Below are 288,358 nucleotides of genomic sequence, written 5' to 3' on the forward strand. Positions count from 1 at the left end.
AATAGCAGGTGTATCTGAACCCTATTATTTCTGCTCAATAATTTCAGTAAGAAAGAACATTTTGTTTTGCTCAATCTTCAGCTCAATTATTGAGGTTGGAATATGTGTGGAACGGGACATTTCAGAAATCTGCATTTTTTTTTTGTTTTTTGTTTATTTAATTTTTTTTTTAGACCAACAAACAGATGAGAACTTAACAATTCAATCCCTTTAAAAAAATTACAGTTTGAGAGATGAAAGGGTCCTTAGGGATCGTCCAGTGCACGTATCTGTCCGGTACATTTTATTAGTTTTAGAGGCTATTCCTGTCTTCATTACCTTGATTCTTGCCACAACTCTGGAAGGTAGATATGACAGGCGATATCAATGACCTAGATTTTATAGAGGAAATGGAAGCACAGAGAAACTGATGGAGTTGAGATCATGTGAGAGACTTCTTAGGGCAGAGATGAAGACCAGAATCTACGTCTGTTTGGCACAAGGTCACTAATACAAGGATGTCCGATCCAGATGACTAAAAATTTTCTTTCCCTAAAAGGTGTCCCACTCAGCCACCTGAATGATGGAGGTATTACCTCTCTGTGGAGGGATGGCCTCTCCAAGAGCCATTATTATTATTATTGTTATTATCTATTTCCCTTCACTCCAGTCCTCTGCCAAGACTTCTGGGGGGTGTGAAGGCCCTCTGTGCTCATGAACGCTGTGCCAGCGAAGCACGACTTCTGGACTTTTGAGGATGGGACAGCGGCCAACAGCAGTCTATCAAGTGGGGACAAATGCGATCAATTTCGGAGAAGCTCCACGCCAGCTCGACCACTGTGGAAATGAATGTTTTGACCATGGCAACTCCTGAAAAGCATCTACTCTCAGTTACAGAGTGTATTCCAAGGAGGTGGAGGGAGTGCTCACATCGACTAAATTACAAAATAGGAAAAGATTATTTTAATTTAAATACACAGTCCATTAGCTCTTTGGTCTCCACTCACAGTTATTTATTTCGGTAGCTGCCAATGTCGTTTCAAGAATTGTCACTGAAACAAACGTTCTCATTGCATTAAACAACTTCCTCAGCCTTGTGCTTGTCTATCCACCTGTTTCTGTCTCTCTGATTCTGTTTCTTTTTCTGTGTCTGTGTCTGTCTCTGTGTCTGTCTCTTTGTCTCTGTTTCTCTCTCTCTTTTCCTGTATCTTTCTGTTCCTGTCTGTTTGTCTCCATGTTTGTCTGCCTCTGTCTTTTTCTGTGTTTGTGTCTGTCTGCCTATATGTGTCTCTCTCCCCTTACTCCCTCACACTAGAACAAAAGTAAGGCATTGCCTACCTGAGCCTAGTCTGCTCCTACCCTGAGTTAATGCCCTCTCTATTTAATTTAGATTGCGAGTCCAGGAGGGGACTGTGACTAATTCTATGTTGGAATAGCCCCTAGCACATTGTTGGCACTTGAATGTAATTATTCAACATGGAATCATTTAATTAGATAGGAAAAGAAATGGCAGACAATGTTGCGTCGGTGATACACCAGAAAGCAAATAAGCGGACGGCCGGAAAGCCAGCAACAGCCAGAGAGCACCTGAGCTCCCCCGGCTCCTCTCTCTCCTTGCTTTGGATGGCTCACGGGGAGCTCGGCCCCAGCGACCGATACTGACGGTCTGCAGAGGGGGAAGAACTGTGAGGTCCCACGTCCTTGAATGTCTCCTCTCCCTGGGTGAGTCTAAGGACGGGAAAAGTAGAGACAGGGGATAGGGTGAGGGAGCAAGAGAGAGCCCACAGGCCAAGGATGAAGAGCTGGAATCGAAGACAAGGAGCGCATCCATCCAGACGGGAGAGGTCATCTTCCACCGAGGGGATCTGCTCAGTGGGCAGCTGCGGAGCGGGATGGTCCAAAGTCGTTCACTTCCCAGCTGAGGGGAAGACAGGCCCCGGGCCTGGGCACGAGATCTCTGCTTCGAACCAATCCGAACGCCACCCGGCCCTCTCCTCGGGACCACAGGAGAGCCCCCCTCTTCAGAGAGTTCTATACCGTGAAAAACATCAGTGACAAGGACGGTGACTCCAACCGCCTCCACCCCAGAGCGGTCTAATTAATGAAATCCTAGTCCTTGCCAGGAGGCGTCCGAGGAGTTCCCAACAAGCCCTGGAAAGCAAGGGCCAAGACGTTAGCATTCGGGCAGATGGGCCCCTCGAGGTCACCTGCTGGTTCTGGAGGTCACCTTACTAAGCACAGACTTGTCTCAGAGGGGCCCGTCTCCAAAGGGGCGCACACCTGTCGGCGCCGCTCAGGTATCCCAGCACAGAGACCGCATGAGATCAGCCCGAGCACCGGAAGGAATCTGCTTCCTAACGGAGAGGTTGGAGAGTTTGCAATGTCTGGTCTCCCACTTAATGGGACCCTCAGCTGAAAGTCTCTTTTGCTCAGCAATGACTCAATGCTGCTGCCGGCTCATAACTGTCCAATGCCCAACACCAGGAAGGAGCTCGTGCTCCCCGCACTTGGACTTCCCAGGCTCTGGCTGTTCAGTGGCTTAAAACTTCAGCCTGGGAAGCGTGGAATTAGGAAAGCAGAAGACCGGGGGACTGGGGGAGAGGCCGTGGCTCCTCGCGGCATCTTCTGAAGCCAGCCTAGTGATACGTGACCCTCCCATGCACACTCTGGGTTCAGCCAAAGTGGCTTCCGGCTAATCCTGCCTCACACTTTCTGTACCTTTGCCCAGGCTGTTCCCTCGGGCCTGGCAAGTGTTCCCTCCTCCCCTCAGCATCTTAAGTCTCCTATACAAAGCTCTCTCTCTGCCCCCCTCCCAAATTACCTTGTATTTGTTTTGGAATTTGCGTATATCTATGGGCTGGGTTTCTCTGGGTAGAATGGAAGCTCCTTGAGGGTACAGAATCTTTTGGAGGTTTTTTGTTTTGATTTTTTCTATCCTAAGGGCCTAGTACAGTGGCTGGAACCTCGTAGGTGCCTAATGTTTGTGGACTGATTGACAGCAGGGCTATTAGAGGTTCCTCATTCGCCTAGCCTGCAAGATCAGAGGCAGGGATGGGTCTGACTCAGGAGGAAATGTCTCCCATGGGTAAGATTCCAGCTGCTCAGGGGACAGCGTGGCCACCACGGCCCTTCTGTGAGTGACGTTTCAATGAACCAAGATCTCTGACCAGCTGGCAAGTCAACTGAGCGCCTGCCGCCAGGGGAGGATTAACTAGGCGCTTAGTCTGCCTGCTGCCTCCTGGAAAATTAAAGCTACAGACTGACCTCAGAGCTGCAGCTAAATGGGCCTGCAGGGAGCACAGTGGGGCGAAGCTGGACTTGGAGTCACAAAGTCTCAGGTTCAAGACCACCTGCTGTGGCCTGCATGAGCCTGAGCAAGCTTCTGTGCCTCAGTTTTCTTATTTGTAAAGTATCCCCTGGGGTTGTTGGGAGCATACAAAGAGATATTCATGAAGATTTTATGTGTGTGTGTGTGTGTGTGTGTGTGTGTTAGATGTTAGGTGTGTGGGACAAAAGAAGCATTTGTCAAGTGCTTTCCCTTGTACCAGGAACTGTGTGCTAAGCAGTGGGGATACAAGCAAGTTACAATCTCAGAAGGGAAGAAAATACTGGAAAGGGAGTGGAAGAGGAGGGGAGGCCATGATAGCCGAGTCTGGAGCACCAGAAGGCAAGCTTCTGGTCTGGAGCCTTCCTCAAAATGGGCATTTGGAGGTTCTGGGGCTGAGGGCAGGAAGGAGGAGAAGGCTGTGGGTGAGAAGGCAGGAGGAAGGAGTTCGGCTCTAGAGTTCCGCAGTGCTGGGAAAGAAATCCGGCACAGACCCCTTTGTCCGTCAGGGGAAGGACCACTTCTGGAAATGTTTTCATACAAATACAACAGAACACGTGGGATGGCAGAAGAAACCAGTTATCCTGAAATATAGTCATCCCAATATTTAAAACCGAATTCACAGACCCCGTGAAGAACCTCTGACCTAGGCCATCCTTCCTAACCTGCAGATCAAGGGCTGAGATCAATACAGGTCATGCAGGAATTAAGTGAAGCTGAGATTCAGACCCAGTCATCTAGTCTACAGCCAGCACTCATCACGTGGGACGGGCTGGCGGCCCTGCGTAGGCAGGAGGAGGGCTATCTCATTGGTTGGAACTCCTTTTCTTCCGGAGCAGTCATCTTTAACCAGTGAACACTGGCTCCATTTATTATTTTTTTTCTGTTCTCTGAAAGTACCTGTGGGGCAATTTCCACAAAAGAGGTGAATTGTGGCTCAAGCTCCAAAACGGGACCATTTATGCGCATGGATTACACGTGCATAAATTCCTCTTGTCGACTCAAGGCCAATAAATAGAGGCCAGACAAGAACACTTCCCATCTGGCTGGAACCAAATGATGAACAGTACCAGCAGAGAGGATGAGGAGAGAACTGGAGGGATTCCTCTTCTGGGCTCCACTGGGGGTTACCCACTCGACATCCTGGCCAACCCTTCCGACTATGAAGGCCAAGAGACCTCTGACTGCTGCTTCATGCTGGAAGAATGCTCTAGACCCTCCAAGCTCTCACAGAATTAGCAGAACCCAAAGTTCCAAAGAATTATTGATTTTTAAAACATCCTCCCCCCCCTCACCGATGAAAGGTCAACCTAAACCAAAGAGAAGGTGCATGTTACAACAAAATCAATTTGTCATTGGATTTGGACACTTTGGAACCGCTCGCCTCCAACATTTCCTTTCCTAGCCAATGAAGAATCAGTTCTTGGACTCAGGAATTAGAATGGGTCCTTGGGTTGTCTTGGACACAATCGGATAGATGCTGGCTGGGCCCTTGGGACCCAAGACAGCCTGGAAAGTAGGAGTGGGCAAAGGCGTCAGAAATCTTTGGTGCTTTCTCTGTGGTCTTTGAAGAAAAAGACTCAAAAAGGAATTTTTTGGTGGAAAAATAACCATTTTGAGGAAGGAGTTCAGTAACTGTTTTGACATTTTCCTTTTTCCTCCTCCATTTTGGTCCTCCCTAACATTAAAATCAATTCTGGTTGTTATTCTTTAAAATATTATTTTTAAGAGTAGAAAAATGTTGATTTTAGACATTCAGGCGAAAAGGCAAAAAACTGACTAGACCTAGAATCCATGAAGTTTTAAAATATATTTCAGTAACGGTAATTTCAATATAACGGTATTTCTTTGTTATCATCTATTTTACTGAGTGCATTTAATAATCTGATTCTGAGAGGGGGCCCCAGGCTTCACCAGACTGACTACCAAGGGATAAGGTTACATGAAAAAAAAAAAAAAAAAAAAAAAAAAAAGACTCTGTCTTGGAGAAAGGGATTTTGCTCACCCTTTCAGTCTCAAGGTTGGGGAGCCCAACATCGGCTAGAAAGTGTTTGCCGAGTGCCTGCTTCATACTCCCAACTATCCAAGGTCCCACACCTTTAGTAGATGTGCTACTTTTAAGACAGCCAACCTTGTTGGCAAAAATGAAAAAATAAAAATAACCAGATTCCACCTGACACTTCCATGAGTTGACAAATGTCGGGATGAATGCTCTAGATCTGCCCCTTGGTGGGGTTTACAACAGCTCTGCAGGGGCAGATCGCCTCTGACGGCCCTGGCTGGAGCAGAGGAGGCCGGACATTGCCGGTTCCCCCTCCTGCCAGCCAAAGGCTTAAGTTAGATGCCGACGGCAGATTAAAAACCCAGGACACTATTTTAAGAATGTGCTCCACTTATTTGCGTCTCTTAGAAGGGCACAAAAGTCGGGACTCAGCTGTTCCGCTCTCGTTCGGGTGTCCTGGATATCCAAGCAAAGCCGTGGGTTCTCAACGGCTCGAATCCCCCTAATGTTGGTGACCCCACAGAATGGCTTCTCTGAGTCTGCTTGAGGGAGGGAGGAGTGAGCAGAAAGCCCTTCTCTGTGAGGGGGGCAGAAGACTGGACCTGGAGAACTCTGGCAGAGGCTTCCCCAAACTGGGCAGGCCCCATGGGTCACGGTGGAGCCAAAATGTCCATCCCTATCCAGCCTCCCCGGGGGACCGCCATCCCAAAGGGCGGGAGGCCCAGGCTGGAGCTCAGAGCTTTCTGGAGCGACATGGGCCAGTTCGGTCACTGGCTCGGGCCAAGGAAGACTCAAGAGCAAAGGGAAAGTTGGTGGCGGAGTCTGATTAGAACTCAACTCTCCTGATGCTAGAGAGGCCAGTCAGTCAATCAACATAGATAGGCACTTACTGTATGCCAAGCCCCGTGATGACTGGCTCACGGTCTCAAGGAAGGGCCCTAAATGATGGAAAAGAACCCAGAGAAGCTGTAACTTAACAGCAGAGCCACGGAGGTCCGCAGGCAGCATCAGACTGACCGCCACACTGGGCCCACTCTGGCCTAGAAGGCCGCCCTTGGTTGTTCCAGGGGAAGTTGGGTCCTCCCAGCAGTGGTGCAGCGCGGTGACCAGAGCGGACCGTGAGTCTCCCAGTGAGTGCAGGACTTTTCAGCCCCACCAGACCCGCCGCCGCCCACTGAAACCAGGCAAAAGGAGCGACTGTGTGCGCCCGAAGGACACGGGCCCGGCCGAGCCTTTGGAGCCACCGAAAACGTTCCACGGACAAAAGCGGCAGCCAGAGCGCAGAGCGAGCTGCGCCGAAGCCTCGGTCCCTCAGCAATAACCGACATTTGTGCCATCCTTACTATTTTGAATAAATTCCGATGACAGCCCTATTTCATTTCTTCATTCAGTTTGGAGGCCAGATGGCATTAGAATCACTCACTGCACCTTGTTGTGCTTAATTACTACAATCAACACACTATTTTCCAAATTAATCATAACAAAGTAATTTCATTAGTAACACAGCAGGCTGTTGAATTATTAGCATCATAACAGTTTGCAAACAATTAAACTTTATTTGAACCTTAAAAATTTGCAGAGTGGAACATTATTGTAAGATCTAATGGCAACAGCGTACAAATTCAGTACAGAGCAAATAATCAAGCAAAATGCTATATAAAATATGACTTACAATCACCTTTGGAAAAAAACTGGTTCTCTAACTGTTCATAGAAAAACAAATAAAAGCGAAGCAAATGCAATGAAAACATCTTTCCTGATCCACGTTGTTTAAAATCACATTGAGGATACGATGCTGGACGTGGGCGTGTGATATTGTCTGGGGAGCCAGGGAAACTTTTCCCGCTGATACCCAAATGGTTTCATCCAGTGCGCGCATGCCGCTTAGACCCGGATCTAAGGAAACGGGCACCTGGACGTGATTTCCCCAGTAAATAAGGGCACCCCCTTTCTTCACCCTCCCCAGAGGCCCCAGAAAAATGGCAATATTCGCTTAGTGGGAGAATGTCCGGGCAGACATTGTTATTCATCGGTTGGCAAAGGACTCCCTCTCCTGGATTAACAGTTTAAAAAAAAAAAGAAAGAAAGAAAAGAAAGGGAAAAAAAAAAAAAAAAAAAGGAATTCTCCAAATGTTCTAAATTAGAGATGACTGTAGCCCAGGTGGAGGAAGGGTTTCAAAATGGTTCCCCATGTGATGAAAATCTGCTGCCATCTACTGGCCCAACGTGGCAAAGCGAAAAGCTCCCCAGAAGCCGGGCCCAGAAGCCAGGCCCATTGGCCTTGCCCTACTTGGGTATTTCTCTCCCCTAACCAACTTAACTCGGAAAATCAACTTTGCTCTGCTCGGGACATGAGAAGTTTGTCTCCAGACCAAAGTCACTTATTTTTGCTGCCTTGGTTTAGATGTTCAAATGTAACTGATTTTGTTTTTTAGACTAAGATGTCAATTTTTTTTTCTAAGTTACAGTGAAAGAACAATTTTTTTAAATGTGTGGAATTCAGGAAGAGGCTGATCACAAACATAAGTTTGCCAGCTTCACAGTGATGAGAGGAGGAGGATCAACTCCTCCCTGTAGCTTTGATATTGCTAAGTTTTGTCATGTTGTAAATTTTTTATATTATTTAAAGAAAGGAGTCCGTGGGAAGGCTACTTCATGCCCACAGCTTCCTGGGCGCCCGGGAATGGAAGCCCGGGGAGGTGTCACATCTAACTCAATGACTTGCTCACAAAGAGCCAAAATCGGCCATAAAGCATCAGAGTTTGGGGTTATTTCAGACGCCTGTCTGCCACAGAGCGTGCACTGCCCATGGGCACAGGGACACGACTGCCTGGCGAAGCTCCTGTCAACACAAAGCTTACCTGCCCGAGACTGAATGCTCCACAGGCCCCACCTTTTCTCATCTATAAAGTGCAGGGACTGGACACCAGAGGTCCTGTCTAGCTCTAAGCAATTTTGCCTTTCATCATCCAGCAAGGAGCTCACAGGCCAAGTTTAAGATAACAAACTTCTTTCACAAATACAAAGTTAGCTGCTTTCCCATGATGCTCCAGTGACTGGAGCAGAGTAAACCCCACAGTCCCAATGTCCTCACAGTCCAGTTGCCAACAACCTAAATGGTTAATGAGAAAAGGCTTCGGCTGTTCATTTGACGGCACACTCCTGGATGCTGACAGTTGTGCTTTTCTTCCTTCTTGAAGTCACATTTCGCATGATGTGAATTTGCCAAATTAGACAAATTCTTTGATGATTAAAAACTCACTATGTGAAACACTAAAATAAGCCACCCTCGGTGCTTTAAGGCATTTTCTGAGTGCCAACTTTCAAACTTTCCTCATTAAGACAGATTAAATGGAAACGTCAGTGGAATTAGACACTGTGGCCACAAACCTTCCCTTATTATGAGTAATGGGTATCACAAGACCCCTGATAGGAACAGTCACCTGACATGTGAGAAACCGTGCAGGGGTTCCTCCAAACCAAATGATGGGATTCACACAAAGCAGCTGAATCAATAAAAAGTCTGATGGCTTCCCATGCAAAGTAGCAACAAGTATAATAATTTTACTGCTTGTACCAGATTGCTCTACATAACTTTCACTTAATTTATGGTCATTAAAACATTGTAAAGGAGGAGTTAGAACATTACAGGCAAAAATGAATAGAAAGAGGATTATGGATGACTTTTTGAAATGCGGGGGAAGAAGATAAGCCATCACTCAAAGCTTGGAGGATCAATCCATGGCCTCTCGGAAAGTTCCAACGTCTTTCTTCGCTTCTAAATGTTAGAATTTGCTGATTAGAAAAAAAAAAAAGTCATATTTTTAGATATGATTCAGAAGCTCATCAACAGGCCCACAAGTAGGACTTTTACCAAGAAGAGGTAGATGAGACAAATAGCTAGTTACCTCCAAGAGAAATTTCACAAAACTTTTTTAATTTAACTTTTTTTTTTCAAGGGTGGGAAGAAAGCAATCTTTGACAGACCCACTCCACCAGTTTCAGAAAAGGGAAAGACATGTTAAAACAAAATCACCACCACCACCACCACCAACCCAGAACAAGAGAACATATGAGCCATTACAGAAGATTGGATTAAAATGTACTTACCCAGGACTCTCAAATATCATACATCTCCATTATGTAGGCTGTAGGCACCAAGCCAATGGTTCCTTTCATTTCTCCTACCCACCAGCCAAATCTATTGTAGTCCTAATTGAAAACAATATGCATTATTAACCTTTAGTCGGGGAGAGATGCAATGCACTTGGTATGCAACTTCTTACAAACATTTTCTTTCTTTATAAAGTTAGAAGGACCTGAACTGAAAATGGAAACATTATCATCTTTCTGTTTCTGGGCACTTTTAAAAATCCTCTTAGGTAAAGATTTAAATGAACTTACAAGCAATGTGTGTTTATCACTCAGTGTAGAAAAAAAAAAAATGGATGCATCCAATATACTTTGGCCACTTCAGGTGGATTAGCTCTTCTGGCTTTTCTTCAATATTTAAATTCCAGTTTTATGGGATTCTTAAAGAACTCCAAAATAACTCAATCTGAGACCCTTGACCCCAAGGTGCAATCATAGGCTGTGAAAGAGGTTGAAATGTGCAGGTGAGGGCTTCCAGGAAAGCGCAAGGCTGCAGAGATTATTCTTGGAGCCAGAGAAAAACAACAACAACAAAAAAGACCACACAGACTCACAAAAAACCCCCACACACACACAAAAGCACAAAACTTCCACAAGAGTCGTGGGCAGAAAGGGCTACAATCGATGTATAATTAGTGTAGGTGATGGGGCATGAACCATGAGAGAAACGTAAAAGTGAAATTTTAAGAACTGTTGCCACTTTAAGAGCAGAAAAAAAAATAATAAGAGTACCTCTAAAAATTCTGATGGGAAAGTAGGATTCTACTGAGAAAGAAAAATGTGATTTTTATGAAGAGTTTCTGAAATCTATCAAGTATGTGAGGTGAGGCAAATCTGTACCCGCCCCTCCCACCGGGCAAGCGCCTCTTCTGCATGTTAGTGTCAGGATGGACTCTGAGACACAATTTATTTAATTTTACTGAGATACATAAAAAATAAAACGAATTACAAGTTTCAAGAAATATATCTTCCAAAAGCAATCCTCTTGCAGGAGCATTAAGGGACCTCAATTTAATTCTTTTCTATAAGATAAATATTTTAAAATCAATGCCAACTGCAATCCAATTGATTATGACCGTTCCAACTTCCCAGATTCAGGGATAAACATGTACACACACTGCTTAAGTGAAGGGGAGGGGGACAAAGGGAACAAAGAAATTAAATTTGCAGCGGAATGATTATTAAACCGATACATATTAAGGAAAACCCGATTTAACTGCCCCAGTTCGAGTATGTGACCTAATAACATGGGGAGATGAGAGGGCAGAGCAGTGTCTCCAGCTTCCCCATCACATCAGGGGGCTCGGAGTAGACCATTGGAGGAAAAAAGGGAAAAGACAAATATTTTCCCTAAACACAGGCAAGTTATCAGAACAAGGTCTTCTTGAAGCTCTGCTTTTCAGAATATCCTTTTTATAAGTAGAAATGGATGGAAGCAGAGGCTTTTCTAAGATGAAGAATATTCTGCAGATTCTAGTGTGGCCTGGACATGAGTTAGAGATGAGAGAATGAAATAAATGGTTTGAATGAGCAAGAGAAGGCTGGTAGTGTGAGCACAGCGGATAAAAGGGAGGCTAAAGTTCTTCCCTGTAAGGCCCCAAAAGGTGATACTCAGTGCCAAATGGTTATTATTACTATGACTCTCGAGCACTGAACACAGTCAAAAGACCCAGGTTCGAGTCTCACTGACACTAGTTAGCTGTGTGACTGAGGGCAAATAACACCTTATTTGAATCTCCATTTTCTATCTGTGAAATGGGTGTGCTAAGACTCACAGTATTCACTTCACAAGATTGTTGTGAGGGTCAAATGTGAGCCAATCCAATCCAACAAGTGTTTATCATTGGAATTGCCCAATTAAGCACCTGCTGTGTGCAAAGGTAATGCCTGTGAAAGCTGATATCATCAAGTCCTTGAGAAATGCAAACTCTTATTAATATCAACAAACATTTACTAAGTGCCTACTGTGTGTGCCAGGCACTGTGCTAAGGGCTGGGGATATAAGAAAAGCAAAAGGCAGACCCTGCCCGCCAGGGGCTGACGAGCCAGTGGAGGGGCGTCAGCTACTTGGTCACTAATTTACTACAGACATCGGACTGGGGTCTCTTCCACTTCAGCTATGTGGCCGTGCTGCGCAGAGCAGTCGGGAGGGTGAGGGGCATGGCGCCATAAAGAGATTACAGGACCCCCAGTTAGGACAAAAGCTAAATTTGGGTAATGAAATAATCCTCCTTTCCTCGTTCTCTTTGGAGCAACAAACCTGATTCCTTCCCTATACAGAATGCCAGAGTTTTCTCTCTCTTCTACACCACATGATGCTCTTTGAGAGAGTCCCACTAAAAATCTGAAAGGGCCAGGGAACAGGCTACTCTCCATTCATGTCCACTTGTCACTCAGGCGCCAATTCAGAGCCACCTCCACGCCTAGTGTCCATGTGCTACCCAACAGGTGGCAGGATCCGAGGCTTTGTACCTCGACCCCCAACGTGGTGATGTCATCCTGGTGCTCTGAGATGAAGGATAACAACCAAAGAGATCTCCTAAACCCCATCTTCTCAGAGCTGTAAGTCACCAAACTAATCATTTTATAAGGGCAGAGGGGAGTGGAGATGAGTTGGGCACTTTGTGGCTTGAACATAATTCTGGGAAACTACTTAAAAATCGGTTTATATTAAAATTAAAACAGGACAAAACACTCATTTTCTTCGTCTCTCCTTTCTTCCCTTCACGAATTTGACTTGATTAAAAACATAATTCCTCTTTCAAAAAACCAAGTTACATTCATTATGCTCGGTTTAAAGAAATCTACTGCCAAATTGCCAAACTCTTCCCCAAAGAAGCAATGACATGTTTCCCATCATGTAGGATCCCATGCCACGGGCCAACCAATGAGATTCACCAAGCAGAGAGCCACAGGAAGAAACGGTAGGCTGAGCTGCTTCTGCTGTAAACAGATGATTTAAAATTCACATGAAAAGGGGAAAAAAAGTTTTATACTAAAATGTGTCCTGGGCGTTCTATGTAAATAAGTTAAACAAATCCAGAAACTATGAAATAATGCTTCCCCAAATATACACTAAAATCTCAGAGAATTTACATCAGAAAAGTTCATTAAAAAACACCAAATTTTCATATCTTTCCATTTGGAAATAATTTTGTTTTATGTTCCTGTGTGAAGTTAAGAGATTCAATAAAATGAAAGCATGTAAAAATCCCGTAAGCTAATTTATGGATTTGTGGCAGCCACCGGAGTGTGGAGACAAGTCTACTAACATCAATGCTTTTACTTTGATCATTACTACCCTTTGTATAAGCCTCCAGAGCCACATGAATCCCAATCAAACCATTTGCAGTCTGTAAATTGGAATGACTGTTTCATAGACTTCCCGGTTCTGGGAGAACGGGATTCCCAACTTTGGCCGGAAGATTCTTTCGCTATCCAGTCCCATGAATATGTTCTCCACCTGGGCTTCCCTCTTCACCCTAAAACAAATCTGATTTATTATTAATTATAACCTACTTACAGTGGAGAAAACACTGCAATCAATTCAATGTTATCTTTTTGTCCACACGCCAATGACAGTATTGTTGGATAATGTCACACTTGGGCCATTTTTTAAAAGACCCAACCCTATATACTGGCAATAAAAAGGAGAAATAATAGGCCAACAAACCTGCCCACCTCCTCCACTGCGTTATCTAAATCTCCATGTACTCTTAAAGGTCAGAGAGCCTCGCCCCGCACGGAGCAGATCCCAACAAGGCCGGCTTTCCCGGATTCCTCCCTCAGGTCGGTCTTTGCAGCCACCAAAATGCTAACCTAGGCAAGTGACGAGGCTTCAGGAGGACTGATAAAATAATGAAGAGTCCTTTAATCTACAGGAAACCATTCTAGTCAATTTATAAGAAATATTGCATCCCTTTGTAAGACGTGTAATTATTTTCTATTAATCATGTGCTATAAAGCTACATTATGCGGTTATTCTGTTATCACTAGAAAGAGGCCTGCAGTCACTTCTGACAATGTTAGGTAATTACTAGCACAAAGCTTCTTTCTACTCCCTGGTAACGCGATCAAGGCCAGAGGTGTGGGGATGCTCACCGTAGGAAAATAACACTCCAAAGAAACTCAATATCTGCAAAATGAATGGCTCCCAGGCAGAGAGCAATGTGGCAGTAAAAGCCAAAAAAAAATTTTAAATTAAGAAAATGCTCCTAATTGTGCCGAAGAGTGACTGCTTCCTCCCCTGGACGCTTTTCTGATTTCAGATTAGGAAATTATTTTTAACCTCTGTTTTGTTTCATGGTTAAAGCACAAGGTGACAATTAATAGTCATTAAAGCTGCAAAATCAAGTGATTGTGTCATTTTGAGAATGTTTATGTGAAAGGGAAAAAGCTAGTTTTGGCAAAGTGAACTACAGACTTTGGCCAAGGAGTCAGGAGTCATATTTACTCATTAACTGAACCCTCTCTGCTGGTGGCGTATTATTTTACATTTAAGTGGGGCCGTGCCGGTGACTTCAGCCCTTTGCAGAGCGAGGACATCCATTTCTCCGGGGTCATCTTCCACTTTCCAGAAACCATCTGGTCCAAAGCTTCCTTCTTACCCTAAGTCTCAACATTAAGGAGGCTTGGAGGGCTGGGGGGTGGGGGAGAAGGGCTACTCTTCCAGGCATTGGTTCTCACTGCTTGAAAGCAACAGGTGTGGGACAGGTTAAAAGACCGGACGGGGTGGCTGAAGTCTATTTCCCAAACACACACATGAGCCCTCCGGCAAAACAGGGGATTTTCTCTACAGACGTTAGCAATTTGCCCATTAGGAGCCAGCTAGTTTCGATATTATTTGTCAGAATATATGGTATCAACTCACAAAAAGAGCTTTTTGGTCACTGATGGAAAAGAAATGGGGCCCAGAGCCGAGGGCACGCGCCTTTTGAATACTATAACCTACTCAAAATATTTCAGTATTTGCCTCAGCGCCTCTCAACACGACCACTATTAAAGAAGTCCCGCCCCCCCCCCCGGAAGCCCCTGCAAAGTTCCTGCCGACTGTCCCTCCTTTATGTGACCCCACAAAAGCAAATGAGAAACGGACAAATCTGAGGGGGAAAAGTCAAGGGGAGGCGGCTTCCATGTGACTGCTGAAAAGAGTCTGATGGTTTAATACTTGCCCCTCGCACAGAAAGCTCAGATTGCTTTGGAACACAAGCAGCTGGGAAGTCCAGTTTTGTTGCTTTGTTGGCAGGGGAGGAGTGAAAGGATGAGAACAGAGAAATGCAGGAAGAGGAAACTAAGTAAGCCCCCAAGGGCAGCGTGGCAACAGGGGCACACACACACTTCTGAGGGAGACACCTGGAGCTGTGGCGAGGATACCAGGTGGGGAGTCAGGAAGATCCCTGTTCAAATTCCCTCATGACCTTCTTCTCACGGAGCCTCAGTTTCCCCAAGTGTAAAACCGAGATCTTGCAAACATTCCACACCTGGGTTAGTCTGGCGATCTGATTTAACTGGGCAGCGGGGGGAGAGACAAATCATGGGGTATTAAACTTTTCAATGCCTTTGTGTGTGTGTGTACATATTTATACAGCCGGAGGGGGCCACAGCGCATAGAGTCATGGAGACTCACTTCCCTGAGTTCAAATCCAGCCTCAGACACTTCCTCAGACACCTGGACCAGTCACTTCATGCTGCCTCAGTTTCTTCATCTGTAAAATAAGCTGATGAAGGAAATGGCAAACCGCTCCAGTGCCTTTGTCAAGAACGACCCAAACGAGGCCACGGAGAGTCACGAGGGAGCTGGAACGTGTGTGCCCATGTGGGCACAAGCACCGCGCCATGTTGGGGGTGTGAACGGCCGGCTCCTTCCCAGCCCGCCCTGGACAGGAGGAGAGGCCTTTCCCAGGGCCCCCAGGTGGGGCCTCCCCGCCTTATGCTGCGCTCTCTTTGATGCAATAAGGGGCAGAGCTCTGCTTTTCATGCCCACGCCTGGCACCCCAAAGCACCTGGACAAAGGCCTACTGCAGCCTCCTTCCTCCAAATGGACAGCTTCCACAGGCCTGCCATGAGCGTCTGGACACAATGCGGGCGCTCCCCCCCTTTTCTCTGGGGTGCTTGCCTTCCTGAGGAGTGTGTGGCGGTGGTCAGGACGAAGGAGCCAAAGCTGCTCTTCACGCACTGCACTAAGGGACCTCGATCCCTTTCTGAATATACCTCAGACAAAAACATGGTGACTCAGCCTTTCCATCCTCATAATGTGAATCCAATGTTCGAGAGTGAATGTGATGAACTGACCATTAGCAACAGGGAACCACGTGACCCAAGCAAGCCAACGGATGGACAAGTTCTCACTTTGCTTTGTGTCCAGGACCAGAACTGCTCCCCCTTCCCTTGGTCTTTTTTTTTAATTTTAAAACCTCATAAAAGCTACCACCCGGCAGCCCCATCTGCATTGGCTGAGTGCGTGCTTCGGGGTGAGTCTGTCCTGCCAATCCCCTTCTTTTCTCTCGCACCAAAGGCCAGCCCCTCTGGAGCCCCCTCGGCCACTCCTGCAGGGTGAGAAGGAAGATAAGCCTCAGGGGGGCACCCACGATTCCCAGAGAACATGTGACCTGAGAAGAGGGCAGGGGTGTCCGGCGCCTCCTGAGCCCCGCCAGGCTCTTCCCGCCCTCTCGAAGAAGGATTTCAAAGAGACTTTGGGCTTGCTTTTCTGTCTCTCTCTTCACCCCATGATTTCCCTGACGGCTGAAACTACTTCCTAGTTTTAGTCCCCGGTTCCTCACTCTAGTCAGGGAATAATGAAGTTCTCTAAATCAACCTGAACTTCGGGCCAAATGCCCCCCTCAGATCCCGAGGCAGAAATGCTCACATTTCGTACCGTCTAGGTTCATGAATACGACGCTCTCCTGTTTTAGGCTCAAAGGGCAATAACAGCAGAGGCGGTAAACAAGTTTAAAGGGAGCTCTGGCTGTTGGTCTCAATCCCTGAGAATCCCTGAAAAGCTTCGTTTGTCTCAGAAGGACTCGGCTGTCTGGCCTGTTCAGGGCCCAGACCCTCACTCTGTGGTGACGCAGCCTCCACTTAAAACACATATAAACTTGGTGCTGTTTATACTCGAGAATGCGGTGAGTTGTGTGAAAAAAATCCTCAAAAACAACTTAAATTCAAGTGTTAGTGAAAATATTTTACTGAGGGGAGGAGGGAAGGTACTGCTGGTTTAGGCGAACCTCCAATGTCCCTATCAAAGCTCTCGGCCCCGGCTCTGGTTCACTAAGCAGCCAGTAGAGGAAGCCCCGGACAAGTCGTAGGCTCTCCTTGCGAGGCGAATGGCGCTTGGGTTGATTATTGGTAAAGTGCAAAGGTTAAAATTCTGAGAAGGCCGCAGACACTTTGAAGAAGGGAATGAGCCAGGCCGGGAGTCCCGACACTGCTAATTGGGGAGAGGGAGAAAGGGAAGGGGGAGGGCTCCAGCTCGGCCGACGCTTCCTAGTGACGCACGGACAATGTTTACTTCGGGATCAAACGCTGCCGTCAGCCAAGGGTCTCCCGCAAGTTACACGTGCGGCTCGCCTTCTCCCGCCAACTCCATCTTGTAGTAACCGCCTTACGGAAGCTTTCTCAAGAAATAAAAGCCACAAAATTTAAAAAAGAACCAAGACCAAAACAGCTCAATAAAACGGGCTCTGATGTCGAAGGCGGTGGGAGGCCTTCTCCCCGACACCACAAATGCGGACTCGGCCGGCTCGTCCACAGGGAGAGCCCGGCCTTTGTGGGAACTCGGCGCTGCGTCAGGAGACGGGGGAGACCAAGACGAGGTTCCAAGCGCGGCGGCCGTTCCTGTTCTGGATCACGTGCCACGGTGCAAACACAAACGCACCTACGTCCAAAGCTTCTTTCCCGGCTGCATCCGGTCACGAAGATCCTGAAGCTGGAATTCTGGAGAGCGTTTCTGCCAGGCCGGAGGGGGTGGGGGGGCATCCTTCTGAAGGAGGCCACATTTCGGTTAAACTCGGATCCTCGTCAAGTGTTCCTCTTTATGGTTAGCGCCGATTTCCGGCTGGCAGAGACTTGTAAAGCCTACCTGCCTTCCACTTTCCAGCACCATTTTGGGTGGGCAAGGGCTGATGATCCCCTGCACCGCTCCCCTGGAGCCACTAGATGGCGTGAGAACGGTAAAGGCAGACTTAGGCCAGCCGGGGTGGGAGCCTTCATCAGGGGCCGCCCATGGCCCAGCGGCGTCGGGATCTGTGCAGAGGCCCCTGGGGCCACCCCGGCCAGCCTGGCCTCCCCCCACCCCCGCCAGCCTGGCCTCCCCCCCCCCCCCCCCCCCCCCCCCCCAGCCAGCCTGGCCTCCCCCCACCCCCGCCAGCCTGGGGCTGTGGGTCCAAGGGGCGGCCTTGTTAACCGTGTGGGGGCCCAGGAAGGCCCAGAGAGCCAGGCTGGGAAGGCCGAGGCCATTTCTTTCCAGGGAACACAAGTCTCTGGCTCCTTTCCGCATTCCCCAGGTGCCTGTGGCTGGCTCGGCCCCGGTTACGGGAGAGGCCCCGAACAGCCAGGACGTCCCTGGCTCGGCTCGTGCCCCTCTCGGGCCTGGCTCCCGTGCCTTCCTCCTGGCCCAGAGCGGCCGGCGTGGTCCCCGCTCATGCCCCGCTTCCCTTCCCTTTTCTCCCTCTTCCCCTCGTGCCTTCAGGCCGCTCCGGGCGGCAGAGGGGCCCCTGCGTGGCCTGGGACTGGGACCCTCCAGCAGCGCCCACAGGGAGCCGACCCTCAGCCTTCGGGGCCGGCAGTCGGGCTTCCTTTTACAGATGAGGAAACAGGGCAGAAGACTCAAGGCTGAGCTGAGGCCGCCCACAGCCGGGAACTCCCACGGGGAGGGGGGCCTGATTCTGCCCCCCAACTTTCCGATCATCCCCTTGGTCAGACTCTTCTCACATCAAGGGGAAAGCCCCCACTTTTATCCTGCCATTTAAACACCCCAGGGGCTCACTCCTTCTCGGCCCTTTGACGCCTGGGTGGCTGTGGAGGGTCTCGAGGGAACGGAGGCAGCCAGTGGCCCCCCAGGGCAGCTGCCAGAGCGGCCTCCTCCCTCTGCCTCGGCCTCCCGCCTCATCCCCTCCCCTCCGGAAGGACGCCACACCTCCGCAATTATGCTTTAATGACAGTTCATGTTAATACAAAGTCATCTTCGGGGCTTAATTTCAATTATGGCCCGAGATGCCATTAGCGGGCTGCAGGCGATCGGGCCAGCGGAGGGCACCCGCGGCGCTCGCCTGTGGCACCTGAGCGGTAATGAAACGCCCAACCCTTCCCCAAAGGACCGGCCCGCGCATCACCTCAGAAAAACAACAAGGAAAAGGAAGCCGTCTGATTTTAAAAGCAGAAAAACCGTCCCCTGGGTCCACAGGCTTTCACCTGGCAAGGACGTCCAGGGCAGCAGGGAGTGATGTGGGGGCTAGAGAGAGCAGGCAAGTCCCGGGCCCGCTTGGAGCCCCAGCCACTCTCTGAGGCTCAGGGAGCAGCCCCCACGCTGGGAAGCCCCGAGTCCAGCCCCAGGTCTTTTCTCTCTCCCTCAGTTTAGCTTCACAGCAGGCCTGGGACAAGAAGCCCGGAGCCCGGAGTCTGGGGCCAGAGTAGACCCTCGCCCTTCTGCCTGTCCTGGCTAGCCAGCCGACCTTGGCCAAGCCTTTCCTTCCAAACTGTACGACGGACTTATGGAGGGCACGGTTCCAGTCCTGGGCCTGACGTGTCCTTAACTAGGTGGCAGCTGGCTGACGTCATGGTGCAAAGGGCTGAATCTGGACTCGGGAAGATGTGAGTTCAAATTCCGTCTCAGACACTGACTAGCCATGAACCTCTGTGTCCGTTGCAGTCGCCTCAAATGGAAAATGGCAGCCTCTGTCTCCTGGAGTGGACGCCAGGATCACGAGACAATAGTGGCAGAGTGCTCAGCACACGGCCCGGCACACAGTAGGTGCTTCATCAATGGTCATTTCCCTCCCTGCTCCCGGGTACCAGATGTGGAGTTGGCCCCTTCCAGCTCTAGGATCTTATGTAGCTAAGTCATTGTGAGGTCATTCTTCAAGGGCCCTAAAAATGCTCCCAAAAGGAGACTGACAGCTAAACTCCCATCCAAAGGAGCCAAATCAGAGATTCACATCTCTGAATGAGACATGGAGCTGATAAAAAAAACAAAAAACAAACAAACAAAAAAACTACTTCCCCATAAGCTAAATCTGAGAGAGGCCGGAGGGGAACCTCCCCGAGGGCAGGGCCTGGACAGTATTGCCCCCCCCCCCCCCCCCCCGAACTCCCATGCTCAGTAAGTGGTTGCTGAATGAAATTGGATTGGCGTGTCCCACGGGCTCTGTCCCAAAGTCTGGCTCCTTTTCAAATCGTTTCCTAAACCTTTGCGTTATGATGGATAGAACACTTTCTCTGCTAAGAGCTTGAAGTGTTTTCATATATATCATCACATTTATTTCTATAACGTCCCTATAAAGCAGAAGGAGAAAGATATTGTCTATGTATTACCGTTGGAGAAATTGGGTCGTGGAGATGTAGCCAATGCAAGGTCAGAGAGTTAATCAGTGCCAGACTCAGAACTCTTTGCCAAGACACGGTTCAAGACATTATATATTTAAGAAGAGGAAGCTTCTGCACAGCCCCGCAGCTTAAGAAAGAAAGTCCGGTACGACAGATCAGCACAGAGCCATTATCGTACTTCTGTTTGCATGCGCGCGTGAGTGTGTCTGCATGTACATACGTGTATGTGTGTGTGTGTGTGTGTATCCCCAATTAAACAAAGTCGCACAACTAAAAATATCCCCCAATCTGCTGGAATTAAAAACAAATCCCTTAACTTCAAATGGTCGAAACATTCATTGTGTTTACACAGAGATGAAAAATTTCTTCTATAAACAATACTTCCAGGAGTGAATGGCGTATCAAATCAGAATCCACATAGAAGAATGAAAAAGGAAGAGGAAATAAAAACATAATAAATAACAGAATGCTTCACAATGCTAACTTTCACCTAAGTACATTGTTTCTGGGTAAGCCAGTTAATGGATGTGCGCCAAGATTCAGAGTGATGGGTAAACACACTTTTAAGTCGAATCCTGTTATCTGATTGTGTTTAAATTTTGATTACATTTCACTTGACAAAATAATTAATTATTGTGAACTTCTAATTGTTAACAAGGACCTTGGAAAATGCCAGTGGGTATATTTGTTCCCATATTGTATAACCAAACATTTAAACCTGATTTTTTTCCTTCCCCCTCTTATGGTCATCAATTTTCATTGCCTACCTTGCTGAGAATGTAGATAACGTCACCACGTTTAAATGACAACTCATCGGGAACAGTTCCTGTGCAGTCCCACAGACCTTGGTAAAAATTAGCATAATCAGTGCTTTTATCTACTGGAAAAAAGGAAGAGAAAACATGAGTTATTATCTCTCCTGTAACAAGACCTCGTTTTTTATTAACCAATTAGCAATTAATGCTCCAAAGGTAAACTACTAACATTTTTTAAAAGACAAGAATCTTGACCTAATTCAAAGATTTTACATATAAGAATTCTGCTCACATGACATGATTTTTCCAAATCTTACACTTTTCAGCATCTAAATTTTATTTTATTTTTTCATTTCCACCTAAGACATGAAGCCAGAGCAGATTCTGAAGAAACCGGGCTCAAAAACTCACTTCCAGGACACTTGAAGCCACAAGCCAGGTTTGTTTGCCTCTGACTCAGAAGATAAACATGTTATACCATGTAATGAGCAATATCTGCAGAAGGGCCTAATGATAATTTATGAACCATCTTGCAAGACTTGGGACACTGGATAAAAAACAATAAATCCAAGTCACATTAACAACAGCCTGTTACAGGAGAGTTAAGGAGGAACCGCCAACCCCCCAAACTCTTTGTTTCTCACTGTATTTGCTGAAATGTCATCGCAACTTTGAAAGTGCCAATGGGGAAGGTGCATCCGTTGACCCCGATTTTTGGCCGCCTTTGATGGGAGGTTGAGCTCTGAATAAACACGCAGCCAGCGCGCACTGGCGTTCGAAACACATCCTTCTAGCAACATAAGCACAATGGATGTGCTGTGTTCAAACTGCCATACAGACCATTAACTGATTGATTATTTAGCACTCTTTGCTCTGTAATACCACAATCACGGAGTAATAAATGCTTTGTCAGACACTCCCGACGCCACGCACATCCCCCGAAAGCCACAGGACAGAGCGAAATGCAACGGGGCCTCTGCAATGCTGAAAATGCCTTCCTGTTCTTAATTCCACGATAATTGAGTTTTGATGAGTTAACTCAGGGAGAATGGAAGGCCTAGCGGGGAGACGCCCACATATCCAGGAGCCAGACAGAACATCCATGTGCCCACGACCACCATCACAGGACGTCATCTCGTAATGCGAGAGGATAAAGAGAGGGACGGAGGCCGAGTCCAGACTGTCACTCGTTCTGGCTCGCCGGCAATCCGGCACGGACTCCGGCATCCACGTGCCATTAGGCCCATGATCTATTACAGCCTTTTGAACAAAGGGTTAAAATTATAAGAAATTAATGAAATCTTCAGTAACTGAAACCAGAATATTAAACCTGAAAGGGGCAAGTCGCCCCACAGTTCTTTTAACTCCCATCATCCTTCTGAGAAAACATCCACACCAGGCCATTGGCTCTCCCTGCCCTCTCTCACCAAACGGGTCTTTTCTGACGTTTTTGAGAAGAAGCAATAAAGGCCCCTGACCTCCCTGCCTTAGCCTCCAGAGGCTCATCCCGGCAGCAGCAGGAGAAGGCTATGGAGCCTGGAGCCCAGGCCAGCCCAGGGAGCCCTGCCCCTCTAATTCTCTGCCCTGCCTGCACTGCTGTCCTTCCCTGCAAGAACACTAGAGGGCACTCGGGCTGGCCACATGATCCCAAACAGGGGATTTTTTAAAAACTACTTAACAACAAAATAGCTGATTTCTGTAAAAAGAAAATATTTATTTAGACAAAACAGTGACCTGGAAGCTGCCACATTGCAGGAGCATCAGATGAGATCGAGGAGGTCCTGCCCAGCTGGCTGGGGTCAATTTAAAAGTCAAGGTTCTGGACTGAAGAGAAGTGTTGCCCTTCTCCCCCCCAGTTAGCTGAGGGCCCCAAGGTGCATTTTGCTCACTCCTCCCCTTGGCCCCTTAGCCACATTCTGTGTCTCCCCCTCCTCCAGCTGCCCCCAGTTAGCTGACAAAGAGCGGCGTTTGCGCAGGGGTGTCCCTCTCTGCCCTCCACACTGCCCAAGCTTTAGTCCAAGAACGCTGAAAACACATGCTCTGGCTGAGAACTCGGGGAAAGCTGTTCTTTCATGGCGGGGCTTTCCCAGATGTCCCTGGGGCAGCTTCCTTTTATACTTGCAACCACAAGTCGCTTTCCCCAGACAGATTTGCAAAAAGAAGGGGAGGTTTGAAAAGAAAAGCCCGTGGTGATTTCTAACACATAATCCCTATCACATTGGGGTCTCTTTTCCCATGGATGCACTTGGTGAAACTCCCATTAAGACTAATGGAGTTCCACGAGCACATCGAGAGACCCCCGCCGGGTGCAAGACGCCTCGGTCTCGATGTGCGCCCCGAGTGCTTCACGGAGCTGTCAGGAGGAGGCCGAGCCGGGACCCGGGCCTGCTGGAGAAGCGGCCTTCCTGTCTTCTGTCCCTCCCATGGGAGCGCCAGGCTTGGGGGCAAGTCAGGTTTGATGGAAACATGAACAGTCACGATACCGAGGGTCACAAGCACCGAGGAACGATGTCCACAAACCCACAGCCGTAAAGAGACTGTACCGAGGGAGACGGTGCTAGGGAAAGCGGAGCACAGTTACCTCCGTCTTCCTGGGACGGCAGTGAGTAAATACCGGACGTGGGCTGGGAATCGTTCTAATCCCGGGGGCCGGACGCATCTCTGATTATTAAAGAAAAAAATGTTGCTATACCCCTGCATTACACTAAGGCTAGACACATCCTCAGGAGCGATCTTTCTTAAGCAAAGACCTTCACTGTGCTCGGGACACACGAGATGGATGGGCCGAGAGAATCCCCGAGCCCAGCCTGAGGACCCGGCCCGGGCAGCTGAGCGCTCCCACGTACCAGCAGGTCTGCTCAGAGCTTCTCGTCCTGGGCCCAGATGACTGCGCCCGGCTGGCAGACCCAGAGTCACGAGCAGCACCGTCTCTGTCTTACAGTGGTGAGAATAAAGAGCAGCAAAAGAAACTGAGGCAGCCACACCCTGGAGCGGCCTTTCCCTCTCTCCTTTAAGTCCAGGACAGCAGGAAGGTCACCAGAGTCTGAATTCACGAATTCTGAACAACTAACACATTCAACCTAGACAATAATGCAATGGATCTGAAAGTTTTAATGCTTCCAAGATCACGCCCACAGGCCGTGCAGGATGATAGCATCGTGTTTACAGGAAAAGAACAAGGCAGAGGCAGCCGGCTCCAGACCATTGTTCAGGCCCAGGGCCCCGCAAGTCGGAGGCAGACATCGAGGCGGCCTCTGCCAACTGCTCCAAAAGGCCAATAAAAATGGGAGCGAGAACTGGAAAAGTAACATTTGTGGGGGACGAAAGCCCAGCTTTTCTTGTGTTTAAATATCTTTAAAATCCTGCAATTGTGTGTGTGTGTGTGTGTGTGTGTGTGTGTGTGTGTGTGTGTGGTGTGTGTGATATATGTATGATGGGGGTGTATGTGTGTGAGAGAGTGTAAGTGTGTGTGTGTCTATGTGGTGTGTGAAAGTGTGTGTATGTATGGGGGTATATGTGCTGTGTGTGTGTATGAGTGTGAATGTGTATTGTGAGTGTGTGTGTATGTGGTGTGTGTGTGTGTGAGTGTGAGTGTGTGTGTATGTGGTGTGTGTGTATGTGTTGTGTGTGTGTTGTGTGTGTGTGTGTATGTGGTGTGTGTGTGTGAGTATGTGGTGTGTGTGTGTATGGTGTGAGTGTGTGTGTGTATGTGTGTGTGTGTATGATGGGGGTGTATGTGCTGTGAGTGTGTATGAGTGTGAATGTGTGTGTATGTGGTGTGTGTGTGTTGTGTGTGTGTGAGTGTGTGTGTATGTGGTATGTGTGTGAGTATGTGGTGTGTGTGTGTGTGAGTGTGTGTGTATGTGGTGTGTGTGTGAGTATGTGGTGTGTGTGTGAGTATGTGGTGTGTGTGTGTATGGTGTGAGTGTGTGTGTGTATGTGATGTGTATGTGGTGTGTGTGTGTGTGTGTGTGTGTATGATGGGGGTGTATGTGCTGTGAGTGTGTATGAGTGTGAATGTGTGTGTATGTGTTGTGTGTGTGTTGTGTGTGTGTGAGTGTGTGTGTATGTGGTATGTGTGTGAGTATGTGGTGTGTGTGTGTGTGTGAGTGTGTGTGTATGTGGTATGTGTGTGAGTATGTGGTGTGTGTGTGTGAGTGTGTGTATGTGGTGTGTGTGTGAGTATGTGGTGTGTGTGTGTATGGTGTGAGTGTGTGTGTGTATGTGATGTGTATGTGGTGTGTGTGTGTGTGTGTGTGTATGATGGGGGTGTATGTGCTGTGAGTGTGTATGAGTGTGAATGTGTGTGTATGTGTTGTGTGTGTGTTGTGTGTGTGTGAGTGTGTGTGTATGTGGTATGTGTGTGAGTATGTGGTGTGTGTGTGTGAGTGTGTGTGTATGTGGTGTGTGTGTGAGTATGTGGTGTGTGTGTGTATGGTGTGAGTGTGTGTGTGTATGTGATGTGTATGTGGTGTGTGTGTGTGTGTGTGTGTGTATGATGGGGGTGTATGTGCTGTGAGTGTGTATGAGTGTGAATGTGTGAGTATGTGGTGTGTGTGTGTATGGTGTGAGTGTGTGTGTGTATGTGGTGTGTGTGAGTGTATGTGTGTATGTGAGTGTGTGTGTGAGTGTGTGTGTGGTGTATGTGTATCTGTGCTGTGTGTGAGTGTGAGTGTGAGTGTGTGTGTGTGTGTATGTGGTGTGTGTGTGAGTGTATCTGGTGTGTGTGTGTATGTGGTGTGTGTGTGAGTGTATCTGGTGTGTGTGTGTATGTGGTGTGTATGGTGTGAGTGTGTGTGTATGTGGTGTGTGTGTGTGTGTATCTGGTGTGTGTGTGTGTGTGAGTGTGTATGGTGTGAGTGTGTGTGTATGTGGTGTGTATCTGGTGTGTGTGTGTGTGTGTGTGTGAGTGTGTATGGTGTGAGTGTGTGTGTGTGTGTATGTGGTGTGTGTGTGTGTGTGTGTGAGTGTGTGTGTGTGAGTGTGTGTGTATGATGGGGGTGTATGTGCTGTGAGTGTGTATGGTGTGAGTGTGTGTGTGTATGTGGTGTGTGTGAGTGTATGTGTGTATGTGAGTGTGTGTGTGAGTGTGTGTGTGGTGTATGTGTATCTGTGCTGTGTGTGAGTGTGAGTGTGAGTGTGTGTGTATGGTGTGAGTGTGTATGGTGTGAGTGTGTGTGTGTGTATGTGGTGTGTGTGTGTGTGAGTGTGTGTGTATGATGGGGGTGTATGTGCTGTGAGTGTGTATGAGTGTGAATGTGTGTGTATGTGGTGTGTGTGTGTGAGTGTAGAGAATTATTCAATGTGGAAAACACATAACATTCTTGGGCAAGGTTAGAAGTTCACGTCATGAGATGCTCAGCAAGATGGGAATCCCCTTGTCAATGTGCTGCCCGGCCTGGCAAACAAACTTCTCGGGTTACCTACTGGCGGCCCAGAGGAGGTCAAAGGTCACTGCTGTGCGAAAGCATCTGGGCTGTGCTTGATGGAGAAGGGCCCGGGCCCTGCTCTGGCTCGGTTTCCTGAGCTCCCCTGTCGGGCCGAGCGTGGCCCCGTGGGCCGCACTGCCCAGAGACTGACAAATAAGGTTTCCCTGAGCCGATTACGTGCGACCGTGCCGAATGTCTCTCCGGTGAGCGCACGCCTCCACATCTGGACGCGGGCTGACCGCCAGACCCTGCGCTCCTGCCCGGGGTTTCCTGAACCCTCTTACTACCGGGGGAATGCAAGCACGGGAATGAGCCGGGCAGGCCCGGGCCTGGCCAGCAGGGCGAGGGCCGGGGGGGACGCTTCCTTTCTGAGAAAAGCCAGCCCCGAGCCTGTCCAGCGGCCTGCTCCTGCTTTCCTGTGTCGGGCCGGAAGCCGGGCCTCTGCTTCCTTCCCACATGTCACAGGAGGAAGGGCTCTGGAAAGCAGCTTCCTGAACACACACTGCTTGTCCCCTCCGAGACAGCCCCGGGAGAGTGATGGATGAGACTGTGACCGAGGGGAAGGTGACCAGGCTACGATCCTCTGTGGGACGCGCCAGGGCAGGGCCGACCCGGCCACGGCTGACGGTGGCCGGCGAGAGGTGCAAAGTCCTGATAAGAAGCCGCTCTCCCCTCCCTCCTTGGGCTGGAGAGGGGGTCTGCCCTCGGCCGGGCCGGCCTCCCCGGACCAGGTGCTGCAGGCCCCAGGGCGCCGGGCCAAGAGGAAGCCGGTACAGAGGCCGGTCCTTCCCGGCCCCAGCCCCGGCCCCCGTTCCTGCTGCTGTCACTGGACGCTGGCATTTCTGACCCAGTCCGTTGGCCTCCCGTGCTAATCATATGCAATGAAGATATGCAGGGCCAACATTTAAACCGGCTGCGGATCAATTAGCGGTCTTAGGTTTATCTGATTTTTATCAAAGAAGACAGAGCTGTGGGTCGATCGTCAGAGCCTGTGTCAAGTTGACCTTTTCAGAGCCGTCTACGTCGCCAGTCCCCCGGGCAACTTGTTGTCCCCTGCTCCTCTCTGAATGGCAGAAGTCTGTTCTGCTCAAGCACAAAGTATACACAGATGTCTATATTACATTCTTATAGGTTTGACAGGGACTGCATGTTGTATCTATAAACTGTCCTTTAGCCGTGACACTTCCTCAATGATGATAAGCTAATTTATGCAACTAAATCTCCTTTGTGCAGAAATGAAAGCTAATTGAGTCATTACAGAGTAATTCAGGAAGGAATACCTTGTATAAATTGGCTTACTTTATAAATCCTTCTCAAGCGGTTTTCATGCATCCTAAGTGGCGCTAAGCAGCCTGCTGCTGTCTGGAGACCCCCAGGCCAGAGAAGGCCCCTGAGGTCCTTCAAAACCATTCCAAAAAGGGGCTAAGCAGCCCGCTACAGCCTTGAGACCCCCAGGTCAGAGGAGGCCCCTGAGGACCTTCAAAGCCATTGCAAAAAGGGGCTAAATGGCTTGCTGCTGTTGAGACCCCCAGGCCAGAAGAGGCCAGTGGGGGAGACTTCAAATCCATTCCATAAAGGGGCTAAGCGGCTGCTGCCTCGAGACCCCCAGACCTGAGGAGACAACCAGACTCACTCCTTGTGGGGAGAACAAGGGCCCCAAACCCAAATGTGTCAGAGAGGTGACCGCCCATGCATTACCTGCAGCGGGTGTGGCCTCGGAAGCTGTGGGCTTGTCCTCCACCGTTTTCTTATAAGCAACATCTTCTTCATCCTCTGCAAACAAATAAAAAGAGGGGACACTGAGTCTTCTCTAGTGATGGGCGGCCCAGCCCCAGCCCAGCAGCCCGGACACCCGGGGACCAAGAACCTGACTTTTCAGTCTCCCCGTCCCTTCTCAAGGTGGAGCGCGCTCCAGTGACGCGTGGCCGTATCTTCTGTAATAAAAGGTCAACTGAACCAGCTACACCCAGCAAAAGAACTTTAGAAGATGACTATGGACCACTACACAGAATTCCCAATCCCTCCATTTTTGTCCGCCTGCATTTCTGATTCCTTTCACAGGCTAATTGTACACTGTTTCAAAGTCCGATTCTTTTTGTACAGCAAAATAACTGTTTGGACATGTGTACGTATATTGTATTTGGCTTATACTTTAACATATGTAACATGTATTGGTCAATCTGCCATCTGGGGGGGAAAGGAGGGGAAAAATTAGAACAAAAGGTTTGGCAATTGTCAATGTTGTAAAATTACCCATGCAGATATCTGGTAAATAAAAACTATTTTAATAAACAAACAAACAAACAAACAAATAAAAGGTCAAGCAGCTGCCTTTGATTCCACACAAAATTAAATCCCAGCTGCATATCCTTGAAGGAAGGACTTGTTCTCCGTTTACAATATGGCAGAAAGCATCTCGCTGGGCAGTTTTCAACAACAAAAAACTCCCTGCATGTGAATGGGCCCTGATGAAGCTATTCCACAATCAATTCTCTTCATCTACAAAGTGCTTAGACGTAGGTTGTTCATGTACTATTATCATCCCCACTTTAAAGACAGAGAAACTGAGACCTGGGGCGTCTGTATGATCAGCCCCAGGTCGCCCAGCGTCAGAGCGTGAATCGTGACCCAGGCCTGCAGACCCCGGGTCTCACCACCTTCGCCTTATACTTCGCCGCTCCTCCAGCATTAACACACTGGCCACACGTAGCCACAAAGAGACCCACGGCCTGGCATCTGTCTGTCCCTCCACCCAGCCTCAGCGTGAGATCCAAGTGAGGTTCTGGCTACTCTTGGAAAGCACAGTCCAAGTCACTCAAGCCAACCATAACACAAAAGAGCAGCGCTAAAACGTTGCCACATCCCGGCAGTCTCTCTGTGGGAGACATTCTTAAGGCAATGGAGGGGTCGTGGGGACGCCATACTTTTATGAAGCCCCGATTTGCAAATGGGCGTATATATTAACCCAAATGATTATAATAAGCCACGGTGAATATTCTATATGGAGAAAAAAATCAGTACTTAATGAGTCAATTACCTAAGCCTCATTATAGTTATACCACCTCGATAACACGAGCTACCTACAATTAGAATTTCTGAATCCAGCTGGTTATCTTAACCATGTGACTTAATAACTTCCCTGTGCTCCCTTCCTCACTCTCCCTCCACATTCCTTTCTCCAGTTATTAAGTTTGAATGGCTATAATGGGATCAAATCGGCATAATTTTAAACAGAGAATGAATAGAACACCTGATTCTATAATACTGTTACATCAAAGAAACATTATGTTCATTACATTTTAACTTTTCTCCTATTTAAGGGCCCATTTACATTTTGGGGGAGAAATCGACGGTGGGTGCAGAATGCAGAGAACAAACACGCGTTATCAAACAGTATCAGAATTCTGAAATGCAAACACTTCTCCACCCCAGTACCGGTGAACGGCGGCAGTGGATCAGGACTTGGAAACAGTGAAGGCGGGCCGTGGGAACGATAGGAAATGCGTCTGCCCACCGGCCAGGTGACAGCGGCTGGTTCCTGAGTGTTTGTGACTAAGCGACTCGGTGGATATTAGTGACCATCGATATAACATGTAAAATGGCAGCAAGTGAAAGGCTGTGAGGGATACCCACGGAGAGAACGGCCCGGTTTCAAGGAGGGAAATAACAGGCGGAAGAATGTACAGGTTCCATAAAAGAGCCAGGAAGAGTGCAGTCGGGGAAGACCTGAATTCTAGTCCCACCTCTGACAGTGACTAATGGGCAATTCTTCATAGATAAGATGGGATAGAACCACACAGGGGTGCTTCCTTCCCAGGGTTATTGCAAGGAAGATAATGGGGAGGAATGGGGAGCCACAGAAGGTGTCTTGTTTTGTTGGGAGTGCCATGATCAGAACTGTGTTTAACAAGATTTCCACAGAAGGGGCCCATAGAGTGGATCAGATCAGGGAGAAGCAAGAGGCAGAGAAGGGGGACAAGGGTCTAGGAAACAGTTCAGCTGCAGCGGTCATCTACAGAATGAGACAAGACATTAGCGGTAGAACTGAGAGAACTTGGAAAGTGGTGGCTTGTGAAGGGGGAGGGGAAGGTTTCAGACCTTGGTGCCGTCAGGTACTGGCTGGTTCCATCATAGAGCAACTCAATCTGTCTGCATCTTCAAATGCTATGTGATCCGCTCCCACATCCTTCCAGAAACATTCTACAAGTATCTGCCCCACTTGCCCAAAGCAGGGGGCCCAGTCCAACACCAAGCTGCACACCGTCTCACTCTAAGAAAAATCCCCTTCGCTTTCCAGGCACACACAGGCCCAGAGCAGGCTTTTCTGCAGTGTCAAGTCTTCAAATCATCCCTGGCCCCTGGGACCTACTGTGCGTCTTTCTCTGCCTTACGGATTATCAGGACTTCTAGTTCTCCCCAGACTCTGACGCGCCACTGGGAGAATCCTGGGGAAGGGATGGACTTTCATAGAAATATCCTATACCGGATTAAATGGCGTCCAGCTCCAAAGTCCTCATCTCCTGGGCCTGGCTCACTGAGCACTTCACTGAGAGCAGTGTGTGTGTGTGCGTGTGTGTGTGTGTGTGTGTGTGTGTGTGTGTGTGTGTGTGTGTGGTTTTCTTATGAATGTGCATCCTTGGGAGGCTTGTGTCAAGTTGTTTGTCATAAAATATACATCTCCAGTGTATATTCTTGGGCCCGCCATCTTGGATAAGGGAGGAACTCGGTAGGATCCTTCTTGATTTAATTAGTGAAATGTCCTTTATGAACAGCATATTGCCAGCCACAGGGAATCTATGTTTTGTTTGGACTGTGACAGAGTCGCAAAAATACTGAAATGAATGTATTTCCCCTTTTTTTCATGCCTTTTTGATATCAATGCTTAATAATAGATGGCTGACCAAAATTATCCCTGAGATAAGAACTGTCCTGCACTTGGTACATAGTAAGTCCTTAACCAATACTTGTTGATTCATTGATTGATTGTTTAGCACTAGAGATTGGTACTCTAAAAGCTCAGTTTTTCCTTAACTATTTTATGGTTTTCTGGAGGCAAGTGTCCACAATCTCCATGACTATTTTACAAGTGAGCCCATACCCTAAACTTATCCTGCTCTTGGGTGCTTTCTTTATTCACTTGGCAAAAGGATTTAATAACTGTTGGATAAGATTCTTCTGAAATGAGTATCTTCTAAGCGTTAAATTGCTCTATGAAGTGGCGCTTCAGCTGACATCTTTATTTCTGCTCCGTTCTCATTTTTAATCAATGACTTGTTTAAGCACGTTGGGTTAGAAATATGTAACTCTATGCAGTATCTTTTCTACTAACACATTTCTCAAACGTGCTAGTAGCTACAGAGCCGATTCCGAAACATCTGCCATGTCAATGGCCAAGTTTCTTGTCTTGAGGTAGAGCTCTAATCCTTTCATAAGGTATTTGTGATGGATGCTGAAAGACTTTTTAGTCATCTGTGAGGCTCTGGTCTCTTTCTTTACTGGATCCCAAACCATAAAATCCAGCTTATTTTTGGTTTTGTTTTATTTTTTCCTCCTTCCCATTTCTACACTGAAAGCACCGAGAGTTTATAAAGAAACATTGACATAAAATTCAAGTTCTTCATGGAATTTCTTCACTTTATTTTCTCTAAGGAGTGATCTGTTTGTCCATACTAATCATGAGTACTGTCAGACAAGATGACCAAGTGTTCCAAAAAATATCACTTGTTGCCTTGGGCTACACAATGAAACCAACTCTATGAACTCTTGTCTCTCCCAGGAAAACTTATGAAATATTATTCCATTTATCTGCCATTTCTTTATGTCTTCTGGATTCCTTTGTAAAATAAATACTTAATAGTTAAGATTTATATTCAGCTTTAAGGTTGACAAAGTGCTTTACAAATACTATCTTATTGGGTCATCACAACAACTCTGGAAGGTGGGGGCTATTATCACCCCCTGAAGCTGAGTATGGTGAAGTAACCTGCCCAGGGTGACAAAACTAGTGAGGGAGGCTCACTGTGGCCTTCCTCACATCCAGGCTTGCACTCTACCCCTTGTTCCACCTGGCTGGATAAGGACTGGATCCCTACTCCTCAGGAGTTTATTAATATTTGAGATGTTCTATAAATGGTATTTTGGCCCCCTTTGCGCCCCCTTTTCTACTTTTGTGTTGAAATTAAGGAAGGCTGCCTGCAGGAGGTAACGTCTTGTATTTTTGTCCATTTCCCGACCCATTATGACCACACCCCAGGCAGTGGGATCTACAAAGGTTTGGAATCAAGCTTGGGACAGCACCGATATGAGGAGGCATCCAAGCAAGATTTGTGTGTGCCATTAACACGCCTGATTTATCCACAGAACGTGGCAGAGGAGAAGTCTCATTTAAGGCAGGAGAATAATCATAAAGGTAAAATCTATGCAGTTTCCACATCTGCGTATTTCCACAGCCTAGGACACTTCATGAAGGTTCTCTCGCTACTTCTGCTCGTGTGGTGACTTTGCTGCCCACCCCATTTTCCAGATTTGAATTGGCTTCCCTAGGCCCATTTTTCCAGGAAAGCTACAGCCATCAGCCATGCTTTGCTGTACATGATACCTTCCCTGGAGCCATTTCCTCTTCTGGTTCTGGAACTAGGATTGAATAAAATCTGCCACTGTACCTGGATGGGCTGTGTCAGTCTACTTTTTTACTTTTCAGGTCCAAAGTGCCTCTTTCTGGCTACACCACGTAGGGGCCTTAGGAAGACTATGCAAGTGGGGCAGTCTTCCCTAATTAGAATGTAAGCTCTCTGGGGGCAGGGACTATCTTTGCCATCATATTTATCTCCCCAGCACTGAGCTCACTGTTGATCACATGGTAAATATTTAATCAATAGCTTTTTGTTCATGTTTAAAGGTACATTAATAATTAATCTACACAGAGACATTAAGAAAAAATGTTGAGTTGGGGTTTAAATAATTAAAAGATTATTCTGTCAACTTAAGACTTGCAAAAAATCTATAAGATCAGGAGTGAAACAAGGTTGCCCACTATCACCATTACTATTCAATATAGTACTAGAAACTCTAGCCTCGGCAATAAGAGCCGAGAAAGAGATTCAAGGAATTAGAGTAGGAAATGAGGAAATCAAACTATCACTCTTTGCAGATGACATGATGGTATACTTAGAGAATCCCAAAGACTCTGCTAAAAAGCTATTAGAAATAATTCAGAATTTTAGCAAAGTGGCAGGATACAAAATAAATCCACATAAATCCTCAGCATTTTTATGCATTACCAACACAATCCAACAGCAAGAGATACAAAGAGAAATTCCATTCAAAATAACGGTTAATAGTATAAAATGTTTGGGAATATGTCTACCAAAGGAAAGTCAGGAATTATATGAGCAAAATTACAAAACACTTGCCACAAAAATAAAGTCAGATTTAAATAATTGGAAAGACATTCAGTGCTCTTGGATAGGCCGAGCGAATATAATTAAGATGACAATACTCCCCAAACTAATCTATTTATTTAGTGCTATACCAATCAGACTCCCAAGAAACTATTTTAATGACCTAGAAAAAATAACAACAAAATTCATATGGAAGAATAAAAGGTCGAGAATTGCAAGGGAACTAATGAAAAAAAAGTCAGAGGAAGGTGGTCTAAGTGTAACTGATCTAAAGCTATATTATAAAGCAACAGTCACCAAAACCATTTGGTATTGGCTAAGAAATAGACTAGTTGATCAGTGGCATAGGTTAGGTTCACAGGGCAAGATAGTGAATAAAAATAGCAATCTAGTGTTTGACAAACCCAAAGATCCCAAATTTTGGGATAAGAATTCATTATTTGACAAAAACTGCTGGGAAAACTGGAAATTAGTATGGCAGAAACTAGGCATGGACCCACATTTAACACCACATACTAAGATTAGATCAAAATGGGTCCAAGATTTAGGCATAAAGAACGAGATCATAAATAAATGGGAGGAACATGGGATGGTTTACCTCTCAGACTTGTGGAAGAGGAAGGAATTTGTGTCCAAAGGAGAACTAGAGACCATTATTGATCACAAAATAGAACATTTTGATTACACCAAAATAAAAAGTTTCTGCACAAACAAAATTAATACAAACAAGATTAGAAGGGAAGTAACAAATTGGGAAAACATTTTTACAGTTAAAAGTTCATCTCCAAAATATACAAAGAATTGACTTTAATTTATAAGAAATCAAGCCATTCTCCAATTGATAAATGGTCAAAGGATATGAACAGACAATTTTCAGATGATGAAACTGAAACTATTTCCACTCATATGAAAGAGTGTTCCAAATCACTACTGATCAGAGAAATGCAAATTAAGACAACTCTGAGGTATCATTACACACCTGTCAGATTGGCTAAGATGACAGGAACAAATAACGATGAATGTTGGAGGGGCTGTGGGAAAACTGGGACACTGATACATTGTTGGTGGAGTTGTGAAAGATCCGGCCCTTCTGGAGAGCAATCTGGAATTATGCCCAAAAAGTTATCAAAATGTGCATACCCTTTGACCCAGCCATACTACTACTGGGCTCACATCCCAAAGAAATACTAAAAAAGGGAAAGGGACCTGTATGTGCCCAAATGTTTGTGGCAGCTCTTTTCATAGTGGCTAGAAACTGGAAGATGAATGGATGCCCATCAGTTGAAGAATGGTTGGGTAAATTACGGTATATGAAGGTTATGGAACATTATTGTTCTTTAAGAAATGACCAACAGGAGGAATACAGAGAGGCTTGGAGAGACTTACATCAAACTGATGCTGAGTGAAATGAGCAGAACTAGGGGATCATTATACACTTCAACAACAATACTGTATGAGGATGTATTTTGATGGAAGTGGATATCTTCAACATAGAGAAGAGCTAATCCAATTCCAATTGATCAATGATGGACAGAATCAGCTACAGCCAGAAAAGGAACACTGGGAAATGAGTGTGGACTGTGAGCATTTTTTTTTTTTGTTTTTCTTCTCAGATTATTTTTAGCTTCCGAATACAATTCTTCCTTTGCAACAACAACAACAAAATTCGGTTCTGTACATATATATTGTACCTAGGATATACTGTAGGATATTTAATATGTATGGGAATGCCTAACATCTAGGGGAGGGGGTGGAGGGAAGGAGGGGAAAAATTCGGAACAGAAGGGAGTACAAAGAATAATGTAAAAAAAATTATCTATGCATATGTACTGTCAAAAATGTTATAATTATAAAAATTAATAAAAAAACTTGCAAAAATCTAGTTGCTTATATTCAATATGTGATCCCTGGTTACCTAGGATTAAACTCTTATTAAAGCACTATTTATAAGACTAATTTGAACTTTGAGAAATGAAAAGTTTTAATCCTTAAAATGCACATGCCACACAAAGAAGATATAATGAGCCCCAATTAATTTTTTTTTATTAGAGCACATCTTTCAGGTTCACAGACTAAATAGGGATTAATTAAATTCATCATAACATAGATAGTTTACATTTTCCCACTTAAGAATTCATCCTTTTCTCTGCATCAAATATATGCTAGATTGGATTAGGAGACAGAAACAATATTTCTTTATTGTTAAATTTAATAATATTGCTATTTAATTGGTCAGTCAATAAACATTTATTAAGCTCCTACTGTGTGCCAGGCACCCTGCTAAGTGACATTTGATAATGTGTCCAATAATAAGGCAAATGGAGAAGATAAAAACAGAGGCAGAACAGACTGACTCAGTGAGGTTCTCAGTCAGCTGGATAACAGACTCACAGTAGCAACCACAAAAATGAGGATCTGGGAGTAAATCAAGCAGAAGCTAGAACAGGAGCCCACCAGCATCCCATTGAGCACTTGCAACCTACCAAGGTTGTTTTGAGAATAAAATAGATCATTTTTGGAAAGCACATACAGTATTCTATAAATGTTAGCTATCATCATCACAGTCATTAACCTCAGGGATCAGGTGCCACAAGTTTTAATTTTTTTTTTGGTCTACAAAGGAAAAAGAAAGCTTCCTTCCTTTCCTATACTTTCCTTTTCCTCTTGGACTTTTCTTGAGTATTTTGTTTATAAAATTTCACAGTGGAGAAGTGGGCTATTACTTTGTGGTTCTGAAATTATCCTATAAGTACATAGCTAACCCCAGGCACTGCATTTCACACCTGAGGAAACACTAGAAAATTCAGATCATCTGCATCCAGAGTCAGCCCAAGGAAGAAGTGGTCCTGGACCTAACAGTGCTAACAAAGTGACCCAAGCTTTAGTCTTTTTCAAGCGTCTATAAGTCACACAATTTAAAGGGATTTCAATAGAGTACATCTATCTTTATCTTTATAATTTAGCATTTATTAAGAGCATATAGCATGAGTGAAAACCCCTCCTCCCTCTGACAGCTGTGATTCTTTGTTCTCCAGGAAAGCACATTTTATTAAAATGTGCACGTAAATCGCCAGATTCTTCTGAAATCACTTGGAGTTCCAGGAGAGACATTTAACACATATCTATCTAATGGGGATTCTTGCTGAAGGCCTCTTTATACCCTTCCCCCCACAAAACCAAAACAAATCTCAGGAAAAAAAAAAAAAAAACCTTTCCTTGACTCATATTCTCAGAAAGATCCAGAGATCATTTCATGCCAGGCTGTGAAGGCAACTGTTCCCCAAAGAGAAAGGAGGCAAAGATCAGACCTGGATCTGTAGACTTGGGGTCTTCTCTCTGCTGTCATTTATGTATTAATTTGGGGACCAGAGAAGCAAACGGGCTTGGAGAAACACGATGAGATATCAGAAAGACATCTCATCCACCGTGTTCCCGCACCAAAAGTGCCAATCCTCAGGAAGGAATGGTTTCCAGGCTGCTCTCCCAAATCTGGGCAACAGCCACCTCCCGTTACCTTGTACACGGTGGTTCTATTTGGGGTTTGCTATTCATCAATATTTTATTTGCCATGTTACCATTATCCAGTATTAATTAATACCTCAGAAAGTCACTGTTTGTGGGTTAATCTATTCTATTCAACATTTTAATAACAGTAAACAAAAACAGCTCAGCTATGCAGCAAAAATCCATCAGTGCACACAGATGGTGAGAAGGTTTTCATTAGGTGGTTTCCATAGCAATCCTATTGCAAATCTGGAAGCTTCTCGCACATAGGCAGCTTGTATTTACAAGCCTCTCTGCTGCGGCGTGAGGCTCTTCAGCATGGGAAGTTATTATTCCAATCACATATTGTTAGAAGAATCATCAGGAGATGTTTTGATCAGTCAAGATAAAAAAAATACCGCAGTGAACTAATTTTAAAAGATTATTCAAGCATAGTTGCCCGTTCGCTTGCATACTAATTTTTGAGTTTTTGAAATTTCCTGATACTGTTGAAAGGTTAGAGGCTTCTGGGAAATCCTGCCACCTACAAAGGTACTTATGTGATCACTGAAAAATATCTGAGATCTCCATTGTCGCACTCTAAGTAATGACGAGAAATGCTGCAGCCAACAGCCAGCAGCAGTCCTTAACTGAAGGCAAAAACGTATCTGTCACCCACTCATCCTGGCGATCCAAGAGCTGCCCGTTATTCTCTCTGCTACAGAGGTCTTGTTTAAGATGCTTAGAGTTGGCTTAAATTTGTAAACTCCAAAAATTAAAGAAATGCTTACTTGGGAGAAAAATCAAGGCCTCTTACCCCTCCCCAGTTTATCAATTTAATTTACAAATTGATCCAGCTCGGTAACAGATGGATTATTACCCTAATAAGAAGCATAAATCTGCCCAGCTAGGCAGTTTTCACAAAATGGCTATTTCTATTTTACAAATGTTATTTTTAGGATAAATTAAATAACTAAAAAGGACAGTGATAAGCAAATGAAACTTTTAGCTGACATAGCTTTAAAAAGCTAAAGACATTTAGTTGGCACAAGAGAAGACTTCAAGATGCTTGGATCAAGTCCTACGATTGATTTTGTCATTTCTTTAAAATGATTAAACTCCTCCCTCCCCAGGAAATAGAAGGAAGGAAAGGTGGGAAATTCCTACTTATAGCGCAATTTCTATCCCCAGTAAAACACCTTTAGAAAATGACTTTGATGAATTCTCAGAGATGGAAGTCGTAAAACTCAAACCCACTATGGTCATTCTGACCTGAAATTTACATGATGATCAAGACACCGGTCTACCTACCCTATGACAACCTAACAGGCACAAATGGGGAATATGATTGGTCAAGCATCTATTATTTGCTGCCTCTCTTTTGGGAAACATTTTAAAAATATGATTCTTCTAGAGAATTGACTGGCCTGATTTTTGTAGAAGTAAAAGTCTAGCGGAAAGAAACAATATTCTAGGAATCAAGCAACGTGGAGAATTAGCTATATTATTGTGACCTTGATAATCCTGAAACTTTCCTGGTTCTTGGTTTTATTTCCACAAGGGAAAAAGGCTAATTTCAACCTTTAGAAACAGAAATTTAAAATGAGTTTATGAGGTATTTTTAGCTATGTAGAAGAGACACTATTGTTACATGGGCCCTGGGTCCACATTAGCATCTGTTCAAGTATTTATCAGTTAATGTACATTACCAAAAATATGTAGAAATGGAGTATAAGCAAAAATAATCTACAAATGTTCCTTAATTACATGACCTGAATCATAACTTAATCTTCTCAAACTTGTAGTTTTAATATTAAAATGTTGTAATAACTTTTCAAATCAAAGAATAAAATGGTTTTTTAATTGCCATAATTCTGAGGCTCACAATTTACACGTAATCATTAAATGCAAAAATAGTCAATTAACTCGTCAAGATCACAAATACATGTATAGAAAACAAAGGAAAAAAAAATCGAGATCCAGACTTTAAGGACCTATGATATTGTCAACAAAAAGTCAGAGAGTTATATATGGCAGGGGGGGCCCAGACCCTAGCTTCCTGCCTTCCGCCAGCCGTCTGCCATCTGTGTGATGCTGGGTGAGTCCTTGACCTTCTCTGAGCCTCAGTTTGTTCATGTGTAAAGTGAAGGGATGGGTCTAGACCAGTGCTTCTCAAACTTTTTGGTGACCCTTCAAACTCTTAAAAAAATTTTTGAGGACCCTCAAAGAGCTTTTACTCATGTAGGCTATATCTATCAATATTTACCACATTAGAAATGAAAACTGATGAAATTTAAAAATACTTAATTCATTTAATAATAACTCGATAACAGCTTGACAAAATTAACATTTTTAAAAAGTATATTTTACAACAAAAAATTTAGTGAAAAGAACAGCATTGTTTTTATAGATTTTTACAAATCTCTTTAATGTTTGGTTTCATTGAAGATGGCAAGTTTTTTTTTTTTTTTCCTTTCTATTTCTTCCTTCAATCGGTTTTGAAATGTTCTGGTTGGAATTCCAAAGAAAATCCAGTCTCACATAGATATGATACTGGGAAAAGGAGAAGCTTTTAAAATTTTTTAAAAAAAATTTTTATATATTTTATTTCATTTTAATAGGTAAATAATGTCTTAGTGCTTATATAAAATCATTTTGACTTCAAAGACCCCAAAAGGCTTTCGAGGCCTCCCAGATGTCAGCAGACCACACTTTGAGACTTGCTGGATGAGGCAACCTCTAAGTTTTCTTCCAGTCTTTGATGCTATGATGCTTTCTGTGGGGTGGATAACTGGGGGAGAGGGAAATCAAGACCACCATGTTTTACCATGTTAGCCCCTGAGCTGACCTGAGAGTAGATAAGGAGAAGAGGCGAGTATGAGGAGGAAGACTACAGAAGAGGATGAAAGGCCCATGCTAATTCATGGGCCTGGGAATCTCAAATGTGGGGAACAGCTAAGAGTCAAATTTGGCTGGAATGAGCAGAATGGGGTGCTGAAAAGGCAGAGAGAAGTCAGGAAAATGGAACTAGTGATTTGGTCAGTTGCAAATGTCATCATCCTTCCCCCACGTCCAGGTCTTTATCCAAGTGTGCGCTGGTACAGACAGATTGACGAAGACAGACAGACAGATGCTGTCTCCCCTGACAGAGACTCTTCCATTTCTGTCATTCCCAGGATGGTAGGTGCCAAATAAATGCTTATTGATTGATTGATTGATAGATTGAGAGTCTGCTGGCAGATGGATTAGTGAAAGGAAAAAAACAGAAGGAATCCCAATCCGAGGCTATGAAAACAAGCTGGGTGTGAGAGATGGTTTGAAGTGGAAGAGATGGCAGTGAAGGGGCAAACAGGAGAGCCACAGAGGGAAAAGCGATAAGGCTCAGAAACCGACTGGAAACAGGGGGTGAGGGGAAGGTGTCCAACACAGCCGTGAGACCATGAAGTGGGAAGATGGGATTGGAGGAGGGGCAAGTTCAGGGAGAAGTATGCTGCTCTATGTTGGATGTGCTGCACTAAGGCCAACGGAGCATCCAAATGGATTTGCCTAACAGCCAGTTGGGGCGTATGGGCTGTAACTCCAGAGAGAAATCAGGGCCGGCCCCATGGATCTGAGGACCATCTGTGGAGAGCAGCAAATGAATTCCCAAGAGCTGATGAGATCAGTGAGGGAGAGAATGGAAAGAGAGAAGAGGGCAGAGCTGGGGACACCTGCAGAGGGGCAGGCGGGGGGCTGAGGAGCAGGCAGCCTCACTGAGATCACAGGAGGAGGGGCCCACTTAGCAGGGCCAAAGGCATGGAGGGAGCAAAGCAGCTTTGGGCCCCGCACCGCGGGGAGCACCCAAGGCACCCGCCAGCATCCACCTGCGCCCTTCTTTGACTTATGGCTTCACCTCCAAACTGGGAACAGGGCAAACTGCGGATCTTTGTCTTCAACTCTTATCTCTCAGATCATCTGTTCAAGTTTGCAAATGCTCATATTCCTTTGAGCCACTTAAATGTAAATCAAATGGCAATGTGCTGCTGTCAAGTGGTAGTTCCCTTTTCTGCCCCAAACACAAATGTCCCTCCAGTAACTAATGAGTTTCTATAGTGATACTGACCATAACAGAATAAACTCTTTAAATACTCCTGAAATAATCGGTGAAATATTTTTTTAAGAATACAAATAAAATTCTGCCCAGCACAGGTAGGGAACAGAGAAAGCCTTTGTGAACCAGCGAGTTCATATTTATATAGCTTACTGTGTCGGGCACTGGGCTGAGCAGTAGACAATTACGATTTCATTGGATCTTCACAAGGTGGATGCTGTTATTACTCCCAATTTATAGAAGAGGAAACCGAAGCAAGAAGACATGAAATGACCTGCCCAGGGTCAAATAGCTAACTAGTGTCGGAGGCTGGATCTGACTCAGCTCTTCCTAACTCCAGGTCTGGCCCTTTCCCCACTTGGCTCCCTGGCAGCGTCCACTGCACCTGCAGAAATGGCTCAACTAGTAAGAGACAACGAAGCTACAGAGAACCAGCAGTCTCCACAACCTGTGCTGCTAGCAAGGGCAAATGTGTAAGAAGGGCGAGACCCAGAGTGTCACCATCGGCTGCCATGACCCAGAGTCCCTCCACTGGCTACCCTGACCCAGAGTCCCTCCACTGGCTACCCTGACCCAGAGTCCCACCATCAGTTACCCCAACCCAGAGTCCCATTATTGGTTACCCTGATCCAGAGTGCCCTCATGAGCTATGGCTCCAGACATTCCGGCCACTTGAATGTACACTCTCTGATTACCTTTCTCTGTCTTTATGCATTCACTCAGGGGTATACCAACACATGAGCACCTGTACATGCCAGGAAGGAAAAGGGAGAATGCCAGGCCATTTTTATAACGGACGGTTCAAGTCTTGATGGCATGATTTTGTCTCTTTTTACTACTGGGAAATTTCGGGAGAGAAATGAATTTCAACATCTATGAACAATGTATAGACGACACTTATAATTAGTCCCCTTAAATTCTAAGATTAAGCAAAATTATTGTGAATTAAAGATTTATCCTTCCTATCAGTAAGAGAGTTATCTTAGGTCAGAGTTACGGCTTTCATGGGCTTGCATATACTTTATGGTAGATATGGGACCCTTGTATAATTAATTTATGTAGTAAATTTATTCTCTACTTTAAATGACTAATTATCTTATAATATATATATATATATATATATATATATATATATATATATATATATATATATATATATATATTTTTTTTTTTTTTTTTACAGCTTTGGACTTGATCTAACCTGGTCTTTAAATATTTTATTTAACATGATTTAGCCCAGCCTAACATTTATTTGGTACCAAGTCCCTGGTATTTGTGTATTGTTTCTCTGTGGAAATGGCAACCTCTTCATGACAACAGGCTTCAGGTTATGTTCTCTCCATGACTTAAGAAGTTAATCCTGAAAAGAGAGGTCTCCCTGTAACGAATGAACTTTTGAGACAACCAGGAGTCCGGAAGGAGCTCCAAGCCAGCAACTCTTCTTGTTTGGTTGGAAGATAGAATGATGGAGGAAAGGGAATAAGGTGGAAAATAATGTTGGACCCAGATTCGGAAAGTCTCTAAGACCAGATCTGAGCTAAGTGCAGGAGAGGAGAGAGCTCTGGGCTTGGCGTCAGGAAGATTCAAAATTCAAATCCAGATTCAGACACTTACTAAATGTGTAACTGTGGGCAAGTCACTTAACCTTGAGTTGTCTCAGTTTCCTCATCTGTAAAATGGGGATAATAACACTTCTCTGTTGTGAAGCTGGAATGAGATAATATTTGTAAAGCACCATGTCTAGCACATAGTAGGTAGTATATAAATGTTGATTCTCATCAGCATCATCTTCAATATGGAACATCCATGATATATGATATGTGAGCCAAGAGGGCAGACACACATGCAGAAAGGTCCAGTTTTCTTCTCTATCGCGTATATAATGAAGGAAGCACCCTGAGAGTCTTGCTTCTGGATCCTCAGAGCGCGGAGCCTGCCCCTCAGAGGCTCACAGTGAGCACTGGAGGATGGAGAGATGGAGGCTGTGGCCAAGTGAGGAGGATTTGGTTTATTTACTTTGCTCTTGAATCGACTGCATTTCTTGCTGACTTGACTAGTTGGGTTACTTTGGAAGACAAACTTAACACTCTATTAAACACAACTTAGCATCTATTAAATAAATTTTTTTCACAAGATTTCAGCCTCAGTATACTGATTTTGGAGAACATATAAAACATGCTGCTTTCAGCCTAGGCCCACAGGCTTAGAGTGACCCCCGTCCTCTCCTGTAAAGAAGAGCCTGCCAACCCATAGCTGCCCAGAGGCAGGAGATGCTGGGGGAGGAAGAGGAAGCGGCATGTGTCCAGCAAGTCCAGTCGCCACCATTCCTCCTCTTTAGCCCCAAGGGCGACAGTGCAGAGCCCGGAGCCCAAACATAGCAGGGAGGGCAATGCCCCTTCATCCAACCACAGGCTCTGCCTCTAGTGACCGCCCAGGCAGCTGAAGACCCAGAATTACAGTTTTTGCCACCAGTCCTTGGCCACATCAGATGGCTCAGCAGCAGAGAGAGAGATGTCTGGTCATCTGCTCTACAACTGCTCCCTGAAGACATGGGGGCTTTCCATCCTGCTTACAGCAAAAGCCTCCCCAGGTGTTGTCTCCCCAGCTGAATGTGGAGTCTGGTGACATTTTGATCTTGACATAATAAGCACTTCTTAATTCATTCATTTATTGGTAATTTGTTATTTAAAATTTAAATGTATTTTAATTTTACATTTATTTAAATTAATTTTAAAATTAAAAAATTTAAAAATATCAAATAATACTTAGGTCAATCATGTGCCAGGGATTATACACCACATTTTTGTGCCCAACTAGTTTTTGATATTATAGCAAGTGTCCTTAAGTATCTGGAAATAATGGCATCACACACTTTATAGTGTCCAAAGTATCTTTGATGGGTCACAATCAGCTGCACTTTTTAAAGGACTTGTGCCCTTGTGGGACCATGCCCACCCTTTACCAAGGTGGGTCCCACCCCATCTTCTAGAAGCAGGTTACCCAAAGTTTTCTCCTCCTCCTCCAGTCAGCCTAGGGCAAAGGGCCTCTATGACCATAGTTACTCTGGGGCCTCCCTCATTCAAAGGACCAATAGATAGCCTGGCCCTGGGCCACATGAGAACAGAGCAACATCTCGGGGAAGGAAAACCTTCCTGATGGTCAGAAATGGCCCAACGGGGAGGGAGCTGCCTCTCTTCCTTCTCCTCTTGGCCTTTAAGCAGAAGTCAGTGGCTGCTCCTCAGCAGTGCTCAAAGAGGCAACTGTTTGGGGATAATGGGCTAGACCAGATGGCCACCGAGGCTCCTTCTAACTTCTGCTGTCTTTCCTGCAAAGTCTAACTGCTTTGTGACAGAGAAGCTGAGACTTTGGGGACCATTCCACATCACAATGAAGCACCCTAACTGGGCTTTATGGCTTGTGGTCATTAAAGACCAACTAACCAAATAAACAAACAAAAACTCCAGATCAACAGTAGCATAGACTCTATGGATATTTTAGTGAATGGATTTTTAAAAAATCCCACCTATCAAAAATTCACCATCCTTTTAAAATCCCACTGAATCTTCATTAATTTCTATAACTACAGAGCAGAACAATCAATATATAGATCTTGAGCAGATGTCACAAGTGCACAGTGAACTGAGCTAGAATGTAGCCTGTAAGGGCCCTTTAAATGGGCGGACACAGTGCAACGGGAGATTTGAGTCCCCCAGGAAGTAATCTCTGTGGATATTAGGACTGCCTTGTAGGTGGGATCTTGGCCACATTGAGATAGCTTTGTAATGGGTGACTCTCTCGCTGGTTGGCTGTGTGTGACCTCACAGGCCTTTTATAAGCCCACTGCAGACAGCAGTCACTCTCTTTAACCTGGCTCCCTAACCTGGGTGGCCAAGCCAAGATGGGTAGCTGAAAGAGGTAAGGAGTTTGGTAGTGAACACGTGGGTCTTCAGACCAGGTGTTCACTCGGGAACCAACAAGTCAGGGCATCAGTCAGGGCATTATGGGAGTAGGTATAATAAAGGCTTTTAAGATTACACGTGGCTGTTCTTGAGTGCGCTACCGGTTATTAAGCTATAGATTCAAGAGATCATGGCCAGAGACCTTTGAAGGCCTCAGAGGAGGCGAGCCGGGTAGAGTTCGCACTGCAAAGGTCAGTGGTCAAAGGTACTCTGGTGGGCCTAGGACAGACAGTAATTGTAACTGCCAGGAGGGCATGTTACAGTAGCCATGAGGAAGGATAGGAGCTGGACTGGCTCTGGGAAATAAGGAAGCTTGGGAACCCCAAGCTTCTCCCTGAAACAAAGGACTATCATTTTAATATCAAAATTCATCTGGGGTTATCCAAGGGCTGTGTTGAGTCATAGAATACAGTAGTTTCCTCAGAACTGAGGGAGGATAATCCAAGAGACAATGGAGAAACCCATGGTGGGTGTAAGCATGTAATAGAATAGCACATTACAAATGAGGAATTATGAAAAAAGAGGGTAAAGAATGCCAGCAAGGACATGGGTCCAGGGTAAAGCAGGTGGGTGGGTCATGGGGCGTCAAGACCTATGGTATAGCCCAGTCTGTCTGCCTTACTGAGAAAAGTGAGGGAGGTGCCCATCACACTAGGCCGACCACACTTTACTGAGCAAATTTATGGACAAGAGCAGCACAAATCATACAGGTATGGATGGCACCTGGTGTCTGCATGGTGGCAGGGAACGCCCACATCACAGGTATGACATCACAGAGTACTAGAGCATCAGTATTTTTGGTTCTGTTCCTTCATTAATGTCAAAATGTCTCCCTGCAGATGATATTCAACTCAGAAACAATGTAGCTCCCTTAAAGCCAAAATGTTGTCTCTTGGATATGTGTTAAAAAAACAAACAAAAAAAAAAAAACAAAAAAAAAAAACCAAAAGGGATTCTTGGATGACAAAATAACTTTGCTAAGTCTGTGATTCTGGAAAGAAAGCTAAACTGAAAAATGATAAGCACTTTGTAAAACAAAAGCCCTATTTGTATTGGCCAGCAAAGGTGAAAGACTCGGCCTCTCCGCTCCAGTTTCTGTTTTAGTTGGAAGGCAATGCACAGATGCAAAAATCATTCACCGACACCCTCTGCCACAGCTCGGATGCTGTGGAAAAATGTAACAAGGCCAAGTCCTGAAGCAAACACAAGGGAAAACTGTTTGGATCCTTTCCAGTTTTGTGGAAGACTCACTAGGTCTTTGCTGCCTCCTCACCTCAGGCCTTGCCTGGGCTCCCCCTGATTCCCAGGGGTTCTGGGAGAAGAGTTTTACCACCATCTCCCCAGCCCACCCAGGGGCACCGATCTTTCTCTTCTCCCCCATCCCTCATCCTTCCTCCAGCTCCCTTTAATGTGCTGTCTCTCCTCTCTCCCCTTAGACTGTAAGCTCTTTGAAGGTAGGAACCATACTTCTCAGTGAGAACTTAATAAAGGCTCTAGCTATCTACATATGAACACTAAATCGGACGGCTGTCACACATGAGAAATCCAGCATATTAAATGTGAAACAAAACATTACTTTTACGAGAACTAGCGATGCATCTGTTTTGGGTACTAGATACCCCCCTGCCTTTTATCCATTTGTCAAGCCCAACTCCAGTGGGCGAAGTTTTTCTTACTCTGCACCTGTGTACACATGCAAGTTGCCCAGCCAAGTCTCCATTCTTTACCAATAAACAGTTTGGCTTGGATTTGATTCCATGGAACCATAGTAACCCTCCCTCCCCCTTGGGGGACCCCATCAGTTTCCTTTTGGGTACTGTCTTCCCCATTAAACTGTAAGCTCTTTGAGAGCAGGGACCGCCTTTTTCTTATTTGTATTCCCAGCACAGTGCCTGGCACATAATAGGTATTTAATATATCTTTACTAAACTGAATTTTAAAATTCAGAAAAAAAAAACAGAAAAAAATGGGCCTTCTAGTTATTTAATTTATTTTTTTGGATAAATTTGTTTTTTAAAGCACATTTCTAGAGAGAGGGATCTTGGGGAATGGTAGGTATTTTCTTTGGGATCCAAATAATTTTTGGATGCTGCAAATATATGAAGGCTTAAAAAATTCCCCCAGCTTTAGCTCTTCTACAGGGATAAAGAAGTAAGCTTCTGCCACCTAGATTCCAGAAATGTGGCTAACAAAAGTAAAGGGGAAAAAAATCTCTTCTTAGGAAAGAAGGCCAGAGTATATTTTTTGGTTGTTGTTGATAATGCACATACTGGGTAAAGAAGACTTTAGTTTATAAAGTTTTACCCAACAGACTCCCACGGCAACAAACTGTAAAGTCATCCCTTCTGGAAAAAGGGCTCCCTGTTAACCTTTGCAATCCAGGACTCTAGAAATAGGTGCAGGCTCCAAAAAACTAAAAGCTTATGCCCTTTGTCTATACGTGAAAGCACTTCCTGTCCCCTCACCATTAAACCTTATTGTCCAGATATTCAATTGAAGGGAAAATAGCAAAGAAACAAGTTTATATGTTATAAACTTCTACATAATTTTTTGATTAAAAATAAATGTTATATTGTGCTTAAGGATATTTCAAATGCTATTTAAGAGCTCCTCTCCACATAATTAAATAAAGCAATCAAACATGCAAATTTAATGACATTCTCTACCCATTAAAGGGACAATCAACAGATAATAAGCTGTTTCATGGGTCTAACTTATGGGTGTGCATTTATTTAAAGAGTAGAGAGTGTTGAAATTAGATGCAAACTTTCATGGGTAGTTGAGGTAAGAGAAAAATGTTAACTATTTAAAAGCGAGCTGAAAGAAAGCAGACCTCGTTGCCACAGATGTAGTTTGATTATATGGCTTACACATGCACACTGAAGGTTTTTAGAAAGCAATTAAGAATAAAGCCATCTCTTACAGAATTCGTGAGTATTCAAATGTATTCTGTCTATTTTCTTCTCTGTAAGAATTCTTTTCTGGTCAGGTGCCCACAAGGAGGAAAGAGAGGAAACAAAATACGGTGCTGGCCTTATTTCCCCAGGAAAAGTGTGGCTCCCAGATGCTTCCCAGCAGCCCACACTGGCTTCAACAATGTATAAACAACCCACGCTATGATCTCATGGCACCGATGACACACAGGGACCGAGCCCTCCCTCCAAAAAGCCCAATCTCAGAAGCAGGACAGACCTCCTGAGTCTTTTCATGAATAAAAGCATTAAAAGAAAAATGTCCTCCCCCAACACCCTCACAAAATACCCACAAACCCAAATTCTCAATCAAACCTGCTGAGACTTCTTGAGAGCAGATGTTACTACAATTATAGGAAAGTTCCGACCACACTGAAGTCTTGTAACCAAACTCTGAAGTGCAAAAGATGAACACGCTTTATCATGTTCTAGAAATGTTCTAGAAAGTGAGCTCTAGAAGCCCTGGCTCCCGCCCTCGCATTCCACACTCCCTCATTACTGGTTTTCAGGAGCATCCCCAGCAGGGCTCAGTACTCCAGTCGCCTCCTATAAAAATGATGCTGTGCATTATGGGACTGTCTAAAAAAGAAGTCACTGGGGATTGCTCAACCTAGAGTAAAGTACGACGGCTAACGTCCTGGCCTTGCGACCCATCACAGATGGTCATTCCAGCGACTACACAACGCCCAGATACACATAAAGTATTTAACCAAATAAGTCAGTCTCTGGCTCTCTCTGTTTCTGTCTCTCTCTGTTTCTGTCTCTCTCTGTTTCTGTCTCTGTTTTTCTGTCTCTCTTTCCCTCCCTCCCTCCCCCCTAGTGGGGATGGTCAGGGGCTTGGGTCCAATCCGTACTAACACAATCCATGGACATCTATTAAGGATTCTGCTGGAACACATTCGAGTATAAAAGAAACACGGCTCATATTTAACATGAAGAGAACTGTCAAAAATGGAGTCAGTGGCGAAAACGCCGTGATACAAGCGGAATTACTCTGGGTGATGTTTGTCGTCTGGGGAGATGCCGAGCTCTTCCGGGATGAGAGTCTCTCCAGAACAAACAACTTCTGTCGCATCACGTTCACGTCATGGAGGCCGTGTATGAGTCAAAAGCATTAAAAGGGATCTGAGGTCACGAGGAGGAAGGCGAGAATTCGTCCATCAATCCCAGAAGAAATCTTCAACCGAAAGGCTTTGTGGGAGTGGAATGGCTGTTTCCTTTTTAAAAAACAAATGAAATTTACACGATTTGAGATGAACAATCTTTTTCCACGAGAAGGGCACGATGACTCTGTTGTAATATGCCCTTGGTCACACAGAGCAGGACGGCCTGTCCCCATTATTCTTTTAGCATTCTTTTCTAACACAGAGCTGCCTAATTCTAACAATAAGCAAGAAAGCTTTTCTCCCATAACTTATTACATCTTCGCAGAGTTCTGGCCCACACAAATCCGTTTCTGGAACTGGAAATCGGAACCTGTTGTTGAAGCTCAATGTCCATGAACAGGCAGAGCCATTAAAAAGCACCTTGCCCAATGTCAAGCGCACAGTAGGAGCTGCTGATTTGGAATTAAAGCGGGTCTATCCTGTCTCTGTCTTTCTGGCTGATGATCTATTGAGGAACCTGCCATGTAGTCACGGAACTCATTTCAGCACACGAGGAAGAAGAAAGCACTAGCAAAATCTGAAAGAACCTACTAGAGGCAAAAGAAATCATTTGAACATGACAAAAACAAAATTAACTAGTCACTAAAGCACACATTTGCAGATCAATCTCCCTCCCTCTCAGTCTCTAGGATTATTGTTGCCACTCCTCAGAGGCCAAGCAGACAATCATAAACCTCCAAAGGTGCTTTCATTTGGGGTCAATCTAGTTGATGGTTTGAGGGTCACCAAACCCTAAATGTCAAGCTTCTGCAGAGTCTTGAGCGTTTGCTTCTCTGGCCAGAGTAAAACGCCAGCCCACGCCTGCCTGCCATCTCAGGCTGCCAGAGGGAGACTATGGACTGTGGTCCTCTCGGGATTCTCAGCACAGGAGGCCGGTGACTCACGCTGAGGGCTGGGTCTTCCCCCGGAGGCCTTCGTTAGCTCTCACAACCAAAGAACCCCGAGAGCTCAAGTTCTCGGGGACGGTCTCTGGCACTCTCACCCACCAGCCTTTGCAAGCACATTTTTTACTTTACAGACATGACTCATCCCACGTTGAATGTGAAGAAATGACAGGCCGGACTCCGGCTGTTTGTTTCATTTCAGAAGGTGGAACGGGATATGGCTGGGAGTAACTCCACCGAAAAACAGCAGCAGAAGGCATCAGGCTTCCCTCTCAGAAGGATTTTTCTGTACTGATAAAGAATAATTTCCCAATATTTCTAAACAAGCTGCACTAGAGAGAAGCTCAAATAAAGAAACCAAAAAAATTCCTGCGTTGTTTGCTATTTGATTTGTGTTGGAATGGCAATATAAAAAAAAAAAAATCTCATATTCATTTTAATTGACATTTTATGGGGAAATGGGCAATTTAACCAAAAAGAATTCAATTCTCTAGTGCATAAAAATAAATTGCGATCTGATACGTAGAACTGGACTCCGAATAAGCACTGACATTGGTACAGCCCTTTAAAGTTTGCAGAGTTTGTGGGAGTCGCATGAATGGAGGCTTGGTTACCATGGTTTAGTCACTGGAGCCATGATGGGGACCCAAGTCTTCCTGATGAGAAATCTGGCCCTCACAACCTTCCCACCTGAAGGAATCGCTCCCCCTCCAACCTCCAGCGGCGGGGGCACGAGCATTAGTCTCTGTTCCCAGCACCTTTTCCCTCACGTCCATCTCTCAACTCTTCTGACATCCTATTCCAAACTTGCTCGCCCCCTTCCATTAATGAACAAAGCTCCTTTTATCCTAAACCTTTTCATTTCTCACTTCTTTCATCTTCTGGCGCTCACATGAGGCGCCTTCCCGATGAGGCCGCTTTCCTGGACACCTTTTCCGGTCCCGGCTCCATCTCCTCTCATCCCTCTCTACAGTTCACAGGGTATAGTGGGTGGGAAGGTCAGATCGCTTTTTGTTCCGCGGTCCATTTCCAGATTCCCCCTTTACCACTACCACGTGGCAGTCTCTCTTCCTTTCAGACTTAAACTCCATGGGTTTATCACCCAATGCTGGGCCTGATGGCTGTTACCTGCTGATTTTCTCCCTCCCAGCAGTGCCCAGCTCAGTCTCTCTCTCCATCCTAATTTTCCCCCCATGTAGGGGACTTCGGTATACATAGATGCTTCCTCAAATATCCCACTACTCAGATTTCCACTTCCCCTCAGTTATTCCCAGGGATGGGCTCCCTCCCCTTAATAAATGTTCCATTTCTACGTTAATGGAATCCAAAATTCCTTTGTTTGATCATTCCCTCTTTCCCTGCCCTGCTCAATCTGTTCTTTTGTTCACTATAATCTCCAATCTGTCCACCTGACCTGAACTGAAAAGTCCTTTCCTTAGCAATTGCCCCTCCACCAGCACTCCTCTCCCCCCCTTCCACATCTCAAAGCCCTTGTCCCCTCATCCAGTCCTAGATCCCCACCACCATCTGCGTTCCTCGTTCCTATTCCTACGCTGCCAAATGGAGGGCCGTAAACATCATCCAGCTGTGCTTGTGGGAGCCACCACCATGTTGTGAAGGGATTTGAGAGTCCTCACTGCAGCAGAGAGACTCTCCAGCTTCCCCATGGATCTGCTATCGACACCACCACAGTGTCTGTTCAGAGACTTTTTAATCCTACTTGAGACCCCCTGGTTCCTCGTGGCACCCTGTCTCAAGACCTTCTCAGTTAAGGAGCTTTCCTCATACTCTGTAGAAAAAATTGAGGCCCTTCACTGAGAGATCCCTCTTCTCCCCTAGTCTTCAGCTCATATCTCTCAAACACTCTTCCTTAGCTCCCGTCTCACACAAAGAGGTGCACTTTCTTTGCCAAAGCAAACCCTCCACATTAAGCCTTGATCCCATTCAATCCTATCGTCTCCAGCAGATTGCCCTCCTCCCCATCCCTACTCATTCATTCTCATTCTGTCTTTCTCTGTGTGTCTCTCTCTGTTCTCTGTCTCTATCTCTGTTCTCTCTGTCCCTGTCCTGTCTTTGTCTTTGTTCTCTGTCTGTCTGTCTCTGTATCTCCATCTCTCTCCCCTTTCCTCTCCTCTCTTCTTTGTTTCCCTTACATCTCCTTCTTTGCTACTTACAAACATAACTTTCCTTAAAAACAAACCGAAACAAAACCTGATAAGCCCAAACTTTGACTTGATGGTACCATTCTCATTAGCCTTTGCCCTGTCTTTCCTTCCCTTTCACTGAACTGCAGGAGAGAGCTGTACAGACCGGGGACCGCCACTTCCCCTCCCTTGTGTGTGTTTCGGGCATTTAGCAGGGCCAGATCTCCCCCGTGTATGCTGTTGATCATCTCCTGGCTGCGTTCTGTGCCCGGGCCATCTCTGCTCCTCCTCAGGGGCCTTCTGCAGAATCTTCCTCCAGGTCATTCCCACTAATTGTGGGTCTCCCTCAATTTTGGTCCTGGGCTTCTTCTAACTTCCTTCTACTTAAACTTAATTTCTATGTGAGTTGCTTGGTGAGTTCCCTGGACAGCCACATCAGGCCCTCTGGACGGGTTCTCCTCTTCCTCACTGGAGTCATTTACACATTTCCTCCATTTTGGGTCACCTTCTGCTACAAAATACTGGGTGTCAGTGGATCATACCTATCTTTTTTCTACAATTTTGCAATCCGCTCCCCCAAGTCCAGGGCTCACATCAGGACAGCTTTGGGTTTTCTCTCCCTCCCTTCACAAGAGCATCATGGTGGAGAGGGGGAGTACTTGGAGCCCAAGATCCTGGCTTTAAAACTTGCTGCTCAGGGCCTGTAGGACTTTGGGCCAGTCTTGTGATTTCCTCAGGCACCACAAAATGAGTCTGTCAGACTGGACGGCCTCTTCCATCCCCTGGACACCCAATTCTCATTCTCTGGCTCTCAGGGCTCCAGCCAGTCTCCTGGGCAGGGGAATGAATGGCTCCGAGCCTGGTGCCCTACTGAGGGCTGGGACATGAGCACTCAGACACGAGAGCTCACTCCCCTCCGGATGACCAGGGACATCACATGGTAGAGGACACGGTGCTTCATTGGTGGTCAGATGGCAGCCCCGGGGGGCTTGGTGGCAGGAAGCGTGGGAGAGCCTGGGGGCCCTCAGCATGAGGCGACAGGAAGTCAGGCTGGCGGTGCAGGTGCTGACTGGCTGCCCGTCCCAGCAGAGGGCATGGGAGGCAGGTCAGGGCCGGGCTGCAAGGGGGTGCCCGGCCTTGGTCATCCTGGCTGATCTCCTGCCTCATGCCAACCGAGACAAGGATCATTTGTGGACATTGCCATGGGGGAACAGACCTGCAAAGTGAGGGACACACAAGGACCGATTTCTCCAACCAGGCAGCCCATCCTGGAGCTCTGGGCAAGAGAGTCTCCTGTCCACCATGGGGGCTTCTCCACGTGGGGCCTGCTGTCACGAGGTCGCAAGGGCCTTGCCTTGTAGCCCAGAGCCTGGCGCACTTGCTCAGTGCTTACCGATTACTGGCTGCGGCTCACCTCTGGCACCTGCTGGCTGGGGCACCAAGTGGAGGCAGGGACTCCCGGCCTCCCACCTTTCAGACACTTGCAAAGGAGGGGCTTTGTGATGGCCTTCCGCCCAATCTGATGCTCCTGGAGAAGACCTGGGAGATGTTTCTTATCCCAGAAAACAGGCTTAAGTATGTGAGGATATGCCAATGGCAATGACAATGTGAGGACATGACAGTGGCAGAGGGGAAGGAGAAGGAGCTCTGGGCAAAAGCCAAAGGAGGAGGGAAGACCTGGACTCCTCGGGAACACATGTGGGGTCCCACCCGGGAGAACCAGTACCAGCGACCACGGGATGGCGGCGTTGGGGCCGCACTTTCACAAACGTGACCCTGTGGGATCTTCCACCAGCCTTAGGAGGTGAGTGCAGAAGGAAGCTCTGCAGGGATGCCGACCGCCATGATGGGTGGACGGATGGACGAGTGGGGGAGCCACAGCCGGACCCATCAAACAGGCCCGCTGCCATGTAGAGTTTGGACAGGAAGCACAGCATCCCATTCATTCTCTGCTCTGCAGACCACCCCGAGACGTGGTCACTGAGGGGCGCCACATTTTCCGAGGGACATTGACAAACTGGGATACGGCTCGAAGAAGACAACCAGGATGATGAAGTGACACAAGATTTTACCACATGAGCTATGGCTAATGTACCTGGGGATGTGGAGATTGCAAAAGGGAAGATTTAGTAAGGAACACAATGGATGCTTTCCAATACCTGAAAATCTGCCATGTGAAAAAGAGATTAGTCTTATTCCCTCGAGCATGACAGGCCCAAACTGAAATCCATCACTGGACGGCTCAGAGGAGAGACTTGGGCTCAATTTAAGAAACAACTTTCTCACAATGAGAGTTATCTGCAAACAGAATGGGTGCCAAAAGCCTCGGGGTCCCCCAGCATGGAAGGCAGGGCCCTGGCTTCTCCCGAGCATGTATCAGGGTCGCCGGAGAGCAGCTCTAGCTCAGGCTCAAAGCAAGGTACCGGACTTCCATGATGCTCAGAGTCCAGCATTCTTTGATATGATTCTTTCCAAAATACTCACTGGAGAGAACGGGGCCGTCCCAAGCCGACTTATCCCAGGCTGCTGGAGTTGAAAATTGGCGAGCAGATCAAAGAACAGATACCAACACAGAACACTGAGTGTAATGCTATAACACCGTACAGAGGAGACCAAGAGAAACCCCTCTGACAGCAAACAGAGAATCTCTTCCCTAATCAGAAAGCTGGGGCAGCCCCGAGTCACCCACATCTGAAATAGAGTCCTAGAGTCTGATGGCTGCCACAATGGGTAAAGCGCTGGCCTTGGGGTAGGAGCCTCTGAGTTCAAATCCTGCCTCAGACACTTAGTGTCTGGGTGATGGGCAAGTCACTTCCCCTTTTCCTTTTCTGCAACATGGGGATAACCACAGCGCTTATCTCGTGGGGTTATCACGGGGGATCAGACGAGGTAAGGAGCACTCTAATTCACACAGCAAACCTTAAAGCATCCTGCAGAGGCTATTATTGTCTCCCAGAGCAGGATGATCAGCCGAACTGCATGGCCAGGAGAAGCAATGAGGGGAGGCCAAGAGAAAGAAAGCTTGGGGAGGAACCCCTCCAAGCAAGTCCCTTGTGTTGACACCCCATTAAGGTGGAAGCTCCTTGAGGGGAAGAACTGACTTTCGGTTTGTAGCCCTCAGCACAGTGTCTGGCACACAGCAAGCACTTAATGCTTGTTGCTTTGGCGGAGAAGATGTGCCACGGAAGGTGACAATTCTGAGGCAACATCAGCTCTTGGGGTGTCTGAGACAGGCAGAGATACCAGAGGTGGAGAAAGTCCCTCAAACTTTAATGTGAGTTACCAAAAAAGGTCCAAAAGAGTGATGAACTGACCAGAACTCGGAGCCAAACAAGGCACTGACCCTTCATTCTCCAAGAAGTATCGGTGAGAAGGATCTCCATGCTCGCCCTGGGAGGCTCTGAGGAAGCCAGATGAAGCAGGACAGCAACAGCCCCAGAAAGAGCTCAGGGTCCCACTGGGCTGACCCCGGGGACCCTGCTGACCCTGGGGATCTTACCTCGTAACTCTGAATCTTTTAGTTCCCTTCTATTGACAGTCCAAAATCATTCCAGGGGAACTCTGAAGAAGTGGCAAGTTTGGGTCTTATTTAGGATTCTCATTAGAGAAATAAAAAAGGAAATAGAAACAATTTGTCATCTAGAGATTATATTAAAATTAAGGGCCGACCAGCCCCCAGTCCTTGACCGGGCAGCTGGCAGGTGCCGTGTGCCCAAAACCCTGGGCCTGAGTCAGCGAGAGTTCGTGTACAGCCTCTGACTCTTACTAGCTGAGTGATCTTGGTCAAGTCTCATTCTCAGATTGCTCATCTATAAAATGGGAATGATAACAAGACCATTGGCCTTCCAGACGTATTGCGAGGACCTAATAATAATAATAAAGCATTTAACATAGTGCCTGGCACATTATTAAGGGCTATATAAACATTATTATTGTTACTATTATTAATAAATGTTTAATTGGGCTGAAGAATAAAATAGAACATAACGGCAGATGATAAATAAAATAAAGCAGAAATGGCACACAAATAACAAGATGCAAAGACTCACAAAGTAGTAACAGGAGAAGAAAATATTGATGTCCAGGGTATGACCTGAGTCTACACTGGCAAACAAAGTAGAGATCTACCCACGATCCACTAGTGGCCAGGCCACGCACAAAGCCAACTCAAATGGCTTTCATCTTTTTTACTAAAATTACACAAAGGTTAAGTCTTGATTATACGTGGCGGGGGAACTTAGTTATATAGAACCCTGGAGGCTGTAAACACTGAGGAAATGAGTGTAGCGGGGGAGTCTAAATGGCAGGGAAGGAAAGGGAGATCTTTGATTTAATATATCACCCACAAAACCCCCTCAACCCTAGAACCTATTTTATGAAGGGAAAAAACCTTCCAAAGGAAATTGTGGAAACCTCATCACTGGAAACATTAAAAACCAGATGGTTCGGGGTAGCAAGAAATGGTCACAAGAGACCAATCCTTTAGGAGGTGGAGACCGTGACGAGAGGGCTGAGGACGCGTTCTGCCTCTCTCCTTCGATGGGGCAAAGGTTTCCTGCACTTCTAAACCTTCCATCCCCACAACAGAGCGACCAGCCAACCCACGGGAATGGGTGCTTGCTTACTCTCTGCTGGAGTCTCTGCTCTCGGGGAGCTTGCCATCCAGAGACAAAGCCAGGCCACGTCCACATTAGGAGGAAGCTAACTACACAGCAGCCTGGCTCAAGTGAGCAGCGGGACAGAGACCCGGGAGTTCAGAAGAGGAAGTGATGGCTCCGGACTGAGGGAGCGGGCGAGAATCTGTTGCCTGGCACCGGGGTTCTGGATGGGGTTTGCCCGTGAGGGGGAGAGGTTCAAGTTGAGGAAAGAAAGCCTTCTACAAGGCAGAAATGAGCTGAGCCACACCCAGACAGCAGCAGACCCAAAGGCCCACGGGCCCGTCAGTGTCTCAGGGCAGAGACTCAGGGAGACCTGGGGAAGGGGAGGCTAGGAATGTGTAGGAGACCTCAGGGGGTACTCTCCCGTGGCCTCTTCTCCCTGGGCACCCGACCTTCCCATTCCGGCACACAAGCCCCCCATCCCGCTCCCCTTCCCCTCCGTGTCCTCACCAGCAGCCCTCCCGGCCCTTTGTCTGCAAAGAGCAGCAGGTCGGCTCTCTGCCTGGCAAGCCCGGAGCCGAGCGCTCACTGGGTTACGCTCCCTCCATTCTGGATGTCCTTCTTCCCTCCACCTTTCTCCTGCCCTCCAGAATTTAAGATCCCCAAGCACCCGGACCGGCTGGCTTGTTTACATTCTTATCGCCAAAATGAACACAGTACTGTACACAGGGAGCATTTAAGAGATGCTTTTTCTACAATTCTGGCCCTCCAACAATTGCACCCAGCTCCATGGAGTGACAAGTACTTCCTGTAATTCTAACTGTAACAGAAAAGTCAGTAACAGCCTAATTAAAATGATGAACAAACACTGGACTAGACTTGGTTTGGAAATGCTCATAACCCAAATAATTGGGGGACTCAGGGACCCAGAGGATCAGGCGTGACATCCACAGGTGACCAACCAGCAGGATGGGGATCTCTGGGATCTCTCTTCTCTCCGGGTTTCCTGGGACGGGAGAATCAGACAAGATTTGACAATCTCCTGGTCCATATTCTAACTCTAGCTCTAACAAAGGGTCAAATTGACGGTGTCTTTAAAAACACATCTCTCCACAGCAAACATTAAGCGTTCAGGCCAGCGCGTGGGCGATGGTGCACGTCTGTGCAGGCGTGTGCCATCCTGGCCGGCACAAGTGCTTCAGGACATTCTGGGTCAGAAGCCGCCCGGGAATCCGGGTCACTGGGGAACAGGCAGGGAAAGACCGGAGGTAATCCTGGACTTTATGTCCTGCCAGAAACGCATCATGAGCCAACTTACTCCACTCAACTTCTAATCAGCTGGCACTGCCAACAGCAAGCCTGGAAATGCCGGCGACTCTGAAGGGCCCTAATGTTGAAATGCTCACCCGGAGGCCTCGTGGAAGCCACGGGCACGTCTTAAACTGCATGGCACAGAAGGGCACCATGGGATAAGCCCCCCGGGATGCCAGCGTGTCCTGGATCCCATCATGACCCAGAATGACGCCAACTCCAGCCGCTCAGGTGCCTTTGGAGATTGTCACAGTAACCTGCGACATGTGCAGCCCTTCATCAACAAGCCCGGTGCTCATTCTGGGACCTCTAACAGCTCTCGATTAGTTTTTCATCTGTGCTCACCGATCTCCTCAAGCTCCCTCTAAATGTAAACAGCCAGAAACCTCCGTCCATGTGTGACTACACCGGGAAAATCCCGGCAGATGCCTGCTCCCTGACATTTCATTTTAGATCCAGATGTTTACACCGACTAAGTGTGAAGTCTGCACGAGCAGGGGACGAGCTGCCCCCCTGGCTCAGCGTGGCGCCTCTGTCATGACAATAAAATGGATTCGCCCTCTTACACCGGAGGCCTCTGTCTCCCTCTTCATCCCGCTCTTCTGCATCCCCCTCACCAGCAGACATTTCAGACTCAATTCCCCTGAAAGCTGCAGATTTAAAAGGCTAATGGGTTGTTGCAGTTTTTGTTACTGAGCTGAACCCATTTGGTCTCTGTCTGGAGAATCCATTTTTCGGCATAACTTCCTGCCATTAAAAAAAAAAAAGAATTGGCAAGAAGGCGAGAAAGAAGGAGTCAAGCTGAGCCTGATTTCTGCAGCAATTTTCCAGGCATAATATTCCTTCTTTGAGACTCAAACCTCTACCCAAATAGGCCTCTGCTGTCCTTTCATGAAATGGAGTTCGCTTCTGGAGTCCAGGCCCAAGCCAAGACTTCCCCACGACCTTCCCAACTGCAAATTTGTGTCAAAGCAGAAGGTCAGCCACCATAATTTAAAAAGAAACGTTGATTTGTTACAGCAATGTCGCAATTTGTGAGGAAACTTGACGTGCCAATTGCCACATCCTCATTAAGCAATAAGAATAACAAGAAGCACATTCTGCTGAAATATCAAAATGCCTGCTAGGCCTTGGGGCATTTGAGAAAAAGCCAGATCCTTCAATGACCTCCAGCCTCCCAACAATTCTGCGGATTTATTTCACTCTCCTCCTCAAGTGAAAAGAAATCTTAGAAATTTACTCTTATTCTTTTATGAAGTTAGTTAATAATTCATAAACCAAAAATTAAAGAGTAAGATGTAGCTTCTGTAATAAAGTTATTCTGAATAAAAAACAATTTCAGTGTAACTCTTTACATCTCCATAGAATTAGGAATATATTTCATCAGATCACTTGTTTTCCTCTTTTTAACCCTTGAGACTTAACCCCCACTGCTCTATTTTTACTTTATGATAGTGATCAAAAGAACACGACTGCCACATCATTTGTGGAAAGTCCTTTTAATTCTTGTCAATCTGTCTAATCCAAATCCAACTTTAATAAAAAAGCTTAACTAGGAGATTTGCTCACAGTGTGCACACTCATCAGAAGTTCCCAATTCTCCCTGGAAATGAATGGCAGTTACGGCAAATCCTGAGCACTGAATCCTGTGAGACTGCAGGCAGGCTCGGCATGTGGAAAGAGAAAACAGCCTTTGTGAAAGGTGGAAGAAGCACAAGCTACTAGCGATGGTCATGTGAAAAACTGAGAACTGAAATGTTCATCAACAGAGGAACAGTCAGGGATGAGCCTGACTCTTGGGCTGAAAAGGAAGTTTAACAAAAAGTGAACTTTCTGGTTTGGGGCCTTTGACTAAAACAGAAAAGCTGACCCTTTGACACTGAGGAGGAACTTGTGGGACAGGACTCAGAAGCACCTTCGTCACTGTTCACTCGAGTTCTACCAGCAGAAGCCAGGGATGCTGGGAAGCAAGCAGGACCAGACATTCCCTCAGCCGCCTATCATGGTTTCCCTCCCAAGAGCACTGAGCACCAGGGGCAGCCCGTGAAGTGACTGATCCCCCAGGAAAGACCAAAGTGGGGGGGTGTAGGGAGGAACCAATCATGTGGTGCGGCCAGGGAGGACAGGAAGGGGCAAAAAGCAGCAGTTTGCAAGACTTTGGGCTAACTTCCCATGAACTCTTCCCTGGGATGGATTCCCTGAGGTCTTTGCTCTTGGAATGCTGTTAGGAAGCTTTGCATTCCATGGCAGACCAGGGGCCGCTCATGAGAATCAAGGTCACCAGGCCTGATGGCCACCTCAGGCGACCATTAGGACACACCCCTTAAAAACGCATCATATAAGAAAAAGAAACTGTTTTAAAAATTCAGGAGCAAAAGGTAGCTCTAGCCCAAACGGTCAAGGCCATTCTAATGCATATTATGACAAATTGTTTGAAAAGCGTCTAACAGTATAGAAAATTTCCCGTTGGGAGTAAGTTATTCCTACAACTCAAAGAGAAACGCTGTTCGCCATTATGAAAGCAATGCAATGTGGTGTTTGTGGTGGCAACTGCACATTTAAGCATCCAGCAGCCTCTCACTGCACATCCCAACATTCACTCATATGAGCTCTTTCAAACTTGTTTTTAACTCTAAAAAACTGGATTCTTAATGAAGCCAAAAATAGATCATCTCTGACCATCCAGGCAGAACGGCTGCTTTGGACCAGTCAGACTGTGATCAAATTCCATTTTCTTGGGCTATCTCAAAAAAAGACGGGGAAATTTAGAGAACAGCGTAAAATAAAACGATACATGCAAGTTTCTTTCTCAGTTAAATCTAAGTTCTAATTACTGATATTCCTTGTAAATAGCCAAAGACTAGAATATAAACTGCCATGCTAACATTGCAAAACTGCTTGTAAGGCTAGCATAGTGTGCCGTGACACTGCCTTTCCACCCACTGCGCATTTCAGGCAGCTTTCCCAAGTCCACCAACTGAACATTTGCCCTCAGGGCCTCCACTTCTGTGTTAGCAGACTTGGATACCTGTACAGCAGGTCAGCCGACATTACTGGTATTTAATACTACAAGTTGCAAGCCTTGTATCCCATCTAAAATAAATAATGTCATCAGGCTACTTTCTCAAAATCTCTGAGGGCTCTGATTGAGTTCAGTGATAGTTTCTCCAAGACAATAACACCCTAGAAGACTATCCATTAGGCAGAAGCTTGCAACATATGGATTGTGGGCAGAACTTCTGGGCTGACGCAAATTCCACAAAGAATAAAGGAAAAATGATGGGTGAATTGATAGAAAAAAACTGTAAAGCAAGTCCATTTTTAATTAAAAAAATCACCCAGCATAGAGAGCATAATGCTAATGAGCCTAGAATCTCAGGAGACTGTCTGTCTATCTGCAGGGTTTCAGGGCTCCCACCACCGGCCCTGAATCTGGCACAGTCTCAGGAAAGTTGCTCTAAAAGTTTTCCCCTTTACTATTCAGAACTCACCAGACTGTCCCGAAGCCATTGGGGAAATGATGCAGGATGGGCAAATTGGGAAATTGTTTTAGATGCAGATGAGCCTCAACATGACACAAGAAATACCTGGAAGTACTTCGTAAATTTCGTCATAGCTCAGCTGGCCATTTGCTGGGGGGCTTGTGGTTGTGGGCGCGGAATCGACATCATCATACACTTCTCTTCTTTCATCGTCATCCTCGGGAATGACATCAGATTCCAGGTCTGCAAAGCAGAATTTCACAAAGGGTGTCTTTAAAGAATGCACATTTTAAAAAATGACTTTCCCCCACATAGCTCTGCTCCTGAAACTTATTTATAAAGTATCACAGCTGTTACCTGGAGCCCAGACGAAATAATCCACTTTCAAAAACTGCAAACAAATGACCCCCACATTAAACTATGGAAAATGAACACATCCACAAAAATGGCAAAGGGCTCTATTCATATCATTCTCTGCCCCTTCTCACAGAGGTCCCTGTGTGTTAATATAAACATTCACACGTGGAAACCAAACTGTGACTGTTAAGCAGGAAGGAATGTGCTCGTTAAGTATTAAGGAATATCTTCAACTGCTTAATCGATTGTTCTTACCTTGTAACACAAATTTCAGCTGGTGGACCCATTCCTCAGCATCTCGGGGAGTGGCCGCTGTGAACTAAGGAAGAAAACAACGGGCAAGTCACCTCTGGAGTGGAAGTGACAGCCAATTCTCGTCCTTTCTTTGTGGGACCATTAGTAATTCTTTTCATGTCTAGTGGTACTTTCCTTGCAAGGATGCTCCTTATAATGTACAGTTAATTTTGACAAATTTACGTAATTGAAGCAGCGGATGATGGATTTGAAACTCTGATCAGCAGCTGGCAGCTGTGCAGAAAAAACCTGCTTCTCTTCATCAATGTCAAAGCCAGGAGTGATGAGCAAAATTTGCCCTTGACAATTAGAAGACACCCATGAATTTCTTTAGACTGCTGGGTACAGTTTTCTTAAAAATGGTCTTGTCAGATACCAACACACTAGCTGACAACTTAATTAACTGGCTTTCAACTGCAATCTCAGATATTTAAAACTTATTAAACTTACATACCATATTGATGTCTAACTGATAGATCTGGGGATTGCCGAGCTGATAGGTTCTTTTACCTTGGATTTTCCTCCCATGCCCTTAAATAATATGATCTATATTAACACAGAGATTTTTGATAACTGTAGTTATAGAATTCTTTTTTTAAAAAAATCACACAGGCCCATTAAAATAGAGTAGAAAAATGTTAACATTGATGCGATAGATAATATACTGGCTTGTTCTTATTCAAAAAAGATACCATTTGAACCGATTCTGGATTTTTTAAAATAAATTTCTTATGATGTGAATGTTCTGTGTAAGCTTTTTTCACTACCGTGTCTGAGAGAGCTGTTTTACTAAAATGTTAATATCTCTATAAATGAAATCAGTGCATTTTTATCTACCTAATTTCAAGGAGACATAAAAAGCCCAACCTGATAGATGCGTTTATCAGGAGCTGAGATTTCAAAACAGCAATCCTTCTTTGCATCCTTCCTCAGGGTATTATTCATTCTGACATTGTATCCATCTATAGCAAATTCACCTTTCTGTTGTTTGTCTGTGGGAGATAAAACCAAAGTTACAACTTCATTTACAGTACTGACTAGCAATGCGACAGACTCTTTTTGATTCAGATTTTTGTATCCAGTTCAAATACATGCTAACTATTTTTTTTTTCCTGCTTGTGCCTTTTTACAAATACAACGATTACATGTTGAGGGCCCGAGAACCAGTTTTATTTCTTAATTGGGAAAGTATTTGGGGTGGGGCTTTTGTTTGTTTTTCAAAGATATCTCAGGGAGTCCCAAGAGAGAAGTCTGCAGATGGTGGTCTTACTTAGTCAGAATCGTGTGATGTGACACTTGTATCTGGGGAAAGCCAAGAACTGGAACTTGGAACTTGCTAGACAAGCTCACTATAAATCAGTGTCTCTTTCAGGTTCAGTGAAGCCAGTGGGAAAACCTGTCTAGTTGGAAACTTCCTGAATTTTTTCATTCTTTCTCTCTCTCTCTCTCCCCTCGGAAAAATGATCTAAACTGCCTCCTCTCTCCACCTTTTAGAATGAATGATCATTATGACCCCAAAGCTTTAGTTCACTCCCTAAATGGTCAATTTTTAAATATGTAATCAGAGGGAGAATTTTCTTTCAAAAATATCAGCTGAAGAGACCAGATGGAAATTCCTGGGTTTTAATCTGAATTAGCTAAAGTTGTTCTTTATTCTTTAAAGATCCATTCACTTTAGGGAAAATTTACAACACTGTTTTTACAACATCAAAATAACATTACAGTAAATGAATGCAAAATCATGGGAAATCTTTCCTTTTGTCTCCAAGGAGACAGTGGGTAGTACCTGATGTCCACCACTAAGCAATAAGGAGGAACAGGGGAAGTCAGCTAGCCTCTGGACTTGTTGAGTCCCCCGAGCCCTTCTAATAAATTCAGTGTTTAAGTTTAAACCAACCACAAGCTCTTAGTAACTCAGCTAATCCACCTCCCAAACTATAAGCAAGACCAGCTTGATGATAAATATGTAAGGAGAATATTTGTGGGAACGTTAAGATAACAGACACAACCCTGCTGACAACTTTAATAGTGAAACACAGACATCCAACACTTCACTGGGAATGTGCAATTTTTAAAAAAGGAATTTTCTCAAAGTGATATCATTTATTAGTCTGCTCCACAGAGCTCTTGCAAATATATCCTACTGAGGAACTATTTCCAGCTGGCCACTTGGGGACAGTGAGGGGATGGAAGGGGTTAGGGAGAAATGGCACTTCACTTTTCCTTCCCTTTACTCCAACAATGGGCAGAAGGGGAGAAGGGAACGACATTTTATAGTAATAAATCTATCTACAGATAAGCCCCAAAGAATCTGCTAGCTTCCTCCCATAGCATCTTTCTACTTGGGATAGGCCATCCTAACCAAGCCACAGTCCATCTATTTTGATTCTCTGGGATGAAGAGAATGACTTGATGCTTGTTTGTTTGTTTGTTCATTTTTTCTTTTCTTTTTTTTCTGAGGCTGGGGTCACACAGATAGGAAGTGTTAAGTGTCTGAGGCCAGATTTGAACTCAGGTCCTCCTTGACTTCCGGACTGGTGTTCTATCTACTGCACCACCGAGCTGCCCAGAGTCATTTAATGTTAATGGATATTTGGATAAATGAGGTTTGTCATACTTTAAATGTGAAAATTTTTAAAATTAATTTTCTTCATAGGCACTTTTCCAAAATGCAGTTTATTCTTAACCGTCATCAGTTAAAGAAAAATAATTTGGCTGCCTCGATTAGTCAAAAGTCCCACAGTTCTGTAGGTGATGCAAAATGGGCCAAAGATGAGACCTTTACGTCCTTGTGCTGAAGACCCTCCCATAACTTCAGTTTCATAGCCTCCATTCACAACATCAGCCTCTCTTTTGGCTCTTCCTTCGCCTTCAATGCCCTAAATCCTATCTGCTGTCCAGTCTTATGAATCCATCCCCTTTCCGCCACATCCACTGTGCCATCTACTCCGCCCAAATAATGTGTGCTCCCCCACTCTGCTACCTCAATAACCAATTACTGGAATCTTGCTCCATTCAAAAGCAGGGAGATATATATATTTCTCTAGGTACCACAAACGTATTCTATTCCTATTCCCCAATCTCTGAAAATACATGACTTCCATAAAGGCAATAGCTGACAGAATGAAAAAAGAAATGAAAAGCTAGAATTTTTTTTTAAAGTGGTTTTTTTTTTTTTAATAGAGACAGACACAGGCAGAAGGGATGGAGAAAAGAAAGAGAAAGAGAGGTGAGGGAGAGAGGGAGGGAGGGAAAGAGGAGAATGGAAGGAAGGAGAGGAAGGGAGGGAAGGAGAAAGGGAGAGACAGAGTGTGTTAATATGTATGTGTGTGTGTATGTGTGTGTGTGAGTGTATATGAGTGTGTGTGAACATGTATGTGGATGTGAGTGTGTGTATATGTGAACATGTGTGTGTATGTGAGAGTGTGTCTGTGTGTGTGTGAATGTGAGTGTGTGTGTAGCTGTAGGGGGGCAGCCTCAGAAGGACCTTAGCCCCAACACTCAGCCAATCATCTGACTTCTCCAACTCTTAGACTGTAAGCTGCCTGAGGTCACCGGCAGATGTTCTTGTGGGATCAGACTAACAACAACAATTTCGAAAACTGCTGAAAAGAGAAGGCGTGCAGAGCAGGCCGCAGAACACGCAGCGTGGCATCTGACACCCAGACTGAAGCCCTCGCTTCTCAGGGGCACCAACCTGGGCAAAACACCCCAGGCGCCATCGACCTGCTCCTGCCGTGAGAATCCCTGGAGAACATGGAGAAATGCACTGCCCATGACAAAAGCCAACCCGACACCAGGCACTGCTGTTGGTCCTATAACCTGCCATCAGCTAAAATGACCAGCCGAGTCAACATGGCGCTACTGCCCATGCCACGGAGCACCTGCCCAGCCCTTTGGGGGTGGAACTGCATCATCCCTTGCACAGCGTGAGACAGCCTTTCTTTCCCCAGTCCCTGGGCTCACGTGAGACAAAGCCCAATTCTTCGGCAATAAATCTCTAAGTGAAAAGAAGCGCTTGAACCCAGTGGGGAGACTTGGGGGTATCACCTCCAGGGCACCCCACACCTTTCTCTTCCTCTGAGAAAGAAAACCAAGTTCCTGCCCATCTACTTTGTGCATTTCCTCCCTATTTCCTTTAACACTGATTCCTTTCCTTGTGAGTCTGACTTCCTTCTCTCTGTGGGCTCTCTCTGCCCCTTTCCCTTCCTTGTCTTTTCTCTTTTCAGGTATAAGACTTAACACAGATCAAATCAAGCCTGAACTTCATCCTGTGGCCTGTGTGGGGATGGGATGGGGGCAGTCCAGTCATGTTCCCTAGGGGTTGTTCTAGAATCCCAGAGTGGGCTACGTACACACCGACTCCATCCCCTACCTCGGGCCTTCCGCAACTAATCTGAGGAAGTTTCTCGTGTCTTTTCTCAACTTCTTCCTTGTCGCACCCCTTTTCTCTCAGCATAGTTTCTGCTCCTTAATGACTTATCTGCAAAAACTAGTCACTGACCACTGGGTTACCAGCTGCTTGTATAGACATGCACATGTCTATGTGTGTATGTGTGTATGTGTGTGTGTGTGTGTGTGTGTGTGTGTGTGTGTGTATAAAATGTGTGTGCAAACTCTACACGCTGCTATTAAGTGCCTCCTATGTGTTCTGACTATCTCTTTGCTCGTGCAAATACGTTTTCAAAGTTTACCAGCTGAAAGATATTTAATTGACTCTGCAATGTTTGCTAATAAATTCTGTCCTTTATCTTTAGGGGGATATTTTCTTTCCCTGGCTGTAAATACTGATTACCTGAGCACAGGAAAAGGAAGATATGGCCCTTGGTCCTGAACTGCACCAGAGAACTTAGTCCACCTACTTAGTCAAAAGTAAATGCAATAAAAGAGAATTTAATATTTTTTATTAGTTTAAACAAAATCTCCTTTTTTATTAAAGCCATTTTCAATGATTAATGCAGATGAAAACACTAGTTCCTACACTGACATATCTTTGGCTTCTTTGAGTTATACTGTGAGTAAGTGTCAAACCATTACCATTTTAATTAAAAACAAGAGCTAGCGAGCTTCCTGCTTAACGTGAGAAGTCTGGAGAGTGCTTTCTGGTGGCCAGGGATTTTAAACACGCCCAGATTATGCTTTCCAGAGAGAATCATGTGCTGTTAGCAAGAATGTCATGGGATTTCTCCACTTCACCCTACATTTTCCACTCCAGGAATTAATCTGGTCCTGGTGTGAGACAACGCTGCAGCCGAGAAGGGAGGATGAGCGAATGGCTCCTGCTGGGGGAGGAAAGCAGGAAAACTCCCACTGTTTCCTACCATTTGACCAATCCGGCGCCTGCCTTTAAACTCTAGGTTTATGAGTTATTCACAATATGGGCTACCACGCTGGAACCGCACATGGCTACTATGGATATCTGTACTGGAGAAGCACTCCCCAGTTCACCACTGGGCCAATCTCCAGCCACCTCCCACATGCTCCTGAATAGGGTACACATGGAGTCACAGGGCACTTGTGCTAGAGAGGGGAGATTTTGGTGGGGAAAGTCAGCAGAAGAGTGACTGGATCCATAAGAGAGCAACAGCAAAGCTGATCTGATTGGGGAAAGGGCCGAGGAACCACACTTTACTTCCTAGCACAGTCTTCCCTTCACTGACCATGGTGCCCACCTGGTGCTGAAACCACGCTCAGAAAGACATGAAAAATCAAAATGAGAAAGTAAAGTACAGTGCAGGGGAAAGCTGCCTGATGGGCACGAACAGGCCAGCGGGGAGGGACAAAAAAGAATCCTGGCAGACATAAGGGCAACCCCTGCAGGGCGGCTCACTGGCTGGCAAGAACGAGGGACTGCAGGCCGGGCACAGGGGGCAAACTCCTTGAGGGCAGGTTGTTCTTGCCTTCCTTTATGTTCCTATTGCGGAACAGTCCTGATCCTTGCTAAGTGCTGAGTAAAGTTTTGCTGACTGAATCCCCTCATACTAACAGCACGTGTAGAAAGGATCTAGGGCATGGTGGGCAGCTCTCTACAGCTAATTTATGAAAAGTCAGGGATGACTAGAAGACCTTCCGAGGTTGAGAGCAGCATCAGTGAGAAGAGGGAATCCCCCTTCTTCACCATAAAACCAGGGCTCTACCCAACATCCCGGCTCTGGGGACTCCTCAGAGTAGTTCTCCGCTCCTTTTCCCCCATTCACTCCCCACCCTCTTCCTCAAATCATGATTCCTTAACACTTTCTAGCTGGGTGACCCTGGGCAAGTCACTTAACCCCAGCCTCAAAAAAAAACCCCAAAATAACATGGCTCCTTCAGGAGCTTTCTTCAAGAGAAGGAAACCCCCAGAATCAGCCCCAGCACTCAGCTGGGTCTCCAGAACGCCAGCACTACAGTGACTGCCAAGCGGAGGACTGGGAGCTGCCCTTCGTTTTTGGAAAGGCATTTACCCTTGCTAGCTGTGAGACCTTCTGCAAAGTCACTTAACCCCAAATGCCTCGCCAAGAAAAGAGCACCGGGGACCCCCGTCCCAGGGCTGGCTACTTCATTTCCACGTCTGTTTAGGAGTCTCCTGGAGTGTAGGAATGGGGAGGAGAGGTGAGGGGACCTTAACAAACACTGGGAAGGCCACAAATAAGGAGGCTGCATTTTTCAAATAATTTATAAAATTATGTCTTTACTATTATTTTAAAAGTCCAATAGAATTTATGCTCCATCGTGCAATGATTTCTACATCAATAACGTGCATAATTTGAAGTTAAACTGAAGGAAAGAGGTCTCTATCTTCTCCTCCTACATCAACACAGAAGTTGAGGCTCATATTTCAATGACAATCTCTGCTCTAAGATCTTGAAAAGTCTGTTAAGTGAAATAGAAATACTAATTCTCCATTGATTTCCACTTAAAGACTGGAAATGGGCTCCTGTGGGGGAAAAAAAAATCAGCACAGCAGGAAGTATTTTTTAAGAAAAGCAAAGAAAATAACAGCAAAAATCCCATGAACACAGAACTGGGCCATGGGCTTAAACAGAATGTGGGCTTTACTCACTGTCCTTTTTTTTTTTTTTTTTTTAATATTTCTTTGGCATTTATTTAAGATGCAGCTGCAACAGACACAGTTGGAAAAAACAACAGTCACTACCTTCATGCTGTGTTTATGACGATGAATGTTTATTAAAGCACCTACTCTGTTCAAGGTAGTACAGCATGAAAGGGAGGGAAAATATGCCCTGGAATAGACAGGACTTAGGACAAGAGGCCAGATTCAGATTCCCACCTGGCCTGGCACAGTGGGCAGAGGGTCAGTCTTGGAGTCAGGAACCCCTGGACTCAAGCTCTGCCATAAGGTCAAGAGCAAGTATTTCCTTTCACAACTTTTCCTTATCTGCAGGATGAGAAGGTTGACTAGGGGATCTCCAAGGCCGCCTCTACTTCCACATCTCCATGTCCGACAAGCATTTACTGAATTACTTTTCTAACTCAGTCACTAACAGATACTTCCTTTGCCTTTGCTTGCTGTGGAGAAGACATGCAAAATGAAAGGAAAAGTGCCGATAAACCCCATGAAAGGACTTGAGCAAGTGAAGCTTTCCTAAGGAGTGGAAGAGAAGCCGCTGATTAACATTTGTATAGAGTTTTTAAAAAGTATCAGTTCTGAATTAGATCCTAAATGAACTAAGTCATTCATATCTGGATCCACAGGAGGAAAAACAGGAGGCTCAGCTGCCAACATTCTGCCCTCGCTGAAATCCAAACAATTGGATCTTGGGAATGGCAAGGAAAAAGGAAGTCAAGGAGATAAAAGAAGGAAATGAAGGAGTGGATGTGGGTTTCATAAGGCGATAAAATATGTGCTGTATATGTTTTTTACTTAAGAGCCCCAAATGACTATGAATAATAAATAGACGCAATATTTATCGGGACAGAGGTAAGAGCATTATTTACCCTGGAGACTGGAACTCCTCTTTCTCAGCCATTACAACCTGATGGGTCAATATGTATTGGGGCCCACACAATAAAGTTGAAAATGCAAACTATGGATCTGTCAGACAGTAACAAAGTGCTGTTTAACCTGGCACACGGTATCAGATCCTCACAGGCCATGAGAAGCTGTGTCTCTAAATCTTACTGTGGGGGATGAGGTTTTTCCTACATCTAAACAGCTCCTTTCCAAGGTGAGCACAATCTCAAATTATACAGGGCAAGAAGGTTTGTCCAAAATTCATGTAGGAAGAAATGCTGTGGCAAATGCATTTCTAGAAAGACAGAGGTAAAGGGTTAGGATCATATGTGTTACATATGATCTCATGAAAGAAAATGAGCAGCATGTAGAGAAACTTTTCTGAGGGGGAAAAAAAAGGATGGGAATGAAATTAAGAGCATGCAGAAAGGCAGGTGAAAAAAACTGCCTAATGACTGATAAAAGTCCTTGAAAAGAGAGGAATTAGCTAAGAATACTGAAGGAAACAACCTAGAGCTAAAAGAACCATTAACATCTATCTAAAATCTCCCTGGAAACAAGAGACACTCTACAGTGACAGCTGGGAAAGAGGAATTTAGCACAAGAAAGGCACACCCGACCCGCCATTATCGCTCCGAAAATGATCCTCTGCAAAGAGACGACTGAATGGATCCCAACTGGAGAGGCAAAACGTGAACTGCACAGGGAATTCCTAGTAAGGGGCTGGAGTTCTTGTCAGAGAAGCAGAGGCACAAAGGCAGCGGACACTTCACAGCAAACCGCCAAATTCCATCAAAATAAATGGAAGCAACAGAAACCCCTTTTGTAATGTGAACACCCTGTGGGCCGACCCACTCCCACCACTCTCCTGCTTTTCCACTCAGATGCTCTGCCCTTAAATGGGGAGAAGAATCACACCCAATTTCCTCCATCACTTTCTGGGCTGCTGGCAGCAGCAGGCGGCCTTCAAGAGTGGAGCTCTGAAGAGCTCCAAGGAGCTGCGGCTGGATAACCCAGCCCCTCAAACAAAAACAAACTAAATATCAAGATGGCGGAAGGCAGAGCTGGGGGAAGCTACTTGGAGAGGAAGGGAGAGCTGCATGGGGAGAGTTAAATACTAGTTTCAAATTTAATTTTCATCACTAGTTTCTAATCTCTAAGAGTAGATAACAATGCTCTATGGATTTACTATTGATTGATCTCTACACAAGCATCACAGAAGAATCAACTCCCAGGCCACAGCCAGTGTTTCTCAATGGTTTTCTGAATATTAGGGGGATTCTTTTCTTCAAGAGAACAGCTAGGGGCGCAGTGGATATGAGCACCAGCCCTGAATTCAGGAGGACCCGAGTTCAAATCTGGTCTCAGACACTTAACACTTCCTAGCTGTGTGACCGTAGGGCAAGTCACTTAACCCCAGCCTCAGAAAAAGAAAAAAAAAAAAAAAAAGAGAGAGAGAGAGAGAGAGAGAGAGAGAGAGAGAGAGAGAGAGAAGAGCTACATAAAGAGAAAAGATTCCAAAATTCAAAAAGACATTGTCCACCTTCTGCATTTCATAATAAACAAACTTAGAAACTTGAAAGTAAAATCTAACTTAATGTTAACGGAAGGTTCCAGGAGCAAAAAATATTCTCAGTGAGTTTGGAGGGTTTTGTTCTATTTTTTTGGTGTTTCCTTTCAGAAAAACAAGGGAGTTTTCTAATCTTGGCTCAGCACTGCACAGACTGGAAAATATAGCATTTTTTTATTTTCACTGTAATATTAACTAGCTGCTTCTCTTCTCCAGCTTTGTCTTGGTTCTCAAAAGTAGCAAAAATCAGAATATTAGATGATTTCTTAAAGTTCTGCAAATTATATTCCATTTTTAATGGCAGTCAATAGAAAACTGGGCCTGGAGTGAAGAAAACCCAAATTCGAATTTGGTCCCAGACGTTTCCTAGCTGTGTCTGATCCTGGTCCCTTAACCTCTGTTTGTCTCAGCTTTCTCCTCTGTAAAATGAGGATAATAATACTACTTCCTCCTCGGGTGCCGTGGGAATCAAATGAGATAATACTTATAACATGCTCATCTCTAGTGCCCAGCACGTGATTGATACTACATCAGTGCTTATGTTCTTCTCTCACTTTCCTTCCCTTCTCCATTTTAAGTATTTAAAAGTAAATTCACTGAGTGATTTTGTAATCATTCTAAAATATATTTTAGATATGTTGTACTAGGCACAATCATTCTATAAACAAATCAGTCTATGCATAACAGATTTCAATGCTACAAAACTTAAAAAATCACTACATATCCACAAAGCACGATAAGATCTTAATTCCGTTATTCAATTCTTTGTTAAAGAATATTAAGTCCAATGCTCCTCCCCTTCCCTACCCCATGGCCCAAAAATTCCAGGAATTTTACACTCTACTGCTGATAAAATATCCATGTGACTTTGTGTTTGTGTGTGTATCCCTGCCCAAGGGGAAGGACAGCTCCAGATTTCACACAAATCAGCAGGTTTTGTTCAGGTTTTGCTAAGGGACAAGAAGACTAATAAGAAAAAGCCCCTGAACATAAATTACAATTTGGGCTGAGATCTTTGGTTTATCAATAAATTGTACTTTAAAATTAAAAAAAAAAATCAAAAATTAATTCATTCTCACTAACCACATATAAATGGAATAATCCCACTTGATCATAATGCCTCACAATTCAACAATCACAGTATATACCTTTGTCACTTCCATAATAATAGAAAACCGTTTTGCTCAGAGCACACCAACGCTTCTGCCATTCAAATCCCAGGAAGCTATGATCTGAAATAAAGATAAAAGAAAATATTTTCAGATAAGAAAATTATATGTATTTATTAGGAATCAGATCTTCAGTTTCTTCATCTGTAAAAAGGATTTGGGAGAGCCCTTCAATTTTTAAAATTCTATCACCTTTGACCTAATATATAACCTTTATGTAAAGATTCTTTTAAATAAAAATAGAATTAGGGAAATTAAAAAGAGGGAGGAATACTGAAACACGCAACACTCTGGAGAATAATATAGCCCTCCTGCCTCCTACTCATTTGGGGGTATTAAAAGACGAACCATGGCCAAGCAAAGGCCTGACACTATGATTCTAGACAAACCGTTCTGGAATTCTTTGTCCTTGTCCACTAATCTGGAGGACGCAAAGGCCTTTTTTTTTTTTTTTTTTTTTTTCCCCCTGAGGCTGGGTTAAGTGACTTGCCCAGAGTCACACAGCTAGGAAGTGTTAAGTGTCAGAGGCCAAATTTGAACTCGGGTCCTCCTGACTTCAAGGCTGGTGCTCTATCCACTGCGCCACCTAGCTGCCCCTGCAAAGGGCCTTTTCTGAGAACTATTGTAAATAAAAGGATCAGACTGGTTCTGGCTGGCTCGGGACAATTAAGCATTTCTCGAATGCTTTGTGGTGCCAGACACTGTACTGAGTATTAGGTGGATAAATAAAGGCAAGAACAGTCCCTTCCCTCAAGGAGTTTACCTTCTACTGAAGAAGACAACATGGACAGAAATAGGTCCATGTAAGAGAGCAGAAGGAAGAGGATATAAAAATAAAGGTTATCAATATATATATTTTTAATTATCAAGAAAAGACTGGGCAGAGAAAACAGGGCACAAGGTGTTAGTGAAGGGGATGGTCTGGTCATGTCCGGGCTACCAGATGGCCAGCCCGCAAGCTCCCCTGGCATCCCTCCAAGGTAAATGGGGAAGGGTGCTTGCCCAAGCAGATGTCCCTGTGGCGGCCTTACTGGAAGAAAAGGGAAGAGTGCCTCATGATGGCAAGATCTCAGGAAGGAGTGAGCGAGGGCTCCCAGGGCATCATGATATTCTCCCTTTTTAAAAAGTGGTAGAGAGAGTAGGACTCCGGCTGTGTTGGTCCTGAGATTTGTTGCACAATAGTAGTTTTGGTAAAACAAAGTTCACTATTTTCCCCAGTAGTTAGTATCCTCCCTGCCTCAAGTTCCTCACATGTCACGGTCCCAAGGATGTCGTCAGCAATGTGGCCCTCCTTCAGGGGGCGGAGTCCAGTTTGGTGACCCTTCTCATCTTTGTACCCTTGATTACCATTGATTTATTAAGCACCTAATGTGTACATGTTTGAGCACCAGGTCTGGAGTCAGGAAAACCTGACTTCAAATCTGGCCTCTGAACTCTTTATGTTACTCGGGGATAGTCCATTCTGTTTGTCTCAGGTTCCTCATCTGTAAAATGAGCTGGAGAAGGAAATGACCAACCACTCCAGTATCTTTGCCAAGAAAACCCCAAATGGGGCCATAGAGAGTTAGACAAGAGTGAACAATAATAACGTACAAGGTTCTGGATCAGTGGTGGGCATCCAGAGACAAAAATGGAAAAATGGAGCTAAAAGCAACGTGTGAGATGGAAAGTGAACTTGCCTCATATGAGAATCTATTCTCTACCCAGCAGAACTGGCTGGCTGGAAAGCGCTGCCCCCGAGGCCCTGGCTAAAGATCTTCAAGCGGAAGCTGCAGGAACCCTTGTCAAGGAGGCTGGCTGCAGAGGGAAGGCCTGGGCAGTGACCGATGCCTCCATGGCCTCTGGGGTGCCTTCCAGCTCCGAGGGCCTGCGATTCCTCCCCTTCTAAAAGCTTATGGCTCAAGCTAAAGCAGACTCGGCCAAAGGGGGCCAATTTGGAGGCAGGCAATAAGAGGAGACATTTCATTTTTCATTTCCATCATCATCATAATAATCCTTCCATTTTTCATTTTCCCATTATAAATGAATATTAAAAGAATGAGACCTTCTGGCTAACACCAATTATCAGAGTCAGAGAAGAACACAGCAACAGACAGGTAAAATGGCAGCAATCTCCCCCACCTGACACAGACCACGGCAGGTCCAGTGAACACTGAGTGGGGTCAGTAAATGCCTGCTCTGTGCCAAGCACTATTAAGAGCTGCCACAAGCCTTTAGTCTACCATGGCCCCACTGGTAGCAAACAACGGCTAAAGCACACAGAAAGACCTAAAGCTAAAAATCTATTTGGCTGTAATCAATCAAAAGGACTGAAGGAAGAGCTTATGGTTTTGATCCTGTCACCCAGAGTCTTTCCTCATTCACCAGGGGAGCACTGATCCATGAGGAGCACAAAGGAGAGGACCACCTTCTTTCCAAGGCCTTGTATGCAACCTCACACTTTACCTTTTCTCCGTTTCTCAAGGTAGCCGGCCTTCAGAACAAATGGAAGGTCCTGTGCTGCAATTGGAGGGAACTGGGTTCCTAAAAGGAAAAAAAAAAAAAAAAAAAAAAAACATTTAGGTAATCCACTTAAAAACAAATGCCAAACCCAATTACATATAATGTCATTTTAATGACTAAACTCGGACATATTCAAGTCTGCTGGTCTCATTTCTCCTACATCCTGGCTCCTCAAGCCTCAATAGCAAAATGCAGCTCTGCTACAAGCTACAGTGATACTGTAATGTAATCTGATGATGGCAACAATTGGCTATTTTTTATTTTATATTCTAGGCAAAGGGTTTCAGCACTACTTTTGATAAAAGGCATCATTCTTGAAGTAAAAATGGTCAACGAGTTTCATAAAATGGAGTCAGAAATTACAAACAGAATCCCACATTTTCCTTCTTTGCACCTGTACCTGCTTGTCATTCTTTGTATTTCTTAAGGGGTAAAAAATGTTGAAATATACACACACGAACATGATTTATCTCAAGAATAAATACTCAGTGGTGCTCTAAGCTTTATGCTATAATCTTAACAAAAATAAAAATAGCCCAACTCTTGGCTGGCTCTGCCTCTGGGCTGGCACTGTTGAGAGAAAGAAGAGAACATTTTAAACAAACACATTTGGCCAATCGGCGATGATTTATGAAGTGGCCAGTGAAGGCAGAAGGAAGGCCGGTTGGGCTGGATGCAAAAAGATGTAGCCTGCCCAAAGGGACTGAAAAGGCAGCCATGGTCAGGCTGGAAAGGGCGGTAAAAACTCACAGTGGGGCTTATCTTTGATCCTAGGGAATGGTCAGAAGAAGGGGCATCCCATGATCATCTGAAGGACTGCATCATTACCATCATTCAGCAAGGGCTCCACAAACTCCGTATCAGGTACCTCTATGCCCCAGAGGCAATTCTGATTGTCAAAGGTCCTACCACCTAAGGAACCCAAGTCTGGCAGATTGTACCATGCTAAAAACAAATACTTCAAGTACAATCTCAAGCAACAGAACATGTCTGCTTTCCAAAACGAGTCTCTAAGCAAAAGAGAGGCTCCTCAGCTCTTCATGTGTCCACTCATTAAATATATCTATAAAAAGACTGCCACTCCTAGAGCCTCTTCCACTTCTGCAATGATGGCAGCACAGTGATCAAAAAAGGACCAAGGAGATAAGAATCCCATAAGCCTGAGACCACCTACAAACACTGGCTTGGCTGTGGGAATTCCAGATTTGAAAAACTTGTCCATTTGCAGGGAACCGAGCACACTCCTGGAGGAAACAGATTGCATCAGTCTTAATCTTGCTGCTATGAATGAAATAAGTTGAATGGACGGATGGCTCACAGGCTCTCCTTGGGCAGACAAATAAAGGAGTTGGCAGGGCAGATTCTCCCCTACATCCAGATGTACTCAGCCATAGCCAGTCATGGGACATCTGGGTATCTTTTATTGCAATATGTATGAAAATATGACCACCAAGCACACTGCAATGCAGCAATCAACATTGGTTACAGAAGACGAGGAGGCAGAAAACGAAGACATCCCAAATTAAATCTTCACATCCTCGAAATCCAGCAATTTCAATGGAAAGGGGAGAAGTGGTAAGACCTAAACAGCTAGAGAGGCCGGCCAAAAGCACTGCCATACAAAGTCAGGCACAGGCAACAGGAACATTCACTTTCTCTGAGAAAGTAATCCAGAGTGACCAGACAGTAATCTCCCCAGAAATCACCAAAAAGTGGTACGAAGGTGATTACTGCTTACTGATACAGGAGTCAGCTTTGACTCAGAAGCCGGCACATGCTCAAGCCACCAACTTGGTAAAGCAAAAGAACTTAAATTAATATAGAGATTGATAAAAAAGAAAAAGAGCAATTTGTCATGCAGTTAAAAAGAACCTTAACCTAACTAATTCAAATGATCAGCATCAAAAATGGGAAGGTGATAGAAAATAACCTTGATATTTCTTATAAAAACTCCATTCAGAATTATATCAATTGCTACAAACAAGCAAAGTTAAAGCTCTAAAAACTACTTTTGTCAACTTTTACAAATGAAAAGATCCAGCAGCCCATGAACCCATCTATAAAATGGTATAGAAAAGAATGGTAGAAGATCACAAGCAGTATCACCTCAGAGAACAGAGAAGCAGTGAGGGTAAAACAAACAAACAAACAAACAAACAACTTAAAGAAAACTTAGACAACTAAATAAGGTCATCCCAGTGGCTTTCAGGGATGAAAGCACAATAATCAATCAGATACAAGAGAGAAAAGATTTGTAACCACGATATTGAGGGAAACCTTCCTACAAACCAGCGCTCTCACTGCAATGGGCTGTTTACTGGGTGATGAGGTCCTCAACAAAGGCTGGAAGACCATTGGTCAGGGTGGTTGGGACTCTGTTTCAGGTATGTGCTGGACCAAATGGGCAATAAGATCCCTTCCAATGCTGAAATTCCACAAATTTTTCAATTTAAGTCCCCCCTCCCCAGTATAAGATTGTAGCAGTCCCATTGAGGTGTGTGAACATGTAAAAATAAGGTTGTCTATCTCTGTCCTAGGTGCTGAAAGGTTACAAAAGAAGTATCACCCAGTTGGTGCTCCTGCCTCTAAGTTGCTTGGCAGTCTCATTGGAGAGGCCATCTTGTAATTCTTTTCCTACAAGGTTAAATTGCTGGCTCTTCATAAACTCTAAGGTTTCTCCATTAATAACTGCTCTGGAATATGTTATATTAAAGGTTAAACCATCCTCATTTATTAGACATTAAGCTCCTCCTAAGTTCTAGGCCCTGGGCTAAGTGCAGAGGACATCAAGAAAGGCAAAAGACAGTATAAGCTTTTGGGAGACCAAAGGTGCAAGGGCACAGCGTGCAAAAAGCTATATACAAAACAAGCCACGAATGGGATAGGTGGGAAATAAGAAAGTCAGGCCCTAGAATTAAGAAGGTCTGGAAAGGGCTTGGAGCTGATGGCTGCAGGAAGCCAGGGAGGTCAGGAAGCAGAGAGGAGGAGGGAAAGGATTCGAGGCATGGGGGAAGGCCACAGAAAAGGCTTGGAATCTGGCTATGGAGGCCTGAATTCAGAATGCTGCCAATATAACTTAGCATACTTAATAATTTAAGACAACTTAAATGATACTTCCTCTTGGCCACATCCAGGAGTTGGTGAGAGTCCATCCACAATAAGACCACAGAAAAGACTCTGAAGATGGATTGATTTCTACCAGAAGTTCTTGGAGCACATCCTGCTTTCTGACAACACATATTCATTCCTACATCTACTAAGTTTTTAAAAAAAAAAAATCCTTGATAGAGTATTTACTTTGGCATGGTAAATTACGAAGTTGTTAAAATTAAGAAAAATAGTATTCTTAAAATGACTAAGTTAAGCAGATTCTTAAAGCACTGATTCCTAAGAAAGCCTTATTAAAAATTCTATAAACAATCAAATGTCTAAGTGCTAAGATAAGAGTCAAATGAGTCTAGATGTTTTTTGCAAGCACACAATACAAAATCCTGGAACAGTCTTCCCTCAAACAACAGGAGCTTTACACTTTCCTATTCCCATTTTTTTCAAACTAACAAGCATTTATTAAGTACTTACTATTTGCCCAACACAGTACAAATCACTAACATGTCAAGAAAGCATCTTTTTAAAAGGATAATTGACAGTGCCTTGATCAATATCAATAACAATATCATTTCCAAAACATCATGTGTTTATTAACTATAATATAAGCCAAACCATTTCCTGGCTTGGTTTGTTGAATGAGTGAATAAAAGCAGTATACATAACTACCTGCCTAATAGCTAATACATGATACTTTATGTAATATGACAACACTGTTATTACTCATATTGATGAATATTTGTCCCTCACTCGCCGCCTCGACCCCAACACGGTGGTTCCAAGACCTCCAGCAGCCTGGTCCCGCCACACACGCTACGTTACGCTACGCCTGTCCTTATGTACACCGGTGATGCATCCGCGCCTCAGGCTCTGGCAGAAGAATGTGTAACCAGATTTACTACCAACAGCTAAGGACGTGTCGTCCTGGTTGAAGTTGGCGAAGAGCAGCTGGCTGGAGCTGGCCAATTGTTAAGTACCGACTTAGCACCTAGTAAGAACCTAATATCTCATTATCTCATTAGTACTTAGTAAGAACCTAACAAATATTATTAACAAACACTGCTAAAAAATTTAAATCTAGGATCTATGCCTATTATATCTAATGGAAATCAATTTTGGAGTTCACAAAGTGTCTTTTAAGAGACTGTTAATGCACCATCACTCACAATCATCCATATAAGATGACTTTATAGAACTGTTTTCAGGGAAAGTACTCTAGAAGGGAAAGCACTTCAGTGTTTGTCAGAATATTTGTGTAGTATTAATATAACTAGTACATTTAATATTGTAGTATTAATATATTTTTAAAATAAGGGTGTTTTTTAAAAGACCATGAAATTAAAAAATCATAAACCCTACAAAAAGCTTTAGCTAATTCAAACATTGGAACATCTTAGTAACTGAAAAACTGACATTATCATGGTGGAAGTGGGATGTCATAGATATAATTAAAGCCAAATTCATTAACTTCCTTTTCTTCAACTACAAATTCATATTTTTCATGAGTATAAGGAAAAGCTAAGTTTATTTTAGACTACTTTCAAATAAAGTTTCTATAAACTATGATTTTGCTTATGACGAGTTTATTCTTTTCATTAGCAAACATTTCTAAATCATTTATTAACAGCATAAATAAAACAACTTGAAATGGGAATACTTAAAGGGTTAAGAAATTTCCTCTTCTTGATCTGTGTTATGATATAACACAGGATGTTTTTTTTCTCGATTTATACTATAGAAATACAAGAGATGCATACAAAATTGTCGTTTTGTTCCCAACTCCCAAGTGAACCTTGTTACTAAGAGGGCAGTTAAGATAAAGGAACAACATATAAAGAGCTACTGAACATTAAATAATTTTATGATCCTAACTTAAATCAACAAAAGCAGAGAAATTCAGGATTAAGACTCTCCCTTTGCTCATAACACTCCCTGCTGGGCCAAGTTATTGAAACAAGTATATTCCTAAGTATCCCTCAACCTACAATATTTGCCACTTGTGTCATTTAAAAGAGGGAAAACTCTCTCTACAGAGAGAGATATAGGAATGTGTGTGTACGTACTTTTGCAAGCTAAACTGCTATGCATTTTTTCCCTTTCTATCATTCAAAACAGTTCTCTTCATTCAAAGAATCAAAGGAAGTATTAGGTCTCTCTAAAAACAATACCTCCCTTCCCCCAATCTTGTGGGTTTTAATGCAAGTATATATTGCACACTTACAAATTAGGAAGTAAAGAACAAGGATCAAAGTGGACGTCCATCAGTGGAGAAAAGCTATAAACTGTAGTAGAGAAATGTAATGCTATACTACTATAACTATAAGAAACAATGTGAAGAATACAAAACAAAAGCATGGAGAAACATGAATTGATGCAGTGAAGTACCAGAATAGCAAAAGTCTAGTCAAAAAGGATTCAGATTAAATTCCCCTTATGTACCTAGTCCTTTGCGAAGTGCTGAGGATACAGAGCAATGGTCCTCAAACTTTTTAAATAGGGGCCAGTTCCCTGTCCCTCAGACTGTTGGAGGACAGACTAGAGTAAAAACAAAAGCTCACACTCTGTCTCTGCCCCTCAGCCCATTTGCCATTACCCGGCGGGCTGCATAAATGTCCTCAGTAGCGGCATCTGAGTTTGAGAACCATAGTTTGAGAACCCCTGATATAGAGGAATGAGTGGCTGGTTTGGGAAGTCACAGGGATGATGAGCAACATTGTGTGATGATCAATTTGGAGAGACTTAGTTCTTCTTAGCAATACGATAATCCAAGACAATTCCAATAGACTTACAATTGAAAATGCCATCCACATCCACAAAAGAACTATGGAGTCTGAATGCAGATTGAAGCAGACTATTTTCACCTTTTTGGGTTTTTTCCTTTCTCATAGCTTTTCCCCTTTGTGCTCACAACATGAGTAATGTAGAAATACATTTAATATGATTATATATGCATATCCTATATTAATTGCTTGCTGTCTTAGGGAGGAAGGAAAAGAGGGGAAAAAATTTGGAACTCAAAATCTTAAAAAATGAACTTTGAAAACTATCTTTACTTGTAATTGGAAAAATAAAATACTATTAAGTGGGGAAAAAAAATAAAATAAAAGTCTCATTGCCAGCACCAGTACTTAGCAACTTTATGAGGATTTTTAAAACTCCCAAATAAATATCATCCAGTAGCCTGGGACACACGCAATCTTGTTCCCACATGTCTCATAAAATTTTACCAGAAAACCATTCAAACTAGCACACAAAAATATCAAAACATAAGCCTTTGTGCATAGGATTTATTAAAAACAGCCTTTTTCAAAAGAAAATTTAACATCAAATTAGAAGCACGTGAAAAAAGCATGTAAAAGATAAATATTCTACTTCTGGGTTTCTGGAAGAGAAACTTGCTTAGGAAAGGAGGCATCAGAAGAAGGCCTTGAGCAGAACAGAATGCCAAACCACTTCGGCAGCTTTGCCAAGAAAACTCTAAGTGCGATTATGAAGAGTCAGACACAAATGAAAATGAATAAACAACATCTCCATTTACACACTGAGAGGTTATGTGACTTGCTGATGGCTATGTCAGAGACAGGATTGAAATCCCAGATTCTCATGATTATAAGTTCAATGATTTTTCCCCCATGTTGTGTGTTCTTTCATGAAAAATTCTGGATTTCTCACTATAACACAAAAAGTCTCAGTTATAATAATGTTACCTGATGGTAAGATTTTTAACAGGGTGCTACTGGATCTGAAAAAGTTTAGAACCTTCAATTCAGAGTCACAGCTACAAAAATATCATATAATCTATCCCGTAAACTTAGTGGCATCCACTGGATAGATCAAGAAGTTAAACTGAGGAAACTCTCAAAGGAACTGGAATATTTGTGTCCTTACATCCCATCACTTGGGAACTGTTGTTGAAGTCGAATTCCTGTAGCGTTCTTATAGATGAGATGAAATGTCATTTGTTTGAGGTTGATTTTTGTCTTAAAACTTTTCTGCCAAGAGTAGTTAGGCACCAAACTCAAGGAATTTTTCACACATGCAAGATTCAAAACACACCAAACCAGCAAAGACAAAAAAAAAATGCTTTCAATAAAAAATTTAAAAATTAAATAAGTCATTATGAAAAAATAGAATTGATTGAAACTGTCAAGTTATGAGATTAAAACAATAAACCAAATTTTCCATTTCTAAACACTAAGTGCAATGGAATTGGCTCTTTTAGAAAGGAGGAAGGAGAGTCCAGAGCTGAAATCTATTGAAATAAGGCATTATGGGTAAAGAAACTCCCTCCATCAACACAGATGGACATATCTACATGTTCCAATCCTAAATATTACCTGAAGGACCCAAAGTCATGAAGCCTGCCCAGACGGACAGAAAGGGAACCCCAGTCTCTCAGCCTGTCTCCAAGCCACTTTCTCTCCAAGTCTCACTGACATTCTAATTCTATAAACAGACTCTCAAGTGAAATGAATGAGAATCGGTGCTATCATTAATCTGATCAAAGGAAAACTTGTTAAAAATGTGCAGGATCAATGTAAATAAAATTATTTCTACCATGATTTAAATCATCAGTAAGAAGGGGCTAGATCAGACTTGAAACACTAGACATTTTCACTGGTTGACGCTGACAGCTGTCATCACTCAGCCTCAGGTTCTGGGCCAGACCAATACAGAATACTCTCTCAGGTGGGGAGGTCCCAGCCACACTTGATTCTGCGGATACATACTTAAAAACCTCTAGGACATCCTCTGCTCATGAGGAGGTATTTTTATCTCACTAAAAAATTAACTTTTGTACCCTGGGTATTTTAAAAGTCTAACCTTAAAATAAATGTTAATTTTTCCCCATTTTAGGTAAAATTGTGAGTGCCTAGCTTCCTTTTGGGATCAAGGGCCACATTCTTAATGAAGGTGCCTCTAAATCCCCACCCTCCCTGGCCCCTGCCCCATGCAACTTCTAATGCTCCTGCTCTTCAAATTACCCGAACTTATGTGTGAACATGGAAAAGCTACCGGGAGAACAGAAGCCTCTCAAGAGCTCGGCTTTCTATACCCAGAATCTTGCATTTTTCCTGGCTCACTGCAGCTGTTTCATGAAAGATCAACTGAATTAAAAGTTAAAGGGATTATTTCAGGTCATTCGACCATAGAAATTTAAGTACTATATTATACTCTAAATTCTCAACCTTCTTCCAACAAGGGCTAGAAAAGTATTTTTAAAAAGTACTTCCTAAGTAATTTCATTTAAAATTAATTAGGTGCGTAAGTGGTACAATGGCTAGTGTGATGGGTTTCAAGTCAGGAAGACCTGAGATCAAAAGCTGCCTGTGTAACACTGGTCAAGTCATTTAAACTCTCACCCTCAGAGGCTGGCCTGAGGATCAAGTGAGACAACATGTACGTAACATTTTTCAAACCTTAAATTCCTATGTAACTGCTAGTTATTATTAGTTCGGGAAGAGGAAAATTACTTTTGAACCTACAGATACAGAAAGGTTCCATGGAGACAGTCATGTTCACTCTGGATCAAACTTCGGCCTGCTGGTTGGTGTTTTCATGACAAACCTTGTTAGCCTGTGCTCTAGCGTCATCCAGGGGGGTGTTTAGATGACTTCCTATTAATTAGTAAAATTTCAACAAATCTTTCAATTAATCAAGTAGGCTCACATTCCCCCACCTCAGGTCATCAAATAGCATTTATTTAATAAACAGAAGAAACCTCGCTTCCTAACACTAATGGTATCTCTCTCACTATTAAATCTCTTAACTTCCTAGGATTAAGCAATAAAGTTATTAAATATGCAATTTGTTAGCAAAGAAATAAATAATAAAACAGAGACAGATAATTCCTTACAATATTTCACCTGCGAAAAGATCATGGTCACAATTACTTGAAATGCTCCCAATGACTTCTACCAACACCATTCCATACCATTTACTTCATTTAGGAGAAACAAATTCTTTTCCCAAGAATCCTCTTAAGTCTTTCCCTCAAGACAACAATTAAAATAGTTTTCAAAATATACACATTATCTCCATCTTGTCTTCTCTCTTTTATCTCCAGCCATATCAGAAAAACAATCGCTTTAGCTTTTATCCCAAGCCTCTGAAGTCTCCCCAGACCTAATCCTCTTTAAACTTTATGATTTTTTCATGATAATTAAGACAGTTTGAACAAGAGAGAAGTGTCTCCTCACCTTTTTTCTCGCTGTCTTCTCCATCCTTAATGTCACAGATCTCCACACATCAAAGATAAATACCTACACTATCCCTGATTTCATAGGAAGAAACAGCTCACAGAAATACAATTAAAATTGTCACCCCCAGCTCTCTGCTTCTAAAGAGATTGTGATAATTTTCCCAACCTTGAAAGGAGAGGCTTTTGCAACAAGAGTTATATATGAAAAGGTTAATTTCTAAAGAATTCAAATCTATGGCTAAGATGACAGGAACAAATAATGACAAATGTTGGAGGGGATGTGGGGAAACTGGGACACTAATGCATTGCTGGTGGAGTTGTGAAAGAATCCAGCCATTCTGGAGAGCAATCTGGAATTATGCCCAAAAAGTGATCAAACTGTGCATACCCTTTGACCCAGCAGCGCTACTACTGGGATTATATCCCAAAGAAATACTAAAGAGCGGAAAGAGACATATATGTGCCAAAATGTTTGTGGCAGCCCTTTTCGTAGTAGCTAGAAACTGGAAGATGAATGGATGTCCATCAGGTGGAGAATGGTTGGGTAAATTGTGGTATATGAAGGTTATGGAATATTATTGCTCGGTAAGAAATGACCAGCAGGAGGAATACAGAGAGGCCTGGAGAGAGTTACATCAACTGATGCTGAGTGAAATGAGCAGAACCAGAAGATCACTGTATACTTCAACAACAATACTGTATGAGGAAGTGGAAATCTTCAACATAAAGAAGATGCAACTCACTTCCAGTTGATCAATGATGGACAGAGGTAGCTACACCCAGAGAAGAAACACTGGGAGGGGAATGTAAATTGTTAGCACTAATATCTGTCTGCCCAGGTTGCATGTACCTTCGGATTCTAATGTTTATTGTGCAACAAGAAAATGATATTCGCACACATGTATTGTACCTAGACTATATTGTAACACATGTAAAATGTATGGTATTGCCTGTCGTCGGGGGGAGGGAATAGAGGGAGGGGGGGTAATTTGGAAAAATGAATACAAGGGATAATATTATAAAATATATATATATATATAATAAAAAAAAATAAAATAAAATTAAAAAAAAAAAGAATTCAAATCTACAAGGAGCTCTCACATCTTCAATAATAAATATAATCTTTAAAATTCGAACAAACAAGTATTTCTTGCTTAGCTCTGGTAGTAACACAGTTGTTACTCTGACTTTATCACCACCAGCTCCTTTTGTTGGCTAAAGGCTGACACTAGCACGTAGGCCATTTACCAGGAACAGAGGCTGTCAGCAGGTTAGGAACCACCATAAAACTGCTTGAAAAAGTTATGTGAAGAGATTATCCCACTACAGATTAATCTAAATACTAACATTTCCTAAACTAAATTTTGATGTTGGGTTTTAATTTTTTAGTTTATTTTATAAGAGATTTAAAAAAGAACACCTTTTTATCGGTTGTCTCAAGTTAAAGAACTTGTATGTTCTTCTGGGAGCTCGCTCTTCCTTATCTTCTCATAGCCCAGCACCCAGGGAGCCCACATGAGGGCCGGATGCTCCACTCCTGTTCCTGCCCACCTCTCCCTAGTGATAGCCTTGAGCCCCGGTACCATCCTGTCCCCACCCTCCACGTGCTTCTCCCAAAACAACATCCACAACTGGGAGGCTCCCAAGAAGCTTCAGGTCATCTGTGGGGCAGTGGCATGGGTGGGACGGTGCAGAGGGGATTAGGGAGACCGAAGGGGAAGGGGGAAACGCTATCTCCATGAAAATGCTAAGGGCTTTTCTGAAGCCCCCATAAAACAGGCAAGTCCTTGATTACAGATTCCCAAGCTCAGCCATCTGGGACACAGACACTTCCTTGGGCAACGCCTCTTGCTCAGAGGTAGGATGTGCTTAGCTTTATTGTACTGTGAACAGTTTCACCTTTAATTTTTTTCAAATTAAATGACCTCATATTGACTCATTTTATAATATGCGTTTAAATAGCTGTTAGAGAAAGGTTTGTATACCAAGCTCCTGCTGGGAAAAAATTTTACGGCCACGCTATCAGCTCCTAAAACCCGGGAACTTCCACAGAAATGCTGATATAACCGCTGGCTACCGCGCCTGTGATCAGTCTGTCAGTTCCCATAATGCCCATGACAAATCCATTCGCATGAATGATGCACACTGCACATACCACGGGCACGGCAACTGAACAAGCGATGTCATCTCCATTCTGAGGAGCAAATCAGTAATCAATATTTGTAAAAGAAACAGCTAATCCTTTGTCAAACCGCTGGTTCAGTGATTGAAGAGTTTGCTCAATCCACACAGTTAATCCCTCTTCATCTGGCTGAGCCCCTATTCCAGCCTCTCCCGGTGCCGGCCATGGCAGATTAATACATTTCCCATGCTAAACATGACTTGACAACTGACACGGGCAGGCGCTGCTGTCAAGATAATCTGCACAAACACGGGCCTTTTTTTAGAGTAAGCCTGAAGTCAACACTGAGAAGCCCAAGTTTACAAACGTGCTTACGGCCCCGCTTAGAGCCCTGATGAGCAGCGGCCTCCGGACTCCCTCCCGAGGCAAGGCCGCATCTAGACTGGCTCTGACAAGCCTCCTGTCCCTGCAAACGCAGACAGACAGATAAAGAGATATATGTGTTTTATACATACACACACACACACACACACACACACACACACACACACACAGCACAGGGGCATACTTCTGTTTGCTCACGGTTTGCCCAGTTCCCTCAGCTAGGCCCAACCCTCCATGATCCATCCCACTTGGGGTTTCCTTGGTAGAGGGATTGCCATTTTCTTCTCCAGTTCATTTTTAAAGATGGGGAAACTGAGACAAACAGTTTGAAGTGACTTGTCCAGGCTCACAGGACCAATAAGTGTCTGGGGCTGAATTTGAACTCAGCTCTTCCTGACTCTAGGCTACCTAGCTGCTCCATCTATGAAAGAATGAAATTCCCCATAAAAATGGGGGCCAGGGAGGCTGACTTGCATCACCAGGGAGATTGGGAAAATAAAGAAGCCCTCAACAGTAATGGGGGCTCTAGAATTTGAGAGAGACTTATCGGCGAGGGAACGTCTGACCACTCTGAGGGACGCTAACGAAATGGAATACTTGGGGATTTGGGGTTGGGGGTGATTTCAAAATGGCTGCAAGGTCTTCCAGAAGCCAAGATGGCGGCATAAACCCAATTCTCCTACATTCATTTCCAAACAACCACAAAATTCTGCCCCCAAATCTTAACCAGCAAAAAGATGGGGTAAAACAATCTTTGAGCCCAAGGAACTTGGAAGATAGCCAGGAAAGTTCTGTCTCACCTGGACAAAAGGGGAATGCAGTCCAGGACAGGAAGGGACCTAGTAAGTCAGCAGCAAGTCCCTCCTTAGCAAATCAGTGGGAGAGCCTGAGCTCCAGGGCAGCCAACAGCAGGACCTCCCATGTGCCTCTGCCTAGCCAGGGGAATGGTTAGACACCAAATCACAAGGGCTTTAGTACATCCCTGGGCAAACAGGCAGCCTCTAGCAGCTTCCAGCAGCCTCTGGCAGCCTCCAGCAGGTTCTAGCAGCCTCTAGCAGCTCGACAGCCACATGCTTCAGTGTAGCCCCAGGGAAACACAGAAATACCTCCAGCAGCCTCAGCACATGCTAAGCACCCACACGGGGACTTCAGCTCAGCACCAGCCTCCAGCAGCATCAGTTACCCCCATGTCATTCTCTCAGTATGGCACCAGATCTGGGGTTCCCCACAGGCCTCAGGACAGCCCAGGTTAACAGCCAGGGCCTGCAGCCTCTGGCACAGGAAGCCTGAGCAGTGCCTCGTTGGCTCTGGGAGCAGAGTTCATATTAAAAAAAATAAATAAATAAAGGTTAAAAAAAGATGAGAAAAAAAAGAAACTGACCACAGAAATTTATGATGATGACAGGGAAGATCAAGAAACAAGCTGGGAAGAGGTTAACAATGCACCAAAAAAAAAAAAAAAAAAAAATCACCCATGAACAAAATCCTAAAGAAAAACAGGAAATAGTCTCAAGCCCAGAAAGAACTCATGCAAGAGCTCAAAAAGGAGCTCTAAAACATATAAGAGAAGAAAAATTGGAAAAGAAATGAGAGTGATACAAGACAATTATGGGGGAAAAAGAGTCAGTAGCTTGGAAAAAGAAAACAGGGATTAAAAAGTACAATTGCCCAAATGGAAAAGAAAGCGTAAAAGTTAATGATGGCGGGGGAGAAGAAACAACAACTCTGACAGAAGGCAGGGCAGACTGGAGAAGGTGGTAGACACCCAAAAAACACTGGTGAGGAAGGAAAAGATAAAAGAAGAGAGAGAACAAACAGGAGGAAAAATAGGATGGAGGGAAATACATAATAATTATAACTGTGAATATGAACGGGATGAACTCTCCTATAAAATAGAAGTGGATAGCAGAGTAGATCAAAAACCTTCTGGTCCTATAATATGTTGCTTACAAGAAACATACTTGAAGCAGAAAAGACACACACACAGAGTAATGGTAAAAGCCTGGAGCAGAGTAAATTATGTTTCAGCTGAAGTTAAAAAAAAAAGGGGGGGGGGATAGCAATTCTGATCTCAGACAAAGCAAAGGCAAAAAAGACCTAATTAAAAGAGATAAGAAAGGAAACTATATCTTGCTACAAAAAGATGCCATAGATAATGAGTTATATTCAAATATTTAAAGAAGATGAGGGGTTCAAGACCAAATAAGAGATAGAGAGCATTACAAATTGCAAAACAGATCATTTTGATTACATTAAACAAAAAAGCTTGTGCATAAACAAAATCAATACAACCGAGGTTAGAAGGATAGCGGGTAGCTAGCTAGGAAACAATTTTTATATAGAAAGTACCTCTGATAAAGGCCTCAATTCTCAAATACATAAAGAAATAAATATACAAGAAGATAAGCCATTCCCCATTTGCTAAATGGTCAAAGGCTATGAAGAGGCAGTTTCTGGATGAAGAAATCAAAGCTATCTATAGGTATATGAAAAGTGCTTCAAAACACTATTGATTAGAGAAATGCAAATTAAAAATGCTGAGGAACCACCTCACACAAATAGATGGCTAGTATGACAAAAAGAGAAATTTTTAAATGTTGAAGAGGATGTGGGAAAATTGGGATACTAATGCACTGCTGGTAGAGGTGTGAACTGGTCCAACCATTCTGAAGAGCAATGTGGAACTATGCCCATAAGGCAACAAAACTCTGTATACTCTTTGCTAGGTCTATATCCCAAAGAGATGGAAAAGGGTCTCCATATGCAAAAATATTAACAGCAGCCTTTTCATGGTGGCAAAATATTGGAAGGGGATGGCCTTCAATTGAGGAATGGCTCAACAAACTGTGGTATATGAATGTAATGGAGTCCTACTGTGCAATACTAAATGATGAACAGGTAGATTTCGGAAAAACCTGGAAAGACGGGTATGAACTGATGCAAAATGAAATGAACTGAAGCAGGAAAATATTGTACACAGTATCAGCAACATTGTGTGATGATCAATTATGAATTACTCAGCTCTTTCCAACCGCACAATGAGCCAAGATAAATACAAAGGATTCATATGGAAAAATGCTATTCACATCCAGTTAAGGAATTGATGAACTCTGAATGCAGATCAAAGCATACTTTTTCCATTAATTTATTCTTTTTAATGGTTTTTTTCCTCTTTTGATCTGTTTCTTTTCTCACAACTGTGACTAATATAGAAATATGTTCTACATGATAGAACATGTATAACCTATATCACATTGCCTACCATTTTAGAAAAAGGGGAGGGAAGGGAAAGAGGAAGAAAAATTTGGAATTCAAAATCTTGTAAAAATTTTCTTGACATATAATTGGAGGAAAAAATTTATTAAAAAAAGAAAATGGCTATGATGTGGGAGTGGGAAAGGAAATAATACATCTATTTGCAATGGCTTCATCAGATCAATGTTCTATCAAAATCAGTTAACCAGTCAGTGATCCAATATAATTACTAACACTTTTATCTCCTTTTACTGAAGAAGACTTTAATTGTCAGTTCTGAATCTAGTAATGTCCCCAATTTATTCACTTAACAGTACAGTCAGTAGATGTATTTAGTAGAATGTCAATAAAGGCTCAGTCCTGGACCTGCCTTAACCTGTGAGAAGCCTTTGGGACTGGGAACAGGAGCCAAATGTCAACCAACTGCCTTCCAGGAACCCAGTGCTGCATGGGGAAGATTTTGCCCAGGTTTAGTAAGGCCCTCTCACCAGTCCTGACCTCAGGTCTAACGTGGACTCCAATGTCGTTTCCTACTCTCTTCTTCTCCCATTTGAGCTTATGGTCCTTTTGGGATGGCCAATCTCCCCTTACTAGAAAGAGAAGGAAGGTCCACCGCACCACTACTACCACCAATGATCCTTCTTCCCCCTCCCCAGTTCAGCCTTCAGAGTTCCCGGCTGGTCCAAAAGGAAACAAGGAGCCAAAAAGAGACAAGTCTGAGATGTGGGAAACATCATTCCAGAAGGAAAAAGATGAAAGTATTCGGACAATACCAAGTCCTGAGACTGACCCTTTTGGCAAGAAGAAGAGTTTTTCAAGATTACTGAGTTTCTAGAGGAAGCAGAGCAATTCCAGTTCCAAAGCAGGAGCAACGAGCCATAGAACGGTAAAACTGATACAGTCCCACTTCGCAGGACTCAAACTGGACCTTGCTCTTTATTACTGTTGTCAGTCACATTGATTGAGCCAGGGAAAGAAAATGTCCTCCTTCCTCTTTCTGAGGGTTTCCTTCCTGTTGCAGGCTATTGGATAAGATGCTACAGTATGGTTATCAATGGCAAAGGGGTCAATTCTATGTCTATTCAAAGCTTAAATAGCACAGGAGGAGAGGGCTAAGCTTAAAGATGGGCTTTGGATCTAGATAAAAGCTCCCTAAAGAAAACAGAGACCTCCTGACAAAATGAGGGAGTTGTCTTGATTTTGGCCTTAAGTGACGGAGCCTTGTGATGACTATTGCTTAGAATGAAATGAAGTCTACTGTATATTTCATGGGGAAAGTTATAAAAGTTAGTATTTGATCAATATTTTCCTTAAAAAATCTATCAATGCTTATGTATCAGTACTTAAATATACCAGCTTTATACTTTCACTGAAAACAAAATTTTAAATTCTGTTGTTTATCTGTACTTCTTGAGATTTATTAAATGTAGAATAAAAGCAATGATTTAAAATATTGAAAAAGGAAAGATAATATAGGAATCATAATAATAGCATTTACGTAGTTCTTTAAGGACTGCAAAGCACTTCATAAATATTATCCCATTTAATCATCACAATAACCCTTTGAAGTAGATGCTACGATCGCCATTTTATAGATGAGAAAACTGAAGCTATGAGGAATTAAGTGACCTCCCCAAAGTAACATGGTTAATAGTATTTAAGGCAGGATTTAATCTCATTGTCTTCCAACACTCAAGCCGGAAAATGTGGATATTTTTGTGAAATAACGTCTGAAATATAATTTTTCTTAAGCAAGAAATGCCACCTGAGGGGAAAATACACTTAAAAATTAATATAAGTGTAGTCAGCTTGAAAATTACCTAGCCCCACCAAAGCGCTCCTGGTAAAATCTTTTCCCAATGAATAATACGGTTTGCTTCCTCAAAGAGATCTGCAAAGGAAACACCCACAGACCGTGTATGAACAAACCCCACAAAACATGCAGAAGCACAACATATGAATTATGGGCCAGAAAGCTCAGGCTGGCGAGGAACCTCCCACGTACCACTCACCCAAAGTGTGCGTTCCTCTCCAAACACCATCACGGCACTGTGCCGATTTTATGTGAGACAATTATCTGCGTTGTGATTTTAGACGACTCTGCTCCCACGCGGTGCCTTTGTACCCACCACCTCACCCTTCCCTGTCTCACAAGGATGACAAGGTGACACGGTCAGAGGAGAGCCTGAGCATCTGCTCCAGGCCCAAGGAGTAGCTGTGCGACTCTGGGGAAAACCTGAGTCTCTGAGGAAGAGCCCTCCCCTATGCAAAAAGGGGAAAATGAGACATCGGGACTTGCCTGGCCCTCTGCGAGGCAAGGTGTTCTGCCAGCCTTGAAGGCCTGCAAGTACCAGCTGCCATCAGCACTCCAGCTCCACCGTCTCCTGACCCGCGCCATGTTGTCCTTGAGGATGACACAGGCCCAGATCGGCACTAAGCAAGGCCCTGAGAGCCAAGGGTGAGAGAGCCAGGGCCCAATCAGTCTTTCTGGCACTGCGGAGTGGCCCTGGCCCGAGACACCACAATAATGCCCTGACTCAGTCAATGGCCTCTCAAAGGTTACACACCAAAAGAACGACCAGACAAGACGTGAGCACCATGGACTGTTGGATGGGTGGGGTCTGGTCAGTGCGAATGAGCTGGCTCCGAAAATCCTGACTGACCTTCATGACCTAGGCCAAGTCACCCTGCCTCTCCCCACCTCAGTTTCCCCATCTGTAAAATGAGCAGGTCCTTGAGGATGGTTCACTGCTCTCGAGGCCTGTGGCCACCCGGCAACACAGCTCCAATACCCGTCATACTGAGAGAGGCGGCAAGGACCGCCCTTTCTGGAGAGTGGGTTTGATGCTGTCAAGGCAAATGTTGCCCCAAGAAGCAAACACTAAGTAACATTCAAGTCCCCGGGAGCTGGGGAGGGCAATCTGGGGCCTTTGCGGGGTCTACCACTTGACAAACACTCGAGCCGGCTTCCGGAGCCAGGGACAAGTGGAGAGCAGCCCGCGGGGGCTGCGTTTGGAGGAGCAGCCAAGTCCCTTGAATGACATGTCATTTTAATTGAGACACACTTCAAGCTCACTTTAGAGTTATTCTGTGCATGTCTCCAGCTCTGTTTGCGGCATCTGAAACATATTTTAGATTTTAATAATTAGAAATTGGAAAAATGGATCGATGATGATCTTGTGCCATCCCCCCCTTGGGCCCTCTCCTCCCCCGGCGAGGTCCCCCCCACCTAGCGCTGCCGTGGAGCGGGGCGCAGGCTCCCCGAGTCAGCCCCAGCCATCCTTCACATCCCGGCTGTCTGGGGCGTGCCTGAGATGAGTTAGGAAGAAGCTTGTGGGGCAGGAAGAGACGAGTGCCCAATATGGCCAGAACACAGCTGGGGCCTGGGGTGCAGGGAGCTTCAAGCCGACAGAAGGAAATGTGGATCCCAGAGCCGTGAGCGTGCCGGAGAGAAGGGCCTGGCCGGGGCTACAATGAAGGAACGCAGAGGAGAGAGACCGGAGGCGAGAAGGTGGCCTGGGGGCGGCTGCCAGGGTCTGTGCCCAGAGTGTGGTGGCAGCTCTGCGAGCAGACGAGGCCGGTGCAAAAGATGGGTCAGAAGGGCAATCCCACAGAGAAACAGCCTCCAGCAGGCCACGGACAGGATCAAAGCGAGGTGGGGAGAGTCTTCCCGTAGAAATGGCGCTGAAGCCGGGACCTGGAGGAAGCCAGATGCCAGGAGGCGACGCTGAGGCCCCGGAAGCCCAGGTGAGGAGGAAGAGGCCCCCGGCAGGGTCAGTGAAAACCCCTCCGGCTGAGAGATGGTGAGTTTTCTTCAAGAACAGCAAGTAACCGGGAGGCTCTGGATCAAAGCTGAGGGTCTGCCTCACAATACAAATGGTGGCAAAGAAGCCAGAGGATGGGAAGACACTAATGTGTCATTCATGGAACTATGGATAAGGACGATGCTTCTAGAAAGCACTCTGGGGCTGATGCAAATAAAGTGGCTGAAACGGCCCCGACCTGTGACCCTGAGATCTCACTGCCAGGCAAGCAGCCCAAGCAGGTCACGACGAAAAGGTCACGTTCCTGATGCCAAAGACCAGGAGACAAAGTGGGTGCCCGTGGCCTGAAGCGTGGTACACAAATCATGGCAGGGAGTGGGGTGGGATATTGCTAAGAAACAAGGAATATGAAAAACACAGAGAATCATGGAAAGACTTACACGAACTGCTGTAGAGGGAAGTGAGTAAAACCAAGAAGAAAAAAAAATACGCAATGATTACCACAATGTAAATGAAAGACCGAGATGAGGCGACTTCTCCCCTAAGCCCTTGCAGAGGTGGTAGGAGAGGGGAGGGCAGATTCTTCTTCTTCTTCTTCTTTTTTTTTTTTTTTTTTTTTTGATGAATTGATAGCAAAAGGCTGATTTTAAAAAATTATTATAAAAGATGGCTCTCTGGGAGGGGGAAGGAGGGCTACAAAGAGAAATGAGGGCTGTATCTCTGGACAAAATTGTTTTTTAAAAAGGAAAAAGATAAAAACTTGAAGAAGACAGTAAAAAGAGCAGCTCAATTCACATTTCACTCTATGATTTACCACCAGATTTCCCTACAATAACCCTGGGACACGGGTACAAAGTCAGAGTAAAAGCTCAGGACCAGCAAGTATTTTTCACTTTCTACTATTCAGGAATGGTCATTTCAGCAAATATTTCAAGTCGACAAGGGCTTTAAAATCTTGGAGCTGCCATACAAAGGAATCAAGTGAGTCCTAACTCCAAATAAATATTTAAAGAGCCACGGGTTTGAGGTTCTTTCTGGAGAGGTCACCGGTGTTATCTTGCACATGTTGATGTGGCCTAGCACATGACTAATGCTTATGTAAAAGGGATCCTGCCAAGGTCACAGGATCAAGGCTTGTCTTAGCATTTTCTTCATCTTTATTAGAAAAACTTTTCAGTCCCGTTTTCTGTATATGTATCTATTCTATGTTCCTAGCAAGAAAATGAAATCCAATTGTCTTTTTAACTTTTACAAAGGTCCAAAAAAATAAAATAAAATAAAATAAAATAAAATAAAATAAAATAAAATAAAATAAAATAAAATAAAAGGAAACTAAATTGAAATCTACCCAAAAGGAAATTAGCAGGCCTTCATTTCAATTTTTCAAAAGAAAAATCCTGAGTGTGACTATCCCTAAGTTATAAGAATGATTATTTAAAATAAAATGTCTGTAGGAATATATAGGCTGGGAGCTGACGGGGCACTCTTCAAATGTAGAGTAAAATTCAGTTATTTTAATGACTAGATCAGAAACATCCACTGCGGCCACTCTGACATGCTGGTGATCCTTTATTCTTAAAGACCATAACGGCGCAGAAAGTGTGTCAGGTCCCAAGAAACATCCTGGTGACAGATTGTATGGAGTCTATAGGGTCTTTCCTTACTGGAATACCCAGAAGAACCAATCCTAAGTGAAGGGGGCACCCCCGAATTACATCATGGATGGTGAAGGCCTGAAGGTCAGAAAAGAAAGGGGCATGCATAGTCCCATTAGACAGACACCCATCCCTTTCCAAAAGTCTGCACAGAATCCAGCCTTGGGAACCCGAATTGTGGTGCTGATTTTATGGAGACTGTAAAGGTATTTCATGGAGCTTTCCAAGATCCATTAAAGAAGGAAAGGGAAAAATAAAAGAAGAAAATGATTGCATAATTTGTTTCTAATAAAAAGCCTTTTTCTCTTTTCCAGGCTCAAAGATATCTTTGAAGATATAAGCTTGAAGATATAAGACTATTAAGTCTATCTTCCCAAACTCACAGGACTTCCCGACTCCCTCCTCCTCCTCGGCTCCATCTCTCTGCCCCCGTGCAGAGCCTGCGTGCCAGTGTATTCTTCCGCTTATCCACAGGGTAGCAGTGTCCCTCAGAGCAAGCCCACCCTGGTGAGAATGCGCCATGGGAAAGCAGCCGTTCTGTTTTGTCCGTGTGCGTAATGAGGAGGGCACCTGATGTCATGGAGGCAGAGGGCATTCCAGGGAGCCCAGCAGCCTCAGTCCAGCATGAGGACGGACCAGAAGGAGGAGCTCAAAGATGCCCATGTGGGGGTCTGTACAGGACCTTCAGTGACTCAGGGTCAACAACCCCTCTTCCTAAAGCACTCAGCACAGCACAGAACTGGCCGTGGCAGAATGGTGACCCAAGAACAAGAGCTAGAGAGAGGAGCAAGTCAAGGAAAACACCAAATATTATGAGAAATGACTGTGGATCCAGAGTCCCTTGTAAAAGGAGCAGGTAACTATAAAACTTGAAAGAAATGAAGGAGATTTAGAAGTAGTGGGGAAGGTGTGCCAGGAGAAAAAAAAAAAAAGGCCTAAAATGGAAAGTGGTCAGTGAGACCAACGGCTCTCTGAGAACTAAACCAGACCAAACCAATCTCGATGACTCCACGAGTCAGAGAGCACCAGTGGGCACTCACTAAGAACCTGTTCACCGTTAATCACATAAAGGACTCTCAGGACTGCCAGGCCCTCCCTCCCCAGCATGGAAGCCGCTCCTAAACTGTTCCTGCTAAGCCTCCGGGAGGGGGGGGGCAAGCAAGTTCCCAAGCTCCTGATCTCCCAAACCATCCTGGGCTTCAGCATTCCCTCAAATGGCCCTCAAAGAGAAGGAGGTTGGGTACAGGTGGCAGAAGGCATGGAGGGGCCACCAGTGGGGTCATGTGGTCAAAGCCAGGCTTTGGGAGAATCTCTTTGGCATTGATCCGACTGGAGGAGCTTGGGGCAGGGAAACCAATAAAGCCACTGTGGTTGTCTGGGCCAGAGGGGAGGAGGGCGTGGAGGAGAGGGTGGCTATGGGAGGAGAGGGGAAAAGCACGCAAGAGATACAAGATTGGGCTGTGATACACTGGGAGATGAGGGGCAGTGAGGAGTCGAGGTGACGGGGAAGGGAGTGGTACCCCAACAGTAACAGAGAAGTTTGGATGGGGCAGGCAGGCAGAAAGATCACTTTTTTCTCTTCTTAGGGATACTCTGGGTCACTGAGAGAGATATGGAATAAGAACCAGCAACGTGGACTAAAAAGGAGCCGTGAGATAAAGGAAGGGCCTGGAAAGTGAACCTAGAAAGAATTGGTCACCAGCAGCACCAAGCACCAGAGAGTGGTCCGGAAGGGATTCGGCCATTCCAAGGCCCGTGAGGGAACATGCAGCCCAGCTCTCTGCCCCAACTACTCCCATGAAGACTAAAGAACGGCACCAGATTAAGGACTGATGGGAAATCCAAACAGACACCAGAACGCCTCATTTTGGGTCCCTGTGAGCCTGAAGCTCTGGGGCTCTATCGAGGAGGCAGGACCCAGCCCAGGGGTCAGCACACAGAGCTGTCGCACTGACCCAGGAAGCAGATTTCACTGAGTCCACAGAGAGACCAGAGCAGCAGACGAGGTTAAGTAATTCCTGGGGGGGTCACTCGGCTATTAAGTGTCCAAGGCCAGACTGGAACTGGTTTTGATGTTGTCCTTCATTCTCAAAGAAGACCAAGACGTCATCACAATGTCAGGGTCACAGGTCACAGTCCCCATGAACACTTGGGGCAGCTTCTCTGAGCTAATTCAGTTTTGCTTTGCCTGATGAAGGCACGCCAGGCTGGGCGGTCCTGTGCCAGTGTCTCCTGTGTCATACAACTGACTCTAAAGTTATTAAGAGAGACCTTGAGTGTCAGGCGAGCACTTGCTTTATGCGAGTTCTCCATGAAACAGTCTTTTGGAGAAGCGAATGTTTGCCCCTCAACAGCGTGTAGTGAGTGTTTAAGGCTGGACTAGAACTAAAGTGTTCCTGACTCCAGACCCGATGCTCTGTGGACCATGCCATCCAGCTGCCTCTGCCTCTTAAAATTGTATTATAGATGAAATGAGATCTCTTAAAGGAAAGAGGAAGGAAATGAGAGCTCTAGAAGAAAATATTAGAAAGAGAATTAAGAGCTAAGTAAAAGAAATATAAAACCTTACCCAGACTCTCTGAAAATTAGAAAGTTAATACAAGTTAATAAACATTAAAACAAAGTCAAAAGACGGGGGGTGGGGGTGAGAGAATGTAAAATGACTGACCTTAAAAAAATTAAGTAGAGAAGAAAGAATTTAAGAATCATTGAACTATCCAAAGGCCACGAAGCCTCAATATCACATTTCAAAAATTCATGAACAAAAGCTGTCAGAGAAATAAGTAAAAATTGAACAAATCCACCTTCTCAGTCAGTCCCCTTGCTTTAAGATTCCCTCCATCCACAGCGACCGCCCAGTCAAAAACCGTAAGATTCATCTTCCAACTCTCCTTCCTCGGTCAATGAGTTCAAAACCAAACTCGGTCCTCCTCCTCCAACTCCTGCCCTCATTCTAGAAGTCACTGATAGTCCTTCAAAGACTCTCAGCTTCCAATTACTCAATTTCCTCATTTTCCCTGACTGACTTCTCCACCCCACCTCAGCTAAACAAAGGGATGGTCATTTGGCCCATAAATACTCCATTTTCCTGCTCAGGAATTTTTAAATCTATTTGCATATAATCTCTTGTTATTACGGCTCTCCCTTTGCTTTGTAGCCCCTAACTCATGACCCAGGATCCTCTGTTCTTTAGCAGACCTTTGCACCCCATCTTTCTCATCTCAGCCAGGCTCTCACCGCAACATGGCCTTTCACAGGTGCTTGACTGATTCACCATCCCACTCACCAACCTGCCTTTTCCGAACCTCTAACCTCCCGTAGCTCTCCTACGAGACCTCTCACAAAACTAGAAGAAAGTGGGCCATTCTCCGAGAACTCTGTCTTCTCCCTTCCTCTTCATCTCCTGATGCCTTCTTCCATGATCTCCTTTTCCACTCCTACACCACATGAAGAGGAGGCCCTCATTCTTGTCAAGGCAATGGCCTCTCCCTGCATAAGGGATTCCACTGCAGCCCGTCTTCCCCCACAGCTCACCCCCTCATTTTCAATCCCTCTGCTCACTGGATATTAGACTACTGCTTACAACCACATTCGTGTCTTCTCCATCCCCCCAAACCTTAACTATTCCTGCTAGTTACTATCCCAAATCTCTCCATCTGCAATGGCTCCTCGATTTCCTTTCCTCTCCCTCTCTTTATTCTCTGTAGTCTGGCTTCTGACCTCATCAATCAATTGAAACTGCTCTTTCCAAAGTTACCAACAATCTCTTCATTGACAAACCCAAGGGCCTTTTCTCAAACCCCATGTATCTTGGTCTCTCTACAACCTCTGACAATGTCCATCAGCCTCTTCTTGATAATGTCCTCTCTCTAGGTTTCCACACTCTGTCTGGAGCTTCTTCTCACTCTCCTTTGCTAGATCTTCCTCCAGGCTACACTCACGAACCACAAGTGTCTCCTAAGGCTCTTTCTCTTTTCCCTCTATACCCTTCCACTTGATGATTTCCTCAATTCCCATGGATTTGATGATCATCTCCATGCAGTCTCCCTCCTTCCCTCTAGTCTCACCTCTCCGTCTGCTTCCTGGGCATCTGACCAGGGTGTCCATAGATACCTTAAACTCAGCATGTCTGAAACTGAACTCATCATCTTTCCTCCAAAACTTTCCTCCCTTGATAACCTTCCTGTTATTGTCAAGGGCACCACATCCTATGGGTTGGAGGGCACAACCCAGATGGCATTGTTGCCTCCATTCCCCTCCCCCCATCATATCCAGTCACTTGCCAAATGCTGTTGGTTCTCCCATTGCGATACCTCTTCTCTGATTGCTACCATCGTTATGCCTGGACCATGACAGAAGCCTCTCTCCCTGACCCAGTCCATCATCCATTTGGCTGCCAAGGTGATCTGCCTCAGATATAGCTCTGACTGTACCACAACTCAAGTGGCTCCCTATTACTGCCAGGATCACATATAAAATCCGATTTTCTCTACATCATAGTATTTCATATTGGTACTCTCTAACTTACTCAGTGATGAGAAGTTAACTAAGAAATAAACTTTCTGTAAGATGAAATATAAAATTCAACCTGAACATGAACCCTCAATTTAGACTGGGCACTTGAAATTATTATATCTATACAGACTTCTAAGAGTCCATGAAGTGAATTAAAAAGAACTCTGAATTCTAAGCTAGGAGACCTGTAGAGGACCGCAGCTATTGGGGAATTCTGAGAAAAGTAGACTTGAAGCAAGGATACTTAAAACAGGGTGTTTATTTAGTGTGACTGATGAGATGATGGTTCTCTAGTTCACATATATTTAGTACTTAGTATGGTGATGTTCTACTGTTGCACATGCTCAGTATGCTTTAGTGATGTAACTGTACTAAGGTATATAAGGGCTGAGAGGACTTGAAATAAGCAGACTTATTTTTATTTTATATTATATTATATTTATTAGTGAGAGTTGCTCAAGCTCGATCTCAGACTCCAGAGAGATCCTCAAGAAAGGTAGCCCAGACATTGCAGAGACCTATCCCCCGGGCCTGGCTCCATCACCTACTCATCTGTGAGCAGCTCAAACACCATGTACTGTACTGAAGCCTCTCCTGATCTCCCCAAGTATCGGTACTTGCCCTCTCAAAGCACCCTCTATGTAACCATTTAGCATAGTTTGTGTTTATTCACTTTATATTTGGCCTCTGTGCATTTGATATGTATTTGCTGTCTCCCCCATTAGAATGTAAGATCCTTACAAAGAGAGATTGTTTCATTCTTTGTACTTGTGGGCCCAATGCCCAGCACAAATAATAATTATTATTAAGAGTATCCTTAATAAATGCTTACTTGATTGTTAAGCCTAAATTATTAAATAAGATTATTAAATTAAAATAGGATCAATTTAATATTCTATATTTTATCGATATGCCTATTAAATTTATCCACCCATTTGCAATGGGTTTCTAAAAAAAAAAAAATTGTGATCTGGATAACTTTGCATTAGTCAAAAGCTTATTTCAAAAGTAAAGTAAAGGTTTAGAAAATGGAGGAGAAGGATAATATGTGATTTGAGGACAGGGCACTTAAATCTGTGTCTTTCTAAGTCCCAATTGCTTTATTTTCAACATGGGAAAAATCATTTTGACACTGTCCCATTGTTGCTTAAAGAACTGAATTATGGTGTACACAAAATGTTTTTGCACCACAAAATATTCCTTCGTGTTTAATCAGAAAATGTATGTTACTCACTGGCTGGATCTATGGCAACTTTGGCTAACCCGTTTGGAGTAACTACCAGGCAGCATATTACAGGAATGGGTTCATAATTAATGGTGCTCACCATTAATAAGAAAGTAGCAAAACCACTTGTGAATTAAGCATTGAGAAGGGTCCTACCTAGAACACAAATAGCCTCTTTCAAGCGCTGTGATCACCTAAACTGAAGAGCAGCAAAGTGCATGATCCCGGAGTATGTATACGTTTACTTCAGAGTCATTTACTCATGCTGAACACAACACAGTCTTGAAGATCTCAGGAATCTCTTTATAAAATATCTCCAAATAAGGCTACTGGATAGCGCAGTGGATAGAATACAGGCTTTTCTGAAGTCAGGAGGATCTGAGTTCAAATCCAGGCTCAGACTGTACAAGTCACTTAACCCCAATTGCTTCACCCCCCCCAAAAAAAAAGTAAAATATATCTAAGGAGGAAAGCAAGCAGAAGAGTGGGGGAAGTAGGGAGGATGACAAATAATTTACCAATCCATACACCTACTTTCTCACCTTGAGAAAATCTTTATGAGAAGCACTACATGTATATTGATGAAAATATGAGGAGGGTGCAGGTGAGTATTCATCAATGATCCCCTCAGCAGACCACATCTTTACAATGACAAATTGACTGCTCCTTGATTACAAAAAGAGCATCTGATTCAGAAGAGAGAGCAACACATAGCCTCAAAGTCCCTCTCCAAGGAGGACTGTCTCATGCATATGTTAAGATCACAGATTTCCTTAAAAATTCAACCTCAGGGAACTCGATTCAATTACCCTCTGGTTATTAACTTGACATTATGCAAGACATAAAGCAGAGACTGATATGCTTGTCAAAGGTGTTCACCAGTGCTCTGGATGTCTTGTACAAGGCCCAAATGGAAGGAGAATTCCCTGTGGATGGCGAGGTCCTTAAGATGCTTCTGTTTGCGGACAACATTATGCCAATTGCCACAAGCCCCAGACATTAGAAGGCCTTCGAAATTAAATCCGTGATGATTAGATTGAGCCGACAACTCTTGGGGAGCCAGTCTACTGAGTCACTCCAGGTATATAGAATTTATTTAGTGTACATATAGATGTGTGTGTGTATGTAAGTATATATGTAGTATTCGGGATGGGTGCCTCGAACTAACAAGGAGTTGGGCCTAGAACAGCCTGAAAAAGAGCAGACTGGCCCACACTTGGGAAACAACGCAAGACTTTCTAGTCTCCTAGGCTAACAGCACCCAGTAGGATTCAAGAAGAACATTCTGGGCTTTGTGTTTACATGTATCGGTAACACTTGTCCCGTGAAACATTCCAGAATTCTAGGCCATTTTTAAGTGGGAAAAATGCTTTTGTATCGCTATTATCTAATCTCTCAATTTGGGGTAACTACTGTATAATCCAAGCCTTTTTCTCAGCCAAATAATAACTCTTGGACCTCACAAGCAGCCAAATATCAGGCCTTAACCATCTGTCAACTGGCTTGGATTCAGCAAGCATGCTCCCCGAGTTTTAGTTCTAATTGTGTTTAATGCTGCACTAATTATTTCAATGGGGAATAATTTTGTACAGTCAAAGTTGACTCATTTTATAAACTGGAAGCTCCCAGCTATAAATTGGCAGGTCTCATCCTTCATTTCTCCTAAGCGTTGTGCCAAAGGGGAATAAGTATATGGTCGCTCTGTGACCAAATGTCATGTGCTGGGCAGAAACATTGATCCTGGCTATTAATCACTCTGCAAGCCCTCCCAGTAATCAAAGGGCACAGCTGCAATGATGTATAGCCAGTGTCAGCGCAGAAAGCCCTTTACAAGGCTGCATGCCTACCAGCTGATGGCCAGTATGTACCACTGCACGCACACTGGCCAGCCCAGAGTGCCCAGGCTAATTAATCATCACCTCTAACTGTTCAGACTATCATTAAACACCTTTATTGGCTGAATTATCTAAGGATTCTTACCCCCCTAATTACTGAGGTCTGGAAGCCCGGAACCTTCTCACCTGGATACAAAAAGCTGCCTATTACCTGTTTTAGACCAACATGCCCTTTCATTCCCTCCTCGGCACAAGTTTGCTGACCCAGCAGTGAACCGGCAACTGGAAGAAAATTGGATGCTGTTGTGACTGATCTTGGTGAATTTCGCACCAAATGACTGAAAGAATGAGCTACATAACATCAAATTGTCTAAATTTAATAAGGTGGACTTTTAAAAAGCCTTACACACAAATTGTATCGTTCAAACATCATCAATACACGCGGAGAGAAGAAATGATGAGGTCATTTAGGGGCAAAAGAGGTAACAAAAGCAAGAGATACAATGAAGAGGCCGTCTTTGTCGTAATACAATTATTGATTTGATCTTATTTACTGTCCTGTTTGATACTGCTGTCTGACCATGAGCATTCATGTATTGATTATTTTTTTTGTATTTGTATTTTTTAATTTTGCATTGTGTTTTATTATTTGTGATATGGAACATTTTATGTTTTTGATAGTTTATTTTTTTCTTTTGTTTTTGAAAACAAAAAACCATTTCACAAATTTAACATTCATGATTATTTCCTTATAAAAATATTTTTAATTTTTAATTTTAATTTTTAATTTCATTTTTGCCTTTGAAATAAATGTTAACCCAATATTTTAAAGTTTCTTAAACTATCCAAGATGAAGCAAAGTGAATAATTTGAGAGTGCTCAGAAATCTCTGTTTGGAAATCTCTCAGTAAAAAAAAACAAATGAAAAAGTAATAAATCCAGTATGATATTAATCTTAGAAAGTACTTGCAGTCTCTCTCCCTTATATTTTCCTGTAAATATTAACTGGCACTTTCATCTCCCCGTCCTATTGGTGGGGGGAAAATAATCACCAAGCACTCAAATAAAATCTCTGAAGCTAGCTACATTTTTATCAGGCTAAATAAAGGTCTCTCAAGGACCCAAAAGTTCCTAGTTGCCAAATATGACATCTTTTAAAAAAGAAAAGAAAAAGGGCACATGCATAGAAAGTGCTGAAACTCTCTTGGGAATATTTATAAACTAGTATGCATATTAATATCTATGTATGTAGCATGTTTTCATTAAATCATGTATAATGTTTTTAGCTTTCTAGAATACATGCTCCAAGAGGGCAGGCTCCCTCCTGCATCTCATACAGAACCATGGGCATCTATGGAAAAAATTCAATTCTTTCACGACGAGGTCTTTTCTCTTCCTCCACAACAGCAAATTAAAAAGCATTTAACCAAAATGACCCCAAATGACAACGAAGTTCAAAGTTTTGCTCATATCAGTAAAGCCTGATTGAAAATGACTGTGATGAAAAATAAAGGAGTCCCATTTACTGCTTTGGGACTAAAATTCTTGAAGAATCCAAACATGACAAATCACTCAGAAGGGAAAAAACAGAGATGATGAAGTAAATGCATATTGCTTATAGAATGCTGCCAACCTGGATGTTTATCAGCCAAACTGGCATTTTCAAATACCCCAGGGGATCTGCACTCTCCTGCAGGGGAATGTTTCCCCCAAGTTACAGTTGGCAAAACCTTCGTTCCTATTGCCTATCCAAGAAGACCATGGGACATCCCTTCTCACCCTCATAATGGACTTCTCCAACACGCTGGGGCTTCCCTTCTTTATTCCTAACTGCAAGGAACACCCAGGCTTGCCTCCCTTTTGCCATATGACCAGTCTAGCCACTCAGTCACTCACTGCTTTTGTTTTTGGTCATTTTTCAGTCACTTCTGTCTTTTCATGACCCTATCTGAAGTTTTCTTGGCAAAGAAACTGGAGTAGTTGGCTATTTCCTTCTCCAGCTCATTTTATAGATGAAGAAACTGAGGCAAACGGGTGAAGTGACTTGCCCAGGGTCACACTGCTAGCAAGTATTTGAGTTTAGCTTTGAAACCAGGAAGACCCTGACTCTAGCCATTGCGCCATCTTGCTCACCCTAACCCTGATAGTTTACTTCAGTTTCTGATTCACTGGTGTATCATGGCCCACAGACCCTTAACAAGAATCTCTCCATGATTCGAGACGCTCACTGTTAAATGCTCAGAGACTCTTTGGTCATCCAACCCCCCACTACTCAAACAGTGGAATTAAAAGGATAAGACTTAGTTGCTGGGAAAAGGCTGAAAGCATTAAAAGAGGTATGCCATTTCCCAAAGACAAATCCAATTCCGTCTTCTGTTAAATTCTAAGTCCAACTCATAGTGTATTTCCAGTATCCATTTAAAATACACAATCTGATCGATAAACCTTCTAAACCGTCTATCTGACTGTATGTCATAATCTAGAAGAACTCATCATGAATAAGAGCTAATTTGGTTTCAATTTGCTGAAATAAAGAGACTGAGTCTCAGACTATCATTTTTCCTGTGGCTCATTCCTTGTCTAATTTTGGGAAGGTCACTTCACCTGTCTGACCCCTGTACATAAATAATGGGGAATAGACCCATTGACCTACAAGTTCCCTTCCAACTCTGAAGTCAGTGATCTATGATCAAGGTGCTATAATTGATCTGATTTCTAAAGGTTTTCATTCAGGTAGATAAGAAAAGATTCAAATAAATGGACTTTCCTGCAGAAGTGTTTTACAGAAGGATCACTGAAGTATACAAGTTCCAAAATTCAATTAGTATTCTGATAAACTAAAAATTTTAAAAAGATAAATCAAACAAGTATATACTTTAAGAAATCGCTTTCAGTAGATGATTGTAAATAAAAGGAAAAATGTGGAACATCAGACGGCTTTAGGAATGAGGATGGTTTTCTTTTTTGGCATTTTTGTCATTCAGAGAGTTTAAAAAATGATCAGATATAAATTATCTCATCTGAAGATGGAAGTGAGTGAGCTGCTTCAAGATCTACAGAAAGAAGGAAGGCACTTTAGGACAATTAAATGATTTCCCTGCAGGCAATGTCTTTTCAATCTGAGCTAATGACATCATTTAAGGAGGATGGTCCATTTAACTAAGAGGATCTTTTACAAGGCAGACAGACAGAAGGCAATCTGAGAATGTTTGCAAGGACTTTCCATATTTCAAAATTATAATGGTAAAATGCCTACATCAAATTCTTAAACTTAGGCATTAATCAATATGGTGAAGGAGTAATTTCATGAGAAAAAATGTAATAAAGCTCTTAAGAAGTTTTCACCAGTATTTTTTCCTTTTAAAAAGTCAATTCTTTCCTAATGGCAATTAAGCTTGCTACTAGAGAATGGTGGTGACATGGAGATTGCTTGGAATTAGGGGCTCACTTCAGAAGTGCTAAAAGCATCTTCCATACATCCACACCTGCTGTTTCTCCGGGAGCCTGAAGGCCTCTATCAACCGAACTTGGAACTTCTTCATGTGCAAAGTACGGCTGCCAGCCAGCCATGACAAACCTGGATTGACCACAAATTAAAAGCCTAATTCTAGTGGCTGGATAAAAGGGTTCAGGAACACCCAAGAGAGCCCTTTGTTTCACCCTCTGGCCCAGAATCAGAAGTCAGAAGCTCTGAGTTGATGGGCTACCCTGCAGTACAAGCTGATGTTCTACCAATTCAGAGAATTATGGCTCATCCCCAGAGCCCCTCTCCAAACTTGGCAAATCCCATAAGCAACTCTCAAGGACAGCCAAGAGTCCACAAAATATTTCATTTAGAGTCTCCAGAAAAGGGTCCAACTTTTGTTTTCAGGATTGCTATTAGCATGATTTCATCTTTTCTATTAGTAATAACTTTTAAAAGAATTCCCGTTCATTCAGGGACATTAATGCATAAGAATATTCATTCACTGGCAGCAGAAATTTATTTATTTTTTTAAATAAGTGAAAAATGAACCAAGTCATTAGCTAGTTAATAATTGACAGGATCTTAAAAACAAACAAACAGATTCTGACTTCAACCATACTTTACTGGCTGTCTGCAAATAGCTTTGGATTTGAAATCTAATTCAAACTCACTTCCTCACCTCCTACATCCCTTCACTTCTCCAAGCTTTATTCAGTTTCTGCATGTGTCAAATGGAAGGGATGGATTCAAAGGCCTGGAGGGCTTTCCACTTCTATGGTCCTTTGGCTGTATCTTCCCTGAAAAATTACACTTCACAATTCTGTTATTATATGAAAGAACTTGATACAGATTAAAGTCCATTCTCCTATTTCTAACCTCAAGGTGAAAGTAGGGAAGAACTGAGAACATTTCCTAAGGTCTCACCAGCCCTTCTGATTAGGTAAGTTGGTGTTCCATTTATTTAAGGACTTCTCCCTCAACACACACATACATACACACACACACACACACATACACGCACACACATACACGCGCACCACAAACAGCAAATAAAGATGTTGCCTTTAGATGTGGTTTAAAAATAAACTCTATTTGACATTCTATAGAACTTAACTAATCTTCATCTTTCTAGCTCTGAATATATTTAATATAGTTTTATGTTTTATAAATATAACCACAGAAATTTATGTTTATGATTTATGAAAAGAACTCCTATGTATATCTAACTTTGTTTATTAAAAATGTATTTCTATGGAGGATTCCAATTTTTCTCTTGAAACTTTTAAATAAGATGAATACTGATTTCTTCAAACTGAGCTACAAAGCTAAATATGTAGACTATCTGATCTGTTATGTTCTCTTTATCCTGTATAGAGTTAGTTATGTATACATTTGTTTGTATGTTGTCTCCCCATCAGAATGTAAGCTCCTCATGAGCAAGGAGTGTCTTTTGCCTCTTTCTGATCTCCAGTGCTTAGCACAATGCCTGGCACACAAGAGGTGCTAAATAAATGTTTTCAGATTGAATACTGTTTGGTTGATTTTAACTCAAGAATTTAAGGATCCCCTATTCAATTAAAACTTAATAAAATCCATTTATTGTAGAAAAGAGTTCCAAAATATTTCCAAACATCTTGCAATTGCAAGTTAATTAATCTTGAAAAAGAAATTTCACTATTCAAAGAAACCAGACAAACTGAACTGAAAAGAGAGGAGGCGAGTTTGAAATACTAACACCTTACCAGACCCAAATTCTGCTTGAGCAGGGAGGCCCCTCTCATTCTTCCCCATGCTGTCTGCATATGCTACTCGTTCCCCATTAGACCTCGAGTTACTGAGTGCAGGGACTTGGGTCTCTCACTCAGCCCATTGCCAGGCTGATAAATGCTTGTTGACTGATTGAGGGCCTGAAGTAAGCTGCCTGATAAATTTCTTTCTCTGATTCATTTTACAGATGAGGAAACTGAGGCAAAAAGGGAAAGTAGCTTGTTCAGGGTCACACCGCTATGCAGAATCTGAGGCTGGATTTGAATTTGGGGAGATGAGCCTTCCCGACTCCAGGCCTGGTGCTCCATCCACTGTCCCAATAGGCGATTCACAACTTTAAATGGGCCATGTTTCCAAAGTTTCTAAGCAGTCAATCAGTGAGAATTGATCAAATGCTCACTATGCCCTGAGAATATATTTCTAAAGTTGTTGGATCCTGGGAGAGCCCATCACCTCCTGCTGGCCCTATAATGAACAATGACAAGAGGACCCCAAAAACTAACAGCCACATAAAACTGGTGGTAGGGATTCATTCAGGATGTTAATTTAGGGTATCCCCCCCAATGGGAACGGGAACTCACCCTAACCTCCCACCTGTCAGGCAGTGCAGACTCTCTGACAGGTTCTGGGATGCCCCTCACAAAGAGACAAGCATAGAGCTGAAAGGACATTTGGGAGGGGGGGCGGTTAGGAGAGCTGCTGCTGACTCTGGCTCTGGCCCTACCATGGAGTTCTTTCAGTTCTCTGAGCAGTTCCTTCATCTCTGTGGAGGGGTTTGCATTTGGACTTGGTTCAACTGCAGAAAATACTTGCTTTTCTGGAGTAGAGAAGCCTCCAGAAGTCGGTTCGGGAATCAGTGAAGACTCCTTAAGAAGATGAGCTATAGCTTGGCAGGGCTAACTCCTTGGAAAAGTAGAAATATTAAACTGAAAATGAGTAATCTGCTGAGAGCTCAGACACACCTGGGACTTGGGCTTGAAAAAGGGAAAATTAAGAGAGAAGCACAGTCAGGGGAGGAGGAGACCCCCCAAGCTCGGAGGTCAGGCAGAGGGAAGCCAGCTGCTCATATCTAGCTTCTTATTCCCTGCAAGGAAGTCTGGGGAACCATGGAGCCCCCTCCTTTGGACAATCATCGTCCACAAGAGCAGGAGAAAAGAGGCAGTGGCGGAGAACTATATACACGAGACCAGGCCAAGCTTGGAGATGCAGAGATACGAGCCGGCAGGACCGAAGCCGCGATGTCCCAACAAAGCAGGAAAGCCCAGAAAAGAGGTTTTTAGGGGCAAAGTCCTTCAGCGGTCACAGACCAAGCAACAGGAAGAGCACCCCAAGTGGAAAAGCCAACCAACCCTACCATTCATAGCGTGCAGGGTCAGGGAAGGGGCCACACCTGAGTGACCCCTAAGGCACTGGAAGCTGTAGGGAGATCTTCAAGAACACAAGACCTTCTCCATAGGAGAATTTTTTTAATCTGCACTTAAAGATCACAGAATACTTGAACTTTAAACAATATTCTTACATTATTCCCACATTCAACAAATGGCAGGAATAGTGAAATGAAATGAACCTCACTTTTTACTCTAAGTTACTAAAAAAGGCTTTTTAATCTTATATAAAAAAGATGTTTTTGTGTTTTTTCCCCAAAGTAGAAGGCACCACTTCATCCAACCATAGCTGAAAACGATCTATTCTACTAGCCCTGACAAGTGATCATGCAGCCCTTGTATAAATAACTTCCAGTGACCAAGAACCCACTATTTGCTGAGGTCACATCTTCCACCTTTGGAAAACACTAAATTGGTGGACGTTTTCCTCCTCAATCTATGAGGCCAAAATCTGCCTTTCTGTCACTTTTACCTCTTGTTGCTAGTTCTACCCTTTGAGACCAAACAGAATAAACTTACATGAAGATAGCTAGTACGTCTCTCCAAGGGCTCTCTTCTCCAAGCTAAACATGACCAGCTCCTTCATTTGTCTTCTTGGGGCATGGATCTGAAGGCCTTTATCACCTTCTGATTCTCTCCCTTAGATATTCTCCATCTTCCTAAAATGTGATGTCCAGAACTCTAAATCCAATACTCCCGAGGAGAGATGGCCAGGGCAGCTTACAAGAGACTATCGCCTCCTCATTTCGGGAGGAAGCTCTGCCCCTTTTCAGGCAGCCCAAAACACGACTGAGCTTTCTTGGCTTTCTGGAGACCTCCAGGCTGTGACTTGAGGAGCCCAGAAACCATCCCTATATCTATAAATGGGCAAATGAGCAGATGTGGTATACATTCCCTACAATCACCTATTGGTAATATCTTAAAAAAAAAATATTTCATTCTCTAAGTTATTGAAGAAATGTCCCCTGCTGAAACATAAACAGAACTGATGAGTCTAACACTTTAAACTCAAACGAGCTGATCAAGCCTTTTATTACTTGTCAATTAGCCAAGTGAGCCCAGAAAGATGGTAACAAGATAGATTTCCATAAGGGAAGCAACAAAGAAATAGATCAAGAAGAAAAGAGCAAAACAAGATGGCCAAAACCCAATAGCCATCAATCATCACAAGGAGAGTATGTTATCCATAGCAATAAAGCCTAATATTCTGGCAAAGTTGGAATGGCTGCAGTGAGTAGAACCACATGGATTTAGGTTTCAGGAAAGAAGTCATTGCACTACTTTAGTAGAAAGGATCAGAGGAAATATTTGCAGAGCATAGTTACAAGATTAGAGAAAGGAGTAAAGTGAGTGTACTAAGTGGATAGATTTTAGAAAAAGGCATGATAGATAAGGGCAGATAGATAATATTAATGTCTTCCATTAATGTGATGCTTTAAAGTTGCTTATATTCTTTTGTGTCGATTATCTCATATAAGCTTTATGATCACCTGTTAAGGGCAAGTATATTTTTTTAATTATTTAGTATTTCTCCCCAATTACATGTAAAAATAATTTTTAACATTTTTCTTTTGCTTTAGGTTTTGTTTTGGTTTGGTTTTTGTCGAGGTAATTGGGGTTAAATGACTTGCCCAGGATCACTAAGTGTCAAGTATCTGAGAATTTGAATTCAGGTTCTTCTGACTCCAGGCCTGGTGCTCAATCTAGTGTGCCACCTAACTGCCCCTTTAACATTTTTGTTTAAAATTCTGAATTCCAAATTCTCTCCCTTTCCGCCTCTCTTCACACCCACCCCACCCCCAACTGAGAAGGTGCAATTTAATACAGTTTATACGTGTGCAGTCATGTCCATATTAGTCTTATTATAAAAGAAAACAGAGAAAAAGAGAGAAAAAAACTCTTTCTCTGGGAATGGACAGCATTTCCAGAGTTGTCTTGAATCACTGTATTGCTGAGCACAGCTAAATCATTCACAGCTGATCATATTGTAACACTGCTATTACTCTGTACACAGAGCGTGTCCTTTTGCATCAGCTCATGGAACTCTTTCCAGGTTTTTCTGAGAGCATCTTGCTCTTCATTTCTTACAGCACAATAGTATTCCCTCACAACCACACAGCACAACTTGCTCAGCCATTCATCAATTGAAAGACATCCCCTCGATTTCCCGTTCTTTGCCACCAGAAAAGAGCTGCTATAAATATTTGTATACATATATGTCCTCTTCCTTTTTGCTTTTTATCTCTTTTAAGATACAGACCTAGTAGTTATATTGCTAGGTCAAAAGGTATGTACATGGCTCTAGAGCCCTATGATTTCAAATTATTCTAAAAATGCTTGAATTAGTTCACAACTCCACCAACAGTGCTTTAGGTCTCAATTTTTCCACATCCTCTTAACATTTATCATTTTCCATTTCTGCCCTGTTAGCAGATCTAACAGGTGTGAGGTACTACATCAGAATCACTTTAATCTGCATTTCTCCAGTCAAAAGTGAGTTAGAATATTTTTCATATAGCTATAGATAGCTTTGATTACCTCATCTGAAAACTGACTTCATATCTTTTGACCATTTATCAACTGGAAAATGCTCTTATATTGAGTTAGAATATTTTTATATGGCTATAGATAGTTTTGATTACTTCATTTGAAAACTGACTGTTCATATCTTTTGACCATTTGTCAATTGGAAAATGGCTCTTATTTTTATAAATTTGACTCAGTTCTCTATGTGTTTGAAAAATGAGGTCTTTATCAGAGAAAATTTTCCATACTTAAAGTGATTGTTAACTGTATTTCCTTCCATCCTATTCCTCCCCCATTTACTCAATTCTCTTTCCTTTCACCCTGTCCTTCCTCAAAAGAGTTTTGCTTCTGATTACCCCCTCCCCCATCCTGGAGCACAAATATTTCTACTCAGTTTGACAAGTGAGGATAATCAAGGCTCAAAGACTGTGAGAAGTAGTAAATTAAATGGCACTAAATGAACTCTTAGTGTTCTTTCTGCTATAGTGCACTGGTTCCGTTGTGAAAAACTGATTGATACTGGACATAGCTGAGCTGTGACAGGCTTCCCGGAGATATCAAGGAACATTATTCCTGGTGTTATATGTGAGCTCTAGGTCAGAGTAAGTGGAGTCCCAATGAGGGGAAGAGAACAGCATGGTCCTGGAAAGATAGAAAAGCACCAGGCTGGAAAGATCGTTCAGTATTTGAGAGAGCCCTGCTTCCCTGATCCTGAAGATAATGGAAGCCCCTGGAGTTTATTTCACAGTACAAGAGTACAAGTATCTAACAGTACAAGAATGTTCTAGCTTCCACTCAGAAAAGGAGCCAGACAAGTCACTGGGTTTTCTATGATGAGCCTAGAGGAGCCCGTCCAGACAATTTTGGAGGAAGAAATTATATGATTCTTGAATGGTTTTCTCTCTCTCTCTCTCTCTCTCTCTCTCTCTCTCTCTCTCTCTCTCTCTCTCTCTCTCTCTCTCTCTCTCTCTCTCTCTCTCTCTCTTCTCTCTCTCTCTCTCTCTCTCTCTCTCTCTCACACACACACACACACACACACACACACACACACGCCACTCCCTTCTTTTGACCTTGATTATGGCTTGTTCCAGCTAAAGTAAAAAATTATAAGTTTGATGAGAACTCTTTCACCTAGACACTAAACTAGAGGGTTGGTTAGGAGTTAGCATGCCTGGTCTCGAACAAGTGACTGACCTTTTATGGGTTCAAAAACCATTTTCACCACTACAACAACATCTTGCTACATGTTCTCCCTGCTCTCTTGAGGAAGCTCACCACTCAAGAAGCATTTCCTAAGGGACAAATGATGGTCCAGGCACTGTGGCAAGTCCCACAGAAACAAAGATAAAATGATGGTGCTCCTGCCTTCAAGGACCTGAAAGAACATGGAACACAAAATTGTCCTTGAGGCTTGTTCTTCATTCTCAGAGAGAATCCAGACATCAGGAAGGTGATATTATGGCTCAAAAGCAAATTGGGTTTAAGTAAGGCTGAACAAATAAATACTTATGTAATTACTTAATTTAAGTTAAGCAAATACTGGGTAACTTCAGGGGACAAGCCGTCAGCAGGGCAGAGCAGGCCTTTTGGTGCAGTGTATGGCATTTGAGCAAAGCTTTCTGGTGGAGATATCCACAGAGGAGGAAATAGCACCAGGGAGATGGGGAGGCTGTGCAAAAGCAAGACATGGAAGGAGAGGAATGTTAAATACAGCAAATGGCAAAGTAGAGCCAGGTTGGATCGAATGCACAGGGTATGAAGAGTAACAGCAATAATCTTGCAGAAAGGGGAGAGAGAACAGGTTGCAGACCACTTTGAATGCCCAACAGAAGGGCTTGCGTTTTGTCCTAAGGGCAAGAGGGAACCACCGGAGCCTCCTGAGCAGTTGACTTAGGCATTAAGAAAATCAATTCAATAAGTGGGGACACAGGTGGTGGTACAGAGGGGAAATACTTTAGGGTAAGGAAACCAAGTCAGAAGGTCCTGCAAGATTTGAGGCTAGAGAGAAGGAATGAAGACCTGAACTAAAGTGGTAGCCACGAAAGTGGAGAAGTAGGCAAATGAAAGGGCTGTAGGAGAGGAAGAACTAACAAGACTTGGCAATGGATTGGGCATGGGGATGAGAGAAAGGGAAGAATTTGGAATTATTCTAAGGTTGAAAAACTACTTGAAAAGCAGGCTGGTGTTCATAAAATGTTCAGGTTTTAGAACTGTCCAATCATAATAAATTAAACTCTGATAACTGGGAAGAAAGCATCAGGGGTAATATGACTTAAAAAAAAATGTGTATGTATTCTTTATGTAGATCTATACAAAAAATACACACATATACACATAAATGAATATACACACATACACACATGAACACTCACGTATACATATATGTTCTAGACATGGAGCCAGAAAGCCGAGTTTCTGTTTCATTTTTCTCTAACAATGATGGCCAAAGCTAGGTGTAGTGGGAAGGGCACTCCTAAACCAGCCAGTCAGGAGACCCAAGGTCTTTTCTCAGCTTGCCCCCTCTGGAAATCTGAACACGTCACTTAACTGATCCCAGATTTAGGGTCTTCCTCTGTAAAATAGGAACTTTGCATAGCATAACTTCCAAAATTCCTCACAGCCCAAGAATTCAATTAAAAAAAAACAAAAAACCATGATGAGACATATATGAAGTATGAAATGTTCTGTTGAGTCTATAACTGGGATGTTTTAAGGACAGCATGCTGGGAAATCAGGCACAGAGTTCCTCACTATTTATTAATTGGGACTCCACACTTAAATTGGTAATAATAGTGATCAACACCACAGTACTTGCCCATTTCCAGAGTAATTGCACCTCACCCACACAGATTCCCCCATTACCTCCCCTGTATACAATATGCTCTGTAATTTCCATCCTCAAACTACAGTGAACTATTGGTGCAGCTCGTTAAAATTGCTATGTTATCCCACTACATTTTAATGGGGAATGAAATGATGTTTAAATAAGTATAATTTGCAATATACCTTAATGCTGGAAAAAGGCGCCATATAAATCAATGACAATTCACCATTAATGCTACTAAAAATTTAGCCTTTTGTGTTTTCTATAGAAAATAACAAGGCCTAATCAAAGCAAGCCACAACAACACAGAAATGTCTTGCGAACAGACAATAATATTTTTTTCTCCTTCAGGGAAAAATGGATCCAGAAAGCTCTGGTGCCCCACCCACTGTTCCCACAGGTGAACAAACAACAAAGAAATGTTCGGACTTGGAATTTTAGAAGTAGCTTGCTTCCTTAGAGATAGTCTGGTCCAACTCTGCCCAAATGCTCTAAGATATAAAATCTCTAGCATGTACATAAATACAAAGCTCTGGTTCACAAACTATTGTCCTAGCCACTGGTTAAGTTTGATAATGGCATAATAACAGCAACAACAACTCTTTTGTCCAACAAAACATTTTAAAGGCATTTTGCAATTATATAAAAACAAATGAATGCAAATAATGTTATCACATTAGAGATGAAAATTTTAAAAGTAGATTTTCTTTGTCTTTTTAGCAAGAGAGATTGGTAATTTACTGCCTAACAGTCCCACAATTTAAATGTCAGCCACACAAATCTTTATCTGGTCATCATGTTTTATTTCGACAAAACGCTCCAAATACAGCAGTATACAGAATCCAGCCTTTGACCCTGTCCTGTCCCCCTATCCCCAAGCATATGGAGCATTTTCATTTTTAAACAAACTGAAACCAGCCTTAGAAGCATTTTCCACGGCTTCTTAGAATCCTGGTTTGCTATTTCTTCTTTTCTTTTAAAAAGAGAGCAGTTACGAGGAGACTGCCATAGACCGTCAAAGGACAGCTGCTTGATTTGATCAGGTATATTATTGCCTGACCGTGTCAAATCATTCAACCTAACCTCTTTTCCTTTTCTGGAGCCTAGGTTGCCACTGAGGTGACTATTTATTAGTAAGTAAATACAGTGATGGTCATATTATGCATAGTGCTATGCCCTAAGGTCCTTTTATCATGAAATGAATGTATTTGCCCATACACACTTTATGTCTGTGTTAATGCCTGCACTTGCTTTAACTCTCCCTAAATCCCAAAACACGCCTTGAGATTTTTACTGCAAAACTCATGCCAAAGCACTTTTTTGTTTGTTTTAAATCACCAAAATGTTATCTACCATTAGTTTCTCTTGAGAGTCAGAAATGGGGGGGTAAGGAGGGGAGAAGAAGAGCCCAATTTCCCTAAGTTAAAAAAGTAGTTTTAAAAAACTGAATAGTCAAAGATTTAAGTGACTACTCTTTTGACCTCTAAATTCTAATATTACACATACAATTTCCATTTAGCATCAAGAATTACTTCAGTGATATAAGATTCAAAATAAATGTTAAGCTTTAAAATATACTGGCAATAGTGGGTTTGGTTTTTTTTTGTTTTGTTTTGTTTTTGCAAGGACTATTCAGACTAGATTACAAAAAAAGTATGAGAGTTGAAAGGAATAAATGACAATTATCAAAAATGCAACAATAAATTCAGCATTGACTGAGCCCCAAATCACTGTGCTGCAGGGCTTTCTCTGAATTTTTTGCTGCTAAAGACCAGAACATACAGCGTGAGTGAGAAAAGCTATAAAACCATAAAAAACATTTGCTTTTTCCTGCCCTGGCCCCCTAGGATCATAAACCCCAGACCATCTCCTTCCCGAATTTCTCTTTTCTCACTTGTTTCTTAACTGCTGGGTTATAAATAGCTTTGTCTTCCATTGAAGATACACGTTTTCTTCTGCAGACTCATTTCCTGTGGGAAATGATATGCTCCGAATTCCATACAAACATTTTCTTTGAATCCAAAGTTTCCAACTTCTAAGGCCGTCTATATTAATTCTGCGATTTCACAAAGAATAAAAATCCCAATGAAAACATGCATTTTACTTCCAACATCGTTAATGAAATACCGCAGTATTATTTTTTATTGAAAGATGCTAACAAGTCAGTATCAATGGATCAACACAGACCAGGAGCGGAATTGATTTTCTATCATTGGATCTACTGGGCAAAAAAACAACAGTATCCAATTGCATCCAAGCAGTGCGAAGCGATTTGTTAAAATGCATCTTTCAAGGCTAACATCCCGGGGACTGACTTCAGCCACAATTTCCACAAATATTTATACTGTACTTATTGTTTGTATTTTTATGAAATTACATATTACGTGGAAGGCCAGGAGAAGCAAACCCCCAACTGGCTCAGAGCTTGCCTTGCCCAAGACTTCTTTTGTCCGTCAATCAACAATAAAGTATTATTCTACCATCACAAAAGGAAAACCTTTGGAGGCAGCAGAGTTCTATGGGTTGTGCGAACGCCCAGTTGCTAAGAAGCAAATATGCTTCTCTTCTAATCAAATAGCCAAGCTCAGCAATGCCGCTGGCTCGGGGCAAGAAGCAAATTCCACCAGCCACAAACTTAGAAACAGTCTTGAATTATTTGTTGCTGACCGCTGGCTGAACCCTGTCCTGATGAGCACCATCACCATTAGCCACTACTCAATGTATTCCATCAACCAATGGCAACAGCAGCCTGCTACAGCTCAGGCTACAAGAAATTGATCAAACAGGGTAATGAGACTATTTCTTCATGGAGGTTATTTTAAATGAATATAAATATTTTCTTTCTACATAATTTGCCACAGAAAGGTCACTGAACTCTCTGTGATTCCAAAGAAAAATGCTACAGTATCCCTTTACATATTTGAGTTAAGATAAAGGCAACAAACAATTCTGGGTATTTTTTGATATTAAGCACAAATTCTAATGACCTGGCATCCCAGACAACAGATTAGCTCTAATATTTTATCTGCCCATTGAGTTACAACCAAAAAGCTGATCGGATGCTATTTTAAAAATATAAAACTAATCATGATTTGCCAATTAAAAAACATTTGTAGGAGAACATTTCTGTTTAAAGATAGCACAATTAATCTCTCACGTGGATGATTGTGAACACATGAATCACAACGTATGTCTTCTTAGCTCAAGTTATTAAAATTTGATATAATTGTTGTAAATTATTTAGTGAAGAATTCATTTTTCTATAGCCTACCTCCTCCTGCTAGACAGTAGGATAAAATGCATGTTAACTCTTCCAGTTGGCATATGAATCATTTCCCTGACATCTGATCTAGCTCTCCTAACAGGGTGGCATTTATTGCTTCTTTTGCTATCCATACTTTAAACCAAACCACACACCAAAAAAAAGCCTCGAACTCCTGAATAAAATGGAACGGAATTATAGCCAAGTCTTTTCTGTTCAGCCACTCTAACATCATTCTAAAACTTTAACAAAAGACATTTTAGTTGCTATATAGAAGACTGCTGATATGGTATTTTTACAGCTAATTAAAACCATTTAGATATTAGAAAACATTCCTAATTCACATACCAGTAATAAAAATGATTCAAAATAAATATTTCTAATAAATTGGTAGAAGACAATTACTCCAAAAAAGTATTATGCATTATATATTTCATCTAATTAGAAGCTTTGACTCTGGGAAAATATACTTTCATGGGGATAAGTTACTCTGAAAATTTGGTATAGATACCTAATACAAGATTACTATGATGCATTAAATAATGCATTGATTTCTATTCAATTAGGCAATGAAGAGGCAATAAAAGCATGTTACAGCTTAAATGATCAAATGAGATCAAATGAATATTTATGTAAATTTAAGAAATTTTTTTTTTGAAATTACAAATGTTGAAATTACATTTTAGGGTTTTGGGGGAGGTAGGATAATCTTTGAATTCACTTAGGATTTTTCCAATCTATCTGCCACCAATAACAAGATTTTTAAATTACTATACACTATATAAAGGAAACTTTTAATTTGCAAATGATACTTTCTGAAGATTTGGGAGATAAAGCCCAATCATATAGACTTTTCACAAGTCTTTTAAATTGTTTATGGGTACTACCCAATAAGACTAGCTTACCAAATGAAAGACAAAATGAGCATAGGAAGGTATTTTAACTCCAACAGATCTCTGCTGCCTGTTTCTGGATGTTTGTCTATGTCACTTGGTGACCAAAGTAAAGCAAGTTCTCTCCTTAGTGTATAGGAAGTATGAAAGTGGCCATTTCCCCACCGTGGATATTTAGAAATCTATAGATCTATTAAGCAGGATTTTAAAAACACAAAAATGAGAAAATTTAAACAAAGGTTTAAAAGAAAATAAGTAGTACAGGACCACCTCTATAATTGACATGAAGTTCATCTCCTCTAAAAGGAAAAACTACTAATGTTACAAAGAAACTGGGCTGTGCGGTTGAAGAGAGTGTAATCAAATACATGCTGCTCATTCTATTTTTCTCCCATTAAAATTTTTGCCATAATCTGAGAATAGACAAAAATTCATAAATCTCTAAATAAAAATCAATAATCAGTTAAAAAGAAAATTAGGATCTGGCAGCAAGAGACACCCTATCAACTGTCTAACAATATAACAAATTCAGTCTAAACCACAAAGAACCAATTTAACTTCTGGTGCCAAGGAGCCAGATGGCACTGCTGGAAAAAATTAAGTCTCCAGATTGGCAGCTCGACCCTGTGATTATTGCCCAAGGGAGGACAAAGTGGAAGAAAAGCGGGAGGTTCAGTAGGATGAGGATAAATCAATTATCACCAACTTGCTACATCCTTCCCATGATATTTTAATAACAGGTCCTAAATACCATACAAGTGGATATTCATGGTTCAAATGGTTCCAATATGCTATAAGGTAAGAAAGGCAGAAATGAAGAGTGTGATAAATAAAACCCAGAGATAAAGGATTTCAAATAAACATTTGGGCTGATTTTTTGTCCCAGGAAATAAACCAGAGCAGAAGTTGAGGGACAGTCTGCTGCAACTGATCATGGGCTACAAGTCATCAAGATTCAAGTTTCTGTGTCATTTTGAATATTCTGAGACCTTTTCTTTTTCTTTGTTTTGCATTTGGTGACTGCATTCTCAACCTTCCACATGTTGTTCAAAAAATTAATTCTTCAGTGGATTTAAATTCACAGTGAAAAGATGATTCCCAAGGACTATTTCATGACCTATAGAATAATTTGCATTTTCTTGTATGTTAGTATGTTAGAGAGAAAACCACATCTCATGCATTTTAATGTGTATTTGAAAACATATGAAAGCCCAAATGAACTCCATTTCCCCCAATTTGTAATACTTTTCCCACTTCCATCCTGCAATTCAGTTCAACATTAATTAATCACCTATGATATTCAGGGCACTACTGAAATCTAATCCACGAAATATTCTGTTAAAATTAAATAGCATAAAAGAATGAAAAATACCTAGTTAATATGTGCAACTGGAAGAAACTCATGATCAGTTTTTGCCATACTATTCAAATACCACTGATTTGAAAGATACCACTGATTGTGCAATAGATGGAAAATGTATGCTGAGATTTGGGCTTTCTGTTCCTACCCTTCTCTAGGGTATTTTTGTCTCTAAGCATATGTAACTATTCTATATCATTTTGAGATGTACAGAGCAAAAGAGCTAAAGTTTCCATCTTTTAACATTAAAAAACTCAGAAGCCTATCTGTAAGGAAGAAATTTCAAAAAAGAAAAAGTATTTTCTAGTACAATTCATTGTTGGTAAACAACAACATGTATCGAGTCTAGTTATTTTTATTAGCTACAAAATCAATCCATTTCACTGGCAAATTTATCTGATTACGAATTCAAATTTTCAGGCCTGCTTACTTAAGCAATAAAAAGCAAGAGATGAAAGCAGCTTTTCTCACAGAAAAGGGGTCCCCTCTTCTGTAGAATGAAGGAGCTAAGGGTACGCTGACTCTGCGGTCCATTCTGGTTCCCAGCCTTGATTCTCTAAGACCTGGTAGCCCAGAAAGGACCCTGTTGAAAGATGAGCCCAATCACCTTCACACAAATTTGATCAATGTCCACTGAAATCTACTCTGATGGATTTCCTGGCTGGTGTCAGAGGATCAGGGTGCGGCTTGCTCCCAGGAGTCTCTGGCTATGCACTCAGCCCCTGCCCGGTGCCTGGACACCTGCACTGATGGATGGCCGCCTCTGCTCTGGAATCATGTGCTTCCCCTAGAGCATGGTGAGACCATTTTCCACATAGAGCTCAATTTTAACAAGGATCCCTTGACAGCTTTGCTGGAACACGGAGAGGAAATTTAGGCTACCTATAACCATTCTGGCTTCTGTGGACACATTTTTCTCTTCACCATTTTGGGATAAACAGCAGTTAAATCTTCACTTCCTGGAATAAACATAGGACAGTTTTGTTTCTAGTACCTAGCTCACACAAGTGCCTGGGTTACAGGACACCGACCACCTAGGTTCCCATATGCAAATTGATTCATAAAAATATGAAGTGTAATGGCTACCTAATGGATTTTTAATAATAGATGAAAACTAGATAGAAATGGCAAGATAAAAGAAAGGGAAGATGAAAGTAATGAGGAAGTAGAGGGGGAGAAGAGAGAGAAAAAAATGTTATCAACAAGAAACGAGCAGGTTTTTGCATCCCTAAGCTATCCATAGAAATTTTCAAAAGGGAGGATTTTAAAAGTCAAAACGTGTATCAGGAAAAAAATTAAGGTCACTATATTATATTTCAAATCTAAATTTCACACCTGTAAAGAAACCTGCCAATGATAATTCTAAGACATTTTGCCTTTGACAGGATAAGATTGCTAATGAGCAGATGTTGCTGTCAAAGTTTCAAATACATATCAAGAGAATAAACAACTTTAATATGCTTTTACTATAAAAATATCACACGTCAATTTCATTTGATTCAAAATCACACGTGATTTCATTTTAAGAAAACCTGGTAACATGAAAACCCAAATCTATGCAACAAAATTCAGACATGAATATTTGTCTTTCCATCAACAATATCTACTGATGATTTCAAGGACATCTTCCTTTAGTGGAGGAACCCTGGTCCCTCTGAGATTCTGCAGGCAGTGCATGATTTCTGTTCATACCAAGCAGGAAAGGTTTTCAGTTCAGCGTTCAGAGACTGTGTCATTCACCCAAGGCCCCATGAAGTTAAGTTCAAAGACATTTTTAATGAAGCCAGCCAGAGAAAAGTGAATTTGTTTGCTATAACAACTTGGGTTGTTTTGTTTGTTTGTTTGTTTGTTTGTTTTTACTCAGAACTTAATAATTACCAACAAAGTGGCAATAAACAAGCAAAAAGATTCTATAAAAAAACAAACCCAACTGTAAATATGTACCTTGAGGCCTTAATAATACACAAGAAATTTAAGAAGATAAATAATAAAACCCCCACTTGTGTTCCCTTCTTTTTCTCTAAGTTGTTTTTTTTTTTTCCTATGTATGTATAATGTGCTGTTGAGGTATTATTTTTCCATTTCCATCATTACCCACTAATTCACACTCTTACCCCACCCAAGAAAAGCATTTTCTCAAAATAGGCAGGTGAACTAGCTATACCAGATCTAAAACTATATTATAAAACAGCAGTCAGCAAAATCATTTGGTACTGGCTAAGAAATGGAGTAATTGATCAATGGAATAAGTTAGATTCACAGGACACGATAGTCAAAAGACTATAGTAATCTAGTTTTTGATAAACCTAAAGATCTCAGCTTCTGGGATAAGAACTCACTATTTGACAAAAATTGCTAGGAAAACTGGAAAATAGTATGGCAGAAACTAGTCATTGACCCACACCTAACACCATACACCAAGATAAAGTCAAAATGGTTTCATGACATAAACAATGACACTATAAGCAAATTACGAGAACAATTTACCTCTCAGATCTGTGGAGAAGGAAGGAATTCATGGCCAAAGAAGATCTAGAGAACATTATGAACTGCCAAATGAATAATTAGGATTACATTAAATTTAAAAGTTTTTGTACAAACAGAACTAATGCAGTCAAGATTAGAAAGAAAGCTGGGGAAAAAATTTTATATCTATCTATCTATATATCTATATATAAATATATTTCTGATAGCTGTTTCATTTCTAAAATATACAGAGAATTAACTCAGATTTATATAAACACAAGCCATTCCCCAACTGATAAATGATCAAAGAATATGAACAATGTTCTGATGATGAAATTAAAGTCATTTCTAGTCATTTGAAAAAATGTTCTATATGGAAAATGTGGAACTATGTTTAGAAGATTTGCACATGTTTAACCTATATTGAATACTTGATGTCTAGGAGAGCAAGGAAGTGGAGAGGGAGGGAGAAAAATTTGGAACACAAGATTTTACAAGGATGAATGTTGAAAATTATCTTTGTATGTATTTGAAAAATAAAAAGCTATTATAAAAAAAAGAAAAATTTCTCTAAATCATTATTGATTAGAGAAATGCAAATTAAGGCAACTCTGAGGGTTCATTTCACATTTCTCAGATTGGTAAAGATGACAGGAAAAGATAATGATAAATGCTGGAGTGAATATGGGAAAACTGGCACATATAATATTATTGGTGGAGTTGTGAATTGATCCAACCATTCTGGAGAGCAATTTGGAACTATGCCCAAAAGGCTATCAAACTGTGCATCCCTTTGATCCAGCAGTGTTTCTATTGGGTTTGTATCCCAAAGAGACCATAAAAAAGGAAAAGGACCCACATGTGCAAAAAATGTTTATAGTAACCCTTTTTGTAGTGGCAAGAAACTGAAAAGTGGTGGGGAGTGGCTGAAAAAGTATGGTATATGAATGTTATGAAATATTAATGTATTATAAGAAATTATAAGCCGACTAATTTCAGAAAAGCCTGGAAAAACTTACATGAACTGATGCTAAATGAAGTGAGCAAAATCGTACACAGTCACAAGATTATGTGATGATCAACTGTGAGGGACTTGGTTCTTTTCAACAATCAAGTGATTCAAGGCAGTTTTAATAGACTTGTGATGGAAAGAGTCCATTTTCAGAGGAAAATTATGGAGACTGAATGTGAATCCAAGTACAGTATTTTCATTTTGTTGTTTGTTTTTTCTTTCACCTTTTGATCTGATTTTCTTTGTGTAGCATGACAAATATGGAAATACATTTAGAAGAATTATACATGTTTAATCTATATTGGATTGCTTGCTGTCCTGAGTGGGTCGGGGTAGAGAGAGAAAAAAAATTGGAGCATAGGTTTTACAAAGGTGAATGCTGAAAACAATCTTTGGAAAAATAAAAGCTATTTTAAAAAACAGGCAGGCAAAATCAAGCAAACAACAACAGGCCATGAAATGTGTGTCTAAAAACACAATTCCACCAGTATTGGGTGTACACTGTTGCTCTGGAAGACCACTGGCCTTCAGAAAAAAACTAAATTCCTCTTTGGAACTTTAAAAACGCTCTTGGTCAAGACAGTTTACCGCTCAGTTTCCTTATCTACGAATCTATTTGCTACTTTAGAGTAGGGTTCTTAACCTGGGGAGTGTGAATTTTTCTTAATAACTCTGCCATCACTGGTTTCCTTTTACCTATTTAAAACCATTGTTCTAGAAGTGAGTGCAAGGGATAATATTGTAAAAAGTTACCCATGCATATGTACTTTTATAATAATAAAAAAATTAAAAATAAAACCATCAATCTAAGAATGGGTCCACAGGCATATTCATTGCAAAGAATGAAAAAGCGCCACGTTCCCCTGGACTCCATGATTCCTGAGGCCTTTTCCAGTTCTAAATCAGTTATCTTGGGAGTCTAAGTCCAACAGAAGCCCAGAGACTCAAGTTCAAATACGTTTAAAAGCTCCAGAGAAAACATCCCCTCCTCGAGGGCATTGGAGCAGCAGTTAATGTTCTGGTCATTCCAAAACTGGAATTCAGGAATCTAATTTCTGGAATTTTCTAGATGCTTCAAGTCATATAGAACAAATCAGTGACAAATTCCCTAATTTTGCTTCCTGGCATATCACAACAACTTGCAATGTTTATAGCCAATTAATAATCAATCAATCACAATATTTACAGCCCTGGAAAGTCCCCCGTTCTGCCCTCTAGGGGGGCCCCCGCCTGCTTTCGGCATGTTGAGGCGAGTACTGGAGTAGAAAAAGGGAATATCCTGAACCACATAAGGAGGAGGAGTGATGGGGATGGCACGGAGGCAGCCACCCATCGTCAGACTCCAAACCCAGCAACGCCACATAGCAGCTCTGGCCCTGTAGTGAGAGCTGCCCAGATCTCCGACCCAGAGACCCTGCGTCACCAAGTCAGCGGCCTTCCCGGGCATGCCTTCTGGGCCCTTCAGAGACCCTGAGTGGGCCCCGATGGTGGGACACACTGCGCAGGCCAGGACGGGCATCTTGGACAGGAAGCAGAGATGGAAAGATCACAGGAAGGAGTCGGACTAGAACTTGGGGCCCCTCTAGCTCTGGGCCCACGCCCCAATCACTGAGGCAGGAGCCCTCACTCCCTCAGCCTGGATCACAGCTGACAGATGCCCCGAGTTGTCCATTTTAATGTAAAACATGCGCTCCATGGGGGTGCAACCATCTCACCTTTGGACCCTCCCAAAGCGGTGCAGGGAGCACCTACAGCTCAGAACCTGGATTACAAATAATTCAAGTAATGAAACCAGGGGCGGCCAGCCTGCCGCAGGGGATCAACAAGGACCTCTAAGCGAGAAGCCGCTCAGTCCTCTCCCTCCACCCTCAGAGCTGGCTCTTGGCTGGCCTGATCCTGCCTCGGTGCCCATCCCCTCCCTCTCCGGCCCTGCTGCCAATCCCTTTGTACACGGCCTCCCTTATGCCCACCCAGATTACTTCAGCAACACCCATCCTCCCTCCATCCCCCTGACAAACGCTCCTTCCACAGGCAGTCCCATCTCGCTACTGCTCAGGAGTCTTCAATGGCTCACTACTGGAGCTGGGGGAGGCAGGCGAGGACCAGGAGCACCCCCTCCTCCCTGGCCCACAGAAGTCACTGACCACTCCTCTCTCTTTCTCCCCCTCTCCCACATACAATCTGTTAGCAGGTCCTCTTGCTTCTGCCTTCACAGATGGAGGCAGCCCAAAACCCTTAGGAACAAGAGCCCTGGCGTCCTGGGAAGCCGGAAGACCTTACTGTGCAGCTAATTAGTTAGGTCGCTGTGGAAGTCATTTGGACTTCTCTCTTATGGAGAGAACAGGAGTATGGGACCTCTAAAAACTTTCCTTACATGTGGTCTTTGTTGTAGCCATCAAAATTAAATACAAATCATGCAAAAAACGAATCCACTCTGTCTCCGCAGAAGGGTCTGGCAGCCATGAGCAGAGGAGATGGCAGGAGTGACGAAGGTATGGAGGCTGTAGGAGTGACCGAACGATCTGCCGGAGGTTAGCTGAGAGCCTCCCATCCTCAGGCACAACTCCCAAGCAAACCAATAATGCCCCAACGTCCCGTTTTGTTCCTCCTCCATGGTCAAAAGACGAGTGACCCAAAAGAAAGAGCAGGGTGGCCTCTGGATACAACAGTCAGCCTGGGCAGGAGAAGGGCCATCACTTCAGAGGCTCCGGGAGTCTACTGCCTCCATCACCTCCGTAACTCCATCACCTCCATGACTCCATCACCTCCGTGACTCTCCCAAGGCTCTCCATAACCTGTCCTCGTCTTGGTCTTCTCCTTTCCTCCTCATCCCAGCGGACTGCTGGTGGCTCCAATCGGGGCTCCCCAGTCTGGTCTCCCCTGACCGACCCTCACCAGTCACACAAGCTTGAGCTTGCCCAGGGCCCCTCCCCCAAGCCTGCCTGATAGCACAAAGCCCCCAGTGCAGCGGCAAAGATTGCTGCGGACAAGGATGGGCTCTGGGGAGGAGGAGGCCGGTTCTCCCGGTGCGGGCCCTGCTGCTTTCCCTGGTGACTTCACCAGGTGTGGGTGGGCACTTCCTCTGATGCCATAGGCTATAACACTCAGGCACAGAGCCAAAAAAAAAAATCGTGTTAAAAAAAACCCAGAGAAATTAGTTTGAACCCTGATGTTATCAGGTCAGGCAGAATGAAGGGAGATCTACAGGAGGTGGGCAGCTAGGGGGCAGCACAGTGCAGAGAGCTGGGCCTGAGTTCGAGTCCTACCTCGGACACCTTGCCTCACTTGGCTCAGCTGTTAATGAGGTTAGTGATTACAGCCGCCACTCCCAGAGGTGGGAGGAGCCCATGAGACCCCGCTGTAAAAGCATCCTGCAGGCCTGACCACCCTCCTGAATGCCCCCTCTGAGCACGCTGTGCATCATCACAAGTTACAGCGTCTGACTGCGGCTGGTCAAAGCGGCACGAGCTCGGAATGCTTGGCCCCAGGTCAGCACAAAGCCCCTCACCCTGGGGTGTCCTTTTGGCTCCTCTGAGCACGGGTCTGGCAGAGAACCAGGGCCAAAGAGCACCGCCAGCAGACTATACAGGACAGTGACCCGTGGGGTGACCTGTGCGTGAAGCCTGACAGCCGTGGCTGCCTCCATCTCACCTCGGACACTCGGTAACGAAGGCGAGTGAACAGAAAGCACGGCTAACCGCCCACAAGCTCTCCGGGAGTCCATCACATGGGGCGAAGGATGGAGAGCAGCCCAGCACCTGCAGCGTCCCTGAGCCGGATCAGTACATCTGAACCAGGGCTCACCTGATGAGAGGGTGTTAACAGCTAACGACAGGGGGCTGTAGACATGGGAGAGCGGGATGGGAAGCTACCAACATCTTTTACAGGTACGCTCTGCTTTCACGGGGCTTTTAGGGTTAGGGTCCCTGACCTCTGAAGCCTTTGAGCTGGCCCCTCTCCACCTCCCTTTCCTCCCCACTTATTGCACTCGTGCCAAACTGGTCCTACTATTTATTCCTCACTTGTGGTCCTCGGGCTCCCGAGCCTGACTCCATTATCTTATGGTCCTGTGTCTATCTTGGATCTTTCTGTAGACGCTGCCATCAAAGGAGAGAGCCACGTCACACGTGTGAGAGAGCGACTACCAGAGGACTACGGCAAGGGTCTGGGGCTCCAGAGGGAGCAACAAGGAGAAGGGAAGACCCAGCCGTGCTTCCCCGTCCACAGTGGTCCTGGCTGGCCTCGGCTGTCCCAAGCTCCTGACACTCTTCTGGAACATCCTTTCCATGGAATGCTTCCGGACCTGCTCGCTGCAACCCATCTTCAGGCCCGCCACACAGCAGTAAGCACAACCACAGGCGGAGATATACATGTGTGTGCATATGTGTGTATATCTCTGTATATGTGTCAAGACAAGTCCTCTGGGGCCTCCAGGCCTTGTGTACCCACACCAGGCCCTTCCCTCCCCACAGGTTTGTTCCTCATGGCATCTCCCACATCTCATCCTAGACCATCCCTTCCCTCCTGGGATAACCCTGTAGAATTTTAATCCATTGCACCGCTCCGCTCCCTCGGCCCTCTGCACTCTGCTCCCCAAATCTTGGGCCCATGTCAGGACACCTCCCCCAAGCCCAGATCTTCACGATTCCTGCTTCAACAATACTCAGATGTCTCTGGGAAGCCCAGGGGATACCAGAGAGGGCAAAGGGACAAAGAAGTCGATGCCTTCTCTATGGAGGGTCCAATCTAACCTCCAAACCAAGGCTGGGGAGATCTCACGTTAGGAGAACAATACGGCGCATCAGCTGGAGGGCCGGCTCCCCCATAAAACCCCAGATTGACCGCTCTCCAGACAACACGAGCCCTGGTTTTTACATGACATGAGTGGATCATAAAACAAAGTGCCCTACAGTAAAGAGAGAGAGAGATACCAAACGGAGGAGGGCCTCCAAGCCCGGAAGTCTGGGTTCAAGGCCTGCCTCCGACGCAGACTAATTTAACTTCTGAGGATTCTGAGGGAACTCTCCTCAGCAACAAGGCGCAGCTAGCATCTATCTGCAGTGGTGGAGGGCATCTCCTCCTCTGGGAAAGCCTTCTTCCAATGAAATCACACACGTCTAGGCCCATCCTTGTCCCTAAGATTATAAACATCCACCAGGAAAAAACCTACCATCTGGACAGACTGTCAGAAGCACAAAGAACATCACTATGAGAGATGCAGGATAAAATCCCATCTCCAACTGACACGGGGACATATGTATGCACGTGTTCACACACACACACACACACACACACACACACTCAGACACATAATTTAAAGATGTTGAAATTACAAGATTTCTATTGAGCTGAGAATGTGAGAAAATTACCTTTTTTGCCAGATGCACAGCAATTGTAAAAATATACACAATGCAACAGTGATATTAAAACTAGGCCTGTGATACTCTTACTTTAATTAACATATTAATCTCTCAGTTCTTAGAATAAAAGAACTCAATATTTTGGGAAAGAGCACGGTAGGAAGGGAAGAGCAATTGCACTCCAGGCAGTCACCCAATTCTGCTCTACAGAAGTCACTGCCGGCTTCGGTTCATTCCCAGTCATACAGAGACAAAGTTTGTTCACCAAAAACTTAATGATAAATTTGGAAGATTTGTTCCCTGTGCCCCCCACCCCCTTTTTGCATTATTCTCTCCGGTGCTGCACTAATTACTAGCCATAAGTGTAGGAGTTCGAGGCGGGAAATCCCTGCCACTCAGCCCCTTGAATCCAGAACCTTCCTCTGGGAGGAGCAGAATGGAAGAACACCTCCAAGGAACAAGCGCGTTTTGGCCCCAATGGATGCATCTGGTCCCTCTCCTGTTGGCAGAACACCTGCCCTGGGGCAAGGCCGGAAAATGGTATCGAGCTCGCAGGGCAGAGTTCCCTCCAGAGAAAGGCCTTTTCGGTGGGCCTGGCCCTCAGCACCAGCTGCACACAAAACAAGGAGCCCTGGGAGCCCCACATCAAGGGTGGCTAACTTCTCTCCCTTCCACTAGTCATAAGCCCAGGTGAAAAGGGCAGGAGGGAGAAGTGGAGCAAAGAAACCTTTTCCTCTTGCCTCGGGAATGAGCCTTTGCCAATAGGATGGGGAGAATTGAACTCATTAAGTTAATGTGCATTAAAAGCACTTAGACACACATGGCTTAATCTCTGAGACAATCATTTGCTACTGGAAAGCTCAGCCAGGTAGCCCTGACACCAAAGAAATGGGCCCTGGGCAGAGGGAGCAGGGAGGGCCACGGAGAACGGGGAAGAAGGGGTCTCTGACTCGGGCTAGGGCTTGGCCAGGGGCCCACAGGGCCACAATGAGCGGGCGGGTTAGTCCATGGGGCCCCTGGGCATCTGATGAGAGGGCCTGAAGCCCACAACTCCACAACCATTCTCACCGTCTCCCTCCTGGGCTCCCCTCCCCTCGTCTTCATTCAGTGAGCCCCACAAGGACTTGGCCTAGGTTGGTGGGGAGACACAGTCAGATGCCCCCCACAGGCACCTCGAGGCCTCCCAAGCAGGAGAATGGCCTCCCTTCTGCCAGTAACTTCACACGGGGAAGATGGAGGAACTGTTGGGGGCTTCTAAATCTCTCAAGGGGAGGGGAGGAAACTGAGAAAGTACCTTGAGACCCTTCAGGTCACTCAGGGGGTCAGAGCTGGGCCCTGGGGCAGGAAGAGGGGTCTTGACCTAGTTGGATTAACTCTCCCCTCACCTCCAGCAAATACACCCAAGCTTCTTTCCCTTGACTCTGGGCATCTCTTAGCACAATACCACACCCCAGGCAGAGCGGTCATGGTGGGCTGGAACAAGGCTCGGGGAAGAGCCCCAGCTCTGGCACGAGAGCCCGGGCCCACGGGCACCTGTGACAAAGGGGCCAGCTCCCACTGGGTGTGTTAGTGCCAGCAATCCACGAGGGCCCCCAAAGGCGCTCTCACCCCTCTTGGCCACATGAATCTGTGACTCCACAGGCAAGAGAAAATCATAGTAATGGCCTAGCCCCCTGGAGAGAAACTCTTATTTCAAGCTTCATTCAATAAAACCAAAGACTATGGTTAGCCCCATGGAGTTCCACGTAATGGGATTTAACCTGTACACAAATCCTATTTAGAACCAATTCCCAAAAGGGTCATGGGAGGGGAGGGGGGTTAAGCTTGCTTCAGACAATTATATATGGTATTAGTAAAAAGGTTAAGCACATTCTTGTTCCAAATTCAATCAACTAGAATTTCCCCTTAAATAATCGAAGAGCAGTCCACAGAAAGATCCAGAATGGGAAATGCAGCTCACACAAAATCAGAAGGGCCTCCAGCACACGCTTAGTCCCTCCCTCAGGACCGGCCCAAATGGCCAAGAAGCTGTGCCTGATTTGGGGTCTAGCCTGGCCTCTGTGTGCCTCGCCCCCTGCTCAGGGGCTGATCTGGGGCCAGGCAGAGCGAGTCTCTCGGCCTGAAGACAGTTCTGGAGCCCCACCTCGCCCCTGAACCTTCTCTTTCCCAGACCCTCCCTCCCCGGCTCCCTGGCCGATCCACATGGGATGTGACTCGAGGCCCCGGGAGGGAACACAGCGCTGTAGACGGAGGCACTGTCGCCTCCTTCCCAGGAACCGTGTAGGCCAAGTCTCTGCTAAGCTGGGTGGGCTTGGTCAGGTCTTCTAGAGATGGCTGTCATACCCCAAGGCTGATTCCCACTCAGCTTGCAGTCCACTAAAACCTCCAGATCATTTTCAGGCTGACCCCCCTCCCAAGTTTCCCAACCCCAGGGGAAGGCTTTCCCTGGCTCCCAGGGAATTCATCCCACTGGATTCACCGCAGGGTTTTAGAGCCTGGCAAGGTGTTTGTGACTCAGCCATCCAGTGTCAGCTCCCGCCCCAACCTGGGCTCATCTGCGAACGGGATGGGCGTCCCCGCTGTGTCTTTATCCAAGTCTGATAAAAAATGCTGAACTGTCCTGGGCCGAACCCTGGGGCCCACGGGGGAGCTGCTGACACCGAAGCAGGCGAGTCCAGCCAGTCGCCCAGCTCCCACCTCATCCAATTGCACTGTCTCATTGACAGCATCTTCCCCATAGGGACAACTCCTACATTTGGGCCACTCAACCTCGTTAAGCCTTATGCCGTCCTCCAAGAGAAATCACCCTTGGGGTGAGTCACAACACATGAGAAACAGCGGCTTGCTGCATCTTTCTGGGGGATCAGAAAGCAGGACCCCAGGATCGGGAGGCTCAGCAGCCCCAGGTCCCCAGGATCCACCTTCACCCTCTCCTTTTGCTTCTGTGCACAATAGACAAGAGCACCAGCAAGGCTCCTTCCCAAATCACTGTGACCCAGCGTGGTGCCAGGGCCTCCTGACCCAGAAGCAACAAGAGGGGATGGCAGCTGGTGGATGCCAGGCATGTGGGCCTGCACATCCTCACCCGGAAGCTCCAGATAGGGGCGGTCTCTCCTCTCCTAGAGCACTGAGGGTGCCTGCCCCGGAGGGTCCTGACCCAGAGGCCCCAGAGTGGAGCCTTCCCCAAGTCCTCCCTGACTTTACAAATGATCTCTCCTCCTCCCAGTGCAAGTACGAGTCGATCTCTCTCCTTCTCCCCTTCCCTCTCTCTCTCTGTCTCTCTTAGTATCTATGTCTCTCTATCTAGCGTTCTCTTTCCTCTTACCCTCGGTTATCTGGTCCCACAGCCCTTCATTTTAGAGCTGAGGAGAGATAGGGGCAGTGACACCCCCTAATTCTTGGCCCTTACTCTGCAGGGACGCCCTGCTCAGCTACGGGCTGGCTTCCTTCCCGGCTCAGTCCAAGTTCCACCTTCTTCAGCTTGTCCCAGTCTTCAACCTTCAAAGCTTCCCTCACTGATTACCCTCAATTCATCCCGACTCTCCATGTTAGCAGGTGGTCTCCCCATTTGACTGGGAGCTCCTTGAAGGCAGGGGCGGCACTTGTACCCCTGACATTTAGCACAGGGCCTGGTACATCAAGCACTTAATAAATGACTGGGCAGCGGTGACAAGCGAGGCCCGTCAGGGTAGACACGGGGTTGGTTGGAAGCAGACCCTGGCCCCCTCACTCCTGGGCCCCTGCTCTTTCTGCTTTTCTACCCTCAAGACCTGACTCTGACTCACTGCACTGGGAGGGCCCCTGGATGCATCCCATTTTTTTTTCTTCTGGACTCAACCTAAAATTTCGCCAAAAAGGAGAACTCCCCATGTGGACACTCCATCGGCCAGCGAGCCGTCTCAGGCAGTGACCTGCCAAGTCTCGCACACAGAACACATCCAGGACCAGCTCCCTACCCACAATGCCCTACAGCACATGATCACATCCTCCCACCTCACTCCAGTCAATTCATACAAAGAGAAAACAAATTACTTAAAGGCTGTGAACAAATAATCATTAGAATGACTGTGCACTTGGGGCAGCTAGGTGGCACTGTGGATAGAGCACCAGCCCTGAAGTTATGTGACCCTGGGCAAGTCACTTAACCCCAATTGCCTCAGCAAAAAAAAAAAAAAAAAAAAAAAAAAAAAAAGACTGCACTTTATATAAAACATCTGGTACTTGCCTAAGGTAGCTTTTTACTGTTAAGTTTCTTTTGTTTTAAAAAAATGTTTTAAAATAGTTAAATATTTATTGAATTATGTCCTATCTTTCCAACTAATCACAAGCCCCACACACGGTGTACACACAAGATGCTCAATAATTCCTAGTGCTACAATTATCCTGTATTTGCTTGTGTCTGGCTTTCTAATGGCCGCCCAGACTTCCTCGTTAGCTTCTGAGGTGAGGAGTACGTCATTTATATTTGGGGGTAACCCCACAACTCCCTGGCCAGAGAATCCAATACAACAGGACAACTAAGTAAATGCTGCCAGTCTAAGTTCAGTTCTACTGCAGGAGAAAACGCAAGCCTATTCATTCACTGGCTGAAACAGAAAAAAAGGAAGTTACAACAAAAAGGTTTACTGTAACAGACGCTGACAAAGCTGTCTGTATAACCTTCCAGCCAACCCTCAGCTCCCGAGTAACGTGAAAAATATGCAAAATTAGAGTTTTCATAACCAAAAGTCTCTTATGAGGTTGTGGTGAGATGATGTCTAAGCAAGGTGGGATATTGTTTGTGAATCTGGAAAATGATTCCTATTCGAGGGCGCTCTGTGTTTTAAAACATTGTTTCATACTCCATCAGCGCCCGGTGGAGAGTAGACCAACTGATTTCTGGAAGAAATGGATGGCTCGATACCTCACGGTACAAAACAGATATGTTCCTCAAAGGTTGCTTATATATGGAATGTTTTCAAATCTATGCATAATTTAGGTGGACTATGAAAATGCACTATTTAAAGGAATCCTGGGGGGGATTTTGCAAAGCAAAAAGAAAAAAACAAAACAAAACCTTTTTTAGAAAGTGAATAATCACCCAGCAATTTATCTTTTTTAAATCCAAATTTCTATCCACCAAATCTGTACACTAGAGGAATAATATCAAAATGATCCATTACAACCGCAGCTTCTGGGCTGCTTCTGCCGCTAAGCAACCTTAGTTCCTAAATTCCTATTTCTTAACACAAGCTGATTTTTTCTATCACCTTTTTGGCTAAGAAAAATAGGATGGTAGTTCTAGCAACAGCTATCTGAGGATTCTGTTTTCTTTCTACATTTCTAGGTCCTTCTCCCCAGAGGTCCCAGGTTCTCATTGACAGCATGACCATGGTCTAAGACTGAATTGGATTTGCAACAAATGCCCTCCAAGGTTCTTTTGACCTTTCACGGGAAGAAAAAGCTGACTCGAGGGGCTCCTCTCCCTCATCACCTGCTTCCCTTCATCTTACCAGGGAGAATTCCAAATGCACGACACAGTTGGAATTGAAAATGTTCCTTTCCTATTATCTCAGATTATTCCAAAAAAGTTTAAATTTCTCCATTACAAGAAATAACTTTTAAACGTGAAAAATGACCAAAGAATAGGAAATTATTGGAGAAGGGGAAATCATCACACATTAGTGCTATCCACTCCATCTACCCCACTGACCTCTATCATAACTGTGTTAAGATTCTTGAAAGGGAAAGTATTTTTAATACAGGATATGGAGCTCCATTCTCTATAATAATTTTATCTGATGACAATTTGCCTAATTCCCATTAATACCCTAATATACTCGGGTGCATGATGGCATCAAAATTTAAGAAGCCAATCTACTAGATTATTTTCTTGAATAATTCTCAAATTAAAGCATACAATAAAAATGAACTTCCAAATGATTTAAATATTTCCTTCTTAAATTGCCTTTGTCAAATGAAAATTTGGCGTTATTTTTAATCACCATTTTCAAATAAAAAATACTTTTTCTTCCAAAGAATTTTATTAATTTTTGCTTTTGAATCTAAAATCTATTTCCCATCAGAAAAAAAATGTTTCAAATATATATAGAAAAAAATTGTTACACTATTTTATGCTGCAAGCCATACACAAATCTGTCATCACTGATGTTACAACAAACCAAGTCATCAATAAGGTGTGGGTGTGGGTGCTTTTTTTTTTAACACACCACTCAAAAATCAATTATCTCAACTCTTTTGTATAGAGAAGTAAGTAGCACACCTTTCAAGCAACTGGTATTAATGAGCAGACATGACTATAGAATCTCCATCTGTTTTTCTGACAAAGCTGTGGCTACTCCAGCCTCTCATTGAAATTCCATTAATCTAGAGCTCCAAGGTCCAATGCGAAAATCAAAACTCCATCTAACCCTTTATCAGCTCACAATAACCTACAAGTGAACTCTGCCTGTTAGCATGCAGCAAGTTATGATTTTGCTATCAATCAGGCTCTCGGCCAATAAAAGAAAGCGGGCTGCAAACGGTCTGTCTGGCAAGGCCGGGAAGGTTTGTTGTTGTGTTCGGTCCCTTCCCGTTTCTGTAGGGTGTCTGGACTTTGTGAGATTATGCATTATTCTCCTTTGCTGTGATTTAATTGCTACCAGCAATCAAGTCGAAACATCACTGAAGTGTGCTTGAATTTCATTAGAAGATATAACTTATGCTACTTTCCTACAGTACCTAATAAACCATAAAGAAACCAAAACACATATGGCTTGAGGGAATAACTGGAAAATTAGGTGGCCATTTGGGAACTGAGTGAACTTTTGAACCAGAGGAACAGAGAAAAAGAAATATTAAAGGGAAAGACAGACTTAGAATGCACACAGAGATGTGCAGGTTTGACCTTTTCAGTACCTTGAAAATTACATTAGCATTATGAAAAATACATATCATGCTTAGAGTTTATAATCCATCAAAGTTTAGATACTTTGTGAGTGCCTACCATACGGGAAAAGTCAAAAGGACAAAACAACAATCAGATTTGACAAAAGGCCTTTGGGTGACCTGTGCTAATTTGGTTATACTGATTGTTAAAAGCATTATCTTTTTAGTAATTAATACATCATTAGGCTGAGATCACATGATGAAGGAAAATGATTCAGCAAGGAATACAATGCAAATAAAAAAGTAAAGACCCAGAAAAAGGAAAGCATGTAACAAAATGATATTTTATAACTGGCAATGAAGCGTCTGAGCAATGGAGCTGGTTTGTTGGGCTTTTTAAATTTATAAAAATAAAGCCTTAGGAAAAAAAATTAATCCAATAAACAATGCTGCTAAACCAAATATGAAATAAATAAACCTAAAACTTAAATTTACAGGGTCTAAACGCTGAAATCCTTTCTTCAAATAATCATCAAATTTTGTCAAATATTTTTCAAAAAATAACATAAATCACTTTCTCATCGCTATGTAGAATCAGGCATCTTTTAATGGTTCTTTTTTGAGAATACACATGTGTTGCCTACATATCTTGCCCTGGAAGCATCTTAGATATTGTAGTTTGATGACTTATAAGAAAGGAAGGATGTAGCTAATTTCTTTTGTTACTACATGATCATAATTTAATAACTGTCCAGTCTTCCTAACAGAATTCACTGAATGGTTTTTCAATCCTGTGGATATCTAGCTTGCTGAGGTTTTGTTTTGTTCTATTGTTGTTGTTTTTTTTTAAAGAAATTATCTTCAAATTCTGCTTTACAAAATTCAAACCATTTTTCCATGGACTATGAATAATTCACATTTATAGTTTCAGACAAAATAATGCTTGCTTGAAAGCAAAAAGGTTTAACTTTTTAAGCCAAAAAAATGAACTAAGTAAATAAAAAGAATTTCTACTTTTACCTAAAAATAATGTCTTTTGTCAATTGTAAAACATTTTCTATTAGAAAATATGCTTCTGAATACTAGGTTATGTAAGTTAATGCTCTGTTTGGAAGATAAAGCCGTGGCAGAAGTGAAAGCAGCATCTTTTAAAATAGGAAAGCAAAAACAAACAAAAAAAATTGTCTTTTTGCTTAAAAAGAAAAGCTTCAGGTTTGCCAAAACGTAGAACTCAACATAAAATGAATATGATTATTATTGCTACACATTGTGCAAAGTTCTGAGTATAAAAAAAGATTGTGTTATTCTGAATCAGTGGTTAGAATGTTTATCACTTATGCATGTACTTGACTTATCCCTGTTCTGCAATAGACATAATTTTATACCTCATAAAAGCAATTTATGCTTCCAAAGGGAATAATCTGGATAACATAAAATGTGGAGTGCTCTGTTGCGGGAAGCATATTTTCATTCAGCAATTGTACTTAGAGATGGAGCTGCACAGTTTGATCATCATATCATGGCAGAAGGCATAAATCACGCCTATGTCTATATGAAACTTTCAGTGCCACAAATTAATATGCATGGCTAATTTATCGATACACATGCCTAATTTGTAGCTATAGATCACCCTTATCAGGTTTTATATGCTGGAGACGCAGCCAGTGTTTCTATTTTCAAAAGAAAAAGCCCACACCACAACAAAAACAAGTTTCATAATTTGTAATAGTCAATAATGTCTGTGATAGCATGAAAATAGGCAAATAACAAACTGCTATCCCTGATTAAATATAAAATATCAAAACAACTTTTGTCTTCTTTTTAAGCAACAAATCCAGAAAAACCAAAATGTATACAGAAGCAGCACTGAATGAAAGCCTGTCTCAATGTGAAAAGGCACTGGAGGAATAATTAATTTAATATTTTATGAACCATTTTGCATGAAGTTTGCGGGAAAAATATCAATCAAGCAAACTGTTTCATTATTTATAAAATAAATAATACAGCAAGCCATTAAGAAGCATAATAAAATTAAGCAAGAATCTGATAATATTAAATTAACCAACAATGGGCTACTAAAGATATTCACAAAAATAGTCTGATCCCTTTCAAATGTTTCAAAGAACGATTTCCAAGAAAAGGGGTCTTTTAGTTATACTCCTGCATCGTGGGGATGAGGTCAGTATGCCACCGGTACCACTAGAGAGAGCTCTTCAGTTCCTTAAAAAGGTTCTTGGAAAGGTAAGCAAACCTCCAGCTGGCTGCTGAGGCCCAAATCTTCCCTTTCCAGGCACACCCCCCTAGACATGGCAGCCCCCAAAAAAGGGAATCTGTAGGAAATGGCCACCTACCATCAGAGGCTGCCTCATCGTCTTTTTCACAGCGGTCAGATGTTTGGGAGAGCGTATCTGGAGGTCCCGGGAAAGGATCATCATATTCTTCTCCATCTTCTCCATCAACTATAAAAGAATTAAAGAAAAGCTTTTTATAATGTGATGATTTAAAACAAGGCTGCTCTGACAAAACAATCTTAAAGTGTGTTAGTGAATATAGCAAGCAGTGCTTTCAAAATAAGATTCAATCCTATTGTGATTTACATTCAGCTCCACTCAGATCTCTTCAGAAAAAAAAAGCACACCCCGTTTTTATCTGTTTTAAAAGGATATTCTGCCACAAATTTTGAAATCTGTTATTATAAATGTACACATATACACTGTAAAAAAAATGCCAGAGAAAACCAAAAAGAAATTCAGCCAAACTTTCAAGCTCTGGATACTATTCACCTAACTCAATAACAGACAATAACAAAATAGCAGGATAAAATAGATCATTTGAAACAATCTGAACACCAGGTTATTATAAAAGCATAGGACATAAGATTATAAAATGGCCCTAGCTGCATTACAGGGATCATCAACTTGCAGAGAAAATGCTTTTTTAACAACTTACAAAAAATAAAACTCAAATAAGCTTGTAGCATTTATACCTATCAGCCTTTGCTTTCCTTTCAAAAAAAAAATTTAATATGTTATTTTCTGGCCAATTTTCTCCTTTGGTTTTCTATTCTTAGTCTCTGCCATAAGCTTCAAAAGAAAAAGTAGCTTTTATAAACAAATTTATCTTGGCAGTTTCACGTCAGATGATTCAGACTTCAATCCATATCGAGTGAAAAGCTACAACAATGAACATGACTATGGTCGGTTCCCCACACGGAGCTGGGGGGGGACACGTACAGCTCAGCTCTGTATGTGATAGCGGAGCGGCCTGAGATCCAAGGAGACAGCTAACATATTAGACACAAAAGCAAGGCGGGATTCATCCCAAGTCTTGCTCCCCTGGGCACTAGGACACCTCACGGGACCCTGCCAAAGGAAGGGCTGGGCCGTCCTGCTCTTCTCGGCATCAAGGCAGGCACAGGCTGAGCACGGCTGTCTACACCAGTTGCTACTCATGCCCTGTCACGTTTGCACCACATAATTATTATTCGCAACATTCTCTTTCAAGGCTTTTGTGTCAAAGTAACTGAAGATTCAACGTTCATCTTTAATTCCCCGCATGTGGCAGTTGTGCTGGGCATCGATCATTCTGGTCCATATCCTAGCCAAGGCCTCAGCAAGGGGACGCGGTCAGCCCCTTTGCCACTGCCAGTCACACCCCTGTGGGCACGAGGATGTCTTGGTCACCTTCCAGTAGAATTTCAAGGAATAAGGATAATTCTTCAGGTTTATATTTCTGAGGATCTCTTTTTTCAAGCTACTCCAAGCACTTGACAACCATTCAGTTTATAATCCTTATGAAGAATTATTATGAGAATAGGTTAATACTCCTTTCAAACATGTGCTAACAAATGCAGAAATCCAGAAAGATGCTTATAAAGGACAACTTTAAGCACAGAACCACATTTCATGGAACTGTCACTGGAGAAATAATAATTAACAACAATAACTGACACAATTTGTATAGAACTTTAAGGCTGACACAAGACTTTTAGACATGATTTCATTTGATCCTGCCTCTTCTGCCTCAGATTCTAGGATTTGGGGAGCCCATGCTCCCCAACATTCTCTTGGAAATCTTTTACTAGACAATTCTCAGTTCTCTAGCTAGATGATTGCAGCTTTAAAAGGAACAGCATTTATAAAAGATGTTCTTTTATTTATCTTGCAAATGCTCTAAGATTTCTGCAATAAGTCAAGGTCAGTAAAAAGTCAAGTCCAATAAGAGATGCAAATATACTTTGGTCATGTTACCATGACCTTCTCTGAGGAAGAAAATAACTCCTCACCACTTGGAAAGATTATTCAAAAGAAATTTCCAAAGACAATTCATTTAGGTTTGATATATTAAGAATTGCATAGTGGTTATCAAAAGTGATGTATCTGTTGACATCTACACAAAGCTTTACCAATTCAAGTCAATCTCAGGTGATCTTTGAGACCACATTCCGAGGACCACAACAAACGACAAACCAAAAACCAAGAATTATTCCTGTTTTACCTGTATGAGGATGTATCCTATAATGAATGTGGAGATACGTAACAGGCTAAAACATGTTTTTATCCAGATGATATTTTTTAATAACATGTTCCTGCTATAATCAACAAAATTGAGTCCAAAGTTGAAAGCAAACAGAAAAAACCCTTCAACAGATAAATCTGGCAAATCCAAAGAGCATCTTTTAAAGCATTAAATCTTTTAAAACCCCAAAGATTTTCAAGAAGCAGTGCCATCATAATCTGAGTTTAGGGAGCGTTTTAGAATTGACAAAGCACTTTGTGCTATTTTGTCCTCACAATCTAAGATGACTCTGCTAGGTAAGATGAGAAATTTCAAGTTATTATAGTTTATAAAGGAAAAAACAAGTATACATCAGTGATCAGACATGCTGATCATTGTTTTAAGCTTTGCAGCCTCTCTTTACGGTTAACGTTGTCTATAATTCACCCATTCTTTTTGTGAAGCTCATTGAAACAGTTTTTTAAAAACCATAGGGGATTTCTAAAAAAAAAAAAAAAAAAAAAAAATTATTGAAAACAAATTAAGGACATCACACCAGATTTCTGTCTTCACTTTCTGGTTTAGCTGGAATTAATTCTAAGGTCATGGAGGCGGGAAGTCACCTTTTCCCCAAACACTGAAAGGAAAAGGCAGAATGTTTCGGCATGGCCCTGCTCCCCTGCATCTCCCTACTTCACACCTTCCCTACAGGCCCTGATGACTCCTTTAAGGTTCACTGGGGCTACACAGAAGCTTAAGCAGAGGGGTCGCTGTTGAGCAGCGGAAAGCATTCCTTCCCTCCAGGGACTCTCAGTATTTGCAAATATACCTGTAAAGACATACATAAATTAAAAGGAAAATGTTCAACCTGTATTGATGTAATAGGAAACTGAACTCCCATCCAACAATGGGCATCAGGTAAACGTATCCAATACAATTTACAGACATAATTGAAAGCATTACAGCCTAATCAGACATCTAAAAGAAAAGCGTGCTCCAATGAAATGTCTATAGAATCATTAGTTGGCAGCCCTTCTATTACAATCACACATAATGTCAGTGCTGCCTTGAGCCTGGGCCAATGACAACAGCATAAATTTTGCATCTCATTTCTGTGGTCATAAAATTAATGATCAGTTTAAAAATACTTCTTTGTAAAAGTTATTGCACAAAGAAAAGACATGAATGTGTCCCTGTTATGTACTCACAAGGATAATTACGGGGTTGTTGCTCATTAATACTGTTTCTTGTTTCCCTAGAAAAGCATTTGATTTATCCTACAACTTTCAAAAGTTTAATTAACGATACAAAGTTAACTGTCGAAAGAGACACTGATTCCACTCTCTATTTTCTATAATTTCAGGAGCAACTTATGTTTGCAGAAAAATACAGGATTTTGCATTAATATACAGAATTCTCTTTCTTGGGAAAATAATTTTTAAAGGCATATTATTTGAGTTCAAATTCTTCTCCTTTATTTTGCTCAGATAGTACCCAATATGGCCACAGATATACTGATCTATATTCTAAGCCTATGAAAACATTAAAAAGCCAGTATCACCAGTATCTAAAGGACATGGGGGAAAAATAACTTTTCCTTTATTTTTTAAAGTGCAATCCATATTTTTCTGAAATGAAATATTAAGTATAAAATAATAAATGGTGATTATACCTATTTTATAGTTTACTTTTTAAAAACCCACCAACCTGGAAAAAGTAAAATTATTTAAGTCACAAATTAGACTCTGAAGATCTTAATCCATCATTCTGTGTGTTTGGTTATTTAACTGTGTTTCCAAATCCTAAAATACAACTGCAGACTCGGGCCTGCAACCTGACATTTATTATGGGAAACTACTTGAAGTCCATAAACTTTGCGGGGCTCTGGTCATCATAAATAGGCTGCTCCTCTCGGTCATTCTTTTGTTATACGATGGCTTATTTATAGGAATAAATCCAAACATCAAAAGGCAACTACTTTCACCAAAGTGAAAGAAAGCCCGAAAAATTAGAATATTGGGTCTCAAGCATTACTTTTGAAATAGACTCCTACCTCTTGACAAGAGGCCCCACAACTGCCTATGGTGCTTATACATGGACCCAGGAAAAAACAATCTATGAGTAAATTGCTCGGGGAGCCAACTTTCACTGAAAGTCCACTGTGCAGAGAAGAGCATTAGAAGAAATAAAGAGGCATTCCTGAGTTCCCGGAGTTCTTTAGCCAGTCTCAAGGCCTCAGCCCACTGCGGTCTGAATAAAAAGAGGCGCCTTCTTGCCTGCCATAAACACCATTTGTTCTGGCTATTAATAAACTTCCGAAGTGATACCTGGCATGTGACAGAACATCACAGTACAGGCCCACAAGCCTGACTGGCCAACAGGCCAGGACATGGGGAAATGATTTCTAAGTAAATGTCACATATGCGTTTCATCACTGACTATTCACTATGTGCCATCACTGTCCGCCTAGAGACAAAATCTATGCTGTTGTCTACAGAAACAAAGGGATAGACAGATTAAAAAAAAAAAAAACAGCTAGTTTGGAGGTGGAAATCCCACCTATTTTTATTCAGCTTCTAAAGATCATCAAAACCAAAACCTTTTTTACATATCTTGAAAATTGTTCATATTAGTCCTTTGAAATTTAGGTTTTAAAAAAATTTTTGCAATCTTCTATGGTCTATTCCTTATTTTAATGCGAGAGTGACTCTCATTAGCCAATGGATAGGTTCCTCAAATGTGTAAAGTTAATTTTTCTAAAGGCAATTCTACTTAGAAATCAGATTTTGTGAGCAGGAAACATTAGTGGAGATAACCCAGCTCATGGCTGTCCATGCTTATAGAGAAGTAATGCAGACCCAGAAAAAATGGCCAGCCCAAAGTCACAACTGAAGTGCCAGGGCCCAGGAAGATTCAAGGTCTTGGGATTGAAAAATCAATGTTCTTTTCTTCCGGTAAACCAACTGTTTGGGAAGCTTGCTACTTAGCCGAGGGCTCAGCCTAATCCTTTTGTGAAACTAGCAGGCACCTCCAGTAGTCTCTTTGGTGAAAGCCATCTTGTATGTCTTGTATTTGTTAAAGGAATTAAAGCAGGAATTCTTGTTACATTTCATGAATACAAATCATGGTGTTTTTTTTTTCCCCCAAAGTTCAAAGCATTTAAACCATTTACTATCTTATCTATACCATACACACTCCCACTCAATAATATGCTGTCATTTTCAAACATCAGAAATGTTTTTAAAAAAGAAGAGATCTAAAATCTAAAATAAAAAATGATCCTGTCTAAATGAAGCGAATAACCCTTAAACTAACTGAAAGCAACAAGGTGAGCTAAGAATAAGTTCTAGAGCTCTAGATTTCATCATATAAAAGAAAATAATGTGGAGAACAATTTGAAAATTTTATCCCAAATCCCAGTGCTACCTAATTGATGAGGTTTGTCAGCTAGAAGCTGTATGGAAGAACAAGTCGGGCTTTCAATACTCTTAAGGGAATAGAAAAAGGAGAGTCCCATTCTGCTTCCTTCATTCAGCTCCTCAGAGGCCTTTCAGAAATAGCATTGCCAGCAACAAAGCTATTTTGGAGCCTATTCTGGAGAGACAAGTGCACATGGGTAGCAGATAATAATCATAATAGCTACTATGTAGATAGAGCTCTAAAGTTTGTAAATCACTTCACAACTATTATCTTATTTGAATCTCACAACAACCCTGGGAGGGAGATGCTGAGATTATCCCTATTCTACGGATGAAAAGTTAAGAATCAAGCTTGAACATTCAGGGGCCCAGGGAATCTGGGAAAGGCTTCATCAACACACGCCAAGTTATTCTTATTTCAGACTGAAAAGGAAAAATTCTCTTCGGCTTAATGCTTTGACCATTAGGTTGATTTATTCATTTTAGGAATTGTCAATCCTCCCAAAATGCAAACCATACTTTCAAGGGTATGTGTATGAATGTTTTTTTTAAGGGTGGAAGTTCTATTTGCTCTAAAAACACTAAAAGTTTAAAAAAAAAATTTACATCAAAAATGATCATATTTGGAAATTACACTTTTATTTCAATAATATCAATCTGGATATTTAATAGTGGTTGTTGTTTTTTTTAATAAAGAACAGGATTAGAATAAGTGCATCCAGCACAGGGATGGGCACGAGCAGGCCTGCCATAAATTCTCCTTGATGGACTGTTGATTGCAGCCATCTCTCGTATTCAACTGATGCTGAAAGGAAAAAAAAAAAACAGAGGCACCCAAAGATTGCTATTATGGAACTGTGAACATGGAGGAGAGAGTCAGCCTCAGGTCACTTCAAGGTGATCCATGTGAGATACAGGCTAGAGCCAAAGAGAAGAGGAAAGCTCTCTGCCCGGGGATAAAAGCTGCACCAGAAACTTCAGCAGGCGCTGCTCCCCCTCATCTATCTGTCTCTATCTCTCTCCCAATCTTCTCACCCTCTCTCAGTCTATCTCTCTCTTCTTTCCTCCCCCCATCTTTCTCACACACAGTCTGAATTCTATCTTCTCTGATCACCAACTCTTAGGTCTGCATCCAAATCTTTACCTGTTCATGATTTATAGCAAACCAGAGGTTTGGGGGAAATCGTTTTTCAGAAGAGCTTCAAGTTTGGAAATGGAAGCCCAATGGCTCACTCTCCCATAGGCTTTCCCTGTGTCTCAATGATGGACTTCCGGCTGATCTCTCACCTTGCTTTTTAATAGGCAGAGCTGAGGAAGAGCTAACCTGCCAGAACTGTGTACAGAAGCATGTTCTATAAATAGCTTTGTGGCAGAAAATAGTTTGTTCTTTTATCAATTGGGCTCATTTCTTGATTTCTACCAAATAATTTTTTTTCTCCTTAAAGACTGAGCATATCCCTCTCAGAAACTCAATTTTCATATTGACATACCTGAACAGATCCAAAAAGAGAAAAGGGAAAATTCCCAAATCACTGTTATTGAATAGTTTTCAATTAACAGCATGATTTCATTGTGGCATGCCTGCTTAACTTATATTTTTTCACTTCGTAAATGTTCTTGCAAATAGGTTCCAATAAAAAGAGTTCAATATAGTTGATTAATAAAGTGAGAGCATTTCTAGACCAAAAAATCACGTGCATATTTCTATTCATCACTTTAAAAGGGAAGAGGGGAGGGGAATATGCTACCTCTATAGTACATTTTATTATTATATTAACATTATCCCTAAATAAAAAAAAAAATACAAGTCTTTATAAAAGGCAAGGCAGTTAAAATTTATAAGTTGGTTTAATATTTAATCCATCAAGCTATAATACCATGAATATATTTTACTTGAAGAGAAAATTACTTATATTCACTATAGAAGTGAAGGCAGAGATTTAAGGGGAAAATAAATGTTTACTTGAGAGAGAATGCGTCAATTGTTTAAATAAAAAGAAAGGAAGGAAGGAAGGAAGGAAGGAAGAAAGGAAGGAAAAAATAAAGGAAAGAAGGAAGGATGGAAGGAAGGAAGGATGGAAGGAAGAAAAAGGAGGAAAGAAAGGAAGAAAGAAAGAGAGAGAAAGAAAGAAAGAAAGAAAGAAAGAAAGAAAGAAAGAAGGAGAAAGAAAGAAAGAAAGAAAGAAAGAAAGAAAGAAAGAAAGAAAGAAAGAAAGAAAGAAAGAAAGAAAGAAAGAAGAAGGAAGGAAAGGAAGGAAAGAAGGAAGAAGGAAGGAAGAAGGAAGGAAGGAAGGAAGGAAGAAGGAAGGAAGGAAGGAAAGAAGGAAAGGAAAGAAAGAAGGAAAGAAGGAAGGAGAGAGAGGGAGGAAGGAAGGAGGAGAGAAGAAAAGAAAAAGAAACAAGAAAGAGAGAGGGAGAGAAAGAGGGAGGAGAGAAAGAAGAAGAAAGAAAGAAAGAAAGAAAGAAAGAAAGAAAGAAAGAAAGAAAGAAAGAAAGAAAGAAAGAAAGAAAGAAAGAAAGAAAGAAAGAAAGAAAGAAAGAAAGAAAGAAAGAAAGAAAGAAAGAAAGAAAGAAGAAAGAAAGAAAGAAAGAAAGAAGGAAAAGAAAGAAAGAAAGAAAAGGGAAGAAAAGAAAAAGAAAGAAGAAAAAAAAAAGAAAAGAAGGGGAAAAAAAAAAAAAGAAAAATGTTCCCTCTGACCTCAAATCCTGGGATGCACAACACGTTTTTAAATATTTTAAAATGAACAGTGTGTGGTTTCGTTTCACCTGTTTGATTACAGGTTTGTAGAAAAAGTGCTCCATTTATTCAAACTGGCAGTGCCTTCTCACTCTCAGATGGCACAGATATGAATTAGCTTGTGGCATCTGCTATCCCCAGCTAAAAGGTACCATGCTATTTTCTCCCCAAATCCCAAATCCAGTTTCACATAGACTTTGCTGACCTCACACTGTGACCCTCATACCAGCATCCACAGGCTACAGGGCATGACCTCGTAAATTTGCATCAAGGAAATAGGGCCATAGCAGGTTTGGTTACAGAACAGGAGGCTGCATCGAAGGAGTGAAGGTTTGGCGAATCTGATGTTAGCTCAGCCCCACAATTTCATCTCAGTTCTAGTAGAAAACTTGGCATATACAATATAATTCATGGTTTTTTTTTTCAAGGAATGTGAAATTCACCCCCTTTCTGAAATCTGAAAGTGTCCATGGTGCTGTTATTCACATTTTAAAAAAAAGAATCCAATTCTTCACAGCTTTGAAATCATCCTATTGTAAGCTGCCATGCAAAATAATTTCTTAATCAAAAAAAGTATTTTAAATATAAAATTGCAATTACCAGAATAAAAACATCCCTTTAAGGATGTGGCTAAACAAACGTATCCTCTCTCTATCACACTGTCCATTGAGTTTTAAGGAACATCAGGCTATTTTTTTTTATTTCTATTTTATATTCAATGTGTAACACCAGCTAGATTACCTTACCTACCACATTTCTCCTGTAATATGCTTTGAGTAACATAAGCCCTAAAAATGTTATTAAATTGCTCGAATCTCGTAGAACAGCTGTGCCCAGAGTAAATCCTGGAGATGAGGTTTTTAATTTTTTTTCTCAGCAGGGGGAGCTAACACCCTCGTCCTGGAAGGTCTGTCAATGTGCAAACTGAAAATTCAAATTCTGACTTAAACTATTAAACTTCAACATTTAACTTGATCAAAGAGAAAAAAGGCAACAGAGAAACAGGTTTTTAAACTTCCAACAAACTAAGCATTTAAAATGTACCTTTGTCTTGGAATTCTTGAGGATAGCTGCAAAACAAAAGCAAACAAAAAAAAACATTACATTTGAAAATCAAAGACTACTCAAAAGAAGGCTTCAATAACTCATGGGGCAACTTCTGAGGTTCTCAGGTTTTCTATGGTTTTACAAATTTACATTGCTTTATTCCTTAATGTTCTCATTTGGAGTAACGAAATTCACCCAATATTTGTAAAGTTTACAGAATAGGTTGGAACTCATCAACAGAATTAAAATTGCAGCTGTTTCTCTTTAAGATTCTGCCTTTTAAAAAAATCCTTTAACAAGCTTTCACTTGAGGCTACATATATAACCATTTCGAGGCTTAAAAATGCGAAGACAGTCTCCAATGTTGAAAATGACATTTTGCATCCAGAAGGCTCAATTTGTTCCATAGGCACCATGCCATCATCAGATTCTAACAATGCTTAAACAGCAATATCCACATTTTGCTAACACCACCTTTTTTCGTGATATACAATCAAGAATATATCTAAGAGGCAACTTTTTGACAAGCATAAACAAATCTCTTTATTTCCACTTCAAGTATTATTACCACTGGATTTTTTTTTCCTCCTCCATACTTAATACTAATTAAATCAGAACATAATTTTAATACATAGTAATCAAATTTCTTATTTAAATGATAATTACAAAACTGTTTATAAGGGAGAAATTATTAATAAAAGTCAAGGGACTTACGCAGACTTTACATCTTTTATCTTCTTAATAAGGGATTCTCTCTTTTCCTTCGATTTCTTGGATAAATTTTCCCCTTTGAGTGTTTCTGCTACAAATGTCTCAAGATCTAAACAAGGCAACATGAGAAAAAGGATACAAATGATGAGAGCAGATCATTCCCTGAAGAAACAAGGACAAGGACTGTTCCTGCCTATAGGTGTTAGTATCGGTAACATTTGTTAATGTTATTTTTCAATTCCAAGCATAACAATTGAAACATGTTTCAAATACCAACTTGGACAAATGTGCCAGCCACTGAGCTACCACAAAGCTGTCTGCTCTGCTTATGCTTACAACAGCAAAGACTGTTTTTGATGTTGAACATCATTAAGCTGGGAAGAAGCACACAAGTTTTAATAAACTAGGATACTCCATAAAATATATGCTCTAGTTTAGTGCGTACATATAAAATCAAGTGAAGAGCTTTTATGCCTGTTACAGTAATTGTCTAAGTTCCTGTGTGCCCAAAGTATTCACAATATTGTATAATGAGATTAGACAGCCGTTCCCCCCAACTAATTTCAGGTGCACACTTTCCTTCACTGGTTTTTATTTTGTTTTGTTTTTTTTAAAGCGATGACATTCCCTTTATCCTTCTGAAAAACAGGCCTCCATTTTTCCTGCTGAGACTTCCAAGTGAATCGGCTCCCACCTAACCCTCCAAATCAGTCATCACTTTCAAGATTGTGTGAGCCCCCCCCCACTTTATTTTAAAAACAAAAAGGAAGCACAAATAGCTTCTTCCATTATTGAAAAATAGATCGAACAAGAAGTTAGGCATTTGTAATTTCATATATCTCTCTGCATTGCCTCATTCGCTTAGGAAAAAAAAAAAAAAAAAAAAAAAAAACCTTAATAAATTTCAAAGCTTATTTTGGCATTTAGTTCTCTATCAGAAGGACTTTAACCTCAGCTTTTATGCTGCTTTTTATAGCACCTCTATTATTTTTTGAATAGCCCAGATATCATTGCATGACCATTAAAAAAAAAAAAAAAAAAAACTTATATTAATAGTGTTTGCGGAATTTCAAGGTGCCCTGGGAGATCATTACTGCAAACATTCTCCTGTGTCATAAAATCAGGGTTGGGACTCACTGTACTAGTCCATAGCAGGTGTCCAGGCGGTTTTCTACTCTCTTTACCACGCTTGCCTTTGAAAAGAAAGCCCGGCAACGTTTACTGTTATCACCTGATTCCCATAGATGAGAAGATCTTCTCAAAACAAAAAATAGACACTATGTCTATTCAAAAGAATTCAAGCCACCCAAGCTCCCATGTACCAAAGATGCAAGTGACCTGAAAAATCTGTGAGCCTGATTTCCAGTTGAAACCATAATTTTCAATTCCTGATTTCAATATACAATTTGAACAAATTTTAAAAATAATAATAATTTCACCTTAGGGAAAATTAGTGAAGGAGATTCTATCACCCGAAATTTTAAAAAGAAAATAAGTTGGATCTTTTAATTCATTTTTTTAAAAACCACAAAGTTCGTCGGCTATGAGTCCTTCAGTTAAGTGAAACAATGTTACATAAATGTCAAAGTGTAGAAACATCAAAACGGAATGAAACCCTCAAACAGGCGAGAAGGCTTTGTCCCACCGGGCGTCCAGATGGGGGCAGGGAATAGGTTCGGAACTCGTTCAGTTCGGACCACGGCATTTATTTCGCCTTCGGAAAGAGGACATTCAAATTCTCAATGGAGCCCAAAACAACTTTGAGAAACAGGTTTAATTTTCCCCCAAGCTGCCCAGTCTCCCTTCCTTCACTAAGCCACCCTTCAAGCATTCAAACAATAACTTCCACTTAAAAACAAGCCACGGGCTTTCCCAACCTAGCCCGCTCGCGCGCTAGCAAGAGAAATAGGAAAGTCAACTTTTCGTTTCTTTTCTATTCTTCGCTAAAAAGCCGAGCACAAAGCCGAGTGAATCGTCTGCTTAATGGTATTTTCTCTCAATGTTTGTCTTTAATTCCCCCTTCCTCAAGTATTTAATTGCCTGTTTTACATTTTCATTATGCAACCCAAGTTTAAACAAATCGGCTCCACTCGGCATCTCCCCAAGCAATAACAGAACAAATTACGGCCCAAAAGTTATTTCTTCCAAAAGTCATTTCAGTTCTCTAATAAAGTCAGAAGGCATATTCCATTACAAAATTCAGCCCTCCCAAATCCTGGTGCTGGGGGAGGGGGAAATTGGGGGGTCCTGGGGCGGACGGAGGTGCCGAGATAGGGGCTCGGATCACCAGGACGGCTAAGCGTAGGATGTGGGGCGCGGGAGAGCACGGGAAAAAATGGGGGATTGCTCCCCATCTGCGTTCATGCCGGGCACCAACTTTAAGGGGAGGGGGAGCCACGGTAGGCTTTGGGCAGTCGGAAACCTCCCTCTCACCTCCCACCCACCTCCACTCCCACCTTCAATGCCATTTCATAGTCTAAGCAGACTGATCTCGGAGGGCTCCCAACATCCCCAGTACTAGGGGACCCCAGAGGAGCCAGGCTTCCGGCAGCTGCCCATGGGCTGCCCTTCCTCCACCCTTCTGGTCAATTCTCCCCCTTCCTCTGCTCTTCCTCCTCCTCCTCCCTGCTGCCCGACTCCTCCTGGGACTCACAGCACCTTTGGGAACCTCTTTAGAATTCCCCACCAATTATGAGGGGAGAGGCAGCTGCTCCCACGACACCTGGCTGAGATGAGATCCTTGGGGCTGGGAAGGTAGGGTGGGCCCAGTTGGTGCTGGCCACCAGCAGAGACCCTATTGCAGAAGGGAGCCAGCAAGGCCCCGGAGCTGGTTTTGTGGAACGGGAACCTGACGCTATTTCCTCCCAGTTGTGATGAATGCTATGTGGCTACAGACTAGCCAGTGTCCCAGCTGGGGGCCCACTCTGACCAGGTCTGTATCTTAGCACAGCTAACATTGATTTTTTTTGGCTAACCAGCTCAACAGTTGTTAGGGGGATGTCACTCAGGGTCCCTGGATTCTTCCTCCCCTCATGTCAGCCAGTCTCCCCACACAGCTCACAGCTGAGAAAGCTAAGACTTAGGGAGCCACAGTAAGCAAAGAGGGAGGGAAGGGCTGGTTCCAGTGGGGACCTACCTACTGAGAACAGGGGTATACAAAATGTTCCAACTGATCACCCTGATAGTAACTGGAGCTCCAGGCACACTGATGAAACAGAAAGGAAGGAAAAAATGTAAAGGAAAGGCCAGAAGCCTTGGCCAGGAACAAAACAAGCTGACTGCACTTACTCCAAGTTCTCCCCTCTCCCATCTTCCTTTCCTATGCCCAGAGTGCTGAGGTCATTGCAGGAAGGATTGGGCAGTGGATACTAACCAAGCCAGGCCTCCTCTGAGCATCCTTACGAGATAAAAAACTCACCAGCCATCCTTCCTGGCTAAGGAGCAAAGTGGGAGCCAGGGGCCAAGGCAGATTCTGGCACCACCTCTGGGGCACAGGGGCAAAGAGAAGACAAAATGAGGCCTGGGGCAGGAGTCAGACCGGAAGTAGGGGGCTACCTGCCCAAGCCACCCAATAAGGTTCTTTTTCTCCTTTCACCAGCATTTCTAGAGTGACTAAAGAGTGGTCAAAATCATGCCCCAAAACAGGGTTGAATAGGATAGTCTTTTTTAACAGGCTAACAACAGAGCCAGCAGCTCCCCTGGGAGTGTGCAGGGTGGGGTGGCCCCTATGCAATATGCAGAGGTTTCACTGAGGATTTTGTCCCCCCTCCCAAATTGCAGGGTGCTAAGTCTGTGACTCTGTTGCAAGCCATGAAATCAACCTTTTAGTTGCCACCCCCAACCTCAGTTCAATGGAAAGAAAACCCTGAAAAGCTCAGGACATGAACATTTGCACCTTAGGATTCAAGTATGATCACCAGGCTAAGTGCGCCCATTGATCAATCACACCACACCCCATGTGGCCTTGACTGCTTCAGTTCCCATCCTTCTTACTTTTTTGAGCTGGGAACATACTTTCATTTGGTATTCATGGGAAAGTGTGGGCTCCAAACTGTTTGGGGAGGGACTCCAGCCTCGCATTTGAGCAAGGGTCAGAAGGAAAAGACAAGCTTGCCCATTAGAAACCTGTCAGTGAGAACAGGCAAACTGGTGGAAGTGGGCCCAGGAAGATCAATGGAACCAGATACCTTGAGCTGGAAAGCAGCTAATTGAAAACAGTGATTGATTGAACTAATCAATGCTCAAGCCTTTGCTTTGATCATCAAGAATTATTCCATCTGAGGCATGGTGGAGGCTTAAATTTGGGGTGACCCCCCCTCCCAACAGTAAAGCATAAGGAGGATTACAGCCGTAAGAGTATAAACCTGAATCACTTAGAATCAAATGATTGGACAATTCCGTTTAAATTGGCTTCGGACGCTAAATTAGTGTCTATTTTGTTCTGCAAAGGGAGAGTAACCAAAATTCTGCACTGCTCTGTGACTAGGCTACAATTAGGAAGGAGCCTGGCAAAGCCACACATTAATAAAAATCAGGGCCTTGTCACGAATCGTGTTCAAAGCACAACAAACGGCCCAGAAGTCTAAAATGTGCTCTCTAGTCATTGTTCGAGAGTGTCTATTGTAATGTGCTGGCATATGATTGGAAAAGAAATGTAAACTCACTGGGATGAGAAAGATAGACTTGGCTTTAATTGAAAAAGACAAACTAAGTGAATGATGAGTATATAAAACCTAGCCTATGCCATTTTTATCACCCATAGATGACACTTAATCTCAAATTTATGAGACAACTCAACTGGGTTTCGAATCACTAGAGGCTTTTCTTACAAGAAGATCTCTGTATTTCTTCTTTAAATACTGGTATCTGCAAAGACTATCTAGAAATGTTCATACAACGCTCATTGTTTGGTACATTTGGATTCCCTTTTAATAAGAATAAATAGCCATTTGAGAAGAGGAACTCTGAAAATGATTCAGAACAATTAAGAGGCTCATTCGGGGATGAGGGTTAGGAAATCAATCTGGAATACAACAATAACAGCAACAAAAAGATGCCGATGAATGTTTCCAGTACAGAGATAAATGGGGATGAGCTGGATTTGCCTATTCAAAGCTCTTCTGCCTGCCGGGAGGCTCAGGCTCACTTTCCAGTCAGACTTTCCCCATCGCCCTCCATGCTACTGGATAGAATCTCCTCAGTTCTAATTGCCAAGTGGGCCTGGCTTAGGCAGCCATGCTTTGTCAGGAAAATCCAGGTGCTGAAGGAGGTGGCTCCTGGTGACTCAGTAGGTGGCAGTCTTCCCTTTACATACTCAGATGGTGCCCCAGAACAGTGTTATGGGGAACTTTAAAAAATGCTGAAACTAATTTTAGAGGAAAAATAAACCCAATATACTGACCACAAAATCCTGAGGAACTTGGGCAAAGCTGGTCTAGGGCAAGGTCATCTACAGTGGGGAAATGGGGCCTCTTCACCTGGGGACTCTCCAGCCTCCCAGAGATCTTCTTGGCAGATGCCTCAATAGCCAAGGCTGCCACCTGATGCCAAGGCTGAGCCCCAAAACTGTCTGTTGGCTATAGTTCCAGCTGCTTGCCTTGGCTGCCCAGCCTTCACATCACCAGCTTTACTGAAAACCGGATCCCAGAACTTACTTTCCCTTAATTTTTCAAACTTTAGAGCTGAGGAGTTATGGGCAAAATTTCTGACTAAGTGGCTAACCCAATGGATTTAAAATGGCTGGGTCTTACTCTTTGCCTTTCCCACTTCATCCATTGTAACCTGGTCAGAAGGTAAAAGCCAGGACTAGACAGGGATTAAAACTCCTACTGACTTCTGGAGAAGGTGGATCCAAATGGTGATCTGGGATTATTCGTGGCTTTTAATGGTCCTGTCTCTCCCTTTATTAGGAAGAAAATGGAATTTTATTTAACAGCAAATGCCATAAAGCTTTCCTAATCTCTTACCTACATGAATTTGTTCCTTTGCAGAAGGAAAATTTAAACTCTGAGGTTTAATTGACAGATAAAATGAAGTTAAACCAAGCAAACCGAAATATGTCTATTTGTAAAGTTCATTTTGTTAAGCATGTTTATGACAGCCTGGCTTCCAAGAACAGAAATTAAAAAAAAAAAAAAAAAAAATAGTATGAAAGGAAAAAAATGAGCTAGAAACTTTTTTTTTTTTTTTTTTTTTTTTTTAGAAGACGATCAACAGTTTTGAGGATGCAGGAATAGTCAATATTACTAGCCGTATAAACACAGCACAATGCAGGACGATAAACATTTTATTCACGAGGGCAGCAAGCCTGAACAAAACCAGAAACAGAGTAAGAAAAAAAGAATCACAAGATGCAGCATCCAAGTAACTTTCATTTACTCGGGTATCTATCGGTCCCCATTCTTCTTAATGGGAAGAATCAAATTAGAATTGTATTTGAACATGAACTCCTTGCAGCCGGGCGGCCTCTGATTCTCCGTGGAAGAAGGCTCACAAGCACCCTAGCAGCAGTTAAGGAACACCAGCTGTCAGTGCATCTTCGAAAAGATCTCCACAAATCGATGGGACTCCATCTAAAGGCCAGCTCGACACCAGGGCTTATTCTAAGGCCAGGGAATGTTGGCCCAAACCTGGCACCACCTGGTGGCCTGAGACTTCCCCCCATCAAATATATCAAATCCAGGCCCACAGCCCCTTCTGCCACAAAACTCCTCAGGCAGGAAGATGTTGCTATGGCCCAACCATTCCATTAGACGACTTTCTTAAGGGAAACAGACCCATATTGGAATCGGGTGGGACCCCGGCTCATGGGGCCCAACCTTTCTCCTTACAACATGGGCAGGTATGTGTTGCCCAAATCGACACTCAGATAAATTCTTCTCAAAGTGTAATGAGTGCTTAATAATCCCTCAATTGTTAAATTAAATTATTAAATTAAAATGCTTTCTGAGTCAAAACAATGAATTAAATCCTAGGGGGAAAAAACCAAACATTTCAAACTCTGTCAGTCCCTAATCTTAAGGTCTCGTTGATTCTAAGGATCTCCCCTGTATTGTGGACATCTGGATGACTCGGTCCGTCCCCGGGCCTTCAGAAAGAACAGCCTGGGTCCTTTTTATCCAAATGCATGAGGGGAAGAAGGAAGAAGCACCCACTATGTGTCAGGCATTGCACTAAGCTATTTCCAAATATTACCTCCAAATAACATCCAAATGTCATATTAACCAGTAACAAGAAAAAATCCTATTCTCCTACATCCAAGTTGGGGCGTCCCTGACATGAGTAAGACGTGGGCTCTAGAAAAGCACAAACCAAGCTGCGAAGCAACAAACAAGGCCAGCCCACTCACAGTTAACACACACATGAACCGGGGGAGACGGCAAAATGACCTCAGCCAAGAAGAGGCTACAGGGCTCCTCGGGGGAGGGGCTCCAAGTCTAGCACAAGTATGAGCCCCCATCTCCCTTCCATTTCACAAGAACAAGGCCCCCACAAAAGGTAGACCAGTGGGGGGGCAGGCCTCAAAGGTCAAGGTCAGGTGGGCGGTGATCTCCTCTCTGGCCGGCCACTATCCACCCCCACCCCGACAAAAGCATGAAGCTCCAATCTTCTGGGACATTTCAGAAGGAGCAGAAGGGTCTGATCTGGGAATGGCTGGAATAACGGACCCCACTGGGCACGAGGGCTCTGGAGACAAGTGTGACTGGGCGGGGGCAGAGGCCCTTCCTGGAGGCACAGGCAGCCTCTTCTGCCAAGCCCGAAACAGAGGGTGCTCAGGACCCCTTGGTGCCGCCAAGCTCTTGCTATTGGTCTATGAAAGTTCAGGTTTTATTCTTTCATAAAAGGGCACAAAAGAAACCTTCCAGCCCCTCCCTTCCCTTTCCCTCCTTCCCCCACTTCACTCTAACCAGAAAACCACACTCCGGCCAAGAGCATCTTAAATAAAATGAACCAAGAAGCACCTGGAGTGGGGAGGGGCAGGCAGAGAAGCAGGCAGCTTCCAGAAAAGCTCCTCGAGCCCATGGAGGCAGCCCCGCTTTTACTCTAGGGAGCCGATTCTGGGGGCCGGGGTAGCCACATGTCCTTCTCTTGGCCAGGGCGGGCCCACGAGGACCCCGGGCGTCCGGAGCCCAGAGACCCCTGCTTTCGGGGTCATCAGTCACGACCCTGCCCTCCCCCACATCACAGGTAGGGGTGAAGAAAGCCCTTCCTCTCCCGAGCTGCAGTTTCCTCCAAGAAAGAAAAGGCTCCTGCGGCCCTTCCAGCCATGAATCTTGGGCTCCGGGAGAAATCCCTGTCACCTTCTGCCTCAGTTTCCCCCTCTGCAGCCCCGGAAGCCACTTCATCTCTGGGGCCTCAGTTTCCCCCCAGTCACGGGAGGGGCTGGCGGACCTCCCAGGCTTTCCCCTGCCTCAGTTTCCCCCCCTGTCACGGGAGGGGCTGGCGGACCTCCCAGGCTTTCCCCTGCCTCAGTTTCCCCTCTGTCACGGGAGGGGCTGGCGGACCTCCCAGGCTTTCCCCTGCCTCAGTTTCCCCTCTGTCACGGGAGGGGCTGGCGGACCTCCCAGGCTTTCCCCTGCCTCAGTTTCCCCCCCTGTCACGGGAGGGGCTGGCGGACCTCCCAGGCTTTCCCCTGCCTCAGTTTCCCCCGTCACGGGAGGGGCTGGCGGACCTCCGAGGCTTTCCCCTGCCTCAGTTTCCCCCCAGTCAAGGGAGGGGCTGGCGGACCTCCCAGGCTTTCCCCTGCCTCAGTTTCCCCCTGTCACGGGAGGGGCTGGCGGACCTCCCAGGCTTTCCCCTGCCTCAGTTTCCCCCGTCACGGGAGGGGCTGGCGGACCTCCGAGGCTTTCCCCTGCCTCAGTTTCCCCCCAGTCAAGGGAGGGGCTGGCGGACCTCCCAGGCTTTCCCCTGCCTCAGTTTCCCCTCTGTCACGGGAGGGGCTGGCGGACCTCCCAGGCTTTCCCCTGCCTCAGTTTCCCCCGTCACGGGAGGGGCTGGCGGACCTCCCAGGCTTTCCCCTGCCTCAGTTTCCCCCCTGTCACGGGAGGGGCTGGCGGACCTCCCAGGCTTTCCCCTGCCTCAGTTTCCCCCCCTGTCACGGGAGGGGCTGGCGGACCTCCCAGGCTTTCCCCTGCCTCAGTTTCCCCGCTGTCACGGGAGGGGCTGGCGGACCTCCCAGGCTTTCCCCTGCCTCAGTTTCCCCCCCTGTCACGGGAGGGGCTGGCGGACCTCCCAGGCTTTCCCCTGCCTCAGTTTCCCCTCTGTCACGGGAGGGGCTGGCGGACCTCCCAGGCTTTCCCCTGCCTCAGTTTCCCCCCTGTCACGGGAGGGGCTGGCGGACCTCCCAGGCTTTCCCCTGCCTCAGTTTCCCCCCAGTCACGGGAGGGGCGGGGCTGGCGGATCTCCCTCCTGCTCCTTCCCCTTCAGGAGCTCCCGCCCCGCGCTCGGCCCCGCCCCGGCTCCCGGCGGGCGCGCGGCTGCTCAGAACGGCGGCGTGTGGCCCCCGCGGCTTGCCGTCCCCGCTCCCCCCCCCCTCACCTGCCAGCAGACTCCGCACTTCCTCGGGGACGGATCCGGGAGAGGAGGTGCTCTGGGGCATGGTCAGGGCTGGGAGCACAGACGCGGGGCGCGCCCGCCGGCTTGTCCGCCTGCCAGGGCCGAGCTACCTCCTAAGGAGGAAGTCCCGGACAGATCGATCGGTGGGCCCGCAACCGCTGGACTCGTCGCCGGCCCGGCCCCCGCTCGGGCCCCGCCCTCCCGGAAAAGAGAGGCGGGGCTTGGGATAGAGGCGTGCCTCACCGCGCCTGCGCCGCCCCAGCTCCGGCCAGAGGCCCGCCTCCTAGGGGGAGAGTGGGAGGCGCCGGGGATGGAGAAAAACGCTAGGCGCCTGCGCGGCCCCAGACACCCTGCGGACCACGCCCACCACACAATGGCGTTTCGGAGAGTCCAGCCAGTCATATAGCCGGGCTCTCTGGGTACGGAGGACAAGAGCCTCCAAACATGCCGGAGCGCCCGCCCTCCCCTTCCTCCAACCCGTGCGGGGTTCCCACTGAGACCAACCGATAAGACGTAAACACGTACCCCAAACAAATATGGCGGCCCCATTCAGTTCGCCGAAAAGCCCGGAGTTCAGATCTTCCGCCAGTCCTCCGTGAGAAGCCTATCCGCGGGGCGGTCTCCGAAGACCCCTTTGTGATTGGCTCTTAAGCCGTTTGCCCCACCCATTGTCTTGTCTCTATTATTTACCCCTAGAGGAGGGTGGAGAGAGAGGCGGGCTGAGTCTACCTTGTTGAAAAGATTGACCAATCAGAGGGCAGGAATGAGTGTATAGCCCCGCCCCCAACTCGGGGAGCCTATCGGGGGCGTAGCTCGAGCTCCGGACGGGTCCCGAGCCGACTCAGCTCAGTCCCGCCCCAGCCCAGCTGATGAGGGACTAAGAGAAACCTCTCCCTGGGGCTGCAGCCGCACCTGAGCCGGGCTCCTCCTGCGCAAGGTTCAGAGCTTCGAAACTCGGGGGCTGTTAGAGCCTCGGGCAGAATGTTTCTGGGGAAGCTAGGCCCGAAGGCGGGCGGAGGTCAGAGTGAGCCCCGGACCCGGAGCCCTCCACGTGCAATCCGGGGCGCCGGCCGTGCCCATGTACGGAGTGAGGTCACCGCCCTGGGGTATAAGCGGCGCAGGGCAGGCCATGACCTGGTTACCGAGCGAGCTCCTGCTGCGGGAGCACCGCGCTTGTGCTTGTATCCTCTGAAGCAGCCTGTGTGACCTCCAAACGGAGTGGCCTCATTTTTGAGCCAGAAAGGATCCTGGAGTTGACCCCGACCCCCTTTTTACAAATGAGAAGACTAAGGGTGGCGCAGCGGGTGGGAGGGGCTCCAGGCCTCGAGTCGGGAGGCCCTGAGTTCAGATCTGGCCCCAGGCATTTGCCAGCTTCGTGACCCTGAGCGAGTCCATTCATGCTGTCTGCCTCAGTTTTCTCATCTGCAAAACGGGCTGGAGAAGGAAATGGCGACATTCCAGTGTCTTTGCCGAGAAAACCCCGAATGGGGTCACACAGAGACTGAAAACGGCACAAGTCTATAGAGCCGTTCCCAGGCCAGAAGGAGTCAGGAGTAGATTTTCTCCAGTCGGTGTGACCACAAGTTCAGGGCCAGGCTGGGCCTTCGGGTCACACACAGGTCACCGCTGACCCGCCCAGCCTGGAAGTGCACGCGCTTCACTTTGAGCACTGGGCCGCCTCCCACTGAACTGGGGCTCAGGAGGGCCCAGCTGTGGCCAGGATGGAATGTCCCTGAAACATCCTGGAAGGGGGTAAAATCCGGCTGCCTAAATACAGGGCGTGGTTGCCAGGGCAACAGTTCCTTGTTAGTGGATTTTGGTCCAGATGAGTCAGGAGTCAGCATCTAGTTGTCCTGCATTAATCCGGGCAGTATCCAGAGCAAGGGAGACACCGGCCCTGGTCAGACTCGCGAGTCTGCTTCTGGAGCCCCCGTTTGGGAAGGACACAGAGCCGGCGCGGTCCGCGGAAAGGTCCTGTCATCTCTAAGTTATAATCCTTCTCTGGGAGGAAATCTCTTTTCTGTAGTCTTTTCCTCGGCCGTCCCAACTCTGCCCAGACTAGACTCTTGTCCAGACCCAGTGTTGCCTCTTTTATCCTCCCAGAGAATGGGCGCGTGAGAACTCCCCGGGCCTGGGGAAACACTTCACCCAATGAACTTGCTCCTCTTAAAGGTGCAAACTTCTTTAAACATGTAAACTCCTCCTCAGAAGTCCAAAGGTGCAAACTCCCCCTAAAGGCCGGAACTAAAGGTGTGAATTCGGAGCTAGAGAGCTGTCCAGACAACCTGAGTTCTCACCTTGGAATCCTAACGCGGACCAGGATGATGATGATGTCCAGACCAAGCATCCCGGTTTCAAACATGGAAGATCTCTGAAGAGGCAGAGCGGATGAACTTCTCTTGGGTCTGAATGAGATGAGGTGAGATCTTTCAAGACAGTTGTGAAAATCGAGTAAGGCTTCATCTACTTCAGAGTTCCAGTAGGCCTGAAGAACTCTGAACTTCGAGTCAAGGGCATAATTGCGGTCCCCTCCCATGATATCATCTCCCTATTTCAGCCAAATATGGGCAACTATGTACTTATTGGTCAAGTTCAATTTCATGGGCAGATCTTGCATTTAGAATGTAAGACTCTCAGCCAATGAGGATTGGGAGGGGGTGTTTTGCGTTAGGGATTAAAGGGGCTGTCCTGCCCACAGGAGGTGCTTCCTCTCCTGGATTGTCTCCTGGGTCGCCCTTCTCCAGAGAATGTACAGTAAACTTCGCTTTTCTCTAGAGCTCTCTCCAGCTTTTTTATTAAATGGTGACCCCTCACCATTTCCGTACCACACAGGTCCCACCGGACAAAGAGGAGGTTGTGACTCGTTATTCTAAAAGATCCTGGCCACAGCTTCACGAAGGGGACTGGGCAGCCCTGGGAGCAGAGCCTTCCCGTCCGGCAGAAGCTACGTGACCAAAGACTGAGGCAGCCGCGCCGCAGGATGTTCCGGGACTGAGTCAGAAGGACGAGTTCAAATCCAGTCTCACTTACTAGTTATGTGACCCTGGGCAAGTCCTCTGACCTCAGTTTCCTCAACTGTAAAATGGAGATAACATTTACCTCAAAGGGTTTTGCAAAGATCAGCTGAGATAATATGTGTAAAGTACACAGTGCCTCCAATTTGGTGGGTTCCTTCCTTCCTTAGAGACAGAGGGATTCATGTTTTTATTTGAATTGAGCCAAATGACACTTGAGGTTCCTTTTACCTCTAGGACTCCATCCAGTCCCGTGCATTAAGAAAAGTCTTGGCTACAACCATCTGCAAATCTCCGGCGGCCCCCATCTCTCAGTATCATTTGAGAAAAAAACAGTCTAACCACAAATTGGTCACTTGACCTCCAAAAGATTTTTGCTGCTCCTCCACAATCCTTCTCTACTTCATTGTTCCCTCTTATTCCTCCAAGAAACCTCTTCTGCCATCCTTATCCCTTTGGCCCCACCCTCACAGTTAGAACATCTAAACTAACTCCAGTCTGTGAGAATGAGGCTGTGTGGTGCTTCCTCATCCTCCCTTCTTAGCAGCAAGTTCCTCCCCTAGGAACTACTTTTCACTGAGGCTGATCTCTTTCCCAAACTTGCACTCATTCCCTCCTTCTTTCTCCAGGACCAGCTCTGGAAGTCATTTCTCTCATGTGTCTCTACCCTAAACCCCTTGTGGTTCCCTCTGCCTCCAGAGATGTTATGGCTCCCCCATTCCTCCAAAGATCTTTCCTGAACCTATACATTCTATCAGATACTATCAGACCTCATTCCTCTTCATTATTAACTTCATTTTTTTAAGTTGATTATAACTGATACTGTTGTGTCATAGTTCCCTTTTATTATCTTGCCTCAATTTCCCTAAATTGTCCTGCCTCAGTTTCCCTGAATTGTTCCCCCTCAGTTCCTAATTGTTCTGCTCAATCTTGCAACACCATCCCTCCCTCCTAATCATCATGCTCCAGATAAGGAGAAAGATCTTCTATCTTAGACATCAGGACTCCAGCCCTTCCCTACTTATCTGAATGTCTGGTGCCTCCGCCCACCCTGTCAGAACCGGGACTGATAGGTCATTCCGCTTAGATAGATAATAGATAGTAATAGATCCAGGGTATCTTCATTCCCTTAGAAAAGAAAGGTCTTTTCTACATTTTAAAATATTTTTTAGGAGGTGATTCAAGGAGAGGATAGTACAGAGGATTTGAGATCAATGGAGAAAAAGTGGCAGTCATGGAGAGGTTACTACAAGCTACCTGTACAGAAAGAAGACCTACATGAATAAAAAAAAGATAGTGAACCTGTGGTACAGGTGTGATATAAAAATAATAGGAGATTTATAGTATTCAGACATTTGCTTGTCTCTCTCAAAAGTAAAGAACCTTAAATAGATCCTTTCTTTAATAATTTAATTCTTTGAGAAGTAAAGGAAGTAACAAGAGGGAACTGTACTCCTGAACCTAATTCTGACCAAGAAGGAGGAAGTTACAGAACCAGAAATGGTGGGGCTTTAGGAGGAAATGACTAGGGTATCTTAAAATTGTGAAAGAGGAGGGAAAAGCCAGATATGGTCTGACCCACATCCTATATTTTGTTTTCTTTTTTAAAATTAATTTTACTTTTTTGCATTAACAAGCACTTATTTTCTCTCCCTCTCTAACCTCTAAATAATTTTTTTAAGAAGAAAAAATTTATAACAAATGTATGCTGTTGTTCAGTTCAGTTCTCTGTAATCCCATATGGGTCTTCTTGACAATGATACTGGAGTGGTTTGCCATTTCCTTCTCTAGTTCACTTTTCGGGTGAGGAAACTGAGGCAAACAGAGATAAATCATTTGCCCAGGGTTTCACAGATAGTAAATGTCTGAGGTCACATTTGAATTCAGGTCTTCCTGACTTCAGATCTTATGCTCTATCAACTGTGCCATCCAGCTTCCCTAACAAATATGGAGAATGAAGTAAAACAAATTTCTGCACTGTCCATGTCTCATTCTGGGTTTCAACTCCATTTTCTCTGTCAGGAGTGAGTGACACTTCATCTTTGGTCCTCTTGAATTGCCATACCCTATATTTTTAGAACGGATTTCAAAAGATTCAAAGAAAGGATAGATAAAATCCCAGTCTGAAATGCTCCCAATGGCATTCCCAAGACACATTCCTTGATAAAGAGGAAAGTGTTCTAAGAAAGCAAAGGTGGAATACCCACAAACTGCAAAAGCAATTATTAAAAATATGTATACAAAAAAATTGAAGGAAGGCCAGGCTGGAACCAAAAGAGGAGAATGGAATAAGTGTTCTTTCCTCCTCTTCATCTTGTCTGTCATCATATTCATTCTTTGATTTCTCTTCTGGAGAATTCAAATAAATTTCCTCCCTATTCCAACAGTGTCCTCTGTATTTCATCCATTCTGATTAGGAGCACTCCTTACAAGACTGTGCCATCCTGTTCCATTTCTTCTCTGCCATTTACACTCTCTGATCTACTGTTATTGAGCTGGAATGTGTTCCTCTCCATCCAACTCCAATTCTGGCTTCCCCACAAAGGTCCCTCGTCCCCACCAATGTTTTTGCCCTTCAGACTTCACACATGACTCATGTGACCCTTGAAGTACTAACCATGTAACGTATTGTATTGTCATTTGTATTTGTTTCTTACCCCAGTCCTAGACTGTAAGCTCCCTGAGTCCAAAAACTGCTTCATCCAACCTTTTTATCATAAACCCCCTCCCCTAATGCCCAGAAAAATGCTCTACCCATAGGCAGCACTGAATTAGTGTTTATGGAAAGAATGAATGGAAGGACAACTCTTAGTCTCTAAAGATCTCCAAAGAAGCAGACCAATCAGAATCTCCAGTTAGAATTCAAATGCCCCCCCCCAACCATTACACACTAATGAAGTCCATCATACCTAATGATGAAAAATCCAACCCACAGTCTCCAGAGGAATTGGAAGCATGAGAGCCATCAAGGCAAAGGATTGAAGGCTGACTTTAAAAGATGACAGGGTCTATGTAGAGCAAAGAGCCCTGGTTGGGAGATTCAAGAGTAGTACACATTAGTACCAATTCTTGGGCCTTAGTTTCCTTGTTGGTGGATTGAAAAGATTATTGTATGGGATATATAAGATTCCTCCCAGCTCCACAGTTCTGTGATTCTGATTCCAAAAAAGTAAGAAATTTTCATCATCAACCATTCATTGAGTTCCCATAGTTCAAGGGACTATCCAAGATGCTTGGAAACTGAAAGTAAACAAAGACCCCTGTTATGCAGCTATGTCCCAAGACAAAGACATTGCTCAAGAAGGAATGCAGGGAGGATGAGCCAGAAGAAATTGAGTAATAAAGCAGTCACATGAAATATAGCATTTTGTCAACCACAAAAGACAGACAACATCTAAAAATGTGTTTTCCATTTGTTGACTTGGATTTTCTCCCCTGTAGATTGGCCTGAGGTCACATACCAAGTCTGTGGGAAAGTTTATATTATTATCCTTGCTCCCCAAATCAGAGACCAAAGATCATAGATCATAGGATCATAAACATTCAAGCTAGAAGAAACCTTAGTGGCCATCTCCTCTGACCCTTTCTCTTCCACACAGGGACCCTGAGGCCCAGAGATTGGTTCCAAGCCACAGTTGTCTTTTTGCAGAACTCACAGTAGAACCTGGGTGTTTTGGGTCATTTTTCCTATTCCTTTTTTTTTTTTTTAAACTTTGAGTCTAGTCCTCATTTTTAGTTGTTTTTCTCAGGAGTATATCTAATTAAATGAAAGGTAGTGGAGGATAATGGGAGTCTATGATCCATTTTCAAATCACTGCCTTGACCTTCATCAGCTCGGAAGCCATGGGCAGTTAATTGGCTTCTATGAGCTTGAGCCAAATCTCCAAGACCTCTACTAAGTTAAAGACAAGTTACAACCTAGATGGAGGCGCCAGTGTGTGTATGATCAATGTCCAACTGAAAGGGACTCTCACTTTTCCAAACCAGATATTAAAAGGGTAGGAATGGGGAAAGAAAATCTGGAAACCATCCTCTTAGAGAGCTCACAGACCTGCCAAGGCAGGTCTGAACTTTCTCCAGTGCTACGTGGCATGCAGAGCAATCACTGACGGTCTCCTGAGACAACAGCTAAAATGGCTTGCTCAAAGTCAGAGTAGTAAGGGTCCTGAGTAAACCCTTGAACCCAGGTCTTTTTGACTGAGTTCACCATCTGCTGTACATGGCTGCCTTTCAAATATCTGCTCTGGAAGTGCTGCACATTTCAACAGCTCTGTCTTACTAGTTGCTTGAGAACAGGAATCATGATGTTGCTTAATGTCTTCCAACCACTTCTGGTCCAAGCAGGTCCCTCGGAAGTCCCTTCCTTTGTCCTCAATTCTCTCTCCTGGCTCTTGGCCTGGACCTCACTTTTGGCATTCCCTTCCATCATGGTTACTTGGGCAGATTTCCATTCCCTTCTGTAGTTTATAAGCTTCTTGTGAGCAGGATATGTGCCCCATCTGTCTTTGTATCCCCATGCTTTAGTTCAACTGAATGGAATAAAAAGGGCTTAATAAAAATTTGGAGACTCAGCAAAACCAAACAATGCTGCAGACCTCAGATGAAGGCCAAGATGTAAATGGCTAGAGGAAGTGAGGAGGAACAAGAATATTGTCTTAGCTATTGCTTCTTATCAGTGATTCCAAACTCACAAAAGCACAAGCATTCTTCCTTCAAAGGCGATCAGGAATCTCCAAGCAGAAGTAGAAAAACAGATGAAGCACCTAGGAAAAGAGCACTCACATTTGAGATTCATTTGATGGGAAGGAGAATGAATGGTGAGAACCAGCTACAGAGACAAAAAAGACTATTCTGATAAAAGAGAGAAGTAGTTGTGGTTTCCTGCTAAAGAGGGAAGAAAGTCAATAATAAATTGTGGTTAATAGTGGTTCTCATAGAGTAGAATCTTCTTCCTTCTACTATGCTCATATGGTCTTTCCTTTTCTCATTTTCCCCATAATCAGCCTCCAAATATAGTTCACTTGTTCCCTCTGACAAGGAAGACTGGCTTGGTTTTTTTTTTTTTTTTTTTTTAATCTCTACAACAAGAAAGCAGCTTTCAAAAATGGATTTGATAGACAACGTCCACCCTGCTGCTCATTTAGAAAAATCCTCCTCGGTGAGTGAAAGGGAAACTTAGGATAATCTTAAATTATAGGCCAGCCAGGAGTCCAAAAATAAATGGGTAGTTGTATAAAATGGCCTTTTTGCAAGAAACCTCTCTACCCTGTGAAGGAAACCTTTCTCAGACATGGGTTCATGATAAATTCACTCAGCCGATGCTTTGTAGCCTCTGTCATTTTTATTGGTTATTGTTAAAGCTGCTGGAATTGATTGTGAGACAGAAAAAGAGATAAAAGGGAGAGAGGAAGAAATAGATTCTTCTTTCTGAAGCTCTGAAGCTCAGCTGTAACAAGCTCCAAGAAGGAAATCAAATCTCACTTTATGTTCTCTAAACTAATAATATGAAGTTAAAAAGGATAATAAATGAAACTTTAAGTCTCATCCTGAGAGAAGGACCCTCACTATGCCACAAAGGAGATTACATTCTCGGGAACCTCATTACTTTTCCCTTCAGATGCAGAACTTCTCATTAAGGAAGTGGCAAGGCTTAATGGACAGAGTGTTGGACAGGGAATCAGGGAGAATGGCATTCAAACCTGGCCTCCCACCTTTGTATGACAGACGTTTATTGTCAGATACTATGGCAACTGGATGTTATAGTAGAGAGAACACTGAGCCTTGAGTCAGGAAGGCCTGAGCCCATGTGTCAGCTGTGTGACCCTGGTAAGTCATTTCACTTCTGCCTACCTCAGTTTGTCCATCTGTAAAATGGGGATCTGTTGTTAGGAAACTCAAATACGGTAATATTCGTAAATCACTTAGCATAGAGCCTGGTAAGTAGCAGATGCTTAACGACATAGCTCTTCCTTCCGTTATTAGTTTTTTGTCCATGAGCTAATGACTTTACCTCTCCTCCTGAATTTTTTCATCTGTATCATGGGCATAATAATAGCGCTCGCTTCCCAAGGTTGTTGTGAGCTTAAAAATGAGACCATGTTGGCAAACACTTTGCAAACCATAACATGGTATTTCAAATGAGTCCTGTGTCCCTGTTTCAAAGGCTCTTTCCAAATGAGTTTCTTTTCACAGATCCATAGATCCTAGTTGGGCCCTCCCTTCACAGGTGCTGATGCTCAGCCAGCCATGCCCTCTCTTCCTATACAATTCTTGTCTTCTCAGTACTTTCTACTAAAGAGGGGGAGGGCAGGATCTTGCTGTACCTTGGTACTACCAGGCAAGCCTGAGGTTGCCCACTGTTTCCATTACCTAACCATCTGACCCATCCATAGCATTTTCTAAGTTAATTTAACTCAGAGACAAATCAAAGAGACAGAACTGTCAAAGAGACAACTCAGAGACAGAACAAATCAAAATATCCAGTGGAAATCAGGTCAACAAATCCAAGAAGTATGTTTTTGTCAAAGTGGGAGTGCCTTTCTGCCACCTAAGTCCAAACTATCTATTTCTTTAAAAATGATCTTAAAGAATAACCTGATTATTTTTATCTTATGTCTAAGTCCGATTTTTCTTGCGCAACAAAATAATTATATGGACATGTGTATATATATATATGTATATATTGTATTTCACTTATACTTTAACATATGTAACATGTATTGGTCAACCTGCCATCTGGGGGAGGGGGGAGGGGGAAGGAGGGGAAAAGTTGGAACAGAAGGTTTTGCAATTGTCACTGCTGAAAAATCACCCATGCATATACCTGGTAAATAAAAAGCTATATAAAAAAAAGAATAACCTGAAGTTCAGAGGCCTTGTGTTTTCTCTATGGTAATGTAACTAGTGTAGTCACTGACCCCAGGTCCCAGACTATCCCAGGAGCTCTTAGCTTTTTGCAGGGCTTGGACCCCCTTGGACAGTCAGTCTGGTAAAGCCTTTGGCTCCTTCCTCCAAATCATGTATCAAATGCAGAGCCTTCTAAGGAAATCAATTAGACCCAAATAAAGGCATTGTGCTCAGCACTGAGAATACAAAGAATGATTCTCATAGAGTTTACCATCTATAGGGTAGGACAGGATATGTCCACAGCCAGATGGAGGCAAAAAGAGATTCCCAAAAAAGTATTCCAGGCAAATATGAGAAGGGAGAGAATATATGAAGCTGGGAAGAACAGAAAGGCTTCGAGGAACAGGTGGCATGAGAGCTGAGGCAGTGTGGCCCAGTGTATAGAGAGCCCTGGATTTGGTGTCAGAAGGTCTGGCTTTGCTACTTCTGTGTGAGCTTGGACAAGTGACCTGATCTCCCAGGACCTCATTTTTTCTCATCTGAATAAAGGGGGGTGGGTGACAAGAGAAGTGGGCCTAGTTGATCTCTACTATCTCTTCCAGCTGTAAATATGTCCAGCTTTTAAGCTAAGGCAGAGAGGGGTAAGGAGGACTGCATTCCAGGCACAGGGGAAGCCTGCCTCAGTGCACTGATTGAGGAGATAGCCTTGAATTCAGGAAATAATTACTCATTCAGTTAAGGCAAGGTAGGGTCTTGGAAGGAGACTACTTTTATTCCTTTATTCCTACTTCCTCTGTGCCAGGAGCTGAGGACAAACAGAAAACACCGTCTCTTTCCTGTCAAGCTGCTTCCAGAACAAGCACTAAGAAGAAAAATCAAATCACCTGTTAGGGTTTCTAAACTGCTGCTATTGAGTTTAAAAGAATAACAAATGGAGTTATAAGCCAAGAAGCAGCAACTTCTTATATTCTGCTAGGGAGAAGGAGACAAGAGAGGACCTAGGTAAGGGAGACAGGAGGTCTCTGGAGAAGGGACACTGGAGCTGGAGCCAAGGACCAGGGCTCCATCCTCACTCTGGCACCCACTGCAGGGGCCCCCTGAGAGAACCATTGAAAGTCTCCTTCTCAGTGTAAAATGACAGGGTTCGATCAGTGGCCTTGAAGATTCCTTCCCGGTCTAAATCTGGTCTTAGAAAAAGAAATCAGGCATCTTCCATCTTTCTCCTTTTAGAATTTCTGTTGGGTTCTTTTGGATTTGGGAGAGTGGGCACTTTACTTGAGTTTAAGCAGGGCCTGATGTTACTCCCCGAGCAAGATACAGAGAGTATGGGGGGAAGAGAAAGACGAGGGATGGTTAACAGTCAATAAAGCAGCTATGAGAGGGATGAGAGGGACTCTTGGAAGTTTTACCAGCCTTTTTTTTTTCCTAAATGAGCCTGCTAAAGTTTCCAGGCCGTCATAGGACTATCCAGCCAAGGCTCATTGAAGAATTCCTTGAGTGTAAAGAGTTTTCATTTTCCCTTCCCATACATCTGTTCATCTAAGCCAGCTCTGGTCCCTGAAACTGTGAGAAGGTCAAGGTGGCAGCAACCCCTGGGAGAAAGACTCCACTTTACTCGAAACCACGAGAAGCATTTGAGTGGAGACTGCAAACTAGATGGAGCAGTGGATCCTGGAGGCGCAGAGACTTAATGGAACGCTAGCAGCCCCTCTTCTTCTGACCTTCTCCGCAGGAGCCAAAGGCACAGGGCCCGCACGTGCCCGCCGAGGCTCTGCCAACAGCCCTCAAACCCATGATGGGAGGTCCTGCTGAGCTGGAAAGGACTCAGCTCTTCTCCCCATGACTGAATCCCTCCCCGAAAGGAGGCTCACCACCAGCCTAGGCACAGGGGGTTGAATTTTGTCTTCCTCGTACCAATTATCTTCCCATCCTGTTCAAGCTCCTGACCCATTGGGATTGCTCATTCATTGTATTTATGTCCTCAGGGTTTAGCGCTCCCTGCTGGCACTACTAGGGGCTTCATAAACACTTGCTGACAGATTCATCATCCTACTTCCCTCATCATTTGTGCTGAAGTCACAGCTAAGTAGAAAACAGAATAGAGTTCCAGGCCTGTAGGCAAGGACACTCATCTCCTTGAGTTCAAACCTAACCTCAGGCACTTGCTGGCTAAGTGATCCTGGGCAGGTCACTTCACCTGTTTGCCTCAGTTTCCTCATCGGGAAAATGAGCTGGAATAGGAAATGGCGAACCATTGGTGTCTTTGCAGAGAAAACCCCAAATAGGGTCACAAAGAGTTGGCTGTGACTGATATACCTTAACGATGTACCCTGGAATGCAATAATTCTGCATATCATTACCTGAGCTGCCTTACTTAGTAATTTTGCCTTGCTGACGATGCAATTGCTCGGATCCCATCCCAGCTCCCTTCCAGCGGGGTCCACCCAGGGCGGGCTGTCTTAGATCTGGGTGTGGGCCTGAACTTGGGCAAGATTAGGGCAGGGAAGCAGAGACCAGAGTCCATGCAGGAGTTAAGACTAGATAGGACTAAGGGAAATAGAGTTGAGAGAATCTGGGGCATCCGCTGAGGGGACGAGGCAACTGGGGAAGTAGGATACGGTTCCAAGGCCCAGGACGTGTAAGTGGAGAGCTTGTGCACACACACACACACACACACACACCCCCTCCAGGGGGACCCCGCCCATGCCCAATATTTGGGAAGAATGTGGAACTATGTGACAGTGAGGTCCCACTGCTTCAGCAGAGGTAAAGCCTCCCCCTGACCATGTGATTGGGGCAGTATCAGAGCAGCTGCCTCAGGGCTAGAAACCAATACTGGAGGAACAGGAGCAGCCACTTGGTAGAACATAGAGATTGTGCTAGAGGAGAAGAATTAAATAACTAGATAAAAGCAAGAAAGAAAAAGGAAAAGGCCTAAACTAGAGAAAAGGGTGATACACCGGAGGCGAGGCTCTGGAGGAGGAGAGAACATATGGGAACAGGGGCCTTGAAGCTGATTAAACTAAAATAACAGAGAGAAAGAGTGTTGTCCTTACAGAAAAAAGGGGAAAAGATCATAATTTGAGAAAAAAAAATCAATGTTAGAGGCAAACAGAGGAAAATATAAATCTAATTCATAACAAATGTGAATAATATGCTAAAATAACAATAACCAAAAAAAAAAAAAGGTAGACAGAATAAAATGAGGGGTTAGAAAATATTTACTCTGATGGGAGAAATCTCTTGTTCAACCAATGGACCACTATGCCTGATGTTCAGCTCTTCATCCTTGGTGCTTTAAACCAATGAGAACCGAAGCAATTTGTTTAAAACACCAATGAGAACCCCGGAATGGACAGAACTCCAGAGTGAGAAGCAAGAGCTCTAGATTGTCTGATCAGGAGCAAGTCCCTTGAGCTCTCTTAGTCTTAGTTTTCCCATTTGTAAAATGCTAAGATCTCTGAGTTGTCTGTGAATTCACATGTGCTAATGTATCTAAAGACTATAGAAAACTTGGATGTTTTTGTTTCATTTCCTGCACCAATCCAATAGAATCAACCCCATCAGATCCCAAATGATGCAGGCCATGGAATCATCAGTTTAAGTGACCTTAGAATCCAAAAACTAATGTAGCGTGCCCTAGTTCCATATCTAAAATGATGTGGAACTCAGGTTCTTCTTGATTCCACACCCAACTTTTATCCTTTCTACTCCCATGATGCCCCTAAGGGGACAGTATTCTTTTCTTTCCCTTTAATAGAGATAATCCAAAAATCTTTGTCTTTGGCCAATTCTCATTAGCAGGTGGTTTCCCCTGCAATTTAAGCTGGGACCCAGTACTTTCATGGCTTTCCATTCTTAAAAACAGACAAAGATTAACAAGATCCTTTCCCAGCAGCCTCCCCTCCTTCCAAAGGGAAAACCCAATTCAGAACACACTCCCTCTACACTTATCCTGAATAGACTAGCCAAGGAAGAAAGCTACAAATGTGTAGACAGGTCAGTTGGGGAGCAAGCTTGGACACTGCAAGGGAACCCCATTAGTCTGTGTGGTCCTGCCTGAGCTTCTGGGTTGGGCCCCTCATGCACACACAGACCTCTACTCCAGAGCAGGCCTTTACTCATGCTGGGAAAGGAAGCCAGAATTCTATCCAAGGAATGGGGTTTTCTCACTTCCTCAGACAGTGAGGGGCCGAGAGTGATGGGCCATACTTAGAACATACTTCCGTTGCAGTCCCTCTCGAGTCTTGGTCTCCCTGAGGGGCTCCATGTATTAGCAGTCTTTCCTCACTGATCAGCTAGTTCAGGGAACTGTGGAAATGGGGCTTTCACTGAACATACCTGGCTCTGTTTTCTTCCCATCTGGAGTCTCCATCCTGGAGCCATGGACATTGAATTATACGTATGAAGCTGGAAGAGACTTTAGAAGGACCTCAGGAGTCACTGAGCCCAAGCTTCTGGAAATAATCAAAACTGTTGTGAGACCTGGAGGATATGAGGTCTGGAAGCAGAGACTGGCACAGACTGGAGGGTCATCACAGCTGGGGGTGATCTGGGGGAGGGGCAGCAGCTCCAAAGGTATCTGGGAGAGAAGCTCTGGGCTGAGGGAAGTCCCAAAAAAGGCGTCTTTTGCTCCATTTGTTGGCCTTTGCCGGAGCCACATTAACTGATATCGTGTACTGCTTCATTTCTAATGTAACATTTTTAATGTAACATTCTAGTTGATTAATTTTGTCTCATCCGCCAAATCTAGAAGTTAACTAGAGGTAATAACTTTTTCTTAAATGCTGGGAAATTTCCTATCTAGGAACTCAAGCAATTATGTCTGAATTCATAACTTTTCATCTAAAATAAATTGCACAAAGATGAAGAAGAGGGAATCCTATGGATGTTAGGGGCCATTATATTGCCCCTTAGGCTTTAAAGAGTTAATTTTTATGACAAGAGTGATACTGATTAAGGACTGTTCATGTCTAGGCAAAGCTGTCCACGCTGTAGGGAAGTTGTTCTATTATATGTTTGATTTGATCCTTTTTTGCTCTTTTTTGTTAATGAGTAACTACACTGTATACAGTAGATAGGCTTGCCTTTTTCACTTCTGTAGCTGACTCAATGTTTCAATATTCACATTTTTAGGAGCAGATGGACAACTGGAGGAGGTTGGAGTCTGTAAGTCCCCATCATGGGGGTGGGGTGAGGGAGAAAGGGAAGGGGGGAAGACCCACAGCTCTCCTAATTGGAGAAATCTTTGCCTCAGACAAAGGACACCAGTCCTGTCTCCCATAGAGAAGTAAGAGTGGGGGCTGGGGTTCCAAGTTTTCTAGGCTCCCTGGAGAGCCCAGAATTTCCCCATGGCTCCCTTGGTTGTTGGAAGGAGGACACAACAACAAGGTGACCATAGGTCTCCCTGGTACCTGATTCTTACATGGAAAGAAGGCATATAGTAGGTAAGCTTGCACACACACACACACACACACACACACACACACACACATACACACACACTCTCACACACACACACAATCACACACACACACACACTCACACTCACACTCATACACACACACATTCACACACACTCACCACACAGACACACTCACACACAGCAGTCCTACCTGATAGTTACACAGGACAGTCTATGCAGAGGCATGAAGGGTGGAGATGGAAAACCAAATTCCTCCAAGTTCATTGATTTGTCTAGAGAGGTGAGTATGTGGAGGGATCCCAAGGATCATGGAAGTACCTGAAAGCTGTGGGTCATCGTACAAACCAGGAAGGCCTCCAGGATGGGACTGATTTGGGTGGCAGCAAAGCTAAGCTTGCCCCATCCAGATGGCCAAAGACAGAATATTTATACTCATCAAAGTCATCTTAGTAACATAATATAGGGGCTTTTTTGGGAAGAGACTTGGCACAATCTCTGTGAAATACCAGCTTAAGTGCATACAATGGTCAATTTGAGGGAAACCCGGATGAAAGCTGAATGTCTTGCCCCGTTGTGATATGTTTGTTTTAGATCAATACCTAGAACACTACCTGTATCACTGGTCTGTATTTTTATTGGTTAATGCCCTGAGAGACACAGCACAGCCTAGTGGAATAAGCCCTGCATCAGGAGTTCAGACATTTCAGTCTGACTCCTAGCTTAGATGCTTAACTAGCTGGGTAAGCAAGTCATTTAAACTCTGAAAACCTCAGTTCCTCATCCGTAAAACGGGACTGCTAACACACACACACGAGCTCTCTTGATGGATCATTCCATTTAATTCCACTTTCAAAACATTATTTGGTGCCCAGCTAGATGGTGCAAAGGACTGGAAAGTGCCAAATATTAGGTACCCAAAGACCACAAGGACATAGGAATTTTTCTAAAGAATAAAGTATTTTGCAAATGTGAGTTCTTAGTAAAGGGCTCCATGTCTGTGCTTCCTCTATGGAACAGTCCTATAAAGCCTAACTAGAACCTTGCTAGAAGATCCAGTTCTGTCTGTTCTTCCTGTGACCTCAATATATAAAGAATCATACAATCTTTCTGTGCAACTGAGCCCTTTGAATGCATGTAAGTGTGTGCATTGGGAGCCTTCAAGGGACAGTATGCTACGTCTGTAGATATCTGTCCATCTATGGGTGTCTTTACATGTGAAGCCATATGTTCTGGGAGGGTAGCCAAGGGCTTCCTTTTCTCAGATACTTTCTGCCTCCTGGGACCATGGAAGGTCTGAGTTTTGAAGAATTTTCTCCATCTGCCCTTTCACCCTTTATGAGTTGTCTTGTTTTTCTCATGTTCCTTCTTCTTCTCTCTTTATGATAATAAAATAGTTCCATTTCATTCTTTCTTGTCACTCTACATACTGTTCCTATTGTGTCATGGTGGGGTAAGGGGGGTTAATAGGCCTCCAGCCCCCAACTATGTCCTCCTTGTCTGTGTGATAGTGGGAAGAGAGAGCCTGGAACAATCACCACCATTCTCATCCCTGGCTCACCGTGCCAGGTATTTCAGCAGATCCTCCTGTGAGTGGTGTTCATCTGTCTCAGCCTGGGTCTACACCAGCAGCGGGTCTATATGATGACGCCACTTTGAGTCTGAGTATCTAGCATTTTTCTCAATAGCAGAACTCTCCTAGTAAGCCATTGATGAAGAAGAACTATTAGCTCTCTTTTATTGTGAGTGACAGTGGGTTTTTCCAGAGGTTTTCAAAAATCATTGCTATTCTAGGATACTTGATACTTCTTACTGAAGCTCTTCGGCTGTCATAAGATTCACTTATAATGAAATGCTAGATGAAGTACTTTCCTTTTTTCCCCCACTTAATGGTATTTTATTTTTTCCCCAATTACATGTAAAGATAGTTTTCAGCATTCACTTCTATAAGATTTTTAGTTCCAAATTTTTCTTCCTTCCTTTTTCCCATCTCTCTCCCCTTCCCCCTCTCCAAAAGAGCAAGCAATCTGGTATAGCTTATATAAATATAAGCATATTAATCATATTTCCAAATTAGTCATGTTGCAAAAAAAGAATCTGAATAAAAGGGGAAAGCAGAAGAAACCAAAAAAAGTGAAAATAGTGTGCTTCAATCTGCATTCAGGCTCCATAGTTCTTTCTCTAGGAATGGTCATGTTTTTCTGGGACATTAAGGCATTGTTGGTGGAGTTGTGAACTGATCCAACCATTCTAGAAAGCAATTTGGAACTATGCCCAAAGGGCAACTAAACTGCATGCCCTTTGACTCAACAATACTACTACTAGGTCTGTAGCCCAAAGAGGTCATACAAGTGGAGAAAGGATTTACATGTACAAAAATGCTTACAGCAGCTTTGTGCTGGCCAAATATTGGAAATCAAGGGGATGTCCATCAATTGGGGAATTTAGGCTCTGAAAACCTCCTTTGCGTTCATCCCTTTCCTACTCGTATTATACTTATCTGTGGTCATATTTTTATCCTTTCACTAAAAGGTAAAATCCTTGGATCCCCCCCCCCAAAAAAAAAAAAAAAAAGAAGAAGAAGCAGCATTCATTAAGTACCAGGCATTGTGCTAAGTGATGGCATTGTAAATACAAGCAAACAGCACAGTCCCTGACCTGAAGTTCACATTCTAGCAGAGAAAGATAACACATAAAACTGAGCTTGAAAGAGGAAGAGGCAGCAGGACACCACTATCAACATGGCTGAGAAATAACACACAAGTTAGCATGGAGTCCATGAGCCTAGAGTCCCAGAGGCTGAATCCAAAATCTGGTGGGAAGGATTTGAGGAGGATGGTCCAAGTATCAGCAGCAGCACAGTTTGGAAACCTGAAGCAGCCTAAGACAGCAACCCAGGAAAGTGGCCCAAGAGAGAGATTTAGGAGAAAAGCCCCAAAGAGAGGCCTAGGAGGAGGGAGAACCAAGATGGCAGAGTGGAGCCAGGAAGCTGCTTGAAATCTCTCAGTTTCCCTCAAAAGAACATAAGAAACCAAACCTCTTATGTTATATTATGTTATGGAACCTGACAGAGAGAAGCCACTTTCCAGCTCAAGACAGTTTGGAAGGACTTCAAGAAAGGTCAGTTTCACTGGGGTGAAAGGGGTGAGTTCAGCTCAGCTCAGATAGAGTCTGGGAAAGTCAGTGAGAGGGTCTTAAACATAGAGGATTAGCAATTGAGGTTCCAGCTTAGGTTTCGGCTCAGTAGAAGAGCAAACCCATGGGGCAGCCTCCAGTATTAGCTCAGAGGGCAAATTCTGGGAAACCAGGCTATTTTCTGGGAGAAACAGGTAAAACTATCCCCTGCTCAGAGCAAAACACCAAACACAATGGTCCCTGTGCTCAAAACCAAAGCTCAGAGATGCACAGAAAGCTTGGACAGAACCCCTTTTACCCCAGAAGCAGAGTTCAACCTTAAAAGTAAATAAAATAAGGGGAATTGCAAAAAGGAAAAAGGAGAGAAAATGAACAAGAAACAGAAAAGAACCTTGGCCACAAAAAGCTACTCTGGTGACAAGGAAATATCAACTCAGAGAAGGAAAAAATGTCCACAAAGGAAATCTCAAAGAGTGACATGAATTGATTTCAAATTCAAAAAGGTTTCTTGAAAGTGCTCATAAATGATTTTAAGAGGTAAATAAGAGAAGTAGTAGAAAAATGAGAAAAGAAATGAGAAGCATGCGATGCAAGAGAGAGTCAACAACTTGGAAAAGGAAGATAATTCCTTAAAAAAAAAAATACAATTGGCCAAATGCAAAAAAAATAAAACAAAACAAAACAAAAAAACACTGAGAAAAAAACACCTTGAAAAATTGACTTAATCAAATGGGGAAAAAATGCAAAATCTAATAGAAGAAAAGCACACATTAAAAACTAGAATGGGGCAAATGGAAGCTAATGACTCTATGAGACATCAAGAATCAGTCAACCAAATGAAAAAGAATGAAAAGTTGAAGAAAATATAAAACACCTCATTGAAAAAAAACAGCCACCTGGAAAAATTTTAAAGTATTGGTCTATTTGAAGGCCATGACAAAAAAAGGAGCTTGGATAACATTCTTCATGAGAACATCAAGGAATGTTGTTGCAAAACTCCAGAAATTTAATGTCAAGGAGAAAATACTTCAAACTGCCCAGGAGAAAGCGCTAGGAAAGTGGTCTAAGAGAGAGTTCAAGGAAAGTATTCAAAGCAGAGAAATATTTCATTTTTATACCTTAAACATAGTAGGTCATTATTTAATCAAATGCTAATATTTGTCTTTTGTCTTCTTGGTGGTCAGATAGGGTAAATTTGTCTAGACCAGTGAGCCCATCTACACATACTGGTAGTTCTGTAATCCATCGTGCTCTGGGGCACACAGAATTAAGCGACTCCCCTAGTCTGTGTCCTAGGCAGAAGGGCTGGTGTCAGGGGCTGGGCAGCTTCAAAGCCCGTATTCCATCCACTCTGCCTGGGTCTCGCCTGTTGCATCAACCTTTTGAAAGGGGCTCTATCTTTGTCTCCGGTCTGGAAGAAGAGGTGCTGAGCCCTCAGAGAAATCCCACCCTCTGGTCCCCTCCCTAACAGAAGTGGACTTCAGGAAGTAGCTTCTGGGCTCTCCCTGTTTTCTCCCACTTTCTTAAGGTAAACATGGCAGAGGAAAACCAACAGGGGTAAGGAAATACAGGTTCTGCAGCCTGGCCAGACCCGGCCACACAAGGCTCTTCTAGAACCTGACAAGAGCTCCTCTGATCTAGCACCAGATTACAAGTGTCAACACAGTTGTTGGCACAGTGCATTAGAAAAGAAATGCTTATTTTAGCTCAGAGCAGTGTGGCTGGCTTAAAAGGTGACTAACACTGCCCAGAAAGGAGAATTTTCCTGTAACACAAGGTTTTTTTGTGTCTAATGCAAATTAAGCAACAACAACTAAAACAAAGCAAAAAAAAAAAAAAAAAAAACTCTCAAACAACCTTAAAGTCCCTGGACAGGAGATTCTGCAAATAAGCTGATCTCCGGAAAGTGAAGACATTTCCTGGCCAGAGCCAGCCCTCAGCGGCCCGGCCCCCTTGCCCCGGGCTCTGGTATTTCTGTGGTTTGGTGGCCTGGTGGCCTGGTGCATACTGTACCCTGTGTCTCAGTCAGAGGCCTCCAGTCAGTTTTTGTTTTTAGCCATCGCTGGAGTTATGGTGACAGAGAAGGGTGAGGGTCAGCTTCTTTGTCCAAAGGACTCTGAGGCATTTAAGCTTCATGGAAAGCCTGACAGATGAGGAAACTGAGGCTGAGAAGAGGGAAAGGGACTAGTCCAGAGCCACACAGCTAACAAGGCAGGCTGGATTTGAACCAGAAGTCTATTCAGGACAGGAATCAGAGGATGCCATTTTTGTCTGTGTGCCCAGAGCCTTGCTTAGTGTCTTGTATCTCATGGACTCTAATAATTGTTAGTTGAATGGTCTTCATGTGGCCTGTGCTTTTCTCCCACATGAGCCACTGAGCCTATTAAACAAAATTTGAGAATTGGCAGACTAATGGATGTTGCGAGCTGTCGTCTCCAGAAGCTGCTGGATCGCTCTCTGGGAAGAGATCTGCTGTGTCTACTCAAATCTCTCGGACAGATTCTTCTTCCTGTAACGAACCGTTGTCTCCAGGCAGTTGCTGTTAACTCTTGTCCAAAGAAGTGACTTCCCTTCCTGCAGAGAGCCCCGTCAAGCTTGATGCAATTCAGAGTCTTCTCTTTGAATCCTGGCTCTGAATCTCCTCCAGCTCTTATCCTTCTCCAGGCCGATCTGCTCTCTGGGCCCAATGCTGTCTCTTTTTATCCTCCCAGAGAATGGGCGTGGGATAATGTAAGGGCTTCTGGGAAGAACCACCCCAGCCAATGAGCTTGCCCCCTCTATCAAGTCAACCTGAGTTCTCACCTTGTAATTGTCCAGAAAACCTGAATTCTCACCTTGTCACTGTCCAGACAACCTGAGTTCTCACTTAGTAATCCTAACAAATGGAACCCAATAGCTCTCAGCTTCCAGAGGCCGTAGCCATAGTACTCAGACCTTCACAGGCTCCTCTAGGTTTCTGTCTATTGGACAATTCACTGCCCTCTATCTTCCATCCGACTTTTCACTCAATTTATCTTGAACTTACCCCCTCGCTCATTGAGGCTTTCTGGGGGCAAAAGTTATTGTTTCACTTTAAGATGCCCCATTAGTCTGGAAGTGATTCTAACTTCTCTTTTCATATTGCTTCCTTATTGCAAAAATAGTTTAAATTCTTCCCATCCTTTTCTGCTTGAAGTAGATTTTCCCATAAAAGTCATTCAATACCAATCCAGAGAAAGGCGTTTGGTTTTGGTTTTGGACTGTGATTGCATTGGGGCATTGAAATTCCAATATGGAAACTCCCTCTTCTACATCCTAAGAGTTGCTTTGCTAGTTCAATGAACAGGAGATCGTTGTACACGGCAACAAGACTGTATGATGATCAATTCTGATGGATGTGACCCTCTTCAACAATGAGATGATTCAAACCACTTCCACTTGTGCAATGATGAAGAAGCGATCTACACCCAGAGAGAGAACTATGGGAACAGATGTAGACCACAACATGGCATTCTCACTCTCTCTGTTATTTGCTTGCATTTTTTTTCTCAGTTTTTCTTTTTCTTTCTTCATGATCTAATTTTTCTTGTGCAACCAGATAACTGTATAAATATATATACACATATTGGATCTAGCATGTATTTCAACATATTTAACATGTATTGGATTACCTGCCAGATAGGGGAGGGAGTGGGGGAAGAAGGGGAAAATTTGCCACAAAAGGTTATGCAAGAGTTGGAAAAATTACCCATGTGTATGCTCTGTAAATAAAAAGCTTTAATAAAAATATTTTAATAAAAAAATTTTAAGTTGTTTGCTGTTTGTCTGAACCAATGAGAGGGTAAGTGCCTTTCCTAGTCATTCATAATGACTCTCGTTAGCAAATGAATTATTTCAAAACCTCTTTCTGAAATGATGAAGTGAAGAACTGATTCCCCAATAGCACGAAGGTTTCTATGAGGCAAGGACTGTGTCATTTTTCTGCCTCTGTGGTATCTAGCATTAGGCCAGTTGCACAATAACTGCTTGAAAAGTTTTTGTCCAATTGAAGAATCTAAATTTAAATTTCCTCCAAAGGTTCCTCTCAGAATGATGGAGCTGGGGCTAGAATTGACAAGCAAAAGAGGATGGTACAGTGTGGAAGAACAGTCTGGAGCTGGAAGGGGAAGATGTGAGGGTGAATCCTGCGTACTTTCTATGTGACAACAAGCAAACAACTTGGCCTCCGTGGGTCTCATTCTCCTCATCCATAAAAAGATGGAATTAGAGCCAATGATCTCTAAGGTTCCTTCCAGTTTGCAATCTCCATTTTTCCTCAGCTGTTTTAAAATGTTCTCTACAAATTATTTTCAAGCATGAATTGTTAAGAGGCCTTGGAAGAAAGCACTATGTAATGTTCTGCTATCTCCCCAAAATGCCACTTAAGAGTTTCCCATTAGTCAGGCAAATAAAGGTTTTTGAGTCTATCACGGTGAACTCTCCCCCCCCACTCACATGATCTTCCTTTATTATTTCTGAAACTGATGAAAGTTCACCTGGATGGACTAAATACTGGCATTTTTCATCAGCACATTTTCTGATGTTTTTGTGATTTGCTGCCCTTATGTGATTGCTCTAAGTAGCCACAAATCAGGAAACCCTCATAAAATTCCCACGAAGCTACCATTCCTGCCGCCTGCTTTTGATATCATTATTTGGAAACATGTAAATGAAAGTCAGTTTCTGACGCCCATAAATAACACTGTGATCAGCGCGCAAAGAGGGGCGAGTTGGTTTCTTTCAGCCCTCGCCCCCTTTTCTGTGTGGGATGAGCACCATCCATTTCCTCCATTATTGATAGACATAATCATAAAATATTATGACAAATAAGAGGCATTTGTTGTTTCCCCAGAAACACTCACTTCCATTATATTAAAATGCTATATTGTTAACCTTCATTGCGATGGGTTCCATTTAAGGCGTGAATTATTGCTTTGCAAAATAGGGAGCCTTGGTGAACTCTTGATGCAAATACAAGTTCTATATAAATAAAGTGTGTTCTGGGAAGGCACATGGCTTCCAGTGGGGTCACTCAATTAGTATATTCATTCTCTATAAGTTTCAAGAATGAAAATCCAAGTGCAAGAACTGAAAGCCCTTAATGGGGATTTGTCTCTGTAACAAGAAATCATGAGTATTAATGAAAGAGTGAGACAGTTGCCTTAAAAGGGTTCTTTAAATACACACCCATATGAATATGTAGCTAAGTCTGTTTGCAGATATAGATATGTGAATTCAGGAAATGCTGAGGATTTTTATCAAGTGCTACCTGTGTGACCTCCAGCAAATGCCAACCTGATTTCTTCAGTCTAAATGGAGAAATTGGACAAATTGACCTTTCAAGTGACCTCTGTCTTAACATCTAAATAGCGGTAGGATCATAAGATGAGGATGAGGATGATAACACGACAATGATAGCTAATCTATGTATACTTGAACTCATATCTTCCTGACTCCAAGTCCAGTATTTTTACCCATTGTGCTACTTTCAAATCTTAGCTCTTTCACACTCTACTCAGAGCCAGTGTGACGTTGTGGAAAGAGGGCTGAGACCTTGGTTGGCAGTCACTTTTGGAGCTGTGCGACCTAGACAAGATATTTAACATCTCTGGATCTACATTTCAGAACTCTCAGAATTGAAAAGGCACCTTCTAAGTCCTGAAAAGGAAAGCCCCCTACAATATTACTCACAAGTCGTCCTTTGTTTCGCAGACTTTCAGAGGGAGTGATCCCTGCATTTCTTGAAATAATCTATTCTACTTCCTAGCTGTGTGATCCTGAGCAAATCCCTTTTCAGCCTTAGTTTCCTCATCTGTAAAAAAGGGATAATAATAGCGCACATCTTCCAGAGTTGTTGCGATGAAAAAATGAGATACCCTCTATGAAAGTACTTGGCAAACTTCAAGTGTTAACAATTATTATTATTAACTATTATTGTTGTTAGAAAGATGGTCTCATTTCATTCTATTCCTGTAAGTCCCTTTTCCTGCCTTTACTCTCCCCTCTTGGTTCTGCCCCCAAGTCCCTTTTTCTCATCCAAAATAAATCGAATGTCAATGCAACCGATTCAACTTGTTAGTAAATAGTTCTATTTCATAGTCAACATTTCTATTTTAATTCATTTCCCAGCACAAAATCGCCTCACTTTTCCATCTCTCCATCTCTATCCCTAACAGGATTCTGTTTGTCCAATCATTTTCCTTCCTATGGCTGTAGAACCTTCTGACTGTTTTTGCCATTTTGCATGATTTCAGCACATCACAGTCAATCTTGCCAATCTCTGGCTCTTCAAAGCCCCAGATTCTTGTGCCAGCAGGGAGGACTGTTGTCATGGTAACCGTGGCAGCTTGGGGGAAAGGAGAACACCAGTTTCCGGTACATCACTTCTGGGGAGCAGCACAGTGCCCCCTTTGCTGAAGGCATGCACCCCCAAGTTCAGTGATATGTGAAGCCATAGCAGAGTTAGCCAGTGGAAGGCTGAGTTGTTTCAACGACCTCGTTTGGGGTTTTCTCGGCAAAGATACTGGAGTGTTCATGTCAGGCTCATTTTACAGATGAGGAAACTGAGGCAGAGTGAAGTGACTTGCCCAGGGTCCCACGGCTGATAAATGGCAGCTTTTCCTGACTAGATCTAGAGCTCCGTGCACTATGGCGCCACCTAGTCCCCCAAACGAAGGACTACAAGCCCTGGACTAAGGAGGGGTGGCTCAGAACAGAAGCTAGCCCCTAACAGACATCAGGGATCAGGCATGCCCTGGTCATACGTGGCCCTGTATCTCACCCCTTTCTGTGCCCGATCTATGGGTTTGTTAGAAAGTGTGCCCAGGTAAATGGGCAGGAATGTCTTATTTCTACTGGCCTTACTAACCTAATTACATACCTTTTCTTTGGGCGAAGGGTGTTGCTAGCTGACTTGAAAAGCACAAGCAGTGCTGGGGACTCAAGAGCTATTGCTTCTTTCAGGGAAGGCCGACTTTGGGGAGCTCACCTTGGGGGGCCCACGGGAAGGAGGAGGCATCCCCAGCTTTCACAGGAGAGTTACAGTCACCTGGATAGAATGCCTGGCACGCGGGTGTTCCAGGAGGGACATCGTGTGTGTCGTTCCCAGCTCAATCCAGCCGTGGCTCCCTCTCATTCCAGCTTTTAAAATCGACTCCATTGAATTGATTTCATTTCATTTTAAAGATTTCATTGGTAAAGGGAGTTTGTACCCCTTCGGCTGATCACTTTTTCTGCATTTATAGTGTTAGAGAATGGCCTGGGGCACCGAAGGTAAATGACTTACCCAGAGTCACACAGTCTATGTTAAAAGAAGCCCACAGACTCGGAGACACATCATCTCTTCCCGGCCTCATTCTGCAAATGGGAAGTTTCTCTCCCTACAAAACCTTTCTCCCATTGTCAGAAGCCTCTATAAGCATGTTGTTTAGCACCTTTTAAGGGCTAAATTCTTGAGAAGGAGGCTCTTCAGCAGGGACTGGTGAGGAAACGCCTGGTGGCCACATGGGCCACCGTGCCACCTTGTGTGACAATTCAGGCGACTCTCTGAGGGCAGGAGAGGGCGTCCTTTTCTGCAAAAGCTTCTTGGTCCCCAAAGCAATTGCAACTGACAGAGACACTGTCTGCTTTCCTATTTCTCCAAGTAAATCTGGCAGAAACAAAATCAAAAACTCCCTTCTCCCTGCTTTAGGGTGTGGTGCAAAAGTAACCCATCTGTTGACTGAGGCATTTATGATTTGGAACACTCAGCATCTGATGCAATCCTCAGGAAAGAGGTAGATGCACGGACTTTCCATACGCACGCCAAGGAGGCTCCACAGTGGGTTGCCAATATCTTAAAAAGTCAGATGATAATTGCTGTTATCCAGGGAGGACTTGGGTGGGAATCTTTCCTCTTGGTCACCAAAAGCTGAGCATTAACTGATTGGCTGAGTTACCAAAGAAGATAATATTATCTTTATATTTGTCTGATATCACGAAGCTGTCACAGATTGTGAATCCACTGAGAATAACAACCGTGTTATAGAAAAGCTATTGGAAGACGTGGAGTTTGGCTACCCTAGGAAATGATCTGTTGGAAAGAGAAAAACACCTCTCAGTTTCAAGAACAGCATGAAAAATTAACCCCAGGCCACATTAATAAAGTGCAGTTCTCGGCTTCCCGTAAGCTTCTGGCCGAGGCAGGCAATGGTAAAGCAAGCTGGCCCTCTGGGTCTTAAGTGCTTCAGGAAGAGAAAATCAATCCTAGCAGGGGTTTAGCGCTTTTTAGGGTTGCCACGTTGTGAAAGTTCCCTCTTCCGTGGGATACTTTTCCCTGCCTCCCTTCCAGACCTCCCAGCCTCCCCAGGGGGAGTGATGAGAGATGCTTTGGTAAGATTGGACCCCACCTGAAGGAGGAAGGTTTAGAAAATGAGTTTTCCACGTTGAATTTGCCCCACTCTCCCTGGCATTAGATTGAGAACATAGACAGAACAGGAAATCTGTAATGGAGAATGAAGGCCACGTGAAGGTTTCTTGGAATTGCTTCCAGGCTTGTCAGAATCACTTTTATTTATCCTCTTATTTTTCTCTCTCAAAAGCCCTTGGTCCTGCTGTCAGATCCTCATTCCGAAGGAAGCGTTTCCTGCATCCTCGAGCATGGGCTGATTGACACTTACGTGAGGCCATATTCCACAGGGATGGAGCGAGCATCCAAAAATCCATTTGCCCTCCTCCCATCCCCACAGAAGGCTCCAGCTCAGCAGCCACACCTCTCCGTCAGTCCACTTAACCGCATTTAACACGAGCTGCTCCAAGTCCTTTGGAGATTTATTGATGAATAATCCAGTTCCAACGGTCTCCTTGTGAGAAGGACAGTGGTGAAAGCATCCATCCTCCCCACTTTATAGACAGACAAACTGAAGAGATCTTAAATGAGACACCACAAGTCATCAGTTTGGAGGTTGAGAATGAGCTCCCATGGTCTCGGGTCCTGTCTGCTCTATTGTGTTGCCTCTCTAAGGTAGCCATGGCACAGTGGATGGAGCGCTGGGTGTAGAGTTCGAATCCAGTCTCAGATACTGACCAGCTGTGGGATCCTGGGCAAGTCTCTTAACCCCTTTTTATCTCAGTTTCCTCATCTGTAAAACATCAATAGGAAGAGCACTTCCCTCTCAGAGTTGCTGGGAGGATTAAATGAGTTAATAATTGTAAAGAACAGTGCTTGGTACATAAGAGGCACAATAACATTAGTTATTAAACATTTGGAAGACATCTAAATATCAGGATGCTGCTCCAATTCCAGCAGCGTGGGGGAGGTGGCCAGCAGCCACACCACCTTATTGGTTTCAATCTCAGATCAGAAATCTCATTGGAGAATCATTTGGTGTCCAGCCTAAAGGTGTCTCCTGGGGCTCATTAGCTATCTGTGTGACCAGCTAAATGCAGTATTCTCTAATAAAAGCCATGGAATACTTGGAGCAGCCCAGAGCCTCTGTTTTGTAGCCGGGGAAATGATTTCTCCTTAACTCCACATCTTGTTGAAAAACTCCTGTGGCTCAAAGCCATCTGTGGTTTTGTTGGATATCGTTACTCCAGGGACCAGAGAGAGCATCTCTGATGTGGGCAGGGTCAAGTCTGGAGGCCGTGGCCCAGACCCCGCCATGGGAGCCCACTCTCTCCAGCTTGGCTGGGAAACCAGAAACGATTAGACTGCATACTAAGGGTCCGACAGACCATATGACCAGGTGCCCACATTGTGGCAAATTGTCTCTTAGGCTGCTGAACCCTGATCCACTTCCATGCTCCATCAAATGCTCTAAAGGAAGGCGCTGGCCCTGGATCATGGCTTTCAAAGAGATTTGGATTCCAACATGTAGAAATGACTCATTCTTTCTCTTCCTGATCCCCCTCTTCCTTCTAACTTCCCAATGACCTATGGAGAGTCACCTAACCTCCCCACCTTGGAACCATGCCCAAGTCTGTCCTCTCCTCAGTCCCCATTTCCAAACAGCTGCAAAACCTTGTGCTTTCCTCCTCCAAAGCCTCCTCTCCCTTTTAATGCCTTCTTTCCCCTCGGATAGTCTCATCATCAGCCTCTCATCTTCTCTCTCCAGGACTAGTCAGTGTCTTCCCAAGTGGTCTGTTTGCCTCCAGAACCACCGGGGCAGAGTCCAAGGTTGGAATGAGAGGAGAGAATGTGGGTGATGGCCAAAGTACAGGTAGCATGGTAATGGGAATAGCAGCTGAGAAGTGGTGGGAAAGCCTGGCAAAATCAGGTGAAAACTCACCCCTAACTATGTTGGAGAGAACACTGGCTCTTAAATCAGAGAAGTCAAATTCAAACCCGATTGAGACCCATCCACAACCTGGAGATGAACACTCTTGTCCCAGTGCTTTTTCTTCGTGTCCCAGTGCTTCATCAGCCACCAAAATAGAGGACAACTCGTCATCCTCTTGGTCATTTATCTTCAAGAGTTGCTCTGATTTATCCTCCCACTGCCAGCCTGCTTGGGAGTCTCTCCAAACCTGGCCAAGCTGGTTCTCAGATGACAGACATACAGCCTATCTCCAAGCCCATATGTGCAAGCTTAAATTTTAGGTTTCTCAATCCTTCTCTGGCTTAGCTCTTAAGAGCCTCCAGATGTTATTATAGAATAAATTTTAATGGAAGCTAGAACTACAACTAGGGTAGAGTGATAAGAGCTTTGTCCCAGGGCACTAAAATTGAGAGAGTGAAAAAGTATAACACTTCCATTCCTTTAAGGAACAAAGTTCAATTAGCAAAACCAGCTATTTAAAATAACAAGCTATGGATGCTACAAAGAGCTTACATTATATAGTTCTTTAAGGACTAAATAGAACTTTACATGCACTTTGTCATCTGACTCTATCAGACTTGTGAAGTGAGTGCTGCTATTGTCCTCAAATAGGATTACTGACTTGTCTAGGGTGATCCAGCCAGTTTTCGAGGCAGGATTCATACATAGATCTTCCTGACTTGAAAGACCTGAAAGAAATCTCTCAATCCCCTCTACTCTAATAAAACTAATAAGTAGCCATCTAAATTAACTAATTAATCTAATAAATGTAAGCTATTAAAGTAACTCACCTGCACTTGCCATCATTAATTTTCTGCATTAGTTTCACATCGTGCCTTACAAAGTTGACCTGAAGTCATTTTAATCTTCTTAACAAAACCCTGGGGTCTGGGAGCCCAAACTGTCCCGTTCCATACGTTCAATAAGAATTTTGATATCAGATTTCTGTGTAAGGTAACAGTGTTATCAGAAAAAAAAAAAACTCATAAAGAAGCCCAGTTTGCCTATACCAACTTGGCAAATAAATAAGAGACTGATGATGCCCTCCTCCCCCTCCCCCTAAAAAAAAAAAAAAAAAAAACAACTGTAGAAACCAGACAGAAGCAAACTCCTTCCCCAAGTCCAGAACTTCACAAAAAAGGGGCCAGAAACAGGTGGAGGAGCAAAGAGACAAAGGGAAGTTGCCCACGGCTCCAATAAAGTAAAGCACTGCACGTGGACTTAGATGCCCAAGGCAAGGTTCTTAGCCTAGGGTCCTTGAACTTTCAAAAACATTTCTCATATCACTCCGCCCTATTTGTGTCTAACTGGTTTCCTTTGTGTTCCTCTGTATTTTGTTATACTTTTTTTTTTTTTTTTGTATTTATACATTTGTTTTCTGTGAAGACCCAGTTAGCACCCTGGATACCTTAAAATCAGCCAGAGTCAGGATAAGCAAAAGTCCTTGGTCTTTATTCTTGGTCTTTAGGGGTAGAAGGGAATTGGATAGACACAGGATCTCCCCAACCTCTCCTCTTCGTCTACTGCCAAAAAAGTGACTCTGGCTAGTCTTACTCCACCTCCTAGTCCCTCATACAATTCTCTGTATACACCAATTATCGAGCCAGCACAGAATAGTGGGAAGGGCCATTTTCCAAGCATATGCCAATAGAGTATTGTCCAAATGGTAATTAGCCTTAAGTACTCCCTTGTCTGACCTCAGTGCAACACCTCAAGAGTTTCAGCCCTTTATAGTTTTCTGTTATTTACTTCATAGCATTTTTCCAATTACATATATAGTTTTCTACATTCATTTTTTTAAAGATTTTGACCATATGTATATATATATATATATATATATATATATATATATATATATACACATACATACATGACTACTAACTATAATAACATGTGTATGTGTAAACATATCCCCTATATAATGTGTATATATATATATATACATATATATATATTCCCTTTTGAAAGTTTTGTTCATAGTTTTGTTGTTATACTACATCGTACCTTCAGGTTGCTCCCACATCCTCAGAACCCTCCCTTACAATAGAGAAAAACAGTTCAACTAAAATAATCAAAATAAGGATATTTCTGACCATGTATGCAAAATTCTATATCTACCACTGTGTCTGTCTTTCAGACATAAACTGGCCATTAAAATTAAGTTAAACGAAGCTGCTTTTTAGTGTTATTTTTGTTTATATTATTGTAATTGTATATATTGTTTTCTTAGTTCTGCTTACTCTGTTCAACATCAGTTCATAAATCCTTCCATGTTTCTCTGGGGGGGAGGGCGTAGATTTTGACCTCCAAATTTTTCTCCCTTTCTCCCTTTCTTCCCCGCTCCTCAGAATGGCAAGCAAATTGATTTAGGTTAGAAAGGTACAATCATGTTAAATGTATTTCCACATCTGTCAAGTTGTGAAAGAAGAATCAGAAGAGAAGGGAAATGACCATGAGGAAGGGGGGAAAAGTGAAAATAGTATGCTTTGATCTACACTCAGACTTCATGGCTCTTTCTCTAGATATGGATAGCATTTTCCATCTCTTGGAATTGCCTTGGATCATTGCATTGTTGAGAAGAGCTAAGTCTATCAGAGTTGATCATCACACAATGTTGCTGTTACTGTGTACAATCTTCTCCTGGCTCTGCTCACTTCCTTTACATCAGTTCATGTAAGTCTTTCAAGGTTTTTCTGAAATCCATAGCTCATCAATTTTTATAGCACAATAGTATATTCTATTACACTCATCTACCATAACTTTTTTCCTTTCTCATGGTTTTTTCCCTTCTGTTCTGATTCTTCTTTCACAACTTGACTGAATGGAAATACGTTTCACATGATCGTACGTGTATAACCTGAATAAAATTACTTGCCATCTTGGGAAATGGGGAAGAAAGGGAAGGAAGGAGAAAAATTTGGAGGTCAAAATCTTACAAAAATGAATGTAGGAAACCATCTTTACATATAATTGGAAAATGTTATTAAGTAAATAAAATAAACCAGTTAGATACAATATAACCATAATTTTCCCCTATAGCCTTCATAATTCAGAATGGAATTTAACTGCACTGTTGCAATACTGTCCAGCCATTCCCCAATTGACGGGGACTTCCAGTTCTTTGTCACCACAAAAAGACATTCAGCATTTATTTTATCTATGATTCTATGAAGGGGTGTCTGGGTTTCAGAGAGATTCACGACTCAAAAGATTAAGAATGTCCAGTCTAGGAAAGCAATTTATACTCCAATAAGTATGTTGAAAGCTGGTAGAGTGGAGGACAGGGTCAGGGTTTGAATGAACAGGAAAAATACCTGACATTTATACGTTTCTTTGGTTTTTCCAGGGTACTTTTATATACTTAATATTTTTTTAAAATTATAACTTTTTATTGACAGAACATATGCCTGGGTAATTTTTTACATTATCCCTTGCACTCACTTCTCTTCCGACTTTTCCCTTCCCTTCCTCTACCCCCTCCCCTAGATGGCAAGCAGTCTTATACATTATACTTAATCTTATTTGATCCCCCCAGTCTAGGAGATGGATGTTATAAAGGAAGGGAGGGAACAAGCAATTATTAATCACCTACAATCTTTAAGTGCTAAGAGCTTTACAAAAATTATTTGATTTGATCTACAGGTATTGTTATCTGCATTTTACAAATAAGGAAACTGAGGCCCAGAAACTAGGAACTTCTCTGTAGCTGTGCAGCCAGCTATTGTCAGAGACAGAATTGGAACCTAAGTCTTCCTGAGTCTGAGTCCAGCACTCCATCCACCACATCATGGACTTTGAGTCAGAAATTCCACTTATGACAGTGACTGGCCTTATAACCCTGCAGCTACCTCTCTGTCTTTGAAATTTATGTGATAATCTACCCAGAGGAGAGATGTCGTCAACCTCCAACAATATGGGTCTTAAGAATTCCTAATTCTAGTCCCAGAACTTTTCCAGTAAATCATATGGCTTCTATAAATCCCCCAAATCCCATCATTTTAAAATATTCACATACAATCACATATTGCCATCACTGATGAAAGGTTAAAAGACTTATGTCTTCCAGGAGGCCACAGCTGTGATTAGAGATTAAAAACCATAGGAATAATAACAATATCAATATGTAGCAAGAACTCTTTATCTTTCATTCCACTGGATCCCTAGGTATTCATCTATACTGTTCACAAACTTGAGAACCAGTGCACAAAGCATCCCTCCACATTCCACAACACAACTTCCATAATGCTGACTCTTATGCCATGTTCATGCTTATTTCTGGTAGCTAGTTGGATCCAAAACAAGAACTTAACTTTTCATTCCTTCTAGGTCAATGCCGAGGAATGGGTGCTTTTGGATGATGGGCCTTGGAGAGGGAGAAACTCACCCTTTCCTTATTGTTCAGTATAGTACATCCTATCCTCACCCCATCATGACTTGCTCCATACCCATTTTTCCCTATAGCCTTCATGATTCAGAGTGGAATTTATCTGTACTATTGCAAGGCCCACAACCATTCCCATAGAAGATCAAGCAGAATCAAGACCAACAGGTTCTGAGAGTACCGGGAAGGAGGAATGAACACTTGTTAATCCATCAAAACTCTGTTTGAAGGGAGGCTCTGGAATCGAGGTTTGGGATGGTCATTCCAAAAGCCACTCCAAGTGAATAGGTCAGCCCCGAGAAACTGCAGAACTGGGACTTTTAGGCCAGGAGGGATCTTGGTGCTCTTACTCCTTCATTTTACTGGTGAGGAAAAAGACGGAGGGATTTCCCCAGTCACATGACTAACAAGTGGCAGCCCCTGGGTCTGAGGACTTTGGGAGGAACTTGATGCTTCCTCCTCTCCTACCTTGGGTATGAAGGTAGCTCCAGAGCTGATCTCTGCTGCACAGCTAGGAATCCTGGCCCCGGAGGCATGTTCTATTGCAGTCAGGAGGGAACTAAAGCTGGGTGGTTTGGAAAATACCAGGGTGCGAGGCCTTGGGGGATACTGAGGAAGGAAACGCAGAGCTCAGACAACACCTACCACAGGCAGAGATGAGAAGAGAAACAATGATTGTGCACAGGCCAGGAACCGCCAGCTCCAGGGGCTCTGGACTCCCGCCAACCTCTACCTCATTCTCCTGAGGTTCTGGGCTTGAATGCTCCAAGGCTGGCACGGGACACCGACCTGCCCCTTCCAGGGCATTTCCTCAGCTTACATAAGTGAGGAGCTAACCCAATCATAAGGCCAAGTGCATTAATTTCCTGGGCCTTTTTGGCAGTCTCTTCTCAATCACGTTTTTAAATGATAAAATAACGTACCTAGGATGACAAGGGGAAACAAGTATAATGACATTTAATCAGCAAAGTTTTTTGGTTTTATTTTTTTTTTAAGTTCATGGAACCAGGTGAAGGTTTAAGGAGCACCAAGTCTGATCTTCTGACCCACATCCCTCCACTCAACTGGAAAGTATCTATGTCTTCATTGGGTTTCTATTGTCCCTCAAAAAACAAATTCCTTAAAACCATCTCCAAGTCCTAGAAAGGATCATTCAAGTCAAATCTGGCTTCTCGAGGCACGTTAAGAGAGAGGATTTAGGGAATACTTGTGCCTTCACAAATACTTGGAATATTGACCAAAAGGCAATTGGACTTCGTACCAGTGCAATCAGACAGGGACCCATCCCTCTATTTATGGGAAGATTGATCTGATCAAGTTTGCCTCCTAGACGTCACCGAATCGTGCTGGGCTCAAAGCCAATGGACATCTAACCTTATGGGCTGGAAGGACTGAAAGCCGCTTCTCAGAATGTGTTGGTTTGTGTAATGGGATATGGTGTTGGAAGGAGGGAAAAAACCTCTCAGCTCCCTAATTACAATTTTTTAACTGCTTATTTGTTATAAGGGAAAATTTATCTGGTAAGGGAAATCACTGGGAATTAAAAACGATGAGAAAAAGAAGTACAAAAAGAAACACTTAAAAGGAAAGAATGAAGATCCTCTGTGTATTTTGGCAGAGCCATCCAGAAGAGCTCTGGAGCGGGGGAATACTTCTTTGATTTCTCTGAGCTTCAGCTTCCTTCTCTGTAAAATGAAGGGAGGATCTGGACTGGATACCCTCCACCCTTTTTTGAAGGCTTCTAGGAGGTAAAGGTAAGATGGGAGAATTCTCTAGACCTAGACTGAAGCAGAAGACATGTTGTTTTCTTAACATGTTGATAAATTATATAATTATTTTCTTTTGTTAAATTATACATTTTGTTTTCTGCATTTAAAAGCATTATCCTGAGCTGGGATTTCCACAGATGTCAGAATGCTAAGGGGTTTCATGATGCCAGAAAGGTTAAAACTCCCTGGCCCCAAAGGATGTTGCTGCTAATTTCCATGGCATTTTATACTTGCAAAATACTTTCTATCCTCAGCCTCATTTGATCTTCCCCCAAACCCTGAGAGGTTGTAAAACACTTAAATATGCCCATCCAGCAAGTATTTTACAGCTGGAGAAACTGAGGAGCAAAGAGATTAAACCACCTGCTCAATCTCACCCAGCACAGCCTCCTAATTTTCAAATCATATATCACCCTTTCAAAATCAGCCTGATTTAGAATTTTATAGGACTTACCCAAGTATTCTAGAATTGCAGCATAAAAGAAAGAATCATGGTCTTTATTTAATTCACTATTATCCTATGATCAAATTCAGCTTTATGTGCATCTGCTAATGTAACTCTTGAAACATGGCTCTGATAAGTCAGCAAAGAATCCTTTCAAAATGCAAGGAAAGTGCTCGAAGAAGTCCAAAGGTAAATCAACACAAATAAATTAAGGGAGAGATTTTTCTTCACAATGCATAAGTAATAGGTTCGGTGCCCATAATTCCTGCCGAGGTGTGACGGGATGCAGAGGGCCCCTGGCATGTTAATATTGCTAATGGAGTCTCATGTTGAAAGCATAGAACATAATTCATTGCATATTATATGACTTCCTATCATGGGGAATAGGGACCACTTGAAAGTCAAATCATTAACATGGCGTTGCCTCAGACACAATACAGAGTCCAACCTCTCTGAAAATTTGTCCTTCTGCTACTGTTTCTGATATCCCAAAGTGGCTGCTCATCTTCGTCAAGCTGTCCTGGGAAAGCTTTGCCCCTGAAAATGGCGGTCAGCTGGGGAAGGGATTCTTGTCAGATGTCGGCAAGATAATATGCAAAGGAAGCATGGAGAGGACGGCCAGTGCTGTTGTAGAATGAGAAATACTATCAATTTCCTCACTAAAATGGACCGGGCTTCCAGAGAGGGTAGTGGTTGTAGTCCAGCTAAGGTTTCTTTGCCCTTTTGGCCCCATGGACCCCTTTGGTTTTCTGGGGAAGTGGATGGATCGTTTCTCAGAATAATATTTTTAAATGCATAAGATAAAACACCTGGGATTACAAGAGGAAACCAATTATAATGAAATAGAATTAGCAATATATTTTTAAAATTTATGGTGCCCAGGATGAGAACTTTACTTGATTATAATGCAGATACCCAAGGAAAATCTATAAATTCTTATAGCTTGCTTTTTAACCATATAAAGCAGCCAGGTTTTATCTATACTGTTCTCAGGGAAGGTGAGTATCAAAAAGAAAGCATATTTAGGAAGAAAATGGGCAGCTCTGTTTAGAATTAAGCTGCAAAGGTCCTCAGGCTCAAGTCCTGAACTGGACAGGGGAGAAAACTGAATTACAAAGAAGGGATTTGTCCAAAAGAGAATTTGAACCCAGCTCTCTCTGTCCCTGGAGCCAATACGCTACTCAATGCACCACACTGTCCTTTGATCTAAGAAGTCTCAGAATGATGGTCCTGAAGCTGGACTTCAGTCATAGATGGGAAGAGTTGGGAGTTCTACTGGAGTTTTATGACTTGGGGTTAATGCAACCCCAAGCTGCTGACCTTGGGCGAAATCTGAAGGATGTGGGGTTTGGTGGGGAGCCTTCTCTGGTCCTCCATCAGCATCCTATCCTTTCTTGTGACTTTCTTCCCTTTATGGCCCACACAAGATTCTCCTTCCTCTGGAAGGAACTTAATCACAGAACCAGAACTCTAGAGGGAGCACTCTGGAGGGTGGAGGAAAGAGGTCCTGGGTCTGAGCCCCAGCTCTGCTCCCACCCTGGAATCCTAAGTCACAAAACTTCTTAAGAGATTATTTCTAAGGTTTTTCCAATTTTAAATCCTATGTTCTAATCAGCCTGGTACCTGGATGGACACCTCTTTCAGAACCGACCTCAAAATAGCAACGTCATATGTATAATTCCAGGCTCTAAAGCTAGGAGGGACCATTCAATCAAGCCCCCGAGTTTTACAAATGGGGAAACCGAGGCTCAAGCAGCTGACTTGCATCCAGCCAGGCCTGGATTTACTTCCTGGACTAGGTATCTCCCAGGCAGGTCACTTAGCCTGGATGCAGCCCCAGTGACAACGTGCATTTCTTAGAAGGACTTTGATTCAGTTCAATTCAACAAATATTTATTAAGATTCAGGCCCTGAAGAGCCTTTAAGGAGGAAAAGGCCAAAGTGTCTTTGCCCTCACATCTCATCCGAGGAAATTATTATAGATCTCCCAAAGTTGACTCAAAATAGATACAAAACCAGTAGAAAAATAAATGGGGGTGAGGGAGAGATAGTGGCAGAGACCTGGGGAGTCAGACAAGGCCCTGTGAATGGGGGAGGCGGCTCCTAGCCTTGAAGGCAACCCTGCTCACAGGAGACACATTTAAGAATGCTCGTTGAATTGATTGGAGACTGTTTGTATCTTGGGTGGGCAAAGCACCTATAGGACCTTCAATAAGCAGATGTGACTTGTAGTAAATAGTGCTAAAAACATGTTACCAGAGCCTGCATCCAGCTGGTGACTCATTATTGCAGGGCTTCATATGCCTCAATTAAGTCAAAGAGGAACCTCAAGATGGCTTTGGGACACTGGGTAAACCCACAGGCCCTCCCAGCAAAGACTTTGTGAGATTCACCTGGTACCAAGCTGTGGGCTCGAGATGCCCAGCGATCTACAGCCAACCGTACCCCTTGCCTCCTGCTCGTGCCAGGGGAACATGAGTCTCTGAGGATTTGCAAGTCAAACAGAAGGGCCTCTGTGGCAGGCACCCCAGCCTCCAGATAGCTAGGCCTCCAGGACTGCCCTCCCCCCCCCCCAACAAGAAAATTCTCACATTTACTTGGGATACTCAAATTAGTTCCACTTCCCAGAAGCCCTTTAGAGATGAAGGACAAAGGCTATCTATGGCATCTGGGGCAACTTCATTTCCATGTGCAATTGAACTATTCAATCCTCAAGCCCTTCCCAAAATTGGGACACTTCCTTCTATATTTCAATGTGTCTGCTACTTATAACTTTCAACTTGGATGAAGTTAATGGGGATTATATTACTTACAATAATTATACAATATAATACATACAATTACAATATGAAATTACAATTATAAAAATTACAAATTAAACAAATTTTAATATGTATTATCTTATTTGTTCCTCACAACAAATCTATGAGGTAGATTGCCATTTTACAGATGGAGAAACTGAGGCTGAGAAGTTCAGTGATTTACTTGCCCAGAGTCACAGAGGTAGTAAGTGGGATTTGAAAATGGGCCTTTATGATCCTATGTCCAGAAGATAAATCATTGCCCCCTCCTGTCTATTTCCTAACACAGCAATAATATAGCTTTGCTTTGCTTTCCTGTAGAGTAAGACTGTGGGTGATTTTTTTATATGCTTAATGATCACTTGGCTATAAAGGTTTTTAAAAATCTCTAAGGCAGAGGTGAAAATGTGGTTATTTCGAACCCAAATGCTTAGGTTTGTGACAAGGAGAGATGAGCTTTCTTAGGATAGTGACATGTGAATCCAAGAACTGAGCGGCTCTTCGAGGCGGTCTTAATAAAGCTTGTGAGCGATTATTTCTAATGGTAATGGATTGTGTGGAATGGCTGTTTATGATGAATATCTCATTCCAACTCAATGTACTTTCAGGGACCCAAGAGCCGGCGCAATGAATTGTGGACAGCATATGAGATTATTTAGGACAGACGGAAACGCCTCATTATGTGTGCTCATTTATGCCTGAGAAGTCATCATGACTTTCAGAAGCTTGGATTATCTGGCTTTGCCATCACAAGACCCATTAAGAGGCATTAGATGGACATCAGGGGCCCCTGAACTTGTTGGCTTCCTTCATCTTTCTCTTTGCTCACCAAAGGAAATTACAAGCCATTACACGTGGCAAGGGCTATCATTACAGATTTATGGGAAGAAGAAATGACTCCTGTGATGGGTAGAGGAACAAAGAAGCCCAAACTCTGTATTCTTCCAGAGAAATCCCATTTCTTACTCTGCTTAAACCAGCTGATTCCTCTCTGACTTCCTGCTCAGGAATACTGCCCTCTCCACAGACAGACAGACAGACAGGGGAGAGGGAGAGAGGAAGATTGAGACATGGATGGACAGATGGATAGAGGAAGAAATCGCTATGTAGGAATGCTATTCCAAATATGGAGCAAGGTTCACAAGGAGATTACCTCCTTTCCCCCTTAACAAATACTTTAAGTCCCCCTAGAAGGGGAAACAGAGGTCCCCACAGTGCCCTCCTCAGAGGGAGGCAGTACCAGACTAGAATTGGATCCATCTGCTTCCTTAAATATCATTAATCTAGGGGATATAAATTTTAGGTTCAAGCTAAGCATCTCAATAAGGAAACACGGACCCTAAACTCTACATTTAAAGCTTAATATTCTTTCTTCAAAATACTAGTTCTATAATGATCACCAATGGTAAATAGCAAAGAAATCCATTTATGCAAGCAGAGAGCAAAAAAAGAAATCAGAGAAAGTATATGTAGGAGAATATGTAAAGGGCTAGAACTGAGCAATGCACTTGGATAATGAAGCACGTGACACTAATTGCCAATTGGACGGTTCCCTATTAACTTGTTTGAAGGTTGACCCTCCCCAGCTGTTCTGTGCTGACTTGATTGGTGGGACAAAGAGGAGGAAGTGACTTGTGTGGGAGGAGTAGGAGAAACTTGAGTGGTGGAACTCACGCTCTCTCGAACTCGTGACCTGGCATTGGAGGGGACCGTAAAGAACAAGAATAAAGATGTTTAGTGATCCTGACTCCGGCTGATTTCTGGGAAGATAGAGTTCCACCAAGAATATATACCAGAAAATTCATATTAAAGGATATCTCCCATAGAAATGAGATAACAATCAGTTTGCAAAGGGTTTCATATACATTATCACTTTTGATTCTCACAACAACTGAGGATCAGAGAGGTAACAAAAATAAATTTATGGTAACAACCATAAATGTGGATGACATGAATTCAGGTCTCTCTGCTTCCAAATTCCGTATTCTCTTGACTATAGACAGAGACACAGAGAAAGGGACAGAGAGACAGACATAGAGAGACAGACATAGACAGAGAAACATCACATCTCACCCAAAAGGGAAATTCCCCTTAGTTGCCGGTGTAGCAAGCTCAGGATAAGGGTATGATGAAGATTGCCAACTCCTCTCACTTCAACTTCTTCCCAGAGTCTTTTTCACCCTTCAGGAACCTGAAATGGGCTTGGTATCTTCTATCCTATCTCTCAAAGTTGGAAAGCAGAAGAGTCCAAAGAGACTTAAAGCCCAATGGCATAAAAGAGAACAGATCTCTCTTCTCTCTTGCTTATACCAACTCTACCGTATCCTTCGTGGAGGTTCGGGGACATTAGTTTCTACTAATTAGGATAGAGCCCAATGCTAATGAGTTTGAGGCTTCAGGTGATAGTTGGACAAATAAATAAATAGATGGATGGATGGAAGGATAGATGTGTGTAGACAAATAAATAGATAATTAGATAAACAAATAGATGAACAAATGGAAGATTCGATCATTGAGCAGGGAAATAAATAATCAGATAGATAGACAAATGGATGGGAAAGAGGGAAAGAGAAGTGCATAGATAGATGGTTCAATAGATTCATAGATAAATAGATAGATAGAAAGATAATTTACTGAACACTTACTATATGTTAGGCACTGTCCTGTGTGCTAAGAATACAAATATGATCAAGTAAGCCAATTCCTGCCCTCAGAGAGCTTATGATCTAATAAAGGAAGATAAAACACAAAGGAGAGGGGTGGACAGAATGGCCACATGTCCACTTGACAACATAGTTGAGAGCCAATTTCTAAGAAGGGAGGCAAAGGCCTGGTTCTAGGCAAGATAAGATTGAAATTCACTAATCAAGGTAGTTCTTGAAGCAGGGTCCTTGGTTTGGGGGAGATGGCGTTGGGAGGGTAAAACACAAAAGGAAGTGTTTCCACTTCTTTTTTTAATATTTTATTTTCCCCAGTGACAGTAACAACAATTTTAACATACTTTTTTTTTTAAAACCTTGAGTTTCAAATTCTCTCCTTTCCTCCATCCCCAGCCCCTCCTTATTGAGAATACAAGCAATTTGATATAGGTTATACATTTGTAGTCATGCGAAACATTTCCATATTAGTCATCTTGTGAAAGAAAACAAAGACCAAAAAACTAAAGAAAAACAAAGTTCAAAAAAAAAAACATGCTTCAGTCTGTATTCAGACACCATCGGTTCTTTCTCTGGGGAGGGACAACATTTTTCATCATCAGTCCTTTAGTGGTCTTGGATCATTGTATTGCCAAAAATAGCTAAGTCATTCACAGCTGATCAGCTTACAGTATGCTGTCACATTGTGCACAGTGTATTTCACCTTGCATTGGCCCATGAACATCTTTCTAGATTTTTCTGAGAGTATTCTAAAAATTTCTTATAGCCCAATAATATTCCATCACAATCACATAGCACAATTTGTTCAGTTGTTTCCCTGTTGATGGACATCCCCTCAATTTCCAATTCTTTGCCACCAGAAAAGAGCTGCTATATTTATTTTTATATAAATGGGTCTTTTTTCCTTTTTCATTATTGCTTCTTTTGGGATACAGATCTAGTAGTTGTATTGTTAGGTCAAAGGATATATATGGCTTTATAGCCCTTTGGTCATAGTTTCAAATTGCTCCACAAATGGTTGAATTGATTCATAACTCCACCAACAGTACATTAATGTCTCATTTTTTTCCCCACATCCTCTCCACCATTTGTGATTTTGGGTTTTTGCCTTATTAGCCATTCTAATAGGTATGAGGTAGTATTTCAGAATTGCTTTAATTTGCATTTCTTCAATCGATAGTAAGTTAGAACATTTTTTCATATGGTTTTGATTACTTCATCTGAAAACTGTTCATATCTTTTGATCATTTATCAACTGGGGAATGGCTCTTATTTTTATAAAATTTGACTCAGTTTGCCATGTTTGATAAATGAGGCTTTCATTAGAGAAACTTGCTCCAAATTTTTTTCACAGTTACCACAGCTAACTGTATTTACCTCCAAACTATCCCCCACCCTCACTTCTGGTTTATTCTATTCTTTTTCTTTCATCCTGTCCCTCCTCAAAAATGTTTTGCTTCTGAGTAGTCCCTCCCCCAATCTACCCTTCTTTTTACTACACATGGCCTCTTCCCCTGTAGATTAAGATAGATTTTTATACCCAATTGAATGTGTATTTTATTCCCTCTTTGAGCCAGTTCTGATGAGATTAAGGCTAATTCACTCTCCCTCACCTCTTCTCTCTTCTCTTTCACTATAAAATCATGTTCTTGCCCACTTTACATTACCCCATTCTAATTTTCCCTTTCCTTTTCTCCCAGCACATTTCTCTTTCACCCCCTTTTTTTTGTCTCTGTCTTTCTTATTATTATTATTTTTTATTATAGCTTTTTATTTACAAGATATATGCATAGGTAATTTTTCAGCATTGACCCTTGCAAAACCTTCTGTTCCAATTTTCCCCCTCCTTTCCCCCACCCCCTCCCCCAGATGGCAGGTAGATCAATACATGTTAAATGTGTTAAAGTATATTTTAAATGCAATGTGTGTGTATCCATACAGTTATTTTGCTGCACAAGAAGAATCAGACTTCGAAATAAAGTAAAATTAACTTGAGAAGGAAATTTTAAAATGCAGGCAGACAAAAACAGGGGAATTGGAAATGCTATGTAGTGGTTCACTCTCATCTTCTCAGAGTTCTTTCGCTGTCACCCCTCATTTTTAATTAAAATTTTAATTTAAATTTATATATAATTCCTTTTTATTCAACTCACATCTGTGCCCCGCCCTCCCTCTCTTCCTTCCTTCTCCTTCTCTCTCTCTCTCTCTCTCTCTCTCTCTCTCTCTCTCTCTCTCTCTCTCTCTCTCTCTCTCTCTCTCTCTCTCTCTCTCTCTCTCTCTCTCTCTCCAACTCTCTTTCTCTTTCTTCTTTCCATACATATATGTATATATATACACATGTATTCTTTCTATCTGTTCTAATGAGAAAGTTCTTATAAGTTACAAGTATTATTTTGCCATGAAGAAATATGAACACTTTAAACTTATTAAGTCCCCTTATGGTTTTCCTTTCCTGTCTACCTTTTTTTTATGCTTCTCTTGAGTCTTGTATTTCAAAGTCAAATTTTCTATTTTTCTCCTTGAAGGATTATACACAGTTTTGCTGGGTAGGTGATTCTTGGTTGAAATCCTAGCTTCTTTGCCCTCTGGAATATCATATTCCAAGCCCTCCACTCCTCTAATGTAGAAGCTGCTAAAACGTGTATTATCCTGATTGTGGCTCCATGACACTTGAATTATTTCTTTCTGGCTGCTTGCAATATTTTTTCCTTAACCTTTGGAATTTGGCTATAATATTTCTGGGAGTTTTTATTTTGGGATCTCTTTCAGGAGGTGATCAGTAACTTCTTTTCCATTTCTTTTATCCCTCCATTCTAGAATATTAGGGCAGTTTTCCTTAATAATTTCTTGTTAAGATGGTGTCTAGGTTCTCTCTTTTTTTTAATCATGATTTTCAGATAATCTGATAATTTAAAATTATCTTTCCTGGATCTATTTCTCAAGTCAATAGTTTTTCCAACAAGATATTTCATATTGTCTTCTATTTTTCCCTCATTTTTTTTTTTGGTTTTGTTTTATTGTTTCTTAGCTCCTTATACAGTCATTAGCTTCCATTTGCTCAATTCTGATTTTTAAGGAATTATTTTCTTCAGTGAATTTCTGTACTTCCTTTTCCATTTGGCCAGTTATTCTTTTTAAGGCATTCTTCTCATTGGCTTTTTGTACTTTTTTTTTGCCAATTGATCTTACCTGTTTTTTAAGGTGTTATTTTCTTCAGTACTTTTGTCTCTTTTACCAAGTCGTTTACTTTTTTTTCATGATTTTTTTTGCATCACTCTAATTTCTCTTCCCAATTTTTCTTCCATCTCTCTTACTTGATTGTAAGAATCCTTTTAGAGCTCTTCCATGGCCTGAGATCACTTCATATTTTCTGAAACGCTTTGGATGTAGAAGCTTTGATTTTGTTGCCTACTTCTGAGGGTGTTTTGATCTTCCGTGTCATTACGGTAACTTTCTGTGGTCAGATTTTTTTTCTGTTGTTTGTTCATTTTCCTAGCCTAATATTCAGCTTTTAACTCTTTATTAAAGTAGGGCTTTGTTTCCTGGGTGGAGGGTGCATTGTCCCAAGCTTTAGGGGTTTTGTGCAGCTGTTTTAAGAGATGCTTCTAGGGACCTGTAACTTTTCAGTTCTTCTAAACTGCTATGATCTAAGTGATGGGGTGTAGGAGGAGATCCAGGAACTAATGTCCTAGGCTATCTTCCAAGGCTGGGATAACTGGCTATTTTGTAAGGCCAGGATGTCTAGACCACTGCACCAGCAGGATGCTGGCAATGATCAGCAGAACAACCGCACTAAATGCAGGCACAATATCAAATAGAATGACCACAACTTAGCTCTCTGACTTTGCAGACCAAAAATCAAATCCCTAGAAGCCTCTACCCCATTTTTCCCGATAGAAAACTCTGCTCCCTGCTGAGCTGCTGGTTCCCTTAAGGAGCCTAAGCTCACTTTGTAGTGTTATAATAAACATTGCCTCTTGACTTGGAGATGATTAGAGCCTGAAAAATCTTTCAGGAAGACCAGAAATTCATGACTTGTACCTCATTGTAAGAGAAAGTGTTTACTCCTCTCTTGGCCTGGCCCCTGCTCTGTGATGGACTACAAGCACTCTTTTCTGCCCTCAAGCTGTGAGGAGGGTCTCTGCTTCCCTGTGGCCATAAGCTCTGGGGTGCCAGTGCTCCTCCTCACCCAGGAAGCGACTGGCACCTAGACCCAAGTATGGCAAAGTAACAAGAGTCCTTCTTCGATGAGAGCAAAGAGACACCCGTGACTCTTCGGCCCCCTTCCTGTCTGTGAGCTTAGACCTCCACAAGCTGCTGCTGATCCAGTGGCACCTGGCCTGCTCCTGGTTTGTTGGGGCCTAGTCTGCACTGGCAGAGTTCCACTCTCACCCAAGTGTCAGACCTTTCCTGCCGACCAAAAATATTTGAGCCCCTTCCTTTGTGGCTCCTGTCCCTTGAGGAATCGTTTTATGGGATCACTTAAAGGCAGCTCAATGTATGGCTCCTTTTTTCTGCCATCTTAGCTCACCCAGAAGTGTTCCATGTGCAACCCATCTCTGGTTTCTATCTTTGGTTTTCAAGGTGGCATTTGAGAGGCGTCGTGACATGGCGGACGCAGCAAAGAATTTGGAGGCGGAAGAGACAAGCTTAACTTCTGCCTCTGACATATACTGGACTTGGAGCACATGCTTTTTAATTTCACTGTGCCTCCATTTCCCTATCTGTAAAATGGGGCTTATAATACCTGTGATTTGTCTACATCTCCACATACACTGAGGCAACTAGGGATACAGAATAAAAAGCCTCAGCTCCAGGAAGATGCAAGGTCAAGTCCCATCTCTGATTCTTCTAGCTGGCACACAGTAGGTGTTTTATATGGAAATTTGGGCAAAGTACTCACCTTCTTAGGGTTCTAGGTAACTGTCTAGGATTATAAAGTACAGAGAAGATATTTATTCTAGCCATTGCCCTCTAACCATTACACCACACTATGTTTGCTGGCTCTTTAACCAGAACAAACTCCCAAAGATCTCAAGGTGAGCATGAGGTCAGTGTCTGTGAAGCATCCTGACAGCCTTTATGGCCATGGAAATAGTGACTCTCATCCCCAGCTGATCAGGGTTTTCCTCATTGCAGCCCAGAAATGGGATAGGATGTGACCAAGGTCACACAGGGAGAGAACCAGGATTTAAATCCAGGTTCTGTGATGTCAAATTCAGTGTCCTTTCCACTCAGCAATACTGCCTCCAAAGGAAGGAGAGGCAACATGGCGGTGAGGGAGTGGGAGGGAGTCAAGGAGACAGAAAGAAAGAAAAACAGATACAGAGAGACAGCAACAGAGAGACAGAGACAGAAGAGAGACAAAGAGACAGAGACAGAGACAAAAGAGAGACAAAGAGACAAAGAGACAGACAGGGAAACAGAGACAGAGACAGAGGGGAGGGAGGGAGAGTGAAAAAGGAAAGAGATAAACAATTGGTTCAATCAGATCTAAAACAGTATCAGGTCCTGAGCAACTGTAACAAGCCTTTGGATACTTTTAGACCGTTAGCTGAGAAGCAAATTCAAGGCTGAGGTTTGGCCCACAGCTCAGGCTGTCTCCCAGACCAGTCTCCAAGTGGCTGCCTGTGTCTGTGTGTGTCTGTGTCTCTATCTGTCTCTATCTCTGTCTCTGTCTCTGCGTCTGACTTCTCCCAGCCCATGTCCATCTGACCTGTGGAAGGGCAGCAGAAGGGGTCCCTGGGGGTGAGGTGGGGGGAGTCTCCCTGGGATTAAACCCGGGCAGAAACAGGCAGGGACTTTCCTTCTGGGTAATTTAAGGGAAAAACCTGCCCTGGCTGAGCCCCAGAAGCCCTGGGGAAGAAGGGCCAGCTCTTCCTTCTGAGAAGAAGCCTGAGCCAACCCTGGGCCTTTCATTGGCCAGCCCTGCCCCCCCCCCCCGCACCCCAATGTCCCCGTTGGAGAAAAGGCTGCACCCCCAAAGTTGGGTAAAGTGCTGGCTGAGCCTGCTGAATTTCCTAAAGGAGCTCGGAGGGCAGGCAGTTCAAACCCCCTCATTTAAAAACGTTTTTAATATCTTTGGGTTTTGCACCATTTTCATTTCCAGCCAGTCTCTCATCCCCCTGACTCAGCTGGAGAGTCTCCACTTGCAGAGAGACAGAGATAGTCAAAGAGACTCGGGGGGAGGGGAGATAGAGATGAAGGGGGGGGCAAAAACGCCCTTCTGGATCCCTCCTTCCTTGCTTAGCCCCTTTGCCCATCGTGGTCCTCCTGCTGCCTTCCGAGCCACGTGTGCTCTTTCCTGTCCCATCGCTGCCCCAGCTCCCCTCATTTTATAGGTGAGAAAAAGGAAGTGGGGAGGGGGGAGTGGCTGGGCAGGGTCAGTGACCTCCGAGGCGTTCTCTCCCCAGAGCTCCCCTCGTCCGTGGCCCATGGGAGCCCGAAGGAAGAAAGCTCCAGGCTTTCCTTGGGAGGCTAAGGTCTTGCCTACCTTGGGAGCACAAGCCATCGGGTGGGGACTTGACCTAGATCTCCAAAGGCAAGCTCTCTGTCCACCCGCGTGATTTATGGGCCATATTCTCAGCCACGCCCTACACGCGGCCATATTTTAAATGTCCTTCTAGCATCACGGGCCCCATTGCGCCAGCTCTGGAAGGGCCCCTTCCCATCATCCTTTGGGGCCTTCGGGCAGCTCACACCAGGGGCAACTAGTGGGGGGGAGGGGAGAAAGGGGGAGGGGCAGGGAGACCCCCAAAGAAGATTCGGTCTTAGCCACGCCACATAAAGGCCACAACAGCGCTCCTTTGGGAGCTTAGGGATCAAGTCTGTCACCTCATTTTACAGGTGAGGAACGGAGGCCAGAGAAGGGGTGCAAGACCAGGAGCTGAATCCTCCCCCGGGCCCCAGGTCTGAAGTGGTTTCTCCGGAGCTGAGGCCCGCCTCTGGCGCACTGCTGAGCAGTAGCCCAGTCCTTGGTTTGGAGTCCAAGGTCCCAGCTCTGCCGCTTACTTTCTGTGGGCCTCAGTTTTCATGTCTGTAAAATGGGAAGCTTGGACTAAATTATGTCTAAGGTTTTACACGTTTAAATCCTGTGCACCTGCCCAATAAGCATTTATTAAGTGCTCCGCTGTGCTGGGGAATAGAAAACCCAACCCATCATACACAAGTGTCGGAGCAGACGTGAGACCCACCTAGGTCTGCACCTACAAAATCAATGAGAAAGGGGGGGCTGGGGGAGGAGCTTGGAAGGCTATTGGAGCTGGGCGGGAGAACGGGAGCCCCGAGATCACACATTGTGCGGGGCTGGCGCGGGCTCGGGAACACCTGGGTGCGGTTCCTGCCTCTGACAGACTGTGAGCCCACGTGAAAGCCCGGGTCCTGGGCGGCTCTGCCCGGTCCTCGGCACTCGCCAGCCCGGACTTCCGCGCCAGGAATTCCCTTCTGGAGAAATCTCCAGGATCCCCATCCCTGAGTCTCAGCGCGGATCATCCCCCCACGCGGGGCCGCGTCTGCCCTTGGTTAGAGTTCTGCTCCAGGCCCGGGGCGGCAGCCGGCCAGGAGCGCCGCTTGACCATGGTTACTGTTAATCACGCCCATGACTCTGGGGTGCCCCCGCGTGCGGGGGTCCTTCGGTCACGTGGCAGCCGCGGGGCGCGCGGGGCCTGAGGTACTGTGCGGCTTCCACGGCCCGAGGCTGAGTTATCGCCCGCGGCCCTGCTGTGGGGCTCCGGGCCGGAGCAGACGGGAGCCTGGAAACATAAAGCACGTCCGGCGCAGCCTCGGGCCGTAAATCTGCGCCCCGCATTAATAGGGCAGTAAAAGTCACCCGTTAGAAAGCGTCACTTGTGAAATATTTATAAATGCTCATGGCCGGGGCGGGTAAGCAGGCCGTCCCCCCGCGGGGCCTTCCCCCCTCCCCCCACCGCGGGGCCTTCTCCCCTCCCAGCCTTTCCCCCCTCTCCCCTCTCCTCCCGGAGCCTCCCCCCCCCTCCCCCCCCCCCCCCCCCCCCCCCCCCCCCGCCGCACTGCGGGCTCTGCGGCCCGGCGACTGGCCACGCGGGCGTCGGAGAATTCTGGGGAAAGCGGAGGGGGAGAAGGCTGAGTCCGGCCGAAGCCCGCTGCAGGTTCCCCAGCTCCCCCGGGGCCTTCTCATCGGCCTCGAGCGGGCGTCCATTTTATTGGCCTTATCATCTAGTTTCCAAACGAACGGCCGGTCCTCGGGGGCCGCTTTAAAATCCCACATCAATATGTACAATGTGAGGAGGTTTTTGGTCCGAAGGTCAACACATATCAATGTCACAGCGGGAAGGGGGGGCCGCGGCCCGTGCGCCTCTAGGACCTTCCTCGGGAAGCCCCCTCTGCAAAGGTCTTTCATGGGTTTCTTTTTAAAAGAACATAAAGGAAAATAAAAATGAAGAGATATGAGATTCTCTCTCTTTCTCTCTCTCTCTCTCTCTCTCTCTCTCTCTCTCTCTCTCTCTCTCTCTCTCTCTCTCTCTCTCTCTCTCTCTCTCTCCCTGTCTCTGTCTCTGTTTCTCTCTGTCTCTCTGTCTGTCCCTTCCCCTTCCTCCCTCCTCTCTTTCTCCCTCCTTCTCTCCCTCCCTCCCTCTCTTTCATTTTCCCTCCCTTTTCCCCTCCTTCTCTCCCTCCCTCCCTCTTTCTGTCTCTGTGTCTCTTTCTCTCCAGGCTGCTGAATGTCCAATCCTACAGACACATCTCTTGGTATGGTGACCCAGAGGCAGCCGTGACCCAGATGGAATTGTGCTCCCAGGCCTCTAGCTGCCCTCATCTCCTCTCGTTATCATTGCTTAGCTGTTCCCATCTGTGATATTCCTGGCAGGGATACCAGAGGGGTTTCCCATTTTCTTCTCCAGCTCATTTTTACAGATGAGGAAACTGAGTCTGCTCATACTAATCTCTAGCTTCCTTCAAAGATCATCTCAGATCAAAGGTCACCTCCTCCCTGACCCCCCCAATGTTAATGGCTCCCCTCCCCCACTATCACAAATGTGGAGGGCAGGATTGGCCCATGCCATCATTCCATTGGTGCTAGGAATTCCCAGAGAGGAAACCCCCCCTGACCAGTGTAGATGAGCATCTGCTCTGCGTCTTTTAGGACTCGTTACCTGGCTCTGAAGCTTGGGCTCCCACAGCCAGGATGCAACTGAGGCCATTTCTCTCTCTTACGCAGGGCTCTTTTTCTTACTTTGTGTGTGCATGTGTCTACAAAATACATGCATGTATGCATACATGTAAACATGTGTGTATGTATGTAGATGTGTGCTGTAGATATTATATATTTTTTATTTCAAACAACAACCACTTATTAAGCTCCTACTATATTCCAGACAAACAGCAAAACAATTCCTATTCTCAATGAGCTTATGGTCTATGAATTTATCTCTAGACATAGAATTATCCTTCAGTAGAACCTGAATGAAAATTTGCCATGCCAAGCCAAGTCTCTGAGACTCAGTTTCCTCAATTGTAAAGTAAGGAGAATAATACCTGTGGCTCCAGCCCCAGAGGGTCATTGTGAGTCTCCAATGAGAAAACATCTGTCAAGTGCTCTGCCAGCCTTAATGCCCTATGTAAATGCCAGCTCCCGCTCCTTGCCCATCTTCCCTATTCTCTTTCAGCAGGGTTCTGTGAACTCTAATCTCTTGCATCCTTCCTTGACTCCAGCAGCCCTTTAGACCAAGCCCCACCATCCCTGGACACTCCACTGGCCAGCCGCTGCTTACAAGGACTGGCCTTATGTTGGGGGAGAGTCTCCAGGTACAGGTACTGGCAAAAGACATGGTGGAGAATGGGAATCCCAGAGAAGAACCAGGGATAAGCAGTGGATGCCTCCAGAGGCTCTGAGCAAGGTGCCATCTTTGTTTGAGCCCGGACTAGAAGGGAGGAAATACTGCATCAGAGGCTGGTGGGCCTGGGCTTTCTGCCTGATGATCTGTGTGTCCTTAGGCATCCCTTCCCCTTTCCTGGACCTTTGCTCAATAAGAAGTTGGGGCTATCTACGAGAAGAGAAGTTGGGCTCCAAGGTCCCGCCAGCTCTGGATCTATGACCCACATTCTTATAATCCTGCAACCCAGTCTTCTTCCATGAACTGGGATCTCTTTGTCTTCTGCTGTCAAAAAAAAAAAAAGAGTGAATATGGTCATTTGTGATGTTCCTCCCACCTCTGGCACTCTAAGACCTTCTGACTTCTGCGTCCACAGCAACCCTTAGGGTGGTTGGGTAGTTGGGCCATGGTATCTAGAACAGAAGTGAAGGGTCTATGCCCAAGGGAAAGCCCCACTGCCAAAGACCAATGTGAGATATCAGTGGACTACTCCTGGGCCTTCCTTCTACCATCCATCATCAGGGCCAGGAGATGGGACGGGGCTACACAGCTAAATAACAATAGCGCACTTCACTTAACAACATCTCATTTAATGCTCTCAACAACTCCTGGAGGAGGGTGCTTTAGTTATCTCCATTTTACAGATGAAGAAATTGAGGCTGGACAAAGCTAAATGATTTGCCCAGAGTTGCACAGCTAGTATGTGAAACACAATTCAATAAGGATTTGAAGAGTGCTCCCTGTGTACCAACCCCTGCGTTAAGCGTAGGATAGGAAGAAAGATAAGACAGTCCCTGCCCTCAAGGAGCTTCCATTTTCTTAAGAGAGACAGCAAGTAAAACCCTAAGTACAAAGAATATAGGTGGGATAAATTGGAAATAATCGATGGAGGGAAGGTTAGGGTTAGGGCCGCCTGCTAGCACAATCTGGGGTGGGTGAAATGGGGTGCCAAGGGATTCTAGGGACCAGCCCCTATGTTCACAAAAGCCTCAAGAGGTGACCTGACTTCTCAAGGTCACAGGGAATATAGGTTCAAATCTCATCTCTGCCTCCCCCACCTTCTTGGCCCTTGGTTTCTCCTGACAGGGTTGGACCTGACCACCTCAACGCTCCCTCCCAACTCTAAATCGGTGTCCCAGTGACCACACTGAGCTGTGGCTGTCCAGATCTCAGCACGGCGGCCCTTGTCTGGTGCTCCTTTTGGGGGTGAAATCTGGGGTAAATTAGGTTTCCAGCCTGGCCCAGCAACAGATGTCGAGGTGCGAATGTATTTTCCAAGAACTGGAGATTGATTACTCTTTCATGATGTCGACTGCTTTTATTGGGAACTCTGGTACCCCGTTTCCAGAAAAATGAAGAATGATGGAGAGGGGGAGGAAAAAGCCTTTGGAGCTTAAATTACAGCCACATCTAATGAAGTTGGAGGGCTTTTTCACTTACTTGTTTCTCAACTCCTGTGGCTTAAATGAATCTAGCAATCATAACAGTAAATCCGGGCTCCTGAGATGTCCCGAGAGGGATCATTAGTCACATATTACATCCTCTTCTAATTTGTACACTTTCCATGTTGTGGGGCTTCACAGGACTGCTGAAACCTACAGAATTTCATGTTTCCCTCAGCAGTCCCCAATAACCCCGAGTCTCCACGACGTCCATTATTTCCCCCGGCAAACACATGAGGTAGAAAGCTTAGTCAAAGATTTATTATAAGAAAAGCTCGATGTTTTATTTCCCCCCTTAATTGAATACATTATTGCAGCATGTTTGGAAATGCCGTGTTGATGTATTACACCTCTGGACAGCAATGCGCATGCCATCTGCGGCGGGGAGGTTTATTGGCCCACAAATCAGAATCCAGATGTGGGGAGGGGGAGGGGGCAGCCGTGTGCGCCAAGGCGTAATACATTAGAGCCCATTTTAAATATATAAATCAAAAGCACCTAGCAGATTTTTATTTTTAAAAAATTAGATATCAGTACTTATGAAAATGAAGGGAATGGAACTTTTCTCTTTCACCATCCAATGGATGGTGGAGTGATAAGAGGTCTGCATCCTTGCAAGTGCAAGGGGGGAAAGCAAGTAATGTTATAGGAACCTCTGAACCAGCAAAAGCTCCCTCTTTGTAAGAGGTCTTTGAAATTCTAAAAGAAACTCTTGGAGCAGCTGGGTGGTGCAGTGGATAGAGCACCAGCCTGAAGCCAGGAGGACCTGAGTTCAGATCTGGTCTCAGACACTTAAGACTTACTAGCTGTGAGACCCTGGGCAAGTCACTTAACCCTGGTTGCCTTAGCAAAAATAAATAAAGTCACACTCCTTGGACTGACATCCACAACTCCCTACAATCTTAGCTTTGAATGACTTTTCTCTTGTTCCCCACCATGCACGGCCTGACTAGTCAAAGAGGGCTAGTGGTTCTTCCCCAAACATGGCCCACTTTGCTTTCCTTTGACTTAGGGCAATACATACCCATGTTCTAATATAAGTTTGGCTCTTTTGAGCTCAGAAAAGTCATTTGATTTCCTCTTCTTCTTTCCCTCTGCTTACTACAAGTTCAAGCCTAATGGAGGACAAAAAGGTCCACCCTCTCCCTTGGTCCTTGAGGTGCAGTCTCAGGAAAGTTTTGAAATAAATATGCCATTTCCACTCTTCTTGTTATTGTTTGCTTGCATTGTTGTTTTCCTTCTCAGGTTTTTTTTTTTTTTACCTTCTTTCTAGATTCGATCTTTCTTGAGTAGCAAGATAACTGTATAATTATGTATACATATATTGTATTTAACATATACTTTAACATATTTAACATGTATTGGTCTACCTACCATCTGGGGGAGAAGGTAAGGGGAAGGAGGGAAAAATTTGGAACAGAAAGTTTTGCAAGGGTCAATGTTGAAAAACTACCCATGCATATGTTTTGCAAATAAAAAGCTATACTAATATTAAAAAAGTCTCCACCTTGCCCCAGGTACTCCAAAAATGGACCACAGAGACAATTGCTTTCTTGGCAAAATGATATGATCTAGGCCCATTAGACTGTAAGACTCTAACTCAATTTTGCCAACTTTAAATAAATAAAATCCAGGATGCACACACTTTCAAGAGAGATCGATCTTCCGTAGACCTATTGATCTCCTGCACTCTTTGTCAATTATCTGTGGGAATCATTAATAACACTTTGTCCTCATCCACTTGACCGTCATCTGAAGATCTTCTCACATTCTACAAATATCCAGGAGTTCAGAGAAGTCTCTAAGTTTTGTCCTCTTGCTGAGTCGATAGATGAAGACCCTGGCCCCCAGGCACTTACCAACTACTGGACTGAAACTTCAGTTTGGGGAAATGGGGACTAAGATTTGTTCTTTAACCCAGAACTGGGGCCTGGCACATAAATACATTCTGGGCAAGGTTTGAAAAGTACAGCCACTGTCCACCAGAGCTTTGAAGTCACATAGACCAATCTGCTTAAATACCTCTCCCATAGAAGTGGTTAGGTGTTAAAAACATGAAACCCAAGGCCAAGGTCATCTAGTCCAATCCACTCATTTTACAGATGAGGTCCCCAAATGTTAGGTTACCTACCCAAGGCAGATTTAGAATCAGGACTTCTGACCCTGAATTCACAGGGTTGTGGCCAAGAAAATGCTTTCTAAGGCTTTAAGCATTGTAATGTTAACTCATAAGATCAAAACCCCACAGATTAAGAGATAGAAGGAGTGTGACTTGCACTTGTACATAAGGTTTAGGATCCCCAGTAGTGTTTTTTTAATTATTAAATAATTATTCATTTTTTAACAAAAATTTTATGCATAGGTAATTTTCCAGCATTGACAATTGCAAAATCTTTTGTTTCAACTTTTTCCCTCCCAGCCAGTAGACTTTATCAGCTTTTTAGGGAAGATATTTAGGATTGACTAGTAAGAATAGTTAGTACCAAGCATTAACCCCCAACCCCCCAAAAAAAACCACAAAACTTTACAAGTACTAATATGTTGATGATGGAAAGAAAGCATATCTGTGGGATAGATGAAAGGGGGTGCTGGAGTCAGTTTGAACTGATTCACAAGAGCTGGTATTAAACTTTCAAGGTAAGCATTTACACCTCAGAAATCAGCAAATGCTACAAATAGGGGCTTAATTTAATTGTTTTGTTGCTTTTCTATACTTAAAAAGGGGATATAGAAAATGCTAATTATATAGAATAATAATATAGAATATATTATATATTATATAGATACTATATAGTTATATAGAATAAACTTTAAAGTATGTTATACATGTGGTTTTGCTGTTGTTAAAAAAAAAACAACTGGTTATTGAATATTTACTAGAACGTTCCTGGACAAAGGAAATCAAGGTCATTCATAACTCATGGCACTTTATGTCCTGGAAAGTCCAAAGTCAGAAATCGTCCTTGGGTGACTATCTTTCATCCTTGATGTATCATTCTGCTGTAATACATGTATCCTATTGGGTCCATTATTTCAAATGGCACGGCCTTTTACTGTGGATGGAACAGGGGACTCTTCCTTCCCCCCAAAATTGCCTTTTGCCAACTCTGAAATCCTTCACTGTCAACTCAGAGTTCTCTGCCAAAGTTCACTGCTGGACTGGCTGCTATTTGTAGAGTGTATCCAATCATCTCAAGACTTTTCCTTTTTTGCCATCAGTTGCCTTTACCCAATGTCCAAAGCCCTAAGATCACGTCAAGTTGATTAGCAACTTTTGGTCCATATTTTATGGTAGAGTTATAAGAAAATGCCTTAGCATCTACCATGTTGTTTCATTCAATTAAGTCACTTGGATCACTTAATTGAAGTGAGAATTCTAAGGGAGTTCTAGAGACCAAATCCCTCAGGGTTACCCCTAGAATCCTAAATCCATCTTGAAATCATGACATCCAATACTCTCATTTTATAGATCAAGAAATGGAGCCCAAGAAAAGGTGATTCACTCATAATCACACAACAACTATTTCTTGAAGGTCAACTGTGGGAACCTCAAGAAGTCAAACTTGACTTCATAGAACATGATGTTTGAGCTGGGTCTCAATGGATGGCAGGAAAGCATTGCATGGAGAGGGAATGACACAAGCAAAGTTACAAAGGTGGGAGAACAAGGGCAAATATGGAGGATACCAGGAGCCTAGTTTGTGTAAGGGATGTGAAGAGGAATTCTGGGAGATCAGGCAGGGCATATATTATGGACAATCATAGATGTCGGACTTATTGATTAATAAACAATGAGGAGTCCCTGACTATTTGGGGGTATTGAATGCTATGGGATGCTGGGGCCTGGAATGAAGGACTCTGGGAAGAAACAAAGGGCCTGGGTGTTGCCATTGGCGATTCTTGGGGGCTCCCTTCATCACTCTCACCCCTCTAAGGGTGGTTGGTGGGATGGGGAGTGGGGTGATGGATCACTTCTGAGAAGGACCTCCCAGGATGGACATGACCAACATTGCTGAGGGAAGAAGAAGCTGAAAGTAAGACTGGCCTTGGTTGGGAGAGATTTGAGTGTTGATATTGGCCCAGGGAGAGCAAGCCCTGTGTCGATAGCTGTGGGACTGAGGACATTTGGTAGAAGGAGCAGCTTGTTCTTGGGAGCGATGCGGGGAGGAATGGGGGAGATTAGGGCACCAAAGTGCTCCCTGGAACTTGTCCTGATTAGGGTCCATGGATGGGATCTCCACAAGACACAGACCAGCATAGAAGCAAACGAGCTAAGGAAATCAGCATGAGGGAAAAAAGAATATCATCCACATGCTGCCCGGGTAACCTCAGACAAGCTACTCCCCTTCTTTTGACCTCAGTTTTGTCTTCTATTAAAAAAAAATGGATTGAACACCAGATTGAGAGAGCAAGCAAGGATCTTAGGGGTCATCCATCCAGCTGCCTTCATTTTACAGAAAAGGAAACTGAGGCTTAAGGGGATGACTTGCCCACAGAGAATGAGGACCGAGGTGCGACTGGATCCCTGTTCCCTCCCCTGATCCCAGAGACAAGGTTCTTTCCACAGAGGTAACTCCTAAAGTCTCTCTGAGCTCTGGTGCCTGTAGTGATGGATGCCGTGGGACCAGAGCCATGTTCACTATTCTTGCCTCTGGCTCAGGACTTGGCAGAGGGGAAGGAGGAGCCCAGAGCAGGGCTGGGTCACAGCTAAACTTAGGAAGCTCAGCCTGAGAGGGCACTGCATGGCACAGTGAGGAGACAGTGAGCCTCAGCCCAGAGGGAAGTGGCTTTAAGTCCTGCCCCCCTGACCCTGACTTGATGTATGACCCCGGCCCTCCCTGAACCTCCCCGTGCCCCAAACAACTTCTTATCATTGCTGAACGATGACAGATCTGAAATGGGAGAGGAAGTCTTGGGAGAGGAGATCCCGGGGCCAGACCAAAAAACAAATACACAGACGGGATAAATGGGAGGAGAGGGAAGCAAGAGGAAAGGAGACCAGTTAAGAGACAATTACAGGAATCACGGGAGGAGAGGATGGAGAGAAGGAATGAATGGGGAGAAATGAGAGAGACAGGACCTACAGAACCTGGAAATTGATTAGCTATGGGTGGGGAGAGGGCTGAGGTAAAGGAAAAATTAAGAAGGATTCTGAGATTTTAAGTTTGATCAAAAGAACGGTTGCAGTGCCATCAGCAGAAAGAACATTCACAGGAGGGGGAAGACCCAAGGAAAGGGGCCGATACTAAGTTCTGTTTGGGATGTGTCGGGTTCTCTTATCACTTCAAATGGCCATTTTGAAAGAGCTCTGATTTCGCTGCAAGTGTCCCCTTCACCAAGGTGAATTATGGCTCTTTTGAGTCTCCAGGTTGCTGTGAATAAGCAAGTTTACTACCCATAAGAGACATGTCCCCAAAGTGGAGAAAGCCGGGATACACAGTAGTAGGATTAATAAAGAGAGCTCAGAGGAAAGGAGAGGAAATTTATCAAGGGAAAAAGTCCCTTGTCTGTGCGCTGTAGAGCAAGAGTAAGGGGGCTTTGAGGTTTGATCATGGCCACATCCCATTAATATGTTGCTCTATTTATTCATCATGAGAGACATCCTGACACAGTGGCTGAGATTGGCCTTGGAGACGGTGAGATCTGGATTCAGGTCCCCCTTGTTCTGTTTGGGACAGATGAACTCTGAGGGCGTCCAGCTGGAGCTCGAAATGCCGGCACAGAGCAGACAGGAAGCTGGAACCTCATTTTCTGCCTCTGGAAAAGCCAGGAGGGCTAAAAACCCCTTTCAGTTCTTAGTCTGTGATTCTGTGAACTTGGATAATCAGTTTTTTTTTTCTTTTTCTGAGGCTGGGGTTAAGTGACTTACCCAGGGTCACACAGCTAGGAAGTGTTAAGTGTCTGAGACCAAATTTGAACTCGGGTCCTCCTGAATTCAGGGCTGGTGCTCTATCCACTGCACCACCTAGCTGCCTCCGGATAATCAGTTATTGATTAAAAAAAAATCCTTCTCCTTAATAAATTGTAAGTTCCTTGAGGGAAAGAACTGTTTCTGCCCTTGGTGTTCCCAGTCTAATGCATGCTGTTCAGTCTCTTTTTTAGTCACATCTGACTCCTTTTAGGGGTTTTCTTGGCAGAGATACTGAAGTGGATTGCCCATTCCTTCTTTAGTTCATTTTACAAATAAGGAAACTGAGGCAAACAGGTGTCGATGACTTGTTTAGGGTCACACAGCTAGTAACTGTCTAAAGTTGAATTTGAACTCGGGCCTGGCACTCTGTCCCCTTTGCCACCTAAGGCAAGTGCCTTAGGTGATTGATAAATAGCTGGTAGAGGCTTCCAAGCTTCCTACAAAAAGACAACCTCTGGAGGAAAGGACGATGCCCCCCAGGGTGGCAGTCTTTCTCTCCTGATTTCTCTCTCTGCCACCCAGCAGCTCCCTCTCCCCAGCTCGGGGCATGGGGAGCATGTCCAGGCTGGCTCTGCTGCTCCCTGGCAGCACGTTGCTATTTTTTTGTAAAGAGCCCAACTCCTGGCAACCCCCTTTGAAGCCATCCATGGTTTACAGTGGTTGGGCCGGTTGGGGTGTTAGGTCTGTGCATACCTGGACGGCTGAGCATGCAAACTGCAAACAGTAGGCAAACCCAGCCCAGCGCCCGCCCGTAACCTCTATCTGCCCAACAAAAGGTGTTTACACATCAGGAGGAAGGGATTCAAATAGGCTCAAACCCAAAGATAACCGTGCTTCAGTAAAACATTTCACCCATAGGGAAATCTCTATGGGGGAAGAAAAAACAATGAAGCACGTAGCCAGCAGAAGCAAGAAGGCCTGAACCCTGTTGGAAGGAGGCCCAGAGACCCAGGGCTGCACAATTCCCACAAAACCCGGGCTCACCGGATGCAGCGTGGTCTGGGCAAAACCTCACAGGCATTCTGGTTTCTCTTGTGGAAAAGAAAAAAAAAGAAAAATAAGACTTTTCCTCATTGAATTATAGCCTGATAATTATACTATGGCCAGGAGTGATGGTTCATGGATACCTTTTGTTTGTTGCCCCCACTTGCAGACATCCCTATCCTGTCCAGCCGCCCCCACTTCCAGACACGAAGCCCACCTTGAAACAGAGACAAATGATGACTGCTTCTGGTGGGGGGAGGGCTGCATTCTCCCTCCCAGAGGGGCCCACCTCTCTGCCTAAGGAGAGAAGCTTGGTCTGTTCTCTGGGACCAAAGCATCACCAGGAAGCCTTTGGAAGTTCTTTGCATTTGTAACATTGAAGATAGTGGGTATATTGTTCTCCTGGTTCCCAGCAGAATCATGCTATCACGGGCGGGACCCCCCAGGCTAGCCGGCACACCCCTCATTTGGTCAAAAGCCAAAGTAATTTTCCTTACAGTGGGGCTCTGACCAATGACTTCCCCACCCAACCTACTCTAGTGGGTTCCTAGTGCCTCTAGGATAAATCAATCAATCAATCGGTATCAGTCAACAGTTGTTTATTAAGACCTTATTATGTGCCAGGATAAAATACAAACTCCTTTGTTTAGTTTGTAAAGCCCCACACAGCCTCAACTTTTCAGCCTTCTCCCCCTGGCTAACCCAGTCAAACTGGCATCCGCTGGTCCTTCCCTCTTTTTTGCTTTGACCCTTCCCAAATGGCCAAAAATCCTCTCCCTCCTTCCCTCTTCACACAAGAAGTGTGCTTGTGGATGTTTAACAATCAGCTCTCTGGAAAAGCAGTGCCCATTTTTAAGTTTAATCTGCATTTCTCCATTTCTTTCCCAACATCTCCACCAAACAATAAATCAAGCCCTGATATGTAGTGTTGGCCAGTATCCATAGTGTAAATGAGCTCACCCAGAATTTAACAATCAGCTCTTTTTTTGGAGTCAGTGTTAATTGACTCTAACATACCTTTTAGACCCCATGCAGCTTGGACACCATTTTCTAGATTAATTTCCCCTCTGCCAGTGTCTCCCTTCCCAAACTATCTTGCATTGAATGATTTTCTTTATTTTTGCATATATTAGCTTGCTAATTTTATGAACTCATCACTACTCCCATTAGAAAATAAGTTCATTATTGGGTGAGAATTACTTCATTCTCTGAACTTGTGTCCCCAGGGCCTAGCACAGTGCCTGGCACACAGTAGGTGCTTAATAAATGTTTGTTGATTGATTTACCAATAAGGACGGCAAGCCTTGGAGAAGCTAGAGGACCCCAACTCTGTGGCACAGGCTGCTGTGAAGGACTCAGGCCCCCTGAGTCCAGGGCAAAGATTTCTTTTTTATCTCATCATACCATGTTGCCTTAGCCAACCTTATTTCCAAATCTTTGATTCTTCCACAGACAAGGCCCTTGCTCAAAGATGCTTGAGAACCAGCACTGGAAGCTAGATCGGGAGCCCCTGGGAAGAAACCCATCCAATTGCTTGGCACTAGAGACAGAAGCCCAGGCCTCCTCCAGTCGGGGCCTAGAGAAATATCAGTGCTGGGGATGCCGACTGAAATAAGTTGGCGCCGGCCCCAGCCATGACTTCACTCTCTGGATGATACCCTCCCCAGGAAGGGAGCGTGGCACATGAGCCCCACTAGCACAGGCAGTTAGGTAAGCCCAAACAAACAGCAGAGAACTGGGTGTGAAAAAATGTTAATCAGCCACGTCCGTCACTGAGATGAAAAAATAAATGTGTAGGTCGAGGCCAGGTTTTTGCAAGGTCATTTACTGCTCCAAAAAAGCTTTTCAACTTCAATAAAAATATATCCAAGGAAGAAAATAAGGGCAAAAGATCACGTGCACGTTGACAATTTCCATTTTAGGGATTTTCTTTTACCTTAAGAGAGCTTTCAGGACAACTCCTTACTCTTTTGTTCTGCTGAATACACCTCATCGTTCAAAGAGAGTTTTTCCAAACAAAAAAGTGAGCTGGATCATCAACCTACATTTATTCAGAGCCCAGTTTTCTAGGGGGAGGAGAGATTCCACAAGACTCTGACTGCTCCGCCCCCCAAAATGCTCCCCAAGGTCCTGAAAATGATATCCTTGGTATAATATATTTGAGTAAGATTTTTTTTCCAAAATAACTTATTAAAACGAAAGGGTCTTAGCTGTGAGAGGCCCCCATTCACAGTTTTTGTTTTGTTTTTGTTTTTGCTGAGGCAATTGGGGTCAAGTGACTTGCCCAGGGTCACACCGCCAGGGAAGTGTTAAGTGTCTGAGATCAAATTTGAACTCAGATCCTCCTGACTTCAGGGCTGGCGCTCTATCCACTGCACCACCTAGCTGCTCTGGCCATCAACATTTTAACACAAGACTGTCAGAAGGACTAACTCAAATTCAGTTGAGAATCAGATAAAGATTTTATTAGGTTAAGAGAAGAAAAAGGTCAAGAAGAGTTCTGTATCTGGGACTCATAACAGGGGAGGAAGGAAGCACCAGGACACAGCAAAAGGGGGTTTGATGTCCATCAGACGGGGTTGTAAAACTTTCCAGTGAGCTGAGATGAGAGTTGTGAGGAAACAAATCTATTCTGATCAAAGTTTGGCTCTGTGTGGTTTCAGTTAGCACGAGTCAGAAGCAGATCTTCTAACTGCAGGGCTGGCTCCCTATCCACTACAAGTTACTTATCATGGGCTTAACGTAATTAATGCTTGTTGGATTGATTTGGATTTGTATTATTTTTGGATTTGGATTGAATTGGATTGTCTTTGGATTAATTTTTATTATTCTGATAACATTACACGGGGCTTCCATAGGCTCCCATTTCCTCAGCCATCACTGTGCCCTTCCCTTTCCCAAATCTTACTGGAGCCTGCTGTTTCATCTACCATCCCCAGGATCCCTGAGCCATTACTTGTTTGGCTCACTAGATACTTTCTCCCTGACCTATTCAAATAGAAGTTCCCAAGGGCAGCTAGTTGGCACAATGGACAGAGCACCTGCCCTGGAGATAGGGGGACCTGAGTTCAAATGTGATCTCAGACATTTAACTCTTCCTGGCTGTGTGACCCTGGGCAAGTCACTTAACCCCCAATTGCCTCAGCAAAACAAACAAAAAACAGAGGAAACAGTCAATTTATTAAAAAGAGAGAGAGACATACACCATTTGATAAATGATCAAAACATATGATCTATGCCCAAAGGACTATAAATTTATGCATATCCTTTGACCTACAACACCATTACTAGGTATGAATACCCAAAGAAATTAAAATAAAAAGAAAACGACCCTTATGTACAAAAATATTCATAAGAGCTCTCTTCTTGGAGCAAAAAAAATTTGGAAATTGAGGGTATGTCCAATAAAGCTTGGTATGTGTTTGTGATGGAAAATTATTGTTCGATGGGAAATGATGAGTAGGATGCTCTAAGAAAAAAAGAAAAAAAAAAGCCCTGGAAAGTCCTCCATGAACTCAAGCAAAGTGCAATGTATTCTTTACAAAGTAATAGCAATGTTCTGGGATGAACAGCTGTGAGTGACTTTGTTATCCTCCAGCAATACAATGATCCATGACTTATAGCGAAAAGTCCTATCCATACCCAGAGGAAGAACTGATTGTGTCTAAGTACAGGTTCAAGCATTCTCTCTCTCTCTCTCTCTCTCTCTCTCTCTCTCTCTCTCTCTCTCTCTCTCTCTCTCTCTCTCTCTCTCTGTCTCTTTCTCTCTGTTTCTCTCTGTCTCTCTCTCTCTCTTTCTCTCTGTCTCTGTCACTCTCTTTCTCTCTCTCTCTGTCTCTCTCTCTCTTTCTCTCTCTCTCTCTGTCTCTCTCTGTCTCTCTCTCTCTGTCTCTCTCTCTCTCTCTCTCTCTCTCTCTCTCTCTCTCTCTCTCTTCTCTGTCCCCTGCTAAGATTACAAGCTGCCATGGTCCTCTTAGAGAATAAAGGGCAAACAACCACAATAGGGCCCTTGGGATTTGAATGGCCAGTGTCAGTGGCCTGGAGCTTTTGCGTGGCAGTGGCTGGCACAGCTGGAGAAGGAAGGGACCTAGGGAAGGTCTGAGATAGACAGGTTTAAGGGCCTTGGAGCTAGTAAGTGTCTAAAGTTAGATTTGAACCCAGTCCTCCCTCAGGGAGGACTCCTTCCTGGGCAGGGAAGACTCTCCTGGGAGTACTCTGGCCAAGTCCTGCTCAGTCCACCGGAACGAGCTGGAAGAGATGATCTCCAAGGTCGCATCCAACCCTGACAGTCTAGAACTAGAATAAATGCTCTTGCTGGCTCCTGTTTTGCCAGCAACTAAGCAGAGCTTCAGCCAGAGGCGAAGGGCGAGGAGGAGCTGTCCAGGGGCCACGGGCAGAGCCATCTGCCTGGGCAATCTAGTCCAAAGAAACTCTTTCCAACCGAGGACCGGGCACTCATCTCCAGGAGACAAATGGCAGCTAATTTCCCTTCATTTAAGGAGGAGGGAGGGAGGGAAAGATGCTCTGCTTTTTAAATTCTTCTCAGTCTTGTTTCCCTGACAAACCTGCTTGATGGGCATCAGGGACCCGAGGTAAAGCTTCCAGGGAAAAAGGAGCCATCACTCACGCTTCATTGGATTTCTATGACAGACCGATCAAATTCTGCAGGACCCAGCATAAGCACATCATTATCCAGCCCTGCTCCGGCATTTCTTACCTGATTACGGCCGCTCGGGTCCTTGGTGGCTCCAGCTCCTTGGCAGTGTTTGTAGTTAGCTGACCTTTTCTCAGTGGATAATCCACACCCAAAGCCCTAATTACTTCCCCGGCTTTGAGCCATGCAGTGTGAATAATCAATGACCCTGATTCAGGTATTGCACAATCAGACCCTCTTGGTGTTTAAAGAACATTTTTTCATTGACCTGCCACAGGCTGTAGGACAATTACAGGAGCCGAAGCTGCTGCTGTCATCACAACTGTGGCCAGGTAACCTTGGGACTCTTAAGTGGATTATTCCGGCTCTGGGCTGGGTACATCAGTGATGGGGTCAGAGATTCAGCTGGCCCACTCAGCCGGAAAGCCCAAACCAGCCCCATTTCGCAGATGAGGAAACTGAGGTCCACAGATCTGTCCCCTGGGTAGTATGTGCTAGGGCTGGGATTTGGACAACAATCTGAGGCAATCATCCTAGCATGTAAATGATATATATTTGGCTTTGAAAGCCATTGTGGAGAGTCCCGACAAACTGGATCTGTGGTCAAATCCAGGAAATCCCAGAGCAGGGAGCGATCTTGGAGGTCAACTTGTCCAATTCATAACTAAAATACCACTACTGGTGTGGCCTGAGGGAATCCTGTCTCCTGAGTCCTTCCCGCTGTTGGGTAACTCCAATGGTTAGGGAGTTTGTGGTGAGACCTCCGCTCTACTTGCCTCTTTTAACTACCTCCAAGCTACGCCTAGTCCTCCAGGTCATACAATTCCATTGGACAGATTTTAGTCAGCACCTAAGAGATGCCAGGGATTGTTCTGGCGCTGAGGAGACCACTCCCGCCCTCACAGAGGTGATACTCTATTGGGGATGTGCAATAAGTGTCCAGATAAGCCATCACAGAGTAATGGGACCAAGTTGCTGACTGGGAGTGGGCCCCACAGTCTTGGGGGGGGGTGCCGAGCTGAGCTTGGAAGGAAGTGGGAGGAGATTGCCAGAGGGGAGGTGGAGAAGCTGGGGACCACCGAGAAACAATAAGGCAAGGAAGTATCAGGAGAAGGAGCAATGAGCTTGCCTTAGAGTGTCCAAAGAGAGGTAACGTAGATAAGATGCTGCTGGCTGGGAGCCACCTGCGGAAGGCTTTACAAGCCACACTGAGAACTTCACACTTTAATAGTTATAATAATAACAGATTTAATTTATGCAGTACCTCCAGGTTTGAAAAGCACCATGAGAATTATCTTATTTCCTTCCCATAACCACCTCTGGACATAAGTGCTGCTATGATTTTACAGATGAGGAAACTGAGGCAGATAGTGGTTATGTGGCTTGCCAGAGTCACACAGCTTGTCCGTGTGAGGTCCAATTTGGACCTACAAGTTGGATGCGCCAACTCACTGCCCCAGACTTGAGCCAGTGGGAGCCATGAACGATTTTTGAGAAGAGGAGTGACCACAGTCAGATCTGTGGTAGCTTGTGATCAGCTGACCACACCTGATGGCTCCCATCATTTCTCCTCTCCCTCTCAGTTCTGAAAATTAGGAAAGCCCGGCTGACACTCCAACCAAATCGTCTGCTCCAGTGGCCCTGTGAGTGAACAAAGATGGTGAAACAGACAATATGGTGCTTTGGGAAGAACACTGGCTGGCCCCTCACACAGCTGCCCCCGCGGCCTCCTTGGCAAAAGACAAGATATCCAATCTCTTCTGACGCTGAAAAGGGGACTCAGAGGAAGATCTCATCTTCCTCAGTTTCCTCATCTGTAAAATGGGGGTACTGGTCCTATATTATTCCTTCTAGTCCAAGTCCAGAGGCGTCACCGAGATAGAATGAAATGTGCTCTCACATTCTCTATTATTATTAACACTGACTACCTTACTAGGTCTATTAATAATTAAATTATTATTATTATGTCTATTATAAAATACTAATTATAATTAATAATAAAATACCCACTATTTCTATGATGCTTTAATCTTTGCAAAGCTCATGTTATCTTATTTGTTCCTCGCCACAACCCAAGGAGAAGTTAGCTAGAAGATGGAGCACCAGACCTGGAGTCTTACTAGCAGTGTGACTCTGGGCAAGTCACTTAACTCTGTTGTCTCATCTGTAAAATGAGCTGGAAAAGGAAATGACAAACTATTTTAGTATCTCTGCCAAACCCCACGGACAAAAAAGTCCACCATGTGAGGGAGATTCGACTGGTACTGAATGACTGAATAGTAACAACTGCATGAGATGGGTGCCATTATAATCTCTACTTTGGAAACTGTATATGAATAAATTAAAGCTGAAGGGGGATTTAGTGTCTAAGGCAGGATTTGAATTCAGATCTTCTTACCCTAACTGCCTGTAAGGATTTTCCCTAATTTTCATAGTCTCTTAACATTTGAGTAAGAAGAACTCCTGGAGGTGATCGTCCAACGCTATCACTTTGTAGACAAGGAACTGGATGTCAAGGTAAGTCATTTGCCTTAGATCAAGAAGATGGCAAGTGACAATGTTAGGATTTGCACCCATGAGACAGCTAGGTGCACAGTGGAAGGAGCACAGACTCTGGAGTCGGGAGCCTCGAGCACTTAATATTTGTGAAACCCCAAGCAAGTCACTTAAACAACTGCCTTGATGGAGGGGGGTGGGAGGGAAGGATTCTGATCCAAGTTCTCTGATTTAATTCAGCATGTTTTCTCCTTCATCACACACCCCAATGGGCCAGAGCGACCCACACATTCACCCCTCCCCTATCTGACAATATGCTTTCCCCACAAAGGCCACGTCAGAAGAGACGCCTTCTCTGAAATTCTGTGACTCGCTGGCCAACTAAACAGAAATGACAATTAAGTCATCAAGTGAGTTTCGAGCTAAATTCCAGGAAAGTTAAATCTCATTTTTGTCTCCTGTGAGTTACCGCTGGTGAAAATAGGATTCATGAATACAGGGAGAGGACCCGGATGTGGCTCAATGGGCCATCTATTCACCCACTGGAGGCTGTGCTTTGGAGCAAAGTCTGAATCCTAATTCAGAATCTATTGCTTCTTGCTTCTTAAAAGGGGCCCTGTGAATGAAGTAGCCAACTGAGCTCAGGACAAACCAGCAAAGGAACATTTGCATGGTAGAAAAACTAAAGGGGGAGATGGGGGGGACTGAATTTCTGAATTTGGAAAGAGGAAATCCTCACTCTGGGAGTGAAAGAGGCTGCAGATAAAAGAAAAGGAAAGAAAAAAGGTCAGAAGTAAATGGCACAGAGCAGTCTCTCCTTTTTCAAAGTCCAATAGCTTGCCCTGATTCAATCTGAGAAAGGAAGAAAAGAAAGACAAGAAAACAAAAGGAAAGAAAGACAAGAAAACAAAAGGAAAGGAAAGAAAGAAAGAAAGAAAGAAAGAAAGAAAGAAAGAAAGAAAGAAAGAAAGAAAGAAAGAAAGAAAGAAGAAAAGAAAGAAAGAAAGAAAGAAAGAAAGAAAGAAAGAAAGAAAGAGAAAGAAAGAAAGAAAGAAAGAAAGAAAGAAAGAAAGAAAGAAAGAAAGAAAGAAAGAAAGAAAGAAAGAAAGGAAAGAAGGAAGAAGGAAGGAAGGAAGGAAGGAAGGAAGGAAGGAAGGAAGAAGAAAGAAAGAAAGAAAGAAAGAAAGAAAGAAAGAAAGAAAGAAAAGAAAAGAAAGAAAGAAAGAAAGAAAGAAAGAAAGAAAGAAAGAAAGAAAGAAAGAAAGAAAGAAAGAAGGAAGGAAGGAAAGAAGGAAGGAAGGAAGGAAGGAAGGAAGGAAGGAAGGAAGGAAGGAAGGAAGGAAGGAAGGAAGGAAGGAAGGAAGGAAGAAGGAAGGAAGGAAGGAAGGAAGGAAGGAAGGAAGGAAGGAAGGAAAGGAAGGAAGGAAGGAAGGGAAGAAGGAAGGAAGGAAGGGAGGAGGGGAGGAAGGGAGGGAGGGGAGGAAGGGAGGAAGAAGAAAAGGAAGGAAAAGAAAGAAAAGAGAGAAGGAAAGAAGAGAGACGAGAGAGAGAGACAGAGAGAGAGAGAGAGAGAGAGAGACAGAGAGAGAAGAAAAGAATGAAAAGAGGCGATATAGTTCATCAGCATGCAATTGGAGAGTTCCTCCATCTACTGTCAGAGAGGGAAAATGGTCAAAACATATCCTGGATGTCAGGAGGTAGATTCCTGAGCCTGTGCACACACACTCACTCTCACACTCTCATACACACACACACACACACACACACACACACACACACACACACAGAAGAGAATGCTCCTTGGAGGGGCCGGATGGCTCTGACTAGTCCCCAGCAGCTGCAGCTCTCCTGGGACCTGAGTCCCCCAGCCTCCCTGATACTGCGGGACCTGGAGAAGTAGCACTTGTGAGTGGGAGACCGTGGGCTGAGCATCCGCTGAGCACTCCTGGGTCTGACTGGGCTCTCCTTCAGCACCAGGTGTGCGGGGATGAGTTTGCCAGGCCTCCCTGGGCCCTATGCGCTGCACGGGATGTCTTGGGGGGGGGGGGCTGCTTCTCCTAACCACATCCACAGCTACAGGGGGCTGCTGCCTTCGCATTCTGCAGGCTCTCCCCCCCCCCCCTCAGATCTTGTATCTCCATGGGACTGGTCTCAGCTTGTAACTTTTTCAGAATGTTCCAAGCCTCCCAAGAGTCATGTTGCTATCTGTTAAGGACCTTGGGTTATTTCCCAGAGGCCGCAGCAAGAGCAGCGCAGGAGGAACATTTGGAGGGGGAGAGGGGCAGGAGGCGGCAGGGTAGGGCTGGCAATGTCTGTAAAGGAAGAGAAACTGTCCCACGCGGTCTCACTTTGACTCTTAATAAGTGTGTCAGTCACTATTCTAACTGCAAAGATCACAGTTACATCAACAGAAACAGCACCTTGGAGGCTTCCCAGTCAGCTCCGCCATCTTACAGGTGAGGAAACTGGGACTCGGCGCGGCTTGTGGGGTTGTTCGCAGTGTCCCCAAACACCGGGTTTTGTTTCATAAAAATGAGGAAATGAAACTGTTGTCATTGGCCCAAGTCACACAGTGATGGGCAAGAAATCACCAGCTAGGAGAATGTCTGCTCTCCTGCACTTAAACCTCCTTACAGGGACAGCTTCTATTTGGGAGAGGTCACTTCCTAACAGAAATGTAGCCCCCAAAAGCAGCGTTAATGAGCCAGGGTGGCCTGGCTCCCACCAGGCCCTTGACCAAGGCTGGAGGGCAATGGCCCAGTTACACTTGATGCTTTCCACATTTCGCCTCCTGCTAGAACCCTATCAGGTTTTGCCACACCGCTATCATACAAGTGGTGTCGCTTTAGGCCCATTTTGAGTGTGAAGCATGAAATCCCCAGAGAAATCAAGTCAAAAGGAAAGAACAGGTGTGGTCCGTCCATCCGCACATAACACGGGAAGAGCACATCTGCAGTTTAACACGCCTTAGTGAGCCTCCAGCACGCCTGCTAGAGGGAAGGGCCTTGTGGAGCACCTGCATCTGGCACGTGAAAAGCCTTCCATGATCCTCCCTCCCCCTCCACATTTGAAGTCTCGGGACCTGGGTTCAAATCCCAAATCATTGATCTTTACCAGGTCTCATTTTCCTTAGTATGATCCCCTCCCCTCAAATAACTTTGCATATACCTTGTCTGCATTTTATACTTATTCAGATAAACAAAGGTGTAAATGTTTAACAACCAGATCTCTGAAAAAAAAATACACATTTTATGTATAACATGCCTATTAACACTTTCTCTATCCCTTCTTAAAGTCTAGACAATCATCAGAACAAAAAATGAGTCCTCACTACCTATTTCTGAAGTGGGAAGGTTCACACTGGGAATTTGACAAATGGCTTTTTGAGCTGGTTTGGGCTGGTTCCAGAATGGCCTTGAAGCTTCAGTTTGGGACTTGGGGTTCCCACCTTCTAGAATAGCCCCTGGCACATTGTAGGTACTGAAGTAATGCTTTTAAAATTGAGGTTAATTGCTATATTTTTAAAATTCAGTAACATTAAAAATCATCTGCAGGTGTATATCTTTTTTTTTTTTGGTCCAGACCAGTTCTTAAACTACAGACCATGAGCCAGATGCAGCCGCTGAGGACGTTTATGCGGCCCCCCGGGTTATGGAAAATGGGCTGAGGGACGGAGACAGAGTGGGAGCTTTTGTTTTTACTATACCCAGCCCTTCAGCAGTCTGAGGGACAGTGAACTGGCCCCCTATTTAAAAAGTTTGAGAATCACTGGACCTTTAACTTCCTCTGTGTGGAGGACTTCCAGCAAGGGAACTCCCTCTACAGATGCAATAATAATCTACAGATTACCAATAAACAAATAAATAAAGATTTTTGGCACAGTCCCCTTTTTTTCTGTTCTCTTACGTGCATCTATGGAAATGCCCACTTTATTTTGTATTAGTCAAGTACAGAATCAAAATTAAATTTTTCTAAATTTTTCAAGAACATATAGTACTAGAGAGCTGCTTGTGAACAATAAGGGGTTAAGTGACATTCCCAAGGTCACGGAGCTGATAGGTGTCCAAAGCAGGATGTGAACCCTTGTTCTCCTGACTCTCAAAATGATGCATTGCCCATGACCTCCAATGTCAACCCCTTTCCTCTTATTTTTCCTTCATTAAAATCAATTTTTTTTATTTTGTTTTCTCTATTCCATACACAAGGTGGTTTTGTCAGACAGCAACTTCCTTTTAGTTGTGCCATCTCCTCCATTAAGAAAGAAAGGCATCTGGGATGAATTCCCTTCTCATCTCTGCCTTAGCATCTCTAGCTTCCTTCAAACTCCTGTTATTTCCCATGAGAAACCTTTTCTAAACTCCACCCTATCCCACCCTCTCCAGGCAGTAGGACCTTCCTCCCTGGCAATCATATATAGAAAATATATATGTAGATATTTGTGTGTATCTACATATGTGTATCTTGCATCTGTTTATGTGCTCATGTCATCTTTCTCTAATAAAATTTTAGCTTCTGTGGGACCAGAAATGTTTTATTTTTTACTTTGTAGTCCTGGCGTCTGGGACATAATGAATCTTTGACAAATTAAAGTGAAAAAAAGAAGAAAGAAAGAGGGCATTACAAAAACTTTCCATTACTTTCATGTAAGAATGGCCACAGCTGAAATGATGAGTTGGCAGGTTTAGAAAAATAAGGGAAGACTTGGATTTAAGAAGGATGACGTTATCCACTGTTGGAGAAGCAGGACAAACAAGATATACAATCTTGCATAGATGTATATGAATAGATATGTTAATATATGTATCTATACATATATATGTATAATGTGTGTGTGTGTGCTTAATTGTAGCCTGCTTGGGGAAAGTGGGAGTGAGGAAAGGAGAAAAAAAAAGAATAAAATAAAAAGTGGACAGTAGAGAACAAAAGAAAACCTCCATGGAAACAAAGAAAAGATGGACAGCTCTAAAACACAATGTATAGTATTTATCATATACACTTTCTTGAAATGGAAATTTATTGCTTCATACTTTGAATCCTCTCTTATATTCTGCTCCAATACATGTCCATTTTTTCCTTTTCCTATTTTTGTTACTTCAGTATTAAATAAATACATTAATTATCTTTTCCCTTAAAAAAATAAGCAAAAAAGAATTGCCATAGTTGAATTGAGAGCCTGTGTGTAGTATGGACAAGCCAGGAGTCTGGCTTCATGAATCTTACCTTGGTTCCACATTAGCTGTGCGACCCTGGGCAAGACTCAAAGGCTATAACTGCTGAGGATCTACTGACCTGCCATGGGAGAGGGAGCACCCAAAAACCAATAAAAACCACAGATTTGTTTACAAACTGAAACAAAGCAAAACAAAAAAGAATCACAGACATTAAGTAGACTCTGAAATGCTTCTGCTGGGCTCTCCAAATGAGGTGCGGATTTGAACTGTGGGGGACCTTCATTTCCCTCTTTTTTGCAGATGAAGAAATTGAGGCACAACAAGGTTAAAAGACTCGCCTGAGATCACATAAGGATGTTTAAAATCTGCGCTCTCCTCCCCAGATCTATCTCAGAGGGGCTGAAGGTCAGTTTCATACCAAGGCTTGATACTGGTAAGGAGTTCAGCTCTTCCTAAGAGACCACCCTACCTTCAGCCTCACTTGTCTAACTGGATTCCTGATTTCCTCGGGCAAATGTTAGCTGGTTCCCAGCTTCTTCAGTCCAATTTTTAGTCCAGTTTTCAGAGCCCTCTGATGCTCTCACCATATTAGACATCCCAGCCCTGCATCTGATTTGACAAGATTTAAAGCCAGAAGAGATCTCAGGGTTGATTATTATCATGCAATTTTTTAATCACCTGAAGAAGACATGTTGACTTAACTTGTTTTTACTCTGTCTTAATTTTTCTGCACAGCAAAACATTTTGGCACTGAGACCCAACTACTGCGTGATTAAGAAACTGATTCAGAGGAATGTTTCTTAAATATTTTCCTTATAATGTTTCTTATAAGTTTTTGTAGCAACTTGGCAATGCATCATTGTTAATATTGCCATCAAAAGCTTCCTTGATATAAACAGTGTTCCTTCTTCCTCATCAGTCAGCACGTTGGAACGCTGCGCTTTGTTTGCTTTTTTCCAAGGCTCTGGTTGATTGGTTGTTCTCAGGAATTTCCAACTTCTCCAAAATTAATATAGCTTGAAGAGGAGAGAAAATGCCTTAAGACATCTTCTGGCCTCCTACTGACCTTATCTCGGAGCCTCCAAAGCATCTGTATATGGAGCACCTGGGACCACGGCTTAGCTAGCGGATTAACTAATGGAAGTGAACCTGGGTGAGTTTGAGCAAAGAAGGGAAGGTGAGAATAGGAGAGGATCTGACATAGGCTGGCAGCCAGCTCTCCAACACCTATTTACAAATGCCTGATAGTGCAAGCATGATGGTGCACCCAGTTACCAGGGAGGCCGAGGCTGTGGTATTCCTTGGCGGAACTCAGAGCTGCTTGTGCTCATTGGTTTCCAAACAATGAGCCCCTGGGGTTTCTGACTGGGGAGAAAAGAAGGAGGAGGTGTAAGAAGGGGAAAAAGAGGAGATGGAGAAGGAGAGAAAGGGAGGAGAAGAAAGAGGAAGAAAGAGAAAAAAAAGAAGGAAGGGAGGGTTAGAGACAAAGAAAAGAAGGGAAGGAAGGAAGGAAGGAAGGAAGGAAGGAAGGAAGGAAGGAAGGAAGGAAGGAAGGAAGGAAGGAAGGAAGGAAGGAAAAGAGAGGAAGGAAGATACTGCGAGAGCAATTTCAGTTGAGTGATAAACTCAAGAGCCAGATTACAATTGGGTTGAGAAGTGAGGGGAAATGGAGTAGAGGCAGCTAGTCTTTGGAGTCTGGCTGTGACTGAGAGATATGGCATGGTAGCTTGAGGGGATGGCTGGGTCAGGTGAGGGTATTTGGAGGCAGAGCTTGTGTGCAGGCAGAGCTGCTTGCAGCTGTCCTGTCCCAGAGTAGGACTCAGTTGACCCTTTGGAATGCCTCTCTTCATCATGATTCTTGCACACAGTCCATGCCATATTCTGTGACTCAGTGCACCACTGTCGGGCTCAGAGACAACGACTGAGGGTGTCTCCCATCCAGACCCTGTGTCCCATCTCCCCACACTTCATCTTCCTGCCTAGTCCCAGTCCCAGGCTTTTCTTCATTCCCTCTCCTCTATCCCACCCCTGCTTTCTTTTGTTCCTCTTCACGTCCTCCCCCTTTCCCTGGGTCGCACTTTCTCACACGTCTGACCAGCAGCCTGGGCATTCTCTAAGCTCAGATACCTAAGCTCATGATGGCCATTCATTCACTTACACACCAGAAATAAACAGTGGAAAAGACTGGCAGGAGCCCAAGTATAAACGTACTCAGTTGAGTCTTGCACTTGCTGCCACATGGTCAAGGAGGCCATGGTGGCAAGGGGCCAGTCTTTCCTACATTCCCCCTTAAAAGTATGTGATATAACCTGAAGAGTTATGGAAGAGGGAAATCTAGAAACTTGTCTGCCCACTGCTGATGTCGGAGGGAGCTCCTCCCAGCCCCGGTTTCAGGCTGTACCAATGTATCACCATCTGACCAGAGAATTCTGCTGTTTGTCCCAAAGCCCTTATGCATGTGGCCAGCTGGGCGTAGCAAGGGTTTGTCTGTACCACCCATGTTACATTATATTCTGGAGACCTCCAACCATGGGGCCTGGGGCCTTAGGAGGAGATGGCCGGGGAGGGACCAAGCTGGGAAATGTCTACTCGATGTGCAGAAAGACCTCCGAATCCCCCGTGATATCCCAGCGCCTCAGTCCCAGGCAACCTCATGAGCGACATAGCCCAGGAGCCCAACCCTAGAGGACCGTTGGTCCCCTATGCAGGAAGGGGAGACGACCATTCCTCAGACGATGGCCAAGCCCCAGAAGAACCCCTCTCCACATAGTCAGAAAGATCCAACCACCTCATCCTGGTAACACTTCTAGATGGAAAACTGAGTGATAACATGATTTTTACAGGAATGTTTTTGCATTGCTTCCCATGTGGTTTCTTAATGGGGGCTGGAGATGGCGATAAGGTAGAGAATCTGGAACTCAAAAGCTTAAAAAATATTTTTTAAAATTGTCTTAAACATATGATAAACATATGTCATAAACGTAAAAATATGAGCTAAATAAATAAGAAATGGGAAAAACTGAGGGATATAGATATAATCCCTCGAATTCTGTCCCAGAGTTCGTAGCAAGCTCGGTACTTGGCATAAGGACAGACATTCCCATTGAGCTAGCTTATGATAGGGTTTTGGCATTGCCTTTTTTAAAAGCAGCAAATGATGCTTATTTGAGGTCCATCTCAACTGAGAGTTTCCAACAAGAATTCAGCCAAAATTCTTGTTAACATGGTCATTCAAAATAGTTATGACTGCTCCCTTTCCTTGCTTAGACTGCATTCCTAGTCATTGGTTAACACTAAGAAGACTTTATCTAAATTCTCCCTCCTTCACTTTATCACCTAAAACTACTTTAAGGGCCTAATGGAAGAGTGTTTACATTGTTCTGGATAATATGGTGAGATATACTGTGCAAATCATGTCTTACTAAGGAGGTTATCAAAGGAAGGACTTTGGCCATTAAGTACAGTACTTAGGATTTCATTTCTCCTTAAAACAGTGTAGACCTCCTCATGTGGGAGCCCTTTGTGCAATTCATATAAATCCACCAGAGCTCTAGCCAATTCACATAAAAAGGAACAAATAATGCATTCCTAATCATCATAAATAGGCAGCTAAGGGGCGGAGCTGGACTGGAATCAGCCGGACTCATCTTCTGTAATTCTGTAAAAGACAGTCAGTATGATGCTGAAAAAGTTATTTAATGTTGTTTGCCTCAGTTTCTCCGTCTGCAAAATGAGCTAAAGAAGAAAATAGTGAACTGCGCCAGCATCGCTGCAAAGAAAACCCCAAATGGGTCCCGAAAAGTCGGAAATGACTGACTGAACAGCAACAAACTTGTTGATTACTAGTTCTGTAGTTGGGTACTCCATATCTGAACTCCTATCCTTCTTCATCTAGTTTAAGATCAGTCCCTAGCACTGTACATTCCGGACGGGAGTGGGAGCTAATTTGGGATTCATTGAGTGTGGGGCCTCCCAGTAGAGAAGCTCCCTCTTTACCACTGTAATAGCTCTTCTGTAACAGAGGTGAAGTGACTTGCCCATGGTCACACAGTCAGCAGCTGCCAAGTAGCGAGTTCTTAGTGAATTTTCTTGAATGGAAGTGGAGTGAGATAAACTGAGTGGAGACGAGATAAAGAGAATTATGGAATCAAAGGATGTTAGCCCCTGATCTGGAGGGAAGCTTAAAAGTATTTAATCACATTAAATCCATGCGTGGTTGATGCTTCCCGGTATTTATTTTTAATCATTCTTAGAAACCCTTCTATGTAATACTATGTGCCAATATCTGTTCGCAGGGAGCGTGTTCTAGGGTTATTTTGGACTGGCTGACCACACTTGACCCCTGAACCTCGACCCCTACATCATGATCTCCTTTTGGTTCTCTGAAACCAAGAAGGTCAGCACCATGTTTAGGAGCTGTTCCTTGAGTTTTAGGCTAAGCTGGAAAATAACTTAGTTGTATGCTCTGCTAAGGGAAAGACTCCGAGGATGGCATTTAATCGAATGCTCTCTGGCATTTTTTTTTTCCAAATTGAGCTTGAATTCTTCTATCAAGCAAATTTTCAAAATTAGACTTCTTCAGTGTACTTACCTGTGCTCTTAATTTAACTGAATTTGATGGGTTTTCTTCAGATTCAGATTGTCATTTCCATTCTTAATGACACATATATCTTGTTCCAGAAATTACGGGAGGATGGAATCCATATCCTATTTCTGCTTTATCTGTTTTGATACACTGGAGTTATGCAGGAATGTGTTTTCTATCATTGCTGAGGCCAGATAAAATAGTTCAATGACTCCTACAGCAAATTGGAGAATTACGTATCTAAATTGCTTCCCGCCTTTGCATTTTGTCTGCTAGAGATAAAAGCATTTTTTCCCTCTTAGATAGAATGTTTCCATCACATGAAAGTTTATCTTGTAAGGGACCAGGTGCGATGGGCAAGGAATTGGCTCGATTCCCAGCACAGGTTGCAGTGGTGATTTCCAGGTCTGCTTGTTGAGTGAGGAATCAGGGGAGCCTGAGTTTGGGGAGTTTTATGCCACAAAAGCCAAGGATGTTTTTATGTAGTACTTGTCCTCAGGGAAGAGCTGGGAACCAGAGACGGGAGATATGGGTGGTCTCCCTTAATTGAATGGGATTTAATTAAGTAAACTGAGATACATCCTATCAGGACAGGTGGAGAGAATTTTTCATGTGCCCACCAATAGGGGTCAAACAGAACATAAATGGAAAATCAACTTCCAAATGAGTGAGCGTGGATGAAGATGGGTTTTTTCCTGGAGGGTGTATGTATATGAGACAACTGCGGTTAAATGATTTGCTTAGGGTCATACAACTAGTTAAATGTCAAGTGTTTGAGGCTGGATTTGAACTCGGTTCTTCCTGCCTCCAGGGCTACTTCTGCATCTCCTTCATCACCCAGCTGCCCCAGATGGGTAGATTTTTATACCTTAATTAGGATTGGTTGATATGATGGAGACAGAGGAACCCCAAGATCATTGACATTCATTTTCCCTCTCAGATCAGCCCCCAGCCAACCCCATATGGCTGCAAGTTTCATTGGCTGAGTGAGACCAAAATCAAGAGCTTGGATTTGATTGGTTGGTTTCAAGAGCTGGAAGGGAAGCCAGCAAGTCCGACTGTCTCGTCTGATAAAGGAGGATAAAGCTAGACATGGGACTTGTGATTTCTCTGGTACAGGAAACTCCCAGTAAGTCAAGGCTTCCCCCAAGGCCTTTACTCTAAAGAGACCATAAGGCATTCGGTGGTAACTTGGACATCGCACGGCCAGTGTATGACAGAAGCAAGACTTGTTAGAGGGCTTTCTCTGGTCAGGGACAGTTTTCTCTCCATTGTGCTGTGCTTCCTCCCTAACAATTATGGCTAAAAACAAAAATTAAGTAAAATTAAGCAAAATGTATTAACATTCTGGCCAAACCCCTTTTTGTAGTGGAAAAGAACTGGAAACTGAGTGGCTGTCCATCAGCTGGGGAACAGCTGGATAAGTTATGGGATATGAGGGCAATGGAATATTATTGTTCTATAAGAAAATAATGAGCAGGCTGATTTCAGAAAAGCCCTATGTGAGCTGATGCTAAGTGAAGTGACAGAACCAAGAGAACATTGGACATGAGAAGAAGATTATGTGGAAATTATCTGATGGACTTGGCTCTTCTCCACAATGCAGTGATCCAAGGAAGTTCCAGTAGACTAGGGATGGAAAATGCCATCCACATCCAGAGAGAAATTATGGAGACTGAATGTGGATCAAAGCAGACTATTTTCACCTTTTTGTGGTTGTTGCTTGGGTTTTTTTTTCCTTTATCATTTTTTTTCATTTTTGATCTGATTTTTCTTGTGCAGCATGATGAATATGGAAATATATTTAAGAATTGCATGTTTAACTTATATCAAATTGCTTATTTTCTTGGAAGGGGTGAGAAAGAGGGAGAAAAGATGTTTTGCAAAAGTTTTGCAAAGGTGAATGTTGAAAACTATCTTTGCATGAGTTTGGAAAAATAAAATTAGTTGTATAAAAAAAAAAAAAAAAAACCTAACTCCAGAATAAAAAAATAAAAAAAAATCTTTCTGGCCAAGTCTTCATTCCTCACCTAAAGTCCACCACTTTTTTGGAGCTGTATTTCAGCTTTGGGTCACTGGAGACAAAATTTGCCTTTGCATTTATTGGTGAGCATATGGATGTGATTTTCCTTTACATTTTGGAGTCATTGTGTAAATTGTTTCCCTGTTCTGCTTCCTTTATCCTCTATCAGTTCTCAAAAGTCTTCCCAAGATTCTCTGAATTCAAATTATTCAGTTTCTGACAACGCAATGATGATGCTCCTATTTCATGACTGTCAACTATATTTGCTCCAATTTTCCTAAAGCACTTTCATTGACTTCTCTATTGTTCCCTTGACACACTCCCTTGAATTATTTCTCTCTCTAGATGCCATATGTTTTCCTTCCTTCCCCAGTAATCAATTAACCCATTAATAAACACTTATTAATCACTTACTAATGTAAACTCCTAGAGGCAGGAGCTGTGTCAACTTTTAATTTTTCTGTCCCTAGCACCCAGCATAGTGCCTTACAGAGTGACTGGGTATTTAATAAATGCAGCAAGCTTTAGTAAGTGCTTACAACAGGCCAGGAGCTGTGCTCAGCACCAGAAATACAAATAGGAGCAAAAATGACAGTCCCTTCCTTCAAGGAGCTTCCGTTCTCATGGGAGAACAGAAAATAGAGCCAAAAAAGCCTGGACCAGGGCTATGATGGCAAAGCTTTTAACTGCTGCTCTTAACTCCCGGCCTTTCCACTGATGATGTTCTTATAGATCCTTGTAGATCCAAGCTACTCTGAGGAGCCTCTTTCAGGAACACGCCAGATTGTTCTGGGAGGAAATGGTTGAGAAGAGAATGGGAAGAATCGTTGGGGGGACCCCGATCAAGCCCTCTGCTTGATGAAATTAACGGTGTCAGATGTTGAGGGCTCCATGATCAGAGGCCCATTCTAGTCTCCTCACCACAAGAGGAAGAGCTTCCTTGAGCTGGACGTGCTCCAGTGATGTCATAAAAAGTGTCATTTGTGAGTCTCATTTGGAAAGTTTTTCACCATGAACCTTTCCCTCTTTGTGGGCCCTCACAGGCCCAACTGCCATGGAAGATGGCGTCTCATAGTCTTCTCACCACCTTTCGGCACAGCCAGATCCAGAAATGCAGCCCCATGCGGCCCCTCAGCGAGGCCGGCTTCTCGGGTGGCCATGCCCTCCCATGGAAGCTGTGCTCTTTAGTTTAATGGTGAGTCCTGTAAAGGGCTAGAACTGAGCAATGCACTTGGATAATGGAGCTCGTGAGACTAATTGCCAATTGGTCAGTTCCCTATTAACTTGTTTGAAGGTTGACCCTCCCCAGCTGTTCTGTGCTGACTTGATTGGTGGGACAAAGAGGGGGGAGTGACGTGTGTGGGAGGAGGAGGAGGAAGAAGAGGAATTGAGCTGCAGAAGCTGACTCAGTCTCGTTGGGCGTTTGAGGGAGGAAGGTGTGTGTGAGGTTGCTAGGCCTAAGCTCCTGACCTTGACCGTAAAAGATCAAGAATAAAGATGTTTAGTGATCCTGACTCCGGCTGATTTCTGGGAAGACAGAGTTCCAGAGAGTCCACCTAAAGTGCGGTGCTTTCTCTTAAATCTAAGGGAATGTCTGGGGTTCACAAGACCTGTGTTCCAATGTGGACTCAGATCCTCCCTATCTACGTGATCCTGGGCAAGCCACTTCCCCCACTTTACCTCAGTTTCCACATCTGTAAAATGAACTGGGGAAGAAAATGGCAAACCACCCAGTATCTCTGCCAAGAAAATCCCCAATAGGTCACACGGAATCAGACATGACTGAACTAACTGAATAACATCTTCTTGGGGCTACTTTTCTAACTTGCCCTCACATTCATGGGTTGAGGATGGCCACTACTGTGAGCTGTTGAGGAAACTCTGTGCACTCAACACTCTAGCTCATGAGTTTCCCCTTCAGGGCTTCCTAATAATAATAATATTAATAATAATCCAGGAGATCAACTGACATAAGAAAAGCAAAAAGCAAAAATTGCAAAGTAAAAACAGTAATCACAAAACATTCCCCCCATAAACCTGAAGCTCGCTGGTACATTATACATGATTTCCATGGGGAGAATAGGCTCAAATATAAAATACAGTAATGAGGAATATTATTTATGGCAAAGTCAAGTCATAATTCCAGCTACTAAAGGACCTAGAAATTGGGACAGTCTTTATTCAATTAGATTTCCATTTCTTTGGAGTCTGTGGTATTCCATGTCCCACCTATTAGTTTCCAATTCTGCATGTTCCATGTCCTGCAGCCAGACCCTCATGAAACTCTCCTTGTGTACAGCATCTCTGCGGGCGAGTTACTCTCCTGGGATCCCAGAGTCTGTTCCTTTCCCTAATCCAACTTTTTTTCTTCTGCCAAGTCTTCCTCTCTATGAAGATTCACAAGTTCTCTTTCTTGAGTGAGTGAGTAATTCTGTTCCCCTACTGAACATGAGGTGTCTCTTACTTGCTGTAGCTCCCCTTCAAGATATCATAGCTGATGGGAGAGAGAAGGATATCCTCTGCAGGCAGTTCTTGGCTTAAAAGCTCTCCTGTTCTAGAACCTTGAGGTTTACCATTCATCTGGGATTTAGCTATTGAAAACTCCCAAAGGCATGGTCTGACTCAATCCAAGAGGTATTTATGCCTTTTAAAAGGACCAGAGTGGTTTAGACCCCAACCACATATTGAAATTTCATCATAGATTACTACACAGGGCTGGGGAGAGGAATCACTTAATGGGTTGCAGCCTGTTGACATCTACCAGGAAGGAAGGAAAGTAGGGCTTCTCATTATGCTCTAGGAGTAAGCTACATTGGCTTTGGGAAGTAGGAAAAAACATTTTTTTTTTTTTGATAAATTCAAACTACTCCCAACAAACAAAGAAGTGTTAAAAAAAATAATAATAATATTTTTTCAGGGTTGCTGTATGGCTGCAGGACATGGAACACTACAGACTCCAAAGAATTGGAAATTTAATAGAATAAAACCTTTAAAATATCAGGAATCTGTGGGAGGGCTAAAGAAAAGATAGTTGAGCTGTATCTGTTTTTCTATTTGAATGTTATCAACTCAAGCACCCAGGAGGGTCAGTGCCAAACTGAGATTAAAGAAAAAACAACACCTCAGCCCAAACTGGTTTCCCAGCATCCTCAGTTTCCTCTCGATGGCCCTGAGCCAGCAAGCAATGCTGTCCATCTTCCCAGATGTACTTTCCATGTACTTGAAGCCTCAACAGTAAGCCCCCTTGCCCAGGTTAAATAATCCCAGTTGCCTGAACATTTCCTCATAAATTCTAGTTTCCAAACCTTTCATCATTTTCATGCCTTGCACCATGTGGGCAGATTTGACTCTGGGACTCTGACATCATTTTAGCCTGGGGAAGCCATCCATGGCGCATGTCTACCATCTAAAATTAAAACTAAGTTCCCTCCCCTCCCTTCCTTGAGAACCTTTCATTTAAAATTGTGGGATTTCTCAAGTTACACAGCCCCAAACGTGCTTGGAGTCCACGGGGCCTCGGAAGGGGCCCTAGAGCCATAGATCACTTTTTTTTCCCCAGCATTTAGAAATTACATGGCAGCCAAAAAGCAAGGGTGGCAAGCTGTGGGGAGAAACAAACCGAGCTCAGTTTCCATTCTTCCTCTTCCAAAGGAATCAGGCTGGGTTCTGATCATTTCAGGCCCTGCTGGGGCTCAGGCCACTCTCCAGCAGTTGTGGAATGTGAAACCTCAAGCCGGGCCGGGCGGAATTTCAGTGGGCCTCCTCCTCCTCCTCCTTGGGGTTGCTACCAGCTGCAAGCTGGGTGATGTGTCTCTGCATGCAGGGACACCCGGGGAAGAAGACAGGGGCTCCTTTAGATCCTACACCCAGGGAGTCTGGTTAAATAACTGTCAAGGAGATTCCTAGCGTGGGGAGAATTCTGCCTTGTCCATCATCATCCCATCAATGACACTTGAACCCTGGCTGACCAGGTCAGAGAGACAGGGCTGCAGCCGGGAGGGAGGGGGAGATGCAGAGGTCACTTTCCAGAATGACAATCGGCCCCCGGAGGTATGGTAATGCCCCAAGCCTTTCAAGTGGCTTTGTCCAGTAGAGCAAACGCTTCCTGTCCCCTCCAGCAAAGTACCTGCTCAGTGTGGGCTTTGGGCCTGAGGGACAAAAAGAGGCAGCCTCCCCGCGCCCCTGCCCTGGGTCTGGGGGCTGGAGGTGGGAAGGCCTGCCTTCCACCCAGTGAGTATTTTTTTAAAAACACTGAGATGAAAGTAAATGCAAGCCCAGCTCCCAGGGCTTTGCATCTGAATGAACGTGCTTACAGTCAATAGACAGACTCCAGCCCTCCCCCTGCTCCACCCCTTGACATTTCCTTCCGAAGCAGAACAGGTTAGAATGTCATCATTCAAAATAAATCCATCATATTCCTATTGGGGATCAATACTCCATATTTACTGTGACTTTGCCCCCGTGTACATATTTGCTCGGGCTGTAATCCTTCCGTTTGCTCTGGAGGTCTCCACAAATCCTCTAGAAGGTCAAAAGCCTTCAAGCTTTTGTTTGCATTTACATGCAAAGTTGACTGCTTTCTTCCAGAAAAAAAAAAATAAGATAAAATAAAAATGGCTCCTGGGAACATTCCTTCTGACTCTGGTTAACTGGGAGCTGTCAAAGGCGGGGGATGGGGCAGGGCTGCACTGGGGGGAATGGGAGAGCTCTCCAAACTGTCTGAAATGAGGTTTTTGTCTTAACTCTGCAGTGAAATCGGCCCATCGTATTCCCTCGGTCAATCCGGCTTTGTGTGTGGAATCGCACAGAATAGCTCATCCAATCTCCCCTCCTCCCCCCATTTTACAAACATGGTAAGAGAAATGTGGAGGTGAAGTGACTTGCCCTTCCAAAAGATTTTGTTACCTCTTGTATGCTCTCCATTTTACATGGATGCTGTATGAGGGAATAGAGAGAACTAGCACGTATCCCAAGGTGGTCGGGAACCGAACCTTTGTTTCTTGTCATTTCATCTTTCAGCTGCCATCGGTATCTAGATACCTGTCGTCTCCCCCGTTAGAATGGAAGTTCCTTGTGATCAGCGATTGTTTAATTCTTTGGATTATAGCTGCAACACCTGGCACAGTCCCCATCACACAATGGATAATTTAATGATTCTTGTGGATTGATTGATTGCAGAAGATCGCCCAGAATTCAGTGTTTGATTTGGGATTTGAATCTGGGCCATCTGACCCTCAATCCAGGCTCTTTCTACCCTACCAGGCTAATGGACTTCACCCATTAACTGCTCCAACTCCCTTTGTCTGCAGAGGAGGAACCGAGACCCAAGGAGGTTGGCACTTGGCTAAGATCACATCATAGTAGTGTCCAGACTTTGAATCCAAGATCCCTGAGTCCACATCCAGAAGTCCGTGTATTGCATCATTTTTTAAAAGGGCTTAGAGGATTGTAGCTCATTTTTCTTTGCTGTTGGGAGGGTGCCTCAGAGACAATCGTGGCACCCAAAGTGGGGGAACTGGTATTCTAGGCATATGATTTTAAATCACTCAAGGTCCTTTCAAAAGCTTTTCCTGAAGAGCCGGGCCTTTGATCATCCTAATATGTCGAAGAATAATATGTAAAAATCATACTACCTCTATATTTATCCCTAAAATGAACAGAGAGCTGAAAGATAAATAGGGATATAAATCACCTGTGTTAGTCTGCCTGTCTTACTACAGAATGTCTCACTTAACAAAAAACAGCTGACAAGATTCTTCCCAATCAACTCAAAGAGATGACCTCTTTTGGTTCTCCATAATGTAATTTCATATAATGTTCTATACCTCCATGTTGTATATAATTTTAAATGTTTGCCTACTATTCCATACATTGATTAGAATTTGTAATAAACAAGAAAACAGAATGGTATGAGAAAAGGATTTGATGTGTAATTGCAAAGATTGAAACTTGATTTAAACAAGTTTTTTAAAAATCCAGGAAATAGACAAAAGAAATGATATAGACTCCAACTATGATTTTCTTTTAAAGTTAAGGGATGTAAACTAAGAGACCAAAAAGATATCAATGTGGGAACCAAGATCCCTAAAAGTGCCTCAATCAGCAAATGTTTGACTCATTTATCAAATGTAGTGATATAGCTGCTAAAGGCAAGAATGGGTTAGACTAAAGTGATTTGTAAATTCTTATAAGGAAGGAAGACAGATGAATATGAGAGAAACAAAGGAGGGCAAAACTAGTTTCCTCATCCATAACAGGAAGATGCCATTCCTTGTAGTAGATACTTACTTCACAGGTTGTTGTGCATCTTCAGTGAAATTTAGTTTCAGTGGCAAGTTTTTCCTGATGCCAAAAACACTGATATCTCTCTCTTCATCTCACTAAGAGGAGCAGTACAGGTCTTTGGGAGAACAGGTTTCGTGTGTCTCTGTTCCTTTCTTAAAAATCTAGAAATGATCACAATGGCTGCTGTTCTGTAGCCAGATGAAAACATTAAACATTTCTAAACACGATTGGACAAGACAACATGTAGCTGGCTCAGAAAAGCCAACCAAAAGCAAATAGGCTTTTATACAACTAAAAAAAGAGCTATTTTTGATCAGTGGATAATAAAAAGTGGTAGAAAAAAGAATGACCCCTGGATATTTATTTCAGCATTTGATATTCCCTAGACATAACAGCTTCCTTCTTACATGACTTAACGAGATGAAGTCACAGTCATTGTATAGCTCTGGCATCTGCTCTCATGGATTCCTATTATGAAGGGAAATGAATGGAACAAACACTTATTAAGCACCTACTAAATGCCACACAGTATGTTGAGTTCTTTATAAATATTATCTCATTTGATGAGTGACAGACCTTTCCAACCTGTTTTGAGAGTAACTCCCCAAATGACTCCCACTCAGTTTCTGGCTTTCTGCCTGTTTTTTTCCCCATTATATTGCCTTTAATTCTTTTTTAAAAAACTATTTTGATGCTGAGTGAAATGAGCAGAACCAGGAGATCACTTCAACAACGATACTGTATGAGGATGTATTCTGATGGACGTGGATATCCTCAACATAGAGAAGATCTAATTCAGTTCCAGTTGATCAATGATGGACAGAATCAGCTATAACCCGGGGAAGGAACATTGGGAATTGAGTGTAAAATGTTTTCATTATTGTCTTTCTACACAGGTTACTTATACCTTCTGAATCCAATTCTTCCTGTGCAACAAGAAAGTCGGTTCTGCACACATATATTATATCTAGGATATACTATAACACATTTAACATGTATGGGACTGCCTGTCATCTAGCGGAGGGGATAGAGGAAAGGAGGGGAAAATTCGGAACAGAAGGGAGTACAAGGGATAATGTTGTAAAAAAAAAAATTAGCCATGCATATGTACTGTCAAAAAAAGTATAAGTATACAATTAATTAAAAAAAAAAAAAAAAAAAAACCTATTTTGAGTTCCAAGCTGTCTCCATCCCTCCTAGGCCTGCACTAGAGAAGGTCAACATTTGACATAGAGGTAACTGTGACATCATCTAATACATACTTCCATATATCAGTTCTTCCTCTGAAGGTGGACAGCCCCTTCCTTCCTAGTCCTTTAGTTGATTTGGATGTTCATGTGACTCAGAGTAGCTGTTACTCTTTGAGCAATGCTGCTGTGGCTGGTCTGATTAATACAACATATAGCTTTGATCCTCATGTCTGGATGCCATGATTATTATCTTCATCTTGCAAATGTGGAAACTGAAGATAAAGGAAGTTAAATAAACTATCCACAATGACACAGAGAGCAAGAAAGTGAGGGGGAATTTGAACCCAGTTCTTTCAGACGCCAGCATTCTATCCACCCAACTGGCTCCACGGCAGAGCTAGAGTCATGGTGACCCCAGGGCTGGCTGGCCTGGGACCTGGAGCCTTGAACATTCCTGTATTGTGGGACTGAAGCCCTCAGAGGCCTGCCCATTATACAGATGAGAAAGTGAAAATCTGGACCGCCAAAGTGCCTTCCCTAGTGTCATACAGTAAGGGCAGAGCCATTCCCCTGGCTCTGCTCTCCCAGACATTTAAGCCTTCTTATCCCCCAGAAAATTGTGCTCTGCCTCAACCCAAGCTTCTCTTTTGCTTCACTCCCTGCCCTCTCACCCATCTGGTGCTGATGGTGCAGGGATCAGGGCTGGGCACATGCCTTTTGGAGCTTCATAATCCTCAGCCCAGACAATAAGGCAGGAAGCTGGGGGGGGGGGATGGGAGTCAGGAGGCTGGGGGGAATGGGAGGCAAGAGGCTGGGGGGAATGGGAGGCAGGGGGCTGGGGGGAATGGGAGGCAAGAGGCTGGGGGGAATGGGAGGCAGGGGGCTGGAGGGAATGGGAGTCAGGGGGCTGGGGGGAATGGGAGGCAAGAGGCTGGGGGGAATGGGAAGCAGGGGGCTGGAGGGAATGGGAGTCAGGGGGCTGGGGGGAATGGGAGGCAAGAGGCTGGGGGGAATGGGAGGCAGGGGGCTGGGGGGAATGGGAGGCAAGAGGCTGGGGGGAATGGGAGGCAGGGGGCTGGGGGGAATGGGAGGCAGGGGGCTGGAGGGAATGGGAGTCAGGGGGCTGGGGGGAATGGGAGGCAAGAGGCTGGGGGGAATGGGAAGCAGGGGGCTGGAGGGAATGGGAGTCAGGGGGCTGGGGGGAATGGGAGTCAGGGGGCTGGGGGGAATGGGAGGCAAGAGGCTGGGGGGAATGGGAGTAAGGGGGCTGGGGGGAATGGGAGGCCTGGCTGGGGTCAGAAATGGGCCACATGTCACCGTGAAGTCTGTCTGGACGCAGTTCGGCTGCCAGGCACAGGATATCTCTCCCAAATGGTGTCTCCATCACCAGCCCCCTCTCCCCCCAAAAGGAAGAAATGAAGTGCGCTCTGATTTCAGGCGCTCCTCAGATAAAGACCAGAATCGCCTTCCATCGGCTGCCAGCAACCAAACCTCCCAAAGCTCGTTGTGCTTGGGAGGGCGGGAGGGGAAAGGGAGGCACCTTCTTGGCCAAAGCTGGAGAACAGCCGAGGAGCCTCTCAGGCGTCAACGCCGGCTCTGACACGCATTTCTTCTCAGGGTGACCTCCTTTTCCGGGGTCAAAGTTGAAGAGCTGGGCTCGAGCCGCCGGGTGGAAATGTGGTGAGTGGCTGATCTGGGCTGTCAGCGTTTGTCTGGGCACAGCCCGGCCGGGGCCGCCAGCGCCTCGCCAACTCAGCTCCCCCAGCAAAGGATCCATTGCTGGGCGTCTGGGGGATGGAAAGCTAGAAAAAGCAGAGCCCGAGCCCAGCTGGTTCTGGCTTACCCCTCAATTTAGGCGGCACCCCGATAATGAGGTCACCTTGAAAGGAAAGCATTTATGTACACACACACACACACACACACATAGATGTATATGAGGCAGAGGAGAGAGGAACTGGGGCAGTGGGAGAGGAGAAAGAAGATAAAAGAGAGAAGAGGAGAAAGGAGAGAGGAAAGAAGAAGAAAGGGGAGAGAGAGGACGAGGCAGGAGATAAAGAAGGGAGGCGAGGGGAGGGAGGGAGAAGGACAAAAAGAGAGACAGAAACAGGGACAGAAAGAGAAAGACAGAGACAGAAAGACAGGGAGAGAGACAGAGACAAAGAGAGACACAGAGAGACAGAGAGACAGAAGAAAAGAGATGAAGAGGGGAGGAAGTAGGCATGAGAAAGAGAAAATACTGTCTTTATTACAACATGGGTTTTCATGAAAACCACGTTTGGGGGACATGGTGTTTCTCCATCACTGTTTCCAATGTAATTATCTCCCAATCAATCAAACAGCCCAGCAAAAGCATTTCTTAAATGCCTCACACCCCACTGTCCATCTCCCAGCTCTAGGACTTTGTCCTGGTTGTCCCTGTTGGGATGAAAGCCTTTCTAGCTTCCCTGGTGATACTTCTGGGATCCCATTCCAGTGGGATTCTTCTTTGGATGGTAATTTGCACACTGCAGCGTCCTATCCTTGCTACCAAACCTTCAGCCCCTGGGGGTGATGGCCCATGAGCTACTTATTGGTACATCTTTGTTTCTGCACCCACAGGGCGGATCACCCAGAGAAGATGCCCAGTGACTATTTCATGAATACAGGAGTGAATGGAGTGACCAGTCACCAGAGCCAACACCTCATTTTACAGAGAGAAACGATGGAGTACAGAGAAGGGATCAGCTTGCCTTAGGACAGTAAGCAGCGGTGTCCAGATAGGAGCCTGGACCCCTAAAAGAGATGCCAAGAGAATGGGTGGAGGGCTCGAAGGGTGGAGGGCAGAGGACCTCGGTTACTGGTTGAATTGTCTCATGGAGCCTTACTTTCCATTTCCCCCCAACCCTTTTGTTGACATGCCTTGTTTGAATCACATTTGGTTCTTGTTCTCGAAAATAGGCAGAATGAGGTAAGAACTCTCACTGTGAAATGTCCCCAAATCTTTGATAAATGAGAGGAGCCATGTTGGGACACATTTGTCCTCAAAATGCTACTGGGAAAAATAGCAAATTTTCTAAACTTTGAGTGGGTCAAGAAGGTTAAGAAGAACCAGATAATGGGTTAAGAGGTCAAGAAGTGATCGTCTTTTAGGAAACTGATGTTCCCAATAAAGATGCTGACATAAATACTCAAATGTCCCGGGATCGAGGAGAAAATTGTTTGCTGTAGATATTAAGTATAAAAAAAAAATTGGGGACGATCAGGCCGTGAGAAAATGGAAAACTTAGAAAGCAAAAGAGCAAAGGCCCATGTGGAAGTTAGCCTCTCTTGGACATCAGAGGAGTTTCTAAAACTGAATCTGGGTCACGGATACAGAGCAGAGAGACCTTTCTACTGAAGGTAGAATTCTCTTGTTGGAGTAAGATTTCTGAGCCTTTTCTGTAGTATGGACCCCCTCGGACAGTCCGGCCCAGCCAGTGTCCCCTTCTTTGAATAATGTTTTTAAGTGCAAAAAAAATGCATAGGATAAAAAAGAATTCTCCATTTCTATTTATCGAAACATTATTTAAAACAAATTACAGATTGTGGGTAAAGAAGCCATCTTAAATGAACTCAGGAAATGAGGTAAGACCCTCAAATGGAGGATGAGGAGAGGCCCCAAATCCCTAGAAAAGTAGCAAAAACATTGCAATCTGCAGTGTTAAAGTGCAAGGTTGGAGAGGTGACCAGTCACAAAAGAACACAAAATCAAGAGCGGGAAGTAAGCAGGACATTATCTATTATGCCAGCTTCCAGACGGAGAGCTATTAATATTTCCTGCCCCAGGCTTTAAAATTGTTCTCACTCTCCTATAATCTTCCAGGCTCAGACAATGAGATTAGAAGTACACATACAATCATCCAGTGGAGGCAATTAAGTTACAGAAGCGGCCTCCCCACTTCCTTCGGGGCTTCCATGCAGAGACTAAAATCTAATAGGACCAGAACATTAGGAAGGCAAAGGAGTGCGTACAGTCCACTTCAGACTTAATTTCAAACAGTGTATTTAAAATGCTCCTGTAATTAAGTTACTTAAATATCTATGTCCACGGGTAATAAAGAGGCCCCATTGTGGATGTGGCCACTGGGAGGATGGCGTTGGGACTCGCTGGGCTCTCTTACTGAGAGAAGCACTGACTCATCATCTGGTAAACCTTTAACCTCTTCTTGTCCCTATTTTTCCATTTTGCAGCAGGAAATAGGTTCAAGAAATCAGCACAGATGGGATGGCTGGACAGTGGCTTTCTGGACAAAGATCTGGATGGTTTTAGTGAATTACAAGTTAAACGTGAACTAGGGAAATGTGGGGATCAAAAGCAAAGAGGATTCAGGGTAAGTGGAGAAGTTTAACTTCTAGAAATAAGATGGCAGCAGTCCTTCTGATCTGTAGCTGGAACTCTACCTTCCCAACACTTCCCACCTACGTCTCCTCTCTGTTCATACAGGACCCATCCTGGTGCAGTCTCTCATTGATAAACTGGGGAAAAAGACAGGAGCCCAGAATGGCTCAGAGAGACCTAAATCATAAGGTTAAAGAGTCATAGATTTAAAGATAGAAGGGACCTTAAGAAACGTCCAGTCCAAACTCTTCATCTTACAGATAAGTCTAATAAATATCTAAGGTAGGCGTTGAACCCAAGTCAGTCTGCTTTTGAAACCAGTAGCCTATGCATAAACACACTGCCTCCTACATTGGTGAAGTTTGTACTTTGGGAACAACAGCTTTAAGAACTGAGAACATTCAGCTTGGAGGATGGAAGGCTCAGCACAAGATGAGAGCTGGTTTCAAATTCTCAAAAAGCTGCTCTGTGAGAGAAGATGTCTCTGCAATCTGGAATTATGCCCAAAAAGTTATCAAAATGTGCATACCCTTTGACCCAGCCATACTACTACTGGGCTTATACCCCAAGGAACTACTAAAGAAGGGAAAGGGACCTGTAAGTGCCAAAATGTTTGTGGCAGCCCTTTTCATAGTGGCTAGAAGCTGGAAGATGAATGGATGTCCATCAATTGGAGAATGGTTGGGTAAATTATGGTATATGAATGTTATGGAATATTATTGTTCTATAAGAAATGACCAACAGGAGAAATACAGAGAGGCTTGGAGAGACTTACATCAACTGATGCTGAGTGAAATGAACAGAACCAGAAGATCACTGTATACTTCAACAACGATACTGTATGAGGATGTATTCTGATGGAAGTGGATATCTTCAACATAGAGAAGAGCTAATCCAATTCCAACTGACCAATGATGGACAGAATCAGCTACACCCAGAAAAGGAACACTGGGAAATGAATATAAACTGTGAGCATTGTTTTTGTTTTTTGTTTTTTGTTTTGTTTTTGTTTTTCTTCCCAGATTATTTTTACCTTGCGAATACAATCCTTCCTTTGCAACAACAAAAACAACAAAATTCAGTTCTGCACATATATATTGTACCTAGGATATACTATAAGATATTTAATATATATGGAAATGCCTGCCATCTAGGGGAGGGGGTGGAGGGAAGGAGGGGGAAAACTCAGAACAGAAGGGAGTACAAGGGATAGTGTTGTAAAAATTACCTATGCATATGTACTGTCAAAAAAAATGTAATAATTATAAAAATTAATAAAAAGCAAAATAAAAAAAATAGCTTCTATAACCTCCCAAGTTAGAGCAAAGCAAAACAAACAAACAAACAAACAAACAAAACAAAAAAAAACAAAAAAAAAACAATGGTCTCTGGATTCTAACAAGAGGCAATAGAAAAAGCAAAGCCCCTCTGACTCTTGGTATTCTTTAGTGATGGTAGAAATGAGGTCACTAAACCTTCCATAAGGATCCTGCAGACGGTATATTGGCTTAGAAAACCACTTCATCTGGACTGGGCTCTTTTCAATGATGAGGTGATTCAAGACAACTCCATTAGACTTGTGATGGCAAGATCCACATCTAAAGAGAGAACTATGGAGACTGAATATGGATCAAAGCAGAGTATTTCCCCTTTTTTGTTATTGCTGTTTGTTTACTTGATTTTTTTTTTCTTGTGGGTTTTTTTTTCCTTTTGATCTGATTTTTCTTGGCAGCATGATGAAGATAAAAATTTGGTTAGAAGAACTGCACATGTTTAACCTATATTGGATTGTTTGTTATCTAAGAGAGGAGGAGAAAGAGAAAAATTTGGAACACAAGGTTTTGACTGTTGAAAACTATCTTTTCATGTATTTGGGGAAAATAAAATACTGTTTTTTAAAAAAAGAGAAAGATCATTGTGATTTGGGATAGTTTCAGTCTTTGTAATTTTACCCCGAGAGCCTACCACAGTGCCTGACACATGGCAAGCACTTAAATGCTGATTGATTGATTAGAGGGAAAGGGGGGAAAAACTACATCATCACATTATCTATGTTTCATTGTATTTTTATTTTATTCGGCATTTCCCAAATATATTTCTTGATTCCAGGATGCAGAGGGGAGTGTAACAAAGCAGAATTTGATACTTGTGGTCTTCAACATTTATGGGCTTATATTCTGAAATCTTTTGATCATTTCTTGTGTACCAGAGAGATGTTTACAATCATCATTCTGATATCATTGATTTCAGTGGCAGCAAGCCTAGGAGGCTTAACAAAAAACCCACAACTCCATCCCCTGACCCTCTTTCCCCTAAAAGCTGACAAATGAGGGATATCAATGACTTTTCTTTAATATTTAATTCATTTCTCTTCTTCCAGGCTTCAGGATGAATGATCGCTGTTTAGAATGCCAATGACTTCCAGGACATACAGGAAAGAATGCAGGGAAAGCAATAATCTAGTGATGGAACTGGAGACGGCCACTGATCTGGCCAGAGAAAAAGAGGAGAAATGTGCTCCTCACTAGCTCAGTGGATTTTAAGTGACAGACATATTTTTAATGGTTGTTGTCCTTCATCCTCGAAGAGCACCAGAATGACCTCACTTGGTTGGGGTTAAGGTATATTGTGTCCATCTGTGACTGATCAGACGTTAAGAACTTGGCAGACTCTACTACAGCTTGGGCATAAAGAGTTCATATGAAAATCTGGAGAAGTGAAGTCTCTAATTTTCTTTTGAGCTACTACAATTCTGTTTTATTCTTAGGGCACAGTGCCCTCCTTGACATAGCGTGCCATCGTGGGCCAATGTTTCCCATTTCTCAGTGGACTCCGGAGTTCTTCAGAGAGACCTTGGAATTGTCCTTTTATTATTTATTTCTGATAACATTTTTCAGTAGAGCCAAAGGCTCTCCCACTGGGATGGAAGTGAATCTTGGCCCAGCAGAGTATAATCTTTAAAAGGGCTTAGCAAACTGCAGAAGGCTGCAGTGCAGGGCTGCTGATGGCCTATTTGTTGTCCAAGGCTCATCACCAGGAAATCACCACTAAGCGAGAAAGTATTCTGATTGCAGCAAAGCACAGAATCATCCACTAAGGCACAGAGGGGCAGCCATCCTGATGGCTCTAGCCCCCAAAGGAATCACAAATCTTTGGAAATAGTTGCTCTACTAAGGGCTATATTCTTACATGGTTAACCAAGGTCACCCAACCATTATGTATAAAGTATAAGGCTTGAACACATGCTCCCTGACTCAAGGGTTAGTCTTATACTCACTGAACCACACACTGTTTGCATGATAATCACTTAATAATTATTTATAAAGCGATTAAATGAATATTAGATCCTGAAACTCCCCCAAATGCTAACTATTTTCCAAAAGAAGAATTTGGTTGCCTGATTATGGCAGTCTCACTGGCTTCCTATCCACTGTTTACAGATTCTATAGCTGGACACTGCGCTTGTTGATTCCCTCTCTGACTGTCTGATGGCTCCTTCTCTGTCTCATTCATGTCACAGTTCCCGCGTGTTCCTCCAGATCCTGTCTTGGACCTTCCTCTTTTTCTCTCTCTGCTATCTCCCTCATGGCTTGAATCATCACTTGAATGCAGATGATTCCCACATCACTATTTCTAGCTCTAGCTTCTCTTCTGAGCTTCTGTCCTGTATCACCAGCGGCCTATCAGACATCTTGAGCTCAATGTCCCATCAGCCTCTCGAACCCAACACATTCAAAACAGAATCCATTATCTTGCCCTCTCCCAGGCTTTCCTGAGACTGCTGAAGATACTATCACCCTCCCCATCACTCCTTTCCCTATTCCCTGATTCTTGGTCTCTGAAATTATCACCCACATTCGCTGTATCCATTTTGTCTGTATTTACTTATTTGCATGTGGTCTCCTTCACTAGGATGTAAACTCGTTAAGGACAAGGACTTTTGCCTTTCTTTGTACCCCCAGCATTTAGCAGAATGACTGGTAAATAGTAAAAGCTTAATCAGTGCTTGCTGATTAATTGATTGCTGGCTTCAGCAGGACTTAGTACAGTATATGTTGCTCTGTGTATATGTATGTATGGCTCAATACTGCCTATTTTGAATACTAAAAAAAAAAAAAATTTTGTGATAAATTTCCTAATAGTGATGGGTCAGTTCCTTTGAGTTCATGTATGAAATTCTTTATCTTTATATCTTAAATGATACAGGACAAGCTTATTTTGGACAAGAAATCGTCTCTTTGTAAACAATTTTGCCAAGAATTTGATTTCCTTGGGTAGTAGTAAGGAATGGGACTCACTTCTCCCATCCCTTTCCATGTAATTACAGAAATGAAGGAACAGATAAACAGCTGTTTGGATGTGAATAGAGTGCAAAGACATGTTTAAGCCCTGTCATCTTTATACAAGACATGAAGTTCTCCAGTTTCTAACCCGGAAGAGCAGTGGGACATTGGCTGACTAAAGATCTGCCACACCAGTGGAATCCGTTAAAAAGCTCAACCTGCCAAGCCTGGGGAACAATCAAATTAGATAGAAGAATTAAGCAGCTAGAGACAGAGATTGAAGACACACTCCTTCCCCAAACTGACACAGACACGATGAGGCAATGAGGCGCCCAACCTTTGGCAGCAGGGAAGAAAATCAGAATTCAGGAGAGAACCAGCTATGGCTGTAGAGAGTCACGCGGGGGAGAAATACAGACCAGAAAGGTCAGATGAGCAAGGAAAGAGCAACAAAAGGATTCCACAAGGACAGAAAAGACATTGGGGCCTGAGGATCATTGTAAAGATGAAATGAAATAATTATAAAGCGCTTAGCCTAGTCCCTGGCACACAGTAAGTGCTACATAAATGTTAGCTATTACAGGATCATTATTATTAGGGACATACACAGTGTAGGAGGCATCAGCTGCCTTGGTCATATGCATTCCCTATATGTGTGCCTCATTACCAGTCTGTGAGGTTATATGTATTTTTGAGAGAGTATGACCCAATTTTTCTGGAGGAAATTTCTTCATCTACTGCTCTAATTAATTATTTGCTTTGCATGAATTATATCTATTAGCATATTATTATTAAAGATCAGCTTACTGGTGGGGAGTTCATGAGAAATACTTTTAGGAAGTATGGGAATCAAGAACTTCTCTCTGAACTGTGAGGGTAGTCACTCCTCTGGATCACCCAAATTATTAAGTTTGGGGAATGGGAGTAACTATGGCTCCCAGAGGGAAGGCTACAGTCATAATCAAAAGTACATGACATCATAACCTGAGTGGCCGAAAAGTATCTCTGGTGTTTTTTGTCTTTTCATCTAATTTCAAAATGTCAAAAGGAACAAGTCGATGACATTTAGTGAGCATCCAAAATGTGCAGTCAGACAGCATTCTAAGTGCTGAGGGAATGTCAATAAAAAGGAAAACAAGTTATAATTAACCCCTTGAAGAACTTACAAGCCAAAGGAAACCATGAAGAATCTCAAAGATGGCCATGCTATTTACAAATGGCCTCATGTCTCCCAAGCTCTGCAAGGCTCTGTCAACACAATGCAGTTTGGAAAGTCCTACCTGGATGGAAAAACTTTGATCATGGTCTAGGGGTGAATTAAATTCTCTTGTTTCAGCATTAACCCAGCTCCATTCAAAGAGGCTCAGAAATAACTTGGAAGTCAGGGCAGGAATTTAAGTCATCCTAAATCACAGGAATTTCTACTGAGTCACAGATGAGTTATGGTCATCTCACCGAAGGAAGGAAGACCCGCCCCTGAGGAACCCACAGTCTCTCAAGTTCTGGGATGGATACGTGGAGCTGGAGTGTTGCTGGTGGAGGGAAATCCCAGTAAGAGAATTCCTTCCACCAAGGTAGAGCATCTCTGACTTGGGAGTCAAGCCCTACAGCCCGGAATCTGATAAGTGACTAATCTCTGATCATGAAGCTGGTAAATGGTCAGTGGTAGGATTGGAGTCCAGATCTTTATTGCCTTTTATTTTCAGCTTGCTAGCTGAATACTTTGTCTATCCAGAGGCACTTATGAAAGCTCAAGCAATTGTCAGTGGTCCTCCATCAAGGCTGTCTACTGATCCCTATCATTATATGGGGTTATCTCAGGGACTATACCAGGCCAGCACAAGTTCTGGAAAGTGGTGATGAGGCCTAGGGAAGTTGGCTACTTGAGTACTGGTCTTCCAAAGACAGGGGTTCTCTTCATCAAGAAGTTCCCTCACTGAGTATATCCAAAAGTGAGTCTCTTTCTGCACCTTGAGTCCATCATCTTTGGCAGGAGGTGAGTACTTGATGGTCATTTTCAGTCTTATGGGGGGGAGGGGATTGGTCATTTCATAGATCAAAGTTCCTAAGGTTTTTAAAGTGGTTTTTGTTTACAGTGTTGTTCCTATAAAAATTCTCCTGGTTCTGCTTTCTACTCTCTGCATTAGGAAATACAGGTCTTCCCAGGAAGAATTTTATTTGCAAGCCTCTTCTCTGACAATTACGGAGTTTCCCTCTCTTTGTCTCTGTCTGTCTCTATCACAACTGATTCAGAAACTGGGAGCTTTGGGATTTAATCAGCAAACGCAGCCTTCCAAAAAAGGGGTCTGATGTCTTTTAAGTCTGCTCTGAGAAGAGCAATGAGTCCTGATATTAGCAATGATCACAAAATACAAAGGATCTAAGGTCTTAGAAGTTTAGTTGTTCCAAAGACAAGTAGGAAGAAGGAAACACTTTTAGCCCAGGGCTCCTGCCTCACTTTCCTGGAAGACTCAGGTTTTTTAATGCCATGAGATGACCCTTAGAACAAAGGGGGCTCTTGCTTTTTTTATATCTCAACATGTGAAGTCAAGTCAGTTGATCCTGGAAGCCAGTGAACTGAGTGCAGCTTTGGGACAACTTTGCCATTTCCCAAGATGCCTCAGTAAATAGGCTCGAGTCGGTAGGAGAGCTGCTCCAGTCTGGAATGCCTCCAGGTGTTCTACTTAGTGTCTAAATTGGGCCAAGGTTCTCTCACTGCACTTTGGGACAAGGAGGGAAAATGGTAGCAGAGAAGGGGGTGAAGATGGAAGCTAACTCCCAGATTCTGATAAAACAGAAGTCCGGGAAGTGAGGCTGTAAGATGCAGAACTGGACCATTCCAATTCTCCAACTGATGTGGTCATCTCCTCCAGTGAAGTGACTCTTCAGCCCATTCACAACTGCCCATCTCATGTGTCTCATTGTCCACATCCACTTTCTGGGTCATGTCCTGCACGTGGCACAATGGATCACTCAGGGCTGGAGGGTTCAAAGGAACAACCCACTTAATAATAAATATATTCAAATACCTACCTGGCTAAAAAAGAACCCAGGTCCCAATACAGTCAAAAATAAGTTCAGGAGAATAAAAGCAGATAAAAGTCAGTGACAAGAAGATAAAGAGCAGTCAGCAGAAGTCCCCTAGGGTCTTGGAAGCTCTCCACCAAAGTCCTGAAAATGGCTTTTATATTTTCTTGTCCAAAGGACCCAGAGCTGAGTCCCCATATCACTCCATATGGGACCAACAGTCCCAGCTATTCCAGCCACATCTCCCCAGTCCCACCAGGATTGTAGTTCATGACTCCCACTTGTAGTTAACCTACAGAGTTTTGTTTGTTTGTTTTTTACTCACTATGCTAGGTACCTTTCTTGATTTCTCAGGAATCACTGGGGCACCAGGAGCGCATGTAGTTAAGCCATGCTTAGATTATCTTGTACTTTGGCCTCATGACTAGTAAATCTTTTTTGCTTGTGACTTTACCTTATACCCTTTTGTTCTGGTTTTCCCCTGAAATTCCTCCCCTGTAGTCTCTCACCCATCCCCAAGGAGTGCTTATTTTCTAGCCTTTAAAGACACCACTGCACCATGTGATTGATGAAAGACTGGGATGGAAAGGATGGACCGTGATTTGAGCCACAGTGGAAAGAAATACCAATGAGTCACAACCAATGGGACTATCTTGGTGATACAAATGATTGTAAACTCCTCAAATGTAGAGTCTGCATCTCGTACCTAAAGGGTTCAGACAGTAAGTGTGACTGCTGGAAAAAGACAAAATTAAACTAACCAGGGGGCAGCTAGGTGGCAGCTAGGTGGCAGCTAGGTGGCGCAGTGCATAGAGCACCAGCCTCGAATTCAGGAGGACTGGAGTTCAAATCTTAGACACTTAACACTTCCTAGCTGTGTGACCCTGGGCAAGTCACTTAACCCCAGCCTCAGGGGAAAAAAAAATTAAACTAACCACAACCACTCCAACGCTGCACCTACAAGGGAGACCCAATGGAAGGGTGATCCTTTCAATGTCCTTCTGATGTTCTAGTCTGCATTTTGCAGATGAGAAAATCGAGACCCAGAAAACTCAAAGAATTTATTGTATGTAGCAAAAGTGGGATTTGACCTCCCGTTCTCTGATGCTAAATCTAGCTTTCCTTCCCCTGTTCTTTGCTGCCTCTCAGTCTACCCTAGCCAGCTCTTTATGATGGAAGTTTGAGAGAGAGAAGGGAGAGGGAAGACACTCCAGAAAGGTTATGAGACGGCTTTCTCTCGATTTCTAGAGATCTTTTTCAAGCACTCTGCTAAGCAGTATCCCATATGAAGCTTCAGCAACCTAGAGCTGGTCAAGAATCCCCTCTGTGACCTCATCTCAAGGGATCCTCCAACTTTGCCCGAACATCTCCGGTGAAGGGGACCCCAACATGTCCCCAGGCAGCTCTTTAACGAAAGTTTGAGCGAGAGAAGGGAGGGGGAAGAGACTCCAGAAAGATTATGAGACGGCTTTCTCTCGATTTCTCAAGAACCTTTAAAAGCATTATCCCATATGGATAGGTTCATTAACCTAGACCCCCCTCTGTGACCTCATCCCAAGGGATTCTCCCAGCTTTCCCTCCGGTGAAGGGGACCCCAACATGCCCCAAGGCAGCTCTTTTGTGATGAAAGTTTGAGCGACAGAAGGAAGGGGAAGACACTCCAGAAAGGTGAAGAGATGGCTTTTCTGGATTTCTCAAGAACTTTTTCTAGCACTTTCCTGAGCATTATCCCTTATGAATAGGTTCATTAACCTAGAGCTCCTCTGTGACCTCATCCCAAGCATCCTCCAAGCTCGCCCCGGGTGAGGGGGACCCGACACGTCCCCAGGGTTCCCCCCAGCGCGGGAGAACGAGAACCTGCGCGGCCGCGGAGCCTCCGAGAGTCTCACGGGGAGCGCCGCGGGCCTGCGGAGGCCGGAGCTCCAAATTGAGTTAGCCGCGGCCGCCGGCTCTCCATCGGATTATTCGCAGATGCAGATTTATTTAATTCCACCCAGCCAAGGGCAAAATTATGACGCTGCCGGCGTGGGCGCCGTTGGTGTAAATCCGCCTCCCGCTCTTCAAGTCCATCCCCCCCCCCCCAAACAGACTCCGAAACTAAAGTCATTTTAGAATGAAAAAGAAATCCCCGCAAACGGACTCATTATCCCCCCCTCCCCATCATCTTCTCCAGGACCTTGTCAGGAGGAATAAAAAACTGGCTTTTTTTCTCCCGTTCTGAAGGGCCACTTTCCAATGCGCGGCCTCCAGAGGAGGCTCCGAGGCGGGGGCGAGAATTATGCAAATGCCCCCCCCCCCATTTCGCGGCCGCCATGACTGCGGCCTCTCGATATCGGCGGAAAAGCCTTTAATATGCAAGGCGGAGCGCCGCGGCTCGGCCGATCCAAATGCCAGTCTATAGATCCGAAAGACTAAAGATCACATCACGGGCGGCCTGACAGCGGTGACAGTCCGCGATGTGCCAATGATTTATGCCAATGTCTCGCTTGACGATACCGTTATAGACAGCGCTGTCATTAAACAGTCCCCGCTGACTGCGGGCGCATCGGCGGAGCGCAGGTTACGGGGGAGCCCGAGGATCGAAGCCCTCCGCGAGCGGGGGTTCTCCCCGGAGCGAGCCCCCGCCCCGCGGGGCTGGCTGCGCCCGGGGTGCCGAGGAAGGGCCGGCCCCGGGGCCCGGGGAGATCCGGGAGCCGGAAACGGGAGGGGCCCTTCCATTGTCTCCTCGGGCGGACAAAGGCCCGGCCCGCGGTCTCTGAAGAGCGTCTTCCGAGCAAAGCTCTGGAGGAAACTGTCAGAATTATTATGGATTGACCTTCAGCAAGGCGTGTGATGTCCCACTGTCGTGGGGGGCCGCGGGCTGACGGCCGAGCCCGCGACTCCGGCAGGAATTAGCTCCCCGAGATTTCTGCGCCCCCTCGGATATGCAGATCCCCCTAGCCTTAAGTGGAGGGAAGTGGGGTTTTAAGCCCTTGGACCTCGAGGACAGGACGCTCTATTGTTCAGAAACGCCTCTGCGAGAGACCGAGGCTGTTTCATGATCAGTTTAGAGAAAAATATCCTGGGTGTTAAACGTCGTTGCAGAAGGCTATTGTCTTTAAAAAAAAAAAAAAAAAATTCAGTGTTTTGCTTTAGCTTAACCTCTGGGCACTCAGAGATTAAAGTTATAAACCTGCGATGATTAAAAAAAAAAAAAAAAATGACAGCATTTGCCCAATGTTTCCTGAAACAATTTTAGAGAATTCCACAGACGTTTCTGAAGTGCGGATGAGTTAGGGACAGCTCACGCCTTCAGCTTTCTTTGCCCTGCTATCTATCAGGAAAACATGACTTTTTCAAATGCATGATGGGAAGAGGTCAGCCAAAAAGAGTTTCCAATCTTTGTGGTGTCATTCTTGGCCCAGAACATTATTCAGTGTGGATTTGTGCTGATCTGAGAACGTTTTGATCCTTACATTATTCTAACCAAAAAGTCCAACCTGCAATAAATATTAAGTACTTAAATTTATTTTTTAAAAAATCTATGTTGTATATGTAAAATGTATGGGATTGCCTGTCATCAAGGGGAGGGAGTAGAGGGAGGGGGGGATAATTTGGAAAAATGAATACAAGGGATAATATTATTTTTTAAAAATTACTCATGCATATATACTGTGAAAAAAATTATAAATAAAAAAAAGAAATAAACATTTTTTTAAAAGCTATGTTGTATACATTGTGGGGAAAGAAGTTATAATAATAACATAAACAACTCAAATATGCAGAGTATCACACAATGGAAAGAGCGTTGGAATGAGAGTGAGAGGACTTGCATTAATCCTGGTTCTGCCACTTATTACTCTGGTGCCATTGGATAAATCCCTTAGGCTCCCTGAGCCCAAGTCAAATAGGAAAGTTGACCTAGATGTCTTGAGGGTCTCTCCCAGCACTAAATAAGATTCTATATCTTTTAAAGTTTGTAAAACTCTCTATTTTTGCTGCCTCACTTGAACTTTACAACAGCTTTGTGAAGTCTGCATTGTAAGGATTATTTTGGACATGATTTGATGGGCAAGGAAACTGAGGCTGAGAGAGATGAAATGATTTGTGCAGAGCTACTTGGCCAGGAAGTGTCTGGCCCAGGTTGCCTGGAGGTCTTCCTGACTCCAGATTGAGTATTTTATCTAGTGCTGTCTCCCCTTATGTAAGGCTGAAGCTGTTGGCCCAGTACTCTAAGCCAAGTATATGCTCTCCTGAATCACTATACTAGGTTCTCCTCGTCAATGCTACTGGCTCATCTCCTGATTAAGCCTTTCTCCAGGTCCAAAAGTAGCTTGATGCATAGATAATCAGAAACTAGTAAAATTGCAGAAACTCTCTCTCCCTCTCTTTCTCTGTCTCTCTGTTGTCTCTTTGTCTCTGTCTGTCTCTTTCTCTCTCCCTGTCTGTCTGTCTCTCTCAGCAGCTCACCCCTCATCTAAACCTGAGCTAAGGAAAATGTCCTCTCCCTTCTGGTTAGCTTTTCCTCTCAGAATCTCAAATTATGCCCTCACTGGTTTGTACTAAAATTGTAAATGACCATATAATGTAATAACAATTTCAACTAGCATAAAGCATTTTTAAAAAGCATTAAAACACAGCAGAGTAGATGTGAATGGAAGCACTATGGTTCAATTTATTTGCATCTCTCTCCTGATTCCCTCCTATTAGAGAAGGAATGGGGAGTAAAGGAGTTAGGGAACTTTGTTTGGAAAGCAGAGAAGGGAAGGGAGTGACTAAAAATCAGTCACCTCATCAGCTATGATCTACTCTATCCCAATCTGCTGAGGTCTGCTGTCTCCTATTCCTAACTTCATGCACTCTGCCATGTCATATTTCTCAAGTGTACACATTTCCTCTGCTTCCTTCTATAGGGACAGCCCCTAGTCTTCCCATTCCTTGCATCCTCAACAGAGAAAACCCCATCAGCATGATTCATTGGGCAATAAAGCTTCTCAGTGGAAGTTTCTTGAGGTTCAAAGCCCCCAAACTTTGAGAATGCCTGCACACCTCATTTCTACCCCCAAAAGATATCTACAACAATATCTATAATGATGCGTCTGGAAGAGAGCTTACAAAAGATCATCTAATAAAATTCACCCAGACAGGTTTGAAAAACTCCAACCAATGAACTTGCTCCTATTAGAATTCCTAAGGTGTAAACTCCCTTTAAAGGCCCAAACCAAAGGTCTGAGCCAGAGAACTATCAAGTCAACCTGAGTTATCACCTTGTCACTGTCCAGACAATCTGAATTCTCACCTTGTCACTGTCCAGACAACCTGAGTTCTCACCTGGTAATCCTAACATCTCCCCCTTTCTTTTGATTTAGAACATAGGATAGTCATGACCTTGAAACATAAATCCATCAATATGGGAGGTATTACACATAATTACATAAATTACATAAGCACATAGAAACATAATAACATAATATATGCTAGAAGTATATAACAAATAACATGATCAAATGAATACATGAATACATGAACCTGAATACATGAAGAATGTGAAGCACATAAATTAGGTTTAAATTACTTCTTTAGGTCCCTTTCCAGTTCCCATTTTATTCATTATCTTCTCTCAGAATATAACCTCCTTGAAGGCATGGACCATCTCACCTGCTTGTATTTGTATTCCCAGAGTTTAGCACAGGACTGGGCACAAAGTAATTGCTTAATAAATACCCTTATCTATCTGTTATAGTCATCTAACAAAATAAAAATCAGCTAACTTCATTATTCATGAAAATGTGGAAGCTACAGTCAGACAAATTTGGCCTGGGTGAAATAACAACTTTCTAACAATCAGAGCTGTCCCTAATCAAGAATGGGTGATCAAAGAAAGTAATAGAGCTCTTCATTCCTGCAGGTTTTCTAGCCAGTTCTGTATGAGTCCTTTTTGGGTGTATTGCTCATGCAAAGATTGTTAACACTACAGATTGTACATGTAGAGATTGTTCACACATGGCTCTTGGGGACCCTTCCAACTCAGCAATCATGTGGATGTTATACAAGATATAACTGAAATTTTCCAATAATTAACTTATGTTTATGCTTTTTTTAAATGTCAGAATCATTTCCCAATATATTATCTCCCCACCTTGAATCTTCCCTTGTGTCAAAGGGAAAACTGAGCAAAATAATAATCACTGACAGTCATCTAGCACTTTCAAGCTTACAAAGAGCTTCATGGACATTATATTCTGTTCTATTGGGAAATACAACATGTTCACAGATGATTAAATACAGCCTCCATCAAAGGTTCAGAAAGATATAGGCTCAGGATATTAGCACTAGCTAGAGCACACAAAGTAATGGCAAAAGTCTTCTCATTTTATGTTCAATGGAGTTCAACTAAAAAGAGCCCTTGGACAGCTCATTAGCCTGTTATTGTTCTTTTAGTTTTCTGGACTCTTGGGCAGGACAGAATGACTGGGCGGTTTGTTTTAATGAATAGAAATGTGGGAGTTTGTGCCCACCTTCTTAAGGCTCATTAGAAGTGTCTTCAAGAAGAACTTCTGGCAACAGCAGACAGGATGATGGGGATGATGGGGTACTTCATCCTCCTCCCATCTGGTTTTGATTTATCCCACTAGATCTCCATATTTAGAGAACTTTCCATTTCATGTGGCTCAAAGATTATCTATTTACAACATTATTCTAGGGTTTTTCTGGGTCAGTGTATTTCCAGGCAATTATAAACAATTCTACACCGGTATTCTAATTTCAGTACGTGAATCCAAGTCTTTCAAACTCCAAAGCCAGTTCTCTGCCCACTCAGCCTTTCAGCAATACACACGTATACATAAGTGTTTATATACATGTTTATATTTATGTAGGTGTGAATGTATATGGTATTTCCTCCACCAATGCAAATAATTTTTATTCTCCTGAGGCAATTGGGGTTAAATGACTTGCCCAAGATCACACAGCTAGGACTTCCTAGCTGTTAAATGTCTGAGGCTAGAATTGAACTCAGATCCTTTTGATTCCAGAGCTCTATTCACTGCACCATTTAGCTGTCCCATGATTTGTTTTCTAGATTTTTTAAATCAATGATCTTTTCATTGCCAAATCCAATGGCAATTAATCCTCATTCCTCTCTATAGTCTTTGACACATTTCATCATTATCATCCTCACCACCACAGCAATAGAAAGCCACCTTCTATGTGCCAGGCACTATGCTAAATAATTTACAAAATCTCATTTGATCCTCACAACAACCCTACTATGATTGCCAGAATTATACATTACCGCCCCCTCCTTGATCCTCTCTCTTGTCTTCAGGTTTTCCAGACATCACTCTCTCCTGGCTCTCTTCCTACCTCTCAGTCTAATCCTTCTCAGTTCCCCTGAGATCCTCCTGGATCCCCATCTAGGTAACATCCTCAAAGGGCTGCCTGAACCTTTTTTTCTACCCTCTGTTACTTCCCTTGAGGATCTCATCAGATCCCATGAACTTGATGATTCTCAAAACTACCTATTCTGTTTCAACCTTTCTGCTGACTTCCAATCTGCCATTTCCAACTGCCTTTCACAATCTCAAATTGAATGCCCAATAGACATCTTAAACTCAACACATCTAAAACTGAATCCATTGCCTTTCCTCCTAAATCTCACCCTTCTCCAAATTTCCCTATTACCTTCAAGAATACCTCACAGCTAGGGGATCATTCTCAACTTCTTACTCTCTCTCTTACCAAATCCCCCTCTCTACTCCCATTTTTCAGCCTGTTGAGCTCAGCTTTCCAAAATTTCTCAAATACAGCTACTTTTCTTCTCTATCACACTACCCTGATGCCTTTTGGGTCAGGTCTCTTCCCCACTCCAATCCATCCTCCATTTGACAGTCCAAGTAATTTTTCCTAAAATGCAGATCCAAACTTGTCACTGCCTCCCCCCAAATCAATGAATTCCAGTGGCTCCCTATCACCTTGGATTCAAATACAACATCCTCTCTTTAGGACTCCACAATATAGCACACACCCTCACAGACACCTTTCCCCTTCTTAGGCTATATTCGCTCCTACCTGCTCTTCTCTGCATTAAAACTGGCCTCCTAGCTATCTCACAAACAAATCCTTCTAGCTCTCAGCTCTGGAAATCCTCTCTGCTGTCCCGCTTCCCTGGAAGGCTGTCCCGCTTCCCTGGAAGGCTTTCCCATCTCATCTCTGTCCACTGAATTCCCTGATATTCTTTAAATCCTAACTAAAATCCCATCCCAACTCCTCATAATTCTAGTGCTTTCCCTCTATGAATGAGTTCCCATCTACCCTGCATATAGCTTGTTTCTATGTATCTGCTCTTTGTCTCCCCCATGAAATTATGAGCTTCCCGAAGGCAAGGATTCCCCAGCTCTTAGCCCAATTCCAGGCACATGGCAGGCACTTAAATGTTTATTAGCTGATTGAATTATGTCATTCACCCCCCTAGATCTTTGTTCTTCCTCTTGCTTGTTTAACATTTCCCCAACCACCCAAATAGAATCTATCCTCGGGACTTAAGACAACCAGTAATTCATGGTGGGCTTGTGTGGTCTGGTAACTTCCCAAAAGGAAGTTCAAGGCTGTAAGTTAATCTTTGCAAGACTAAAGGCTTAAAAGCTTCTGAAAAGACCATTGAAGGTCAGAATTTACATATTGATCCAACAGTGTGTTTATTCTCTACCAAACACGTAATTAACTTTGCTTTTATTGAATTTTGGTTCACGACCCATTTTATTTGTCATACTTTCACTGGTAATTCCACTGAAGTGTGGGGGACAGATGTTAGCTAAGAGGAAGGCAGGCTTGCTAATCTATTTGGATAGCCGAGATTTAAGAGACACTAAACATCGATGCTGTTGTCAGATCTTTGATCAGCAGCTGGGTTCCAGCCTGATAATATCCTTCTGGCCATGAGAAGCCTCACAAAGAACGCTAACCCTGGCCAGAAAGTTGCAGAGCTACAAACAACACCCCAAACCTAGCTTGGATCGCTGCATCGGACGTCCGGCCTCCTCCGCAGGGGAATCCTGGCAATCCTGGCCATAAGAGAAGGCCGGGCTCGGAGATGGATGGCAATAGAGATCAACCCTCCTAACTAGTCCAAGTTTACTTCAAATTTCTTCTGTGTGTATGTGGTTTTTCTCTCCCCTATTGATACATAGTAGAGGAAGGGTTGTTTCATTTGTGATTATGTTTCCAGAGCCTAGCACGGTTCCTGACACATGGGTGTTCCTTAACAAAGGCTTTTGGGGTTGATGGGACTTGGAAATCTAGTCTTTTTTGTTCCTCAAATGTCTCCTGCCTTTCTGAATTCCTGCAAGTGATCATGGAACACACACACACACACACACACACACACACACACACACACACACACGCCATCTATAATATATTCCATCTCATTCTCTCCCAGATAAAATTCTGCATTTCTTTCTTTCAGGACAAAGCCTGGTACCTCCTCTTCCTGGCAGGCTGCCTTGATTCTCACTAACTCAAAACACTTTCTCTCTCTTCATTTCATTTCCTTAATTAAAAATTTCACAACTCTATTGGGCTATACTTTGGAGCAAGGGGAGAGAAGCCCCACAATATTCATATATCTCTTTTACTTTATTCCATTGGTGCTTGACTAAAGCCTTTTTCACAGTTTCATGAGTAGGCAATATGACTGAATTGAAAGGGACCACAGAATGCCGACATCTAGAAGAGGGGGCCAGTAGCTTGAACCAGCATGAATCCTTACAGCCTTTCCTCAGTGAGGAGGCCCATTGATTATTGGATTTAACTGGGGCTGGGGGTGGGGGCAGACATTTCTTCTAGGTCCAATAGAACCATGAGGGCCTGGTCTTAACCCTCTTACCTACTCCTGAGCTCACCTGGAGAGGGCTAAGCAGGGGTTTTCAAACACTGTCTAGCCACCATTCGTGTCCTTTTTTTGTCCACAAAAAAGGTGGGGAAAATCAGATCAAGTTAAGACAGCTTCTTCTGATCCTGGAGGACCATGAAGATCTGGCCTTTTCTCCACTCTTTCTTGGGAATCTTTCCCAGGGGCTGCTTACTGCTAGTGGTGGCCAGTGCCCCAGGACAGTTGACTCATAACCAGCTGAGGCTGGTACGAAGTTCCTCTCTGCTCCATCATGCCATTTGCTCCTGTGGTGGGATTCTCCTCAGGGACAGAAAGGAGGGAAGGAGTCTTTGTGACTTTCAAACTTAATTTCCACTTCATCTGTCTTTCAGTAGTTTTTTCTGCCTCTTAACAATCTTGGGCCAGAAAAGTTGTACAGACACCTGCACTGGGAAAAGCCACTGCAGAGACACCACCCAGCCACCACACCATTGTCTGACCCTGCCAGAACTTCCAGGACAGAGGAAAGGACCGAGACTGTGTTTTTTGTTTGTTTGTTTTGTTTTGTTTTGTTTGTTTTTTCATTTTTATATCCAGTATGGCTTATTTGGTATGGCTTGCTCAGAAATGCTTCTTCCATTGAATCAAAGAGGACTCAGGTAATGAGGGAGAGAATCCAGAATTTTAGCTAGGGAATATTTAACAAAGTGGAGCTGGCACTCCCAGAGGTATGTTGTCCAGAAACATGTCCATCACTCCTGTGCTATAGTTGGATCAGGACCTGGCACCACATTTCAAGAGAATCTTGGAGAGCACCCTATTTTTTTTAGTGCTGGAAGGGGACTCGAAGAATGGCAGGGCAACCAGAGTAACCAAAACATCACAGATTTTAGAGTTGGGAAAAATATTAGAGGGTGTCATTGGGAACAATCCCATCATTTTACAGATGAAAAGACTGAGATCCAGAGAAATAGCTAGTGTCAAAGGGGATTCAAACCCAGTGTTTTGGGCTTCCAATCCTTTCTCTGTACACTTTTTAAAAGTGTGCTAAAAATTGGAGGTGCTTAGGCTGGAGAAGACTCATGGGGTCCATGATCACTGCCTTCAAGTTTTTGAAAGTTTTCCCCATTGAAAAGGAATTCGGGACAGATCCAATTGCAAATATGCAAATTTTGTCTTAAATAAGAAAATCTTCTTTGCAATAGAGCCATCCAAAAGTGGGGCATGCTGGCTAGTAGGTGGTGGATTTCCCTTATAAAAGTCTTCAAGCAAAGTCTGAAGTTGACCCAAGATCCAATGAGATAATATATGTAAAATTCTTTGTAAACCTTGAAGTGCTCTACCCTTGTTATTATTCCCCCCAGTTTCTCTGAATCCCACAATTTCATTTTAGGGCACACTAATATTCCATTGTATTGATAGACCATAAATTATTTGGCTATCCCATAACCAACAAACACCAACTTTCTCTCTCTATTTTTTTTTTAGCACACACAAAAAATGATGTTATGAATATTCTGATAAATTAGGCCATTATTTCTTGTCTTTGACCCCGGAGCCTATGCCCAGCAGTGGGACTGTTGACTTAAAGGGTCTGAAGAGTTTGTCCAATTCCAAATTGTTTTCCAGAACAGTTGGACCAATTCACAGTATTCTGGTGTGAAAGCTTGGAAATCAATTCAAGGCAAAAGTGCGACAGTCCCATGACTTGGGGTACACACTGAACTCAGAAAATCTCAGGGATAGATCTGGGAGATAACGAGCATTGTCCCCCTCTTGCTGTCATGCTACTGGTCACTTTTATTCCTAAAAATTCTGTTAATGGTACTGAGAACCTCTTTTCTAATCCCAGTTCTCCACTCAGACTATTCTATTCCAATTCAATCTAGCCAGAATTTATTAACTGCCTACTGTGTATAAAATAATGTGTCTGGGGCAGAGAATGCCTGTAGGCAAAGTGGTACAGTGGATAAAACCTTGGTGCTAGGGTCAGGAAGGGTGAGTTCAAATCCAGCCTTAGACAATTCTTAGATGTGTGAGCAAGTCACTTAACTTCTGTTTACCTCAGTTTCTTCTCTGTAAAATGAGGATAGGAATAGCATCCACTATGAAAATCAAGTGAGATAATATTGGCAAAGCCTGGCATATAGCAGGTGCTTAATAAATGCTTACTGCCTTCCTCTGTCCAAGTTCCTTCATCCAACTCATGATCTCATGAAATCTATTCATGGATTGTAAAGAACTCCCAGATTAACCACAATCCACCACTCATGAAGAATCAACTAGCTACCACACACTGGGCCTCCAAAGACAAACGTGACACAATATCTGCCCTCAAGTGGCTTACCCTGTGTTGGGAAGGAGCTGAAGTGGGCAGGACAAGAGACAAGGGGAGAAACCTTAATCAGTAGACAAACAGCGATCACTAAGTGCAGAGAGCTAAGTCCCTCTCAGCCCTGTCTGTCAAATCAAAAGCTTGATGAGTGATAGCATCTCTTCCTTTCCTCCTGTTATTTTCAAAATATCTGAGCTTCCTTTGGGATGCTCTAATGTAAAGAGTGAAAGGAGGCTATCGCTAAGCTAGTCATTACGTTCATGTCAACAGCAATTAACATTCATGGAGCGCCCGGTGAGTAATTTAAGGTATCATCTCGGACTCTCTTTATGGTTGCAGGTAATGTCGAGAGGCATCCATTGGGAGGCTTCTTGATGGGACCAGGGGGAGAAGATGAATCATGAAGGTCATTCCAGCATCTACAAAATACATTTTCTCACACACTTGTTTCTTGCCATATGCTCCAAGTCTATCATCTTCCTGGCCCCTTGTTCCTGCCATTAATCCAAAAGGGCCCAGTTCTGCTAAAAGTCTGCCATGCGAGGCCCTAAACAAAAACTTAAAGGGAGCAGAAAAGGCCAGTGCAGAGTCAGGGATGCTGACTCCGAGTCCATTAGTCAGTGCAGACGGTCCTCTTTGTCATATTCCTAATGCAGTGATTGTCCCAGTGTGACCATTCCAGGGGCCCGAGCCACCAAGTAACAGGAAAGCTCTTAGCTCAGCCAGTCTTTCAGGCACTTAATGATCTGTCACCCTGCTTTCCTCCACAGTGTGCACAAGCACAAGGAGAAGACAAATTTTTAAAAAGAAAAGCCATCTCTCAATGGATAATCATGGAGTCCTCATTCCAGAATTTCTATTTAAACTTATTTTCAAGAAGAATTATTATTAATGATAATTGATAATAATAACTGAAATTTATATAGTGCGTTTTAAGGTTGGTGCTGCTCTTCACAAATATTGGTAGCCCCATTTCACCAAGGCTTAGTCTCTGTGTGCCCTTGGGCCTCAGTTTCCACATATGTAAAATGAGAGGCCCCAAAGGTTCCTTCCACCCTAAGACTAGGATGCTGAGCTGTCCAGCCACGTGGCTAGTAAGTGTCCATGGCGAGATCTGATTCCAGGCTCAGCCATCTATTCAATATATCACCATGCCACTAATTAAATGTTGTGACCATGTGGCCAAGTGACATTTACACTTATCTGGAAAAAAAAAGGCAAAAAAATCTATTTCTCCCCTGTCCATCATGTGGTAGGAGCATCCCTTTTTAACTTGACTTTGTTTCATTTTTTTATGTTATCAAGAATTTTCTACTCTAGGAAGGTGAGTGTAAAGGAGGAGAGAAACATATATATATATATATATATATATATATATATATATATATATATATATATATATATATATATTAGGAAATGACTGAGTATTATAATAATCACTACTAACATTCATATAACATTTGATGGTTTGCAAAATATTTTATACATGCTGCTTCATTTGATCTTCACAACAACCCTGTAAGGTAGATGCTGTTATTATCCCCATTTTACAGATGAAGAAACAGATACTGAGTGAGGTTGATCGAATGATTTCCCCAAAGTTACATTACTAGTATTTGAGGCACAATTTTAACTCAGGTCTTCCAAACCTTCCAGATCTTGCAAGTTGAACACCCTGTCTTCCTGCTTTAAAAAAATCTATATATTTTTTAAAAGTCATAGAATAATCATTTTGGAGGGGATGTGAAAAATAGCTAATGTATATTGATGGACTTGGGTATTGGTCCATTTATTCTGCAAAGAAATTTGGAAATTATGCTTTTAAAATAGTGATTAAAATGTCGATATCCTTTGATCTGGAAAGCCTGCTGACAGTCATATGTTCCAAGGAGGTTTAAAAAAACAAACAAACAAACAAACAGAAAGATCTCATCCATGCAAAAATACTCACCACAGAAATTTTTAGGAGCAAAGAACAAGGCCTGGGGTGAATGCACAGCTCTTCCTAACAGTTGAGGTATGGCTAAACAAATTCTTCGAGGTGAATGTAAATTACAAAAGTAAATCATTTCTTTCACAGCAATGGAAGAAATGAGGATATGACGAGAAACATAGGAAGACATATTTGACTTGATGCAGAGTGAATTAGACAGAAACAAGAGAAAAACATAGGTAATGGCCAGAGCCATGTAAATGGCGGGGGAAGGTAAAATAGACCAAATGTGGTAATAGATGTGAGCTGGAAAAATGAAGCCCCCTCCCTTCATTTCAGCGATGAAGGAGTACATGTGGACAGCAGCACAGATAATCTGGTGGATGCTTCTGCCCTCCCTTCCCTTTCCTTTCTCATTTTTTAAATAAGAGATGGCTCCTAGGTGAGGAAGGGAGAGAGATATTCAGAATTGAGGATAATATGAACACAAAAGATAACACCAATTTTTTTTACATGGGAATACAACTTCTCTAAAGTTCAGAAGACTTGAAAATAAGGAACCATCCAATAGAGCAGTAATGAACTGAACCAGCTATACCCAGTGAAAGAACTCTGGGAGATGACTATGAACCACGACATAGAATTCCCAATCCCTCTAGTTTTGTCCACCTGCATTTTTGATTTTCTTCACAGGTTAATTGAACACTATCTCAAAGTCAACTTTTTGGACATGTATACATATATTGTATTTAACTTATACTGTTTTGTATTTAACTTATATTTTAACACATTTAACATGTATTAGTCAACCTGCATTTGGGGGAGGGGGTGGGGAGAAGGAGGGGAAAAAGTGGAGCAAAAGGTTTGGCAATTGTCAATGATGTAAAATTACCCATGCATATATCTTGTAAATAAAAAAATTATAATAAAAAGAATAAGGAACCATTTATTCTTTAGTAGAAATGTGTCTGAAAATCTCTCAAAAACAAAAGTGAATTTTTCTCCTGAAAGACCATTTGCCATGATTTTCAACTGTTAAATAACAACAACAAACCAACAATCCAAGAAAGCACTGTAGAAAAGTGCCAAAGGGTGACCCTGGGAGAAGAGTGGCCAAGGCAGCCTTTTGACCCAGAAGTGTACTTTGAAGATAGGTTGCCTACTGCCCAAGGGTTTCATTCATTGCTGGGTAGGAAAGGCACAGGGAGTTCTGAGGAGCATCACACGGGTCTCAGTGATGGTTATCATGAAGCTCTGCAGCTGGCCGGCCTATCAGTACACATTGCCCTCAGCAATCATCTCCAGATCAATACCAGCATCCATGTCAGCCCGCCAGGCAGACAGAGATTCCCTGCCCACACGGGTCATTTGCAGTTCACATGCTCCCAAGCTCCACCTGAGCAGCCCAGTGCCATTGGACCATCACTAGAATCCGGCCGGGTCACTCTAGGCAGATACCAGCTATCAGATGACTACCCACTGTTGACAGTTTAAATACACCCAGAAAGCCTAAAACATGTTGATTTTCTGTGAGCCACAATTGCATTTTTACTAGCAGAGGAGGTATTGTTAAAAGGTAAATGCGTTTTGAAAGGTAGGCTATAAAAAGGCTTTCTGTCACAAACCATTTCTAAGCTCGGCAGTGCTGAGAAGAAAAGGTAATATCATTGGGCATTCATCTAATCAAATTTGTCACTGCTGGAAAGGAAAAGGGGCTTTTGGTCAAGATTGGAACCTAAATGGAGTTTGCAGTTGCTACAATCTGATTTTGCAACTCATTTAACTGAGGCAACCAGCAAGGGAACAGGGCAGCAGTCTACCTACATCCTGGACTCCCAGGAACATGTCCAGAAGTAATCCCCAGCAGGTTTCTATTCATCCTGTCATTATAAGCTCCTTACTAAATGATCCTCTATTTTCACTATTAATCAGGCCATCCACCCCGTCCATCACAGGGCCTGTCATTATGACTGCCTCTCTCCCAAGGCGGAGAGCTCAGGTAGCGCTAGGAAACCCTGGAGTGACCTCACCTTTACTGGAAAAACACATCCATCTCCTCTTTCCAATGTTCCTGGACAGCGGGAGAAAAACCCAGCAAGCTGAGCCTGTTGGAAATGGTTTCCCTTTACATCCACAACTAATTTAGCAACTGTTTGTCTTGCTTATTTTACTCTAATGTTCAGTGACTGAGTATTTAACTCTCTCTGGGAGTGCAAGAGATGGCCCTGCTAATGATACATGACCCATTTATGGCTCTTGTGGGCCAGATCCTTACAGGCAAGGCCCATGGCTAGCTTCGTTATTTCAGGCTTGGACTTGACCCAAAGAATATTAACTCACTGTATTTTTCTTTATGGCAAGATTTTTATTGACAGTTCTTTCAAATTGGAAAACAGTTCCATAGTTGGGGAGAGGAGAGTTGTTGCAGCATAAATCCTGGGGGGTTGTTGTAGCATTCATCCTGGGGGGGGTTATCGTAGTATAAATCCTGGGGGTGGAAGGGAGGTTTTTGTAGCATGTATCTTTGAAGCTGTGTCTCTGGTAGGATTTGAACTGAAATCCTTCTGACTCCAGCTCCAGAACACTCTTCACTGCATTATTTAAAGAAGATTGAAATATTTTCTAAGATCCTTTCTATATAGAAAACCCTCAAATCCTATAATCTTTTAGAAGGAAAAACAGAGAAATAAACTATTTCTTTGGAGATTAGTCCCTTGCAATCCCCAGTGCTAGCTCTCTCACTCTGAAAGACATCCTAGCATCCACAGGGTAGTTATTAGGACAACTTAGTTCCTTGTCCTTTTGGGGTGCTACATTTTACTCGAGGAATATCTATATCTATATCTGTCTAGATAGATGGATTTTAGATAGATAGATATATAGATATAGATCTCAAAACAAACTAGTACTGTCCTGGCTTCAGAAAAGGGAAAATTCATTTCCTGGGCCACCAGTCACCTATAAACCATGTTTCTATCTTCAGAAAATGAGCTCCAGGATGAATACAGAGAGGCTTGGAGAGACTTATATGAACTGATGCTGAGTAAAATGAGCAGAACCAGAAGATCGCTGTACAATTCAACAATACTGTATGAAGATGTATTCTGATTGAAGTGGCTATCTTCAACATAAAGAAGATCTAATTCAGTTCCAGTTGATCAATGATGGACAGAAACAGCTACACCCAGAGAAGGAACACTGGGAATTGAGTGTAAAATGTTTTCATTATTGTCTTTCTACGCAGGTTACTTATACCTTCAGAATCCAATTCTTAATGTGCAATAGGAAATTTGGTTTTGCACACATATATTGTATCTAGGATATACTGTAACACATTTAATATGTATGGGATTGCCTGTCATCTAGGGGAGGGAGGAGAAAACTTGGAAAAATGAATACAAGGGATAAGGCTGTAAAAAAAATTTACCCATGCATATATACTGTCAAAAAATTATAATTATAAAACTAATTTAAAAAAGAAAGAAAGAAAGAAAATGAGCTCCTTGAGAAAAATGACCTTGGATTTTGAAGCCTGACACATAGTCTTATTGGCTAGTCAATTAGGTGGTAAAGTAGGTGATCATTGAACCTTTAGTCAGAAAGAAAAGACTTCAAATCTTGCCATACACTCTTTCTAGCTGTGTGACTTTGGGTGATATTTGCCTCAGTTTCCTGATGTTTTAAGTTGGGATAATAAGAGCACCTACTTCTTAGGGTTGCTGGAAGGATTAGATAAAAGAGGATTTGCAAACCTAAAAATTCGACTTAAATGCTTTGTTATTTTTTAGTGGTACCTGATTCTTTGTGATCTTGTGGATCACAGCACATAGATCATAGATACTGTCCAGTGGGTTTTCCCTGCAAAGACGCTGGAGTGGTTTGCCATCTCCTTCTCCAGATCATTTTACAGGTGGGGAAAAGGAGGCAAACAGGGTTAAGAGGTCCTGAGTAAGTGGGTGCAGTTGGAGAGAAAGACTGAATTGTTCCCTGAGGCAAGCAGGGAAGGACATTTCCATTGGGATCAGTTTGGAATTTATGGCCCCGGCCTCTGTGGAGGTCCCTCCCTGCCTTGCTATGTCCCAGTCATGTCAAGCCCCTGAGGAGAAATTCCCCCTGTAAATCTGTCCGTGGCTCACACTGTCTTTATGGAACCCCTTTTGGGTCAGTCCGTCACAGCACCTCCCCCATGCTGCATGGTGTCTCTTCTTTTATTTCCCACCATGCTTCATGATGATTTCTAACTCTCTTAGGATGCTATTCTTTGTGGATTTAGCCTGCCGGTCAATGGGATACTTCCACCTCATGAGTGTTCCTTTTCTCCTGTTTAATTGGGACTTCTACTAGGGAACTTGTCTTTTCCATCATTAATTGTTAAAACCTCTTTCCTCACTAACTATGCTCTCCCAACTCTACCTCCTATTTACCACTCCTGGTCTCTACTGTATCCCTTCATTTTGTCAGGAACCTCTTCTCCTAAATAAAGCTATCTTTTGCCAAAGAGAATGGCCATGGTGAATTCTTCATGTGTCCAAACCCCAAATGTGTCCAAATTCTTCATGTGTCGACTTTAGGGTCCACATCCATCTCATCATTTGGTCCTGAACCCCAAACACATCCTTTGGAACCAGGAATTGATCTCCTAAATCACATCAAGTTATGTGACTTGCCCAGGGTCACACAGCTAAGAAATCTCTGAGGCTATATTTGAACTCAGGTCTTCCTGATTCCAGACCCAGCTCTCTATTCACTGCAGCAGCACCTACTTACTTCACAGAAATGTTAGTAATTTCTAGTAAATGCTTCTTCACTCATTCAGCTTAGAAATGTAGGAATTTGTTTTGCTTGATTGTTTTTGCTTTTTTTTTCCTCAGTGGATATGGGAGAGGTAGAAGGGAAGGAAAAATATTTAACTGAAAATAATTTTTTTAAATGAGGGCATTGGACTATTTAATCCATAAAATCCTTTTCATCTTAAAATCTAGACTGTTCTAGGACTCATTGGTAAAGGAGAATTCAACAAAAAATAAATCTCCAGATCTCCAGAACAACCGTGAAGAACAAAGAAAGCACTGGATTTTCTAGATTTAGAACACAGAGGGGCCTCGAGCATTGTCAACAACTTGTTTCACAGAGTATGGGGCTGACATGCCCATGGTCACCGTGGCAGTAAATGGGGGGACCTGGATTCAAACTGTGGCCCTCTGGCTCCCTAGGAAGCATCTTTTCCAACAAGTCCTGACAGTGACAAATGTTCTAAAGTGGAGGGTCTCTTGTGGCCCCAGACTGTGAGGGCTGAGCTAATAAATGCAGCTATAATGGTAGTCAGGAAAGATGGGGGGCCTTCCAGAGAGCCGCTGTCCAGCCCAGCTGGGGGCCAGACTCCCCCTGAGCCAGCCCTCAAGGAGCCAGAGAAAAAGCTCCAGAGCCCAGTGGGTGAGGGCCCCTGTCAGATCAAAGGAAGATGTGTAGCAAATAGCAGATAGGAGGCGAGGCTGGGGCTACAGGTCAGCCCCCGGGCTAGAGGGCCAGAGATAACAGAGGTCTCCCTGTTTTTCTCACCCTCTAGAGAAAATCCATTCCTTTCTCCTTTCCTCTCTTCTTTCTTAGTCTTTCTGTTTCTCTTTATCTCTCTGTCTCTATTTCTCTCTGTCTCAGTTTTTCTCTTTGTTTCTTTCTGACTCCATCTGCCTCTCTGTATATGTTTGTCGGTTTCTCTGTCTTTGTCTCTGTGTCTTTGTCTGTCTCTGTCTCTATCTCTCTGTCTCTCCCTCTCTGTGTCTCTCTCTGTCTCTTTCTCCGCCTCTGTCTCTCTCCCTCTGTTTCTGTCTCTCTCCATATCTTCAGAAAACATATCCAGGGCTCTGATCACTGAGTTCCCATGACGTCTTTCTCTTTTTTTCCTCAAATGCTCATAACGGGAGATTGAGATGTAGTGTAATTATTGGGACTCATAATTGTGGGATGGATTCCTTAGTGTTTCCCACCCCTCCCCCAAATAAGTGGGAGAAATAGAGGGGCATAATGGATCTCCTGAGCCAGCCTCAGAGTCAGGGAGACTTGGATTCAAATCTGGCTGTGACTCCAGGCAGGTCCCGGGCATTCCCTAAAGTCCTAAGCTGCAGAGCAAGTGAGGATCCACTTTCACAGGGGGAGTTTACCCATCATTCCAAATATGAATTAAATCCCAACTTGGTTCCTTTCTTTAAAAAAAAAAAAAAAAAAAAAAAAAAAAAGAGGGAGTGCTGTAACAAGTACTTTTCTATTTATTCTTCAAAAAAATAAAAAAGATGGGGGCAGCTGGTTGGTGCAGTGGAGAGAGCCCAGCCTTGGAATCAGGAGGAGCTGAGTTCAAATCCAGCCTCACTTAGATACTAGATATAAGATCTTGGATAAGTCACTTAACCCCAGTCTCCTCACCAGCCCCCATCCCAAATTAAAAAAAATGAACTGAGCTCAGATGCAAGTTGTTTTTATCTCCATGAGCTGCTTTTTTTGGTGAGCATTAAAGTCCTGATGCTGCTTTGCTGTAGTCAGGCTCTCCCAGCCCTTAGGACTGATTGGGAAAATCTCCCTTAATGGCCTTCATAGCCAGAGTCAGGCCTAGGAGACTTGTTTCCTGTTATACTAACAGAACAACGTTCTGTAGGAAGTTTTCAGGACCTTGGACTAGTGTCCATCACTGTCCTCCTGCCCGTCTCTCGTGGATGGGCCCCTGGGACACGGGCCCCTGGGACACGGGCCCCAGCTCACCCCTGGCAAATCCAGCTCCATCCTGCCTTGATGGCAGGGCTCTGGGGGAGACGGAGGCAGGGGACGGCTGAGGGCTGATTTATTCCCGGCAGCTCTCCAAAGCAGAGGAGGGAGCTTGGACTGGATCCATAAAGGAAGAATAGACTATGTGTGTGTACAAGTGTGTTGAAATATTAATGCATAAAATAACTTCATTTTCAGCAGTGGTCATGTTCTTTACTCACAGTGGAAGTACCATAAAGTTTGGGGGTTTTATTAACATTGAAAAAAAAAACCAGAATTTGTTACCAGACGGGAACCGTGCTCAGGAAGAGAAAGGAGGGAGTGGGAAGGAAAAGAGAAATGGACAGAAGTAGGCTGTGGAGGACTGTGACGTCTGCCTTTCCCTGGCTTCCCAGAGAGCCTGCCTGAAGAGGTGAAACAGGTGAAGAGGATACAAGCGGCCATCAAGAGTCCCAGCACCCCTGAGGAAAGCAGTTCTCAAAGGATGAAGCTTGGGAGTGAAGAGATCCCTGAATATGGATTTGAGTTCTGCCTCTCCCATCTAGAATCTAATATGTGACTGAGCAAAAACCTCAGTTTTTCTCATCAGTCAAATGAGGAAGCTGGGTTGGATGAATTCCCAAGTTCCTTCTAGCCAGAAATCTAGGATCAGAAAGACCTGAGTTCAAATGTGATCTCAGATACTAGCTATGTGACCGTGGTTCAAATCATTTAATCCCTGTTTGCCTCAGTTTATTTATCTGGAGAGAGAGAGAGAGAGAGAGAGAGAGAGAGAGAGAGAGAGAGAGAGAGAGAGAGAGAGAGAGAGAGAGAGAGATTGTGAGGATCAAAAGTGATGATTTTAAAGTCCTTAGCACAGTGCCTGCATGGCACATAGTAGGGCTTTGTAAATGTTAGCTGGGACGATGATGCTGTCTTGTTCTCTGGATCAGCCCAACTCTGACCAAAATTAGGAAGAGATAAGACTTTGTTCCTCCAGCTATAAAAAGAGGGGGTTTCTTTGACCATTCGGGCCCTCCTTGTTCCCTGGCCACAGCACTAAGCGGCTGCCTCTCTGCAGAGCAGGGAACACAACCTTTCCTCAACAAGATGAGCAGGTAGCTGTCCACTGAAGGCAGAAAAGCAGGGAGAGCGTAAGAGAAGAGAGAAACTTTCTATCTCATGGGACAAACGCACTCAGTGAAAAATCAGCAACAATTGCAGGGACCAGATAAGTAACTTCTCCCCCCACCCCTTCTTGCCACCAGAGGTGGGGGAGATCCATCCTCTTAACTGGTTTTTGTTGTTGTTGATGATGGGGATGGAGAAATGACTATGAAGTAATAATAATAATAATGATAATAATAATACAAAGAAAAGTGTTCAATCCTCCCTCCCTCCAAGACCCAAGTCCCTCTCTTCTCCCAGGTTCCAAGCTGTCCTGTCTTCTCCAGCACTCATTTTCCCTCAAAGCAGCCCCAGTGAAAGCAGCCACCAGTCAGGAATCTTTTACAACCCCGGGTTCCAGGAACCAGCACCCTCTGGGCAAAACATGCAGCATTTACAAGCCAAATGTATGCAAGGAAGCGTCTCCACAGTAGATCTAAGGCCGCAGTCATTCCTTTCAAGGTAGTTCCTTCATTTTGCCCCCCCTGGAAGCTTAAGTGCAGCCTCTGATCCTTTTCCAAATGGCCGCTCTCGCGCTCTGGGCTACCAGACACAAATGTTTGTCAATGGCCTCCTTTAACATATCAGAAAAACTCAGTTATTTGTTCCTAAACGATGCCTGGGGGAAGGAGCTTTGTAAAAAATCTCCCAAGTCACTAACCCTTAAGCCTGGGAAGTAGGGAACCCACCAGTCCCGGTTTGCTTTGGGAAACTTTTCCATCATTAAAATATGATTGGAGAGGAATGGGAACCAAAAGAGAGGGAAATGTGGCCCCTCCATATCAATGACCTGGGGGTTTTGCATTCGTACAGGCAGAGTTCATGAACTCTGGCTCCCCATGCTAACAATCCAGCAGGTTTCTAAAGGAGCAGCAGGGGGCTGCTGGAATTAGAAGGCTCCCCCATAAACATCAATAACAGGGATTTGACACACAGAGTTTTCCACTGGGCCCTCTACAGGCCCGAGCCCCGGGGATATCCCCAGCCCACGAGGCCGTGGGCACCCCTGAAATCCGTCCAGTCTGAGGTTGCCTTGTGATGTTTGCCTTGGGCATCTCCCCCCCTTGTTTCTGTACCATGGAGAAAAGAATCCTGGGACATCCTCTGTCGCCATTTTTGTTTTGATTTGCAAGCTGTAGGTGAATGAAATCACAAATGTGGCCCCGGGAGGCAGGAAGGGGGCCGAGCTCCTGATGCACAAAGGACAAATAATGGTCTGAGCCATCCAGGACAGAGGCCCCGTGGCAGGTGGCAGATCAATGCAGAGATACAGAGGAACAAAGGGAAGAACGGGGTGCTCTGAACATATGAACTGAGGCAGATGCGGGCTGCATCTTCTGGGACGCAAGACAAAGTGGATGCATTTTGGCCGGAGGTTTTCCCTATACCCTCCACTGTAATTCCCACATAAGGCCCTCTCTGAACTCCCTTCTCCAGGAGAACAGATTTCAGGGACTGTGGGTCTCCCATCAAGTGACCCAGAGAAGGATGGATTGTTGCACTCTTTGCCCGTTTTTTCTTTTGCTAATGGAGGCCCGAGCAGTGCAAATGATTCTATTTCTCTTAGTCTCTCCTATCCAGGAAACAGAGGATCCCTCTTGAAATTATTGTCTAAAGTTTCCCATACTTTGCACTAATTTATCTAGGAATGCATGCCCTCTGCCCAATAGAATATTATCTTCTTTCTCTGTTTTTGTTTTTCTATCCTGCCTTGAACATAATAAGTTCTTAATAAGCGCTTGTGAAATGCATGAGAGGGCAAAAGTGGGGGTGCATGTCCTTAATCCCATCTGCCAGGGAAGTTAGACCTAACATGTCTCGAGTTGAGAAGTTTCAGGTGGCTACAGACTATGGCAATCCCATGTCAGCTCCAAGGGTGGTGTCAGTATGGGAGCCCCCGGAAACAGGAGGCTACCGAGATGCCTAAAAGGATCTGGTCCAGGTCCCAACAGGAGTAGTAGGGTAAGGCTTGTGAGGAGCCCTGAATACCAAGATAACTGAATGAACGAACAAATGACTATTTGGAGACGGAGTACAGTCTAGGACAGGGGTTCTCAAACTTTGGCCCACAGGCCAGATGCAGCCCACTGAGGACGTTTATGTGGCCTGCTGGCCTATGGCAAATGGGCTGAGGGGCGAAGACAGAGTGTGAGCTTTTGTTTTTACTATAGTCCCCGGCCCTCCAGCAGTCTGAGGGACACTGAACTGGCCCCCTATTTAAAAAGTTTGAGGACCACTGGTCTAGGAGATAGAAAATGGAATCTAGGAATCAGGAAGACTTCTAGATCACTGAAATTAGGTCTATTTCAAATGTACTTTGGATCTCCAGAGAGACAGCCTGGTATAATGACTGGAGAGCTGTTCCATGGGTCAAAAATAGCTGCTTCTGATGCATATTGGCAATGTGACCCTAAGTAAATGCCCTTAGCAACTCTCAGAGACTAAAAAGAAATGGCCATCTGGCGTCCTCCCTTCCCCTCTCCTTCCTCCACAGCTCCTTTTACCAATGAAATCACAAGTCCAAACTATCCCTAAATGTGTGTCAGATTCCACAAACATTAACTTTTCCATGAGAAGCAATCTGGTGTGGTGATTAGATCTTGTAGTCAGAAAGGGCTGGGTTCAGATTCTATCTCTGACATTATATCTGTGTACCTTGGGGCAAGCTACTTAAATTCACTGGACCTTGGTTTCCTTATTTATAAGATGAAGGGATAGGACTAGATCTCTGAGTCGCTTTCTTACTCAGTACTGTGACTAGTATACATTAGGTGCTTACTTAGTACAGTGACTAGCATACATTAGGTGCTTAATAAGTGCTCATTAACTTGATTAGAGTAAGTGAGCTTCATTTGGGAGCTTGGACATCCTAAATGCAAATCTACGGATTCGTGCTTTATGAGTCTCTATTGGAGTTCCAGATCCAGAGTCTTATTTTGGGATGTCCCTAACGTTCAGATCTGTTTTCCTTTTAGCTCATCATCATTTCAGCCTATATAGCTCCCTAAACAAAGACGGTTTGTGAACGCTTCTGGCTGATCTTGTTAACTACCCCCAATTAGGCTAAATTAGAAAGCCTATTTTGGGGCCTTCCAGATAAAGTGAATCCAATGAGACCAATCTAGCATTTTCACAGCAATATCATTTCTTGCTCCCATTCACCCACCAGGGCCACGCAGAGGAGCAGAGCTGTGGGAGCGCAGACAATTTACACTTGGGAGTTCATTAAACAGCCTTTTTTGTAGATTATTCCATGCACAAATTCTGCCATTGGGGAAAGCTTTATGTGACTTGAGATTCATAGACATACCTACTTCTAGCCAGAGAAATTCAAATTTGCTCTCCATCCTCTCCTCCAAAAATTGAGTGGTTGGGGGAGGTGATCTTAAATGGAAATACAGGAATACTTTCCCTCCGTCAGCAATTTCTTTCTCATTATTCCCTTTTATTTCGCTTTGCTTCAGTGCGACATCATGGATTTAAGTCAAACTAGTTGTTTAGTCAAGCTTCTTCCATCTTTTTTCTTCTTCTTCCCTCTTTTTTTCAAGAAAAAAAAAAAAGCACAGTGTATAACTTGTTTTTTCCTTTCTAAAATTTATAGTCTTAATTTATTGATCCAATTCACTCACATATTCAATATTTTGTGAATATTTGAGAAAGTGCATATATATGTATGAATATATTGCATATGTATATGCAATACATATATATAGGTACATGTACATATCATGTTTTTAATCCATTGTGTTGATGTGTGTTGTGTACATGGTTAAGCCAAGTGGTTCTCTCTGGGGAACAGTTTGTGTAGGACTTCTGGTTTCCTGGGGGGAAAAATAACAACTCATCCTCTGATTGCAACTCCAGAATTCAACTGTGCATTGAATCACAGAATCACAGAAATTGAATTCTTGACCTTGGCTTTCTCACCTGTAAAATGAGAGTGAGACCCACACAAGTTTGATAGTTGTATTTTAGTTTATTCTTTTTAAAAATTGCCCCAACTACCCACCCATACATATAATATATATTCAGAGCTAAAAAGAGTTTAGAGATCATCTCTCTCCAGCACTCTCACCTTAAAGATAAGAAACCTGAGGCCCAGTTAAAGGAAGTGATTTGCTTAAGGTCTCATAACAAATGCATATATATATATATATATATATATATATATATATATATATATATATATATATATATATATATATATATATATATATTTACACACCCATGCCAATATGTCCTCCCTCTCGGCTACTACACTCTCACTAGCAGTTTTGGTCCCTAAGAGTAGCTGTTGTCTTCACATCCTAGGATATACGGGGCCACCTTTCTAAAATTAGAGCTGATGAACCCCTGCCAATGTGCTTTCATTTAGTAATCAGCCAATGGATATGATTAGTTTAGAAGAGACATTTACTAAGATGGTCTTGTAAAAACCTGAGTTGGTTTCCCATTAAACTTAGGAATACCCCCTTACAAATACACACACATCCTTGAGGAGAGTGTATTTAATATACGGTAACAGTGAGACACACATGTAAGATACATGTGTTGTAGGGTCACTTCACAACTCCTGGTACCCCAGGTCCTCAGTGTCCTTCCTTTCTTCATGGAGTCCCCACAAATCTCCCTTCTAAGTAGTTTCTATGTCTGCTTGCTCATCACAGGGCACAGCATTTCTGTTTAGATGGGTTACCCAGCTGCTAGGCAGGGCTTCCTCATCACAAGGTAGACCATCTGTGCAAGCCGATATGTGTCCCATTGGGCAAATTAATCAATCAACATACGTTTATTAAACCCTACCTGCCAGCACTGTGCTAGTTGCTTAGCATACAAACTGAAAAAGATAAAATAATCTCTACATTTAAGGGACTTACATTCTAATGGGGAGAACAAGGTGATACTAGGCGATAGAGACATGCATACAGAATAAATACTAATAATAAATACAAAATAGTTAAATCCAAAAGGAAGAAGGAGGGAGGGAAAGAGGAAAGAAGAGAAGGTACCAGTATTGGGGAATAGGGAAAGTTCCTACAGATGGTGAGACTGATTTGAAGAGGAATATTCAATGAGGCTAGAATATAGGTTGGAGCAAGATGGTGCAGGGTTTTAAATTTTCATACTAGGAGTTTTTATTTGATCCTAGAGGTCGTAGAGAGCTACCAGAGTACATTGACCAGGAGCTGACATGCTCAAATCTGCCCCTAGATTACCATTTTGGTAACAAGTAGTAGGATGGACTGGAGTAGGAAGAGACTTGACGAAGGGAGACCACTGTCATAATTCAGGTGAGAAGTGATGAGTTCTTGAACTCTGGTGATAACTATCTAAATGAAAAGAAGGAGTTTGAAGTCAGAGATATCATGGTTATAAAGAAAGCAATAGATGGGGAGGGAGGATAAGAGAAAATGAGGATTCCAGGAAAATACAAAGATTATGGATCCAGGAGCCTGTAAAGGGCTAGAACTGAGCAATGCACTTGTATAATGAAGCACGTGAGACTAATTGCCAATTGGACGGTTCCCTATTAACTTGTTTAAGGTTGACCCTCCCCAGCTGTTCTGTGCTGACTTGATTGGTGGGACAAAGAGGGGGAAGTGACTTGTGTGGGAGGAGTAGGAGAAACTTGGGTGGTGGAACTCACGCTCTCTTGCAATCGTGACCTGGCCTTGGAGGGTTATGGTAAAAGATCTAGAATCCGGCTGATTTCTGGGAAGATAGAATTCCAGCAGGAGCCTAGAAGGATAGTATTTCAAGAAATATAGGGAAATTTGGGAGAGGGGAAAGGGAAAAAGAAATCCCTTTTTTAGAACTAACTCCCTTTTGCTCCCACACACTCAGGGGTTCTCCTCTACAAAGTACTTCTGAGTCTTTTGAATTTCCTAGAACTTAGCCATTCAAAGACCTGGAAATGACTTATGTTCACACATCATTTAGAGATCAGAGTATAAAGTAGTGGTATGCTGGACCAATTTTGGCTAATTGATAGTTCCTTTTTCAACGTGAACATTTGCTCATCTCAGAAATAAGCAATCACCATTATCCCTATAAATAAGACTTGATTTATTCTTTTGTTGATGTCAAGAATTAACTGTTAATGATACTTCAGATTGTAAAAAATGGAAAAGGACCCACATATGCGAAAATGTTTGTAACAGTCATTTTTATAGTGGTAAGGACCTGGAAACTGAATGGATGCCCATCAGTTGGGAAATGGCTGAATAAGTTATGAGATATGAATGTTATGGAATATTATTATTCTATAAGAAATAATCAGCAGATGATTCCAGAAAGATCTGGAGAGATCTGCATGAACTGATGGTAAGTGAAGTGAATAGAACCAAGAGATCATGGTACACAGCAACAACAAGATCATATGATGATCAACTGTGATAGAATTGGGTCTTTTCAATAATGAGATGATTCAGGTCTGATGATGGAGAGAGCCATCTGCAACCAGAGAGAGGACAATGGGGACTGTGCGGATCACAACTTAGTATTTTCACTTTTTGTTGTTATTTGCTTGCATTTGTTTTTCCTTTTTGAACTGATTTTTCTTGTGTAGTATGATAATTGTGGAAATATGTACAGAAGAATCGCACGTTTAATATATATTAGATCACCTGTTATCTAGGGGAGAGGAGGAGAGAGGGAAGGATGAAGGGAGAAAAATGTGGAACACAGGATTTTGCAAGGATGAATGTTGAAAACTATGAATATGCTTTGAAATTAAAAAATTTTAAAATAATAATAATAATAATAATGCAAATTGAACTTAAAAGTGTGTATACACCATTTTTCCTCAGTAGTTGTGTTGTTAAATCACTTATTGGCATATCACTCCAATACATCTTTATAAACACTGCTTCAGCTCATCAAAAAGACAATAGAAAACAAAAAATTAAGTCATCTCCAGATGAAAGAGCTGGACATTTCAGGCTAATAATAATAATGACAATTATTATTTATGCAGCACTTGAAGGTTTATAGTGTTTTATATCATTTTCTAATTTGATCCTCACACAATCCTGCTGGTATGAAGACATCTTTCCAGTTAATTTAATTTATCATAACACTTTGTAATTACATGGGCTAAATTCCATGACTATATCACATTTTCATAAATATTATTTTATATAATACTCGGTTCTAGAGAACTGAAAACATCTAGAACTTCATAAGAATAATGATGCAAAATTTTTGAAATTTAATTTTTAAAAATCATCCTGAGATTGCGCTTACAAATCAAAAAAAATTTTAATCTACCCTTGGGTTAGGTAGCCAAATATCAAAAATGGAATCTGAACCCTGGGCCTCTGATGTAGAGCCAGTGTTCTTGTCACTGTGTGTAAAGCTCTGCTGAAAGCACTGGGATTGTTGGTCTCATTTCTTCAGTGATTCAGATGCCAAGTCATCTAGGTATCCCTGTCCTGTGCACCTTGTTGGCCATGCTTTCCCCTTGAGAAGCTGGAACCCATCTCTTGTGTTCTGGGGGAGTAGGATATGTGTATTGATTTACCTTTGCTACATGACCAGTCCATCTCTTTTTTTTTTTCTGATCATTCATTTCTTTGCTCATTCCCTTTAAAAACACTCGTATTTGCAATGGGTATTAGCCTATTCATGCTCACTGGCTGTCTCTCGATTGGTCATTGGGTGATCCCCGATCTCAATTCTTCAGAGCTGCAATGCTACTACTGTTACCAACAGCCACATCCCTAGAAGAATACTGTTTTTAAAAGTGATCTTTTGTTTTAGGGAGAAATATTGGGCAATCAGTGGCAAAAATGAAATAGTCCTGTCCCCAGGGAGCTTCTATACTACTAGTTTGAAGTCAGTGTTCTCAGTATTCCCATGGAGCAGCTGAACTGAACAGGAAAGTCTGAATAGATGGAAAACAGAAATAATGGGTCTATTGGCAAGGTGCTCAGATATTTGTAAGCAGGATTTCTTTTACTTCTCTGGCTATTAATTTATTATGAACTTAATAAGCACCACATAACTAAGCATCTCATATTCCTAAAAGAACAGAGGATGATACATTGAAAGTCCTTATTATATCTACATTGTTTTTATTTTAAAATAAATAATAAATTTGGCATGGAACATCCAAAGCTTTCCTACTTGAACATGATTCCATTTGTCCTTTTGTTTTCTTCTATATATGAAAAAAATGCTTCATTGTCTTCTTTTCTTTTTTCCTGGTTTCCTTCTTCATTCTACCTATCCACATAACCCTAAAACTTGAAAGAAAAATTTAAAAAATCCTTTGTAACAAAATTCCCACATTGGCCATATCCAAAAATTGCTATGTCAGTAAGGCTATCACTCTGCTGTCAGAAGGTGGGAAACACATTTCATCAATGGTCCTCTTGCATGTTGGTTGATCATTTTGTTGATCAGAAACATTAGATTTGTTTCCTTATATGCAAAATTAGGGTGTCAAATTAAGTAGCCTTTAAGGTGCCTTTTAGTTCTAAATGATGTGTTCCTCTGACTGACTAGTAGAACTCTGGGCAAGTCAGTTCTGTTCCTTGGAATGCCGTTCCCTCGTCTGTCAAATGAGGGGTAGGGGTAAGAGCTGAGATCCCTTCTAGCTCTAAAGCAAAGCTCCTAAGAATCACTATTTGTTGAATGAGAGCTATTGGGTGCATTTGGCTATCACCTAAGTGACATGGCTCCCTAAACTTCCATCTCTTCCATCTGGACCCATAAAGGGGAAGAAATTAATTCCTCTGTTGGACAAATGAGCAATGTGGTGAGTCCAACAAACCAGGATGCCCACTGCGGTCTGCACCGAGGAATCAGCCAAAGCCAGAATGTACTGAGACAAAGTGCTTGGTCAGGATGAAATATTCATGGAGGACCTGAGCCAAGGGGCTATGGCACTTTGATCCATCACAGAGTGCCAAACCTTAAAAGCATCTGGTTATTTTCTTTCTTACGGGTTCACTCTAAGGAATTCCCAAAGAGAGTCACTATCAGTCAATGGCAAATAGGTGACATGTCCTAACAAGAGGGCTGAGAATGGGGGCTGTGTAGGTCCTGTTTCACTCCTCCTGTGCCAATGACTCCTCCATCAAGGATGAGGACATAATGTTGCTTTGGTATAGGAACTGGAGTGAGGGAACCTTTTAGGGAACAGAGAGACCCATTGAAGAATCCCTTACCATCATTCTCTCCTATCCCAGAGCAAGAGTAGATTTTCCCCATATGGCCATTATAGCTGTAAATCAAGATGGAAACTACAGAGAGACAAGGAAGACATGTATGAACTGATTCAGAGTGAACACCAGGACAATATGCATGATAGAGGTAGCTAGGGAGCCCCGTGGTGCACCAGTGTTGGAGGCACAAAGATTCATCTTCTTGAGTTCCAGTCCAGCATTAGACACATACTATCTGTGTGACACTGGTCAAATCACTTCATTTGTAAAATGGAGAAGGAAATGGCAAACCATCCCACTATCTTTGCCAAGAAAATCCCAGATAAGGTCATGAAGATTCCAGCCTACAACAACAACAACAGAACCTCTGAATGCAGAGCCTGTGCTGTCCCCTCTCTATCATGCTGCGTCTAAGTAATACATCTATTAATTTTGTTTATTAAATTAAGAAAACAGCAAATAACAATGGCAATAATAATACTTACTTTTTTTATAATATTATCCCTTGTATTCATTTTTCCAAATTATCTCCCCCTCCTTCTACTCCCTCCCCCCGATGACAGGCAATCCCATACATTTTACATGTGTTACAGTATAACCTAGATACAATATATGTGTGTAAATCCCATTTTCTTGTTGCACGTTGAGTATTAGATTCCAAAGGTATAAGTAACCTGGGTAGATAGACAGTAGTGCTAACAATTTACATTCACTTCCCAGTGTTCCTTCTCTGGGTGTAGTTATTTCTGTCCATCATTGATCCACTGGAAGTGAGTTGGATCTTCTTTATGTTGAAGATTTCCACTTCCATCAGAATACCTCTTCATACAGCATTGAAGTGTACAGCGATCTTCTGGTTCTGTTCATTTCACTCAGCATCAGTTGATATAAGTCTCTCCAAGCCTCTCTGTATTCCTCCTGCTGGTCATTTCTTACAGAACAATAATATTCCATAACCTTCATACACCATAATTTACCCAACCATTCTCCAATTGATGGGCATCCATTCAACTTCCAGTTTCTAGCTACAACAAAAAGTGCTGCCACAAACATTTTGGCACATACAGGTCCCTTTCCGCTCTTTAGTATTTCTTTGGGATATAATCCCAATAACAGCAATGCTGGGTCAAAGAATGTTCACAGTTTGATAACTTTTTGGGCATAGTTCCAGATTGCTCTCCAGAATGGCTGGATTCTTTCACAACTCCATCAACAATGTATCAGTGTCCCAGTTTTCCCACATCCCCTCCAACATTCATCATTATTTGTTCCTGTCATCTTAGCCAATCTGACAGGTGTGTAGTGGTATCTCAGAGTTGTCTTAATTTGCATTTCTCTGATCACTAGTGATTTGGAACAATCTTTTATATGAGTGGAAATAGTTTCAATTTCATCAT

The 288,358-nt window shown here is 43.5% G+C and overlaps 1 protein-coding gene and 1 long non-coding RNA gene across 3 annotated transcripts; one reads left to right on the forward strand and one right to left on the reverse strand.

Annotated features, from left to right (window-relative positions):
• Positions 1–6,839: 6,839 nt before the first annotated feature.
• Positions 6,840–159,237, reverse strand: SKAP2 (src kinase associated phosphoprotein 2). Of its 2 annotated transcripts, none has more exons than XM_074269193.1 (13): positions 158,715–159,237; positions 149,181–149,286; positions 148,464–148,489; positions 139,118–139,225; positions 75,460–75,537; positions 72,994–73,077; positions 63,189–63,313; positions 62,283–62,346; positions 61,776–61,913; positions 27,880–27,954; positions 20,765–20,874; positions 9,417–9,518; positions 6,840–9,101 (listed from the first exon to the last, which is right to left on the reverse strand). In XM_074269193.1, exons 1-12 carry the CDS (start codon positions 158,773–158,775, stop codon positions 9,426–9,428), a joined length of 1,068 nt encoding a protein of 355 aa, XP_074125294.1. In that variant the 5' UTR covers positions 158,776–159,237; the 3' UTR covers positions 6,840–9,101; positions 9,417–9,425. The 2 variants fall into 2 exon arrangements, with proteins under 2 accessions (XP_074125294.1, XP_074125293.1); XM_074269192.1 differs by having other exon boundaries at positions 20,765–20,877.
• LOC141543650 (uncharacterized) lies at positions 116,539–129,969 on the forward strand. Its single transcript, XR_012482487.1, has 2 exons — positions 116,539–116,679; positions 128,634–129,969. It is a non-coding gene; the product is annotated as an uncharacterized LOC141543650 (long non-coding RNA).
• Positions 159,238–288,358: the final 129,121 nt, after the last annotated feature.

Source organism: Sminthopsis crassicaudata, chromosome 5 (genome assembly GCF_048593235.1).
Source record: "Sminthopsis crassicaudata isolate SCR6 chromosome 5, ASM4859323v1, whole genome shotgun sequence".
NCBI lineage: Eukaryota > Metazoa > Chordata > Mammalia > Dasyuromorphia > Dasyuridae > Sminthopsis > Sminthopsis crassicaudata.

Excerpts from the sequence above, each read along its gene's own strand:
- SKAP2 (XM_074269192.1), bottom strand. The coding sequence starts at position 158,775 with ATGCCCCAGAGCACCTCCTCTCCCGGATCCGTCCCCGAGGAAGTGCGG. Across the intron at positions 139,226-148,463 it reads TCAAGAATTCCAAGACAAAG|TTGATGGAGAAGATGGAGAA; the intron begins GTACATTTTAAA and ends ATTCTTTTATAG. Across the intron at positions 27,955-61,775 it reads AATTTACGAAGTACTTCCAG|AGGATGAAGAAGATGTTGCT; the intron begins GTATTTCTTGTG and ends ATTTGTTTGCAG.